The following is a 270,806-nucleotide window of genomic DNA, read 5'->3' as shown; positions in this document are numbered from 1 at the left end:
CAAAAAATCAGCCTTATTGCTAATTCCCTCTGATAGACAAAAGACATCGCTGCGCACGGCATATGCACTGCAACACATCATGGAACAAACAGCTGTAAGAGCAGCTCTTTATCTGACAGATAACACAATCCAGACTCAAAGCAAACAGCAGATAACCAAGCAACCCTCTGTATATTTATCACGCCGCCTAATTGAGCGGCATCTTTTATTTGAGCATGATCTTGCCTCCAAACACAGTACATCTTTGTTGTGCAAGGAAAGATCTATGGCACAGCCCAAGCGCGTGTGGGGCCGGGGCTTCTGACAGCTGAACACGTGTGGGCTGCACTGATGCTAAGCAGATGTGCTGCAGAAGCCCAGCCAGCCCAGTCCCACTGCGCTGAGAGGAAGTCATGCAGGAGGAAATGGACTAATGGGCTTAAATTAAGCTGCACCATTCATCACCCGATAAGGAGCCAGGAGGCAATGGAAATCAAGCTCCCTGCAACACGAGTGTGCTTGCTGCAGGAAAAGCCAAGGGAGGGCAGCTGCAGAACACTGCAGTTGAATGAAGGCAGGAGAAGCTCTCCCTAAAGGAGGATTGTCACACAGCAGTGCTGCTTCCTACTAAGACTGGAGCCCAAATCCTCGTGCAGAGGGCAGCAACATTACCTTCAGTCAAAGGTTCAGAAGAGAATACAGACAAGATGGCAGCAAGATGCTGTAGCCATGGGCAGGCAGAAGCTCATGCAGCAAGAAGGGCGTCTGCTGAGCCCCGATTTGCATGTGGCAGCTCCAGCTCTGGAGCAATGGTCCCACTGAGGGCCATGCCACGCAGACACCCAGCCCTGGGCAGGTGCAGCCCCAACCCTGAGGGGTGAATCCCGTCTGCCCGCAGGCCACAGGGCTCCTTCCTGCCACCTCCTGTGACCTGTGTGGGCTCAGGACTCATTTCCATGCTGGAACAGGGAGCAGCTGCAAGCCTCCCTCAGCACCAAAAGGAAGTCTTAGCGCTGGCAAATTTAATTCAAATCTTAAACCTCTGAATTTGGTTGCTTGCTGCGGCAGGAACCTCCTGTTTGCGCTATGCAAACTGAACACAGCATGGAAGCACCACCAGCCATGGAAGCACCACCAGCCATGGAAGCACCACCAGCCATGGAAGCACCACCAGCCATGGAAGCACCACCAGCCATGGAAGCACCACCAGCCATGGAAGCACCACCAGCCATGGAAGCACCACCAGCCATGGAAGCACCACCAGCCATGGAAGCACCACCAGCCATGGAAGCACCACCAGCCATGGAAGCACCACCAGCCAGCCAACGTCCAGACGCAGAGCTCAACACAGCCCCACAGATGAGCTCTGCCCCCAAGGAGCAGATGTCTTTGCCACAGAGCACATAGGGGCACGCAGGGCTACTTAAGTACCTTGGTGTCAAGAGGAGATTGTTATTATTACTGCTCTCAGCATTGCTGTACCACCCAGCCAGGAGCTACAGACCGCTGCCTCCACACACAGCTCACCAGGAGCCAGCACAAGAGGCTCTGCAGCAGGGAAATGCAGCACAACAGAGCTGGGCCGTGCAGATTCAGCCTGTTTTGATGAGCCAAGGACTTATATATCGACTCTTACTGTGACCTGTTTTGTGCTGACGCCGAAATAACTGCTCAGCATTGTGGCTGTGCTGAGGGACCTTGAAATATATGGGAAAGAAACCAGTTATCTTGATAGTTCTGCCACCGGCTCTCCTTTGAAATCTCTTCTTAGCCTACATCTGCTAAACCTCAGAGGCCCCAGGCTTGAAATCTCGAAGATAATCTCCCCATAGCGATGGCACCAAGGCTCAGGCAGCGCATTGCAGCCACGCCAACACCTTCCTGAGCTCCGTGCTCAGTGAACTACCTTGCTTTGAAGAGACATTTGGTAACGTGCCTTTATCTTTTGTGGGTCAGTGGCAACACAACTCAGTCATCTTTTTGCCCCTTCCCTCCCCACCAATAAATAAATGCCTTCTGTGCTGTTTGGACAAAAAGACACAGCCCCAGAGGAAAGCATTCAAAAGAGTTAACACAAAAGCAGTGATAACAAAGGGAAGACCACTATAGCCTTATGTGAAATCCCAAAGAGGGGGGGGAGAGATAATTAACAGCTCCCACCTGTTTTGATGGAGGTGGCACATGGAAAATCCCTTCTTCCTCTCTGCCTTCCTGTCTTCCCTGGAGCTGTAAAAGCACAAAGCCAGGAGCTGACAGTGCTGTTCCTTGAGGTCCTGGGTCAGGAAAAAGGACAGAGGCAGGAGGCTTTGCTGCCAGGCACAGGCTCACCCCTCTCCCTTCCCCAAGCACATTTGGCTTGTTGCAGGTGGAGATGTGCTGGCTTCAGGTACTGCAAGCTCTGGGCTGACGCTCCTGGTTAAGCCACACTGACTCCTGCCTGGGGAGGGGGCTCTGCTTGGCCCCTGCAGAGGGGCTCTGTGGTTCCCCAGGTGCGATTTTCCCCTCTTCCACCCCTTTCTCCTGCCCACAGCAGGTTTGTTCCTCCCAGCTAGCTACTGCAAGCAGAAACTTTAACAGAATCACAGAATGGCCTGGGTTGCAAAGAACCACAGTGGTCATCCAGTCCCAGCTCCCTGCTCTGTGCAGGGTCACCAACCAGCAGCCCAGGCTGCCCAGAGCCACATCCAGCCTGGCCTTGAATGCCTGTAGGGATGGGGCATCCACAGCCTCTTTGGGCAACCTGTTCCAGTGCATCACCACTTTCTGTTTGTTTCCATCTCATCCTTTTCCTGATCAAGACCTAAACAAATAGCTTTCCCTATCCCCAGACAGCTGCTCCGTTAAGCCTGCTGAAGTCTCTAGAAACATCCTTTGCTGTCTGGGCAGCTCCCCATCCCTGCTGCTCCCTATGGACCAACTCCACTCACCCCACAGCAAACTTTCAGCCCTTCACCACACCTTTGTCTGGGCAAAGGAAGATGGAAGGTCCATCTAGGGCCTCTGAGAGCTGGAGAAGAAGGAAAACACTTCATTACTGAAGCAAATGAGTTACTTGTGTGCTTTTCCCTAGCTGAAGGTAGGGAAGCAGAAGGTGCGAACAGAGGCACTGATACATCACATCTAGCTTATGAAAGCAATTCCCACGGACGCCCCCCCCCACCCCCTTGCTCTCCATTCCACCGGCAGCGCCCGGTACCGGAGCGAACATCGGGCCCGATCCCGGGGCGCAGCGGCGGCCGCTAGAGGTAGCTCTGCTCACACGAACACGCGAGTCCTGCGCTGCCCCTTCCCTCGGGTACCCACGGAACCGGCAGCGAAACCCTTCGGGAGGAATCCCAGCGTCCGCGGGTGCGCAGGGATGCGGCAGGAGATCCTTTATGAGCCACAGCCCGGCGCGCTCCCGCAGCCCACCAAGATTTCTCACGCTCCACGGGCTCCACCCGAGCCCCCGTACCCCACAACGCCCCCAAACCAGAGATCGGGGCGAACTCCACTGCTTTCAGGTGTCCCGGTACCGCCCAGCCCCACAGCCTCACCCCGGTACCCCCCAGCAGAGCCCCGCTGTGCTGCTGCTGCCGGCCGGGAGCGCCCGGCTCCGGTCCTGTCCTGGCTTCCCGCCCCGCTGTCGCTTCCTGATTCCCCAGCCCTGTTCAGACCTGTTGGGAAATGCAAACCCTCGCGGCTCTGCGTGCCCCGAAGCCCTCAGACCGCACCTTTCTGTTTGCCCCGGGGGAGAAACAGACTCGGCCCATGGAGGGTGCCAGCAGCAGAGCTCCAGGAGAGCTCTTTTGGATGTGTTTGACCCGTTCCAGCACTCAGCTCTTCACTGAGGCAGGGCCTCTGGAAACTCTCCTTATCCAAGAATAGGCTCCTCTCTGCATCTCCAGCTCCACAGGCAACCACCACCGTGGCTTCTGGGAAGCATCCCCAGCAATGCAAGGGCATCAGGACACTTAGCATCATCAGGTGCTGCAGGACGTCCCTGTGCCACATCACAGCATGGGGAGAGGGCTCCTCACTGGGGCAGCGTCCCTGAACCCGGCACAAGTGGGGAGCAAAGGAAGGGATCACCACCTTCCCCCTCTTCCCCGAAATTGAGTGCATTTGTTCTACTTCAAGAAAAGATTCAGCTGCAACAACAACCCCAATTGAGCAGCTGGTAGATGATTAACAGCCCGGCCTGCTTTCTGGCATCAGCCAGCTATTGCCGAGGCCCGACACTGCTATGTAAAGATTAAACATGACTTAAAACAAAACCAAAAAACCCCAAATACATTGATATTAAGCAGGAGTTGCCCTAAATCTGCGTCGTCCCTCCAGGCTGCAGCCCCTCTCCTGGCAGCACAGGGGGCAGGCCAGTGCTGCAGCACCTGGGAGAGGGGCTGCCTCGTGCAGGGAGAGCACACAGCCTGCATTTAGGGGAACGTGAATGTAAACTCCAGCACCAGGCCAGCATGTGGGGAGAGAGAAAGGAGTGCTTTGGGAAGAAGCAGGGTCTGGGTGGTTTCCACCAGCATGCCCAGTGTGGCCTTTCTGCTCGGCCACATCCTCCTAGTGCCATTTTGGTCCAAAATCCGGAGTATTTCCCCTTAAAAAGGGACAAATTGTGCAGAAAGCCACTCGGTCCCTTGTGGAGTCCTCTGTGCAGGTAGCACATGAAATATGAGAGGGCTGGAGCCCAGCCTGCACGTCTGAGGGGAAAACGCTGAGCTGGGTTCGAGGCATCTGCTTCGTTTGGGGAAAGATGGAGAAAACCCTGAAAATGTCAGAAAAGCACGGGGTGAGGAGGGCAGCCCCACTGGATCTTATTCCCCCAGACCCTCTGCTAGATGGGGATGTGCTCGGTTTCACAAAAAGATAGCCCATTTTGTGGAGCCTTTGAATATTCAAATTGAAAGTATCGCGCAATCATTGATTGTCAAATCATTGGTTTCTAGAGGTTTTAAATACTTGGCATAAGGGGAGAAAAACTCAAACTTATACCCGTAGGTATAAAACAATAATATTTGAGCGGGCACCACCTGGCATCGCCACCAGGCCGGCGGGTCCCTCGGCCCCCCAATTCCCAGCTCGCCGCTTCCAGCCCCCATCCCCCGCCGCGGGGCCGGGGCCGCCGCCGCTTGCACTGGGGCCGCCGGGCGAGCCGCTGCCGCCGCCGCTCAGGATGTCCGGTAAGCCCCCGGCCCACGGCATCAGCCCGGTTTGGGGCCGTTTCGGAGTTCCGCGGGGTCATTCGGCGTGCGATGAGGCAGCGTCGCCTCCCCGGGCGAGGAGGAAACGGGAGGGCGGGGAGCGGGGAGGAGGCAGCGCGGCTCTCGCCCGACGGGGCCGGGGCGCGACGGAGCGCAGCGGGCAGAGCTGCTCGACGGATCCCCCCCAGCCCCGGCCACGCAGCCGGGACCCTCCGCTCCCCCAGCCGCCGCTCTGCTATCGCTCTGCCCCAGCCTGCCCTCGCTCTGCCCGGCCCCGCATCCCTCGCCCCTTCCGTGCTCAGCCCAGAGGAGCTGGCAGCCTTACCCACCAGTCTGCTCGGGGCGCAGCTTCCCCCCCCCCCAACCAGTCCACAGCTTAGAGATAAGACCGTTCCTCAGCTGGTGTGTTGTCCTGAGAGCACTCGTGGTGCAGCTGGCAGCCCTGCCTGCCTCCCTGTGCAGACGTGCTGCATGCATCCCAAACTTACAGGAGGCTGGGTGCCCTTCCTGACTATAGGGCCTGCTAAAGGGACTTCTTAAATTCAGCTGAGGGTGCAGCTCAGCAAAGTCTCCTGGAAGAAGCCCCAACTGAGCTTGCTGAGTCGCTTCCAGGGGGACCCAGCACCTCTGGCAGCATCCCTTCAACCAGGGGAGGTCAGATGGGATGGAGAGACGCTGCACATCCATCAGCAGCAGGGAGAGGTCACAGCAGGGGGAGCAGAGTGCCTGCAGTGGGGTTTCATCGATGTGTGAGCACAGGCTGCTATGGGACAGGGAGCTTGCAAGCAGCCGTGTGCTGGGACCATGCTGGTGTGCGTAGGATTGGCTGTGGGATGGAAATAACAGCAGAAAGTCAGGACGGAAACTGAACTGCCAGAGGCTTTAAGGATTTCAGCATGAATACAACAGGTGAAAGTGGTTCTGCAGATGAGATAAATTCTTTGCCATTTCCTGTACTAAAAATCCCTGCTCAGGTAGTGACTGATGATTGATGGTTGTTTGGGGCTGGATTAAAGGCATCCTAAAGGTTTGTTTGAAGGCAATGGGAGTTGCACAGAATGAATGGGAGACAATCCAGGCTTTGCAAAAAAAAGAAAAAAGAAGGCATGAAAGCAGGCATTTTATTTGTGTTTTATTTAACCCTCTGAATAACCACCCATGTATTTGTATTCTTTGATTCCTGCCCTTCATCTGTCAGACAAAGCAGTCCCCACTTCTATTTTCAGGTCCTGGGAGCAGCAAACATGAGGGGGTTTAAAGGGATGCAGCAGCAGTACCAGATGGGGCTGGGTGTTAGGACACCTGGAGGGAAAAATAGAAGGAGATACCAAAGAATAAAACCTGCATGATTAATATGTATGATCAACAACTGTTGGTTGTTTTTCCCTCATAAATACCTGCTTGTCACAAGCTTGATTAGCAGGTGTGAAAGAATTGCCACTGCAAGTGGCTTACAGAGAAAGCAACGAACTGTTAGCTGTAAGCAGGGGGTGCCTGGAAACACACCACGTGCTCCCAAAAAGTCTCCCGTCCTGAGGAGAGTTTTTCCATCCTTTCTTTCAGGAAAGCCCAAAGTGTACCAAGGTGTCAGAGTAAAGATCACTGTTAAGGAGTTGCTGCAGCAGAGAAGGGCACGGCAAGCAGCAACCGGCGCGGCGGTGAGTGAAACCACTTGGTGTCTGCTGTGCGCCTTCTCCCTTCATCATTTATGTAATGTTTTTGCCAAGGTTGGAATCTATGTGATGTGGGATTTGAGCACGGCGGGGTGATAGGGAAGAAGGAAACTCAGTCGGGACTGCAGCAGTGGTGCAAAGCGGGGCTGGGCAGAGCCTGGTGCAGGTGGAGGATGTGTCCATGGCAGCCAGGGCAAAGGTGTGCCGTGCTGAAACCACGCAGGGTTTGGGAAAATGGGAATCCGGGTCTCTTGTGTTATCCAGCACAACCTGAGCTCCGTCTCTTCTCAGAGAGGGGAAGGAAGGAGGTGGGTTCACCTGTGTGCAAAGCGCACGCACGCCAACGCTCCCCATCGATGTGAGAGCCCTCCAGCTCCAGCCGTGCTGGGGATTTGCATGAAAAGGTCAATAAATCATTCCTGCTTCCCGGTTCGTGACACCACACCTTGGCATGGCTCTCAGATCTCATCTCCCTGCACCTGATGGCAGCTGATTGCACAAGGCTGGAAGCCAGGTGCAGCCGTCGGGGCCAGCAGAGCATGGAGCTGCTGGGCTTTGGGAACATGGGGGTCTCTGCTCCCATGCAGCCTCAGCGCAGTGTGCAATTGGTTTCCTTCCTTCCTGGAGCCAGCTGGCACCGTGCAGATCTGACCCATAAAGGAAAAAGCCAAATGGAGGCCATAGGGCAGGAGGTTCCCATTGTGGATTCCTGGTTGTCCTAGAGGGATCGGCTGCTGCCTGAGCTGGACCTGAAGTCTTCTGCTGTGGTGCACATCTGCAGCCAAAGCCAGGAGGGGCAGGCCTACCAGCTCCCTGAGCAGCCTCTGTTTAATGATTTAAACACGTGGGGAGAGGAAGCTATTAGCAGGAAAATGAGTTATCAGCATTTTGAATAGAGGAAAAGAAGTGGAAGCCTGTGTAAGTTACAGCTGGGGGGGGGGAGAGGGGAGAGAGGATTTGCATTTGCAGAGTAAAATCCTAGTCCCAGGGCACAAGCATCAATATTCCCATTGCTTTTGGGGCACAGATTTCCCTCCAGTCAAGCTCCTGGAACAAACACAGACCCATCAACTCCAGATTGCAGCATCCTTTGGGAATCCCAGCCCTTCCCATGGGGGCACAGAGCTGTGTTAGGGGGAGATGTGCTGTATCTCAAACAGCTTTGGCATCAGCCCCGGTGATCCAGGGATGCCTGGCCATGGGGACAACTGGAATGCCTTTAGTCACACTTCAAGGCAGTTATTGCTGCACTTATAAATGGCTTGCTCTTATTCATACCCATCCCTATGAATTCCTGGTGATCCACAATGCTGGGAATGAAGAGATGTCCACATGGGGAGGTTTGCAAGGCAGCCCCATCTCTGCTGCAGTGACAGCAGCAAGGCAGCAGGCAGAGCGTGCTGACGATGTTATACTGAAAGCTTTGCACCAGGTGCTGTGCTCCTCCAGCCCCGTTATCTTCACAAGCTCAGGTTGAGAATGTTGCTCTGTCGGTTCCAGAGAAGCTTACAGTGCCTCAGCCCTGAGAGAAATGAGGTTTATGTGAATAGCCTGAAGCAAAATGACTTACCTCAGAGTGCAGAAAAACACTCCTGCATTACAGCACCTCCAGACCCTCCTCTCCCCTTCTCTTTGCCAGGTTTCCTGGGGCAGCAACAGCATCCAGTTTGCAGAGTCCGTGTCTCCTCCTCACCCAGGTTGGTACAAAGCCCACCCGAGCGTTCCTTCCCAACCATTCCCACAGCCCAGCGTCCTTCCAGCCCTTGGTTAAGGCAGAGAGCCAGCAGTGCAGCCAGTCGGCACCTGAATGGAGCCCATGGAATGCAGACGAGGATGCCGAGAGGCCAACGGGGGACATAATCCCCTCTGCAGGAGCACCATCCAACGCTCTGCTTGGGCAGCTTCCCACTGCAGGAAGGCAGAGCCCCTTCCCCAAGGGATGCTCAGCCCCAGAGAGCACCGCTGTCCCTGGGCTGCAGCCCATGGGTTGGGAGCACTGTGCACTGTTGGCTGTTCCTGCTCTGCTGGCAGCCCCTGCAGCAGTGAGAGGAGTGTCAGATTTTCAGTTCCTTCCCCATCTCAGTGGATATCCAAGGAAAGGGGGAAGGGCGTTCGGGGCTTTCAGGTCCTTCGAGCGTTCTGCAGCCAAAGCAAAGAGACCTCAAGGGTTGGGCATGTGTGAATATATATATTCCTTGTGTGGACAAGGAAATGATTAAATCATCAATATTTAGGAATCAATTTGCTTATGTTAATACAGAAACATGAGATGTACTCAAGGTCTTTCAGGGTGGTAAATCTCCATCTGTTAATGTACTGTGGGTACTTCTCACTCCTTCCCCCATCCAGCTACACGCTTCTACTTGCACCTGCACACCTTTGGGAGAACAGATACTGAATAACGCACTGCTTCTTGCTTTACCTTCTCCCCCAGCACCTTTTGATGCAGAACCCATCTCTTCAGCTCCCAACTATTGCCCGTCAAGGCAGTTCTCAAACTGCCTCTCCTGCGAGGAGAGCCCCAGCCACCTGGAGCAGCTGGTGGACTCCTACCTGCAGGCGGAGGCAGCCTTCGAGCCATCCCTGGGCACTCTGCAGACACCATCACATTACATCCCTGATTCCTTCCAGCCAGTCCCTCTTTGCTTCAACCAGGGCTTGGTAAGCACTGTGCGCTCCGAGGGATGCTGGGGATGGGGTCACAGCATGGGGCAAAGCAGCAGCGAGCTGATTTGGGAACGGGGGTGCTTCAGGAGTGCAGACATCACAACGCAGGTGGTGCTCTGCATGGAGATCCCACAGAGCTCAGAGGAGGTCTCTGTCAGTGCTCGTAGAACTGGAACAGGGTTTAGTCTGCTGTTGTGATGATGCCACATGGGATGGAATATCCATATGGCCAGCTTAGGTTGTCTGTCTTGGTTCTGTCCTCTCCCAAATCCTTGTGCCCCTCAGCCCCCTCGCTAGCAGGGCAGCATGAGAAGCTGAAATGCCCTTGGCTCTGTGCATCAGTACTGAGGAGCAGCTAGAAACATTGGTGTGTTATCAGTGTTTTTCTCCTAAAGCCAAAACATAGCATCACACAAGGCAATATGGAGAATATCCCAGCTATCCCAGCTGAAACCAGGCCATCCTCCAAGGGCCAACCCACCTTCTGTGCAGCCAGACCCTCTGAGTGGGCAGCACTGCAGCAATCCCAGCTGTCCTGCTGCATCCCCAAGACGACACTCCAAACCAAAACCCACTTTTCTCATTTCTCTCCCTTGCAGGCTGCAGCATCCCCGAGCCCAGCTGATCTGCCCAACGCGCTGCCCCACGGCTGCCCCGCTCCCCAGCTGCCCCCATTCACCCCCCTGACCCACAGCCCACCTCCTGCCCTGGACCCCATGCCCTACGGCTGCCCAGCAGAGGGCTGGCCCTGCCACCCTCCATCCCCCTACACACCCCTCGCCTGCTGCTGTGCTGCCTGCAGCCCCCCACACACCGACCCCAAGGTCCCACAACGTTTCCCCTGCCCTGGCACGGATTGCTCGGGCTGCCTGCCACCCACTGACGACTTCTTCAGGAGGGACAGGAGCTGGGACATCTGTTACAGCTAATGGGGAGGGGCTGCACGCTGCCTTCACGTTGGCATCGTTGCCTGGGAACTGCATACGGTTGCACTGCCTCCAACTCATCACTACTCGCACATGGTGTTGTCACTACATTCATCCTCCTGTTTTCTGTGGTCGGCGGTAGCTTTTTATTTGGTCTTTATTTTATTCCCTGGTTTTGTTTTTTTTTAAGAACTCCCCCCCAGCTGCCTTACCAAACCCGTGTCACCAACACCAGCTCTTTGTGTCACAAATAAATCATTTCATACTCACAGTGCCCATTGCTTGTGTGCTGAATGCCAGCAACTTTCTCTTTGGCTAATGATGGAGGCTCACAAAAATGAGGAAGAAGTCCTCAACCCCCAGCACACCTCCAGTTCTTCAGCTTCCACAGTAATGTTCTCTGGTGGCTCTTGCAACTGAATACCTTCCCTCTGCCCAGAGCTGGAGGCACTCAAACACGTGTACTGCTGGCAGATAGGGAACTTCCTCCATTCTACCAAAAAAAACAACCAACAAACCCAACCAATATTGCTCCACCTTCATCAAGGTGCAACAACCTTCAGTGATGCTTTCCTCTCTTCCCTGTTTTCACCTGGTCAGAATCATAGAATGGCCTGGGTTGCAAAGGAGCACAATGCTCATCCAGTTCCAACCTCTGCTGTGTGCAGGTCACCAACCAGCAGCCCAGGCTGCCCAGAGCCACATCCAGCCTGGCCTTGAATGCCTGCAGGGATGGGGCATCCACAGCCTCCTTGGGCAGCCTATTCCAGTGCTCAGAGCCAGCCTGAGCACCAAACCTGCTATAAATAGGAGTCAGCAGCTGTGCTGCTGCTGCAGATAAAAGTGCCATCACCTCTGTGATGCTCCAACACTTGTCATTTAATGGTGCTGGAGGTGCTTTGTTCTCTGTGGGGTTATGGTCACCTCCTGCCCCAACGCTGCTGAGCTCCTCGATGCCTCACACTTTGAAGTCCATCCTCACCAACATTAAACAGCCACGGGAGGATGAGGATAAGGCTGAGGCGAGATGTTTGAGGCTGCTGGTGGAAATGGGATGACCACATCCCCCCCGTGGGCTGGCTGCATTAGCAAGAACTGCCAGAGTGTGTTCGTGCACAGCAAAGGAAACAACATGTGCCAATGAGTTGCAAGCATACAAGGAGAGCGCCCACGTTAGCACAGCAGGGCTGGCACTGTCCCCATCTGTTAACTAAGTCACTCTCCATCCCTGGCTGCCATTTCCCATTTCCCTGCTGCACTTCTTTATGCTGTTCTGCAGTTCCCCATAGCAAGGGGGCTGCAGTCACCAATCCCCAGTGCTGTGTCAACTGCTGCACACGTGCAGTGCAAGCCGAAGCTCGCCCCTTGTTGACACAAGGATTCCTGGGCTGATTGTGAACTGGGAGGAAAAAACAACAGAGGGGGAAACCATTCAAAGGCTGACGGTGGATTTTCTGGCCGTGAAGAGCACGTTATTTCCCCGCTTTCCTCCCTTGTAAAAGCTGATTACATGACAGTGGCTCATGCCGTAGCTCTAACAGAACTGGCACAGCGCTACCAAGCGCCGGTCCTTGCCAGGTGGGACAAACACGTGGGCACTCAGAAATGAGGATCTCCCCACTCTGAGCACGAACAGCTCCGGCAGCAGCCTGCAGTTACAGAGAAAATAAAGGGCTCTTATTGTAACCGGTTGCTCAGAGGATCTGATCAAAAAGCTTTCCTTGCCAGCCGCCCAATGGTTTTTCCATGGTGCCACTTGGAAGCGTTTGTTCAGCGTTAATGAGCCTTTGTTCTCTTCTTATCTGAAGCCACGGGTAGGAAGAGATAAAGTGTGCAAACAAGGGGTATTAGCGCTGCCAGCGCTGCTGATGTTATAAAAGGGACATTCCTCCTCAAAACAGCTGCAAGAAGTGGAGATCCTGCGATCAGACCCAAAGGGATGAAATTCATTTTGGCACAGAACGGCGCGGGGATCATTGCTGAGCCGCGGGAGGGATCGTCTCAAGGTCGAGAAAGAGAATTTATTCCCCACTTTTCCTCGTCAATGCAGTTCTCACTCATTTGGGTCTCCTTACAGCATCCCATCAAAGCAAGGAAGCACATGCTTGAGCCGGCCCGTGCCCAGATACATGCAAATTTATGCAAACACATGCAAATAGGCGCCCGCTTTTTTTTTGTCAGAGGGCGCCGGCAGGTTTGTAGGCATGATGTAGTGAGAAGCGGTAGCCAACCAGCAAAGAGGAGGGATGAGGAAGTCAGGAGGTCTCTAATCGGGATTCCTGCATTTCTTAAGAGCTTTTGTTTGGATCTGCAAAACAGTCGTTGAAGGGTTTGCAGGGCTCGCAAGTGCCTAACAAAGCCTTGCTGCATCGAGTTAATGGGCGATGGAGGAAGTCACGGGGGTGATTTAAGAGATTTGCCCTTCAACTTAATCAGCTCAGCCCCAGTGGAAGAAAACAACTCTGCAAGGCTGAGAGAACAGCAACATGCAGAGCGTGCACTGGGGATGAGAACCTCTGTGTTGGCTGTCCCAGCAGAGCTCTCACCCCCTGCAGGCACCTGCCTTCACTCCTCCTGCCCCGCACACCGCCAGCTGATTGCACAGCAATTCACAAATCATTTCACAGAAAGGATAAGAACTTCTTAACGTGGGACGAGGACAGGAGAGAAGCCGCGCCACGCGCTTGCTCTCACAAACATCTGCTCTCCTTTCAAGGGTTGGGGTGAGCGATGGGGCAATGGAGAGCTGATTCAGCTCCCTTCCTCAAAGTGCTAAGAGCAGGGAGAGCAGCAGCTTGCAGGAACAAGCTGCTCCTCCTCCCTTGGAGGTCTTCAGTTCAGCCGTGGCCCTGGAAACTGCAGTCTTGGTGCCGACCTCTTCGGTCCAGTCTTTCTCCCCCTCCCCCCCAGGTTTGTGCATCCCAAGGACAGTCGAGCTCATTGCACATCACAGAGGCTTCAGCGTTTCACCCAGTGCCCCCGCACAGGATGCGAGCAGGGCTTGGAGCAGTATTTCTCAACCATTGCTACCAAGGACCATCTTGTGTCCTGGCTGCCCTTTGCCACCAAATCAAAGCTTGGCTGCATGTTAAATGTTTGCTCGTTTGTGTCACGGGATTATTAGCATTCCCTGTTGACAAAATAAGCTTCTCTGCCATCTCAGAGCTTATCTCTTGATATCTCCCATGCTACTCGTGGTCCAAAGGCCACAGGTTGAGAAACACTGCCATCCCACCCCAGCGTATAGATTCTGGGGGCAGAGACACGCTGGTTAACCATCCTCATGGTTGTTCTATGGGGCTTCATGCCACAGGCTGAAGCTGAAGCCATTCCAACCTAGGATCTGGCATTTCGGCAGCAGGAAATGAATGTTGATGTGACTTTCCCTCTCTTCAGCAAATGCCTGACCTGCCAAAAAAAAAAATATGCAAAGGTATTATTGTATGGTGTATTATATGATATATATATGGTGAATTATAATGCACCATGTGAAGCTGTGGGGAGTGACAGTCACAAGCTGCGTGTGGACACTGAGATGCATACACCCCCCCCCCCCCCATTATATACTCCCAGACTAAATATACATTCTAACTCACTGAGACTAAAATAAGCTCCAGGAGCCCTTTCATACCCATAGACATGAAACCTCATCTTCCCTTGAGTCATGCTGCCATGGGGGAACAGCTGTAGATTGGCATAGCACAGCTGTGGTTCAGTAGGCATGGTGGTGGTGGGCTGATGGTTGGACTTGATGATCTTAGAGGTCTTTTCCAACCTTAACGATCCATTGGTTCTAAAGCCTGCTTTGTGCTCCTTCATTTTGGATTTGCTGAAGTAGGGATCCCCCAGCAAGCTCAGCCCCGTGCCACACAACTTGGCCAGCACTGCTGGCACACAGCGTCCTCACAGAATCACAGAATGGCCAGGGTTGGGATGGACCTCAGAGGATGACGAATCTCCAACCCCCTGCCACATGCAGGGCCTCCAACCTTCACATTTAATACCAGACCAGGCTGCCCAGGCTGTCCTCCCTGTTTCCTCCGTTAAAGGCAGAGGGCACTGGTGCAGCAGGAACCTGGTGCAGCAGGAACACTCACCTGGTCCCCAGCTTTCCCAGAAGGAGCCATGTGGATCGGCTGGTCGTTGTCTAAGTTTCGGATGCTCGGGTCTGCCCCGTGGTCAAGGAGCAATTGAATGATTTCCTTCTGGTTCTTGTCGCCATGCAGCGCAGCTGCCATGTGCAGAGCTGTGTTTCCATGAGCCTAAAAATAAAGAAAAACCCTCTGAAGGGTTGTGCCCCTTTTTTAGAACTGCCCTCGTAATGGACATCAAGAAACCTCACGCCATTTCTCATCCAGAGCCGAGAGAGTATCCCTACCCTTGTTCCCCATACATGGCTTCAGCAGGAGGTGCTCCAGAAGGCACTGCAGAAGTGTGCAGAGAGCCAGAGCTCCAGCAGCTCACATCCCTCCATGCACCACAGGCTGAGCAGGGGAGCTCAGCATGAGGCATGGCACCTGCCCATGCAACCCTAACGCTGCCCACTGGGGTATGACCCGTAACGGTTTGACACGGCGAGCAGCAAGCATGCAGATGCACAAGGAGAGGTATTTTTAGTCGGCACCAAGTCTCGCTGTGGCAGCTGTATCTGTTTGTTCCTCACTGAAACAATCAGACGTTTCTGATGAGTTTGGGAAAGATGGGCACAGATGGCACCAACTGCGAAAAGGGGCGTGTGTGATTTTCACCTCCTTTTTACCAGCCAGACATCAGAGACTTGGAAGCACGAAACAAAACAGCAAATTAGAATGGAAATCTCAATAGCTATTTGCAGGCAAGGCATTTTTACAAGCACCGAACAAGCAGACACTTGTCAATTTTACCATCCCATAAACTCAAGAGAAAGTTTATAAAGTCCTTATACGAATGCTCATTAAAAAGGAAACGTCTGCATTTGTTTGCTGCATCTTGGTGGCAGAGGCACTAGATAGCTTCCAAGCCCAGGCACAAGGCCATGAGGGCCAGGCCAGCTGGCAGGGCTTGATCTTGAAGCCCCTCCACTGATTTTAGTGGGACTTGTGTGAGCCACAGTTTCAGAGCACATCTGGGCTCTCGAAATGGGTGAGATGAAAAATGCCTCAGAACCTTCAATGGTTTTCTCATCGTGAGATCCACAGTCGATTGAATTTGGAATGAGACAACTTGCAGCAAGGAAAGGGTGAGCCAGAAAAGCCGAAACACAAAATCTCCATTTTCTTCTCTTTGTCGTGCTTGGAAGAGGTAGGAAGCCCAGATAGGAGCAGCCAACCCTGCCACTACATTTCTCCCTGTCCCAGGCATCCCACCAACAAAGCTCCAAGCGATCCTATCGCGGTAAGAAGCTCTCCAGCATTGTGATCAAGAGACAACAGCAGACTCCCCTGGACAAGATAGCACGTGCCTGATGGCTCTTAAAAGATACAGAAAGAATGCAGTAAAAGAAAAATGAAAACCCAGTGTAATTGCATACACACTAAACCAAACATGTTTTCCCATCCTCCAGCCCAAAAGGTTGGGTTTTGTGCCCTAGCAAACAGCTCAGCTCTGCAGGAGCACCCAAATCTTTCCCCAGAGCTGCACAGAGGTGGCAGCTGCTGGGCTCTCTGGCTGACAGTGCAGGGCAATTGCTCAGCACACACAGGAATGTCAGGATCTCTGCTCAGGAGGATGGGTGCAACTGATGGAGCTGCAAGATAGTGTCACTGCTTTGTGTCTGCTCAGAGGTGAAGCGTGGGGCAGGCAGGGGGTGGGTGACAGCAGCAGGGCTGGGAAGCTCCCAGCTCATTCAGGATGGCCGTGCCCACAGAAACACCACACTGAGGCAACATCTCAGCTCGGTAAGCAGTGCCTGACTCCATGCATTTAGCACTGGAGCTTTGTCCCTTGCTGTGCAGGGCACTGCCGGGGCAGGTTACCAACACACAGCTGCCCCAAACACTGCCAACAGCAAAGCATCACATCACTGCTGAGCTATTTTCTTAACCTTAACCCTAACGCTAACCTTCAGCCCAGTGTCATAAAGTTCCCATCCCTCCCCAAGAAATCATTTCCCACATCCCTCTCCCCCCCATTATTTGTCTTGCTGCCAGGGCTCAGCCCAAGCCCTGCACTAAGTCCCATGTGAGTGCCTCTTTGCTGCTCGAAAACATGTCTGGGAGGGGAGCCAGTGCTTTCTGCACTGCTTCTGTCTGGGCTCACCTTGCTGTTGATGAAGTCCTTGGATTTGAAAGCATTCAGCTCCAGGAAGTAGCGGAGCAGAGAGACGTTCCCATCCTGGACGGTGTAATGAAGAACTGTCTTGTTGCTTTTCACATCCTATTTCAGTGCAGACAAACACAACCAAATGAGAATCTTTCCGCAGAGCATCTTAAGGCAGAATCCCCGTACCAACAAATGGCAGGGGGACAAACGAGGGATGGGGAGAAGCAGTTCCTACCCGGCTGTAGATGGAAGCTCCCGCCTGCACCAGCTGCTGCACACAGGTCTCCAGCTCCCAGCTCTGGTGCTGCAGCTCTTCACTCTGCTGTTCTGGCAGTGCCAGGCGGCCCCGGTCCCGCAGCAGTGTGTTGTGGGCCAGGACAGCACAGTGCAGAGGGGTATGGCCTGGGGAGGGAGTGACGATGGTCCCCATCAGAGCAGCACCGTAAGGGGAGGATGTGAGCTCTTGATGGAGCTGTGGGTGTCTCTGCTCACTGAGGCGAGTTGGACCAGGTAGCCTTTAAGGGTCCTTTCCACTCCAAAGATACTATGCACATATCTTGGCAAGGGTGTCTTTAAGCCCCGAGACCTTTCTCTAATTCCAAAAGTCCCACTCTGGCTGCACAGACAATTTGGAGGCATTTTGGTGTGTACTCGGCTCCATGTGTGCACTGAGGCACCACTGAGCTCTGTGACATTTGAGCTTCCAGCAGCGATGCCTCTGAGCCCACCACCCCACACATCAGCCGACCCCAATGCACATCAGCATCAGCCACTGACATCAGTGGCATCACTTCTTTCTTTCTTTCTTTTAGGACCACAATAAAATGCTTGTGCATAAGGTCTCACCTTCAAAATCCTTCATTTCTAAATCGAGAGGGAGGCCTTGTGAAAGAATCACCTGGGAGTGACAGAGAATTGGGACAATTTTAGCTCAGCAGAACGTTGTCCGAATCACAACAGTCAGAGCTAACAAAAGATGGGAAAAGACCACCAACCAACCCCCCCAGAAGAGGCAATTAGACAAGAGGTAATTATAATTTAACTGTAGGCTAAGCAGTTTGGCACTAGATTTTGGCACGCTGAGTCCTATTTCCTAGCAGGGATGTCACTCAGGTTCGCACAAGGTGATCACGTTCCCTAAGTCCCCTAAAACGAACCCAAGAATATCCCGTTGGGTTCTACTAGATTCTCAGTTCCTAAAATTGAGCTCAAGGGTGTTAACTTCCTCACACTTCCCCTGCATTGAGCACAGGCATACCTTGATCACACTGCTTCACGTTTGTTCCAAGTTACTCTTAGCAAGGATAAGCATGCAGGAGTGACACAGTGGTCTGCAGGTGAGCATTGCTTGGGTTTAGAAGGGAGCAAAAGAAGTGCCTTAAAGAACAGATCTGATGTGATGCTGCCAAATAGCTCCTTGTCTGAACCACCACAGATTGTGTGTATTTTGCTCTGGACTGAAGGCAGCATGTTGTTCATTACAGCATCTTGCATGGGGATTTGGCTGCGCGGTGACTCATCCCAACCCCGTCGTGATGGACAAGGAGAAGGATTACTCAGAAACGTTAGGGCTTGTGCTCTCTTATCATAACAAGAATAAAATATACCCAAAGCAAACACTGACAAGAGGCTTTGAGCTGATGTGTAGAGATTAGACGTCTCAGGTGTTAAGAAGAAGAACAAAACCAAAAAATGCCGTTGCATGTCATGCCTGTGACCCGGGCGAGGAGCAAACCCACGTGCACTATTCCTTGCTCCCTCTGATTCCTCTTTTAATGTTTAAAAAATAAACACTGAGAAGAATAAAACAGATTCATTTCCACCACTCCAGTTGGCACTGATGGAATTATCTGAATGCACGGTGCTTTAAATGAAACACCTGCTTTCCAAAGAACTGCCCGCGTTATACATTAACCATCGCTGCTGGCCCTCCCAGGACGTGTGCCAAGCAGAACTGATGGCTGCTGGAGCTGTATATCCCATGGCTTTGGGTTTATCCAACACCCTGCAGTCTTGTTCAACCCAAGTGAGCCCACCTCATCCAGCCCTCCATCAGCTCAGCAGGAAGAATTTATTCTCTCCTACAGATAAGCTGGGGAGATTCCTTCTGTGATGGTGTTGGCTGCAAATCCTAAATTAATAAAAAAAAAAACCCTGGGAAGATATTAACATGAATGGAAAAATACACTTTTTTCTCCTCTTAAAATCTTAATTGCTTACAGACATCTTCCCTTCTGAAAGTTCCTTAAAGACGGCGATAATGAGAAGATAACATAGGCTTACATTGCTAGCAATTAAACCATAAAAGCTTTTCCTACCTGGAGAACCTGGGCATACCCATACGTTGCAGCAAGGTGCAGAGCTGACTGCCCTTTGTTGTCTACAGCATTGACATCTGCTCCTGCCTGGATCAAATCGTGGACGATCGCTGGCTGCCGGGCAGTGACGGCCACCAGGAGCGGGGTCTGGAATGGCAGCACAGCAGAGAGCCCTGAGAGTCTGGAAGGAGATGTGATCATAAAAAAAGAAAGGGAGAGGCAGGCTGGGTCGGACGGGATCTAGAAGGCCAAGGGTTGTGGTGCACAAGCCGAGGGGAGCTCACAGGCAGATTTAGAGCCCCGTGGCACCGTAAGTGGGGGCACTTCCAGCTCCTGCTGAGCTCTCCTGCCCTAATTCAGATGGCAAATCAAGTGCAGTGCTTTCAGAGTGCCAGAGCAAGGCATAGCAACTGCTCAGAGCTACTCCTGCAGTAACAGGGAGGCTGAAGGGGATTTTCACAGCATTGGCTGCTCTCAGCCACGCAGCCTGCGCCATCCCAAATGCTGCTGTTTGCAGGAGGTGCTCAGCATTACCTTTCCTCTGTGTTCCTTGACATCGAGTCTCCGCAGCTCCTTCATGCGCTCTGCAGCTGCCAACGTAAACGCCCTCATACCTTTAGCTGCATAAATATGTAGAATTCTAAGACAGTAAATAAAGACATCGATCACTGCTTGGCCATGGATCACCCTGGAAGCAAACAGTTTTACAGGGTAACAGCACTGCTTTGGGGGTTTTATACCCAGAGTTCCCCCAGACTATGCCATAACCCCAAGGGCTTGAGGTTCAGATAACCCCATTTCCAGGAACTGGGTTTCCTACCTCAATATAACTGCTGCTTTCCCAATCCCTCAGCACCCTGGGTTTTGCCCTGCTGGCTCCTTTCCACATCAGCACTTTCCCTTGGGTGAGCTTGACACTTGTGCCACGATGTACCAAAGTCCCCCACAAACTCAGCGTTGGGGCTCCCACTGGTTTGGGGTCACCCATCCCTGCGTGCCATGGTAGCATAAAACCTTGGCACAAGGAACCCTAGCAGCCCAATTTGCTCCTCTCCAGACAGCAACATTCAACACTTCTTAGTCATATAAACCAGTGGGCAGTCGCTTCTTCCCCCAGGTGATTTTGTACCCCAGAGCCACAGCTTGCAATTTTAGGAAGTAGAAATGCAACTTCACGGCTGGTCTGGTTTGCAGTCAAGCTCAGCATGAGCTGTGAGTGCACACCATGCATCCACATGCTTACCAATAGCAGGTAACTGTGATCAAACCAACACCCAAACAGCAGCAGTGCAGTGCAAGCAGTGCTCCCAGCCCACATTTGGACCACAGAGATCCTCTTTAGCCTGCCTCAATGTGCTAAACTAGCAGAAAGCCCAACAGCTCCGTGGGCTCTGGGCTGTACTCATGGGCTGACTGCTAACCCAGCGCTGGGTTATACTTCTGCATAGGAAATAAAACACTCCAGGCGTATGGAAGTTACTGTAGATCTTTATTGGAGAATAATTTGTTTTTTTTTCTAACCAGAACAACCCAGAAAGAAATTCTGAAGTAGTTCATCTTTGGTATCCACACACAGAATTTACATACATTGAAGTGAAAGGAATTAAAATGCAATCTTAGCAACCACAGGTTTGGTTCCCACACCTGTTATCCCAGTTTTACTGAATGATTCTGTACTCATAAAACTGGAGTAAGCAGCGGTGAACCAAACTCCTTCTAATTAATTTCTTTGCTGGGTTTTTCTGCAAATGTAAGCCACTAATTTCGGTGCGCCTGGACTTCTGCTATTTTCAAATGATTTATGATCACTTACATGATCTGTTGCTCGTGTTTCTAGATTTGTGAATATTAAACAATGAAATACGCTTTGAAAGTCCTCAAGACTTTTGCTCTGATCTTGCAAACCTCACTCAGGCATAAAACATTACTTGAAATATTGCCTGGGTGGCAACTGGAGTGCTGGGCACCAGGCAGTCAGCAGTGCAATAAATTACTTTGCATAATCTCACAAGTACTGAATTCAGCTAAGGATCCTGGGCTTCAGAAAGCAGAAAAACCCAGAGAAATTGTGTTCACCAGCCAAGAGCCCCCAGGTTTTTTTAAGGAAACGATAAACAAAAATCAGAAGGGGGTACATCTGCAAGTATGTTTGTGGCATGGCACTCCTGAACATCAACAACAAGATTTACAGCGGCATCAGAGGAAAAGGTAAAGCTACTCGTTGTCTGGGAAAGAAAACCAGAAAGCCATAAGAGAGAATGTGTGCACCTGTGAGCTTGGGAAACTACAACGCAGAGGAACTTTCCATAACAGTAAGGCACAAGAGAGGTCACTAAGGTTCCCTGGCTCAGCACACCAACAACTTTGCGCTCAAATGCTACAGAAGAAATGAAAGTATTGCCAGCTAATAGTAATGTCACAAATTTCTTGTTAGGCTGAAGTCCAGGTTTTGGAAGACCCTGTCTTCTCAATGATTTGCTGATATGGGGCCATGCTGTGCAATCCTGACACAGGCAAAACTCTCGGTGACGTCAGTGGGACCAGGATCTGTCCATTGGTAGAACACGCAGCATTACCAGCCAGCCACAGAACCAGCCCCCCATCTCCGAGATGAAAATTCAGAGTCCAAAAAGCACTCTGTAGATGAAAGATCACGACTGCAAAGCACTGTCCTTCAATGCCTACACATCTGTCTTACAGGGACAGAGAAGGTGAGAGCTTTGAGTTTCACCTTCACGTGAAATCAGAGGTTTCACCCAGGCCACTTTGCATTGCTCTGCGCACAGGGAAACCCTACTGCACTGTCATGTAGTTCAACTGCATTGACTTTTCATCTTTGGACTGATGCACCCATTTGCACCAGTAGAACAAATGGACCTTCTACATTTTCTTGTTTTCCAAAGGGGTGGTTCAGTTTTGAGAAGTACCAATGCAGGCCCCCAAACATTTTCTAGCGGCATAAACAGCTCTACAGACAGAGCAAAGACATACACAAGGCATTAGCTCTAGAAAGCAGTCCTACTGGAAAGGTCTTGCCAACACCTAGAGGCGAGGGCACCCTCACCCAACACTGCAGTTGGCCACGGCTACACTACGATTTGTCCATTTCAGGCTGTGAGATGAAAGTCACCTCGTGCTGAGGCTGTAACAGCACAGACATTGGGTGCTGGGCCCCAGGACAAAGCAAGTTTCACTCAGCACTCAGCCACGGTGTGCCAGAGGCGGACAATAAAACCCCAAGTCAACTCTGGGCCGGGTTTCCTCTGTACTCAGTGCTCGTGGTGGAGCATTGAGTATACGAGGACCGGACCCAAGACGTGCAGCTTAAAGCCCTTCAACAGAGAGAGCGTGGTTTAACACATACGTATCATTGTCTTCATCTTCTAGCAGCAGCTTCTCTAGGGGCAGTGTGCCGATGACCCTGCGGGCGTCCTCCAGCTCCTGCGGGGCCGGCTCAGGGATGGAGATGGGCAGGGGCACAAATTGCGGCGTGGGGAGCGTGGAAGAGGCCGGCTGGTACTGCAGGGTGGGGGCTGGCAGTGCTGAGAGGGGCTGCGCCCACGGGAAGTAGGTGATGGGTGGCTGCTGCTCCGTCACCTCCAGCTGGGGCACCACGGCCGGGGTGCTGCTTCGGGGCTGGTGGGAAGGAGAGACATTGGACAGAATAAAACCATTGGCCATAGGGTGGGGCGCGGGGAGGACGGGAAACGAGGGGAAGGATGCTCAGTCTCACTTTGAACATCCCTTTTCCTGTCTCTCTGGGGAAGCTTTACACCCAAGGTGACAGTTTTCCCACGCTGGCTCCCATGAGAGCAGTGGCTGTGGGTGTCCCAGGTGCTCGCGGGCAGTAGCTTGTGCTCATGACGAGTTCCCTTCAGCTTTCTGTTCCCAGTCCCACCCTCGCCGCAAGGCCACGAGACAGCTTCGCTCTGTGCTGAATGCTGCCTTCTTTGGCAGCATTTTCTTACCAAGCCATTTTCCTGGCATGTCCAGTGGGTGTTTCCCAGAATTCCCTTCACTTCTGTTTTGTTTTGTTTTGTTTTTGTTTTGGTTGTTTTTTTTCCAAATATTTGGAATTAAATAATGAAGAATCCCATGAAGACTGCACAGACCTCTGGAGGGACAGCTTCCTTCCCATCCCTGAAGGCACTCAGGGCCAGGTGGGATGGGGCCCTGGGCAGCCTGAACCAATGGGTGGCAGCCCTGCCTGTGGCAGAGGGTTGGAACTGGGTGATCTTTGAATTCCAACCTGGGCCATTCTATGATTCTAAGTACTTGATTTGACAACAGTGTTTATGGGCCATAGAGTAAATCCACTCAGAACTACAGCTTTCTCAGCTACTGCAAATCCAAGATGAAGAACCCCTACTCCAGCTGGAACCGATGACAACAGTAAGCTGAACACTCCCCATTAACATTCCTGAGCTGCAAACAATACTCCCTGACAATAAATAACGTCCACAGAGCCAAACAAACTCAAGGCAATGGCAGCCCTGTTGCTGACATGGTGGCAGATGACTCATTTCTCAGGACAGCAGCAAGAACAGGCTGTATCAGCAACATGAAAAGTGCTAAAGGAGTGTGGAGAGCTGGAGAAATGGCAGAGGAGTCTCCAATTTCAAAGCAACTTCAAAGCTCTCCAATGCCCAAGAAGGGGCTACACTATGAGAATACATGCAAGAATGAGCTGCACGACAATAATTAAATTATATGAGTTCCATCCTGCACTCCCCATTGACGCTTTTTGGAAGGTGGGGAATTTGCCATCATTTATACTCAGGTGCCTCTGACTTACCGCGAAATTGGTGATCAGTGGCTGAGAAGCATAAGTCAGTACAGACGAAGGCCCAACCAACGTGTAACTGGGACACATAGGCTGGATGTACATGTCTGCAGTGTAAGGACAGCTGGCTGCTTCGTGGGACACGTAGTCGGGGTAAGTGGTCCACTGAGTCAGAGGCTGCAGGGATGAGGGAGAGGGCTGGGAGAGCCAGCTGGAACACAGTGCTCCTTCCTCTGCTCCGGGCAGTGGAGGGGCAGCAGCATCCACATCGATACACGGCTGGCCTGGAAGACAGGAGGGGAGCACAGCTCAGTTCTGTGTGGCTTTCCCTGCAGCGGGGCTGAGAAACAGGTAGAAAATCAAGGAAGTATTACCCATTGGTGTGTAGGAAGGGAGGGGCTGGTGGGGCAAAACGACCTAGAAAAGAGAAGAAAAATATCCAAGGATTAATACCATAAGCAGCTCCCTGTCTCCATTCAGCCAAATCAATGGCGGCTGAAGCTGCCCAGAACTGTAAAGGTGAAAATGTATTTATTCCATAGAAGGCATTGGGTTGGAAGGGACCTTTAAGATCATATACTTCCAACCCAATTGCTATAGGCAGGGACAACTCCCAGGTCGCTCAAAACATGGTCTTCATTTACATCTGACTTATATATTGCATTTAAAACATATTTCATAGTATCTCCAGGTAACGAGAGGTTCCGCTATCTCTGAACACTCTGGTGATACAAAGTTTTCTCTCATTGCACAAAGCGGTGCCAGGGCCTCCCAGCCACCCAACCAAGCTTTGCTCCTGCATTTCTTTCTTCCTCCTACCGTTGTGGCTGCTGCTGCAGTGGCATTATGAACATTTCCCCGTTTCCTTTTCAATAGCTCCTTCACTGGCTCTTTGACGCGGACCCCTTGGTAGGGGCGAGGCTGCGGCTGTTGTTCTGAAGCAGAAGCTGTAAAAAAGAAAAAGAAATAAAGAGACAGGTGGTGTTTATTGTCTTTTCTTGCCCCCGTTTTCCTGCAGAACACTCCTACATGATGCACTTTCCCTTTGGTCTGTCTGCTTCCTGTTGCTCCTGTGCCACAGGTGTGCAGTGCAGTGATTTACAAAACCTGGAGGGCAAACGGGTCCAAGTGAACCTGCAGGCTGGTTCATGAGAGATTCAGGAGAAATATGCTATGGTTTAAACGTGTTATTCAAAAGCAAACAGAACCAAACGTGAAGAGCATCCCCACTTGGACAGCCATTGCAGCCATCTCTCATTGGACACGTGTGCCCCATGGCTTTTGGAAGCAGGCAGGGAGGGCTCAGCAAGGTAAATGATGAGACAACGAGAGCAGAGCAAACACCATTCTTCATCAGCAGATATTATCACCCAACATTACACACAGTGTCTTTGGAGGCAGTTTAGAGCAGAGACCACAGGATAGCAAAGCTCAGGAAGGCCCTGTGTTTTCAGAAGCACTGATAGCAAGACTTGCTGCTGCCCTTCGATCTGTAAGCATGTCAGTTGGTAAGTTTCCATTTCTGAGGACTGCAGTTGGCTTTATGAAGAAGCCCAGCTGGATATCCAGCTCAAATCATCCATGAAAAGCACCATCCCAGTAGGAAGCGTTGATTCGGATTTACGATCTGTGCTTTGCACTGCAGAACAAAATGAAAAACTGAGTCTAAAATTACAGGAGACCCTCAAAAATGTTTGACAGAGTTAACTTTTCTGCTTGGACTCCTTTCAAAAACAAAATCCTTACTTTCCCTCAGCTTTGCAATACCACCAGTTTGTTCTTTCAGCCCCACCACATACCATTTAATCACAAAATCTTCAGAGGCCATTATAAATACTTCTGGCAGCAGATAACACTACAGTTATGCATGGAACTGCTCTCTTTGTTTGTTACCCTTATGCATATAGGGAAAATTCCATGCTTTGGAGCAATAGCTGAAGCAGAGCTGATTTCTCAGCCTTTGCCTAATGTGCACTTGCCCTCTCTGACCATTCCTTGTGGAACTTCAAAGCAGGTTGCCTGCATTCTCGTAACTCCTGTGGCTTTGGAGATGCAGTCAGCACAGGGAATGAAAGTCACTTTGTTTAATACAGCTCTGCTTTTACAATGTTAATTGGCATTAATTTCTCTGAAGGCTAATTAAAGGCAGTGCCACACAGCACTGTGCTGCGGGCTGCACTGATAACTCTGAAAACGAGCTGAATACAGGACAGGTCTGAAATGAAACCCATCCCAAAGGTGCTTCTTGCTCTTGCATGACATTGATTTGGAAGCGACGCATTGCTACCTTACCAAGAATGTCTCACATTTGGGTGTTGCTGCTGTTCATGGCGAGCAAAACCATCGGCTCTGCCAAAGCCAGCATGTTGTAGGGTGCACGAGGGGCAGAACGTCCCCCTGGCAAAGCCCTGTCCACACTGCCCTCACAGCTCCTCCCTGCAGGGCTGGGTGGGGAAGGATGGCGGTTTCTGGCTCCAGGTTTGGGGGATGGGAGAGAAGAAATTTACTGTAAAAGCTGACAAATATACCTATTCACAGTTTCCGGTGTAAGCAGAGTAACCAAAAAAAAAAAAAAAAAAAAAAAAAAGATAAGAAATAAAACCAAAGTCTGCATGACATATTTCGGTTCCCCCCAAGCTGACCTCCAGAAATAAAAATAATGCTAGCACAGCTGCTTTTCCACTGCTCAAGTGTGCACCATGTCTGAGCAGCACAGAAAAAATAGAGCAAGCTGAGCTTGGCCTTCAGTGGCAATTCCTCATAAAGCAAAATAACTTGATCTTCTACAAGTATTTTGGGAAGTGATGACCACTGAGCATCCTTGTGAGAACGCAGCTGGACTGAGTGCTCTCCAGCCTCTTCTATCAGGGTTGCCTTAATGAACCATCAAGCCTACCTTGAACTCGTGCTTAATCAAGACTGTTACACTGAGCTGCAATGCACCAACAAACCCAAAACAAATAAAGAACAGCATCACATGTAGTTTGGTGCTCAAGCGTGCACAGCACAACAGCCATACATCCTCCTTACCAGGCACTAGGTCCAATTTGCAGCTGTTTGCTGAAGCTGGAGCATTGTACAAAGCATTGGAAGCGTAGAGAGAAGAGAGGGAACCCGACCCAGCCAGTAGGATTGGCCATAGTTTCTGTGTGCAAACTTATTTGAGCTCATTGCAACGCTTTGGTCAGGCCGCCTCACAAAACCAAGCTCCTTTCATCAATGTTATCACTCGCTGCATTTGCTGATTGCTGAGAAAAGCCTGGCATGAACCCCAAACCCTTCAGAGCAATCTCTCCAAGTGGATGGAGAGCACCAAACGGTACCAAACACAGCACTCCCTGCAGTGCTATGCATCAGAAACAACAGCAAAAAGCCCATAGAGGTGTTGGGCTGAAAGCTGCTCTGCCATTCAGCTTGTTGAGATTGCAGAGAAGCAAGCAACACGCTTCACAAGGTTCCCTTTCTCTGTGCTCGTGCTCTATGTTTGATAAGCTATCAACCAGTCAGTGCAACCAGAGCAAACATTTTGCTCTTTCCTTCCAATGTAATAAAAGAAAATTGAAAAGAAATACAACAGAAATATTTTTCTTATTTACATTAACACCAAAAAGCAAACGGTTCCTCTTGGATAACAAGAAAAAACTGCATTTTAGTTAACAAACCACTGACATTTGGCCTTCAGTCTTGAAAATTCCATAGAGCAGCTGCTGACACCACTGTGGTGTGCAGTGAACTTTGGTGAATAAAAAGTTCAAAAGAAAGGGGAGAAAAATAAGGTGTAGCTTTGGATACATTGCTTGCATGCTTCGACTCTTAATTCAGATCTTTTTACATTAAAAAACCAATATGTCCACTGAGGAATATTGAAGCAAGAGACCAAACGTTGCATTACGTTTGTCTGCATTTTGTATTCAATTCAGACTCAGCATTCTTCAAAATGCTTTTTAGAAGTATTCAATCTGGTAGCATTGGTTTGCAGCTGTTGCTGCTTGGAAACGAGTCACGATCAAAGCAGACAGACTTATTTCTAGCAAAATTTTAGGGAGTTGTGTTGATAGCAACAGGTTGGGCTGGCTGGAGGGCACTGGGACTCACGACCAACAGACCATTCTTTGGCTGACAAACAGAGCACACAGCATTTTTTGTGTGGATAAACCATGAAGAAACTCCAAATGTAGCATTTCCCCATATTGCCTTTGGTCATTACCAACTTTGTCATCTCATCAGTGGTCTCTCCACTTGAAATGATGACCAGAGGCCATGGTGTTGGCGTGGTGTGTCCATTTGGAGGCCAGAAGTCACTCCGTGCTTCTGACACATCCCAAATCTCCTGTGAGGTGTTGCCATTCTTTTATAAGACAGCTCTGAGTAAGAGAACTGGACCAGAGCAGGTTATTTCCTACACTGCTTGTCACACTGAGGGTGTGTATCTCAATAAGGATTTAGTTAAATGCAAAGTGCTAAGCAAACATCTTGGGCAGAGAATCTGCTGTACAATAAACAGAGAAACTCAGAGCAAGAGCAAAGGAGACAAGCGATGGTTCATTGCTCAGCATAAGGAAATGAACTCGGGAGGCTCCTTAGTGTAATTAAATCAATAGACTAAATATTTCACTTGCTTACCAACAACTCAGTGCGGTGTTTGGTCTCTTTCTGCTCAGTTGCTTAGCGCTACAGCTACCCAACGGAGTGAAACAGATCAGTGCCACAGGACTTTATTGCACAATTATGCCCAGTCCCTTCGTTTTTATCTACAAGTGGAAGATGGCCAAGCACCAAAGCAGCCTTGGGTTCTGGCAGATCCATGTGCCATCATACCCTGCCTGCGTCCTTCCTGCATGCTTCTGCACACCGCCCTTGTAGGAAAGGTCTCCTCCACACCTCCAGGAGATGTAAAGGAGTGGAAGCCATGGGAGCACTGTGCAGAACCTGTGTTCTGCTCCAGCACGAGGAGATGGCTGCATTGGCCATTGGCCATATTGGTGGTGAGGGCTGCCAAAAATGATCTGTTTCAGAATAAGAGAACTCCTGCTACAAAGGGGAAGCTGAGATAGACAGAAAGTGGCTTAACCATAAGTCTCACCCGCATGTCCCAATTCCTCCCAGCCCAGAATACTCTTTCCATTTTAGTAATGCAAGCCTTCCATTTAATTGCCGATGTGGTCATTCATAGAGCCCGACACCTGCTTCGTAAAGCATGGATGGGCTCGACTTTCGTGCTATCCATCTTTCCCAGTGGGGTTTTACCAAAATTAAGACTCACAAGATGCGACATATTGCAGTTTCACCTCTCGGTCTCATTATCTGATACTTTCAGAAAGGCGGTACAGAGCCCACATCTGTTGAGGGCAGAAAAGGCTTCAGGGGCTTAAAAAGCATTTGGGAAGAGGTTTGCAAAGGGGAAGATTCACATCTCTCTGTTGCATGGGAATCCTGCCTTACCTGCACCGGTCCCACAGGACTTGAGTAGGAGTTGTGTCCAAAGCTTTTTGACCTCACCAAAAACACCATGTCAATGTGAAACACTTGCCGAATTGCAACCTGCTCGCATGCCCTCTCATAACAGAAGTAATTTGCATGAGAAATATGCTCATTTTGTCATCAAAATACAACATGGAGTTGCTATCTGCATACAGACACGTAAGAGGGAAGGTGCTGCGCAATAGAAATTTCCCATCCCGCTGAGCGGCCGGCTCCCATCCAGCAGAATCCTGCCAAAAGCTGGGAAGCCCCTACAGTCACTTTGCTCCTGCCGTGGGAGGGGATGCTTTCAGGCTGTGCCTTTTGCTCAGCGGAAGCTCTGGGCCCCATTCCTGCACAGAAGCTCCCGCAGCGTCACGGCACAGTGCGCATCTCCAGCCATGCGAGAATCCCCAGAGGACGAGGGCCTCTGGTCACCGCAGGGCTGAGGGCTGTCCTGGTCCTGTAGGGCTTTCTGCTGAAAGGTCCTCTGCAGAAGCAGGAAACTGCCCTTCAGAAGTGCCCACGAGAAATGCCCTCTGGTGAGGTGACACCTATTCAAATCACCGCGTCTTCGATTTTCAGTTTGTTTGTTTTGATCTTCGCTTGTTTTGGTTTTGTTTATTTCATGGCTAGGGCAGAATATGGGGATGATACCATTCCTTTTGAAACCTCCCATTGTGCTAAAAACCATTCAAATCCATGATGGAGGAGGCTGCCAGGAGTTCTGTGCAGCCTCCTTTCATCCAGGTACGGATGGAGCAAACATTTCTGCCTCTACCTTTGCATTCCAGCTGGCACTGCCCTGAGCTCAATTGCAAACGTAGCTGTGAAAAGCCAATATTAGACTGGATGTAAGGAAGAAGGTTTGGCAGTGAGGGCGGTGAGGCGCTGGCACAGGTTGCCCAGAGAGGCGGTGGTGCCCCGTCCCTGCAGACAGCCAAGGTCAGGCTGGACGGGGCTGTGAGCACTGCTGAGCTGTGGGTGTCCCTGTGTGCTGCAGGGAGCGGCACCAGGCGGCCTTCAGCTCCCTTCCAACCCAAACCATTCTGTTAGTCTAACTCTGAATAGTGCTTGAAGCTGCTTTCTAATTTGAGAACCATCAGGAAAGGGCAACAGGCGGTGAATGGATCCAGGAGTGGGACAGAGCAACAGCCCACAGAAAGCTGCTGTACAGCAGCTTTACAGCACACAGAGCTGGACTTACTAATGGCTTTGTGACTTGCACAAGGACATCCATTTGTGCATCACAGGTGCTTTGAACCAGATGGTGCAGGAAACACGAGCCCACAGCTGGTCACTGTGGCAGAGGACAGTGGGACTAAATGGGGACTCACAGAACTATCACGAAGTCTGACTTCCACTGAAATCATTGAGACCCAACACCACGCTCAGCAATGTGTGGAGAGTCAGCACAGAGAAGGCAAATGCACCCCAGCTGCCATCAGAGCACTGCTCATGGCTACACCTGAAGCCAAAGTGATTCATTGCTGCAGTGCAACAGGAAAGAAGCAGGATAACAGCGTAACATTGAAAAAATGATCCTATATTTAGGTTTAGCAAAAAACCCAAAGGCCTCTGAGACTGAGGAACCCCAACCATGCCATAACACAACCGACACCAACAGCAACCAGGCAGCAACCTGCTCTCAACTCCTTCCATGTCTCAACTAACACAATGCCAGGCTGATCCAGTGACCAGCCCAGGGGCAGAGGGAAGCCTGGCTGCTCCATCTGCAGCAAGAGAAGCCAAATGCAGGCAGTTGCTGTCTTTCAGAACAGCAGGGAGCATTGCCATGCTGGGAGAGTCCAGTCCTTGGGAGCTCAGAGGCAGGGGGGGACACAGGGCTGGGCAGAAATGGTGTTGGCTGGAATCTCCCAGTGGGGAGATGGGTGACTTAGAAACATGTGTTTTGATCTCCTCTGCTGCAGGCTTGCAATTCCTGCTTACCTGTGAAAGCATTGCATGTGTCAAAGAAACAACGTATGGGGAAAACACCTTATCAGTTGCCAGTTTGGTTCTACCTACAACACAGCTTGTTAGTATTGCTTTGTCATTGCAGTAAAAAAAAAAAAAAAGAAGTAATAATAAAAAGAAGATTGATAGGCTTCTCAGATGGAAGATAACATCTGACCCTTGCAGCATGTTTCACATCATATACCTACTGGTTCTGAAAACAGCACGAGATCATCGGAAACAAGGTGTGTTACCATAGAGCTCCCGCTTGCTGCTGACTACTCATCACACAAACTGAAACACCACAATGTAAGCAGCCTGGGCTTCTTACTTCAGGACTTAAAGTTTGCACAATGTAGTTTCACAAATACACATCTGAGCTTCCAAAGTTCCTGACTGAAAAGAGTAACAGAAGCTCTTAGCAGGGAGAAGAGAATTAAATGTTAATAAGTTCAGAAAGACGCGGGCATCGTAAACCCATCTCTGCATAACCTACAGGCTGCAACGTCAGAGAGAATAAGATTGGTCTTAGTCCCATGTCAAGTAAGACATTAAGAAAGAAGCTTCTTCCAGTCAGACACATTATATTATTCCAGGCTAAAGGACAGCATTGTGCAGTGCTAAGGATGGAGAAATGAACACAGTCACAGCATCACAGAACGGCTTACAGGACCTCAAAGCCCACCACGTCCCAGCCCTCTGCCATGGGCCACTAGGTCAGGCTGCCCAGGGCCCCATCCAACCTACAGATCCGCACAGTGAGAATGAAAGAGCTGCAGAAGCAGAGCAAACACCTACCTGCATTGGGATCGGCAAATTATCTGAGCAAAGGTGGGCCAAGAGTAGTGAAATTATCTTGAAAACAAGAAAACTGATTTCCTGTAAACTCATAACCGTATTGCCTTCGCTCCTTATCTTTATTATTAGATGTAGAAAAAAAAAGTACATATCAAAAAAGACACAGAAATAAGCTTTCTCACAGGTTTCACTTTTAAAAAGGAAAATTCTCTGGTATGTAACCACCGCAACCTTTGATATAATACCTGCATCCTGTTATTGTTTTTATGAATCATAGTCTTCCACTTGATTCATAGTGATGAATGCCAACAAAGCAGCAATGCTGTCTTGATATCCCTGCTGGAAAATCAGCATCACGTTCTCATTTGTCTCTCCTGAGCATCTCTCCCATGCTATGCTAACCCTCACTTATCCATCACACCTCTTATATCAGACACGAAAACAAAGGCAACCGGAGCTCACTTACATTTTTGCCAGTGCATGTTGAGTGGTGGGACGGAGCCTTTTGTGTCTTGGCTGAAGACAGTCGGGCTCTTTAAGAGCCAACGTGGGTTTGACTCCCTTTCGGGGGACGCGATCACTGAGTGTCAGGATGTTTCTTTCAGCTTTTTAAAAGCCCCGTGTTCCCGCTGAACTCTGTGATGTCATCACATCCTCCAACCACAACTACTTCTATATTTTCCCTTGCTCTGTGTTGTTCTTCATGATGCTAAAAAGTTCCTCCGAGACCAAATGCGCTCTGGAAGATATTAAGCATCAAGCAGCGCGCGAGATCACCGAGATCCATTTAAACAAACCACCGAGCCTGGAACCTGCCTTCATGGGGCTTTTGACAGAGATTTGCAAAAATGGGGTCACACAGCCCAAAAACAAATGGGCTTTTTAACAAGGCCTTGACCATCTGTGGCACTGTGGATGACCTCAGCTCATGTCCAGTGACCGTCCTGTTGCAATCCTGGGCTCCAGGCGCTCAACCAGACCAAACCAACACACGCTCCGTGTCTGTGGGGCCCTTTAAATGCTCACAGCTTTTAAAACACAAAACTGGAGTGTTCGCCCCTGCCTTATGAGAATCTCAACTCCCTGGGGCCGCTAAATTTGAACTGGTGAGGAAACACCTGTAAACACTTCAAGCCTCATTAAACGAGGACGTCCTTCATTTAAAAAAGAAACCTCTCCTTTTTCTGTTTTGTTTTAATCAAAATACAGCATTTCCTACAAAGGAAGAGCTGGCCCTTCCAAAGAGCCTTGCAGAGAGATGAAGGAAGGCTGACAGACTGCCATAGGAGTTCAGGTACGTTCTGAACATTAATCATAACAACACTGTTGTATCTGACCTATTCACATCACTGCATGAATATGTCCTCTTTAACGACTTGGCATCCCCATTAAAAGAACAAGATGGGATCTGGTCTTTGTTTTTGGCCACGAGTATATCAAAGGGATTTCATCCCTCCCAATATGCCCAATGTGTCTTGGGAGAGGGTTCATACTGCAAACCATTTTGCAGTGTAACATTGGTACGTGTTTCATGAAACAAAACCAACAAGCAAACAGAAAAAAACCCAATGCACTGACAGAACAGAGATCACAGAATCATAGAATCACCAAGCTGGGAAAGACCACCAAGACCAACCAGCCCAACCATCCACCTACCACCAATATGACCCCCCAACCCATGTCTATTAGTGCCACATCTGAATGTTTCTTGAACACAAGAGCTCTGCCCAAGAAACCCCACAAAGAAACAACCTCCAAACCAAGCAATGACACAAAGGAGACCACGCAGCTCCACGCTGCTGCTCTCAGCAATAGGCCCCCACCTCCTCAGCATTGTTCTGCCACGCTTTGCATATCTGCATACATTCTTACTACCAGCTGCACGCTGCCATATCCTCTCTGCTGTCAAAGTGCTTAGTAATAGCAGGCATGCTGTGAGCTAACACCACGCAGACGGACAGGGGAGGGCCCAGCTCACAGCCCTGTGCTGCTGGATGAGCGGAAGGACGACGCTGGAACCTCCTTCAGTGCCATTCCATTTGCATCAGTGCTGGGGGAATACCTGGACTCTGCTATCTCTGGCACAGTAACTATTGGATTTCTCCCCAAAATAATGCAATTACAGGATTTCATTACAAAAACAAAAACAAACCCCTTCAATGTGTAGAATGAAACTGCTATTTTTCTAGCAATGCAAAACCTCTACCTCACAAATGATGGTCTTCAAATATCACTGCTTTGGTCAGGCATTCAGATTTACTTCAAGCTCACGGTGCAGGAAGCAATATCAGGAAGCAATGGTAGAAGCTAAGGGCATTTGGCTTGAGTCAGTGCATGAGAAAACAGCGATCACAATCAGGAGATGGACTCAGCGATCCTCACAGGTCTCTTCCAACATGAGATATTCTGCGACTCCATAACTGTGCTCTGCTGCAGTTTCCTTCTGGAAACATCAGACTTCTGCCAGCACAAAGCTGCTTGGAAGCAGCACGGCCAGTGAAGGCCTCCAGCAGGTCTCTGCCACCAATGGCCCTCTATTTTTAAATGTGAGAACACACCCTGCGTACATCTGCAGAAGCGCTGCCTGAGGCTCGTACACAGCAGGCTGCCAGGGCATGCAGAGGTGGCTCACGGCGTGGTGCTGTGCTGACACCCAGATCCAGCATCTCACATTAAACCACGCCGTAGTTGTTCTTAGGAATGCCGAGGGTGACATGGAATTGCTCAGGATTCAGCTGTTTCTAAGGTCTTTGCATCGGTACTTCACGAACGTGAAACCAGATAAAGTCTGGTGATAAATATCTAAAATGAGGAAGTTGCAAAAAAGGGCACAGATATCCACAGATGAAACAAGTGGCGGTGCTTTGGTGGCTGACAATCGCCCATTTCCATTTATACCCACAGTCAGTAAACTTACGATGTTCGTTTCCACGCCTCCCAGTCCTGCCTTGACCAGTTCACCACCAAAGCAATAAGCTCAATGTCTTGGAGCCAGTGAGACCCCTGCTAGCATGGAGCATCTCTGCCCCAAGTCTGGCTGAGATTTCTCTTCTTCCTGGTGGCTACGCATTGAGTCGTGTCCACAGATCAAAAGGTTCAAAGACAACACAGTTCTGCCACAGTTCTGGGAGTACAAACAAAATAGAATCATAGAATCATCACAGAATGGCTTTGGTTGGAGGAGACTTCCATCTCCCGGCCGTGGGCAGGGCTGCCCCCCCCCCAGCTCAGGCTGCCCAGAGCCCCAACCCACCTGGCCTCGAGTGCCTGCGGGGATGGGGACGTTGCTGGGGATGCCTCCATAAGAGTAAGTTGTGTTTGACAATCTGATCCCGAGCTTTACCTTGCAGGTTATGAATTAGGCACTCCCTCCCCTTATTCCTTATTATTGCCTCACTCCCAGGACAGCAGTTGAGCTCATAAATAATTTTCTTCCAAAAAGAGGATTAATGCTGTCGACGGACACCCTTTTATATATATATATTTTTTAACATGTGTCAATATTAGTGCTTTAATCCTGCCATACAAAGTCAGAAGTATGAATACACAAACAGCAGTCTGGTATTTCAGAAAGCTCTGCGGTCTGCAAGCACAAACATTTGTCTTTGAGGATGCAATAATGAACTTAATAAGAGGATCTCTATCTCATAGCTCTGAATGAGTTTAAAAGACAACCACACTTAAGCCAAGATTCCTTCTGAAATTTCCTCCATCATCCATCAGGAGAGGGAGCAGAGATTGAGAAGCTGAGTCTCATTGGAGGCAATAACGTCTGCTTGAACCAGGGTAGGTATTTCAGACTGCAAATTATCTCGCATCTTTGTTCTATTGCATGACATTGGATGTGAGAATACAGAAAGGCAATCCAGGACAGAAGTGCACGGAGCACGAGGCCAGGATCCATCCCAGTAAACTGATGTAAGTTGTATCACCCAGCCTGGGAGCACCTCTACCTCTGGGAGCTCCTGCAAGGAACGCCTGCAAACCCTCAAAACCCGTGTTTGGAATGCAAAGGGTGACTTCAGTCAGTGAGCCCCCAAAGAAATCAAAAATGAAAAATAAAAGAAAGTTTCCCATTTTCAGCAGAAACTCTGAGGGTTACCAGGACGGCGTGAGTCACAGCAGGAGGGAGATCACAAACAACCCAAGCAGGGCCAGAGAGACCTGGGGTGAATTCTGTGTTAAATCTCATCAAAACTCTCTGGAAAATGCCAGAATTTACTCTATGCCCCACAGTGGGAAGACTTAAAAGAAAAGACGGACATGATTTCTGATGTCCTGATCCCAGTCAGCATCACCAACATTACCAATTACAACAACATTACCAATTACAGCCTGCTCCAACATCTCCGTGTGTCACGGATCCAGAGAAACAAACACAAAGATGCACTTATTTTGCAGAAGCCTGTTGTCAGTACTCATACATTTGGTTGGTTTTCCTTGGGAGTGCTGCACTGCCATACACAATGTCACCCCCCTCTGTAAGTGCATCCTTCCAACAGCCTCTGAGCACCCCATGGAGCTGCTGTGTCTCTGTTCATTGCCAGGGAGTTGGACTAAGTGATATTCGAGGGTCCCTTCCAACTCAAATGATCCTATGAACATCACCCATTTTTTATAGTGCTATAAATAACAGTAAAGCAGCTATAGTACAGTGAGCTCCACTTGAACAAGTTCCGTAATATTTTTATTTATCTACATGAGCCCCACACCTCCCACTTGGCCCTCTGAAACGAGCTCTGATTCATACCTCAGTTTTAATAAGGAACAAATGAGGCATCCTCCATACACAGTTGGCAGCAGCATTAAGCCCTTGGGCAGTGTAAAGCACCGTCACCCTCATGACCTCTCACACAAGCTGAGGATCTGAACCTGGGACATTCCACCTCCACCCCATGGTTGCTGCATGTATTTTTTCACATTCAGAAATCGTAGAATGGTTTGGGTTGGAAGGGAGCCTCAAAGGTGCAGCGCACAGGGACACCCACAGCTCAGCAGTGCTCACAGCCCCGTCCAGCCTGACCTTGGCTGTCTGCAGGGACGGGGCACCACCGCCTCTCTGGGCAACCTGTGCCAGCGCCTCACCGCCCTCACTGCCAAACCTTCTTCCTTACATCCGCTCTAAATCTCCCCTCTTTGAGTCTGAAGTCATTTCTCAGTGGTCCTGCTGAGTGCCCCATACTGCTCACACCCAACATCAGACACAGAGGATGAAAGCCCTCAGAACCTCTGCACGCAGGTGACCCTGTTCCCCAGTGTCCTCAAGAGCATTCTGACTTCAAGGCTACAAATCATATTGAAAATTAATTCAGAAGTCGAGCCAACACAAATTTGCTATCAGACTTCTCCGAGCTTGACTTGTAAGCTGCTTGCAGCAGGCACAGCACTCGCCTGTCCCTGCCTCTCCCTTCCTGCTCCTCACTCACACGTTCAGGTGTTTGTCTGCAGATGAGTTGCAGTCACGTTGAGCTGAAAAGTTTCCGGCGCTGAGTCAGGCAGTGGGAACAGCAGCAGCCAACACTCTGAGCTCGTATGATGCAAGCCAACTGTGGTCAGAGTTTGTCCTCTTGATAGAGGACAAAGAGCAGCAATGGTCCTATGGGCACTGTGCACTGATGCATGTAGAAATGCTCGCTTTGCAGCAAGAAAAGGGAAGGAGCAAGGCGCCTTTTAACTTTCCCACCTACAGTAAGTAGCACCAGCCCTGGGTCTTGATGGCTTTCAGAGTTTGTGCACCAACATGAAGAAAACCACCCGTCCGATCTATCTGCTGAGAAAGTACACACAGATTCACCCCCCAAAATCAACCTGAAAATGGGCAGAAACCTGAAGATCTCAAATGATTCACCAAGGGAAAAGTACAAGCAAGAATATCGTTGCATGTTACTCACATGGGTCGCATGACTGGCTCTGGAAGCTGCAGGGTGAGGCTGCGAGGAAGGACAGGGTTTGTGCAGCTCTGAAGGCAGTGCAGCAGAAGGGCTCATTCCATTGGAGTCCCAGCACAGTGGTCCTGCATAACAGCCAGAAACAGGCTACAGTGAGGGCTTGGGTCCCTTTTCTGAGTATCCTGCAACAGCATTTCTTTACAGGAACATGTAATTAACAGCCTCACTTTCCTCTCACTGAAGCAAAACTGAAGCTCTGCAGATGAACAAGGAAGGCTTTGTGTAATGTGAAAACAGTGATACTTCTTATGACCAATACTCGCCATTTGTAAAGCTGTTCTCAAAATTTGCCTAACTGTCGACACAGATTTCAGATGAAACTCGCTTTCTGAGAGCCTCTCATTTGACTGGATTGCAAATCCTAGAAAGGCATCATGCTTTGGGCTCACACAGTGCAAGAACTCCCAAACACAGCTACCAATGGCTCAAAAAGCTGTATCCAACCAAGGCACGAGCCCAAACTCAGTAGAGCAAACCAGAGGCTTCACCACCTCTTTTGCCATTGAGACGTTGGCCCAGGCTTGCACAGTTGCTGGTGGTAGATATTCTGCCACTGCAGATCAGACCTTGTGCCAGAAACCACACCGTGGGGCTGCCTCTAGCTGGTTCATTCCAAGCCTGAGCCCTGCCCCTGTTACCAAGGCAAAAACTTAAGCCCAAATTGTCACAGGGAAAGTCAAACCACCGGCGTGTGGTCCTGTCTGGAAACCTTCACACTGAGAGCTCTCTGAGAGCACATTTGGCCCTGGAGTTCCATCGAGAAATAGGACTCAGCAGCTCCACAGCATCCTCAGCCCGAAACCTGCAGTGTTCAGCTGCAGAGGAGTGGGCAGAGAGCTGCAGAGAGCAGCGGGATCATGGCAAGATGTGAATCTGCACAGAAGTTCCCACCGCATCATTCAGCGCATGCTATTCTGTGGCCTCCTTGGAACACCTGGGAAAGCCCAGGCAAGGTGCAATCCACCTGCAGATCCCACCCCAGCTGGCCACTAAGGAGATTGAGCCAGCCTGGTTTAGGGGAGCCATTAGGAAGTCTAAGGAAAAATAACTGGAGAAGTTTTCTAGGGGGGGAGGGCGGTTCCTATCCATATCCCCCATAGATTGGCATCTGGCTTAGTTGCATACTGGGCTTTTGAACAGGATTTTTTTCCATCTTATTCAGCCTTTGGCTACGCTGTTTCCCTTGGGAGCTCCCATTAGGGCTTAATTACACCTTTAATAATCGAGTTAATAATTCATTGGCAAAATTTCCCCCTCTTCTTTGATGGCTGCTGGTTTTGTAGAAGGCCTTTCAAGCCTGTCTCCACTTGACTAACTGAAAGCAGCACTTATCAGCCTGTTCTCATCATCAAAGCACAGATGGAGCTGTGTCACCTGCCTCCAGAGACACCGATGGGTGTTGGGATAGAATCACAGAATGGCTCAGGCTGGAAACATTGACCCCACTCTGTGAGCACTGAACCCAGTTTAGACAAGGAGATGGGTTACATCTTCCTTTGGCCCTCGTGCTTAAGAGAGGCTGCAAGCTTTACAAACTGATTTTATATCCACACGAAGGAAAAAAAACCTAAACACGTGCCCAGCTCTGGTTCCTGGTCAGGCCACGCTGGGGTCAGTTTGCAAAGCAGCACTGTGGGGTTCAGAGGGAGAATCTGTGCTGCTTCTGATCAGAAAGAATGGGAAAACCAAAAACAAACTCAAAAAACAAAGATAAACCACCCAACCAAAACAGCACCTGGACTAAAAGGCAGAATTAAAAGCTTGGTAAAATGGAAGCAGCATTGTCTGCCATGAAGACATGCATACTGCTGACAGCTCTGCGCTGGGAGGGAAGGATGAATGCCGACTGTGGTCAGCAGGAACAGAAGAAATGGCACTTTCTGGTTGGAATCAGCCTGTAGCAGGCTGGCACTAGGTGATGTTAAAGGTCCCTTCCAACTCAAACCATCCTGTGATTCTATGATCTGAGTGGCCCCTTCCAACTCAAGCCATTCTATGTCTCTGAGGTGGCTGCCACTGGAGCAACAAGCAGGGTCTGTTCTAAAGCGAAATGGTGCTCTGGGATTGGCAGCTGGAATTCTTCCTGCACCCTGCAGGACCTGTGTTTGGGTGAGAAAGGAGAATCCCACTGCCACAGCCGACGGTGGCACACGCTGTGTCCCCTCTGTCACCCATCCGCTGGGCGAAGCTGCCACCTGCCGGCCCTCACCCACACCCTTCATCCAACCCTCATCAAAATGGACATCTGGAAGCACAGCGACGTCCAAACACATCAGCACGAGCCGTGGGAGCAACACGCCAGCAGCACCCGATGGCAGGTCGAAGGAGAAATGCTCAATCCAGACGTTGCCATGTAAGGCACAGCGCTGACAGCTGTCTAAACATCAGTGCTACGTAATTCTGAGTGCAGAATTATGGGATGCTTCCTTCCATTCCAGATGCACAAAACGTGTTTCATTAGTGCTGTCTGCTCCCTGGAAACGGAGGGACTTTCCTTAGTCCCTCCACCAGCCTTATCTTCCAGTGAGCGAAGTTCTCACTGTGCAATGTTCTACTGCATGAAATGCAGGTGCAGAAACCAGCCCTCACTGTACCCCATGGTTCTCATGAAATACCCACAGCTGCACTTGAGTTTCCAGTTGATCCTCTCCATCATTTCTCATTCTCTTACCAGTCATCGGTTTTGCACTCACTGCTTATGCAGCTTATATCCCACACTATTTCACTTCCATGTGCTCTGAGCCAGGCACAGATCCGTGCTGAACGTTGGCCATGAGAGCAACTCAACCTTCAGGAACCCTCACCCAAAACAGTAGGATTCACACGGAGCAGAGCAGCACCAATTGTGGGATTCTCCCTTCTGTCTCCCTGTGCTCTGCAGTGCATCAGACATCATGGCAAGAACACAAGAAAAGGCAAAACATGCTCTCACAAGTTGGAAATGGCATCTGCATTCACTAAAACTCTTGTTTTTTTCTTCGAAACTCCACGCATTTGGGTCACTGTAGAGTTCCACGTCCCATACAAATACCTGACCTCAACCAGCACGCAGATGCCCTCATTCCTCGTTGGATTATGTCCACTTCTGCACCTAAAACCAAACATTACACACCAAATATGAAGAGTCCGTTGTGGTTTTGTTGCTTTTTTTTTCTTTTTTTTCTCCAGACTAGAGCAGGCCAGGTGATTTCCAAAGAAAGAATTTTAAGTCTCCTTTATGTTTACAGAAGGGTCGAATTTTCATACCGCGCGGGTTGGATTACACATTAAACTGTTATAATCATTTATCCCCTTACAATCGCAGCGCTGAGAGCACACAGCCTGGGTCCCTTGGAGTTTAAGTGCATCGCCCAGCAGCGTGCCAAGCCAGGTGAATAAATTCAGAGCTTTCAGGACAGGGCTGCCAATGGCAGACATGAAGGCTATGGGAAACGCTCAGCCATAGATCACGTTTTCCACGCCTGTCTTCCTCCCCGCTCCTGGCCAAAACCTCGAGCAGCGACAAGAGGTGAAAATTTGGCTCTCCTTCCAACACCCCATTTTCCCATTTATCTCCACCAAAACTCCCGACGAGAAAAAGCACAAAAACTTGCTGGAATCAGACTGAAGTCTGAACTTCCTACACTTGGAATGGAATGAATTTTCTCTGCCTTTTGAAGTCACTGCCTCAGCACAGGGCACGAACCTGCACCGTGCCGGAGGTCCTTAAGGTTCCCCAGTACTTGCCTAATGTTTTCTGTTTTATCTGATAACATCAGAGAAAAATGAAACAAATCGGATCATACTGTTCCAATTATGAGTCGCTACAGTGAGGCAAAGCTGGACTTTCCCAGCTAAACCTCTCAATATTGTGAAAATATTCTGACTCAATTATTCTAATTTGTTCCTTCTAACATCTGAGAGACAACATCTGAAACAAAAGAAGAAACGCTCATAAAATTAACCGAGAGGCTCAATGTTTTTATGAAGGGAAAAGCATTGCTTTCAGTTTCGCTTGCCAGCCGTGTCGACGCTCAGTTAGTCAGAATTCAAGCGTTGTCTGAAGAAATGGGGCATTGCAGCCCAACAAGGGAGGTGCAAAGGCTCAGAGCACAGCACTGAATCCTGTCCTGTCGTTCAGTCACTGGATACTCAGAAACTACACCAACTTTTTGATTGCATATACCATAAAACACCACCACCACCTCACAGCCAACCACAGGTAGGATGCCCAGGGATTGGGACCTTACACCTCCCTGGCTGGGGCAGATGATCTTTTGCACCATTTGTTGCCTCTTCCCTCCAGTGTGAAGCTTCTCTTGGGCATCAGCTGTGAAACGAGTGGAGACTTTCACTGTTTTTGCTGGGGAATAGAGCTCAATCTTCACTAATACCAATGCTGGCCCCAGGGCCACGTGAAATCGTTTATTCTAGAGCTTTTGCTATAGCATGCATCACCTCAGCAGATGAGAACCTCACCGGTTAATTAACGCAAATTAACAAGGTGTACTCGTGCCCCGTGCTTTCCAGGAAATCTGTCCACTGGGAGACTTTTCAGGAATGACCAAAGCACGAATGGCTGCAGCAAAGCATGCAGAGCGCTCTGCGTAATCTGTGGGCACTGAAAGCCAAAACAAACCCAACTGCTGACAACAGAAAATAAGAAGTGGGAAGGAGAGGAGGCCAGGAAGGGCCGAGCTCACAGCAGAGTGCAGCACAGTTCCTCCTTCTCCATCTGGCCATACATGTGGGGAGCAGCTCACCTCCGTCCCCATCCCCGATGTCTTCAAGGCTTGCTGAAGATGGATCCCAATGCCGCTGCCTGATGCTTCTGGGACAACTCCTCTTGCATTCCACCTGGACAGAAGGCAGCTGGGATGGGACTCAGCATGTTTTATGGGGAGCATTGCCTTTTTCTGACCCTGAAATCACAGCTCTCTGTTGTTGACCCGTGCTGAAATGGCCTCTCGTCCAGCAGGAAGAGTAAGGTTGGCAGATTTGCTCCTGAGAGGTTGAGCAACTCGCTGAGAAGTGGGTCAAAGCAGGAGCAAGGGAAAGGCCTCTGGCGGTGCTTCATCACCTGCTCACAGGTATTGAGATTTGTTGTTGTTTTTCCTTCCTGACTCTTCTGGCTTATTTGGAAATTAGTGACGTTTAAAGATCCCACACCTGCAAGCAAGTAGTTGAGCACGTCTTCATTTAATTAAAGAAGGCCAATCCCTGAGACCTCAAGTGTGAAGAACGTGCAAACGTGAGCTGAGCACATTTACGATTCAGAAACAGACTACAAGGGGAATAAAGTTTTCTAAGAGCTTTCAGCAGCACGCAGAACTTCACGTGGCATCATCCCTCCTCTGCTGGGTTCCTCTCAGGACTGAGGTATGAGCTCACCCACTGCCCTGAAGCACAGTGAGGTCCAACCAGCATCCCCAGGAATGCAAAGGTTCAGAGCTCAGAGTGGAGTCTGAAGGTTACAGCCTTGACGTTTGAAGGAGCAGCAGGCTTTGGAATGAAGCAGTTTGATGGTATCGTATATACTTTGTTTTCAGACTTGTAAACTGAGAGCAGAAGTTGTCCTATTGAGCAATACGTACGGAATGGTCCATACTTTTGTTAAGGGCTTCACTCCCTGGGAAGAACAAACACGGCAGCCCATGTGAGTTGCAGCCCTGAGGAATTGTTGCTCCCAGTGCTCCTGATTATATCAGCTGCCATTCAGCTGGCTGTAAAAATACAGTTTGTCCCAGGGGAAAGCAGAACATACAAAAGCTATGGAGTGCAATGGGGTGTCAGATGAAGCCCTCTGTTACTGAGGGTTGTAGTGTCACTCCAGTGCCTCACTGACCCGAACAGCTCAAGTGTTAGCAGAAAAACATCTGCCTTTTGAGGTCTGCATGCCAGCACTCCATTTGCATCCTCAACAGAGAGGGCACGAGCCACACAGGCATCAATTCAAAGTACCTCCAAGCGGTCACTGCCCCTTAGGACCCAGGTTATGCTGCTTTCGAGGGAGAAAGAGTTGTTCTGCCATCAGAACATCAAGGGTCCATCGAAACTGGAGCGTTGTTTCCACGTCACTCTTCAAAACTCAGTCCTGCAGTGAAATGAGACAGTGGTCACTGGCCATACCTTGGGTAGCTCCCATTGCACAGCAGTGTTATCAGGGCTGGGGAAAGCCACTTCTCACTGTGTGTACAGGAGCCAAATCCAAAGCTCGTCTGTCCCTCTCAAACAGTCTCTGCATGCTAACACAAAGGTTTGTTGCTAATAGTTTAGATCTTAATAAGCCCCACGGAGAGCACTAGCCTTGTGTGACTGGGTGCTCTGTGTGCACACCAAGAAAATGGATTTCTGTGCCAAACAATTTACAGCCTAATCCAAGAAATGGGTGACAAAAAGGCACAGCTCTCATCTCCACTTTACAGGCAGGGGGTCAGGGAAATTAAGACACGAACCCACACGGCAGCCTGTAAAAACCATCAAAGGGACCCAGCTGTGACTTGGTGCAAACCATCCCAGCTCTGCACAGAGCTTCTACCTCAACTCGTAGCCCATCACAAGCATGATGCCCTCAGTACATCCAACGGCAGGGAGGAGAAAGGGCACCTGAGCTGGAAAAGGATGTGGAGAATCAATGGCAGCGCTCTCAGGGCTGCTGCCCCCTGCGGAGCTGCAGGCAGCATGCGTCCCCTCCTGCTTTGCACAGCTGTGAGGTTTGCACCATAGCTTCGGTTCCCCATTTGGCTTCTGACTTTTTTGTTCTGGAATTATTGGAATGATAACAAAGGGGCTGCGTATTTAATCTGCCAATTGGCATTTCTTTCACCCGGTAAATATTTAATTCCTTTTTTCTTTCTTTCTTTTTTTTTTTTGTAAGACCGCCTCACTCGAGCTGTGCTTCCATTAACCTCTTGACCCTGGATAAAGAGGCCCAAACTCCAAGCAACACCTGCATTTTTGCATTTCCCCATTTCCCTACACAAACTCACCCCCAGGCAGCTCCATACCCCAAAGAGCTGCACCATCTTCCCCCCTCCCCTGACATCAGGTGCATTTCTGGGCAACGTGAGATGGCTGCACCACAGCAGAGCACTCATAGAATCACAGAACCAAAGAATGGCCTGGGTTGCAAAGAACCACAGTGCTCATCCAGCTCCAACCCCTGCTGTGTGCAGGTCACCAACCAGCAGCCCAGGCTGCCCAGAGCCACATCCAGCCTGGCCTTGAATGCCTGCAGGGATGGGGCATCCACAGCCTCCTTGGGCAACCTGTGCCAGTGCATCACCATCCTCTGAATGAAAAAATTCCTCCTCATATCCAACCTAAACCTCTTTTGTCTCGGTTTAAAACCATTTCCCCCTTGGCCTATCACTATCCATCCTCATAAACAGCCGTTCCCCCTCCTATTTATATGCTCCATTCAAGTATACACAAGGCCATAGCGAGGTCTCCCTGGATCTTCTCTTTTCTTCTCTTTCTCTTTTCTAAGCTAGGTTGGATCCCTCAACCTTTCCTCATAGGAGAGGTGCTCCAGCCCTCCGCTCATCTTCGTGGCCCTCTTCTGGACCATGCTGTGTGTTGGCTCAGTAGCAGACCTTCCCAGCTCAGTGTGGTCTGACGGGAGATGCACAATATATAATGAAAGATTAGCTCAATCAAAGGGAAGACAGCAGTGCTTTCATGGGAACTTACCACCTGGGAACAAAAAATCAACGTGGCAATAAACCAACCCAAACAATTCCTGCGTTAAACTGGTTCGATCTGAGAGTCCCATCCTCTGCAGCAGGCACAACTCTCACATACTGATTCATGACTCAAGAACAAACAGAGCAAGAACAATCCGAAGCAATTATCACCTGCCACTAATGAATATATATCTGTAGATGAGACCTGCACAAGCATAGCACTCTTCCCATTTGCCCTCTTCAACAAACTCTCCCTTATACTTTCCCACTTCTTGTGGTGTTTCTCTTCTACACCCCCATTTCTTGCAGTTCAGTGCCTGAGCTCAAGAGGAAATGAAGGTCTGGTTATCAGAGCTGCTCGCACACCACTTGTCACCTATCCTGCTGCAGTGGAACCGAACGCAGCTGGATGTGTCTCTCAGACCTGTTGGCTCATAAGGTGCACTTCCTTATTTTCAGATAAATACCAGATGTCACAATTATTAAAGCAAAGCCAAGAGTAAATACTACACACAGCCCTGAGCAAATAAAGCAGCGCAATCACCTCCGTGCAGTTTCACAGACCTGTTTTTCAGGGTTCTGCTCTTATTCATTGTGTTGTTGTCCAGAGATTAGCACAGCAGTGTCTGGGTCACATTTCACCACGAGGTTGTTGACTTTGGGCATCCCGAGCTCAGTTCTACAGAACCTTTTCTGCTGCAGCCACGTTGGGGCAGCATTACCTGCCAACAGTGCTGAACAGATTGGGTGAAGCCCATTGGGAACGAAATGTGACCTCTGTGTATGGGAAAGGGACCGGGAAACCTGACCCCAATTTACCACCTATTGTTGTCTACCACTCTCACCAGTTCTGTTCAGAAGGGAAAAATGGACTGCAGGCCTTCATTGGCTTATCTCCACTTGAGGCATTCCTTTTAATGATTAACCTTAAAGAAGTCAATTGTGACGGAGCTAATTTGCAGTTCATAGGAGAGCATTCACTGTTTGGGCCATCTTAGTTCTGGTTTGGTTCAGCTGCTCTACAGCAGAATGACAAATGGGCAAAGCACTATGGAACACAGTTAATGGGGAGTTCTGGGGTGGGTTTGTTCGCCCACACGCCCTGTATTAAATATATATTGATAGGACAAGGGGAAATGGCTTCCAATTAGAACAGGGGGATTTAGAGCAGATGTAAGGAAGAAGGTTTGGCAGTGAGGGCGGTGAGGCGCTGGCACAGGTTGCCCAGAGAGGCGGTGGTGCCCCGTCCCTGCAGACAGCCAAGGTCAGGCTGGACGGGGCTGTGAGCACTGCTGAGCTGTGGGTGTCCCTGTGCGCTGCAGGGAGCAGCAGCATACAGCCCTTGATGCTCCCTTGCAACCCAAACCATTCTATGGTTCTACATGCATGAAAATCCCACAGGTAACAAATATTTCCATTCTAACACTTTCTGGCATCACCAGTGGAGAATCACATCACTGCCTTCGGAACCGGCTCCGTGCATTCAGTCCCCGAGGTTTTGCACATCTCAAAGAGCCAACGCAGAGATGAGATGCTGAGATCATTGAGATGAGTTTGATGTGAAACCGATGCATCGAGGAACTTCATGGAGGAACATTCAATTGCCACAAAGAAAGAAGTGTGAAGGCCCCAATACAAATAGCACTCTGTGCTTCATGTCAAGCTTGCACTTAATTTAAGTGCTTTGCTGAATTCCTGCCAGCAAAGGCAGAGCAGAGATACTACAAGAGAAAACAAGACAAGGAGCAGCCACGTATCCCAGAGTGACATCCTGCTCTGGATCACCAACAAGCCTGACATGGAAAACAAGTCTTAAGCAGAAAGCAACCAACCAACCAGCCTATTATTGAGCATTTTAGAAGCACAGTAGGACAAGAAGAAAGGATTCTCAAACAGAAGGGATGAATGAATGAAAACCATCCGAAAAGCTTGTATGCGGGAGCTCAGTTTCATGTGCGGTAACTCAGCTCTCGACGCACGCAAGAAAGGACTTCAAGGAGCAACGCATGGCTGTGGCTGTCAGGGACAGGGCTGAGACAACAGGAGAGGCAGAGTTATGAAAGAGATGGAGAAACTGAGCCTTGTGCCTGGCTGCCAGCCACGGCGTCGTATTTTAACAGCTAAGCAAGTAAACGATCCTTTGAAAAGAAGGCTGTAAATAGAGAAGGTGGCTCGAGTACCCAGCGTCAAAAAGGTGTGTTTGCAGCTCTGGCTCGTGGACACAGAGTGTTAACCCTGACTGTGCTCCATAAATGCAATGAGTTTAAGCCAAGGGTTCTGCATGGGCCAAGTAAAACAGTGCTCCTCTTGTCACATCCATAGAATCGTAGGATCATCTGAGTTGGAAGGGATCCTTAAAGCTCACCTTAAAGCTCACCTCTTCCAGCTGCCCTGCAACCAACAGGGACATGGCTGAGGCATAGCGTGAAACAAACTGGGGAACACAGGGAAGCCCTCAGACATCCAAACGGTTTCAACAGGAGATCTGGAAACCGTGTTCCAGACACCCCCGTGTGCCTCGAGAGAAACACTGCTGCTCCTCACCCATCTCTTTGCTGTCCGGTTGGTTTTGGGAGCTGACTTATTCTATTCGCCTTTGCTAGGGAGGGTTTCCTTCGGTCTGATTCACAGCACCATCTCGTGGCACGAGTTGGGATGCCACAAACAGGATTTCCTATTTTTGCCCATTATTTTTCCACCATCAGTTGGGTCTGAAGCAAAGAGTGTGCACGTTTCTGGGGGTCTGAGCTGAAGGGGTACACAGTAATGCCAAGAATAAGTGTCTAAGAGCTCAGATCTCCCTAGAGGGGAAAATGGAAGAGTGCTCTGCTCTGACTCCCCACCCCACACCATTCTAAGGTGTAAAAACCACAGTGAATCCGACCAGCGTGTGGGACTCAGAGCTACAAACCTGATCCCCAGATTCCTGGGAAAGAAATGGCTGAACCCACCCTGAGCTGCAGAGTGGCCTGAACAGAACAGAACATGGCAAATACAGATATACGGCCTGTTGGCATCGCTGCCCAACGCACTCATTCGCGCCTGCAAACATGGATCAGTTATGGAGAGCTCCTTATCAGCCCATCACAGCCACCTGTGAGCTGGGACCATTGCTTTCCAGAGCCTGTTTTAATTAGCAGCTACACTTAATGGGCTTCAGAGTGCAGATCCACACCTTGTGGCTCCTGAAATCTTACCTTGGCAAAGAAAGCAGGAAGGAACAAACAGAAGAAAGATCTGTCTCTGCACCCAGCGACACCCACCTGAGAGGCAGAACTGACCCAGAAGATGGAGGCAGGCATGGAGACGTTGGTGGGCATCCAGGTGTAAGAATTTGGAGGTGCTGTGGCTGCTATGTGCTCATCCTGGTCCACACATGTGATGCAGGTGGGCACCAGCACAGAGAGCATCAGGAGGAGCCCAGGGTCACCCACTCCCTGGCAGCAGGCACCTGGCTTACCCGGGTAAAACGGAGGCACAGAGGTGTAATGGAGCACAGGAGCTGCACTCTGGTCCATGCTCTTGTCCTCCTGCAGCATGCACAATGCCCATCAGTGGAAGAGACTGCATCCCCACCATGGTGCATCAGAGCCAGGGGCAGCAGGTGGAGTGGAACATGGGGACATCCCCGATCCAGTCCCTGTCACCCCAGCATGCAGCCAGGCCATACCTTACCTGGAGCATCGCCCCTGTGTCCTACCCGCCCCATGGGGCAGCTGTGCACAGAAACCTGGCCCCAAGCACCCCTTCACCGTGGGTGCTGTCACGGAGCAGGACCTGCCCTCAGAAGCACTTGCAGTCTTGGGGTCGGTCCTGCTGTACCCCGGCTGCAGCACCGCTCCCAGAGCGCTCAGGAAGAGGGCAGGCATCCTCACACCCCCATTTCTCCGCTTCCATACGCAGTGTGTGGCTGGAAGCAACGCTACAACCACCCATAACACCAGGACCAGAGCCCTGCCGGGCCACCAGGGAGGTTTATTTGCCACGGAACAGAGCCACGACAAAGCTGAGGTGCAGGAAGCTTTCCCCGCGGCGGCCCTGGAGCGAGGAGCAGCTGCGTGCTGCCGCCTCCTCTAAACCCTCAGAGTCCTCCAAGCGCAGCTCTGCCCCTGAGCTTCGGTCAGCACGGCGGTCCGGCGGCCTCAGTCACTGCCGACCACGTCGGGGTTGCGCAGCCGCCCCAGCATCTCGCTCAGCATTTGGTTGCACAGGGCCGAGTAGGGGTTGAGCAGCACCAGCTGCTGCCGTGCGAAGGCGCTGCCCAGCCGCGCCGCCTGCTGGAAGTCCCGCCGGGCGTCGTCGTCACGGCCCTGCAGCCGACGGATCAACCCGCGCTGCACCAGGCTTTGGCACGCGGCTCGGCCGCAGCCCCGGCCCAGGCGGACGGCGGCATCCAGGTCCCGCAGAGCGCCTGGACGGGGCGAGAGGCGGCGGGGGAACGTGGGGCGGCCCGGGGCCGTGGCGCTCGGCCGGTGCCGCGGTCCTTACCTGCCACGTCGCCCTTGAGGCGCAGTGCCTGTGCGCGGTTGTTGTAGGCCGAGGCGCGCTGGGGCAGCAGGCGGATGGCCTCGCTGAAGCGCTCCAGGGCCGCGCTCACATCCCCGGATTCGGCAGCAGAAACGCCCTGCAGCTCCAGGTCCCTCACCTGCTCCAGCAGCTCCGGCTCGAAGGCCTCCTCCTCTGTGCGGGGAAGAGACGTCCCTCGTCCCAGCGCGCGGTGACACCGGGGCAGCGGCGGGAGCCCCAGCGCTCAATGCAGGCGGAGCCCCTTCCACCCCCCGTGGGAAGGATCCAGCGGCACTCCGAGCCGCGTCTGCCTCACCTTCGTGCCGAACGTCCTCGTCCTCGTCCAGCCCGGGGATGTCACCAAAGGGAGTGCTGGGGTTGAAGATGGTCTGCAGCACGGCTCTGTCGTTGGCGGTGGCCATGGCGCAGTGAGGGGCAGCGGGGCGCCCGGCCGCCTGTTAACGTTCACCCATCGCCTCCTATCCCAGCCCGGCTGCGGCTCCTCCGCCCACCGACGCGGCCGACTCCCACGTCCCCCCCAGCACGGCGCCGCCGGGCTGCGACAAGGGATCCCCGCCACCATCAGCGCCCCGTGGACGGGGGACGGCAGCCCGGCCTCGGAACAAACGAGCAGCAGCCCTCTGCAGCAATAAACTTGACATGTTTATTAATTAAACTATCACTTAAATAAAAAAAAGTGCATAGAAAATAAACATGTTTAAAAACTCCTTTTTTTTTTTTTGTCGTCGGTTTTTTTTTTTTTCCGTTGTTTTTTTTTCCTTTTTTTTTTTTTTTTTTTTTTTTTACAACTATGTACACTTTTTATTTTTTTATTTTTTATTTTTTTACATTCAGTCTTTTGCAGAGCTTTCAGCAATTTATTATTATTTTTTTTTTAATTAACTATTAAAGTATTTCCTTCTTCCCTGTGCCAGGGAGTTAACACTGATGTACTTTAGACACGTTGGTTTTTTTTTTTTGTTTGTTTTGTTGGTTTTTTTTTAACCAAAAGAAAACCAGAAGCTCGGAAGAACACAAGGAAATAAAATAAAGGTTTGTTATACATGATAAGTTGTCAGGAAATGTAATCCTAGAACATAACTTGGCGGAGTTTTTTTTTTTTCTTTTTTTTTCTTTTTTTCTTTTTTTTCTTTTTCTCTTTAATTGAAACAATTATTCACCTACCTGTATTTACTAAAGAGACCGTTAAGTTCAATAAAAGAAACACCACAAGTATAGATCTCGGTTGATAGACAAAAGCTACTGTACCTTGTTCAAAAGATACCAGGAAAGCACAGAGCACGTTGTTTTTCCCTATATGCAGGTGGTACCCCAACATTCATTACCAAAAGGAAAGGAAAAAAAGGAAGAAACCAAGTTGTACAAGTACTGACTGGTAACAATACAGGGCAGGAAAGCCCCCGGGCCGCCCGTTCCCATCGCCCAGCCCTCATCCAGGCACCACCTGGGAACGCACAGCCCGCGCCGTTCCTGCCCCTGTTAGCAACTGTAACACAATCCTTATCTATAGTGTTAAGAGAATTAAAAGCCATGGACCGATACTGAACTAGGCTTCATTACACGGTGCATTACTATATTAGTTCCTATATATATCGTATTTATAGTTATTAAAAAAAACTTGCAGGTGTTGAGTGTGGACCAGTAGCATGGGTTTGAATGGCATGATTCTGCACAAAGACCATCTCGCTGAAGAACCTGGTATTGCTTGGAAACGAAAGAAGGAACAATTAACAGAAAGATACCCAGCCCTTTGCAATGACCCGCTTTTCCTTTACAAAAACGAAAAGAAAGAAAGAAAGAAAAAGAAGAAAAAACCCAAAAGTCGGTTTGTACAAATAAAAATAAACGCCCTAAGGTTCCATTTTGTAGTATTTTTTCAGATATCATGATCTGTGTCAGTCCTTATAAAATATACATTCATATACTGGGAAGCTGTGCTGCGCTCAGCGGCAGGGCAGGGCGCACGGCGCGGTGCCTGATGGAAAACACACAGCAGCTGCCAAGGCTTCTCCCTGCCTTCCTTCAAGCACCCACGCTGGGCTTTGGGAGCGGGTCGGGGCCCTGCCCAGCAGCACAGCTCACCTTCTCTGGGTACAGACAGTTTCACTGGCCACGGCGGTGCCGCCACGGCGGCCGCCACAGGTATAGCAGCAAAGCGAACAGCGAGCCGGGTCTAAAGGACCCGTTCTGCTCGGCCGGTCCTCACAGGAGGAGATTTCCTGGTGCTCAGCTCCTGGGGGGGTCCCACGGCTCTCCTGCCCACCCCTCTCTTCCAGCATTTCCTATAGGAGCGGTGCTGGGGCTCCCAACTGCACAGCGCGGCCGTGAGGGACCGGGCTGAGCTGTGCAACCTGCGCACCGTTCTTGGCTTTAACCAAGCACTGCTGTCCAAAACAGAACAAGGACAAAGAGCAGCCGTGTCCGTGGAGCGGGGCCGACATTCCCTCCCCCCCCCAGACATGCTGTTTGGCCTTCTCAAGGTTATGTGCGTTCCCAAACTGTCAGTGCATCAAATCATTTCAGTAACAAATGCAGCTTCGATTGGATTCTTCTTTCAACAGTTATTACCAAATAATAATCACACAGTGCAATAAAGAAAGGAAACCAGCAGTTCCTGACCCTGTGAGAGCTGTATTTCATTCCCAGGTCAGAGGAAGAGGTCGTGGGGCCTGAAGAGCACAGATAACGGAGTGTGAGATCACGACCACCGGGGTATCGCTCAGTTCGCTCCATTCCCTACCAGCTGCCGATGCTGTTTCAGAGCAGCCTTTCCATTTGCCAGCTCGCCTACCCACAGGTCCAGCTCAGAAAAGCAAGGGTGCTTCAAGAGTTTACTGCTCCAAGGAAAATCCACTCTGTGTTTGGGTCGGGGATGAGGAGTGCACGGCGGGTGCGAGCCCCGCGCTGCCCCGGCTGGAGCTCTGGGGCCCTACTGCTCCGCTACGTTTCCACAGGACTGCGTTTGTGTGTCTGCAAAGATGTGGGTTCCCCCAGAGCAGAAAAGCGGGGCCTTCCCTTGGGGAAGCCGCTCTGGACAGAAAGGGATGCTGAGACCCCACAGGTGCCACAAGGCTGGGCCAGCAGAGCCCCTCACTGCCCCCAGGGCTGTGACTCCCCACGCTTCAGGGTGAGAAGAGCCACGCTTCCCGCTGAAATGCTCGTTCTGAACACCAGGCAAAAGGGGCGAAGCTATTTACGGTCAGTTCTCTCTTTTTTTCCTTAAATACACACAGGATACTGGTGTGTGGCAAGGCAGAATCATGCCTCCCGCCTGGGGGCACAAGCAGTTGTTCAGAGTTCCCAACAACTCCTCCAAAGCCAGGCAATTCTCCCTCCTGCCCCCATCTTGACAAGAAAATCAAAGTTTAAGGTCCAGCCAAACCTCACAGAAACAGCTACCGAAGTCAAAAAGGCAGAACAAGATTAAAAAATAAAAATAAAGTGTACCCCTCTCTCTGGAGAAAGGCTCAGACTGTGTCCAGCCAGATATTTCCTATAACCGTCCTATGAAAATAAAAAAATTATTAAAAACAGATTCTTTTAAATTAGGATAATACCACTGTTTAAAAAGCCTCGTCATAAGTGCTTTTCCCTATGAAGTGCTTCTCATAGAAAAATATACAAAATATATTTACATTTATAAAACCTTAAATACTAAACTGTAAACAGAACAGAGTAAAATCCAATGTCTCAATTTGTTTAGGCTTGGGGCTTTTTCTTTCGTTCTTTTTTCTGTTTTGTTTTTTTTTTTTCCCTTTTTTCTTTTTTTCTTTTTTTTTTTTTTCTTTTTCTTTTTAATTTTTGGAGGCGTGGAGCAGACCCAAAAGGGAGGAGCATTGACTTGAACCAGGACAATAGTGTCTTTCGATTCACTTTGACTAAGTCTGACTCTTCAGCTACCGTGATTTTCAACCGTGCCAATCGCCCATTTGTTTCCTGTGCATTTTTAAGTGCTGCACGGAGTCCACGAGGCTGGTTAGTGTTTGGCCTTGCATCTTCAGTGAATTTACACTCCATTTTGGTGCCTCTTCCTGTGCCTTTCATGGAAGATTATGGAACGACGTGCTGACTGCAGGTCAGACAGGCACGCGCCTACAGAACCACTTGCTTGTCTCCCTAGGATGCTGTTCAGTGGGGCTGCACACAAACCCCCCCTTCCCAGTTCCTGCTCTGCAGCCAACAGCAGCAGCAGCTCCCACCACTGCTTTCTTCCCTGGGGAGCAGTCCCACGGTGGCAGGGGAGCCCTTCGGTCCCTAGGTCAAAGGAGAAAGGCAGCCTCCAAAGGCAGAAGCATGGGAAAAGACTGCTTCCCTCCTTCATAGCAGGGGGAGGGTGCTGCTGAAAGAAAGCTTTTGCTCACAAAGATTTACAGCTCTGTAACCAGTTGGCACAAGCCCTTTCTCTGCTAAGGAATGCCAGGAATTCCCTTTGCACTCCAGCTGGAATTTCAGAGTGAAACACTATCCAAACCCTTCTCACTTTACTTCTGGCTGCTGTACGACCCTCTCCCCCATTCAGTCTTCCTAGATTAAAGCAGGTAAGCCGGAGCCACACGGCACAGCAGCCACCTACACCACACAGCACACCAACCAACTCACAGATAGTGTTTTGGAGATGGGTAACACAAGGAACCACAGACACTCACAAAGTTCTCAGAGTAGCTGGTCGGTGGCGTACGGTTTCTCTCCCTAGGAGAAAAGCGCAGTCACGTACTGTGCGATGGAAACTTGTGACACAGCAACCGAACGAAAACGTGAGCTCCACATTCACCTCTTTGAGCCAAGAGAGGTCAAAGGGATGGATCTGCCATCAGTCCTCTGTACTCGGGTGCGGGTCTGCCTTCCCTCCCCACTCCCACTCATTAGCCCCGTTCTGAGAAACAAATTCTGGGGGGGGGAGGGTTGGGGTGGAAAGAGAATAGCAAAAACATAATCACACTGAGGATCTTCTCCAGTCGCCCGTGTCTTTCATAAGGGTAAGTGTGCGCATGCAAGACATGAAGATGTGGACTCTGACAGAGAAACACAGCCGCCAGTTGGGTCCCTGAGCCCAGCCGATCTTCATTCCTGCCTCTGTCCTTCCCCCTCCCTGCACGAATGGCAGGGCAGGGGGTCGCTGTTAGCTTTGGTTCGCCCCACGCCCTTCAGGGCTCACTTGCAGCTCGCGGAAGTTCTTAGTTTAAAAACTTCCTGCACTTCTTGGCGCCGCAGTTACAGGGCAGTTTGTTGCTGGCGTCTTCAATGGGGAACTTGTAGTCGTAGGTGAGTTCTTCCCCCCTGTAGATTTTGCGCATGGCGAAGATGACAATGTGCTTCTGGCCATCGATGTTGATGACCCGAGAGTAGCAGTTGGGCTCACAGGAGTGATTGATGAAGCGGGCTGCATTCCCATGCATGGTGGCATCCACCACTTCCGAGTCGTCAATGCGGAACATGTAGCAACCGATCCCCTACACACAGAGAGCAGACAGACAGTTAGGCCAGGGAAGTCAAAAGCTGCTCTAATGGACAGCTGTGCTTAATTACTGCAACGTGCTGAGAGTCAAGTCATTCAGAATATCTGCAACCCTGCGTCAGTTATTTCAACCCTTTGCTCTTTGGAGCTGCAAGGTGAGACCACACTGATACGTTTCCCTGCCCATGGGAGGAAATGAATCCCAAATCCTGATGTTTCAAATGCAGTTTTCACATGCTCTATGCTTGTCCTACCTTCAGGGCCACTTCTTAGTTCTCCCAGGCTCCTCTCCCTACACAGTAACCTCACCAGTCATGTCTCACAGTGATTTATCTCATCCTATATACATCACTACTTTGCACTGAAAACTGCTTTAGGTCACTAATACAAACGCTAAAAGCATTTGAGAACTCTAAATATTCTGTGATTATACTTGGCCTGGCTTCGTTTAGATAAAATGCTTCTCCCAAGCAATGACAAAAGCTTCATGAAACAACTGCAATTTGTAGCAGGGAGGTCACTATGCAACAAAGACGTTTTAATTTGGAGGACTGATCAGTTCTTGATTTTCTTTGAGGGTTCTGGTTTACACACTTCTTTATGCTGTGAAAGCTCAAGCTCTGCTCTCACCTGTGACACCTCCTCTGGCACAGCACAGATCTTTCACTGTTTAAGATTCTCTAACTCACAGCACCATAAAAATCAACTTCACTTTCCCTCCATTCCCTGCCCATGAGAAGCACTACTCTGGCTCTGGAACTCGAAACCTCAGCACACGTTTTTGTTACAAACAACTTGAATCCCAAAGCCTCGTTAGTAACCAAGCTCTCTGTCTGCTCCGTTTCCTTGGATGACTGAATGGGAAAGGGGCTTATAATGCTTTTTAAGAAGTTCTGTGAAAGCCCTTAACTCACCTTACTGTCATAGTACTTCTCTCGTTTGTCAGTGAGGATGGAGCGAATGACATTGCCCGAATATTCAATCACCATCTCACCTGCATCAATGTTCCTTTTGCAGAACAGGCCCCGGCCGTGGATGGGAGACCTAGAAAAGCAACAGGGTGAGAGAGTATTCAAACAGCACAAGTGAAAGTCAAAAATGTTGCACCAGCACTGCAGAAAACAAATTTCATGATAGGGACCACAGTAGTATTGTTACACTTCTACAATGTAATGCCAGTGACAACAACAGTAGGTCTCTCCTGCTGCCTTAGCTGTCAGCAAGGTTTTCAGTTTTTACCTTCCACTGTCCCAGACATCAAGTTTAGATTGTCAGAACAAAACCACACCTGTAGACACCGACTGCCTCCTTGGAAGTCTTCTTCAGGTGTCGGAATCGCATGGGCATTGGCAGGTCCATACTTGTTGCCCTCCTAGAAGACAGAGACACCACTGAGTGATGTGACACCCACGAGAGCCCATGCCATGTATTATCTGGGACAGTTTCCAAGACACAAACATTCAATCACTGTGGCACCGCAGTCCGCTGAGAACACCATCAAAATTCAGTGTAATGTAAATGCACACACACACACACACACACACACACACACACACACACACACAGACTGAATGGAGAGCTGTTCTTAATCCTGTATCTTAATCTTTAAATCCTGTATCCTGATTGCTAACGAGCAATCTTTTCTACAAGTTCAATGCAGATAACTTCTTTCCTCCTCAAGTTATCATCAAAATGTCTCGTGTCAGCAGGAAAAAGAAATGTAGAAAAGACAACTGGTCTGGCTGACCGCCTTCAGCTGGTGTAGGACTGTAGGAACCTCCCTTGTTTTCCTAGGGCTTGGTAGCTTTGAAGTCTTAAGCACTACCTCAAAAAATAACAAGGTGTAACAAAAGCCGATCTCTCAGTTTTAACACCACAGCATTATCTGCCCCCCTTTAAACCTTTAAACCCTACCGCATACCGGGCTGATTTCAGCTGTACTTCCTCCTCTTCCTCATCATTTGGGTTGTATTCTGGTGGCTGTCGGTGTTTAGATGCCAAGAAATTAAACATATCAAATGCAGATTTCCTGTAATTTAACAAAGGAAGTCTGTGTTACTAACTAAAATTAATGCAAACATTTGGTTGGCAGAACAGCTTGGCATGTTTACTGTTTTACACCTTCCCCAGTCTGTCCTCTTTCACAGCTTTTTATGCATCAGGATGACACACAAGAGCTTCTGAGAACTGTGAATAAAGGCACCAGCCAGGAAAGTTTTATTAAACAAAGAAACACAACAAAAGGTGCAGACAAAGAAGATGCAATATAGCTGATTTACTGGAGAAAGTTGCTTACGTTTACTTATAAACTGAGAGCTCTCAGCACTCTCAAGATTTCCTGCTTGTGTCCTTGTTAACCTTAACAAATGCAAAGCTTACACTTGCCTCAGGTGGACTTCAGCCCTAGCAGAGCCATGTGGATTCAGAGGAGGTTCATTGGCCTCCTCTGGTTTATGAAATCTGAACTTGTAGTTGTGGCAGTGCTTTGCTCCATAAAGTTGCTCAATCAGAAACACAACGGTATCGTGGATAATCCCCAGCATCCTCAAACCATTCACACCTGGAACAGGAAACAGAGCACAAGAATGGCAAAAATGACCAAGCATATTGGGAATGGGAGCAGCAGCGCATTAAATAAAACCTGTGCTAGCCTGAAATTTTCCCAGCAGCACTGTGTTAACTAGCTAACACTCCAGGTAAGCAATTTTAATCAATTCATTAGGAGAATTTATTTTCCATTAAAAAAAAACAGCAGCTCAACTGAAATTCTGAAGGCAGTCCTAAGACCTGTTTGTTCTTACACATTCAGAAGCACATTAACCATGGTGGTGGCACTGGTCGTTACCTGCAAATGACAGCTGTTTCAGGCGGGCATTGGAGCGGGCTTCTTGAACTTTGTCGGTCAGTGACTTCCAGGCATCTGCAATTACACAGACAGAGCACAGAACTGTGAAAGAGCATCCAAGCACTGGGCACTGAGGAGCGCTGTAACAACAGCCCTGCTGTCAGTTTTGGCACACTGCATCACATTTCCATCAGCACCATCAGCAGACTTTTATGTACGGGTGCAGTACACTGTTTTCTTATAAAATGTTCATATCTAAATAAAATAAACTGAGAACACGAAGCTTTCATTCCACCTATGGACTATAAATTCTCCAAAATTCACTGTGGAAGAAAGGGAAATGAGTTTCTTCAGTTCTTGTAGGACAAGTCTAGGTGTCGTACTGTCTGAGTTGTGCCATTTCTTTCCAACACATGGTTCAAACCATTGGTCAAGAGATAAAATTGGGATAGTGACATCACATTTTTCAACAGAAACCACGTATTGTTAGGAACGAGGACTGTTCTAGGGCTGTACATTAGGAGAAGTTGTTTCTCAGTTAAAGGTCTGTGAAAATAAATAATGCTCTCAGAAGTCACAATTTTACTTCTGGCAGGGAAAGTCAAAGCCAGCATAACAATAAAAGCACAGTTCTCACCTTCAATGCTTTCTGCACAGATTTGAAAGCCATCATCACTTGAGATCTCAAAAACCAAACCTTTCTTGGGTTTCTTCTCACCAAGACACTCTTTCCTCTTTTGTTCTTGCTGCAGCCAAAACATAAGTGGGGAGCTGAAGGTGCTCTCTTCTTCCTCAATAGCTTTTGAGCCTAGGAAAGACAAAAGCTAGTATGAAGGTGGAAATCAAGCAGAAAGAAGCTTTTTTTCCCACATCTGAATCAATTACTTATATATAGTGGTCAAATGTCAGGTCAGTAATGTGTCTAAGAAGAACCTACAAAACTCAAATTACAACTGCACTCAGGTAAGGACTCATACGAATTTACCAACATCCACATCTCGGTGAAGAAACAAAATCTACCCATTCTGAAGCTGTTTTAACAACAGATGACATTAGTAGCTTCTAAACAGCCATTACAGGAGAACCAGGTTTCCACAGGACATGATTTGCAGTAACGACAAAGAGCAGAAAGACTCTTAATTATTTTATTTGTGAGAACTATTCACGCTACTGCAATTGTATGTAAGTGACACTGGACTGGGAAGATCTGAAAGACAACAGTCTACATTTCCAGATTTACTTTGAAGCACTCAAAAAAGGCCTAGGAGCTCTCATATCTGGCAGTCACACTAAAATATACTTTCTAAGAATTGAGATGTCAAAGAGATTTTACTCAAAGGAAAAAAACTCTAGATAGCACTGCAGTGAGAGTGTAAAACCTCAAGTACTGAAATTCCCACAAGCTAGGAATAGAAACAACTATTGGAGCAGATTTTATTAATAGTGAACAAACCTTTCCTCCCTTCAAGGCATGAATAACAAGACTATTAGCTCTGAGATTTTTTTCTGTGAGAACAAGAGAGACAAATTAGAACAACAAGGTACGAATTTCCCAGTCATGGAGAGTGCCAAGGCCTGGTGCACACGAAGAAGCAACATACCTGCATCTTCTTGCTCACTTGTTGAGGTCTGTGTTGATTGAGATTCTGGGAGAACTGCCGTTTGCCTTCAGAAGGAAGGAAGTGAAAATGAAGAATATTTCATAACCATTTTACTACACCTGAAACCACTGCTAAATGTGTTTTAACGTAAGCTCATCTGGAAATGAACAGCAGGATTCTGTTCAGTAGCATTTATCTTTGTGGTGTCGATCAGTCAGTAGATAGCAGACTAGTTCAACAGAACCTGTCATCTGTTGTTCTCATTAGTCCTACTCTGTAATACAGTGTATGCTAACACACGATCTGCCTAAGAAATGCATTTCCCACAGCTACATCAAAAGAAATAAAAATAAACAAATAAAAAACGTGACTGCGCATTCCAGACTGAAAACTGCCAAGATAAATCTGTTAGCAAAGACCCCTGGCATTCTCCAGACAATTTTTAATTTATTTTGTTAAGATCAGGCCACCAAAACCTGATGCAAAGGTGTGCTTCGTGCTTACCCTGTAGACTGGCCACATTGTGTTTGTGATGGCTGATCTGTGCTTGCTGCATCCTGCACATCTGTCTTCACAGCAGGAGTCCTGGAAGAAACAGAGTTAGGAACATTCAAACTACTTTCCAAATCGTGCATGCTATAAATGAGACTGGAAGGCAGCAATAGATCTACTGGGAGTTCCAACAAGTGATTCAGCAGTTCAGCAAAACTACAGGAGGAGTAACAACAGCTGCTCCTATGACACGAGAAAACAGATCGCATTCCCAGCACTGCGTGAGATTCAAGTCGTGCACTTGAAGAGGAAGGAAAAGCGTAAGTTTGGCTGCAAGAGGAACAATTCTGAGCAATCACAAGCAATAACTCAGGGCTCGAGTGATGAACACTGACACAATCACAGCAATTATTTACAGTCTGAAACAAATTGGCAAGTAATCAACAACACACACGCACAAAAAGCTATGTTAAGAGGTTAAGCTGTCTAAAGAGTTCTGAATCAGCAGTTTAAGAAGCAGACTTATTCACAGAAGTCACGTCCAGTGTTTCTCAGTTACCAAAATGCTGATGTTCTTTAGCACCAGCAATTATTTGGGACCATCTCTAATACAGCCAGAATTGAAAATAAGGGGTGCAGTCCTTAATTTGTCAGAGGTGCCAACAGGGAATAGAAGTCCTCCTAACCTCCTAACCCTAAAAGGCTCAAGTTTCTCAGCCTTCCCTTTCCAGAGAGAACTTCTAAGAACTTCTTTAGAGATCTGCTCTCCAAAGCCAGGTGAGGTTTTACATCAGAAACTATCAATCAAAAGGCAAATCTGCTATAGAAACAGATGCAACATTCTCTCATATTGCTGCAAAATCTCACAGGTGAGCAAAGCAAGCACTTCTCTTACCGTGCAGCTGAGACCTGGGGTGCAGCAGTGGTCCCTCTGTCAGGAACATGTGCTTCAGAGGAACCGGTCCACATGTGAGAAGTTTTGTGCTTCTTTCCATTCCCTTTCTCCAAAGACGGCTGAATGCGTTTGATTTTCGGTTTCATTTTCGATGAGCCAAGCACAGAGCTACTTGCAGACTGCTGACCAGACGACGGGGAGCCTCCAGGAGATGCTGAACTGGCATGCAGCACAGATGAGGAAACCTTGTTTTGTTCCAGTCTGGTACTATTGGGAACATCAACCAGCTGTGGAAAGTTTGACAGCTGAGCTGTGGCTGAAGCTGCACCGAGGTCCAGCTGTGAGGAAGCAATCCCGGTTTTGCTGGCCAAGAGTTGTGTCATATGCTGAAGCTGATAAGAGCCTTCTGGGTCTGCAGATGACTGGGCAACTGTCATGCTCATAGTCTGAGCTGAAGGCAGAACACAGATGCTTGATGCAGCTGTCATTGCTGCTGTAGATGGAGTTTGTGATGTTCCCAGTTGTGAAAACATCCCAGAAGCTGGTGGTAAAGTCATGTGCTGCTCCTGAAGACCAAGGCTTTGCTGACTAGCTTTGATCAAGAGATTGCTTATGGAACCAAGGTCCCCTAATAATCCAGGGCTAGTTAACGTTACTGAGCTTTGTCCCAGAACATGGCTGGGAACTGACCCACCGGTGGTAGGGGCTGCTGTGGCCTGCATGGATACCACGTTCAGTACCGAGGAACTTGATGCTAGCCCTGATACAGGCCCTGTTGGAAGGTGACCAGCATCTGGCCCAATAACACTAGGAGATGTGCCAACTGCACTAGCAGTCCCACTCTGGGGGAGCAAAGAGGTTTGCTCAAAATACATTACTCCAGACTTGGACCTTTTGATAATATTGGGGACGGTTCTGTGGGACGTCGAATTCGCAATGGTTCCCAAATCCAATGGGTGGTTGGAAATCTGGGAAGGAGCAAAATTAATTAAAGTCATGTTTGAGACCATATCAGGAGGAGCTATTGCAGAAGGGGTTCCAGAGGGAGCCAGCTTCTTGTTCTTCCTTGACTGCAGTCGAGATATCGGCCGTTTCTTGCTCAGGGCTGCAGCTGGTGTTGAAGCAGTGGTACCAAGATCAGTCCTCTGATTAGCTTCAGACACTAACAGCTGAGGATCAGGGGGTGGCTGCACACCAATAAGGAGACCTGGCGAAGGACTGCCAATATTTGGTGGGAAGCCAGTCTGAGTGGCTGTGGAGAAGGGATGTATATGCTGGTGATGGGACATGGGCAACAATCCTTTACTAGTGGGAGGATATAAGGACTGAGATGAGGGCAAGCTTGGATTTAATCCTGTGGTCAGTGTGAGCCCACTCCCTACAGGCCCCAGCACTGAGGCATTCGTCTCCATTACGCTCTGTGCTGAACTCACAGAAGGTGTCAACTGTATCTTTTGAGTAACGCCATTGGGAAGTGTTTGGAGGACGTAGAGTGGCTGCATGTTTTGATTGACCACGAGAAGCTTTTCTGCAGCTGGCTTCAGGTGGGGTGGTGTTGTCTGTACTGCAGCATTAGAAATCTGAGAGGCGCCGGGACTATCCGTGGAATTGGGAACGTACTTCTGGTTCTGCAGGGGAACGGTGGGGGACACGGGCACTTGGATACCTGGAGTCCCACTGTTCCTAGTTAAATCCTGGTTGCTGCCATGTCCTTGCTCTACCGGGCCACAGGGTGGGCTGGCTATATGCTCTGCATCGATGTGACCCTGGATGAAGTGGTCAGGAGTCATGTGCCCTTCAGGGCTCGGGTCTACTCCTGGACTCAGAAGAGCTGCATCGCCCTCGCTAGAGGTGGATTTTTCTGTGACTGTAACTCTTTTTTCCCCAGATTCCGTGGAGGGCAAGGCCAGCATTGACCTCTCTCCTGAAGAGGACAGCGAAGACTCTGAAATGACGGCAAGTCTGTTGTGATTTTGACTGGGCACCGTTGGGCTGCGAGTAGTCAGAACAGAGAGATCAGAAGGAAGTTCCAAGGGTAATTCAAATTGCTCCTCTGCTGATATGGATGAAGAAACACTGCTATCCACTGGCTCAGTTGTTGGCAGCTGTTGAGAAAACACTTCAAACAGACCCATGTCTTTGCCCCGGTTGCTATCAAGACCTAAACCTTCTCCAAGTGTGAGAAGCTCAGACGAGGACGACTCTGGACTTTCTCCTAAAGCCTGCATGGATGGCGTGTTCTTCAGCACAAAATCCATGATGTCTGAAGGGAGGATGTTTCCACAATCATCGCTGTTGTTATTGTCAGAGTCAGATTTCAGAAGTTCTGTGTTAAAAGTATCCAGCAAGTTCTTATCAGAAGGTGTGCTTGCATGAGCCCTACGGCCCGTTTCCAAAGAGCTCAGCTGAGCTTCCAGAGAATCCTGACCTTGTGTTTTAACCCTGCTCACGGGATGGCAATTATCCATCTTTGGATCGGTTTTGTGGACAGCAGGGCTTTTTGTGACTTGTACTTTCTCCCCAGTTTCTTCAGTTCTATCCAGCTTTAAGTTTTCCGTTCCATTTTCTTTACCACTCCTTTTAGTTACTTGATTTACTTTCCTAGTTGTGGCTGTGACACTTGTATCGCTTTCAGTCCCATCATCTACACCATCTAGCTGGGAGATTTTTGGAAGATCACACTGCTCTTCCTCCCTGAATAAGTTATGGGATGCAAGCCTCTCCTCAGGGTTAGAGGAAACCACCGTTCTAGTGAAATTATAGTAGTACAAGTCATCCTCATCTGACGTGCTTAAATCATCCGCACCGTCCACTTGTCCTTCTGCAGACCGCTTCCCTCGCTTCTTCCCTGTTGAGTTACTGTAGAATGGAATGTCTTCCTCTCCATAAGACCTCACACCATACAGAGGAGTCAGTCCAAAGAACATATTAGACCTGGCCCGAGCGCTTCTCCGTGGATACCTCCGCTTGTATGAGCCTTCTTCTTGAGCTTTAGTCCCATCCTGAAGCATCAAGCTGTTATCTTGAACAGGCAGGTTTTCATATGCATTATTTTCAGATTCCTGCATCGGTGCTTTATTTGGACTCCCTTGAACTACAGAGTTATCTTCTGGGCTTTCAGAATTGGAGGAGGGCTCTGCTGAAGAGGCAAGCTCTGTCCCTACAGGCTGAGGTTCAGCATCACCTTCCTGCTGTGCAGCTTTAGACTGGCCTTCGCTTTCCATCTTGAGAGGAGTCAGAGTGACTTTGACGGTGCGTTTTCTAGGTGCCTGTGATTCCTTAGGGGCCACTTCAGGCAGCACTACAGAACCTTTAGATGACCCCTGCGAAGGTGGAGACTTCTCAACAGTTTTTTCAGCAGGAATATTATTACACAACCTCTGACTAATTTGTTCGGTCACCAAACCCTGATTACCAAATTCTGACGTCAGATTTCCTTCATCACTGCCTACTGCCTGACTTGAATCTGTGAGAGATTTCAAGGAATGCTTCTCTTTAAAACTCTCTTTTGCTGTCTTTTTCCCCTTCTGACGCCTGTCTCTGGTGGCAGAAACTACCTGCTCGCTTGCTGCAGGAGATCTGCTATTTACTCCTGCAGACTTCAGCATCTTCGCATCTATCTCATCAACTGAAGCAGTTTTTTCTGGCTGTACAGATTCCAAGTGCTGATCTCTGTCTTTCCTTGGGCCTCTCTGATGCAAAGATGGAAAGGATACTGTTTCTTTAGAAGAAAATGATCCTGCAGATTCTTGAAAGGTTCCTATTTTAACATTTATTTCTGTGCCTGATGAACTGTTTGGTTGAGTTGATGCTTTGGAGTTTCCTCCAGAAGAAAAACTATGAGCTGAATAATCTGGGTCCCTTGAGGTCAGCGTTTTCACCTTCTCTCCCTTTGAAGGCGTGCTTTTGGCAACCAAATCCGAACTACCAGGATGTTTTCCTTCTGTAGACTGAGATGCATCCAGCTGATAAGTTTTAGTTCCACTTGCAGCTGCTGTCTTCTGGGAGCCTGAACTTGAGGAGCAGCTTTGAACCGGAGCACTTGTGGTACCTGAATTCACAGACCCCACAAAGTGGTCAGCAGTTTTTGTAGTCTGTTCATGTTCTGAAGAGGACCCTATGCTGGGAACTGAAGACAGACTGTGCCTGGAGTAAGTATTCCCAGCTCGCGTAGGTGAAATCATCCGGAGTTTTGACTGCTGCTGTGACAATGAGGAAGTGCTGTGTCTTCTAGAACCAATGCTTTTAAGTCCAGAGGATAGCAAAGGATCTCCCACTGTAACTATTTCATGGGTCATTGGGGTAGGACTTCCTGAGAAAATAGAACAAGAAGACCGTCAAGAGATAGGAATCCTTCACAATCAATACATACCTAATTGTTTCAATCACACATTTCTTGACAGGTCATCTCCACTACATATATTTCAGAAGGTTCCTTCTCTCAAACCTATTGACATTTTCCACGTTCTTTGGAAAAACAAAAATAAACATCACGTTCTGAATGCAGTCAAAAAAAAGACATCGAACCAACCAACCGACAGCATCTCCAAAGCAAACAAGATCAAAACAACAATCAAACCCAACAATGCTTGAAATACCTGCAGAGGGTAAAGGCCTAGAGCCAGGAGACCTCTGTGCAGATGGATAACTTGGTGTCCTGATCCTAAGACCCTTTGAGACTGCAGGATAATAACAGGAGCTGGAGGTCTGAGAATGCATGGGACGATCTGGAGATGGTGGGTTTACAATTTCAGGTGTGTTTCTGCTGTCTTTGAATAGAGTTTCTGTCATTGCATAAAAGAGAAACAGTGTAAGTCATCACTAAACCCTAAACGCCATGATCTGGTTAAGCATATACTGCCTTCAGGTTTCACATGAGGAATCAGGGCATTTGTTGATACAAAGTCAAACACTACTGCTTCCTTGCCATCTGATCTGGTTTTTTTTTTCCCCCAAGAACATTGTTAAATACCTGTTATCAACATGTTACCTGCTGACCCACAAATTACATGCGAACACTGACACTAGAACTTACATTTGATGTTTCAGACCATTAGAAAAATCTCAGCTCTGTAAACTAGAAAGCATTACTACCATAATCTCTGCTTACCAAGCTGCCAGTGCACTCAACGTTGGAATCACAAACGGGGTTCTGGTCCAAATCAGATTTAAAAGCCAAAGTCCTAATTACTACCTGACTGTCTGCTAAGAAGACACTATAGCAAATACATGTAGAAAATATGTACCTCAAGAAAGTCCTTCAAACATTACCTGTGAGGGGAACTGGGCTATGGGCAATTGTTCTGTTATCATCATGTTCTACAGTGCTATTGATATCAGGTTCTACGACTGGCGGTCGGCATTCCATGATCTTGCAGGTATACACACAGCGCTTCCTGGCATCTGTTGTACTCCAGTACACCCTGGAGCACCTGGCAGATAATTCAGACATACGTAAAATAATTCACTCAACAGTCAAGTAAGCCCTGGTATTATTTCACATATTCATTTTCTTGAAATTACACAGGATGAAGGCTTTCTGGTGTAACATACAGCACAAGTAGCTTAGTCACAAGATTCGTTAACAGTTTATGAAAGCTGCAGTTGATTTCTACCTATGTTACCTCAGTGCTGGTTTGACTTGTGACACAGTAAGAGACACTGTCACGAAACAGCTTATACTCACTGATAGCCAATGGGAAACAACTTATCTTCACAGTCTGAGAGGTCATTCAGAATTCCTAAACAGTCTATCGTCATTGAACCTAAGCAGAGAGAGGAACAGAAAAGTTCCATGAACAAAGCTCCAGCACCAAAGATGAAACAATTGCTCAGGAACTAGACCTTACCAATCATCATGTGGATGTTCTCTGGCTCCAAGCCACTAAGAAATTTTCTTCTCAGACTGATCCCTTCAAAATCCACAAAAACTCTCCTAAGAACTTCAAACCCATTCTCAGGAACCACCTGGAGCAAGAACCCACAAAACATCTCAGTTAGTTTAAAGGAACCACTACAAATATGCTATGCAACCCGTCTTATTATGTCCTCAGTGTGGTCTTCAGTTTGCTACTCGAAGCACACAGTACCTCTTGACAAACTTCCTCATGACAGTGATATCACAAATTTGGATTTAACAGCACTGTGGTCAGGCCCTCCTTCATAAGGAACACGTTCAATGTTAACTCTTAAGAAATGTTTATAGTTACAGGCTGTCCCCACCTCCAGGACAAAGCAAGTGTGAAAGATGACTCTCACCTCTCCTTTGATCAAATCACGGTGCCTCTGGCAGTAAACTTTCTTATCATCCAGAAACACACAGTTCTTGGCTCGTGAGCACATGAAATGATAGTTACTTGTGCAGGAAGTGAGGCAGCAGCCCACTGTGGCACCTGACTTCTGGCAGAACTCGCATCTCTACAAAAGCAAAAACAAAGGCAAACATTTATTTATTCTAAAATCAGGCACCAATAACTGCCAGCTGTTTTCCTCTGCAGTGGTAGGATACATAGACTCACCAGTTGCTTTCCCCTGATCACAGCCATGTGCACATTTTTCAGAGAACCATCATCATCTTCAAATACTTCTGCTGACCACAAAGCACAGTTCACATGTGTCCACTCATTTTGGCCAATATAGAGAAGGCGTCCAGCATCCTAGGGAATGGCAGGAAACCTTTTTTCTTCTTTCCATTTTTGCCCTCCCCCCCAAATGTTCCACAAGACACAGCAATGCACAAAAAGCCTCGTAGGTTTCAACTGCGCTGGATTTAAACTTTCCCCAACGAAAGTTTTACAAGACAGCATTACTTTTAGAGTTTAAAAGATAAACATTAAGTAGGCAGAGAAAACTGCAGCTAAGCACACGTGATATAAAAAGAAACCTTAAGAAGAAAAAAAATTCTATTCTTGAAGAAATGGCAAGAGGCTTCTCTGTAAGAACTGCACACAGTCCACATACTGATGCAAAGTGACATGGTGAATTTCTTCATGACACGTCTAACAAACACCACGCTACTTTCTAGGCAACAGAACAGACAGCTAAAGGTCATTTCATTCCAAAGAAGGCATACCAAGAAAAAAAAACAAACAAAAAACCAACACCCACTGCCTCACCCCTTATCTGGCCTATTCACAGTACTACATCTGTAATACTGCTTCAGTCAGCTACTATCAAAACGGGTGCATGCCAGATACTCACATTAGCACTATCATCACCATATTTCAGGCACAAGGCACACTGCCTGTTGTCTTCTACATCCGGAGGTGGATTAAGCTCAGGACTATCTTCTCTGCTTCTGTCAGAACCTTAGCATTAGAAGAAAGAATGCTTTTCATTCTTGAAGGTCAGGAAGGACAAAATTTATCTGGAAGAACTGTCAGTAAACGAACAGGGCAGAAAAGCCAAACAGCAGCCTAGAGTTTGAATAATCAGCTCGTAAAGCAAGGAAAAGCACACAGCTGCCTCTACACAGCCCTTGTCTGGGGGAAAGAGAAGCAGGTGAAAACATGTTTCTAGGCCAAAGCTCTGTTCAAAAACATATCAATACGTAACAGTCTCTGAATGATTTCAGGTCTCACAATTCCTCAGTCACATGAAGAACCAATACCACCTTCTCTATGACAAGAGGGCTCAAAGCGAAGCACTTTGGGGTTGGCATCTATTTTCTTACCAGAGATAGGTGGTGTAGGAGGATGTAGAGGAGTAGGTGAATCCGGCTCTCCAGGTCCTTTGGGTTTTGGAGCTGGAATGATTTTCTTCATCAGAGGAGGCTGTTCAGTGTGGCTGTTCTCTTCACGCTCCTGCCACTGAGCATAGTTATGGTCAAGCGAAGGAGGGAGCACTGCGTTTGGCAACATACCACTGCTGAAGACACAAGGAGCCAGCTGTTAGACCTGGCTGCACCAGATGAACTCCTGCACTGTATATGAACACTACAGACATGCAACATACTGTAACAACTCATTGAATCACTTTCAGTCTACACCTGCTCTCACAAAGGCTGTGAGCAATCATTTTAAATTTAAAGTCTGTGATGTAGCCGTGTTTCTTTGGAGGGTAACGGATGAAGGGTCAACATGAGATGAAGGAGAGGAGCGATAAGAAAGGAGAGCACTGACCAGCCAACACACAACATACTTATTTCTAAGTAACACTTTCGATTTCTCTGCTTCAGAACAGTGGCGTGTATAGAAAAATGCAATTACTTCTTAAAGCCAGCATCATAATTATCGTAAAAAGCCAACCTCACAAACAGGCTCTCTTAATACTTTTTGCTTGGACAGCTGTCAAAACCACATACAGTGTCACAGTCAGACACAGGACAACTACTTACTTGCTTGTTACTTTATTTGGCTCCCAAAATCTGGACTTCTTTACGCTGAACCATGGAAAAACACGTTCCATTTGCTGAAAGCAAACAACATTCCATTAGAAATGTTATCCAAGGTACCCAGAAACTCGAAGAAATTTAGCCAAGATCTACTATAAATGCACAACCAGTGAGATTTCATTAACATTAACAACTCTGACAAGTTATTATTTTGTTCTTAGAAATGTGCATGATGGACACTTTGGATTCCAACAGCTACAAAGCAGTGTGAAACAAAGGAGATTTCAAAATATCTGTAGTCCCACTCACCCGAATAAAGAAGGACTTGACCATGCTATTGGCTTTTTTAATTTCTGGCTGCCCTCCATCGGAATTAATTGCTGCTTGAATTATCTTCACAATATCATCACTAAAATCCAGCTGCAAGAAAAGCACAACACTGTTTTATTAGCAAGACTGTTTCCTGTACAGCTTCATCATCCATTAGCTTTTAAGGCAACAGGTGAACTTCAGGTGACAAAAGGACTGAACCAGAGCATTGACTCCTGCAAGAATTTGGCTGTAAAGAAGCAAGCAGCTCTGTGCATTTGCAGACTAGCTGGCAGAATGGCTGCACAAACCAACCTGTCATTTTTCCCCTTTTTTCTTTAACCAGGACCTGGCTGCTGACACACTTCACACCTACTACATTAGCTACCTCACAAGCACTTGGCCAAAATCTGGCAACAGCACGTTTGCAGTGGGACTTCCTTACACACATTTCTCCTTAAGATTACAGGCTCTGCAGGAAGGAGAAAGTATTTTCATTTTTTTAAACCGACTTGGTCAACATTTTGAACAACGATCCTTGAAGAGATCACACCTCCAAAACATGAGTTTATTGGCTTCCAGCTGACTACTGTCAGTGCTACTTCGCTGGGCTTTATGTTAGAATCTGCAGATAAAGGATGTCCTATTTGGTTTCCATGACCATAAATAACTAAGAGCAAAAGCAGTTTAACCCAGTATCACTGCTGGTTAAAGAGAGGCACACAACAGTGTAAATTACACGTCTTTGGGCCAACACTAACACGAGTGCCAGACAGAATTATTTTTAGCAGTATATTAGCCTGTTTCCTCGTTCATAAAGAAAAGGCTTAAGCATGCTCAGTTATAAATACCACGGGTCATTAAGCAGTTCATAGAACCTATTATTAGAATGGAGCACTGGAACTCTGACATACCACAGAAATGTAACCTCCTTGATCCATTTTTCTTTTCACTCCTTCCATATCCAGAGGTTGCTGCTCCTCTTGCTTACTGACTTCTGTTAGGACAGGAGGATCAGGGCCTTCTGGAGAGCTTCTCGATGGGATACTCTCCTCTGTCTCAGGATTTAAATCAGGTGGTTTTGCTGCCTGTCAGTATCAAGAAACAGACAGATATTGGCTACTGAAGTGCAGATGCTACCCATGTTGCCCTTGCACATTCACAAGCATAGAGATTCTCGTTAACATGAAAGAGACTCAAGTTTGCAATTCCTGTCCAGAACAGAAGGACAAAAATAACAGCTTTCTGCTGTTGATCTGTAAGGCATACAGCAGGGCAGTGGTCAGCCATAAGGATCAAACTCATTTTTTCAGGAGTCTTATTTCTGATTACATTTCAGGCTTCAGCTTACCTGTCTGTAACGCAGCAAGTGACTGGTGGTTCTAGAATTCAACAGGGCTGTTAAAACCTGTTTTAAAGAAACCTGCAACTCCTTTTCCAGTGCAAGACGCCATTCCGCAGGGTGCTGTTCTGTACAGTTAATGCAGGTGTATGCTACACTCTCAGGCAAGTTAGAGAGTATCTCATACATTTCATCTGGAGACAAAAAAAAGAAAGAACAACCTGAACTAATTTAGTCAAGGACAGATGTGGGGAAAAGCCTTACTCTGTATACAGCACCTACTGTTTACATCAGATGCCCTTCATGTAACTAAAGCATCTTGTGTAACTCATTTGTTTAACTGCATCTGAAGTGAGTCCTAAGCTTTAAGGTTATCACTGATATTAGTTAGGTGTTTTCAAGCAGATCACAAGCAAGAGTGCTAATGCAACACTCGAGGAGAAAGACCAAAGCGATCCCATTTTGGGCTTGTCTGCAGCTGCCTCGTGTTCTTAGGAGCTGAGGAGATAAGAATTTGCCTTACCAGAAAGGTTTTCACATTTGGAGTGTACCCAGCGGTCACATTTCCCACACTGCATCATCTTACTCTCATAGTCATCATCATCGTAGCATTTGTCACAGAGGGGACAAAAATTCCCTGCAAACAAGAAACGAGATACATGCTTTTACTCAGAAGTTCAACAGTCACATGCACCTTAAAGGCTAGATGGTTACTTACTAGTGTGCTAAGAAAGCAGCTCTCTGAAACCTTCCACTGCTAAGCTGCCAATACAATTGCAGCTACTTTTACAACACTGAAGACAATGGCCACAAAAACAACCTGCTTGAAAGACCAGTTGTCCTTTCTTGTGGGCTTGTTGGCTTTTTTTCCAGGGAGGGGAGGCATGTGGGGTAGTGAGACTAACGAGGTACCACTTAGCTTTACAGAGTAGAATGAAAATGACAAGGATGATACAGAGGTGAGAATGTAGAAGGGATACTCAAGATTTCTCCCCGGAGTGATCCCTCCTAGATTCAAAGGCCTCACAACTAACACAAGAACGAACTATTATTTTACAATAGGAAATCTGCTGCTTTTAAGTCAGGAGACCTTTAAAACACCTTTTTCCTCACCAGCTGCTTGAAGCCCTGAACCAGCAGGTCTGTAATAACTGCTTTCTATGGTAAGGCACTTAATTTTTCAAGTCTCAAACTCTCCCAATATTGCAGCAGTGACTTTTGCTATGCACATGAAACCCATGAACAGAGCTTTCAAACTATGCTCTGCTTCTCGGCCCAACACCAGGTTTCACAGGTCTGTACCAGTGACAAGCTCACCACGCCTTCATTTTAACTCATGCTGACACCATTAGAAACAGAGCATCTGAGAAGGTACTCACCATAAACAATTACAACGTTACGTACCTTTAGCAAAGAGTTTGGCACAATCATGACACAGTGAGAAGTCATGAGACCACTGAGCATCCCACCCTTTGCCTGGCGTTGTGGATCCACAGCTCTTGCAGCGAACACATTTGGTACATATCTGGAAGAAGGATGTGTTTGTTATTTGTTTTTATCCAGGGGCTTTCGTTCCTTTGTTCTAATGATAAATGTAATGGTTTTCTTACTAAATGAAAGCTGAAAGCTTACACGACAGAACAACGAGATTCAAATACCAGAACTTCCACTACTAAAAAAAGAGCTCCCTCCCTTTACGGTAAGATGGTGCTGATATGAGAAAAGGAAAAATAAATACAAAACCTTTAAAAAATTGTTTCATATTTGCACTTCAGAAAATATCACCTCTTCCTTCACATAAGAAGGCCTAGTTGTAGCATTTCTTCTGACTTAAAATACAACACTGTATTTTATCAGTTTTCCTACTTTGAATACAATGTAGCAGAGAGCACGTAAAAACAATGAGTACCAAATGCACTTGCAGGCAGAGCTTTAGCACTAAGTCTGTTAATGACATAAGCACTTCCACTCTTTAAAACTTCTTCCACCTTTTGAGGCTACAATCAGAAGAATTATCCCAACTGAGAAAGGTGTAAAAACCTTCCAAATCCTTCTCATACAAGCCCCACCTGCTTTAGCAGCAACACACCTCGGTGAGAAACCTATTCCCAGACGTATCTTCCAATGCAACAGGTGCCCTTCCACAAACTGCTAAGTGAATGCATTGGAACAAAACATCTGCAGCGCTTTGGCCCACAGCGTTACGATCAGTTAACAAGGGAATTACTCAAAAAAGAAATCTGAAAAAACCTCACCCAAACTTTCTTTTTCTTGGTGGGTTTGGTTGGGTAGTTTGGGCCCAGGCACTCAGGGTGATAGCTGTTTCGGCACTTGTTACACTCCAGCAGCTGCTACAAGAATAATGGGAGAAAGTATTGGAAGAAAGACTCTCGAAAGAATGCAAAATCCTGGACATTTGCATTTTACATTTAATCTCCTATTCAGAGCAATAGGAAGAAGCTGCATCTAAGAGACTCGAGCTAAGTCCACAACCGCAGGAGGCAGCGCGCACAGCCTGAGCTCCACCGCCTGCTGTCCCGGTTCCCAGCTGAGGGTTAGAGAGCAGAACTCGAGGAGCAGCACGGGGAAGGCTGGCTGGGTTGCCCGGAGGTCAGGGGTACCTTGGTGGCCTGGTGCTGTCTCCCACACACGTGGCAGAACTTGCAGCGACGGCAGCACCAGTTTTCCAGCTGGTCCTCCAGGGGCCGCTCGCTCTCCTCTAAGCAGAACTTGTGGAAAGGCTCACAACAGACCTGACAATACACAAACTGCAAGGGGGGAGAGGGAGGTTTTAGCAAGTCAAAAGCTTTCCTGAATTCCCGCTCCCGCTCCAAACTACTCTGAATTCTGCTTTACAACTAACAGAACAAGGCCATCTATTGGTATCTCTCACTGGGGAAATGGTGTGTGTACTTCGGAGCACCTAAATATACGCCTACCTAGATTATGCATCTAGCAGCATACAGGAGTCTGATACCTTTTTGTCTACATGTTCTGAGCATTGGTAAAGGCCTATAGGCCTCTTCAGGACTTCCCTCCCTCGCTGCAACACAAGCCAACACAACTGAAGACACATTTAGCAGAGAAGGAAGGGACACACGGAGCAAAGAGACATTCTTCCCTCTGTTTAGCTTAGAGGCTTCATTGGAAAGCTCTAAGTATCCTCTGCAAGGCTGGACATCCTAACAAAGAATAGTCCTTGGGCACAAACACTGCAGGCTCAAATAGGACAGAAGAATGGTTCACCTGAGCAACCTGACAGAGAAGGAGATTGGCTCCACATGCCACTGGACCTCTGTAATCTTCAAATGCACTGATGTTCACTTGCAGAACTGAACCCATTTCCCTCACGTATTCTTTGCTAATCATGCTCGAGCATTTTCCAGAGTGCTAGCATCACCTTCCCAGGATGGCTGAAAACTTTGAGAAGACATCTATCTTTTCCTGGAAATGCATTTACCAGAATTTAAACCTAACTTCAGCTGTTTATGCAGCACCAGAACCTTGCCAGTCACGTTTCAGCAATGATCTGCAACTCTTTGGAGACAGAGGCACACCAGGGAAAATCAACACTGCCTCACACCGCTTCAGAACTACTGAGCAGACGTTTTAATTTCAAGTAAAGAGAAAGCAAACTGCCTGCTTTACCTCAGCTGCGGGATCCCAAATTACATTTTAGAAGAGATGCAGGGGCTCTTGGAAATGTCATTCCTTATGGCTGACAGCGTTCGCGTATAAACTAAGCACCACAGAACTCCTCAAAGACAATTCAAATGCTTTTCACTTCAGTGTTTTAGGACAAAGCTTAGCAAGGACAGATTTAAAGGTATTACTTTAATTTCTTCGGGATTACGGTTGGCATACGTTCTTTTTTTTTCTTTTTGGTAACAATACGGTGCTGTAATTAAGTCATCAACAGCAGAACACAATGCTTTACCTCCACATGTCCACTGCTGGCACAGAGAAAACACACCACCCTGGGAGTAATAGGAACCGAGGTCACGATGCCTAACCCACCCATCTCCCAAACATTCTCCACTTCACAGTCCTCCTGAAAGTACAAAAGGATACATCACCATGCAGAATAAGGCAACACAACATCAGTACAAAGTGCTCACATTGCTGCTTTATGCACTGCGCCTTCAATAAGGCCCTTCTACAACAGACAGCAGTTTTACTTCTACCTCGGTCTACTTTATAGCGTATATTGGAATAATCACAACCCAGCACTCCTCCTGTCAAGAGAGCTCAAGCAAACACTAATCTTCCCTCTCCAGAAAGCAAGCCTAAAAAGCAGGAGAAAGTTTCTTCACAATTGCTTATCACTAAAAACAGAATTTCACAATAGTTGAACTTTATTAAAAATCCACGTTTGTATCAAAACACTGACGAGATCTCACTATAATCTCCATTATTAACACTTATATAAATGACTGAAAAAATATTAGGAAAATATTGATTTTTATTATTTCAACATTGCTGTTCAAAATAGTACATGATTTATCAGTTTGAACCCCCAGATATCCCCAAAATACTGTGAATTACAAATTACTAACATTTTCCCCAAATCTTGTTGACCCAAGGTAAGGTTTTATAGTTCCATCTTAATGGAATCAATCTTCATAAACCTCAAATTCTTGCTCATCCTCACATTGAAAGTTAAGGTTTAAAGCTTTAAGTCTTCATCCAGTACTCTAATTATAAGGAAAAAAAAAAAAAGGCATAACAAACTTCTAAGAATTAACCAAGGCAGGAAGGTTCCTATTTACAGTTCTCTCTGATTAGGACCAGACACACAAACTCAGAAGTCACTGTCAGCATTCTTGAGGGACTCTACTTCCAAGTGTTTAGAGTCAATTAATATTCAAATACTTAAAACATATTGTCCTCTACCTTGAAATCCACTCGGATTCTGTGGACTCCATCTGTAGGTGGCTTTTGCTTGGAACTGCTCCCATTAGTCAAAGTGCTGAGCAAATTCAGCGTGCTGCTTTCTGGCTTGCTTATAGGAGGGGGCTTTTCCTAGTCAAGTAAAGGAGCCTGCATTAATCCCAACCTCAGACATCAAAACTTCAACAGTAATTAAACACTGTACATGATTTATGTACCAGAAAAACAACAACAAAACCCAATTCGTAACATGACAGAATTAACATGTGTATAAAAGTTGCCATAAGGTAACCATTCTGCAATCCATTTTGAAAGCATTCCACAAACAACTGCATTTCTAATTCAATTTGTTGCATCTCCCCCTACCATCAGGTTATTCTCTCTGATTAGTGTCATTTTTTGCTTTGTTCCAGTGGGGCAACTCTTGGGGCAATTACGACCAACACATTTCTCTCTCAGATTTAAGTGTTGCTGTGCTTTGTTCTTCAAATGGACAACCTAACGTTCACCCCACGACACACAAATCTCAGTAAGAATTAACAGCTAAGCTGAAGTATGGGCATACACCAGATAAATTGGCATCCACATACTGGCACGAGGTAAAGCCTAGCGTTTGTACAATTTGCTCAAACTCACAAGAAATGACACGTTTCTCATTGACAAGACTGAAAACTTCCTCCTCAAATCCCACAAAAGATCCTGAGTAGCATCAGGAATCGAGTTAGATCGGTCTGAAATCAGCATTCAAAGGAAAAGGAGCAGGACTGAATTCCTACAGGTATTTCAAGTACACAAAAATGTGCAGAAGGGTTAAATAATACAGTTTTACTTTCTAGACAGACAGAGGGATGCTCTCGAAATGTCTTGACTGTGTACAAAAAACAGTATTCACCTTTTCTTTTGGTTTCTGTTTCACAGGGAAAGTTGGACGGGGAGCAATTTTTTTCTGTTTGTTTTGTTCTGTGCCTAGGAAGGGGGAAAAATTATGAGTATTTCAAGTAACTAACAGGCACCTGCAGAGAAGGGAAAAAAACAACAACCATATAATGAGATGAATTTTAGACCTCCATTTTTCTACCATCTTTGTGACTGTGCATCACCACCTACGACTGGGACAATCTGCAAGGCATGGCCAGTCGAACCTGCTCTGCTAAAACTCTGAGGTGTTCCAGGTGCAAAGCAACAGAAGTCCTGGAGCTGCCTTTTTGGTCACTGTCCACGTGCAACGCTAGGCTATGTTTTGTAGGAAGACATCACACTCCTGTTGTTTCACATTCAGACTGTCAGCAAACTTAACAATATTGAAAACATACTTCAAGACTGTCGAGACTACATGACTAAAAATCACATTAAAGGTCGTCACTTATCTTCCCATCCCAATAAATTATGCAGTTCAATAAAAGGAAGCCAGTTCTAAACAAAATTCCCAAAATAACTTGCTTTAATTTCACCAGATCATAAGGCATTTATCAGTCTTAAAATCCAACAGATTTTAGCAGCATTAATACTGTTACTTAACGGGATTCACGATTCAAACATATTGAAGATAAACAGTCCCATTTACCTATTTCTGGCTGTGGAGGCTGCTTTTTCTTAGGCTCAGAAGCAGTAACTTTTGGTGCTTCCTTTTTCAAAGGTCCTGAGCTTGGTGGCTGAGATGGAGGGAGCTGTACTGGCTGGGCTGTTTGTTTGCCAGTCTTTCTGGCACCAGATGCAGGGGTCTGTTTGGGCTCTGGTGGGGGCACAGAGGAATTCCCATCCTCATGCTTCTCCTCCACAGGCTTTCGAGCAGGTTCGCTGCTCTTCTTTACAGCACTGTCTTCTCTTGGTACAACAGCTGGAGGAGTTGGTTTCTGTCCAGAGTCCAGTTGGTTCTTCCCAGAATGACTTTCTTTCTTTTCATTTGTCTTGGATTTCTTCTCTTTCTTTTTTGCAGCTAGAAAGAAAAAAGCATCAGTGAAGTAACACATATAAAATCATGCAACTTCAGATGACTCGGTGCATTTAAAAAGCTTTATTTTGAGGGAGTTCAGCATCCTGACCACTGTGACAACATGCAAACCTCCAGAGGTCCAGTGCCAAGGACACAGGGATTTAACAAAATACATATGACATACACACAGCTCACTTAAGGCTTCTGTCAGAGATGAGGATGTGCCAATATCAGTCCTCATATCACTTAGGAACAAAGAACCAAACCTCTGAGAACTGGCTGAGCTTAAGTGCTGAGGGAAGGCTCATCAGCTGCCAGCAGCTGTTCCTTACAAAAAGGAGGAGAAACTGCAAGTAGAGCTGAAAAAGATAACTGCTGTCTGTTTACAGTTGCTAGCTGTATTCGCATCTCTCCTACAACTTTTACAGGACCCAACAAAACAGTCAGGCTCCCTGTTAGCGTTTGCTTTCATACTAAACTTCTACAGCTGTGCGCAGTTGCAATGAGAGCAAAGAGCAAAATTGAAGGTATGAAAATTTCTCTTGTCCTGCACTTGAGCCAAACCTCCCAGCCTACCTTTAGCTTGCTTCTGGAGATATGCTTTTGAAGGCATCCACTGTAGATTCTGACACTTTCTCATTCTACAAAGGAAGAAGAAGTCACCCAATCAGAAATCAGAAGAAAAACGCAGGTGTTAGGAAGGCATTCTGTAAACATTCAACATGATGGGAAAAAAAAAACACCAGCAAACAAACCCATTATCCATGCACCCACCAAATTTCTCCAAACTGTTCTCTCCCTCTTCAGAAACATTTAAAAGAATCTAATTTTCCTGTATTTTCTTTTTCCCCCCTACACTTACAACACAATTTTGAAGATAATAAAACTCTGCTTCACTGGTAAATACCCCATCAATTCCATTTCTTAGAAACTGCCATTTGAGTAGCATCAGAATACTTCTAAGAACTCTAAAACATCAAAGACTCACCAGTAGGTTTTATGTAACACAAACAGGCCATTTCAGATAAAAAATATATATATTCTGTTTCCATGAAGTGGGATTGAAGTGTGACGAAATATTTTTTAAGTGCTCAGTTCCTGTTTTCCTCACGTCTAATGCATGTTGTCTTCTAAACACTGAGCAACAGACTGTGTTTCGGCCTTCGTTCTTGTAGTAAAGTCAGTGGTTTTGAAAGCCAGCCCAAGGCCTGAGCAAAGCTGCTAGGAGTTAGACTACTTATGTTCAGAAGTCTGCTGACTGTTTTCACACAGATGAGCACTCCACAGCAATTCTCAGAGCTGCACTTTATAAATAGCTTTTATATGACAACAATCTTTCTGATACCACTTCATTTGCTGCCTTTTCAGACAGATTACCCAGTCTGGAAAAATCAATTTGATAGAGCAATTAAAAAAGCAAAAGGTTCAGACTAAGTGATACGTATAAAACGATGGGAAATCTAAGTAAGGGAGTTATTTCTTAATGATATCCAGAGACATCCTTTTATATGAAGTGTATATTCATGAGATAAACTTCATTTGGAAAAAAAAGGCCCTCCATAAATGCCTTCTGGGAGAACAGGAGGTAAAATATATATGCATACATCACCATTCTTGCAATAATAATCCCTCACTCAGAAGGTGGTGAGGCACTGGCACAGGTTGCCCAAGGAGGCTGTGGATGCCCCATCCCTGCAGGCATTCAAGGCCAGGCTGGATGTGGCTCTGGGCAGCCTGGTCTGGTGGCTGGCGACCCTGCCTGTGGCAGGAGGTTGAATCCAGATTGATCATTGTGGTCCTTTTCAACCCAGGCCACTCTGTGATTCTATCAACGAGCCATTCTGCTGAATGAAAGTCACTGGTCTCATTTCAAATGGCTCTCAGTGCTACTATGACAATTTCTTCAAAGCAGGAAGAATAAATTGGAAGTGAACTTCAGAAAAAGACCTCATGAAAAGCATGCCTTGAATCAGGATCAACACTCCTAAATTAAACTGCGTTTAATTCCCTGTAGTGATCCAGCCTCAGCTCAGGCCAAATTCATCCAAAGCCTACACAACAGGACTAAAAGCCTGCTGTTTCCCATCCCATCGTGTGGGTGTGCTTATCCTGCTCCATACAGAGATTAACCAAGCAGTTTCTCAAACACTCAGACTTACTTGCAGCACTGCTTCTTTATATTCCGCCCACCAAACTTGGGTTTGTCCAGACAGTTAGTGCAGACACCACAATCCTCTGGAACCTGACAGCCTGAGCACTGCCCACAGCGCCTTGAGCGTCGGCCCTTCTTCACTGGAGGTTCCTGCTGTGCCTTGTTTCTCGTTACCGGCTTAATTGGTTTGATAGGTGGAGCAAGAGGTTCAGCCTCTTCGGAGCCAGCTATTGATGATTTGTCTATTAGAAAAAAAGTTTGCTGAATTCACGCAAGTCCAATGATGTTTCAGAAGTATTTAATGAGCTCATGGAGTCTACTGTGTTAAATCTAAGTTCATCCACAGAGCCACATAAGGGGCGTGAGCGACCGTGTCTGTATACATGCACGCATACACACACACTGCTCCCAAGAGATCTCAAGTGCAGCACAGAACAGATTTTTATAAAAATTAACAATGGTTAAAAGGATTAACCTTGTCTCAGTGGCATGTTAACACGGAGCCCAGATCTGCTTAACATACTATCCCTTATTAACTGCTCGAAGATCTCATTCTCATAGGCTCAGACATGGCTGTACTTATTACAGATGTCAAGATGCCATTAACCCAACTAGTCAACGAAAGCAGGCTTTCCATGAATCCACAAGTGAAAACTGGAAGTCTTACCATCATTCCCCATGGAAGACAGAATCTTCTCTCGCTCTTCCCACGGTAAGGCACTCAGAGTGGGCATGTCATCAGGAAACACCGCTCGCTTACGGCCCAGGGCAACAGCTGCTCTCCTGCAAACATGCTTTATTCGTGGTCCTCGGACTGACGTTTCTGATGAATCGCTCTCTTGTCCCTGCATTTCAAGATATGAAAACAGACGGTGTTCCTAAGAAAGGCACAAAAGTGGGGCTGTGACACATGCAATGGAAACTTCTAAATAACCTAAGAAGAATTAAGAAGAATTGAAGTACGCCCTATCTTGCATTTTGTAAGAGCCGAGGTAAAAATAAAGACTCTCAGCCTTCTAAGCCTCAGATATCCACGAGAAGAAAATTCAGAAGAAGTTTTATTCGTTTGGATTTACAAAGTTTCTACCTGCTAGGAGAAAGCTAGTAGAAGTAGAAGTAGAAACTCACTCATGAAGCCTTGTTACCAAAGCAGTGGCATTAAAACCCAGAGTTGACTGGAATCAGGATAAACAGACTAATGTTGGGCACTGACTGATCTGGCAGAAGACAGAAGTCAGTCAAGCTGTTTAAATCAGGCTTTTTCACAGCTTTGTAGCTGCTAGGATGAGGGCACTGTGTTTACTGAGGTGATAAATGCAGCAGCTTAGTCAAATTTTCCCCAAACAATTAATTGCAGGGGTCTGGGTTTCTTAGTATAAACATAAAACATGCATACACATTTTCCTTTCGGGCCAAAAGACAAGCACTAGTAATTTCTAACATGAACATTCTCAGGGAAAGTAACACTTCAAATAAAAAAGGAAATATTCTGTGAAAAGGTATTGCTATCATGTAACACCTACCTTGATAGCTAAATAGATTGCAGGGTGGGTTTGTGGTGGGGCAAATGCAGAGAGGGAAGACAGGAAAGCAGTAGGAATCAGTTTTCCAACCAGATGCAAAATCCCAATGGACTTTGCTTCTGCCCATAAGTAACAGATCAGATCATCATATGAGACAGTAACAGAAGAGAGCTCAAGATTAATTCCATCTTCAGAAAAACGACTGCAGTCTCTTAGAACCCTGCTTTTAAAAATGCACATTACCCTTGATGTTCACTTTGCTTGCATGTGTACAGAGAAACCTAACAACCAGCTTCACTGCAGCGCTCTCCAAAAATGCACCCAGCTCCCCCTGAGCTGAGCACACAGCAGCTTTCTCTCCCCCTCAACTTCTGCCCATGCCTTCTCATTTTTGGATCCCTTACCATCTGTTGCACTAACAGCTTCTTAGCCTGGCATGTTCATTCTTCATGCTCAGGATATGAAAGCTGCTTGTGATCTGCAGTGAAAATGCCAAACAAGATGGACCCCAGCAAAAGAAAAAGAAAATAATAAAAGAATACCTGTGCTTTTGGCTGATCTGCTTGTTTGAGGGACTTGCTCTTCTCGATCTTGTACAGCTGGGCTTTTGCTTTTTTCAGAAGACTGGCTACCCTTTTGTCAGTCATTGGCAGTTTGTCTGCTTGAGCCAACATAGAGCTGATGGAGGAAGCGGAATGTTTAACGGTGCTTGAAGCAGGAGTAGAGAGACGCAGAGCTTTTTCCTTCTCCAAAGCCGGCACAGCAGGGCTGAGGTCCAGATCTGATTTGTCTAACCCCCCTCTACCTTTCTTGGATGTTTTGGTTTTGATGGCTGTTGTATCTACCAGAGCAGCAGTGGAAACATCTGCCACAGGATCTATTGCTGTAGACTTCCTCCGCCCGGCAGTTTTTTTTGCAGAAGATGATGCTGCAACATCTTCACTGACAACTTTTTCTTTGGGCATTTTACCTACAGGAAACAAAGCAGAGCTACTCTGAATTTCTGACCCTTTTCTCCTTTTCTCTTTCCTTGACTCACGCTTGTTCTCCTTCTCTCTCTCTCTGTCTTTCTCTCTGCTCTTGTCCTTCTCCACACTCTTATCAGCGTCTTTATCTTTAGACAGTTCCTCTGTTGCCCTGTCTTTGTTTCTGCCTCTCTCTGTCTGGGGACTTGTTGTGAACCAAGGAAAGAGAGGAGTAGGACTACTAGATGAGAAAGGCTCTGCTGGAGTGCTAGTCTGCTTCCTTTGTCTCTGGCTTCTTTCTGCTGATTCCCCAGACTGTGTTAGGGAATGGGAAGGAAAAGTAAAAGTTGAATTTAAGGCACTAGTGGCAAGAGAACTAACAGAAATGCTAGTTAATGAGGAAGAGACAGAAGACTGTGGGGTGAGAGTTGTCAGGTCAGAGGTACTAAGTCTCCCACTTCTGGTCCTCATGGAGTGCGAAGGAGATCTGGGTTCTGAGCGGATAGGGCTAAACACTTTTCTCTTTCGTTTCCTAGAAGAGACACCTGTTGCAGAAGTTCCCGTAGTGGTTCGACCAACGGATGAGGGCAAAGTTACAGATTCAAAGATTCTGGAGTGGGCCTCGCTTGGAGTGAATCTCGGAGCTCTCAACAGAGGACTTCTCTTGTGCATATCAAATCTTGTTCCAGAATGAAGAGAAAACAGACGTGCTGGAGCCGTGGCACCTGGCGTCGAGAAGCCAGATGCAAAGCCAACGTCCTCCGGTGTCAGCGGTGGGGGTCTAAAGTTATCAAATATTGGCTTGCGAATAAGACCCTCTTTGGCATATTTTGCTGATGAGAAGTACTGTGGTTCTGACCTGGAATGCTTTAGAGAGGTCCACCTAAACGTTGGCTCTCGTAGAATTGATTTACGTTTCTCTTGCATTGGTGCAGCAGAAGCAGGAAGAAAGGGTGAGGCTAAAGGTATGGTAGGAGGCATAAGCCAGGGAGTGTGGTCTGAGATGCCAGAAGCAGGTTGCAGTGGTGGAGGAGGAGTGAGCAGAGGGGGAGGAGGAGAGGAGGAGGACTGCTGCTGTGGCACACTTGGCAAGGCTGACAGCTTTTTAGCAGCCCTCTGGCCAAAACTTCTTTCTGTTATGGAAAACCTTCTGTTTCTCCTGTCGCTGTTATCATTCTCAGGGGACTGAGAAACGGGTAGAGGTGTGTGAACTTCTGGAGTATTACTTCGCTCCTCAGAAAGCGTCTGCATCTCCTCAGAAGCCTGAGAGTCCGTAGACGTGTCGACGCTTGGGCTACTGGACCGGGAGGAGTCTGAAGACATCTGAGATGAATGCTGAGAAGCAGCACTGGATTTTTCACTGGATCCACAAGACGTAGCACTGAACCTGCTGTTTGGCGTGGATTCTAGTCGGGATATTTTAATAGGAGGGTCGTAGTCTTCATCTTCAATGAACCGCTTGGGTGTTTTAATAATCCGTGAAGAGATAGCACTTACAACTGGCATGATGAACTGTCGGATGTTTTTAAGCTGGGTTCTCCCCTTTCTGCCCTGCAATTTGGCTGCTTCTTTCTCAATCTTTTTTTGTGCCCCCTTCTTAGCCCTCTGCAAGAGTTGCTTAGCGATTGTTGCATCTGTCCTTTTTGTGGAGGGTATGATCCTAACAGGCTTAATCCTGCGTGGACTCTGTCTGACAGCAGTCTTCTCTTCCTTCGTAGGAGGCGGCGTGCCATCCTTTTCTTTACGTATCCTTTGGGGTTTCTCCAGCTGTGAATTTATGACCAAGCTCGAGGAAGTCTTTAAACGTTCAGAAGATGGCGGCCTTCCTCTCCTGCGCACAATCTGAACGCTTTTCCTCCCTATTTGAAGTTTTGCCCCAGGCTTAAATTTAGATTTTAGTGGGGAGAGTTTACTAGTTCTTAATTTCTTAATTTTAGTTGCTTGCTGAAATGTAGTGGATGGTGACCTTTTGATTTTTTTCAGACTCTCTTTATCTTCTTTGCTTCCCTTCTGAATATCTGATGCGTCCTTTACTTGCGACAACTTGAACTTTACACTAGTAAGCGTTGGAGGTCTTCCTCGTCTTTTTTCCCCGCTTTTCAGATCCTTCTTCTTTACTTTCTCCATGGACGTGGTTTCAGACTTGCTTGAAGGGGAACACACTGATGAAGAGTCTGACAGTACAGCTGAACTTCGGTCAGAACTGCTCCGGGGCCTCCCACGAGGTTTTCGTGGACTAGATTTAACTGAGAGGGAAGTAGAGAAAGCAGAGTACACATTAAATTTCTCTGAGCGTCAGCTCAGCGTTATCCAGGTCACACAGGTATTTACTCAGTATAAATCACATAACACAGACAAGTTGCTAAAATACCTCGGTTAACAAATAAAAAGAGCATTTTATCAATATAAAGAATTCCATCACAAAGTAAATCTCTTAAAAATCTCTAAGTGAAGTAATACAAAAGAAAACAAAAACCCTGGTTTTAGCTTTGAAATACATTCAGCATTCAAGACTCCAGTTAGAATCATCAAGCAGATGTGCACGACTTGATTACTCACCTCTGCCAGTGCCTCTCAGTTCATACCCAGCTATTCCACTTCTGGGTCTTCACATAGCTCTCACTACATACTTCATTCTTCATGTTAAATGCCCTATTAGCAAGGCTGTCCACAATAAAATTCACTGGCAAGGCCAAATTGAGTAGAGCATTGCGGTGAATGAGCAGAGTACTGTGGTGAGAGCAATTATTGACAAGAACCTAAAATCAAACCCACTCATTTGCTTTCAAACCCATTGTGATTTCATCCTATCTCTTCAACAGACCAAACCTAAAGACACCACAATGACAGACAGCATCCAAAACTAAACCGAATCCAAGGACCATCCAACAGCCTTTGTGGTGGATGAGATTTAAGACAAGAGGCAGGAAAGACAAGAGAAGAGCATCACAAAGGAGCACAGGAAGACAACATCCATTCCTGCGACTTGAACATACCTGTGGGGGACCGGGTGGGACTTTGTACTTTGATTTCTTCATCTGAACCAAAACCTAGGAACTGTTCATCCTGAAACAAAAAAGAGGATTAACATTTGGGAGCTTCAGCAGGGCCTTTACTTCCCTCCAGCCCCCACTCTGAGCAGCTTCTCCCTACTCCCACCAGAGCCACGCTCACAGCCCCTGCAAGGAAAGCACACAGTTTCATGGCTTCCGTCAACCTCGCAGGCCTTCAGATGTAGCCCACCTCAACACCTCCACCACCCAACGGCCTCCAAGCTGAGCAACAGGCTGGAGGTTGCTTGACTCCAGCTGCTGACGTGAAGACGGAGCAATCCTGAAGGCATCGTCTGTAACAGCACTGACACCTGCAACAGCACTGAGCGTATGGAAAACAGCACTAACCACCATGGTTTATTTTTTATCCTGACAATGCAAACAGAAACCAAGAAGAATTGGGAAAAAAAACCAAAACACTACAACAAGTGCTGTAAGACAAGGTGCAGACAACAAACTAAGTAGCACCAACACAAGGCGCATCTCAACTAGCAAAAGAGCTCATGCTACAAAAAGCTGCTGAGTCGTGAAATGGCCATTTTTGATACAGCAAAGCAAATCAATATTCCAATGCAATGTTCCAGGCATTCCGTTCACATGAAGGCAGGTTTCTCATGGAGTATGCAAATGCAAATCCTCGTGATGTGCCACCAATGTTTGTGACTCTATTTTTATGCTGATCTGTGTTTCCTGGTGCAATTTCACCTCGAGCAATTCTGTTTTCCATTCTTCAATTCCCTCTGCACTTACAAACAGGTATGCCATTGCTGCTTGCTTCTTTAATCACCTGTGCACCCTGGCTGCATGCTGGAAAGTAACTTCTTGTTCTACCAGGAAGGTGCCACAGCTCTACTCGCACCCCTTTCTAACAACTCAAGTCTTCTCTGAGCTCTGAGAGAGGAAGTACTTGAAAAATAGTATGCTGAAAGGACAAAGGTGCAGTACTATGGAACAGGAGACCTTCAGCAGTGCCAATCAACAGCAACTGCTTAATTTAGCTCTGGGCTCATTCAAGAGTATGTTGAAACAGTGCTTTTTCCCCATCTTGTGCTTCATATGTTAAATACCTAATTCACTTACACTCAACTGCTGAAACAATAGTTTAGGTTTAAAGAAATTAAACCACTTGCCACTAATCTGTATGACCATCCCCAGGAATTGGAAATTCACTCAGGTATTAGAAAATGCAAACCCAAAATACACCAATTCTACTTGGGTAGCTGAGCTAGCCCAACCCATGGAGGTTTCACACCCCAATAGTTTGCTAGCTGAATGGAACTTGACACATTGAGAAGCCATTCAAGCTTTCAGAAGAGAAAACATTCTAGCACACCTACTGCAATAGAGACAAACAGTGCTACATAAACTCATAACTCAATTAAAAAAAAAAAGTATACCCCAATGGCAAAAAGTGCTGCTTCTACCTGATGTATCTTGCATTGGGCAGAAGAATCCATGACCTTTCCCTGAAAGGTATAAACCACCACTTCCCAACGTTGATTCCACATTAACAGGAAGAGAAGCCAATGCCAAGCTGTGAGCCAGCAGTGCAGAGCAGCACTAAGATCCAGGCGTCAGGACAAGCAGCACGCTGCCAGTCCATGAGGCTCAGCACGAGGCTGCAGGGAGCAGCACCAGAGCAGAGCTGTTCTGAGACCAAACCACAGCCCTCCAAAATATCGATTCCCAATCTCTCCTCTAAACAGTGCCTTCCAAGCTCAGCCACTGGCATTCAGCCCTGAACTTTCACTGGTTTTCAGTTTCCTTCCTTTCTTCCCTTACATCCCCGTTAATGTAGCTGTCACTCCCACTATGATAGCTTCATATTCTCTCTTCCTTGTCCTTCTGTTTTACAAGAGCAGATCACAAAAGCGATGCTCCCACGCTGCTTGCAGTGCTCTCTCCTGACAAGTCCAAGAGTCCAAGCCGCTGTTAGAGCCACACCACCCATCCCCACTCCCAATGCTCCCTGCACATCCACCTGACCTGCTCTGGATTTTTTTGTTTGCGCTCTGCTCACCCAAAATTTCATCTGCCTCTTCAAGCACTAAGAGAGACTATGGATGGAGCTGTGCAGGATGCATGTGAAAAAAGCTGACAGCTACAGGTTTTGGAGCAGAGAATGCTCTTCATAAGGGGGCTGCTGAGCTAAAGTGAGGGAAAAAATAATTAAACTCTTTGCTGAGAAGAAGGCTAACAATAACTATTAATCCTAAAGACCACTTGGTGTAAAAGATAGCAACGATTTCTTTCCATAAAGCAATTCAGTTCCAAGTCTCTCAGCTCCAATTAAACATCCCCTGGTGCTCCATTCATTTGCTGCGCAGAAACAGCGCTGAACGAGGGGAGCTCACAGCTGCAGCTCTGGACCCACAGTGCTGCTGTGCAAAAAGCACCTCTACAGAACAGGCTGCTGAAAGCAGCCCCTTTAAGGCTTTTAATACCAAAAGCAACTGGAAGATTTGGTCGTCAGGTCTCACACAAGCCTGTCCTACGTGGAAGTTCGTAATCCCAGCAGGTACAGTTGTGTAAGTTGGGGTTTCTTCTTCATTTGGGAAAAATCAATAAATGAGACTTGAGGAAAATCATGCCCCACCAAGAAAGGCCGTCACCACCTTACATTATACAAAGCCCTTGGAAACTTGCAATTAAAAATAAGCTTACTTAAAATAACAAAGGGGCAAAGGCGCTGTGTACCAGCAGTTAAAGCCTAGGAAAATAAAACAATTATGTAGTTATTGCCATGAGGTGGCAGTTTGGCATTCAAAGATAAGCGTGGAACAGGCAGAAGCCTCACTCCTAATGGTTCTCCTGCCCAGAACAGAATGCTGGGTTTGAAGAAACCAGAACTCACAGCGCAGCCTGCAGGGGCTCCAAGTAACCCCCTCCACCTTTCCCTGAGCTTAATGAAAAGAAATAAGGACTCGAGCACTACTTTTACTTCCCCTAAGAAGTTTGCTCACATCTGCTTCCCTGCGGTCTGACCCAGGTCAGGGCTTCCTTACAAGCGCACAGGGAGGAAAGCTGGAGAAAATTCAAGGAAACTTGCACGGCTTCTGCAGAAGAATCCCCATTCCTGCCGTTCTGAAAAGCAGCATCCCATAAGATCTCACAAAGCCACCATCCCGCCCCAGCCATCACAACACAACTTGGAGATATACAACCTCTCATCAAACAAACGGAGCCTGGGGCCACGAAGCAAATAGGATAAAACACAACTGTCTAACAGTCCTGATTTGGAGTGCCTCTAAGTTACTGTCACTGATATGAATGCTGTTTTCTGTTGCGTTGTCTTTTTTAATTACATTTTTCACCATCCACACCATAATCCACAAACCAGAACCTGCATCATTTTCACTGACCACTGTTATATTACAAGTCCAGTGGGTTAAATAAACCCTGGCTTCAGCCCAGTACCCTGGGGATGATCGTCCTCTCTTATTCCCTACTAAGCAGTCACAAGAATTGTCTACAGTGAAGAGGCTCTCCAAAAAAATAATTACTTTGGCTCCATTTGCAGAAGTAGCATGACCAATATGCCATTCAAGTTTGTTTGGTGATGTTCACGAGGGTATCGTTGACCTCCAAGTGGTCATTCTCACAAACTAAGAAGGAGGCCATGCAAATTAGCCAAATTAGCAACGATGGAGAAGGCTGCTAAGCACCGGTATGCATCTGCATGGCTGTCATCCATTCAGTCAGTCCTATGGCAAAACTGAATACGGAGACAAATAAAGCAGGGAGCCTCCCTCCCTCCTTTTTTTTCGCAGTTGTTATAAAGCATGACAGATGGAGAGTGATTAAAAACCACGACGGTTTGCACACGACCTCATTTACCTGAGAAAGAATAACGCAACACAAAGGTCAGTCGGGATTATAAGTAATGGGATGAGGACAGGCTCACCTGACGGGCAAGGCTCAAAACAGCTCTGCATGCAGGGGCTGCCCCAGGTGGGCTGCACAGCTTCCCATGCACCTCCCCACCCAACACTCAGCTCACAGCCCAGGTCAGACCTCAAGGCTGTGAGCTGATGAGTGCAGTCGTGCCTTGAAGTAAGCTGGCTCCTGCAAGAACAGGAAAGTCCCAAGCACATCCCCATTTGAACTCAACTTACCACAGCACTCTGGAGCAAAATTACTTTCCAAAGAACTTCTGATTGAAGATCTCAGAGGAAAATCCAGCTACAGACACAAAACTGTCCTGTAGGAACTGGTTTTCTGGTCTCTGAGTAATACTACAACCCAAACCACCACAGACCTGTTGAAGTGCAGAGGTCTCCCATCCATGTTGTCAGAACCACTAAACCCAGTGATGCAGCTGATCCAGCCGGCTCTCACAAAGGTCAGTTAAAAGCAGAGCTATCTGAACCTTGCTTCACTTTTCTTCCTATTCACCGTGCCGGTTTTGGCCCTGGTTACGCAGCACTTCATCTTCTTGGAAAGAGAGGAGCTATTTTGAGCACCTCATGCAGCAGCACGCTTGGTAACTACAGCTCTGTATCCCAGGGACTCCTTCCGAAGGAATGAGCATCCTTAGAGGGCAGCAATGAGCAAACCCTGAGCCCAGCTCTGGGGCACTCAGAGCTTTGTGGGAGGTGGAAACCCCTGGTAATGCTGGGTGATGCTGCCCAGGTGTAACTTAGGGGCAGCCTCGCTAACAAATAGAACTTAGGGGTTTAATGTTATATAGAATCATAGAATGGCCTGGGTTGAAAAGGACTGCAATGATGATCCAGTTTCAACCCCCCTGCTACGCACAAGGTTGCCACCAGGCTGCCCAGAGCCACATCCAGCCCAGATGGCTGAGGGTCCAGCTGCCCTTTTGCTCTAATTCAATATCCAAAAGCTGTTAATGGGAACCATGCAGGAACCCTGCTAGGACCTTGCCTCAAAACAGCCCCAGCATCCTGAAAGCAAAGTAAAACTCTCAACTATTCACCTCCCCATGACAACTCCCAAGACAACAGAAAGACCCGGCCCCGCCACTGTTTGCAGCAGTACTCTCAGCCACTAATTGCAACAACACAGCCCTGGTTAGAGCTCCAGTTTGGGAGTTCCTTGAGTGTGTACAATCACACAGAGCAACCTGCTGCAACAATCTCACAAGGTGCACTGGTCAGCACTGCCAGCTTGCTAAAAGGAAAATATGAACATCCAGTGGTAGGGCGGAACGACACAGCCAGTCTGTCACTATTTGGCCCGAACCTCGAGCAACAGGCTCACTTCTAACAGCCCACTAACAAAACACAAGCAGTTCACATGTGCTGCACAGTTACGATTCCATCAGCCCAGCCTGTCCCCCACAGTCAGCACTCCACATGAAGAATTCTGATTCACAGTAGGAATACTTTTTAAAGCAGCTGAGAAATGCTTGCTTCACTTCCAATGCCACCACCGAGGGTCAGCTGTACTATTGCTTGCACCCAGCGAGAGAAAGGTAACAGCAGAGCCTCAGCCTGCATCTCACAGAGCACTGGCACTCTGTTCTACAATGAGCACTTATGAAGCAGTGCTTCAGCTGAACTTCAACAACTGAGAGATGGAAAGGACTGCAGAGCTGTGGTTAAATAAAAGCAGGCGCAGCTCATCGCGCTGCCCAGACACACCAAAACACGGCCTGAAGTGCTCCTGACACTTCTGCATGCACAGAGTTATGCTCTATAGTTGATGTATCAAAGGATAAGAAAAATTATCTTCAATAGCAATGACTCATCTTTCACTTCTTAAGAAATGCATGCCACCTAACGAAGCATAAAAGTATTACAAAGTATTTCAAAGATGCTTTCTTGCTTCACTCAGTGCAAACAGCACTATCAGATCTTTTGCAGCATCTCCGTAACTTCATGTCCAGGAGCTCTCTTGCTGTCAATGCACAAGGCTGAACTGTGGGCTAAATCCTCAATGCTGACAGTAAAACAACAAGTGAACAATTTGCAAGATGCATTCCTTTCCATCACCATCCTCAGCAGCCACCAATGCTGTAAGGAAAAGCAAGATCAGTGCTGCATGGTGATTCTCTCTACTTTCCCTTTACCAACCAACCTTTGACTGCAAAACCATCAGCTCTAAGTAGATCAGGAGGCTATCAGGGTGCCTTCCAAGACATGCCAAGTATGTTTTACTCAGGTGCTCTAATAGAAGAAGTCAAGAAGAGAGAGTGATCTTCTCCGCTGAAGTGGAAAACCTTCAGTGGTTTCCAACAAAACCCAACCCCTCTGCCTGACCACTCACCCTGAGTGCAAGATAAACACGTTGCAGTTTATTGAAACATAGTACAACTGAAAACAAAACACCTCGCTGCCTCATGGCAGCTCCTTGCCTCACATAAGACCTTTTTTCCATTTCATTCTTGCCGCTTAAAAGCTGATTGAGCTGCAAGCTTTGGTGTCACAGCTGGAAGATCTGCAGCAGGCAGGCACGTTACCTTGCATGTGGGCACAGCAGAAAAGCAACTGCTCGCTCTTGGAAGCCACAAGTGGTCTGCTATGCATTCAACAGGTCAGGAGGATGCTGCTTCAGCTGGGAAGCACCCGAAAGCCAGCTAAAGAGGCTGGGAGATGAACAACTGACTCAGAGTTAGCAAGCCTCCTCTCATTTCCTTCACCCACAGTACAGTAAAAGCTGCAGTTCAGCACTTCTATTACAGTACAACAAAAGGCAGCGAGAGCTACTCCTGCAAACATCTGCCCTCTGACTTTTCCAGCACCAAGAAGCCCCCAGAGCAGTGAGCATCCCTGCTCCTTCCGAGAATGCCCCACCTGCCCATGGCAGGAGTGACACCCCTGCACTGAGAACAGCTTCTCACGGGGAAATCCAAATTCCAGTCCTCCAAAAACCTTCACAGAACCGATACTCTGAGGGTTATGAGTACTTGCTAACGCTGACTGAACTGCGGAAACAGTGTGGTTAAAAACTGTACTCTTATTTTCACACTTCTGACAATGTTTTCCTAACTCTTCAGAAAGGAAAGGAAAGCATGAAGGAGCCCCCCGCTCTCAGGCTGCAATCTGTACCACCTTCATCTCATGCCTTTTGCTTTATGTCAATAACTAGAAACAGCCCTGCCTCAACTCACAATCACTGATAACATCAACTGGAGCAGGCAGAGCTCCACAGCCGTGCTTCCCAGCTCTGCAGTAACAGTTCAACACAAAATAGGAAGGAGAATCCCAAGGCTGCCAGAACTGCCGTGCTCATGGAGGAAAGAAGCTATCACTTCAGCTGGGTGACACAGAAGCCACTCCTCCCCACACATGCTGTGGCACATCTCAAAGCAAGGCAACCATCAGCCAGCATCGCAGGCTCTAACATTCGCTTCATAAAGCATTATGATCCATGTATAATTACAGCAGCACTACTAGAGTCACTATCACTGCTATTATATCCCATTTCCAACCTTGAGTTTCTGCAGCTTAGCTTTAACTTTTCCAACTGATGCAGATTTATGAAGTAAACTGTCAGCACACATCCGACACACTGTCAGCTTTTATGTCCTGAAGCTTCAATTAAGCTGCAGTGATGCTGAGGGAGCTCTCAGTGACACTTCCAAGAGATACTCAACAACCACACACCACCTTCTCTCATACCACGTTTTACAGAACACAGGCAGAAAACACAAACAAATTCCCCTTATTACTTAAGTGTCATTCCCACCACGCAGAAAGGTACGAGAGCCACTGCTGTCAACCAGGGAGGAAAGCTTTGCTATGCAAAAATCCCCTCTGCCAGCTCCTGCTGTGCCAAAATCAAGTATCACAACTCTCTTAAAGCTAAATGGTTTCAATATATCTCAATGAAAAACTGAACTCCAGCAGAAGTACTTACACAGCACCACTGAAGTGTGCCGCGACATTCCAGAACTGTGAGCTTCTGTACGGAAAGGAAGCCCACCTCCTACAAAATAATGGCCCTAAAAACAGAAACATGGCTGCTTCCACATGACTTCGGTCACCTAAACACTAATTACTCATCAAGATTTGACTTCTGATACAGAACGCAACCTCAGCTGAAGACAGCAGCTGATGTGGTGCAGGGAGGACAAAAAGCCCCATGCTGCCAGTGAGTGCATAACGAGCCCAGTGAGTGGGAGCTCATGGAAGCCCCTCTCTAGGAGACAGCTGTGCCCACAGCCAGGTACCATGCAGGCACCACAACCTCACCATTTCAGCACCAACACACAGCCACGCTCTCTTCAAGACACCACAGGCAGCACCCAGACACTCATTGCTGAGATGAATTAGAGCTCTTCTCACATCCTTTGCTCCTTCCACATAGAAACGTGTGCTGTGGGAGAGAAGAGCGTGTCCTAGGCTTCCTGGTGCTGTGCTCTTCACTACGACTGCAACACACAGAGTAAGTCAGTGGTTAAGGATGTCTGAAGCTAAAATACTTGGAGCATCACTGAAGGAAAGGCACCTTCTTACAGGAGCAACAAAGATAACAAACCAACCTTTAAGGCACCCTGAACCGAATGCTCAAGAGCCTATGAACAGGAGGGGAGACAACAGCAGATAACAGAAGGACAAGGGGAAATGGTTTGAAGTTGAGGGAGGGAAGACTGAGGTTGGATGTCAGGTGGAAGTTCTTTCCTATGAGAGCGGTGAGGTGCTGGAACAGCTGCCCAGAGAGGCTGTGATGCCCCGTCCATCCCTGGAGGTGTTCAAGGCCAGGCTGGATGGGGCCCTGGGCAGCCTGGGCTGCTGTGAAATGTGGAGGTTGGTGGCCCTGCGTGTGGTGGGGGGTTGGAGCTTCGTGATCCTTGAGGTCTCTTCCAACCCGAGCCATTCCGTGATCCTGTGATCAGCTCTCCTGGCTGTACACAAGAAAACACTGCAGTGTCAGAGCAAGAAAAAGCATCTTGGGTCTATTCCTTCTCTGCTCATGGATGGACAGACAGACCTCAGCTACAGACACCAAGTCACAAAGCACCTTCATCATTACTTTCCACTGTTACAGAAGTTTTTAGTAGTTAAATAGAAAACAGGTCTAAGAAGAAAAACAGCATCTGGAAATCCAACGGACATTTTCCTCACCAGGTGCTGGTACCAAAAATGTACTGAAGCCATTTTAAAGCAAAGATGCCATAAAAGCCAAAGTGCCAAAGATTTTTCATAGACATCTTTGGCTTTTGAGATGAAAAAGTCTGCTTCAAGAGAAACACAGTGAGACTTAAAGAAGAGAAGAGGAAAATCCAATGCTGTTAAGAAAAAAAGAAATAAAACAAGCTGAAAAGTTTTCACGGAAGATGCAGCAACTTGTTAGCTGTGCCATTAGATCAGATGGTGAGATGGCAGTTGTTTCTGTCCCTGAACCAACACTTATGAGGTAGCAGTTATAATAAATAGTAAATAGAAAATTCTGACCAACCTGGTCTATCGCAAACAGCTGAATTTACCAGTATATCAACCAGCCTCCTTGAGGATTTCGGTACCAACCAAAATGGATGCTAGCAGGCAGCATGCCTTCAGCAGGTGACCATAAGCAGCCAGTTAGGCTGGCAGCACCTCCAGACTGCTTCTGAGTTTGTGACTCTGAGCCCCCACCTGGAGCAGGGAGCTCAGAGCTGCACATGACTTCACCTGCCAGAAAGCCCTGAGAACAAGCCCCAAAGTGGAATGCACCCTCACACGCGTTTTCATCACCTCCGATATTATGATCAATCAGTGATGATAAAGCAAAGTAGCTGTTTTTTAACAGGACAGACTCATGCACACCACAGCTTGCCCTTAGAACCACAGACAGAACACGCCTCTCAAAAAGAAAACAAGCATAAATGCCTTTTACTGTAAAGAAACTGAAGAATTTTCCTGCCAGCCCAAGGACACAGCTAACAAGCGATGCAAAGCAAGCAACACGGAAAAGGAATGCTGCAGCCTGTAGTAAGTAACACATCCCCATCATGTCTTCCCCGCTCTGTCAATAGGTGGGTTGTTGTCAGACTCTTGCTCTGGCTGCATTAGAATGGCTTAAAAAAAATAAAAAAAAAAATAAAAAAATGAAGGCAAAAAGAACAACCGAAAAATACAAACACAGAAGCACGGCTCTTCCTTGCTACCGAGCAGCTCTCCCTGCCAGGCCCTGCTGCCCCGGGGTGCAGCTCAGCAGCCAGGTGCAGCCGGGGGCGGCAGGAGGAGGAGGAGCACCGCAGGACCGGTGCCCGCGGCACCCAGGAGGGGCGGGCGCCGACATCTCCGCTTTCTGCTCCGCTCCGGCGCTCGTCCCCCGGTCCCGACAGCCGCCGCCCGTTCGCGCTCCCCCCTTAATGCCTCCTCCCGGCGATCCCGAGGGACCGGCGACCGGAACACCTCCGAGCATCGCTCCTCCGGGGAGACGCACGGCTGCGGCCGGCGCTCCGTCCCTCCCCTCCTCCCGGTACCGCGGAGCGCGCTCCTCACCCGCCTTCTACCGCCCTTCCCAACGCAGGAGCCGCGGGAGGAGGATAATGGAGGCGGCGGCGGCGGGGAGGACACACCGGCGGCAAGTCGCGTGCGCGGGGAGGGACCGCGCGGCGCGGAGGCGGAGGAGGGGCGGCCGCCACCCGCACCGCTCCCGCGGCGCCCCCCGCCGCCACCCCCGGCGGGCACCCGGCGGCGGGGCGCGCCCTTTGTGCGGAGCGGCGCGGCGCGGTAGGTGTGTCCGGCGGCGCGGGCCGGGGCTGCGCGGGCAGGGGGTGCGCGGGCAGGGGGTGTGCCGGCCGCCGGGGCGGAGCGGGGATGCTGGCGGGCCGGGACCCCGCGCTCCGGGCCGCGCCGCGCCCTCCTCCCTCTCTCCTTCCCTCCCGCCCGCCCGCCCCGCCGCCCCTCCTCACCTCTCCGCTGCCCGCCTCGGCCCCGCAGGCCGCGCGGAACCGCCGCAGGTTGATGCCGATGGCGGCCGAAACCTGGAGAGCCGCGTCGAAGCCCGGTCCCACCCCGGCCGCGGGGCCCCCGGAGCCGCCGGAGCCCGGCGCTGCCCCGCCTCCCCCGCTTCCCGCCGCCCCGCCGCCGGAGCACGGGCCGCCGCGCTCCCCGTCGCCCGCCGCCTCCGGGGCCGCCGGTTCGGCCGCTCGCAGGCTCCGCACGGCCGGCACCCGCAGCCGGGACCCCCCCAGCCCTCGGCGGCCCCATCCGCCGCTGCCGGGCCGGGCAGGGAAGCGCCACCGACCGCTGTGCGCCATCTTTACTGTGAGGCGACGAGCCAGAGAGCGGGGCCGGGCCGCACCCCCGCGCCCTGCATATCTCGTCGTCGGCCCGCAAAGGTCCTGCATAAGAATCTGAGTTATGCAGGTTGCGGGGCTCCGCCATCTCGCCGCCCCGGCACGTGGGTAAGCCGCGCGCGACCGATGCGAGCCCGGCATAACGCTGGGCAATATACAGAGTCCCGGGCAAAGGCTCCAGCGCGCCCCCTCGACCTGAATAGCGCAGTAAGCCGCCGCGGCAGCTCATCATAACCCGGAGCGCTATACAGATGCGGGGCACCGCGCACGCCAGCCCCAGAACCGGGCTGTTTCACAAGACGGCCGTAAGCAACCCACATAACCGTAACGGCAATGCCGAGCGAGAGCGCGAGTCCCGGCTACCCGGGACCGCGCATAAGACATAAGGCGCCCCGCGAACCCCCTGTATAGCGCCGGGCCGTATGCGGGGCGCGGGGCTTCCGCTCAGCGCAGCCCCGGGTCGGGCGCGGGGCGCGAGGCAGGCGGCCTGCAGGCGGGCGACGGCCTCGCGGGGTTCGGCGGGGGGAAAGAGAGGGGGCCGCGACGCGGAGGGCGGCCGCAAAGCCCTCGGGCCGGCCCGGGCTCCAGGCCTGCCGCAGGTAGGTGCCTGAGGCCCCGCCGCTCTCCCCCCGCCCCGCTCCCTGCCTACCTGCCGCTCCCAGGGGTCGCGGGGTCCGTCCCGCTGTCGTCGCCGCTTAGGAGCGGGTTTGGTGCCGGAGAGAGGCCGGAGCCCAGCAGCCCTGATGTCACGGCGAGGCCTCACCTCCGCTCTGCGCCGTGCGGGGAGAACGGGGTTAAATTCCTACAAGTGCCGCTTTGTTCCCTTGGAAAACGGCGCTGCCCAGACACGAGCCGCGGCTGTCAGGGAAAAACGGTGTGTGCAGGATGGAAATACCTGCAAATGGAAACGAACGGGCTGTGCGGGCTGGTTGGGGTGGGGGAGAGGACTTCTCATCGGGACCTCAGTGTCTCTTAAAATAAGGTGGGTTCTGCCGCTCCAGGGAGCGTGAAGAAGACTGGAGCATGGCCAAGCCTTTAGCAGTCAAGTTTAACTTCGTGTTCCCAATGAAGGGAAGCTGTAGCACAGGGCCCAGAGCTGCCTGGTTTGGCTGCAAGCTTTCAGCCTGGCAAAAGCAGAACACACAAGTGGCACTGGGGGTTCTTGCAGACTTGCCCTTCTGCAGAGCTGTCGTGCTTTTAATCACAGCATGGCCATGGGTGGAAGGGACCTCAAGGATCATGAGTCTCTAACCCCCCTGCCACATGCAGGGCCACCAACCTCCACATTTAATACTAATTCCACACTTGACCTCTCTGTCACCCAGTATACGTGCTACAACCCACCTCTATGAGGCTCAACAGGTTCCCCTCGCAGCTGGGTGATGGATTACGGAACTGGAACGCCCAGCAGCAGTTCATAAGGCTGTCATTCAGCAGCAGAAGAAATGAGCCCCTCCACACACATTAATCATGTGCTTACTTGTGTAACAGGCTCCTCCAATACGCTGGACCCACTGTGTACAACCACACTTGGGATTCGCTGCAGTCTCCTGCAACATATCTGACAGCAGTGTGAGAGAAGAGGCAGGAGAGCCCTTCCCAAGCAGCTGGAGACAGCCATGCTTTAGTTAAGTGCCATTCAATTACTTGACACAGAGCAATCAGCCCCAAACACCCAACACACACTAGGATGTGCATAGGTATTGTTGAGCAAGGAAAAAGCACCCTGCATGCACATGCCCTCACTGCTCAGCTGGGGCATCAGGCTTCAGCCCTTTGTTAGAGTCACATCATCAGAGGTTGGTGAAAAATAACAGTGCATATCAGCAAAATGCTGCACCCAACAATTTCCAGGTGTGAAAGGGCTCTTCTAGGCCCACAGTGCTCGGCTGTGCCAGGCACAAACACTGACCTCCTCAGAAGCATTTGGGGAAAAGAGAAAGCAAGGCAGTAGCTCTGGACCACAGGTTGGAAGCCCAACTCCTGATGCACTTACCTGTGAAAGCCCAAAAGTTCTTTCAGCTTTGTTTTCCCCATCTGTCTTGTGCAGATGATTAGCACCTTGGTCACAGGTGTAAGAATTCCAGCAATGAAGTCTCTGGCAAACCTTGCATGGAAAGGGCTGAGAGTGTCTCAGACTCCAAGAAATAACTCCAGTGCTGTCTTGTCACCTTGTAACCTATGCTGTGCAGCTGCTCACCTCAAAGCTAGCTCAATCAATCTCTCTTGTCTATACATCCTATGTTAGCAGTGAGAACTGTGGCCCTGCCACTGGGGAGCTGTGCTCTCTACAGGCCATCCCGTGCTGCCTGGTATCTGGATCAGGAGCCCAGTGGGGAGCTGCAAGAGGTCCTCCTGTGAAGCTGTGCTCCCTTCAAACAGCGGTGGTGCAGTTATCTGTTCCATGGTGAATTCTGAACACCAGGCCATTGGCCTCTGGGATGGGACATGAACAGCACACGCTGATTACAAGAGAAAATAGTGCTGCCCATCAGCATCTTGTGCTCCACTTTCTCAGAAGTGCTCCCACAGCTGCTGGGTCAAGGACCCCTCTGTGCAACAGAAACGCATTGTCTGTTGGGAGCCTGCTGTGATGCCAAGCAGACAGCAGTAGCTGAAGCCCATGGTAGTCAACAGAAATGCAGGCACAGCAGCACTCCAGTTACCAGCTCTGGAAAAATAACCAGAACAATACTTGCACATCTCTAATGTGCTACTTGCTGCCTGTGGCTGCTTCCTGTGCTGCCTATCCAAAGCATCCCAGAGACCACACAAGGCTTCTTCCTGCCATGAACTGCTGGGGGAGTTGAGAATGCTGCAGGCACAAAAGGCAGCTCTGCCACAAGTACCTCCCCAGAGCTGTGAGCGACGTGGGGCAGCCGGGCTGAGGGTCACCAAGGAACTTAACACAAAGCCCTGTGGATCAAAGGACCACCTGAGAACAGTCCCAGGTAATGCAACAACAAAAAACAATATTGACTGGAGACCATTTTCTAAGACAGTAAAGACAATTTTAAAAAAACAACTAGTTAAGCCTCATCCAAACAAGACTGAAACCTTCAAAGACCTCCTTTTAAAATTAGAGAGGAGGGGATGGTGTTGCAATGCAGTTAATCTTACTAAGTTGCTATATAGATATGGCTGTACAGAATTTGTTTAAAAATAAGCAGGGCTGTGAACTTCTAGACAGCTCACACTTTTAGCCATGTGTGACTTAAGATGATGTGTACAGTACCATTCTGCTTACCTTTAAAGTCTTCCAGCACAAGTTTCGCCCAAAACCAAACTGCACAGAATAATGCTGTAAGACCATACAATACACACAATGCCAAGGTATCCTTTGACACCTTAAAATACTGTGAGTTCTTGCACGTTCTCACTGTCTAATGTTAAATACGTTCAGAAACAAGTGAAAGCTTTTATATAGTCAGCTTGAAATTGCTTTACTTTCGCAGCACTGTGCTTGTTGCACAGAAATAACGATCGAGCAGCAGAAATGACCCAAGCCAGCTTTAATGCTGCCTCACGTTTTGAGGGAGAGGCAGAGGAAAGCGAGTCACTTCACCAGCATGTGCTGCTGTGCTAAGGGGACTGCCCTTCAGGCAGCTGTGCCAGAGAAGCCATCGGTGACATTGGTGACATTGCCAGGCTCGCATCCCAACCACCACAAAAAGACCACAACAACTCTACATCAGCTCCTGGCTTTATTTGTGTTACAGGCTCAGGGCCGCAGCAGCAAACGCTGTGTTACTGAGGTCGAGTCTTCAAACATTGTATCCAATCAGGCCTCGTTTGCCTATGATCTCACCAATGTAAAACCACATCAGCACCTCTGTGGCCACCAAACCGTTCCTCAGCGCTTCCTGAAAGAAAAAAAGCCACAGTTTAGAATATTTGCTCCTGCAACAGCTTCCTTTCTTGCTCTTGTGATCAAACACCATGCATGACTAGCAAAGCAGTCATCCGATTGGCAAGACAACAGTTTAAGCCAAAACCAGATGTGCAAAGTTACTGTTTATCACCTTCCTCCACCCCTCAACAGGTCACGCTGGTAAAATGGCTCTGAAACGTTAAATACCACACCAGCTGAGATTTTATTTTAGAAGTCGTCGTCTTACAGGGCTCTAAAACCATACCTGCAGGAAACAAATCTAAGCTCAGGGCAAGGAATGCACCAAACAGATGACACAGCTTTAAGGCTGCTGGGCAAATCCATTCCCTACTCTCTCCACTTGAGCAGGTAATGCCAGGAGCCAAGGGAACATAGCGCAGCTCTGGTACAGTTGTGGAAGAGTTGAAACAATGCTGAAACACTGAAACACTTTCTACTCTTGACCTATAAATGCTCCCAGCTTCAAGCCAGCTGACAGCAGCTCAGGAAAGTATGTCAAGCTAGAATGCTGGTGGTGAAACCGTGCCTTGAAAATACCACTGTGTGCTGACTGCCTGCGGCTCACAGACTGCAACTGTCAGAGCCTGAAGAGCCTGCAGAACTCTTCCATCCCTGAGCTCATCCAGGAAAACACGACAAGCTTTTGTGTGTGTAATTTCTTATAAGCCTGGTAATGAACAGAACACACTGCTGAAATGCCAGCCCTCAGCTCCTGAGTTCAGAACACCTACGTAACACGTATTGGTTCCCATGGGGAATGGTTTCACAAAGAGCTGAACTGGGTTTGCAGAGAACACCACTCTGTGCTCCTTTCTTAACAAACACTGATCTCACTTGCACGACGCACTTCCTCTGCATGCGACAGCCAGCACTGTTCCTTCACAAGCTGTAAATCTTACTCACGCATGTTAAACATTTTTTAATTGCTTTTGTGAGCATTAAAGACAATATGATGCCCTCCACAGGCAAAGCTGAAATCCTCTGTTAGATGAGGTTGCTTAGTGTGCGGAATTAAGCAAAGGCAGCAGCAGGAGGAAGGAAGCTAGTCTGAGCCAGCTTCTCTGCAGGCAGCAGGTAAAAGGCAGCAATAAAGCCTCAAAAACATAAGAGGCAATGGGATGCCTCTTCTGAAGGACTTGAAAGAAACACAGGGAAAGGTCCACGGGTAGATGGTTGAGAAGAAATAATAATTCAAGGGTTGTAGCAAAGGGTCCTTTTAACAGCAAAAAGCAACACTGTGAAAATAAGCTGACTAGCAGAGAATAAAATGGTCACAATGAACAACACGTGCCTTAATGTGCCTCAGTGATTACAAGCATTATCAAAACCTCATCTAAAATGAGGGATTCTCCTGAGTGATGGCAAATTTACCCCAGCTGACTGACTTGTTCCTTATCCAACTGATTAGATTTTCATATTCATTGCAGCTCTGAGTTGGGGAGCGTGTCACCAATAAAGACACAGCCAAACTGCAGTAGTAGATGACCTAACATCAGGCTCCAGGCAGAAAATGCAGCCTCAGCTCCTCACAGACATGCAGGCAATGAGATGGAAGCTCACTGCGCTGGGAGGCAGCACCAGTGCTGCACATCTCTGACTTGCAGCACATGAGGATTAAGCAGCCAAGCAGGACACAGTTTGTCCAGCCTGAGCAGGAAGTCCTCAAGGGCATTACGAGACAAATATGTTAAAGCTCCTATCTCCACAAGTTACTTCAGCTTAAAATACCATCCTTATAAGACACATCCAAAGACAATCATCGTCTTCACCTGTAACTGAGCCTAATCAGAATTATTCTGAACAGATCCTAAGCCTCATGACAACAAAACACCCTGGAGGTTAAACACACTTTAGAATACTTAATAGGTACCAGGAACGAGAAAACAGAAAACAAGCTGAACGCCTGTTTGCTACACAGCTCTATCACACTGCTACTAACAGACACCAAGGTCAGGATCAGAAACGCCCACGGAGGACAGAAGGACTGCAGATGCAAAGCACAAAGCCCAACCCCTGGCTTTGTGAACACTCCTAATGCAAACGCAGCAGGGTAGAAGCACCCAATAACTACAGACGTATGACTGAACAGATACTGAGCCAGTCACTGCTCTGAGGGCAGATTTTAGCTGGTTGTTTTTGGTTTTCTTTGGAAAACAGTCTTCCAAGCACCCTCGTTTAAGCAGGCAACAATTAGCAGAAGCAAAGCTCTGGATGCAATAAGGCAGGCTGCAGTGAGCAGCCCTACCTGGCATCTGTTAACCAGAACAGAAGCACAGCCTCCTATTCACGTCCATCCCCACCTAGCTGTTACCTTCACCGTGAGCTGCGCCAGGCGACCGGACTGAAAGCTCCTGACCAGGGATTTCATGCTGTCGATGGCTTTGGGGATCTCACCGGGAGTCGGAGGCACAAGCTCGACCTTGGCATAGTACCAGAACGTGGCCAGACGAGGCTTGGAGTAGGCTACGGCAGCTAGAAGGGACAAAAGGAGCAGCGCGCAGCTGAGCCCGGTGGTGGGCGGCGGGCTGCGCTCACACGCGTCCCTCCCGGCCCCCGGCCCGGCGCCCTTCCCCGCCGTCGTAGCGCACGGAGAACCGCGGCCGGACCTCCCGCCCCGTCCCACGTCGGCGCAGAGCGGCCGCCCGGCGCTCACCGCTCAGCAGCTGAGGCCCGCGGGTGCTCAGGCGCTGCACCAGCTTCTGCGCGGCCTGCGCCATGCCTCAAAGTCACCCCGCTGCCGCCGCAGGACCCCGCCTGCCCGCGGCGCCTGCTTTTCGTGCTCCCGTCAGGCGTCTGCCGCGGGCAGCCCGCGCGGAACCACAAGGACCCCGACACCACGCGCGCGGGGCGGAGCGCGGCGCCCCGAGGTCCCCGGGTTCGAGACCCGCGCGATGCCGGCCCTCCCCGTGCCCCCAAACGCGGCGATAAACCAGGCGAGGGACGGCGTGAAGGCAAAGAGGATTTATAGCGTTCCTCGGGAGAACGTACACAGCCTTGGGCAGGGAGGCAACGCGGCTCCGGAAGAGCTCTGAAACAACAGGTGTTCTCATTCACCGACCGCTAATTACAAGCTCCTCCAAAAGAACGTGCAGCCTCGTCATTCCTCCTGGCTAAAGCAGAAGCTTTTCTGCAACTAATTTCTCCGCGCAGGAGCTCTATGAGCTGCTAGACCTTCACGACCGACTGTACAAGTATCTAAATATTGCATTTTGTCACCCCTTAGTCCCATATATCATCTGAAAAAGAAACCCCGTCCACGATCAGCACGTACGCAGTTGCAGAACTGTCCCCTTTCAGTCCATGTCCCCCTCTGAACTTCAGAGCTGCTGCAGATGCGAAGGCATCACTTTCACAGTAAACAAGATTATATCATTTTAACAACTTGGAAGTCAACAGCAACAGAACAGAGGCTGGGGTAGCAAAGAACATTTTTGGTGTCACTGGAAAAGTAACATGGCAGTTGTTAGCCAACACAGAGAACAGTTAGTATAGGGACAGGGCAATAGGACAATCAGAAGAGGCTGAAACTTCCCAAGATGCAGAGGTGAGGAAGCTACAGTGCAGTGGAAATTCCTGGTATTAAACAATAATTCTTGAAAGGAAAGACAGAATAAGAGAGAAAAGAAGGTACTAGGAGAGATTCCAGATGTGGTGCAAATACACCGGATGTATTCCTCATTCACATGGCAAGTTTCATGGATGATCTGGAGAAACTGCCACCACCACTGCAAGGCATTTATCTCGCCAATGATTGCATGTCTGGGTATGGAGATCTTTGTTCTCAGTTCAGCGTGTCCTCCAGCTCCTCCTTCTGCTTTTTTCTTTCTGCAAGCCATTGCTGAATCTTTTCTTTAAGCTCCCTGTTTGGTCTAATCTGGTCCATAGTGAGGGGGCTCCGATTAAAAGGATCTGTCTGATCACTGAAAGAGAGCATTGAGGAGATTACCTTGACAGCCCATTTGCTAGGAAAAAAATAAAAAGACTGGTCAGGAAGATTGGTGCAATCTTCCTGCTGTTAAGTGAATTTACTGAGCCAACACTGAGCCCACGTGTCACTGGATATCATTAGATAAGTGAAATATATTACCTGTATACCCCTCCCTATCCCAAGCTTCCAACTTGGAAAAGCACAAGTCCTTGCCCCACGAAAAGCAGTCAGTGAGAAAGGAAGCTTAGCATAACCAAGGATGCACTTAAGCCTACATTTCATACCTCAGCAGGTGCCGGGCTATGGTTGACCGATCCACAGTGACACGGGATGAAGGCAGGATTACTGGGTCAGACATCAGAGTGCTCATGATAGGATCCAGGAACTCATCGCAAGCATCTGCATATGTCTCCTCCTCCTGCTGCTGACGGTCTGCAAGAGACTGGCAGGGAAACACAGCTTTCAAAATCCCAGAGTTCCCAGTGCTGTTCCAATTCCTTCAAAAACAGGGTGGCTTGTAACATCACCGTGACTGAGAAAACACTTCACTGGAACACACAAGTATCAGAGCTGGGCAGGGTGGTGGCTGTTTAACAGAAGCACTGTTAAAACTACAGAAATGTAGAACAGGTTGGGGAGCCTGATTTACACAAACACATTTGCCCCTAGAAGCTGACAAACTTCAATAGCCAAGCCCCACTGTAAGCCACCACACACTTCTTTTCTCACGCTGTGCTCATACATCTGTAGATGCATTCAGGAAATGCTAAAACTTATAGGGGTCTGTGCCACAAAGGAGCTTTCTCAGCTGTCCAAACATACACTTCAGATAAAGCACTGCTCCCCAGAACTGCAGCTTCATGGCAAAGGTGCAGCCATGAACAGATGGAAAAGGATGCCACTTTCCTTTCTTTCTGGCTTTTATCCTACCTACTTCTCACCTTGATCCTCTCAGCCAGGTTACTGAAAGCCACTATCATGTTGCCAGGCTTATTGATTTTCTTCAGAACCCTTACTGTCTGGGCAAAGAGCGTTGGTGAATAGGAACGGCCGTCCTTCGGTACTGTGGCACAGAAGTTTTCTTCATCCCTGGACCACAATTTGAAAGAAAACAAGAGCTTAAGAATTCATATTCCTCTGGCTGCAAAACACAGTGCCCTCAACAGCTGTGTTACCAGAGCAAGGAACTGGAGTTACATGGTAACGAGACAAAAGCTTGACTGTAATCAAATGTTCTTCCTAGGTCCTCTCCACAGACGGGATGAATTTAACTGTGATTACGCTCAACTTCCACTCCTACTAGCTGCACTGCAGCTGTCTGCCCTGTGTAATCCAACAACAGTTAAGGAAAAGCACACCATGCTGCTGGAAGGCCCACTAAAGACTTCTGTTCACACAGCCCCTATGAAAACACTCCCACCCTGTGGCAAAGGAGGTCACAGGGCTCTGCCCTGTGAACCCCAGATGTTCACCTAACTGCAGCTGCAGCTCCCATCCCAGTGCAGGTTTTGCTGTGCACATCACAGCCAGTCCCACTTTAGGCCAAATTAGATTTCCAATTCCTTGCAAACATCATCAGTGTCCAAGAGATGACAAAAACCTGTTTATACTTAAAAGCACCCAAAGGCCTTTCTTCTCCACGAGTGCTTCTGACATCCCACCTCCAGCACTCCCTTGTCACATACCCAAGGTTCAGGTAGATCGTACAGATGTCAGAAACTAGCTGCTGTGGTTTGAAGTCAAACTCGCTGAAATCCTTGACTTTCAAAGCTCCCATTTTAGGGCCAACCAGGTGTTGCAGAAAATAGTTTAGCATGGAGATGATGCGTTCAGCAAGGAAGGGATGCACAAACAGGGACTTGATTTCTGGAACAGAAACCAATAGTTCCCTGAGCTTCACGGTAATCCAGTCCCTTTCTGACAATCCTTAAACCCAATCACACCCGCCCAATCCCCAGGCAATGCAGCTCTGTCTCAGCAGGCAGGATTTGCTCCTCCTACCTGATGTCAGGAAGGCCAGAGTACCGATGGTTTCGTTGGACATGATGTTGTGGAATCGAGCCAGCTGACCAAACATCTGCAGGCTGGACTCCTTCTCCCGACGAGCCTCCTGGGACAGGCTGTCCCACTCACCACGGTCCTTCTCTATCTGCTGAATTTTAATCTTACTCAGGTACTGCAAAAACACAGCAGGGAAACAGATGGGAGCAGCTGTGTGAGTAAAGCAGGCTGAGATGCTTTCCTTTCAGCCAGTCACTTCAGGGCACAGAAGAGGCACACGCGTTTGATAGAGAAGCATGGAACACATCTCCTGCAGCAGCCTCAGGAGAACAGGCAATAAATAGGCAGCAACAGCTAACCCAGAGTGCTCCCTGATCACTGCCTGAGAGCATTAGCAGGGAGATGCTAAAAACCAGAATGCCTGTAATGAATATGGATTACATTAGGATTGCTCCTTGTAGAACCTTTGTTCTGTAACCTTCGTAGGCAGAAAAGAAACCTTAGAGAACTAAGAAAACTGTCAGAGAGATCCAGCACAGCTTTTTTTGAGTGCTTAGCACAGAGAACATCCACGTTCCAAATCATCTCCTCTGGTCAATCAGTACAATGTTACCATCTCTTCCTAAGGCAAATTCCACTTTAACACATCTAGGTAACATTAACTGAAAGCATCAAGCCTCACTGCTCATCTGCCTGATCTTAGGAGGCAGAAAAATCAAAGCATTTTCAAGAGTGGAATGCCATGAGTTAATTTCAGAAGCTGTAACAGGCAAGAAATAAGAGCTCACCTGTGTTACAATGCCTTGGTGTTCTCACCACCCTAGGAAACTTAATGGCAAGACCTCAGATACTATCTGCTCCACTCTGACAGGGGCCAGTTATGGAAGGAAAAGGTAGAGCACTTGAAAGGGCTCATAACTGCATAATTTTAATAAAACATACAACTGCTCGTACTGACAAATTGTATGAAGTCTGCAGATGTTCAAAAGCAAACGAGCAACATCCACGTGACCTGCCTGATCTGCCAGCCTCCCTTCTGCCACGGGTCAAAGCTCCACAAAAGCACTTTCTGGCAGCACCAAGAGGCTCTGGAAGGCACGGTGAGACAATCATCACACATCAGGGACACGAATTCAGCTGAAACTTGCCTTGTAAACCTAATGAAAAATTGCCTAGAGACAAAAGGTCCTTATTAGCCTACACCACCTGAGGGAAGGCCAGGGGGATTTGATAATTAAAAACTGCAGCACTCATTTAAAGCCCGGCTGCATCCAGATTAACAACAGGCAGGTTTCCTTCTGACTCTGCTAGCACTTCATTCTCCATCTGGGAAGAAAAAAAGAAAGATTTCTGTTTCTTTTTGTTCTGATCCATCTCCCAGGATGAAGGGGAATGGAATCATGTGCCCTGTGAGAGCCGTCCCAGACCCCATCATACTTCTGCCTTAATCCCTTCCATGGTGTTTGCTACACCAGACTTGATGCTTGCAAGATCCTGAATCTGGCTCAGCTGAGTTTCCCAGCAAGTGTCTACTGCAAGGATTCACCCAAAGAGCAAAAGTATATTTATACTGGTCTGGAGATAAAAGCTCACTGCTGTAATCAGCCACCTAAAAGGGAGTAAGAACCATTTCTACACCATGCCTGCAGCACACACACAAAACCCTACCTGTATGGCTTCATCCAACAGGAAAATTGCATCGTTCATGAGCAAATTAAGGAAGCGCAGGAAAAGAGGGGGATTCATTGCTTCTAGATTCTCTGAGGCATAATCAGCCAAAGCCTGCAAACAAGACAGCGACTGTCAATGCTCTGACACAGTCCAAACTGCAAGGCACAAATCTGTGAGCTCCACAAAGAGCTAGACACTCACATGCTTGTCTCACCTTTATGCTCTGTTGGTATGAATCCGTGCCCCACATGTATCTCAGGATGGGATACATCGGACGGCGGTAGTTGAACTTCTGCTCAAACTGATGTGGGTCACCTAGACAGAAGTGAGAGCACCACGTTTTGGCTATGGGCACAGGCAGAGATTTTTAGTTCCTTTTCAATGTTTGCTCAGCACCGTGTGGGAGCAGGCTGCGTTTTTTCTTCAGAAAGCTGAATATTGATCACCCAGCTGGGTACTGAATGCAGCAAGCAGTCAAAGCGCAGTTTCACCACCACTTCCTCAACAAAAGGGTCCAGCAGTTCTGTTACCACTGCTGTGAGCAGGCTAAGCTAAGCATCCATAGGGTACAATGAGTCCTATGGAACAAAAGCACGAGTGGCTGCTGGGATCACAGCTACTGCAGATCACCTGGGATACTTTTACAGGAGGAGGGTGCTGCCGATGGACAGTCAGTGTGCCCAACAGCATCCCAAGCAGAAATAGACACAAGCAAGTGAGAAGGGCAGCACTTCCAGCTCTTGAGTAATTCTCCAGTTTCAAAGTGCAGGAAGTGCCAATCGTATGTAGGGCTGCAGGAAACCAGCAGAGTCCAACAGAACCCCCTGGGAAGGAAAATGACCGCCTCAGCTACACATATGCGTTTCCTCTAACAGCATGTGTTTCCTATTGCTCTCAGGGGATTATAAAAAACAGCTCCTGGAGAAGTCAGACCTGTCACTGACTTCCAAGCAACACAACCGATTCCACAGTAGAAGGAAATGGCAAATTACAAGCACTGCTGCACCAACAAACAGCTGCCCTTTGACAGTTATACTTCCTAGCCGTGTGGTTTTGTGCAAGTCAGAACTCTGGAAAGGCAGGTGCTTTGCTGGAATACAATTGAGCAGTTTAACAAAGCACAAAGAGATTCCTTCTTTTACATCAAAGCACTTCAAAACCTGAATAAATTTTAAGGAAGACACCTCTTCACCTTCCATGCTTACCAGTAAACTCAATATCCACAAAGACTTTGATAAGTGCCTCAGCAAGATGGGCAGCATACTGGTAAGAGCAGAACACTCTTTTACGATGAAACACACTGGAGACAAGGGGATTCTGGGCCTGATCTAAATGAGGCATCACAGCTTCCAGCACTTCTGCCAGCTTGGCTCGCAGATGAGGATTTTTCATTCTGTAAGCAAAAAACCAGTAGAATTCAAAGGGATACTTAAAAAAGATCAATTTCAGTATGTTCCTGTAGCAACTAGCAAAGCATCTCTAACACAGCAGCTTCTTATGTCATATAGGAGCATAAAGCAAAGCGACAGACAGATTCTGCTGGGAACAACACCTGATTCTCCCACTCAACTCCCACTCAACATCCTTTCAACACTAGTTTTTGTTAAATACAGCCAGATGACCACAACTAGCATCTAAATTCTACTCAGCACCACACTTGCTCGTTTCTGTGTGTACAGCACCAAGGGAAGCAGCAGAATAAGTAATTAAAGTACATTTTGATTAGGTAGCGATTTCCAGCTGATGGATACTCATAGTGCTCCTGCTGCCATATGCCCTCTGTGTAGATGAGAGTGCCAGCAAGCACAGAAGTAACTTCTTCAGGTAGTAAGAAGTATTGAGAGTGCTGGAAAAACTCTCTCAACAACATCTAGAGACGAGCAGCAGTTACTGTTACAGCAACAGCCAAACCTCCCTTGCTCAGTGTTCACTGGCACCTCGTTTCTGGGTGACTCTGCTCCCACACAGGATGACTAAACAAGTATTTAGGCACTGAATATTCCGTTTGCCTCATGTGAAGCACAAGTTCTTCAGGCAGCTTTTAGTGCCTTCTGTGAGCAGAATGAGTTTTTCAAAGAGATCAAGCAACCTGCAGATGTATGAGCCAAGCCCCAAGGCACCTCTGACAATTCCCACCTTTCTGTTTCTATCCAGGTGCTCTGCAGTAAGCACAAAGGCTTTAGACCTGGTCTGTACGTACCTCTCCACATCACCCATGAAAACAGTAACGAAGTGAAGGATGTGCTCCAGAGAATCAGCAGAAGTCTCCAAGATGTCATCAGCAAAACGCCGCAGGAAAATGAAGAAGTCACCCAAATTATCTGCAAAGAACTCTGTGAGGAGAGATTGCATGTTAGTTCATCAGGCAGCTCACACAGTGGCACTTAGCTTACCTCTCTAATTCCAATTAAGGTTTCAGAACAAAGGGGGAGTTTTATTAGAATATCAAAATCGTGAAGAATACACAGCCTGAAGAAATCTAACACACAGGATTCACATCACTCATCTCAAAAGTCATTCCACAGGGCTCCAGCAGCTCACCACTGCTATCATGCACTGCTACGCAGCAGAAGCTCAAGGGAAGACAGTCTCAACACAACAGAATTTAGTGCACAGGGAGAACAGTAAATCAATGCAGGATTTGGCCAAACTTAGCAACATGGCAATGCACAGGATCTTTAAAGGGTCAGCAGCAATCAAAATCTGAAGTGTTCCCTGAAAGAGCTGCAAATGTTAGGAGAGTTAATAACCCCCTTCAAAGAGAATATTCTGTGCAAAGAAAAATGCTATCAGCAGTAGCACTGCATCCTCTCCCCTGGAAAGCAAAGCACTTCCCTGGACAGAGCTTCCAGTATTCACCTAGGCATCATCAGGACCAGCTTGCTGGATTAACTGAGAGAGCTCTGCCTGTTTTGGATGCTGTGCTCTGGGTGTTGTTACCGTTGAAGTTGCAGCTGACTCACACCACACTCTCTCACATGTTCTATAACTCGCCCTTCACAAAGCTAAAAACTAAGGGGAAACCCTGGTGCTTAAGGGATCATAAAGAATAAGGCCACGTATGCATCAACACTCCGAACAGAGCATTTCTTAAGCTGCTTGAGATTCAGATTCACATGCAGCAGCACAAACCAGCAGGAGAAGTGGCTTCACCTGGTACATAGGCCAACGCACTGTTTTCCACTCCTGGCAACGGAAACGTCAGCTCTACGGGCTCAGTCCCTTGGTTTCCTATAGCCAGCTGCACCAGGAGAACTGCCATGGACACCTGCAGGTTCAGGCAGTTCTGCAGCATCTGCGGCTCCGTCATCGCTGTCTTCGTGGAGAGATAGATGGTCATCAGGCGTTCAAACTGCTCCCTGAGGCTGTCAGCAGCAGGGCTCGAACTCTGCTGAGCTTCTCGCCACGCTACCTGCAGGCGGTGAAGGCTTTGGTTTATCTTTACCATCTGGTCGTGCAACCTGGTCGGGGAAAACAAGGCAAGAGCTCAGACAAGATGCAAGTAAGTTCAGTACAGACTGCCCAAGCAGTACAGAGGTCACCGTGCTTGCTAGCTAGAACTTAGCTTGTTTGTCAGAGACATTCTTGCAGCAGGAAAGCATCTTTTCTGTTTAAGCTATTTCCTTGCAAACAATCAGTTTCAAGGGTCAGCAACAAGAAATGCATAAAGAAAGGCAAGCCAGGGCTTGACAGAACAAGAAATCCTCCTGAAATACCAAAGAGGTCTGCTGAGCAGCCTGGTAAAGCAGCAGCTCCTACGAAGCACTCTGCAGTGGTGCAGACAACAAACCCACGCAGCTGCAAACCTTGTTGGGTTACCAAGGTCAGGCTGTGGGTAAGCCTGGGAAGTGACATTTTCAGTTTCCCAGCAACGAGCCACTTGCATAACTTTTTCATCTATTTCTATATTTAGATAATAAACCAGAAGGGGACCATGCCTGAATCAGTGGTGACCTCACAGTATCCAGGCAACACTTCAGAGAAGAAAGCTATAAAAATAGTGCATTCTGGTGTCCAGAAAACTGTTTCCTGGAAACGGCCAGTTACCTTGCACTGCTGCTTTGGATAAAATCAATTTAGTGCAGCAGTTCAGGCACCTCACACTCTGCCACTGAGATGCTCCCCAGTACATAAACAGAAGGACAGAGGCCTGCTGTCCCAGAGAAGGTGACAGAACTGAGTGAGCCCTGGCAATCCAGCACCTGGCTGTTAAAATACTGTAAGTCACGTGGACTCTGTCAGGCTGTTAGCTCTGCCTGAACACAAGGCAAGCAAAAATTCTTTACCAAATTAGTCAGACACTCAGGTTGTCAGTCAAAATGCATTTGGCAACTCGACTGGTATACCCTGAACTCTGAATATTTACTAAAAATCCGTGTAATCATGTGCAGATGTACAACAGCAATGGGAACAATCTTTTGCCTAAAGCTTGAGCTTTCACATGATTTCTGAATATTAATTATTGAAGCCTAAAGACATAAAACCTCTCTCAAAGTGCCTCAGCAGCACCTCTAGCACCTTCTCAGAGTCCAGCTCCCTAAGAACACACACAGCTCTAGAATTATTACCTGTGAAACCCTAAGTGAAGGGTATACTGTGTCAGAACCAGGTTTTCTGTCACCAGATTGTAGCTGTTGGCAAACTCCGGCTCTTGTTCAGTCACAGCAGGTATCAAACACGTTTCTTTTTCCAAACCTAGAATTAAAAGCATCTTTGCATTAAGCTTTGTTAAAGGGTCAAGAGAGCTCCTCCTGATAATATGAAATGACTGCAAGTGACACTGGACAGTGTTTTGAATTTGAATTTGAATTCATCCCTTCCCTTTTTCCTCTGCAGTCTCTCACTTAACTCAACGTTAACCAACATACAGCAAGAGTGCACAGGAGAGGTTAAGAGCTGAGAAGATCCCTTTTTACTTCACTTGCTCCCACAGTTTTGGATACCTTTCATATGTACATTCTTACTCCTCCGCTCCTCTTCATTCAGCTCCTTCAGGGCACAGTAAGTGGGGTTAAAGGTTAGCAGCCTAGGAGATTTTGGTTTGCAGAAGGGCTGACACAGCTTCAGGAGGGCAGCTCCCAAATTCAGGAAGAAGGCATCTGAGGCATACATCTGGAAGAAGATCTCTGGCATCTGATTAGCCCAAATTTTGGTACGGCCTGAGTTAGCGTGCAGACAGTTTCCGAGCCAGGAAAGAATCCTATGCTTCGTTTCTGGAGACAACTGCAACAGGTTCTTGAGCATCTGGTAGATCTTCTCATGGAACTGGGCCATAAACTGTAACAGGAAACAGAGAATGGTTGAAGGAGTCATGATCTGAAGGCTTCTTTTGACTCCCTCACCAATGCTTCCAGAGCTGCCCCATGTCCAGACCACAGCCCACCCTCAAAAGGAAGGATTTTCAAAGTAAATTATCACTGTGACACCTGTGTTCATCACCACTCAGACACGCATTACCAATAGCTCAGAACCCGAGGCCGGAATAATTAACAACACACTGAAATGCAAGTTGTTTCTGTGGGAAATACAAGCAAAATCCTTCACACATTTTTGGCAGAAACAACAACCCTGAACGAACGCACGGCTGGAAATCTCATTCTTTGTGAAAAACACCTGCACCTGAGTGTGCTTCCCCACTTGTGTCCTACTCTGTGATGCTTCTCTCTTCTGAAACAACCTCAGACCCTACTAGCACTGCTGGTCTCAGGAAGGAGGCTCTTTAATTTCACAGAGGAAAAGTGCTGCTCGTCGTTCTGTCTGCTCGTGAGCCAATGTTTTAGTTGAGGAAAGGTACTGAAAAAACACTGTCACAGTAAATACAGCAAAGGTAGATCATCTCCATACACCATCTTAAGTTATGGTGCCCTACATTTTGGTACATTATGGGACCCTATCATTTTCCCAAAGCTCAGGAAGCGACTGCATAAGCAATGACTTCTCAAGCAGCAGAAACATGAGGTCAGTATGAAGACTTGGGATACGACCTGGCTAAGCAGTGACACCCATCCATGTCCTACAGATGGAGAATCCACAGGCTAAAGTGGTTCTGCAACTTTCTTAGCCACAAGCCAGGCTAAGAGCCAGCAAAAAACACAACCCCACATTCCAGTCTTCTCACTCGAACCCAGAAGCAGAGACCCATAAAACCCACTGGGAAGCAGCATCGTTACAATTCAGTCTCACCTGATGAATGTTGGATTCCTGCACCTTGATCTCTTGTGGACTGGATCGGGATGGATTCAAGAAATACCCATGATTCTCTACCACACCAGGAGTCTTTAGCAAGCAGGAGATATTTAAAATGACACCTAACAAAGTCTTCTGGTACATCTGTCCATTGCTAGGATCCTTGGGCTGAATATACCCTGCAAAAACCTAGGGAAAACAGTTGAACGTTGCAGCAGCCTAACTGAAATGCAGTCACCAAAGCTGCACTGTAAAGATGAATTGCTGTAAATCAGAAGAGCACAAGATGTGTCACAGAAAAAAAAAAAAAAAAAAAAGCATCATTAAAAGAAACAAAAATCAGCCATGAACAGAAAATTACAGGTACACGGGAGGTACCTGCTTCTAGGATCACTGTCTGCTTTTCTGCTGCCATGTGCAACCTCTTTTTCCACTTCTACCTCTTGCCTTTTTGAGTGACACTACAGAAGCATTCACTGAACACCACTGAGATGATACTACTCCAACCAGCTGGGTTTGCCCATAGCAATTAAACAAGCTAACAGTCCTCGATAACTGAAGAGCACGCACCTTTGCTACGTCTTTCTGCTTTGTGAAGTAGAGGATCACGTCCAGGTAAGTGTACAGCAGGATCTGGCAGAGGTCCAAGTCCTTGATCCTGCTCAATAAAATATCAAACACCGGCACCATGACTTCCCCAAACGTCCGCACTTCCTCATCCATCGTTAAGGCTTCAATGACCTCCTCCAGAAACTCAGTCATGTCTTCAAAATCTAGCAAGGGACACAAGGCAATGACTGGCAATGTTCAGTGCAGCCAGATCGTAGAGCATGCACGCACTGCAACCTGAACACAGCCCTCCTCTTCGTCTTCCTTCTCATGACAAAGGGAGTCAAAGGTTTATCTGAGCCACAGTGCTGTTCTTGCTGCTTTTACCAGTGAGATACAAGAATTCAGCGTGCCTTTTAGAGCCACCTCCTCAGTGCAGTCAGGAGATCTCATTGTCATTCTGACTGCAAAATTTAAACTTTCCCAGGGCCGAACACACTTGCAGAGAAACACAGCTCAAACAGAACAGAACAACCACTAACAGTAACCTCACTAAGACATACATTAAGTTCACCCAAACTTACGTGCTCCTCTCAGTGCTTCCAGCATCAGGTCCACCAGCTGCTCATACACATTTTGGTTAACATAAATCTCTGGGGTGAGAAGAACAGTGTGAGCATTTGACACAGTCAGATTTCGGCAGCGCACAGCAAAGGGCAGCAAGTTCTCTGGAACCTTGGTTATCTGCACAGAAAGAATAAAACACATCTGAGGTTGCATATCCACCTCTTGCCATGAAAACATCAGCTTTTAGACATCAGCACTACCTTCTTTCTCAGAAACTCCTACCCACCTCTTCTCTTGCCCTCTGGAAACAGGCATAGAGGTAGCGTAGAATTTGTTTCTCCCCTGCATCTCGATCTGCAGAGAGATTCTGTGTGCCAGCAGAGGTCATGTAAATCAGGTTGTTCCCAGGCTCCTGCAGCAGCAGGCGGGTAAACAGTGCCTAGATACAAGTAAAAACAGCTCGAAAGTGAAACAGCTTCAGAAAGGAGAAAAATTACAAACAAACCAAACAGAAAAATCCATTATCTTTTAAAAACAGGCTAGGCACTTGCAAAGTTCTCCTCATCTGTCACCGTTGCTACAGGACAACCTATCTCAAATAGAAGATACTAAATTCCCCAAGTGAGCTAGGATTTTAAGAGTTTGGCCAGTTACAACCAGCAAATCTCTTGTAGCACTGATGCAGTCTCTATCTGGACAGCCATTGCTCTGCATGAGATATGAGGCATGCAGTTGTTATACCTGTTCGATGTTTTCCATGTCAAGCCAGTCTTGGTCATCCAGATCTGCAGCCATTTCTTCCAAATACACACAACGAGCTGGAATCCCATTTCCACTCTTCATGCTGGGGTCACCTGATGAGAACGTAAATAATCTGCTGTCCTGGTTGATAGAACATAGCTGCAGGAAGTGAAATCTGCAAGCAGGATCCTGCCTGTGGCAAAGGCAGTCGTCTGCTAATGGCTGCTGCAGGGAAGCACTGCCCACCTCCCAGCATCCCTGTTCAATTTCACACAGATCTGACAAGCTCCTGTTTAAAACACATTTCATTAGGGAATCCAGCAAGGCATTTTTCTGCAAGCACAGAACCCACACCATTAGAAGCTGCACTCTCACACTGATATCATTTGTATAAGACGGTTTCGGGGTACTACGTGGTTCCTCACAAGACCCCAAGCTCTCGGGGAGTTTCTCTGTTCACACCCTTGTCCCATGTGGCCCCACTTAGCAGGAGCAGCACGAGCTCCTCAGCACACTGGTGCCAGAGGTGCCACACTGGTGCCAGTTCCGAGACATGCTAAGTGATGCTTCCATTTGCTGCATGCAGAGGACGACACTCAGAGCTGTTAACTCCCAGGATTGTTTTCAATGATACAGGCAGAAACAGTCTTTCACAGCAGTTGCACAACATTGTTTTCTCTAACCCTCACAGGTGAAAAGCAAACACATAAGCTCTGTTCAAGGTTCTGGGAACATCAGATAGGAACCAGCTGCACGCTTTGAGGACACAGACCTTTTTCACCTTGCGTTCCTCCCAGCCTGTTTTACACCAGCATAAGAACCAGAGCAGAGCGTGCCGTCTGAGGAGGGGCCATGCCTCCTACTGTTCACCCAGAGAACACCAGCATCCCACCCCCCTGAGGCCCAAAGCAAGCCTTCACAAAGCAAGCCACATCAACAACTGTGGGACAGCACGAGCACTCACTGTTATCCAGAGTGATGAGAAAAATCCTTTGGATCATGTGATTGATGTTGAGCTGCTCGCACAGCTCCCTCTGGGAGCGGAAGGAGCGGCTGATCTCGGCCACAGAGTAATCACAGTCATCGAGGCTCTCGGACACGCTGTTGTCAGAGTCATCCTGGCTGGCTGAAGTTTCCTCTCCTGCAAAATAAAGCTCCTGAGCTTCTTCCTCCTCTGAGCCGGGGAAAGGCTTCGCAGGAACACACGGCACCAGCCGGCAGCCCCCCGCCCGCTTCCCCGTCTCTGCCCAGCAGCAGACGGCCTCGCCCAGCCCCGCGGTCCGGCCCTGACCTGCCAGCTGCCGCAGCTGCTGCTTCTGACCGGCGGCGAACTGCTTGGCGTCGGCGAGGGAGCTGAAGAGCGCGGCGAAGGGGTTGCCGGAGATGCTGTTGTTGTTCTCCTGATCGGTCATCTCCACTCAGCGCCGCGCCATGCGGGCCGGGCCGGGCCGACCTGCTGTGACGGCGACGAACCGAACGGAACCGCACCGGCCAGGCCCGGGGCCGCCGCGCTCACCTCCTGATCAGCCAGACAGCGGGCGTCACCGCGTCGCACTCTACTGACGTCATCATCGAGAGCCGGAAGTTGGGCGGGAGGGATTAAAGAGTCGCGCGGTGCTTTAGCGCCCCCTGGCGTCTAGGAGGGCTTCGGCATGTAAACAAAAACACGCACCGGTGCAACCCGCATGCATTAATTAGCTAATGAATTAGCTAATGTTGGAATTCGCACATTTATGCACAAGCCGTCAGACCTAGTATTGATTTATGGATGTCTTGCATCGGCGTCACTGTCCCTTGGGATGTTCCAGAATCGTGGGGATGCAGTGCTTGGGGCTGTGGTTTGGTGGCACAGTGGGGGTGGGCTGCGGTTGGACTCGGGGATCTCAGAGACCTTTTACGACCTTTATGATTCTATATGTGTGCATTGCAACTTTCCCCCAGCCCCATCCCGTGAGGCCTCGTCCTGGCGCCATTGTCCCAGTACCATTGTCCCAGTAGCACTGCCTTGGCTGAGGGCTCAGGAAGGGAAGAGCTCTGGGAGCAGCCCTGGGCACAGCCCCATCTGTTCAAGCCACCACCAGACACTGACATCACCATTGTCATGAACAGGTTTTAATGTTCTGCTGAGGGGTTCTTTGCCCCGTGATACAAAACCAAAGCTCTGCGGTCGCACTGAGCCTCGATGTCCGCCCTCTCAGGACCCGCAGGGCTGCGGCAGCAGCTCCCAGCATAGGCTGGGTGTAGAGCGGTCCTGGCGCTCCAGCTCTGCCATCTCCTGCATCTCCCTGGCGCTCACTGCTGGGGTCTGCACCTCGAAGGTCAGCTCGAAGCGGCTGTAGTCCACGCGGAAGGCGCCTTTCTCCAGGGACATGCAGGGTTCGAAGCGGTACCCCCACAGGATCTCGTCCTCGGTGTAGGAGGTGCGGGCCTGGCACGTCATCCCTGCGGCGGGGACATGGCGAGAGGCGGTGGTGGGCTTTGCACCATGCTAACACAGGTGGCCACCCGCAGACCCCGCTCCCTGTCCCCTCGCGCCCGGCTCTGCCTGACCCCTGCCCACAGCATGGCTTCAGCAGCACCGGGCCTGGCCCCCCACAGGGCTGCGACGGAGCCGCCCTGACCCCTCCTCACTCACCCGTAGCTTCCACAATGCCCTCGAGGATGATGATGATCTCAAACTGCTCCCTCTTCAGTGACTCTGCCGACAGGTCCCAGAAGGGGCTGTGCTGGTTGATGACGTGGCAGATGATCTGGGGCTCCACCAGGAACAACCTGTCCTCCCCTGTATCGTAGCCTAAGTTCAGCTCCGACTGCTCCAAGGGGATGAACTCCCCTTCTTTGGTCTGTCGGGATTTGATCAGCTTGGCTCTTATTTTTGCATCCACCATGTGGCTCTCCCGGAGGTCCCCGATGCGGAACATCAGACAGAGCTTCTCGTCCCTGTGGGAGATGACACAATTTTTGCTGAAGATTAAGGTCTGGGCACGCTTCTTGGGCCTGGAGATCTTGACAAACATGCACCCCACCATAAGGGCATCAATCATGGACCCGATGATGGACTGCGCCATCAGCAGGATGACGCCCTCAGCGCAGTTGGCTGTCACGATCCTGGAGCCGTAGCCAATGGTCCTCTGACTTTCCACAGAGAAGAGTAAGGCAGATATGAAATTGTCCACGTTCTCGATGCACGCCTTCCACTCTGGATCCCCGATGTGGTTGACGTCATCCCTTATCCACGCATCAAAGAAATAGATGGTGCCGAAGACAAGCCAGGTGACGATATAGCACATCATGAAAACAAAGAGAAACCAGCGATACTTGAGGTCCACAATAGTGGTGAAAATGTCCGAGAGAAACCTCTTCTTCTCCTGGATGTTGCCCAGGTTCACTTGGCACTTGCCCACTTTGGTGACGTAGCGCTGGCGCCGCTGCTTGCCGGTCAGACCCAGCGGCCGCTCGTCCTCTATCAGCTTGCAACGCCGGCTCTGCAGCCTCTCAGAGGCAGGGATGGAGACGATGCTGCGGTTGGGCGTCCTGCTCTGTGTGGGGCTGAGGATGCTGGGCACGCTGCGGTTGTGCCGCGGGTACCATCGAGAGGCGCCGTCACGCAGCACGGGCGAGTGGTCTTGGCGTGAGGCTCGGCGGTGCTTGGGCACGTCGCTGGTGGTGATGGAGACACTGGGCCAGCGCCTGGTGGATCCCATGGCTTCCGAGTCTACACAGCTCTGCGTGGGAGCTGGGTCACTAGGAACATCGGTGCCACAAGGTGAAAAGAGGTCGCTTGGAACCAGGGCACTTCTCTCAGCAGCAGCATCTGCGAGAAGCACGGGGGCAGCTGGGACTTCGGGCTGTAAAGGGAAAGGCTCCAGTCAGCATTAAACCACCCTCCTCGTGCTCCACACCGTCACGCAGCACGGCGAGGCCGTGTGGCCCTACCTTCTGGGGGAAGGTGCCATAGCGGCTGGTGTCGGTGGGTGGCCGTGGCAGGTAGGCCAGCATGTGCCTGGCGGTGGGCGCCTGCGCAGGTGGGATGGAGTTCCTGCGGCCCCAGGGCTCCTCGCGTGGAAGCCAGGTGCTGCCCACGCTGTTGTGGGTGCAGAGGCTGTGCTGCGGCTCCGTGCTGCTGCCGGCTGGAAGCACCGCGGCCATAGCGCAGGGTGCTGTGGGAACAGAGCGGGGTTGTCAGGTGGAGCTGTGGGGTGTGTGGGCAGTGCAGGGTTGGGATGCTGGGGGGGGTATTGCCTGGTCCTGCTCACAGCTCCTTGGGGCTGTGGCAGGTGAAGGATGTTCGTGTGAGGGAAAGGTTGGGCACCCGCAGTGTCGTGGGGCTGTGAGCAAGCACGGAGGGAAGCAGTGCTCCCCACTGGGGTGCCTCAGCCCTGCTTGCTCCGTGCCCCTTCCCTGCACTGGGATGCGGTCACAGTGAAAGCACTGCGAAAATCCCACAGCCCTGGGACTCCTCAGGATGACACAAAACCGTCACTAACAGAAGCCCCGTTTGAGTGCTTTGGAAAGTATTCCGTGGGTGAGAAACGGACCCAAAGCCTTCATCTGTGCTGCTGATGTCAAGACAGCCCCAGCACATTGTCTGGCCATCATCTCCCACGCACTTGAAGAGTCGGTGTTTATTTTAATACAGGTTTTCATTGAAAGGGAAGTTGAATGTGACCCAAAGAGCTACTTCAAAATGCAAACAGCAGCCCTGAGCAGAGCCAGAGACAGGCCGGAGCCCATCCCAGCTGCAACCCTCACATGGTGCACCTGCACTGGGGTGTCATGGCCTGGGGAGCATCTCTGCAGCCCTCAGTGCAGCTGCAGCTGCTGCTAGGAGTGTAGCACAGTGCCACCCCCATGCATGCACTGGGACAGGATGTGCTGAGTTCAGGAGCACTGCAAGGAGAGGCAACATGCAGCAGGCAGACCTGGGGGAGAATCCCAACTGCGAGGGCTCTGGGGATCTCTTGGAGGAAGTGGGTTGTTAATCTGAGTCCCACCTAAATCATAATCCCGTTACTTGCATTTCTGCACTGTGGGCATGGGGCTGTGACACAGAGCAGGGGGAATGCTGACCCTGCAGCCATCCCAGGGCCGGCAGCATGGCCCCTCCCACTGTGCATCCATTGCAGCTGGTACCCAAAGCACCCAAACTCTCTGGGGCGGGTGCTGAGGGCCACCCTCTCCTGCCGTATCTCAGTCAGGTGATGGAGCTGAGCTGGGCAGGAAGCACCAGATGGCTAAGCCAATTACTTGCCCTAATTGCATTGCACCACCTGGGGATGGCTTCCTCCCTTTCAGCCCACTTGCGCAGCCCTCAAACTGCGTGAAGCAGGCACAGCCTCCAACGGTCACTACCTGCAGCTTGTTCCCTGGAAAACAGCTTTAACACCACCCAGAAACATAACTCGGAATGGGGAAGCCCTGCCAGGCACGGGATCCAGCCCCGTGGGGCACACAGTGTGGGGGTACCTGGCTGGCCGAGCCCCCTCCCCGTCAGCGGGCTGCAGCCTCACAGCAGGACCGGCCCCAGCACGGCTCCAGGCGCTGGTCCCCCCAGGGACAAGGCGAGGGGCCCCGCTGCCTCATCCAGCATCCTCTGCCCCGGCTGCTCGGTCCTGGCGCGGGCGCTCCGTCCGTCTGTCGAGCAGCGCTGGGGCCCCCAGGCTCGGCTCTTGGGGCAGCTGGATAGAGAAGTTACAAACAGACAAATTCTGCCACGGAGCGACCCTGCTGCAGGGGAGCACGCACGCTCCGGGCAGCCCCAAGCCTCTGCATGGGAGCATCCTGCAAAAAAAACCCACACAAACAACCCATCCCAGCTGCAACCTGCAGCAAAAATGAATAAAGGAGAGGGAAGGTGGAAAGCAATCACTGCTCAGCACAGCGCTGAGCACTGTGCTGTGTCTGCACTGCCTGGGCCAGGCTGTGAGGATTGGGCTAATGAGCCCTGGGGGAAGAGTGTTATCTCAGAAATAATTATCTGCTGTAATTATTCCTTTCCTCTGGCAGCACAGAGCCGACATCTGTACACCCCGGGTGCGGGGCTGGGGAAGCAGCAGCAAGTGCAAGAGCTGCGGGAGAGCGCACAGGTTTGGAGAACTCAGCTCCTGTAGGCAGAGCAGCAGCAGATCAGTGGTGAGACTCTTTGTAAAGCCAGGAAGTTCTGAAAATTCTGAATCCCTGAATTTTAAGATAATTTGGAGTTAGACTAGAAAGTGTTTTGAGGTTCCTTCCAGCTTAAACGATCCCATGATTTCCCTTGATATGCTACAGCAACAGCTCCTGCCAATTGCTTATATTTAGAGTTTTCCCAAACTGTGTGTAATTCCTGTAACACTGTGTGAGACTCATGGGTGTGAATTCTGGATGCCTGCACCCAGTGTCCAGTGTCCTACAAACACTGCACTAGTAGAGATGCCCGTGCATGGAGCTCTCACCTTCAGAATGAGGATGAGAGCAGTACTGCAGCACCGCTCTGTCTGTCACTGAGCCCCCCCGCCTTGCACTGCTGCTGTCCTGCTCCTGCAGGGATGTGCCTCATGGTCCCATGGCTGCTGCCCCATCCCACAGCGCGGCTCCCAAACACTTGGTGATGCCCAGCAGCCAGCACAGAGCAGTTGGCCTCACGGATGCCCCCAGCACTGTGCCCCTGCCCCATCCCTGCCCATCTTCCCCTGGCCATGAGCCCCCCCGCTCGCAGTACCTACCGCATCTCCAGACACAGCCCCTCGGCCTCTGCCTGCCCCTACAGCTGCTCCTGGCCACCGACCTGTCTGCCCCTGGGCATCTTCCCATCAGTTCTGGGGGGGAAATCCCTTCCTGGCTGTGCCGCAGAGCTTAGGAGAAGGAAGGCGAGCTTGGCACGTCCTCCAATCCTGCTCCAGGAGAAGAAGGTCACTCGCTAATCCCCCTCAATGACGGGCAGCATTACCTCAAGATGATTTAATTGGAAGGGCTGGGGGCAGACGCGCTGCGGAGGCTTGGCGAGGGCATTCCCTGCTGGAGGATCCCAGCCCTCACCCACGCCATTCCCCCTAGGTTTGGGGATGGGGTCATCAGCAAAGGCTTCAGGCCATTCTCTACATCTGTGTGGTTTCCTCCATGTGTGTGAGCCATTAACTCAGTGCCCAGTGCACCTTGTCCTGCAGAACCCAGTCAGCACATCTCAGGGCCACGCTCTGTGCTATATTTAAAGCAGGATCCCTACAGCACGAGGGTTAAAGATAGCAAAGGTAGCACCAAGATTATAAATAGTGCTCAGGTCCAGCCTGACGTGGAGTGACCAACACGGCACGACGCAACTCCACCAGCCGCACTTGTGACTGCAGCGCTAGGCTCAACCCGCTCCTCTTGCAGGTGACACAGCTGTCCCCAGCAGGACTGCAGCAGTGCAAACAGCGGCCACAGACAGTGCCTGGGGGCAGCCTGGAACCGGTGGGACCACGGGACCGTGCTCAGGGCAGGCAGTTCCCAGACATCCGAGTTTCCCACAAAGGGCAGAAAGCGGCGACTGTGCTCAGCTGTAGGGCTCTGATGGGAGGATGCAGCAGAGCAGCCCTCAGCCGGCGCTGAGAGATGGCAGCAGGATGTGTACCCAAGGGATCAGGCTCCCCATCCCTAGAGCAAATAGGTGCTGCTGTCCTCACACCTTTTTTAAAGGCCTCCAATCATTGCGTGCCAGGAAAGCGGCAATGAAGCGGTGCTGGGGACACGGAGGTCCTCCTTGTGACCACCACTGTGCTAAGGAAGCAGCAGCAATTTCCCAGCCTTGCCCCCTCATATCCTTCTTGGTAACAAAGCAAGCAGATGAGCGAGAGATTAGTTGCTAATCCCCCCATGAAGATGAATCTAAAAAGCTGGACCTGGGGTTCATGCATGTGGCTGGGCAGGAACAGATGGGAAGCGAGTGTTATCAGAAGGTTACAGCTTTGCTCCTCTCCTTTTTCCTCTATCTTTTTTACAGCAGCATATTTTCTTGCAGCACTGCTGTTCCCCAAGTGACATCCCAGCTCTGCCTCCATCCCATCTCCCCTGGATAACCCCTGGGAGCGGCTGCTCCAAGCGCAAATGTTTGCAAAGCACTTTTGAGGATGAGGAGGAGGGTATAAAGTCCAGCCCCATTGCAACACGGAAACTTTCCAGGATCTCTGCCTCCTGGAGCAGGGACCCAGCACACAGAGCAGTCTCTGGGCCGCTGCTCCTCCATGGAAGCCTCAGGGACAGCTGGCAGCACCTCTCACGGTGTTTATTTAAGGGCTGAAAGAGGGTTGGGGCCTTAAATCCCCCTGGGAAGAACCCAGGCACCACATGCTCTGCCCACAGCCCCTCTCCCCTGCCAAACCTGCAGCTGTTCTTGCCAACTCTCTCCTCAGGGTTCCTGGGGCTCAGGGGATTTGCGTGCTTCTTGCTTAACCCTCCTGTGTACAGCACGGAGAGGCAGCACCCGCTGCAGCCCGTGAGATGCGTTTGCCTTGAAGCAATGCTGCCCGCACACGGGGACAAACCCTTTGTTTCATGGACACGTCCTCTCCCAGGAGCCAGCCCAGAGCATCCCCCAGTTTGCAGGGATGGGGTGGTTGGTGACACACACGGAGCAGGGCCGTGCTAAAGCGCTGCACTCAATGGAGAAGTGGGGGAGAAGGAGCAGAGCGCGAGGCCGACGATGGCTTTCAGAGCAGCCTTGCTCTCCACTGCACCCAGTTTTTCCTGCCTAGCCAGCGGTGCCTTCTTCTATCGCTGCAAAACCAACAGGACATGAAAATGATCGAGGCCACACCCAGGAATTAGAGGTATAAGCCTGACTTTCCCCACACACAACTCCTCTGAACAAACAGCAGCGCTCTGACCGTGACCGCCAACTGAAACGGTGCGTTCATGGAAATCCACACCACAAATACGCAGCTCCAGAAGTGTTAATGCCAAAAGCCTTCTGCTCACCTCAGCTTATCTCAGCCCCAGCAGCGGAGCCGGCACACAGCTCGCAGGAGCCGTGTGAGCATGGCGTGGAGCTGCAACGCAAGGGTCCAGGTGGGCGCGATGCTGCTGGCGCTTTTCGGGTGGGTCTCGTCCTGCGTCACCACCTTCGTGCCCCTCTGGAAGAACCTCAACCTGGATTTGAATGAACTGGAGATCTGGACCATGGGGCTGTGGCAGGTGTGCATCATGCAGGAGGAGGGGGCCACGGAGTGCAAAGCCCACGACTCCTTCCTCGCCTTGCCGCTGGAGCTGCGCGTGTCCCGCATCCTGATGTGCCTCTCCAACGGGCTGGGGCTCCTGGCTCTCCTCTTTGCCAGCGTGGGCTTGGACTGCTGGAAGACGTGTGAAGGAAAACCCAATGCCAAGAAACAGCTGCTGCTCGCTGGAGGAGCAGCGTTCGAAGCGGCGGGGATCACCACTCTCGTGCCCATCTCCTGGGTCGCCTACACCACAGTCCTGGAGTTCTGGGACGAAGCCGTTCCTGACATCGTCCCGCGGTGGGAGTTTGGCGAGGCCATGTTCCTGGGGTGGTTCGCCGGGTCCTTCCTCGCAGCAGGTGGGCTGATTCTTATCTACAGCACCTGCCTGAGCCGGACTGGGACGCCCGCTGCACCTCCAGCCACCCGCCCGCTGCGGCCAGCGACACACAGCCCAGCCACGATGTCACCGTGGAGCCACCACTCACACCCCAAAAACGCCGACCTGGTAATCTGAGACTGCAGATTTTGGCTGTCTGGATTTCAGAGACGGTTCTCACCCGTTAAGGGATGATTTGCTGATTCCTAAGACTGTTCGTTGCAGCTTGGTTTTCTTCCATCTGTGTCTATCTGCTTCACTTTTTGTGGGTTTGTTTTTTCTTTCCCCCCTTTTTCCAAGCAACACTTGCAAACCGAGCCCAGTGCTGTAAGCCAAGAAGGCAAACACAGGGCAGTAAAGAGCACTTTGTATTTCTGGCTACATTTGCAGTATACTCACTGATTACACTGTGTTGGCATTCCCTGGGAATCCCCAGTGGCCGGGAATGTAATCGCTGTAAGACTTCTGTCTGTGCTGAAAAGCTCATCCTTGAATGTCCATTTCACTTTGATGTATTCTAAATAAATTATTACAGCTATTAGCAGTACGTTTCTGTGCTCTGAGAGCAGAACATCCTACGTGGGATGAGCGTTTGATGATGAAAGCACGGGAAGAGCGGGGATGAAGGGTGTGGGTTCTAGGGAACAAAATCACTGCTTGGGTGGCTGTTCATTGAGCAAAGCTTAGGGAGAAAGAGAAGGATGAAGGAGAGAGGTGGGGAGGCAGAAACATGAGCTGATGGCCATCCGCAGAGTTGATCAAGTCACAAAAGTAGCAGCAACCTTCATTTAGAAGGTTCTACAGTGGAACTCTTTACCTGGGCATCAAAGGCAAAGATCAGAGAAACCACAGAAAGATGCTATTTTGTGGGTGCCTGTGAGGATCTCCCCTATTTCCTTGATTCCGCTCAAAAAAAAAGAAATTAAGCCTGCTTTTACATTTGCTCTCTGCTCCTAACGCTACGCCAGGCTGAGCTAACAGACTGCAGCAAACCCACTGCCACGGTGCTATTCCACAAGGGAGCTCACTGCTGCTTTAACCTGGCAGCGCCAAGAGCCACAGCAGCACGGCCGAAAGAAAGGAAACCTCTGCCCAACAGCAGCGCTCCTTGGGGAACCAAAGTTCACTGCTCTTCAAAAGCCCCGTTTTGAAATCCGCACTTTGGTCCAGCGAAGAGTCAAAAATAGAAGTGGGGAGAGAGAGAGAGAGAGAGAGAAAGGAGACCATTCCCAAACATTTGTCACCCTGAGGAGGGATTGCTGGGGGCACAGCTCAGCTCAGAGGGACCAGCAGTGCCATAGCAATGGAGCGTGCACCACGGAGGGGCCAGAAGGGCAGCATTCTTGCCTGATGAATGCACTTCTCAGACACAAACGTGTTTTTTTTTTCCTCAGAGTTACACAAACCCACAAAGCAGAGACTCTATTTTGACTTGAACTCATCACCCGCGCCCTGAAGACACAGCAGGGGGAGGGAGAATGATGGCAAGAGGCTGAGCAAAGGTTTCTTCTCAGTGCCAGTAGCTCCTTCTTCCACACCTGATCCCAACTCTCATGGCTTCATAGGCACTCACGAGAAGCCCTTGCTCTTTTTTTTGGCATATTTGTTCGGATATTTTATTTTTGGCAGCAACAGAACAGGACCAACCTTGTGAGCTGTCTCCCCAGCCAACATCCTGGTCACCTGGAACTCAGAATGTCTTGGAATGACACAATATTGCAAAACTTATCTTGAAATTGTGGCCATTTCCTTGCCATGAGCAAATGATGGAGAACGTGGCACCAAAAACGTTGCATTCAAACCCTGGAGCCCTAAGGAATAAAGCAGAGCTCCCATCATTTCAGGGTTCCCTCCATCACAGCAGCATGGAGCGAGGTAGCAAGGCTGAAAAAGCAGCAGCTCTTGCTCTGTGACAGCCATCAGTTGCAACAGGCTTGGCTCACTTTTTACACACACATAGCTTGGGTTTCTACAGATAATTGTTCCAGCCTTAAGGAGAACTCAAGATAAACCAACTCCCATAGGGGTTAGTTATTCCTCTGTAGGAACTGATGGAGCAGTGGGACCCAGTTGACAATTTCATTCAAACCACAGATCTGCTCATTACAACCAGCGCTGCACCAAGAAGTCCCACGAACACCTGCCTTCAATTTGTCCAAAAACACCCACATGTATTTCTCTCCTTTCCTCCTCAGCTGCTGAAAAGAATCTGCATTTTCTCAGCACAATGACAGAAGGTAAAGGCTCCATTATAATGTAGGACCACGTTAGCAGCTCAATATGCAATTAAATGTTTCATTTCCCCAATTAACAGGGAAAATACTCAGAGATTTTGGCTGCTGAAAACATGGATTTTTTCCTCCTCTTTACTAACTCAACGTGAATGCACTATTTCCTACTGCTTGCTTTGGAAATCAGATCCCCTCCCTCAAAAACAACACCAGCTAACAGAGGGCGACTTGCAACACGACTGAAAAAGGAGACTTTAGGAGAAACCAGCAAGCACTGATAACCAGCAGAGGCATTTTCTCAGCACCATGTGCAAGAATATAGGACAAAGGAGGGGAAGCAGAGCTCCCTGCAGCTCCAGGGGAAGCACAGCCCTCCCCAGCACCAGCCAGCACGCCGTTATCTGCAGACACAGCAGGGCTGGGCTGGTGGCCTTCAGTTACAGCAGCACTGAACGTGAACCCTTGGTCACACTGCTCAATCTGAATAGCAGAAACAGAGAACGGTGAGATAGAAAACCAGACAGAACTGTAACCCAGAGTGCAGCTCAGTGTCCCAGCTGTAGTTAGTTGAAGAGCCCTTCAGAACGGCACCAGCACAGAGGAGGCTCAGTCAGATGCATCACAACCTGTGCTCCCACTGTGGCATGCGTTGGCTAATGGAAGCATCAGCCACAGACCAGACGAGCTGCAGTGCACACATGAGCCATATTTCACCCCAGGGCACAGCATGACCTGGCTGCTCTGGGTGTCACAACGACGTTAAGGCACTGCTGTACATTTCATTGGAATTCCTGCCTTCTCAGGGCTGAGCTGAAGCTGTCAGGTCTGAAGAGCAAACGAAACTCTGTGGTCACAATCACTGCACTCAACTCTTCCTCTGTCAAAGCATACAGAAGTCCCCCATGCTGTCCCAACAGCAGCAGGAGAGAACTTTGAGCTCCCAAGCACTTCACTGCCATTGCAGACGCCCAGAGGAGCTGTCAACCACAGCACTGCAGAGCTACCAATGCTCACACCTGGAGCTGCATTCAAGGACAGACATTCCTGCATTGCTTTGCCAATGGATTTCTTTTCCTCTGCTTCCGCTTCTTTCTGCTGAAGCCAAGAGGAACCCTGAAGGTGTAACAACAGAGGGGAAAAAAAAAACAAATAACACAAAAACGCACAGAGGGAACTTTTTCATTCTAACATAGAACAAATGCTTTTATTGCACTTTTAGAAAAACTGCATAGTCCTAACAGGCTTCCTCTTCCACCTACTCAGAATGTTTGGTTTAAACAACTGTCAGAGTTCAAACACAATCATAGGCTGCCCGCAAACGGAACTCCAAATGAGGCATAATTTATTTCTTACAGGAAGTTAATTAAAAAGAAAAAGGGGCTGATTCTAGGCCTTGCAGTTACCATCACTTATCTAGCACTGAATATCCACCACAGATGCGATGGAAGTTCACTTTCCAACCCAGGAGGGTAACACACTCTGGGGTTATGCCCTGAACCAGCCAGCTAACACCACAGCACCCATAAAGCCTCCAGCTCTGTCCTGTCTCCTGTCACTGCCACTATTTGATTTTGCCTTTCTCAGAGGAAGAATCCTGCTTTTCTTTTGTCAGTTAGAACACAAAAGGGAAACGCTTGTTTAACTTAAGTTGCACGCGTGACTGCACGCAACACACAGAGTGAGCGCTGCTGTTCCTCTCAGACAGAAGTTTGGCAAGATCTGAATATATAATGCAGCTAATAATTTAGGAAGATGTAAACGTGTCTGATGGATCAACGACAGCCAATAGTGCTCACCAGACATACCAAACTGTTCCTCTGTTGATGTCATTGCCAGGGATGTGTGCGTGCTGGGCAGCGTACAAAGTTGCCACAATAGAAAAAGTGTCCTGGCCTGGTCCTAGGAAAACAAGCCAGGTGGAACTGCCAGGTACCTACTGTGCCATATTAGTACAGTGGTTCATGTCCTTTGCATTCTCACTTAACATCTTATCTCAAAAGTGCAATATTGCTTTTCATTCGCTCCTATTTACAAAGCACACAGGTCTCAACACGAAATCACTTCTTCCCTCTCTGAACTCCTCCTGGCGGGAGGACGCTGCGCACGGATGCTTCACAGTGTGCCACTCCGAGGTGCCAGCTCTGCCATCTACTTCACAGTCACAGTCGAGGCGTCATGGATGGACTCCATCACCGCTGCAAAGCGGCTGCAGAGGTCGTATGGGGAGTTGGGACGGATCTTTGGGGGCTCCTTCAGCACCACCACCTCCGTGGAGCCGTCGAGCAGGCGGGGGAGCAGCTCGCCCAGCCTGATCTGCAGGCTCGCTGCAGGAGGAGGAGGATGATATAATCAGTGGGACTGGAACTGAAATATGTGCCGAAAAATGTGCTACAATACTGATTTCAAGATCTTAAGAAGGTGTTTTAAGCAGTCCCTTCGTTCCTTTCTAGTTAAGACCTAGACACAGCCCTCAGAGCACACCAACAGCATGCATAAGGTAATGCAGGTGGCCATTCCCATTCCCTACCGTCCATGTCTTCTCGTCCCAGATAGGAGCACCAGCGGTTTCTCATGACCTCGATGGCATCCATGTCTTCTCTGGAGATGTCAAAGTTGTTAATGAGGTGCATACAAGGGATGATCAGCTCATTCAGGATGCTAATGCCCTCTGCCACATGAGCTTCCTCACAGCTTACAAATAGAGCCGATGCCACCTCATTCAGCTTCTAGGAGAGGAGAGAGAATCTGAGAAAGACCTTTAGGAAGCAACCACGGTCTTCTGAGAATCAGCATGCTGTCAGAAAAGGCACAGAGCTCAGTTCCTTTCCATGGACAGCTGTGCAGCACAAAGTCAAACAGAACCAGGTGCTGGGCTCTGCTAGGTTCTGGAGAAGCAACTACTGTTAGCCAAAGCAATCATACTTCAGAAAACAAACTGATAAGTACGTACATATTTATGTACATATTAACAAATTGTTATATAAATATACAGCACATACATAGCTTACTCATAATTCTGGTTCTCGTATCTGCTTTACCAAATCTCCTCGAGAGCCACAAACATTTTTTCACTGTATTATTCTACATCTCCGTGATGATCCCCAGGCTGCTCTCACCCCTCCACAACCCCCCCAAATGGCTCGAGAGCTCCTCCTTTACACACCAAGAGACACTTTTTTCTATACAAGGTGATCAGTGATTCATTCACTCCTCTGTTGGCTCCCTTCTTCAGCAGGGCGGTGTTGCTTTGGTAGGCATAGATCAGGTAGGTCAGGGACTCCTTGTACCTACAAGAAGAGAGCCAGCTGTCGAGCCTGCAAGCTCTGGGTCTCCAAAAAGTGCTTAAACCCACTACAGTGCCTAATTCAAGACAGTTTAGTTTTAGTATAGCAGTTCACAGGGCCAGAAAGTGATGGCAATTGTACAGCTTCACTGGGAGAAGGACGAGGGGATGCTAAGGACAGACACCTAGCTGGTGTACTCAGCATAACCAGGGTTGGCTCTGCATTCAAGGAAGGGCAACCAGCGAGTCAGGAATAAACTACATTGGCCTCTATCACAAGGCTGAAAGAAGGTCTGAAAGAAGTAATTCTTCCAAAAGAGCCTCTACTTCTAGGCTGTAGCTTATCTTGAATAAAGTCACCATTAAAATATACTTACTTTCTATTCTGGTACAGCTCCAACCCTGTAAGCAGGTAAACAGACACCTTCCGAAAAAGACTGTAGTCTTCGTGCCATTTCTGTTGAGGAAGAAAACAGTGTCAGTTTCACCTCCAACACTTTTCACACTCCTTCACAACTCGCAAGTCTATTTGATTTGACCCCTTTGAGAGTTTAAAATTCTCTCAGAAGCCACAAATTGACTCAGTCAACTGCACTCTATCCCCTGAAGTCCAGCTAATTCCCTTCTGCTTTCTGTGCTGGCACTGCTCTGAACCACATTCCCAGTTTCCCACACATTGCTTTGGAAAGCATGAGCTCTGACTGCAAGAAGGCCAAAGGTGGCACTTACCTTGTACTCCTCCATATTGACCTCATCAGGACCGATCTCTTTCAGTTTATCTCGTGCTACCTTCATAATGCTAATTGACCTGCCCCGCATAAGAAGAGATGAGAAAATGAGAAGGACGGCCTCAGCTGCTTCCAGATGAGAAAAACTTCATCTTGGAGCCCACAGCACAAACCTTTCATCATAGCTGAGGTTTTTGTCTGCAAACTGCTCGAGGAGGGTCCGTTCCACAATCTGCTGGGGAGCATCGTTTTGAAGGAAGTAAACGAGCACGTGCTGCAACCGGGCATCGTTCTGAGGGGTTGGGGTCTCTTTGGAAAGGAGATAAAGTCTGGAGTACTCCTCGTGGAATGCCTGGCAAGAAAGCACACACACTGAGGCGTCCACCCTTTCACCAGTCTGAATTCTGCAGCGGCTGATGCAGTGCTTAGAACTGCCCCAAAATGATGGGGAGCCCACAGGAGAGCTAAGCTCTGCTGCTCAGCTGTGCTCTGCTGGTGAATAGCAGCCCATGAGCATCAGGAACGATGCATTCCAAGGCAGAAGCACATGCATCAAACATGCGGTTTTCTGAAGCATCCAGGTATCTGAATGGCTTCCTGAGAGAGTGGGATATATAAAACAGGTTTGGTAATCCTCTTGCAAACGAAAGAGTTGTAAAAATCAACTGCAATCATCTTATATCTGTGAGCATATTGTCCTTTATATTCCTGTAGATAGAGAACACAGGGGGTTTCGCCCCGTGCTGTATTTTTAATTAAATCTACCTGCTGGTAAAACCTAACACCAGAGCCAACACTGGGCAGCTTGTGTTGCTGCAGATTCCCCTATTCCATGCATTCTTTTCATGAAGACACCTTTTACAAGAGAAGATATCATGAGCATGCACATTCCAGAGCACAACAAATTTCACGAGCGCTCGTATCCTGACCACAGCACCAAGGACGTGCAACAGATGCTGAAAGACAAAGAGAACCTCATTTTTAAACCCAGACCAAGAGAATTACCAACACTGAAAGAAAAAGGAGTACAAACAGCAAATAGCCTTCTGAGAGAAGGCAGTTCTTACAAGCTCCAAGACTTGCTTGGGATGCGAGGACATGGCGTTATGCAAGCACACACACTACTGCAGGACAGAAAAGCCATTATCTAGAAAAACAACTGCATGGACCTTTCCTTTCACTTGCTTGTATGTCTTTATACATAGCACAGATCCTTCATTCTGTGAACACAGATTTCCATGCTTGTGGAAATGAAGCAAAGGAGCAGGATACCTTAACGAGCCCCGCTTCAGACCCATCGCGATCAAAGGTCTGGCGGGCTTTTGCAATAGCCAGGATGACACCTTGCATGGCTGGACTCAGCATCACCTACCATGGAAAGCAGGAAAAGAAACACAAACAAGAACGAGGAAAACAGTAACAGACAGGAAAAGAAGAGAAAACATGGTGAAGAGAGGAAAGAACTTTGAATTTTGAACATGAAAAACACTAGCCATATCCCCTCTGCATCCCATTCAGTTTTCCCAAGCAACACAAGAGAGCAGTGCATGTGGCAGAGGAATTAATTGTGCTGAGTTCATACAGGCATGCATTAAACATACTCAAGCAGTACCTATCTCTATATTCCTATAAGTGAACTCTACTTCTAGAATGCTGCTGGGTGTGTGTGAAGTTAACCAGGTTGGACAAACCAGGAGCTGGGATACTGTGAGTTACACTGCGAGTGCTCCATCCCTTTGACATATATGGGACAAAGCTCTGAAGGCAGTAAGGAGGTTTGTAAATACATCCAGGACCAATTCTGATACAGAAAGAAGACCTGCAGGAACACTGAGCAGATCTAATGACTGAATGCTTCTACAGAGCTGCTCCTCTGATGGCATTTAGGAAAGAAGCTGCTAAACAAATTGGCCTGACCACTTCCACAGGGGGAAAAATTTACTTTGAAAACAGCACTTTTCCCATGACAGACAAGTGAGGAACGCTTGCAATCAACCACTACAAAGTTAGAGGTTAGTGATGGACAGCAATTAGTGCCTGCGCTGGGAGCTGTACCTCCTCATTATATCCATCTGCATCAGATCTAACAGGAACCTTCCCCACACTGGGGATTTCCACTTCCGAGATCTGTGAGCTACTTTGGGCAGCAGGCTCTGTTTCTTTAGCATCCTGAGGCTGTTCTGCCTGAGCTGTAAAGGCTGTTTCTCCCAGTTGGGACTTCATTGGATCTACCTCCTCTGTCTGTGGCCGAGAAGAAAAAACAAAAACAAAAGCAAAACAGAGGAAAGCAGAAGGGGGCTGAGATAAACGTGGTACAGCTACAGAACCACAAAGAAATGAAAAAAGCCAGGGTTGCTTTGAGAAGAATAACACACAGACAGCAGCTGGCTGCTCCCTGGCTGTTCCTCACCTCGCAGAGCGCTGCCTCCACGCCGTTCTTTTCGTAGACATGGGCTGCATTGGCAATAGCTTTGGCAGTCTGCTCCTTTGCAATCATGGCGTGCTCTGAGGACAGAGAGCGCAGGCTCTGCTCGTGGGCTGCAGATGGATCTGTCAGGGCAGAGACAAGGTGTGAGCCAGCAGAACTGCAGGGCTTGGTCCAAACGCACAGAGGGCAAAAGGTGAATAGAAGTGCATGAGGGCGAAGCAGCTCTCCCGCACCTCCTAAGCACACACAGCAACTTCTTCATCTGTCAACAGCACTCCACAATCACTCCCATTAGAAATTATCACCCACCTTGTTATAAACCTGCTTATGCGGCCCTTAATGAGATGGAGCCATCCACCAGAAGTGCACATTCTTAGGAATTATGGCTCAAGATAAGGTAATGGCTTCATTAACATCTTAAACTGCTGCACCACCAGACGACGTGATACAAGATGCTAATTTAACACTACGTCTGAGTCTGGAGTGAGCTTGCTGCTCAGTTCCATCAAAACACAGGGTCATAATGAGCATTTGCTCTCCATTACGTCTTCTTTCCCCATCTTGTTCTAAAATGCTTTGGAGCACTTCTGTGCATGGCTGAACAGCTGCTACATCCATCCCACACGAACCTGTTCCATCACAAAACCTTTTCAGAGGCTGTGGCACACGCCGGATTGCTAAATGATGCTTTCCCACTCGAGAGAGCAGCATTTAAACATTCTCCACTCTATATTTCTATTAATAAAAAATGCCTGGAAGCAAAATGAGTTTAGCTCACTGCCACGAAATGAATGGAAAAGAGTGTTTCTGTCGACAAGCCTGGAAACACAAACGTGCAAAAACAGGAGAACAGCCTTTCGTATTGGCAGGACGCAGCCCCCACCAGCACCTCTGCTACTTCAACAGCCCCTTGGATACCCAAAAATTAAACAAGGCTCCAGTGCAGCAGTTTTTCTGACCATTAATTTCAGCACAGCTTGCAAAATCAGACGCGGCATCACCTAGCCCCGACTCAGGAGAGAGCTCTTGAGATTCAGAAGCAGTTGAAGGAATCTTGCAAGACTGCTCTTCCTCCCACTCCTCTGCCTCCTGCTCCAGCCGCCAGTTGTCCTCCTGGATGTAACGCCTCAGCTCTGGGGGCAAAGCCTCCACTTCCTTCTGGAACTGCCCGACCTCTGCGCCGTCACCTTCACCTGGAAGAAGGTCAGAAACGTGGCTGTACTCCAAGGCTGTCTGTGCAGAGTGCAGCACTCAAGCTGCCTGCAGCCCCAATGGCCACAGAATGGCTTGAGACATCCTATCTACAGCATCACGTAAAAGCAGGGAGCCATGTAGGCTCCCAAGCATGAATTCCATGCTGGCTTCTACTTCTAGATCTGAAATAACACAAAACCCACCACAAGTCTTACAATCATGCAAAGCAAATGACAATTCCCTCCACCAGAGCCATCTTTCCTTGTGCACCCATTGTAAAAGAAAGCATTTTTTTAAAGCAACAGAAATTGTATTAAATAGAAGAAAAAATAATCTGTGGGTTCACTCCAGAAACAGACCTATCACAAAGAACAGCTCCCAAATTCTCATCAGCAATGTTTAGCAATGAACAAAACAACAGTCCCCTATTGTTTGCTGCTATTGATTACATCAAAATGAACCACGCATGAAATTATTAGGTTCTTCTACAGCTGCTGGCCATGTATAGTGCCACGTGCACAATAATTCATCCACGTAACTATTTATACGCTGGCAGTGCAAACAGGCTTGCAAGGCTAAGCCACCATCACCAATAATTCATCTCATATAACAGAGAATGTAACCAAAGACCCATGTGGGTTCAGTGTGATGATATCACTAAGGATTAAGTCAGATAGGAGGCAAAAAGAGAGCCTGAATACACAGCGTTGTATTAGTACACTTCTCTCTTCAGTTTTCCCCTTTTTCTCTATTAGAGACTCAGAAAAGAACAAACTACTTCATGGACATATTGGGTGAACTGCCTTCTAAGCATCTGCTCGCTGCCTGGCCAGCTCCTACAACAAGAGGGCTGAATATGTGGCAGCAAATCCAGAGATTACACTGAGCTATCTGTCCAAAACACTGCAGCCTGATGTGACCAGGACAAGCTGGCTGTGTTCCAGAGATGGTCCTTTCTCCTGTCAGCACCCAAGCTGCAGTCCTCCTCCTGCTGCTCTATTTCTGCATCTGCAGACAGGGGTAATGCTATACCACACAGACACTGAGTGACTCGGTAATGATGCACGTTAGGGAGAACATAATGCACCAGTCAAAACAGCTTTAGTTCCCCTACCTGCAGCAACGTGGGATGCCTTATCACTTATGTACATCAGGCAGTAAGCACTGGCATTCCTCAGGCCACCAAATGAATCTCTCTCCAGCTCTTCCCACGATGATTCTGTCACTGAGATGTCATTGTATTTCAGCCAGCTTTTCCGAGGCTGGTCGTAGATGAAGGCCCAGTAGTGACCAGCATTTGCTTGCCCTTCATGCACCAAGACAGCGTGCAAGTGATAGGGAACCTGCAAGTTCACATGGACAGAGCTGTCAGACTCACTTTCAGTAAAGGAAGTTGTCTGATCTTCATGAAGAAGTTGTAAAATACATTCGCAGCCATTGCTTTGGTGCTAGAACTGATTCATACATTCCATTTACTGATGAGTAAGAGCTGGCTTTTAAGTGAAACAGCAACATTAGGATTTGCTTTTAAAAAAATGTGATTCACTGTAACACTGGGATCTTTTCAAAATACAGCAAAGTGGGTAACTTGAACTGACAGCTAACAAGACCCAGTATCGGCATCATCTGTCCAATACTGACTGCATGAAGTGGCATCTCCTACCTGCTGGAGGTGAGGGTCACTGTACATTTCATCAATGGACAGGCTGACTCTGGCAATGGACTCCTTCAGATCTGCCAAGGACACCATGAATTAAAAAACATACCTAGAAATGCCAAGAAAGCTTGAAGCCAGACAGTAACAACTGAATGCACTGAACAGCAGGGCTGAAAGCAATACATGAGTATTTGATGGTAGATCTAAGCCCGGTGGATTTACCATCTACCTCAAAACATACAAAAGAGTCATTTTCAGATGAGCAGAAAGACCTGAGGGCACAGCTCAGGATGCATTCAGCCAAAGCAACAGAGGGGGATTCGGGCTGGCAATAAACACAAAAATCACAACCAACATTTAGGGCCGACCTCGCACATCTTGCTCAATCTCATTCCTCCATCGCTGCAAACATGCTGTAACCAGGTTCATCTCTTCCTCAGAAACCATGTGAGGAGCAGGGCAGTCCAACATCTCTGCTGGTGGAGCAGAAGGCTGCAGAGGTGTGTTCAGTTGTTGCTGTGCTGAAGAATTTGCCAATAGGACAGCTTCATCTTCAGGCTTACCATCCTTTCCATCTAGCATGCTGCAAAGCAAAAGCCAAGTGTAAGCCAAGTATGCTGAGCAGGCTCGTGATCATCCAATACTGAAGGAATGTGACAGTTAATGAAAGAGAAAAAATAGGAAAAGGTACATAATTCAACTCAGGATCATTGCTCATCCATAGGAATATGGCAACACTACTGGAAAAGGAAAAATAAAACGAAGCAACCAGAAAAACCAGCAGACTACTTGCAGTGATAGACCAAACTAAATGAAAAGTAGCCACTAACTGCTCATATATCACAACTACCCACATCAGTAATTGACTTTCAGAACTCAAACCAGTAGCACTTAGATGAAAGTTAACATATTCTCCAACAAATGGCTTTTATTTCCATTTACCAACCTGTCAGGCTGTGAAGGTGTGCCCAGAATGAGCGACTCGCCCTGGGACTGCCTGTCCACCACCTGAGAGTCCTCAGTAGAAGATATACATGCAGAGGACACAGCACCAGCAGGCTTTGTAGTGATGAACTCCAGAACATATTGCAGCATGTCAGGCAGTGGGAAGCGTGCTGGGCCAGAGCCGTACTTCATGTACCTGCAATGCCAGAGCAAAACATTCCATTCATGAAGGAACAGAGCTGTTTGGTTCAACCTGAGACAAACAACAAACAGGCAACTACGTATCTGGTTCTGACACTCCTTATTTACGCCTGTTTGGGAAATAAATATGGTATCAGATAACCCCAGGACACATTTCCTCACGGAACATTCCTAAAGCTGTCATTCTGGGATCCCACCATGCACTACTGACATATTTCTCAACCATTTCTATTCATATAATAAAAGCCAGTGCTGCTTCTTTTTTGACAGATAGCCTTAGTACCAAAATATTCCTTCACTTTGTGTGAAGGTGGAATAACTCATCACTTACCTAAGGCAAGTTAATCCTTGCACATACCATTTCCTACGTGTACAAACAAAAAATGAATGAAAATGAAACCCGAATAACACAGCTCCACTATAACAACATATCCAGACTTGGTTCAAAACACAAAAACTTGGACCTTGCAACCACGTGGTGCCCATGCACACACACTCGTGTCCCAAAGGCAGGCAGCTCTTCTGCTGTTCTGAAGGCTTTGCAGCGACAAGAGGAGCCTCGTGCTGCAAAAACCTCTCTCCAAGCCTCACGTTTCCTCCAAGGAGAAGCACGCCTTGCACACCCACAGCTTGCACACCCTCATGAGCAAAGGGAAAGAGAGGAAGCCTTGGTGCCCTGCAGTGGCCAAAACATTGGCATGCCATCAGCTGCTCTTTGGTCAGAGACCCAAAACACAGCACAGCCAGTTGCTAGGAAGGACACAAGCTCCATCCCAGCACAATGCCACGCAGGGACCCAACACTCCACCTTCCTTACAGGTTGCCCAAGGAGGCTGTGGATGCCCCATCCCTAGAGGCATTCAAGGCCAGGCTGGATGTGGCTCTGGGCAGCCTGGTCTGGTGGCTGGTGACCCTGCACACAGCAGGGGTTGGAACCAGATGATCATTGAGGTCCTCTTCAACCCAGGGCATTCTGTGATTCTAGGGTTCCAGTGCTCACTTCTGTCTTGCTGTTTAAGAGAAACCATTTCAAACTCCCACATAAGAGTAAAGCTGTAGCTGACTGCTCACCTTTCCAGTTTCTGTTGCAGAATCAGCATTTTCTCCTTCAATTTCTTCATTTCTTCTCTCTTAGTCTGAATGAGCTCTTTGCTGCAGTAGAGGTACCTAAACAGACAACGCAGAGCCTCACTGTGGGGAATCTATTTACTTCTCAGATCCGTGGTCTTCCATAAGCACTTCAGAATCCATCCTTGCTCACCAGCTTTCAACATGCTGTACAAGAGAGTAACTCACCTGTCCATATAAATGGTCTGAGGGAATTCCAGCTTGGTGTGGATTTTCTCTGGCTGTCCCAGGGATTGGTTGAACTCAAATCGGGAGAGTTCAAAGGTCAGCACTGGAGGGAGTTTGGTGAACCAGCGCTGCAACAGAAGCAGAAACGCCCCCGAGGGGACCTGTTTTAAGATGACTGCTCAGCATCACATCTCAGACCCATCCTAAACATCTGTCTTTCAATACTGGATGTATGTTGTGTGCATGGAGTGACTAGGCAGAAAACTGCACTACATGAGATTAGGTTTTCTGCTTCCATCTTACGTTTCTACCACTAAGCAGCCTCCAAACTGCTTTCAGAAAGTTCATTTTCATTGCCTGACACATCCAAATCCACAGCTTGCTAACTGAGGTTTACAAAACTTACAGACACTGCATCAATTCTGCATGTCAGAGCCTCCAACAGATAGCCATTCTCCAACATACATCACATGCAATGATGAGTAACAAGACAGGAGTCCTCAAGCAGCGCCTTATTCCTTATCCTCTCTGCTTATGAGCCATTCAAATGAGGAGATTCAGACAAGAAATCCACTTCCCATACATTTAATAGACTGTTGCAAAGAGCCACACAGAAAGAAAGATTCGTGGTTGAATTTCTCCTTCCTCTGCCTTTCTGGGCTCACAGCATTTCAAGCATCCCCAGGTGCATCCACCTACCTGACACAGCACTGTGCACACCATTCCCTGCCAGATTCCTTGTGAACACACTCAGGGCATTTTCCTTTGCATGATTCATGTCTCATGTCCTGCCATAGCGAATCTGCCCCACACCCAAGTGCCACAGCATATTTTAGATCTAAGATATTTACAGTGGAGGTGAACTGGGTTTTTTGAAACGCTTTTTAAAGCGGCTAGCAGAGGGGAAGCCTCACCTTCAGAACAAGGCAACATAAAAACAGAGAAGGGAAGATTTTACACCTATTACCTAGGGAAAAGTAAGTTCTAGTTAACCCCACTGACGCTTTGATGCACTCAGTCATACAACAAAATGCACCATCTCCTCTATGCCCCCTATCATGCAGCCTTCCTAGGAAGTAACAGCACATTTTCCACATGTTTCCACAGAATAAAAATACTTTTCTCAGTCCCTTCTAAGTCAGACACCTCTGTGCTTTTCTCAAAACAACCTTCAGCTGCTCTTAATACACACAGGATGCTGAATGCAATGACACAGCTTTCTACTTTGTTGCATTTACAAGTAGTTTATGACTGATTTGTGATTTGTGGGTTTAAAGAAGAAAAAAAACAAAGAAAAGGTAAATTAAATAAATCAGCACAGTCAGAAGATAAGAGTGAAAATGAGAAGAAGAACACACACTGTAATAGGGAGAAAGATACAAATTCCAAATGGCATACCATAGAGATAAGCACTGTACTTTTACCCTCCGAAAATAAGGAGGCAGTGGTTCTCCCCCTACTCAGGTACAGGTAGGCTTCAACAGAAAGAGAGAGACTTTATCACACTTGCATCAGAAGCATACGTTTACCTTTTTATTTTAACACAAACCCCTTGAATTGGTTATACAGGACAACACACCTTTACACACAAGCAGACTCAGCATCTCACCGCTGCCGTGCAGCGACGTGAGACCCCAGGCAGCCAGAAAACGTCGTCGTATTCAATGAGAGACTGGTTGTAATTGCCATGTACAGTCAGCACACTACACTGAGACACACCTGTGCTACACAGTGAGTTGTTCTTTAGAAAGCAACCGAAAGCTCAACAACAAAACTTCCAACTAACCTCCTGTACATATTTCACTGACTGAGTTGCTGTCTCCTCATCCATCTCTCCCTCCACCATGGCTCCTTCCAAGCACTCATTCAAGTTTCGATAACCATTTACCTGAAGGGGATACTGACCAAAGGTTTCGATCTTGGAAAAAGTATTGCCTGAATGATGAAAACGATACAAAACCCATGAACTAACTTCAGTGAGCAAAAAAACTCCGATTAACACAAGAGCTTGTTGCAAACACCGGGTTAGATGCACGACATGAAGTGCTCATAGCTCTCTATGCACGTCTCTCAGGGCAAGCTTCCTCCCAAACGAGTGCTTTCAAATACATGAGCACTTATGAGAATTAAAGGTTTTCAGAAGTCACGTTATATAAATGTTAAAGACAATTCTACAAGGAAAGAAGACTATTGGCAGGTTTACTGTAAAACACTGAAAATCCAGGCAATTCCAACAAAAGTGTGCAACAAAACCATGCATCAGGACTGATGTGCCGTACATCAAAGCACCCAAAGGACTTAAAAAGTGGGTCTACCAAAACCTTCACTCACCCTCGTGGACACCCTCAGTCAAGAAAGTCCCATAGAAAAGTTGGACCATTGGATTTTCAGATTTGTCCCCAGGGCTTCTGTTTCAGAAAGAAAAAGCACAGAATTCATCTGCAGGTCACAAAAAAAAAGGCCCAAATTCATCATCCAACCCTCAGCTTGGAAATCATTCTATGATCAAAAGCAGCATTTTTATCACAACACAGAACACAGGAGAAGCTTGTCATCTGTTCTCATACTCAAAAGCACACTATAATTCTTACATTGGCGAGAAAGAAAATGACATGCAGGCATTGTCCCATGGAAACACGGCTCCATAAGGACACCTCCATTTGTTTACACCAGTCTGTAGAGCTCCCCCAGAGCTGATGTGCTCTGCAGGCCATACTGGCCATGAATACAGTCCTACACTTAGGCAAGAAACGTAGATCCAACACTTTATAAGCACACTTCAGGCTGAAGGGGATTGCCATCAGCCAGCAAGCAAGTTTTTCTCACACATGGACAATGTTTCCTCAAAGCCTTCTCCTATGCTAAGCAGTCACATCTAAAATCTGTTTCTCCTCAGTGACAGGTCAAAGTCCTGGTATCTTAAAAAACTCACTTGACATTCACAGTGAGCTGGAATGCATCTTCCAGCCAATCCAGCAGTTTGTGTGTAAACTCGCTCACATCTTGCTGCAAGAGAGACAGAAGTCGAGGGTCAAACACACAGAGCAGAAAGTGGTTTCACACTGCTGGTCTCACAAACCAGCTCTAATAAAATCCAGTTGGTACCATCCACCTGAAAGAAGGGCAAAACCCCAGTTTCACCAGCAATGAACATCCTGTTCATGTGCAGATAAGAGGAAATGAACTGCCCAGCTGGCATGGGGCACAGCAGCATTGCGTTGGCTGCTCACTGACCAAGCTTGTACCCACACAACCCAGAGCCAGCTGTCTGCCTGCTGCCAAACACATCAAGAGACCTCTGGAAACAAGAGGATGAAACCACGCAGGATTTCTCTGTTATCAAGTGCTGGTTTGAGGAAAGGCCCTCTAACTTGGTTTTACCTGCTGTTCCTCGGTTGATTTAAAAGCATCCCTTAAAAGTTCCAGTGCTGCAGAAGGGTCCACAAACTTCCGACGTGTTCCCAGCATTAAAGCAAACAGACATTGGAGTTCTTGCATGAATGCAATATTTCTTTTTCCCTGCAACACAAAAAGAAGACAAACCCTCCCTGCACTGTAAACCAGGAGCTGCAGAACACCAGGTGCACATACCTTAACAGCCAAGCTAACAACCATGGGAAGAGCTGACATGAAAAAGGATAAAAGCAGAAGGACATGTGGTGCTGCTGAGAAGCAATGTGATCTTCCAAGGGATGCACGGGAGGAAAAAAATAACTTTGAGGTGCCCAAAGGGCTAAAAGCAAAAACCCAGTGAGCTTATCAGCTTATTCTGTCTGTGCATTGGGCTGTTTTTACTAAGAGCACACACAAAAGCAAGTACACCAAAGTCTCCTAAACGGGAGAACAGAACAGCATAACAAGCAGAAGACAATTCTATGTATCACATTTCTTTTGTAGGCACCTTCTGCTGACCTTTCTCAGAAGGCACTGCGGTTGGATGCACCCTGACACTGACTCATAGAATCACAGAATGCCCTGGGTTGAAGAGGACCTCAATGATCATCCAGTTCCAACCCCTGCTGTGTGCAGGTCACCAACCAGCAGCCCAGGCTGCCCAGAGCCACATCCAGCCTGGCCTTGAATGCCTGCAGGGATGGGGCATCCACAGCCTCCTTGGGCAACCTGTTCCAGTGCATCACCACCCTCTGTGTGAAAACACTACACTCAATTGCTGACTCAAACACCAGTTCTTCTATGGGAATACAAACAAAATAACAACCTGCAGCTGCCAAATAAGCTTTATGTGGCAGGTTTCTCCTGCCCCTCGCTCAGAGGAAAGCTTTATGAGAATCACTCTGTTTGTTCTTCTTTCTAGTGATTCTCTCTTTAAAAAAAGTGCTTCCCAAACCTAAAGCAGCTAGATGGCTTAGAAGTCATTAACATCTGGATAGAGGTGTGGGATAGCCTGTTCCCAATGTAATCTGCTCAAAGAAATAGCAAAGCAGGACAGCACAGGAGGGAAACCATAACTTTATGTGATGAAAACTCACAGTGCGCGTCCGACAGCTCTCAAGGACACTTGGTGGGAAGGAGTAGCTGAGCACCAACCTCCGGAACTGCGGCAGCTGGAAAAGAGACTGAAAGAAATGGAGAGAGAAATACTGATCAACACCTCCACGTTGCTGACTCGTTTCAGCCTGATGCACTCCACAGCCTTTTCTGTTCACTCCTCATTCTCCCTTGGCTTCAGGTCACTCAGACAGCACTTACGGAGTGAGCAGCCTGAGTGGCAGAGCAGCACAGCCCTACAGATGCCTCACAAAGATCTCAACCTCCCATCCTTGGGCTATAAAACTGGCTTAGAAAAAAGCATTAGGAAGAGCACACAGGAGCAAGTGACACAGAGAAAGGAGCCCAACTGCAGCTACTTTACCTCCTCTCAAGAATGGGGAGCCAATGGATCAGCATTTATCTGCTGATGTAAAATGGTTACAAGAAGCAAACGTGCTCAGTTCCATTTACTGTTGTCTCTTCTCGTTTAGGTTATCACTGATAATACACACCACCGAGCTCTTATTAGTTCCAATGTCTGTGCCACTGTATCCCATTAAGCAGAACCTGATACCCCATGTATTATGGAGCTAACAATAACACCAGTATAATTACATCATCAGTTCCAATCAAGTTTCTGTCATTCAGTAAGCACTTGTACATCAATGCACCAAAAAAAACCAACTGCATACATGCACACAGACTGCATGCATCCGTATCTTGTGATGCAAAGTCTCCACTTAAATGCTCTTTTGGCACACGCTCAGAGGAAATCTTAATTATGTTAAATAAAAAAGAGATCTTTTTTTTATCTCTGAGGACAGAGATATCTACCTTTCTATCTGAGGATAGGCACATCCACTCACTTACATGTCAGCACTCCCTCTTAAATGTTAAATTCTAACTGACATTTTGTCTCCATGACTGCAGCAGTGACAGAAGAACCTCACCACCACGTTACCTGTATGACAGCACTAAACCAGCACGTGTTGCCAATGTTCTTCATCCCAACAGGCCAATCTCCCACTCTTTTCCAGTCGCTCTGTTTGGAATTCTCTCCCCAGACTTCACAGCGTTTCCTTTTGGAGCGATTTTTGTTCTCAGGAGAATGGACCTCCTGCGGTCTGTCACAAGACAGGAAGGACAGTGAGAAATCCCACCTCACAAAGATTCCCTTGGCAATGCAGCCCAGCCACGGGGAGGATGCCAGCACAGAGCTGTCAGGCAGTACCTGGCACTACAGACAACATAAATCCCATCCAATTCCTAAAATGTTTCAGCTCTGAACCCACAGCTCCACCAACCTCTCAGCAGCATGAGCTTTTGGTGATTCCAGCTGTCTGTAGGCAACAGCTGAGTGGATGTCTCCTTTCTTTTCTGGGTCAAATGCAGCACCACCTGGAGGCAGGACAGCATTCTGATCAGTCTTCCATCACGAGTAGGGAAACGCTTTCTCTAAAAAGAACTTCTACAAAACATTGCACTTCGCCAGTGTGATTTTTTTGACATGATAAAAGAAAGATTTTCTAGCCAAAAGAAAAAAAAAAAAATTAAATACAAATTCTGTTAGCTTGGATCACACTGTAAAATCAAAGCTCCCATTAAGTGCACTTGATTAGGATCATGCAGCCACGTAAAGGCCAGATTTCCTTACACCCCAATTCAGAGCTCATGGGAACGCTCCAAACCTGTTGAAATAATGAATCAGGAACACCAGCTGCTGCTTGTATTTGCTATGCCTTGACACCAGTGGTGATAACTGACACTGTTTTAAGAAATAAAGGGTTTTCATTTAATACAATCTGCACATTTATATACAGTCAGCTTCCTTCAGTTGTTTCAGGATGCTCAGCTAACTGAGCCACTTCATTTACTGGCTACAGAGGAGAGGGGAAAGGAAAATAAGCAGTTCTGGAACAGACAGAAGCCTTAGACAGTAGAACAAAGTGCAGCTGCACTGCTCTAGGTGTTACTTCTAAGCTCCCAGCACAGATCTTTGGCATCAGCAATGTGTCCAGAGGCAAATTTGCTTGGGGAAGTTTCAGTTAATAGAAATGTACCAAACTGCCAGCCTAGTTTCGCCAATAACTGTAATAATTACAGAAACAATTTTTTGCATAATCTAACCACCAGTTCAAATAGCATTTCCTTCTACATTTTCATGAAAATACTTCAAAGGAAACTCAATCCACCTGCTCTGCCAGCATAGAAAGAAAAGTAAGCCTTGATGGAAATTTGGCTCTCTATCCGCTCTCTCTGCTTTAGGAGTCTTCTGGGCTTTCTGTGCTAGCCAACTGGTTGTTTAGAACAAATACAGCTCAGCAGCACGACCTGCTACTGACAAACAGGACTACAACACTACTAAGTCACTTCTTTTCTGATTCAGCTCTCCTTCATCAAGAAATACTAAACACAGTCAGAATAAACCCTTCAGCCATACAGAAGCATGAAAGCTGCTTGAAGAGGGGCTCCACCCAATACGTCTATTTGACACAGGCTACTGATGTGCATTCTTGCTCCCCTTCCTTAAACTGGCACTTGGCTGACCCAAAGGTGAGCAGGTTCTGGGAAAGCCTTACCAACACCAAAGTGCTTTCTGCTAGTTTAGATCCCCATACTAACAAAATCAGTGCCAGGACAGGAACAGGAGGGATTCCCAGCAGAAGGAACAACATGGCTCTTTTCAGCTCGGGTGACACAACGAGCCTTCAGGAGACCCAGTGTGAGCAGAGATGGGCCCCTTACCTTGAGGGGGCTCTTTGCCCACTGCACTGCCTTCCCAAGAGGATGGCTCTGCAGCAGCTGTGTTCTGAACAGGCTCCTGATCACGCTCCTCTGTGAGGACGATGAGTGCCTCCATCAGGTTTCCCTTAGCAGCCTAGCAGAAAGACAAGGAAAAAATCCATAGTTCCAGGGTTAATTTACCTGCATTTGTATGAAATTTAATGCATCCATGGCAAAGATGGGCACACTGGCTCCAACTTGGCTTCCTCTGGCCATCGGAGAAAGCTATCTATCTATTGGTGACAAATAGCATTAAAAACAAAAAACAATAAAGGCTAAAATTTATCTGATGGAAAGCACTTTGCCTTCATCACTAGGACAATATGGACTCCATTATCTAATTTCTTTTCCCTCGCTAGAGATTCAAGTAGCTGTTGCTCTGCAGTGCATTAAAGTGCAACAGGGAAACTCCCAGGAACCAAACCCTACATGGATGGTGTGTGGGCATGGTGACACGACACAGCACAGGCTGTCTGAAGGACAGCAGAGTGCTAAGCATGGCTCTTCTTCAAAAGAAGAGCTCAAAAATGTCCGTTTTCTATCTCATTTTATACCACAAAGTTAAGTGTTAAACTCCTTTCAGTCCATGTTTGTTAACATTTTGTGGGCATTACTTCCCAACGGAATACTGGAGAGTTTTCATAAGCAACACTCTGTGTATACAAACAACGCAACTCAGCTCTTGCCCATACATCTCAGGGCAATGGTGAGTGATGATTCTGCACTGATGTCATTGCAACCCATTTAACATTACAATTTCCAATATCAGAACACGCTGCATCGCCATCACAGGCCACACAGTGCCTTTCCTACCTTCTTATCAGCCCATAAAAACACCAGCACACACCAACCCTGAGTTATGCTTTGGGAGAACCTGAACTTGCTTGATTTTGGGGACATCAGCAGCCTTCTTTCCAAAGGGCAGTGACAGCACATACAAACCTTGAGAGCAGCGTGAAGGAAATCCGCATCCTGAATTCCTGTTATCTCTTTCATCTTGTTTAAAACCTGGTAATCCTGCAGTCAAGAAACAAAGAAAGGCTCCCGTTAAAAGGTGACCAAGACGACATCAACCCATCCCTGAAACATCTGCCAACCTCTCAACGGAGCATTTGTTCTTTCTTTCCTTTCCACTGACAGGTGGACATGAAAACTCACTCACACGTGCCAGACAGTACTGCCAACGTCAGTCTGAACACCACTCTTAGTTTCTGCTATTTCCAGGCTAGCTTTCAACCTGTTGCATGCTCAGGAGCATGCTGGCAGGCCCTGGCAGCCCTCTCCCCAAGCCCAGCATGTGCAGCAGGACATATAAGGCTCCCCGTGGGCTGCTGGGGGCTATTTTAAGCCTGGCTGCACATGCCACTTGTGCACGTCACCTCTCACTCACAATGAGGTGACAGAAGAAGGGCCCAAGAGGTTTCCACTGCTTTTCTTCCCCACCCCATGGAGCTCCAGGCTTGGGCAGGTCCTTGCACAGCCAGCAATGCGTTCTTACCTGAGAAAATGTCTCTAATCGTTTTCTTAACAGATTTCTCTAAGCTTTTATAGGTTTTAGGAGGTGGTCAAGTAAAAAGCAGCCTTGGTTTGGCCACACAAAGTGCCCAGGGAGGGACACGAAGAAGCACTGGCCTCAGCTACAGAGCAGTGAAAGATATCATTGCCCAGAAGGTAACAAAGCTGAGGAACGCACTCAAGGTCATTAGAACCAGATCAGTGTCCAGTGCTACAGAAGTCAATTTCCCCAAAGCTCTGCACTTTTTAAGGGCCCCCTGTGTCTGCATGCACACCCCCACCCTGGGGTGCTCCAGCTCAGCACCATGAGAACTGCACAACAGCCTCAGGACAGGAATTCTCACAGCACACCAATTACACCCTGCTGTTAATTTCCCACCTCCACGCTGTATTCTGGTTGCCTAACACCACCTAATGCTGCAGGGCACATCTTTCCATTGGAGAAGAAACCACATTGCAAAACCACATCACAACAGTGCAATCCAGAGGAAGACAGGGCGTGATTTTTTCGGGGCCTTTCCTTCTTCACCAAAAGAAGAACTCACAGAGGCAGCAGGAAACAGAAGAACTAATTACCAGCCCACAGCTCCACATCACAACCTAATAAATGATATGCAGGCCAGTTTCATTCATAAGAAACACGTGTATCAACAGCAGAAGGCTGAACTGTGCAGCACACTGAGGCTGGGAATCACACTCTGCACCTCTAATTTGTGAAGTCTGGAGGGGAACAGTTTTGGTTTTGGTCTGTCTGGTTGCTTTTTGGGGTTATGCTCTGTTGTCCTTTAAGACAAACCGGCCATTAGGGCTCAGAACAGCAGCAGTAGCTTAATGCCAGCTGCAATTCCAAGAGCAAAAGAGAAGCAAAGAAACAGCAGTCACAACAGCAGTGCTATTGATGTTAGAGTCTGGAAACTACAGACAAACCTGAAAAGTGGCTGGGAAGTAGGGAGGGAATGGAGATAATAATTAGAAGGCCAGCTAACGAGCGATAACAGCAGCAGCTCTGCTGTTTTCTTTCATACCCTACGAATCACAGCACACAGCAGTGGTTGGTTTGGAGGAGAAACTCAGAGCAGGGACAGATGCAAACGTGGAGCATGAGTTCAAGAGGAACCAGGAGCAGCAGTGGGCAGGGCAGATGGGAGCCCATGACCTTCAGCCACAGCAGCTCAGCCATGCTTTATATCCAAGTGGGAAAACGGATGTGAAGAGGCCTCCAACCCTGCAGCAACAGCAGCACCTGCACTGCTGAAATAGAACCTTTTACAGACCCACAGCTTCCCACTGCCACACCAACACCTGTGCAAAACACACAATGATCCATGCCTCCTGCTGCACCTGAGAAAAGCTCCTGAAGGGCTCAAATGTGCCCAAAGAATGAGCCCACCTCCCTGTGCACACCGCAAACCTTTGCATGCTGCAGCCCTGTGCACGCTGTGCCCTTGCTGTGTCCCTCTGCCTCCTGTATCCCCGTGCATTCTCTATCCCTGCACACGCTGCATGCGTGCTGTGCCCCTGTGCACACTTTGCCCCTGTGCACAGTGCATCCCAGTGCAAGCTGTGTATGAGCTGCTTCCCTGTGCATGCTGTATCCCTGTGCATACTACATGTGTTGTGTCCCTGTGCACGCTGCCTGTGTGCTGCGTCTGTGTGCACTGTGTGAGCCTATGCATGCTGTGTGTGTGCTGTGTCCCTGTGCACGCTGCATGTTTGCTATATCCCTGTGCATGCTGTGTACTCTGCATGTATGTTGCCTGTGTGCTGTGTCCCTGTGCACTGTGTGTGCGTTGTGTCCCTATGCATGTTGTGTCCCTGCTGAATCCTTATGCACGCTGCGTGCCTGTGCATGCTGTGTGTGCTGTGTCCCCATGCAAGCTGCACGTTTGCTGTGTCCCTGTGTATGCTGTGTCTGTGTGTACTGTGTCCCTATGCATGTTGCACCCCTACACATGCTGTGTGTGCTGTGTCCCTGTGCATGCTGAACCCTTATGCATGCTGTGCCCCTGTGCATGCTGCATGTTTTCTGTTTCTCTATACATGCTGGGTGTGCTGTGTCCCTGTGCATGCTGTATCTCTATGCATGCTGTGTCTCTGTGCACACTGTGTGTACTGTATCCCCCCCATGCACGCTGCCTGTGTGCTGTGTCCCTGGGCATGCTGTATCCCACAGCATACACGGGGATGCAGCGTGCATAGAGACACACACCACACACAGCACGCACAGGGATACAGCACAGAGACACAGCACACGGGCAACTGCGTGCTGTGTCCCTATGCGTGCTGTGTGTGCCGTGTCCCCGTGCATGTCGTACCCCCTACGCGTGCTGTGCTCCCGTGCACGCTGCATGTCTGCTGTCCCTGTGCACGCTGTGTCCCTGTGCACGCTGTATCCCCGCTCACGGCCCCGCACACCGCCGCGCTCACGCCGCAGCTCATCCCGCAGCCCCCCCCGCACCCATCCGCCCGGCCTCGGGCCGCTCCTCCCGCCCCACTCCGACACCCCTGTGGGCCGCCTCGCCTCGCCTCGCCCCGCCTCCCCCCTCCGCCGCCCGCTCACCGCCTCGAGGCCGCCGCTCGCGGCCTGCAGCTCGGCCGTCATCCCTCCGGGCCGGACCCCCCCCAACCCCCCTCGCCGCGGGGCCGCGCCGCCCGCCCGCCTCACCGCCTCCCTGCCGCCCTGCTGCGCATGCGCCGTCCCGCGGCGGGGAGGGGCGGGGGGCGCGGCTGCTCCGTGCGCGCGGCGACCCCGGCGGTGATCCGGGAGCGAAGCGGTGCGCGGTTTCACGTGGAGGCATGGTGCGGGCTGTGCTTTCGTGGGTTTCATTCAAAGTTTCTTTCTGCTTGCTGTCTCGTGGCTTCCTGGAAACCCCTTTTGCAAATGCAGCTGAGATCCCTTCGTTGCTTTAATAAAAATAGATGTCCTAGTGCAAGGTGTGTGCAGGGACGCGCTCACCGCTGTGGAGCAAAGTGCATGCAGTGCGCATCATGTGAGGACGGCCGGTGCAAGGAGCATGCAGTGCACATCACGTGAGACTTCCAGAGCAAGGTGCATGCAATGCACACTACATGAGCCCTGCAGAGTCAGCTGCATGCATTGCACATCACACAGGCTCTCTGCTGCACGGTGCATGCAATGCACATCACACAGAACCTCTGCTGCAAGGTGCATGCACTTCACACCACACAGGCCCTCTGTTGCAAGGCGCATGCAGCAATGCACATCACATGAGTAAGGGTGAATGCACGCCCTTGGGAACACAGGGACAGAGCTGCAGTGCTGGAGCCCTCTGCAGGGAGTCCCTGGTGTGAAGGTCCCAGTGAACACCAAAGCACCAAGTGCAGGGCAGGGAGCAGCATGGGAAGCAGGCTCAGAAATCCTCTGTTCTCACATAGAATAACACAGAACTGTTCTGTTTGCAGAAGCAGCAGCATCTGCAAATCACTCGCACGGAACTGCTGCAATCCCATGCACAGCACTGCATCCCTTTGCTCAGCATGGAGCCCAAGCACTCTCAGTTTGCAGCATGGGGGTTCTCCCCTCAAAGATGTGGGAAGGATGAGGATCTGCAAGGCACGGTGACTCTGTGAGTCTGTTTTGAGGAGGAAGTGCTTCTCCTCCCCGGTCACCACCATCCAAAGCAGTGACACCAGGAGGCTCAGCAAGGAGGCAGAAGGCACCACATCGGGGCAGGGTTGCTCAGTGCAGATGAGAAGCACACAGGCCATCACGCAGGGCTCAGAGCGCTCTGATAAATCCTCATTTGTATGACTTCTGCTTGGGACGAGGCTGTGCCGCGGATGCCGATGCGAGATGAGATCTCATTTACAGCTTCCTGCTGGATTTCAGATGTGGAGCAGCTCATCACGAAGGCTGTCAGCAGCCCCGGCCCCGGCTGCACACGTAGGACATCACAGATGAGATTTCAGCGCCGCACATTGGCAATTTGATTCGGCCCAATGACCTGGCTGGGCTCAGCTCCCCCGGGGCTGAAGCAAAATTCCTTTTTTGCATCTGTGGAGGAACACTCAGGAACATGTCACATGCAATTGCAGCTCCTCATTTCTCCGGCTGCCTCGCAGTGCGGGTGCTTGGAACATCAACACAGGTGTGGGAGCATCAGCATGGCCTCTTAAGGGTCATCTTGGCTCCAAGCATAAAAGAAAAAGCATTCAAGATGTATCTGGAGGGATGTTTTCAAAGGGAGAGGTAAAAACCTGTCAATTTCACATGTCTGCAGGGCTATTCATAGCAATAGAGCTGATATTATTGAGTTTGGAGTTTGCTGCATCCCCTTCAGCCCAGCAGCAGATCTGTGATGTTCCAACCTACTCCGATATCCCACAAAAGCTGCTAAAATACGTCTCAGGTGCTGGCAAGTGTGATAAAACAGGGCTGTGTGGGCATGGTATTAATTACAGGAAATATGCTACATGAATTTAATGAATAACTGCAAGCACTGTAATTAGCTCTAATATTGCAGAAACGGAGTTCCTTCTCCCTGCTGAACTGAAATTGCATTCGGAGCAGCTGGAAACACAAAGTTTAGGGTAGAAAAAGTGTGTCCCATGGGTACCTGCTCAGCACCCCCCTACCCATCCTTAGCAGGAGAAGCAGAGAACAGGTCTGGGAGATGGACCAGATGACCTCTGAGCCCCCCTTCCAGCCCAAACGATTCCATGAGACGCCCTTTTCCTGCCCCTAAAGGGAAGTTTCAGAAGGAGATGAGCAAAGATGCTGAGATTTTGGCACCTGAACCAATGCCATCCCAAAGGCAGGGACTGTTATCGTGGCTCCGGTTGGTGCCCACGCCGAGCGATGAGCCGTGCAGCTCGCGGCCCGTCTCCGACTTCTGTTGTGATCTTTTTGCCTCCTGTTTCCCGCACATAAAAGACTAGTCTTGCCTGAGAATATCAAGTTATTGCTAGGGCCTTGGGGAAATCTGATCGGGGAGATAATCGAGTCGGAGTTCCAATTTGCTTATATTGAGTTTCGCCAACTGCGGAAGGCAGATACCTTTGTATTCCCCTCTGCTGGCTGGAGCCTCCCCGACAGACGCCGAGGCAGCTGTCTCGACACGCTGCCGAACTGGGAAGATAAATACAAACGCATGGGAATTATCTCTGCGTTTGCTAACCACCAATTTAGGTCTAAGTAGGCTCCCTCTGTTAGGAAGACTAATGAATTCCAATTGTACGAAATATCCTTTGCTTTTAACAAGCAAGATGGAAGGTAGCTGGGAAAGAAAGAGGGAAGAGCTGTGAATAACGCCACGAGAGAGCCAATTACAGCAGCCAGCTGGCACTGCAAAACTTGGTGCTTAACTTGGTAAGGAGGAGCCAGATTGTGCGGTCCATGTAAGGATGCTCTGGGCCAGCCCCAAGGAGGCCAGAAGGGAGCTGCTCCTCCTCCATGGCTTCCTGCAGAAGAATCATAGAGTCAGAGGGTCAGTCAGTTTGGAAAAGACCTCTGAGATCCCCAAGTCCAACCCAACCCATCCCACCGTGCCCACGTCCCTCAGTGCCACATCTCTGCAGTTCTGGAACACCTCCAGGGACGGTGACCCCACCACCTCCCTGGGCAGCTGTGCCAATGTAGCACCACTCTTTCTGAAGAGAAATCTTTCCCAATATCTGACCATCTTACTAGGAGAGACGTGACGTGGCTGTGCCATCGTGCCATGGAACTGAGCTGAGCTGCAGCCCAGCACATCCGTAAAGCAAAGCCAGGGCTGCAGCCACTGGGAGAAGCCAGGGCTTGAACAGGAAGGAGACTTGCGTGCATCATTTCATACAAAATACACTTACCTTGAGGTCACTCTTATCAGTTCTATGAGCAGGAAAATCTATAGGCATGGAGAATGAACACAAATCCCTGCTGAAAGTGGCTGAGACAACTCCTTCCAAAAAATTATTAATGTCCTGATTGCCAATAGAAACTCAGCCTCGTATTTTTAGCTCTGGGTTTGCTGTGGGTATGTGTTATGCTGAGCAGCCTGATTAATGTCACAGTAACTAATTAGGGTGCAAGACAGACACTGGTGATTCTCTTGCAGTGTCAAGCACAGTACAAGTGCCGTTACATCAAAGATAATTTACTGTGGTGAGGGGTATATGCTCTTGGATGGAGAACAAGTGGGAGCTGATGGTGTGCCCCCATCCCTCTCCTCCCATACCTTCAGATCTTTCCATCCAGCCTGATTTTATCAAAAGGAAGCAATCAATCTGCACTTCTAGATGAAAAAAAGAACGAAAAAGCGTTCCAGAAATGTTTACCAGCACTCAGGGAGCATAAGTATGGGGGGGATTTCAATGGACACCAAACACTTGCTCTTATGAGACAGCAAATAACCCTCACCTGCTCTCCCAGAAACACCACAGGGTCATGTTTAAAAGCAGCAGGCACTGATGAGAAATTCCATTTTGAAATGCTTGTGCCTCAAAGTGCTTGGCATGTGCACAGCTCCTGGTGCACATCTACTGCTGGGGATGCACCAAGCCTCCCCTAAAAAGCAAGGATAGGAAGAAATGCCCCTGAACTGGGGGCGTGTTCCCACCTAACCAGGTCAGGAAGGTGCAGCAGCAAAATAAAAGGGGGAGAAAAGCAGCAAATCGGGCACCCAGGCTCACACTGTGCCATAAAGACAGCCATGCAAGATTAAATACTGTTGGGTTTGCTCTCAGCAAGGCAATTCCTGCCTAACCTTGGGTAATATCGCATCTCTGACGCGCGGCGCTGTACCTGCTCGGAATGAGATGGATCTCCTCCATTAACGCCAATGGGCTCCAAATACCTTGGTGTACTTATTATTACCTGGCTTTAATGGATAATGAAATTGTGGCATAATATTGCTAACACTTGAAGGGTGTCTAATGGTGAACGGAACTGAAGGGAAAGTGCTTTGATGGGGGATTTAAAGGCATCAAGCTTCTTTGCCGGGTTTGCATTCCCAGCCCTGGGAGCGCAGGGATCCCAGCATCCTCCCTAGGACTGTGGGTTTGGCAGCTCCAAGGTCACCACCATGCCCAGCATGCTGCTGGCCACGTCCCCAAGGGCAGCACAACAGAGGGACTGTGTCAGGGCATTGGTCCACCGCAAAGAAGGGCATGGCTCACACTTTGTCACAGCCCAAAGAAGAAAAAGGGGCTCACAGCCATACAGCAAGCATTGCTCTGAGAATGAGATCCCAAACTGCACGGCTACTCCCTGCCCCCTGGCCTGAGCTGCACCTGATGCCAGCACAGCACTGTCACCACTTGCTGCCTTGAAATACAGCGTGACTCATCCCTGCAGCTGCTCCAAGTGGAGTTCATTAAGCAGATGAGTAAATACGAGCAGCTTGCAGAGGGAGAACCTTCCTTAGCTGAGCTCTCTGAGACCGGGCTACAGCTGTGCCCATTTGGCTGCTGTGCTCCAAATTGTCACCCCCCACTCCTGTCTCCATCCTCCTGTTTGCCCCAGGGATGCTCAGCACCCTCTGCGTGGTGACCACCCCGCCTGCCTGTCTGTCCTGTGGGCAGCCCTGTGACAAGGGGTGATCCCCAGCCCTGTGAGCAGTAGGAGTGTGGCTGGGCCCCTCCTGCTCTGCACAGCCACTGCCCCAGCCCCTACCTGCAGCTGCCTCTCGCTGCTCATTGCACGGCGCTGGTATTTATCTCCAATTGCCCGTGAAATGCTTCTGCTGCTGTTAATGAAATGAGAGCAACATCAGCTGCATCCTGACACCCTTCCATCCCCCAAAACCACCCTGCAGCCAGCTGGATTTGGGCTCAGGTCCCTCCGCTGTGCCCTGCAGCGCTGCACATCCCAGCATTGCTGCAGCTCTGTAAGTTTGCACTAAGGCCTTTTTACACTCTGTGCAGGTGCCAGCTGCCCCCCTTGCCCAGGGCTGCACCCCACACCCAGGGCTGCTCCCTCATTGCACTGATGCTCCAACCTCTGCCCCTCCCTGCAGCACCCACCTCTGCTCAGAGCTGGAGGGCTTTGAAAGCCAACAGATGACTTTGCAAAAAAGTGATCCCCTTCCAGTGACACCTGGTGCCATGCAGCCTGGCCCATTTGTCACAAAGCATTCAAAGGAGATTAAAACCAAGTCGTTTCGGAGGAGATACTCTCTTACACCGTGAGACAGCCTCACGTTCATTACAGAGCGTCACTTTAGAGCACTTTCTGCAGAGACATTTTAACTGTCCCCTCCAGGCCCACAGAACTTTGTGCTGCTGATAATTAAACCATGAAATACAGTGGGGCTGTGGAAGCGCTCCCCTTCCCGGCCACTGCAGCGCTGCTTATTTATGACCCCTGTGCATTTTTATTGGTGAGGATGGGGACAGGAGGTGGGGAAGCTTTCCTATCGCTCTAATAAAATCTTATTTCCAAAGCACTGCTGAGATAAATTTAAACTCATTACAGCAGTTGCATAATCACACTCCCTCATAAAGACGAACAAAGTAAACAAGAATTGCAGATGGAGGAGACCAAGCGGGTCACCTCCTCATCCCCCAGTCGTGTGTGATTATCCCCAGAAGGATACTCCACCAACACTTTGTCTTCATTGCTGCTGTCGTGCACTTGCACTGCCATGGCAGGAACCACTTACCTGCGATGCATACCCACGAGGGGAAAAAATAATTGTTTTAACCGGTGCATCTGTGAGATCCTTGGAAATGTTTGTAGCTGTTCTTCTGTTATGATCTCAGGGTTACCTGCTTAATGCAGACTTGGAGGTTGGCTCTGGGGGGCTGTGGGACGGCAGCATTGCCGATGCTGAATGCTGCCCTATCTGCATGTTACTCCAGCACTTACCTCTATTTACCTGAGAGACATTTATGGGCTCACAATGAGGCAGCCAGCATGGCAGTGAGGTGTTTGTCAGCCCAGTTCCCTGTGCAGAGCAAAGCTATCAAGATCTGCAGTGACCCATGGTGGTGATTAAATTAGCAAAGTGCCTAATGGAGCTCCTGCCTCCAGCCTGGCTCCCAAAACTGCCCTCCAGCTGCATCCTGGATGTACTTTACAAAGGGTTCTTTACAGGGGTTCTGGAGTTCTGGGTTCTGGAGGATGGACCCCTTCACTGGGCACCCAGCTTGCTCCCTGCACTAAAAGAACGGCCTCGTGGAGCCAACAGATCTGTCCATGCTCTATATCCTTCAAAAACCTATTAGCCTTTATGGGGAGCTGTCTCCATAGAAGCAAGGAATGGCCCTTCGCTCTGCAATCCACAAAGCATCGTTCTGCCATCATCCCATTTGTAACCTCCCTTCCTGCTCCTCTGCGTCCATCAGCGAGTGCCCAACCCCATGCAGCAGCCCAGGGCTGAGCCCACAGCTGCAGCAGGTGGCTCTGATTGCATTCCTGGTTGGCACAGATTGGTGTGAGGGGAGGGATGCAGAGCACTGTGAGCATCACCAGGACATCGTGCACAGCCCCTACCTTCCAGTGTCCCCCACCCTGAGGTCACCACTCTGAGAAGCATCCAGCACTGAGGAAAACATCCTTTCCCACAACTGGTGCCTCCTGAAAGACAGCCAGAGCTGAAGCATGCTTAAAACCAGGGGACAGCGTGGCACAGCATCACCAACCTGCAGGGCAACCAGGGCAACCTGCAGGCAGGACCCACAGAGAGACTTCGCAACGTAGCTGACATATTCAGCTCTGCATGGAAAAATGAAGGATTGAGCACCATCCTTAGCCCTTAAGGAGGGAAGACTCACCAGGTTTTGGTGCACAGAGCGGTGCCGGAGCCGTGGCCGTGCTGCAGGCGCAGGGAGCCGGGCTGAGCTCAGGGAAACTCGAGATGCCGAGAGCTTCGATTCTCAGAAAAGCAATTACTGTGCAGCAGATTACAGAGCTAATAAAATCCCATTATACCATTTCAGAAAGTAAATCTGATCTGGATACTGCCAATTTATATCAGACATCCCACAAAAAGTCCCGTAAGAGCCCCCGACGTACAGACTGTGTGTGCACGCACGTAATACAAGGCTATAATAGATCACACTAATTAGATATCCGATAACAGGAGGCCTGATAGGAACTACATTAAAATCTCTTTAAGATGAAGACATAAAACCCAAGGGAGAGGATACAGAGTTAATGATGCTGCCACTGAGGCTGCGGTTCATTGCTCCTCACTGTCCTGTTCCACCCCGGACCCTACTCTGATGCTGGGACCCTCGGTTGGACCCCGTGCAATGCATCGTGTCCCATTCCCTGCAGGTGCCAGGAGGACAGGGTGGTGGCAGGGGGTTCTGCATGCTCCCCAGCACTGCAGCCCAGGGCACGATCCCCAGCCCCGCTGCAGCGCTGCCCGTGATTTTTATTATCCAGATTCAATAACAGCAAACAGCTCCGAGCTGTCTGCGCTCCCCGGGAGGTGACTTACCATCCTCTAACAGAGCTGAGAAATCAAATTAGCCCCAGCTTTACACTCTCTCTTTCTCTGACACCGCTATTGGCAGCCGAGGGGGAGTTCATCAGGGCCGTGCACTAATTCTTATCTCGTTTAAGTGACTCCACGCTGCCATCTGATGCAATTTGCTCCTTGCCGCAGCCGAGGGCTCCGATCCTGCCTGGCTGCCTCACCAGCCCTCCCAGTATGAGGGAGCTTCTGGAGAAGCTGGGAGCACGGTGAGGTTTTGGGGAAAGTCCTTCTCCAGCCTGCCCTGCTCATCCCTGCCACTGAGCAGTTATTTCTTCTTCCCCTATAGCAACTCCAATTCCAGCACTGCTCAGTGCAGCTCCAGAGCTCTCTGCCTGGCTGCTGGAAGCCCACCCTGCCCCGCAGCAGCTCTGGCTGTACCCACACCAAGCACCCCACTCCTGAAGGTACTTAAGACCAGGTTGCATGGGCCCTGGGCAGCCTGGTTTGGTTGTTGGCAACTTACACATGGCAGGGGCTTGGAGTGCAGTGATCTTAAAGATCCCCTCCAAGCTAAGCCATTCTACAGCTCTATTCTTTGTACGTCCCTGGCACAGATCTCACCTCTCTCATTTGCAGGCCATGAAAGGGCTCCTGGCACAGCCTTGTGGCTCTCTCCATCACCAGAACTGCTCCCCACACACCTCCTGCAGCCCCTGCTCTCCTCCACGGCTCGTAGTCCCCCAGAGCGAACCTGCACAGCCACACGGCGAGCACCTGGCACAGGTTTCATCCTTCACCTGCACAGTATCCACAGTAGCACAGCTCTGATGGGGAAATCTCACACTGCTGCCACCCGCAGATGATGCAGCCAGCTCCCAGTCCTCCCAGAAACAGGAGCTTCCCCCCAGCACTCTGCATGGCCAGGGGGCTCAGACACTCAGCATTCGCAGCATGCCAGCCGTGGGGCGGGCGGCCTCCTCCTTCCTCCCTCCCCTCCTGAAACTCGATGCAGCAGAGGAGGCTGATTGCAAGATTAATTACGCATTTTCCCAAACCTGACGGCTGGGGGACAGCGAGCAAAAAGTGCTGCCTGCTTCCCTGATTGGGTTCACTTAGAGGAGAGCGCAGACTGCGGACGGAGCCGGGGACGTGGGGCACCATGGTGCTGGCGGTGGCTGTCATGTTGCTGCTCCTGGCAGTGCTGCCACCGGTGTCGATGCTGCAGGATGCAGGTAAGGACACGATGGGGAAACCTTCAGGGGTGGGAGAAGGAGCTGGTTTCTTGCAGCTGGAGGCACGTTGGAGCACCTTCATGTAAGCAGTGGCTCTATAGAGCATGCAAACTTTAGGGTTGTTTTGATGTTTGCTTGTTTGTTTGTTTTAAAGTATTTTTTAAGATTAAAATTATTCCAAATCTGCATCCATGGGTAAATCCAACCAAGGGTAACCTCTTGGAAAGAGCTTGGAAAGAGCTCCAAGGCACTGTGCGCTTGACTGAGTGTGGTTGCAAAGAGAGGGAGGTAATGGCTTACCTGAACCCAGCGCAGAGTTTTGGGCACATCAGGGGTTTCGGAGCACTTGGATCCCAAGGAAGGATCCCCAGACATGGTGCTGTGACCCCGCTTCAGTGGCTGCATGCCACGGCCCAACTGCTGGGTTGAGCAGGGGAAGCAGCTTTGGCCAATGTTATGTTGAATAGTCAAAGGCAACCAGTACAGGGCCATGCAAGTGGTTTCAGGAGTGCATGTTGTTTTTGTCTTCTTTATGAAAGGGATAAAGGTGGGGGGGGAAGGGGGAGAACAGATATTTTGTCCTGGATTTAAAAAAAGTCTTACCATTGGGCATTTTTTGGAATAAGTTCACTCCGTGGTTGATGCTGATTGCATCACAAAGTTTGATACTTGGTTACAGGGTGCTGCCAGCCAACAGATAGCAACTGGGGGCTTTCTACCCTTTTAAAGTCAGTCAGTTTCCTAGTTATTTAATTTCATAGACAAGATTTCCCTTTAGCTCAGATGGAAAACAGTGAGCAAACAGCACTTACCTGCAGTGTGGCAGATGGTGTGAGCCAGCCAAGCCCTGGGACCAGCACTGGGACTCTGCAGTGAGCCCAGCCCCATCCAATGTGGCTTTTTCCATGCACTGGGAACAGGTGCCCTAAGCCAGCTGTGAGCAGCTGCAGCTTGGCCAGAGCCACTGCTGCAGTGGCAGCAGTGCCTGAGTTCCTTCCATTCCTCCCATCCCTCTGATTGCTGCTTCTCACCCCTGTTGCCTCCAACTGCTAACGTGTGTCTAGATGAGGGTCATGAGCATGGCCAGCTCTGGGGCATTATGGGTTGCACATAAAGTTGGAGGGGCTGGGGCTGCTTTTTCTTAGCTCAAAAAAAAAAAGATGAATATTTCCTCCCAGGCAGTTTTTTCCCAAGTTCCTGCAGATCTACTCAATGAGTGCCCCTGTTTACATACAGAGCGGGCTCTGTTGGTTGAGATACCAACACCAACATTGCTCCTGCACAACAAAGTGATGTCACTCATAGCTAAAGATGCCAGGTTGGCAACATGGAGCTGCAGATGCAATGCCCACAGCCTGGCAGAGCAGCACAGGGCCAACGCTGCGTGCACACATGCATACACCAACTCTATGGGTCCTTCTTCAGCTTCAGCCCATACACCTTACACATATAGGGCAGGAGGAGTGCCTGGAGTAGGGATGTGGGAGCCCCAGCACCCAGCCAGCATGGCACAGAGCACTTCTATCCCAGCTCTAATCACACAGCCCTGTGCTGCACCTCCTCCTTTTGTGGGCTCAGAGCATCCAACTCTCACGTGTGCCACAAAGAGATGAGATCTGAATGTGCAGAAGATGTGGTGTCCAATACTTGGGCTCCTCAGCCTTGATGCAGTGCCATTCAGAGCCACAAATGATGGAGGAGTGGCACAGAAGCTTCCCAGCATTGCATGAACGCGCCGGGGCAGCAAAGATGAGCTAAGGAACAGATATTTGACCAATAGCCAAAAAACCCAGCTGGCATGCAGTTGCTTTCCAAGAGACTGAGTGGCCAGCAGCGTTTGCAGGCATTTGTGCCATAGAAAGCACTGGGGAACTGGATGCAAAGCCTGGTGACACACGTGGTGCAGCCCCCCAGGATTAGAACAGGTACCCTTTTTTATCTGGTATAGACAGATTTTAGTCTTCTTTGTTACCTTGCATAAATTTAGCATCTTAGCTCATCTTTAACCTTAGCCTTCACCTTCATAGTAAAGAAGTAATGTCTCTCCAATAAGGGTTAGAAAGCTTATCTTGGGGCAGTGATTCCCTCTCAGTTTCCCACTGCCCTGACATCACTCCTGCAGAAGAGGCAGGCAGCAGCTTCAGGTGGGACACAGCCATCTGAGACCCAAGAAGAGCCGAAGGAAGGTCAGGGTGATTCAGGGAACCAGGGGGGGCAAACAACAAATATGAGCTGCCTCTCCCCATCCCAGCAGGAGCCCTGCAGGGGAGCCCAGAGCCAGATCCCTCCACTCCAGCCCTGCTCCGTCTGTCCGACACGCTGCTGGCTCACTACAGGAGGGGAGTCCGACCCGTGCGGGACTGGCGCACCACCACCACCGTGGCCATCGATGTCATGGTGTATGCCATCCTCAGCGTGGTGAGTTTGCTGTCCTCCCATCCCAGCTCTGATGGGGAACCAAGGGGTTCCCAACAAACCTCTCCCCTTCCACCCCACGGCATTTTGCTGCTGCTCATTCCTCTGTAAAAGGAATGATGCTTGCTGCACGAATTCCCCCTGGCTACTTCCACCCACCTACACCAGTAACGTTTTGTTGTCACCCTGCCGCAATCACTCCTCCTCTTGTTCCCACAGGACGAGAAAAACCAGGTGCTGACCACCTACATCTGGTACAGACAGGTGAGCCCATGGATCTTTCCAGCCCCATCTTCCCTTCAGCCCCATCTGCCAGCACCGAGGCTCTGCCCCACAGTGTGCAGGGATGTGCCAGTCCCAGAAGGGATGAATGGGGGAAGGCAGGCGGCTCTCAGCCAGCCCTGATATTTGCCTACCTCATCATCCCAGCTCTCAGCCCTGCAGACAGGTCCTGGCGCAGTGGCTCCTTTCAAAACCAGGGCCATCTCCCTTGGATGCAGGAATGCAGGAAGGCTGTGGAGCACTAAATTCAACAGAAAGGAAAATCTCCTTTGAGTTCATTTGTAAGCCTCTTCCCCAAAGACAGCTTCCTTGTCTGCTCAGCTACTCGCTCACCTCTGGTTTTTGTTCCCTGCAACTGCACAGGTATCAGTCAATGAATTCACCCTCAAACAAGGCCCACGAGACACAAAGCACCTGGATGAGTGCAGAAGGAAGCAATTCCAGTAAGAGACAGGACAGGCATTTGTGTTTTCATGGGAGACACTGATGGAGATGGGGTAGTATCCCTGTGAGAGCACCCCTGGGAGGCAAACGTGTCTCCATGAGCACATGCCTTTCCAGCTAACACCTCGGGGCTATCCCCCATTATTGCAGGACATAACAAGACCTCTGCAGGGCATGAGTCAAGACTCTGAAGACACAGCTTGCACACTGCCTGCTTCTCACTGTTGTGTAGCTGGAGAAACGGGCTTTCCTTTCTCTCAGACATTTAGACATTTAGGGTTTCTTTCTGTAACAGACTGCTGGCATTGGGTTTGAATCTTGGCAGGGCCAGTGTTACCTTCCAGATCCCCTTTTGCTTTGCCCCCACAGCACTGGACAGATGAGTTCCTCCAGTGGGATCCAGCACATTTTGACAACATCACGCAGATTTCCCTCCCTGCAGAGAGCATCTGGGTGCCCGACATCCTCATCAACGAGTTGTAAGTACAGCACAGCCCCAACCCAAACCCCAAAAGAGAGCTCGGGGCTTTAACCTCCCTCTCCCATCACTGTGCCTTGCTCTGTATTCCTGGCACAGAACTGGCATTGCCCCCGTGTGCAGTGGGCTGCAGATGGGGAACGGCTTGGCACTTGGGACATTTCCAATGCTGGCTAACTGCACACATTTGTAATTACCCACGCTGTGCTGGGGGTGGGATCCAGATATTTGGGGAAAGGCTTTGTTAAGGAAGCACAATGCGAGGGCAGCTGCAGAGCTGCCAGCCCTCCCTGCAAAGCCAGCCATTGTCCTTCCCCACCCCCACTTCTGCTGTGATTTAAGGTGTTCCCACCATCTCATGCTGCAGAGACCCCTGTGAGGCAGAGCCACATATGGCCTTGGGCTGCTCTGGGAGAGCACGGGGAGCACGGTAATGACATGGGGCAGCTGTGCCCACGCAGGGCAGTGTGCTGCTGCTTTGGCCCTTTCCCCTGACCTCCACTTGTTTCCAAAAGAACCCGTTGGCAGAACAGCAAGGAAAGGTCCCAGTGCTGGGCAGTCCCCATCCCAAGCGCAGCTTGCCAGGAGGAGCCCAGCTGTTCGCAGCCCTCCCCAAAGCACTCCCTACCCTTATGTTCTCTGTCCCTGTGCCCTCCAGCGTGGACGTCGGGAAGTCCCCTGACGTCCCCTACGTCTACATTCGCCACCACGGAGAGGTCCAGAACCTCAAGCCCATCCAGGTGGTGACAGCCTGCAGCTTGGACATCTACAATTTCCCCTTCGACATCCAGAACTGCTCTCTTACCTTCACCAGCTGGCTGCACAACAGTGAGCGCTGGGGGCTCGGGGACGGGACCGGGGCGGGCGGCTCCGTGCAGGGGACGCGTCCCCCTCTAGGTGGCCCCAGCGGCTCGGGAATGCCGTGCCCGGCAGCCTGCAGCTCCGTCCCCACCTCCCTTGCAGTCCGCGACATCAACCTCTCGTTGTGGCGGCAGCCGGAGCTGGTGAAATTCGACAGGAGCGTCTTCATGAACCAGGGCGAGTGGGAGCTGCTCTACGTGCTCAGCCACTTCCAGGAGTTCAGCGTCAAAAGCAGCGACAGCTACGCCGAGATGAAGTTCTACGTAAGGGCTCTTGCCTTCTTGGGGCAACGCTGTGCCCTGCTTTGAGCGCTGCTGTTCTCAGAGATGAGGCACCGTGGCATAGTTTTGCCCTTGGTCCCATTACTTCAAGCTGCTCCCCAGCCCCGTGCTGAGGTGCATCCCTCCACCATTCCAAGGGTCTGGGCAGTGCAGCCCACCACTCTCACCTGCCTTAGTAGAGACCCAGATCAGCCCAAGCCCACCTTTCAAGCAGGGCTCTGCCTTCACTAAACCTTTCCTGTCTCTCCCTGTGTCCCAATAGGTGGTCATCCGGAGGCGTCCTCTCTTCTATACTATCAACCTGCTGCTTCCTAGCATCTTCCTGATGGTGATGGACATTGTAGGCTTCTACCTGCCTCCCAACAGTGGTGAGAGGGTGTCTTTCAAGATCACTCTCCTCCTGGGCTACTCAGTTTTCCTCATCATCGTATCTGACACGCTTCCAGCTACTGCTGTTGGCACCCCACTGATAGGTGAGGCAGCACCACTGGTGCTGGGGCAAGAGCTCTTCACACAAGAGCAAGAAATGGGAGATGTGGGTCGGTACAGAAATGGGAGCTGTAAAATAGCTCAGGATTTGGAGGTATCAAGGCTACTCCACGTATCTGACAGAGCTGTACTGGAGCTCCGATGTTGGAGCAGATGCATGGCTGCGCAGGCAATGCCACAGCAGCCCAGAGAACAGAATGACATCCTGCCAACAGGATGGGGTGGGCTACAAAGCAGTTGTAGGCCTGGAGTTCCAGGAGCTGCAGCTTCTATGCTGTGACTAGAGATCTGCTGCAGGGCTTGGCAGGAAGAATTCACTCAAGACCTGCCTGCACTGTGCATCGATCTAAAGACTGAGCTGGCCAATGCAGGCCACTCACCTTGTTGGCATCTCCACAGGCATCTATTTTGTGGTGTGCATGGCGTTGCTCGTCATCAGCCTCACAGAGACCATCTTCATTGTGCGCTTGGTACACAAGCAAGACCTGCAGCCTCACGTTCCCAGCTGGGTGAAGCACTTACTGCTGGAGCGTGCCACTGCACTGCTCTGCATCTGGGACAGGAAGAAATTCAGCCAAAGCAGAACACAGAGCTCAGACATCTCTAGGCACGTGGAGAACAATGACAGCACAGGTAAGGACTGGGGAGAGTGGTCCTGCAGAAACAGAAGGGAAATGAATCCTACTCAGAACTAAGCCCAAAGCTCTTCTAGTGGTGTATTATCAGAACTAGCATTTGTTATTTCAATTAGCTCTCACCATCATCTCTCTTGGAGCACTGTGGCACATGCACAGCAATCCAGATGTCCAGATCACATGCATAAGTCTCAGCTCTGCATTTAAAAAGATTTTTCTCACTTCTCTCTCTTGATCCTGCAGCCAAGCTGAACCACTATGGTTCTGAAGACCCTCGGGAGCGAGAGGTGGCAGGAGGCACAAGGCCCACCCCTGCCTTTGCCACTCCAGCAGAGGGCTCTCTGCTCATTCACAGCATCCTGCACGAGATCACCACCATCCGCCAGTTCCTGGAGAAGCGTGATGAATTCCGTGATGTCGCCCGTGAGTGGCTGCAAGTGGGCTACGTGTTGGACGTCCTGCTCTTCCGAGCATACCTGGTGGCTGTCCTGGCCTACACTGTCACACTGGGCACCCTCTGGTCGGTGTGGCAGTATGCCTGAGCTGCATTTTGGGGCAGGCAATGTGGGGACCTCAGATGCTGCTGTGCTCCAGAGGCTATTTCCTGATTCGTGCACTCAGACCCGTCTGTGTTTTCTGACTACAGAGATCCAGACTGGTGCAATTGCCCCACTTCCAGTAGCTCTAGAACAGCAGCATCTGAGCGCTAAGATAAGGGCTGAGGAAAAGCGAGCAAACACCGAGCACGCCTACCCCAACCGAAGCGCTGTCAGCTCCAACCGAGCTCCTTTCCCTTTCCCCTCACAAGGGCTTCCCGGCTGGCTGCAGCCTCTTCACCCATCCCTCTTCATCCTCCTCCCAGCCGGGTTAAGGCCACGAGCACAGCGCGGCCCCGCTCCCTCCCGCCGCTTCAGCACCACGGACAGCGGCAGCGGCGCAGTCCGGCGGCGCCGCTCCCTCCAGGGCTCCCCGGTCCCAGCCAAAATCCCGCGCTTCTGGACTCGTGGGGCTCAGCCCTCACCTTGCCCAGCGGAGGCTCATCTGGAGCCCAGGTCATCAGGATGCCCACCCCTCTCTCCACCCCTCCCCAGGGTGTTTTCCTGCTGTCTCCTCCATCCCGGGGCCACCCAACTCCTTCCCGGTCACACCTCCATCCTCATCACGCAACCTGCTGTGGCAGAGGGACATGGATCTGCCCTCCACGCAGGGCTGTGCTCACCAGCTCCACTCACCTTGCACGAAACACTGGAAGCTGCGCATCTGTTTCTTGTTCTTTGTTAATGCTTCAACGAGAGCCTCAGATCCTGCATGTCAATGTCTTCTCTTCTCCTGAGTGTTTTTTGCATGCTTGACCAGCAGATCCCCTCCACATTCCTACCCATCAGTACAGTAACTGGGAGAGAACTAGTGGGGTGGGGGGAGAGGAACAAAAAAACCACAACAAAAATACACAGTGCAAATGGGTCTGTCTCCATAGGAATGCAATGCTGGAAGAGACAGAGTTACCTGTCTTGGTCCTCCACTACTGCAGGCTTCCAAAGCTGCCGTATATAAGCATGCTCCCTCTACATACCTCTGCCAGGGTAGTGGCACGAAGCTGCTGTCTAACAGGAGAGAAAAGGAGCTCCTGCATCTCAGAACAGCAGGACTGGGATTTGAGCCAAAAATTGTAAAGAGCTGCTCTGCCCAGTGCAATACCTGCACAGCGTGTTTGCAAACTAGGGGTAGTGTGTCAGGCAGCTGTGATGTCTGCCAAGAGAAAAAGCCAAACTGATAGCATTTTCAGGGTGGTTCCTGAAACCCTGTGCAGGTACAGACATGTGCTTCACACTTGTTCCCTACCTGAGCATCCAGCGCAGGCACCGTCCTCTGAAGTACTAGAGATGAAGAGAGGCCTTATCCTGTTTGCTCTGGTAGCTCCTTGGCAGGAACACAGATATCACAGTTTCTGGCACCTCTGTGTCCACTTCCGAGCCCACCAACCCCAATCCATAGGCCAGACACCCTCCCAGGCCTTCACATGCAGGAAAACTCCCTGCTAAGTGACAGGAGGGCTGCTGGCTGGGTGGCGTGGGCTCCTGGCAGCCCCAACCAGCGCTAATGCGCTGATGGTCTGTAAGTGGCTGGCTATTGATGAGGTGTCCAGTTAAAGAGTTTGTGAGACACTAAATCAGCCCATTGATCCTACCGAGATCGATGGCGCTACAGACCTGATCACTGCAGCGGGCAATTAACACCCTCTGGAATGAGCTGCCTTCATGTAACATCAAACGCTCCAACAGACAAATCCAATGGGCCCATTGAACCGGGCGTGCGACGCCTCCCACCCGCACGAGACCTGGGCTGGGGTCAGTGGGACCACAGCATCTCCTTCCTCAGCCATGCCCCACGAAAGCCCTCTGCCCCACGGCTCACCTTGCCACCACAGATCCCACAGACAACACTTCTCTGGCCATCCCGGTCCCGATGTGACTCGATCCCAGTGCAGAGCTGCTAACCCTCACCCACTCCATAGATTGCTGTGGGAAATGAGTTAAGGCAGAGCAGGAGGCAGCACCCAGGCTTTCTCCCTTTCAGATTAGTGCTTTCCCCTCGCACGGCTTTGGGAAGTGCTGCATGCAGGAAAAGTTACAGGCATCTCTACGAGATGAGCCTGGATTTTCCTCTAAACAACAACAAAAAAATCAATAAATCTGAATCTAATCTACTAATAAAGGTTTAATGAGGACATAATGTTGATGGAACAGAACATTGTTGCAGCATAATCACTCCCAGCTGCTGTGTGAATGTACAGACAAAGGCCCAGTCCTATGACAATTTCCCTGTTATAATAACTCCTTTGTATGAGGCCAAACGCTGCAGTGGGATCTTATCCCTTCCTCCATGAGGGATGGTGCAGACAGCAGGTTGCTGCAAGCAGGACCCCTCAACCAGGGGTGCCCAACACATCCCTAGGAGGGGCTGTGCCAAGAGGCAGCACCTAGAGGCAGTTGCCACTTGGAGGCTCATGCGTTGCCACCAGCACTTCAGGAGCCATTGATGCTGGCTGTGCCCTGCAGCAGGACCCACAGAGCAGAGGATGGGGCACAGCTGCCCCGGGGGAGCCTTGGGTGGGCACACAGCTCACTGTGGGCATAGGAAGAGCCCACGCTCACACCACAGTGCACTGCATCCATCACCTGAAAAATAAATAACGTGTTACACTGAGGGACTGCACTGGGACTGCTACAGGATGGGCATGTAACTGCACCCTGGCCCCCCTGGGGGGCACCAAGGGTGGGAGGGAGCAGCTCGCAGCGCACCGGGCCGAGTGCCGCATGCCATACAGCGACATAAAAGGAGTGCAGACTTTGCTGTTAATGTAGTCAGTAAATAAATAAAGGAGGGCTTAAGCTTAGTGTACAGCAATCAGTTTAGAACTACAGGATAATTAACACAGCGGGGGACCAGACTACTCTGCAGTCAGGTTTAAATGAACGAGTTCACTTTCATTGAGGCAAACCCGCTCTGCTCCCCAGCGAGCTGTGCATGCAGCAGCAGTGCCTGCACTGGCAGCAGCAAGCAGGGCCAAGGGTTGCACCCCCTGCGCCCCACAGCAGCAGGGAGCTCCTGTGTGGGCTTCCTGCTGTGAATCCTCCTCTTGCTGTTTGCTCCTACATCACCCACGCAGCCTGCAACCAGCCCTGCTCCCTTCCCAAACAACACAAATGCACCTGTGCATGCACCATCCCAGCAAGGAAGAGCCAACCTTGGGTGGGAATGGCACCCACACAGGGTGGGAATGGCCCTTTTGGCTTCAGAACCCAAATGGCAGAGCTGGCCGTGCTGCTGCTTCTCTCCTCAAACAGGAAAAATAAAGGACAGCAGCAAATCACCCTGTCGAGCATCATGCGGCGCACGATGAAATGGTCTCCAGGGATGCCAAGGGACTTTAAAACAGGAGGCACGTTTCATTTTCTGCCCATGTAAGGGCCCCTCTCCTATGCCAAAGCACGGAGGGAGCCCTGCATAAATAAGAAGGAAGCTTTTTAGGAGCTCGTGGCTCTTAATGAAAAAGAAATTCTTGAGAGCTGCGATCACATACCTCCATTTTCCACGGAAAAGCATCTTCCAGGCTGCACACCCTTAGAAAAACAGCAGCTCCTGTTTGCCGTGCAGGACTCCCATCTCTCCAGGATCACAGAGGTGGGATTTGCTCCCTGCACCGCCCATCCCTGGGACAGAGCACAGGTCAGGGGGTGCACAGGGATGGATCCCCCCATCCGCCCAGCCCTCCTCACCCACGCCCTCCAGCAATGCTCAGGATGCTTGACCTGCACCATAGGAACACCCAGTGCCAACAGTGCAGCACTGCAGGGCTCTGCTGCCACCACATCCTCCTCTTCCTCCTCCCAGGGCCGGCATCCGAGCACAGAACAGCGACAGGAGACGGCAGGCTGAGACAACTGAATTAACTTTATTGTTTCTTCTAACTGCAGATTCAAGGTATACAACTGAACATTGCTATTTTCCTTATGAGACTTATAAATAAAAATACAAAAAATGTCCACTACAAAAAAATCTACTGTTAGTAGGATGTAAAAAATATTCTCTTTGCTATAGAAGGCACGAACTTCACTTAGTGACACATGGAGAGAAAAAAACCTGCAGCAGTATATTCTTTTTTTTTTTTTTTTCTTTTTTTTTTTTTTTCCTTTTTTTTTCCTGTCAGAAACACTGAAGTTTTACAAAGAAATGCATCTGAATCTACACAGAATGAAGGCAGATGCGGAGAGCTGCAACTAGGAGACACCACAACTCGGGACTTATTTTTTTTTTTTATTTTATTCATTTTTCAGGAAATTTTAGCTAACTGCATCTGTGGCTAAAGAACAGATAGGACTCGCAAGCAGTACTGCAAAGGAACAAACAGCGAGGAAACAGAATTGTACAAAAAAAAAAAAAAAAAAATAGTAACCCATACTCTGAAGAAACAGAAACAAAAAATTGGGCACCTTCTAAAATGAGGCTACCAGGAGGTGCTGAGGTAGACGGAACTATAACATCAATTAATTCCAAACACTAGTTTTAATACAGAGCAATCAGACTGGCACTTGGGCTGTCACGACATAAAAGACAAGCGATGAAAGAAAGCCTTAGTTTGCTTGGTCCAGCAGGGCAGTTGGTCCTCAGTGCTATAATATACATATATATACTTATATATATATGGATAGGTGTCATGGAGCTTTACCATGGCTTCGCAGCCTCAGAAGTTCATGCATACGTCACACTACGTGAAACAAATACTAGGATGTGCACTCAAACACTGGGACTGGGTGTGGGGGAGGCGCAGTGCTGTGCTGCACTGCCCGACGTGGGGCACACGGACACGGCACCGCACTGCGCGTGGCTCAGCACGGCTCAGCCCACGAGCACTGCACAGGGAAGCTGGCCGCCACGTCACCCTCCAGCTGGGCAACCCATCGTCAGACACAGCCTTGCAGTGACTCTGCTCGTGCTGTTTGGGAGCCAATGGGAATCCCGATTCCCATTCTGCACCGTGCTGAGCTCTGAAGCCAAACGATGCCAGCGTCTGCGTTAGGGGAGGAAAGGGACAGTGAGAGGGAAGGGAACGTTAAAGCAACAAAAGCCACGTGAGCTCAGCTGAGCGCTCAGCAGTACCATGACACCCACGACCAGCAGTACCAATTCACTGCAAAAAGGTACCATATACTTGTGAGAAATTGCAGCAACCGTTTATACGAAAGAACTGGTGTGTTGTTTTGTTGGTGGTGGTTGTGTGTATGTGTGTGTTTCTCTTTAGGCACAAAGATTAAACAAGCCATTCTCCAAAGTTACATCCTGGATTGTACTACATCAGCATCTGCCCCGCTTCACCTCCTCGGTGCGGAGCAGCCAAAGTGCCGCTGCTCGCAGGTGCACACGGGGCATTGCTCTGCATGGACAGACCCCCCCAGCAGCACCACCACGGCTCAGGGTCCCCATCGCAGCCCTCTGCCCCCATGAGCACCCCCCCAGCAAGCCCTGTGCGTGGCCAAAGGGCGATGCTCTGCAGATGAACAATCGCAAACCCGCCCCGCTCGGTGCTCAGACGGAGCTGCACAGAGCCCCAAAGCTCGCGGCATCGATGCCAGCCCTGCACCCTGGGCTTTCACATCACAGATGGCGCTCAACTGCTCCGCTCTCCTATTCAAGTTTCACACTCCCCTCCCTGCAGCACCGACAGTCGCCGGGCTGCGCCCTGCCCCACCACGCTGTCACACGGCAGCGAATTCCCCAGATTAAGGCCTTCACGTTTCCGACAGTGAGGGAGCAAGGGGACAGGGGACAGCAGTACAGACACCCTGCTCTCTTCCCTTTACTCCCATCTACAAAACCTCTCCCTAACTCTTCCCGCCCTCCCCCTCCCCCTCCCCAATTTAATACAAACGCAGCTAAATTACAAAATAATACACCATTGCAAGTAAAGCATGAGATGAAAACCCAAATGGCATCACAAAGCAAACACAAATATTGCAAACTGTGCTTCTGTCACTGCAAAAAAAAAAAAAATTAAAAAAAAAAAAAATCAGAACACAACAAAAACAAACACAAGAGGTAGCTTTCCGAACCAGCGAGCCAGGCTCCGTCAGGCCGCTCCAAAAAATACCATTTTGGTAAAGGATAATGCACGAGAGGTGGCCAATGGGGCCCAGCACGCGATCCCCCTCCCTGGCATCTCTGCGTCACCTGCCCCAGCGCGGCCCTCACCCGGCCCCATCACTTCAACACCCCCCTCCCCAACCCCCCCCTCCCCCAAATCAATAAAAGCTCATGAGGTCACAAAAAAACGAGGTAATTTCAAGTAAAATGTGCTAAACACAGAAAGAGTCAAAAACTTTTAAAAACAAACCGAAAGCAAACAAACAAACAAACAAACAAACAAAAAACCAAAAATACAACACCCAAACCAAAACAGAGCAAAGCCATTTGTTACCGTCTGCTCCACCGCAGACTTTGGGAGTTGAGGGCTGGGCAAAAAAAAAAAAAAGAAAAAGCATTGGCACGTTCCAAGCACCCGAAAACACAAAGAAAAGAGAGAATCTCCTGGCCCAGCATCGCCACAGCTCACCCAGGGCACTGTGGGACAGGAGCTGCAGCTCCTATGGGGACAGGGAGCAGCACGCAGCCCCCAGCTCCATCCTCCCGCTGAAGGCTTTGTCTTCACCTCCCGAATTAGAAGAAAAGGAAAAAGAAATGCATAGAAAGGTCTTTGGTCAGGAGGAGGATTGCGGCCTCACGCAGCCCCTGCAAACCAGAGGTTTTTGCTCCAGATTTTTGCCAAAGCTGTGGGAGCACCAGCAGCACCCCGCTGCACCCCACCGCAGCCCCGGGGGGGCTGGACGGGTGAGCGCAGCCCCGGGCGCTGTCCCACCTGCGGGGTGCTGAACTCCCGCTGAACGTGGGGCCGGGCCCAAGGGTAACTGCCTCGCCCAGAGGGGTCTGCGACAGCTCCTCCAAAGGGGTCATCGATGGGGATAGAGGGAGAAAATGAAATTAAAGCATTCCCAAATCGCTGCTCACGATGTCGGGGTGAGGCACGAACTATGCTGTTCGTACGCAATCGATCCGGTGCCACCTGTGCGGGGTGGGATGGCTGCTGGTTGGCGGTGGCAAAGGGAGTGGGGTAAGTGGACACATACCCCATAGAATGCCAAGGGGCTGGGGAGGGGAAGGGGCCGTGGGTGGGAAGGGCAGCCCCCCAGTGTTCCCAGCATGGGACCCCATGCTGCAAGCACAGTGAGCACCACATGCCTGCACCTCCCCATCCTCAACCCCAGTGAGGGATCCTTCCAGCAACAAACAAAAAATGGAAACAAAAGGCCATGGACGATGCATTTTTTTTTTTTTTTTTTTTTTTGCCCAGTCCTCCATGACTCAGCCCCGCGTCCCCTCCATGTCCCTCAGACGTAGCAGAGGTAGAGATAGGTCTTCTCTATCCTCCAGTCGGTGGGGATCTCCTCCGGCTTGTGGCCCTTCATGTGCTTCTGCATGGTGGAGAGGCTGGGGCAGTACTCCAGGCAGATGGTGCACTGGTATGGGGAAGCACCGTTGTGGGTCCGAAGGTGTTTGATCATGGCCGAATAATCCCGGGAGCGCTGGTGGCACAGCTTGCACTCAAAGGGCTTCTCACCTGCGGGAAGCAGGGCAGTGGGATGGGGTCAGTGGGACAGGGTCAGCATGGCACGGGTTTCCAGCACTACACGAGGTTGCGGGGCCTCGCTCGAGCACAGTAATTAACTGCCCAGCGCGCCCAATATCGATACTCGCTCTGTGCACAGACACAGCGAATAATGAAGTAATGAACAGCAAAAGTGATCTAACTATTGATCCGCTATTTACAATAGCTCCATGCTGATGCATTCAATGATTCCTTCTCCCCAGCAGCCAGCCCTGGCGCTGCGGCCGCCTCGCTGCCCGGCACCTACCTGTGTGCACGCGGTAGTGGGTCTCCAGCTGGTGCTTCAGGCTGAACTTCTTGCCACAGCCGTTGCACTCGTAGGGTTTCTCCCCAGTGTGGATGCGCTTGTGGCCCTTCAGCGTGCTCTCGTCCCGGAAGCAGCTGCCGCAGAACTCGCATTCGTAGGGGTGGTCACCTGCAAGCACGTGTGGGTCAGCCCCATGGTGGGCACGTGGGGAGCGGCATGGGGGCACAGCTCAGGGCTGCGCACTCAGAGCCCTCTGCCTGCATCGGTCCCGCACCGCAGCGCTGCTCAGCACCCTGATAAATGAACTTGGGCTCAGCATCAAACTCAGAATTATTTGAATGAAAGGTGAGGGCTCCAGCTACTTATTTATTACAGCAGTGAAGGCAAGGACAATAAAGATAGATTGATCGTCCAAGACTTTGTTCATGAATATTTAAATATTACTGATTTGTCTTGTCACTGTAATTACAATTTCTCTGTGCTGCATATCCTACAACCACAGTTTATGGTAAAGAATGGCCAACTGTATTTCACTTGTCCTACTGCAGATGTGCAGAGCTGCCAAGCGTGTAATGTTCCTCGCATTTCATACATTTTCTTCAGCTGTGAAGGCTTAAGTCATCCACAATGACCTACGTTTTTTCATTATCCCCATGTCAAACTGCACTCGTGCCTGGGCATAAATTGTCCTTCTAGTTATATACTCACATGCCTGTGCTTTCACTTCCTCTTTGCAATGATATTTTACTCTCTGCCTGCTCTCTCCCCAGCCCTGCAGAGAGGTCTGCTGCTCTGTGCACGGCATTGTTTCCCAACGGCTGCAAACCAGCAACGATCCCACAGGGTGCAAACACCTCCCATTACACAGCCCCCAAACCAACACATCTTTAACCACGTTGCACTGTGCAGGCTGCAGCTTTGTCTCTATTTTCCATTGAACTCCTCGTACCTAAAACCAAACGGACCCATGGAACTGGATGATCCCCTCCAACCCAAACCACTCTATCACGTGACGGCCAGCTGCCCATTTTCAGCACTCCCATTTGCTCAATAGTTAAGAGAACACCTGCAGATGGGAACCAGGTGAAGGATTTTCTTGTTCAGCCTCAGCCACCCATGAGAATAGTGATTTTTTTCCTCCTGCTGCTTCTTTATAGCACCCTGGTACTTTAAGTGAAGTGTTAAACTCAGGAGCTGGTTTGACAGGATCCGCACGAATTTAATTATCAACCTGATCATGTGGTAAATGAGTTTAAATATGGCATCTCAAGGGCCAGACCCACACCCTCCTTACACACACACAGTGCTGATGCAGGGACACTAATGGGACCCATGTCCCCACAGCAACACTGCTCTGATTGCAGAACCGGGGGGAAAAAAATTAAAATCCAATTTGTGGCATGCTGATTAACTTTGCAGAACCTTTAATGAGCCTAACATTAAATTCAGGACAAAGGGGACTAATTAGATCCCCTCCAGCACCTGTGACCCGTTTCTGCACTGCTACCTGGTGCTCTGTGCCATGGAGGCAGAGCAGTGGATCCATTGGCACTGAGGATATCAGTGCAAGGGTTTGGATTACAAATAACCAGCAGAGAAGCCCCAATGTAACTCACTCTCCAATACAACACCAACATCCCCTCCTTTCTACTACCCCGACCTGCTCAGCAGAAAGGGGGGCTGAAAAAACTGGGATACGTTCAAGGGCTGCAGCCTTTGTGCTCTCCACAGTGATAAAAGACCCTGCAATTCCTGCTGTGCTCTCCCAGCTCTGGGATGCTGCCAGGCAGAGCTGGGCACCACATCACGAGCTCTCTGCGGACTCAGCACTGCGCTCCCACTCCGAGAATAACCACGAAGCACAACTAACTACTCACAAGGCTCCGAGGATCCCGGTTTATTTTTAAAGCCAAGAGCTAATAAACCATCAGGGGCTGGGGGCAGAACCCACGCAGAGTGACCCACAGCCCAGGTCACTGGATTACTTGCTATGAATAGCTGCTCCACTCAGCATTAATGGGATCATAAGCGCTGTGCGATTCTGGGTTTCCTGGTTGGGAGCATGGATGCAGGACAAACAGGCACTGGTGATGCAGACCTTCTCATGACGCTGCCCCAGCCCCCAAGCACCCAGCACATGTGTATGCAGGAAGCTGGTTAAAAAGAGGAAGGAAAAGAGATGCAAACAATCTGCATCTGCCTCCCCCCAGCAATCACACTGCTGCTGGAGCGCCAGCCCCACGACTGGTGTGGGAAAAGATGGGAGAGGAGCATTCCCTCCACCCACCTGCAAACCATCCCCGCCTCCCCACTGCTGCAAAAAGCAATTTCAGTTGCTCTGATTCATAGCTGGGCTGCAAATTACAGGCCAGCTCTCCGCTGCGTGGAGCGGCACAATCCTGCTAATCACTGAGCTGGGTGAGGGTCAGCTCCCCAGCCTTGCCACACTGCTGCACGTGTTGGGTGCTGCAAGGCTCTGAATCCAAACTCATTGCCACGAGCGAGGGGAGAAGCAGCTCCTTCCTGGGGACAGAGGCACATGGGGACCATGGGAGGTCACCCCTCACCAGGAGCTTGAAAGGCCATTTCTCCATAGCAAAAAAAAAATGCAGGTGGAAAGTCCAACAGTGTTGCTTGGTTTTCCCCAAATGCACCAGTCTCAGGTACTAAACCTGCTAGGGAACTTTAACTTTCTGCTTTGGAAGGGATGCACTCACACCTCTTTCCTACATATGATCAACCAGAGAGTCATTAAGGTCGGATCCCCAACCCCATCCCACCATGTTCCTCAGTGCTACATCTCCATGTTTCTTGCACACCTGCAGGGATTGTGAGCCCACCACCTCAACAGGCATCTGTGCCCAAGCACTCTATGGGAGAAGAAATTTTTCCTAACATCCAACCTGAACCACCCCTGGCACAATACGAGGTAGTCTTATGTTCTAAGAGCTGCTGTTCCCTACACTGCAGTCCCACAGCCACAATCACATAACGGAGACTCGCAGCAGGAGCAAAGCACAGGAGGACAGGGCCAACATCAGGCAGGTGGTTTGAGGACACCGAGTAACACGGACAAATCCGTGGTTTCATACCCCAGCTCTCCTCTAACCCAAAAGCACCTCGGTGGGTGTGCAATGTAAATACCATATACACGTAGCCCAGGTCACTGTAATCCCATTAGAGCCGAGCACCAGCTGATTATGTGCATCTACTGCATTTAAGCCGATGAAGTGGGGTAAGATCGCACATCCCCTAAGAAGGTCACATGTCACATTATACCGGATCAACTTATTACACACAGCACTTCTCCCCACCCCCCTCGTTTTCTTGTTCTTCTTTTTAAACTCAAGCAACCTCGGTTATGGATAACAGTTGCCTCCACATTTTTAAGATTAAAAAGATGATAAAGCGCCTTTTAGCAAGGAACATCTTTGTCCCAGCCCTCCTTGCAGCTGGAGCTCCAGCAAAGAACGCTCCTCCAGCTCCACCCATGGCTCAGCATCAGCTGGTGACTGCCACCAAGCTGCCAGTCCCAAGCTCTCCTGCACAGAGCTCAGAACCCAGATGAGGGCTCCACGGGCAGCACCAGGACCTCCCACCCCACGGCACAGGACTGCTCTCAGTGGCCTTGGCTGTACCTGTGTGGGAACGCAGGTGCCTCTTGAGGGCAGTGTGGCTGGGGAAGGTGCGGTTGCACTCGCTGCAGATGTAGCTGCGCACCCCGGCGTGCACCTCCATGTGCTGCTGCAGGGCAGTCTGCGTCTGGAAGCGCTTGCCGCAGAGCAGGCAGAAGACAGCCATGTCTGTACCTGCAGGAAAGGAGACAGAAAAGTGAGGCAGTGTCTGGGGGTCTCCCAGGGGTGGTTGTGAGGAAGGGGACTGCGAGCCCCAGTGACCGCTCACAGCCTCCAGCTCTCTTGTTACAGACAGCAGCCCGCTTTCCGCACCTGCCCCGTTTGCCTGGTGTGCTCAGCTGCACACATAACATCCCTGGACGGGAAGATCTCCTGAACAGGGCACAGACCCACAGCCCTCACTCCTAGGGGGCAGCAGCAGGGCTGGCACTGGGACCGCAGCAATTCCAACCCTTCAGCATAGAAAAGGAGCGCAAGAAAAGAGCAGAGGGATTTTACTGCCTTGGGTGCAGCTGGAAATCCCTTGTAGGCTTGCATCTCCACGCCCCCAACCCAAATGCGAAGCACCTGCTTGGATAATTCCCCATGTTGGGATGGGCTGCATGCACCTGTGTGAGACACAGCCCCTGATGCCAGGTGGAAACAGGACCCAAAGAAATGACAGTTGGATGCCTGAGCACCATGCAAAGCTGCTCTGGGCAGCAGTGGGCTGAACACAGGAGGACCACGTGCATACCCTCAGCACTGCTTGTGACCCTCAGTGGTAATACCACCAGAAGCTTAATCCTATGAGCCACGTGCACAATTATAAAATTGGCTGCATCAACAGAAGAGTACATAAAAAAGAAACACCAGCACAAAAATAGAGATACTTACACACAGTCAATAAAAATATAAGACCTTTGTATTATTAAACAGTTTGTTTTAGTTTATGCATAGCTGATTGTTCAGAACCTATGAGTCAGTGCAAATTGTATTACGCTGGGAGATTAAGCAAATAAATGCTAGCTTTTTTTGGAGACATTAAAATGTGAGGACTATGGAAATAAAATTATCTAGAAAATTGTATTAGCAATTCATTAGCGGCAGCAAGATGTTCAAGGTAACCAACAAACACCTTTAAGAAACAGTAGGGAAAGGGAGGGCTGCTCTTTGCAGTGCCAAAATTAACCTGAGGGGTGGTGAGCACCAAAGCCACTGCACACAGGGGTGATGGAGAAGCTCTGGGCACTGTGTGCCACTGGCACCCGCAGTGCTGTGGATGGATCCCTGGCTGCAGCATCACCCCGCTGAGCACAGGGGATGGGTCCAGGCTCCGTGCTGGTGGCAAAATGCACCAAAAGTAGTGCAGAGATCCTGCACAGCCCAAGGAGCAGTACTGCATGTGCACCGGCCGTGCTCCTCCGTGGGCAGGTTCCGCACGCCCTTGTGTGCAGCGAGTTGGCTCGGTGCCGGCCATCCCCTTGGTGAGCTGTGCACCATGCGAGCAAGCGAGGCTGAGAATATGAAAATAAATGAGCAAAATAGAAATAAAACCACACAGCAGCGAGGTGGCCCTGGTGGCGATGCTGCTGCCTCCCTCCCCGTGGATTTATCCGGGGGACGCGCGCTTGCTCGCAGCTGCAGACAAAACTCTCCCAAGAGCCCTGGAGACACAAAGCCCATCCGAGCGGGTGGTGCGGAGCAAATCCTGCACGGTATGCAGCCCGGCCGCGCTCTCACGGTGACAGCAGGACGGGTCAGAGGTCGGCGGGGCCGAGCCCCTGTGCCGCAGCCAGCTGTGCCGCGGGGGCCCCGGCCGGCGGGACGCCAGCCCCCATCAATCCGCCGGGAGCAGCCCTGCTGGGGCCGGGGACAATGGGCTCCTGCGGGGGTGGGGGCAGGACAATGCGGCCGGGCCAGTGCGCAGGCCCGGAACAAATCCTCCCTGGCACCATAGGGCCCTCATTTGTGAAACTAATTGGCCCCCGCTTGAAAAATTGGGCTATGTTGGGCCGCCGTGCTGGAGAGGAGCTGCCTTGTGTGGGGAGCCCCGCTGTCCAGTGGGATGTGGCTGCAGGGCTGGGGACGGTTGGATGGGGATGGGTGGCCAAAGATAAGGTGACACGGATGAGGATGGGTGGCCAAGGACAAGGTGACAGGGACGGGGATGAGTGGCAGGGGACAAGCTGCAGCCCGCATCCCATTGCGTGCCCAACTGTGCTGGGATGGGGAGACGTGGGGTTTGCAGCCTGGTGATACAGCAGTGCAGCTCCGCAGCCACCACGCGCTGCACCATCACACAGCACGTGGGCACCGTCCCACTGCTCCAGGCACCTCCAAGTGGGATGCGCAAGCGGAGCCCACCACTCAACCATACCCACCTCCAAAAGCACAGCTGGCAAGGCAGGACCTGCTGGCAGGAGAAAAAGGGGTGATGCTGGAAAAGCCCCACCTCCCCGCGGCGGCACCCCGTTGGCTTTGGAGCCATGGGGACGTTTCAATGCGTGGCCATTGAAAGAAAAATCACCCCGGATAAATAAACACCGCCGCCGCCGCCACGTAGGCACAAAAAGAGGAAGACGGATTTATTCATTTCGCTGACGTTTTAATGGTTTCTCTCCTTTTTTTCGGGAAGATGATTACAAATTAAGCAGCATTTAAACGCTTTTTACTGTCAACAATTAAAAGGGGCGAATATGGAACAGAAAGTGCGGTGACCATTCATTTCCAGGGAAACGCGGCTATCAGCGAACACCACGGGGCCTTCCCTGTACTGTACACTGCACAATGGCAAAAAGTATACCATTAATTTTGTAGGACATTCAAAAGCAAATTAAAATATAAAAAGCTCTAGGCACAAAGATAGATACCAAGAGAGAGGGCAGAATAGGTCAAGCTTGTGGAATTAAAGTCTTAGCAACAGTGGAGGTTTAAGCACAGCCCTATTACGCCGCATTCAATAGCCACCTTCTCCCATCTTCTCTTTTTTCTCCTCTCAGAGCCGATGTGCTGTTTGCCTCCAGCCTGCAGCAGTAAACAATTAATACCGCGTGTAGCAGTGCTGCGGGTTTCCAAGGCAGGAGCGACAGGCTGCCATGTAGATGAGATCCTGGATGCAGCATTAACTATTTGGAAGAGAGCGCCGCCCGCTCTGTGCGAGGCAGGTTTAAATAACAGGTGATGGGAGATGTGATTTTTGCAGGATTGATGCTTGCTTAAGGGAGGAAAAGCCCTGAGAGCGCAGCTGTGCGTGTGGATCTCTACGCTTTGCTTTCCAGGCTCCCCAAAAAAGTGCTTTTCCCCGTGTCTTTAAAGGCAAGGGAGATGCATTTCCCATCACTCAGGGACTCCCCTTTTCAAACTTCAGGTGAGGAATGCTAAAATCACCACAGCACTGAACACAACACTTCTTCCATGCTCTGACTCCACACTAGAAGGAATTAAAATGAAATTCGCTCCGAGACACGTAGGCATATGGCAGGGAACACAGGTTTGCTTTTCCTCTTATTTTTAAAAGGCGCCCGGTGCATTTCCGTACCACAAAGTTTAACATGCAGGAGGTTCACCGAAGAAATAAAAGAGACACGTCCCCTTTAAAAGGAAATATAATTTACAGTGTGCAGCCAGGCGGTCCATAGTTTCAATCTCGTTTACTATAGAGAAAACTCTGCTAGCTGTTCTCTATCCCACAAATCCGATTTAATCAGACAAGCCAGCCAGCGTGGCTTGAAGTAAAAACGGATAATTAGTAAACAGAGAGCTACTTCAGTGCTTCATTGGCATTCGAGCCGGGCTAGTGTGTCGCATTTAAAATGCAGTCTGATGAAGTTTACAAAATCAAACCATTTGTTACTCCTATTGAAGAGGCTTCAGGCCACTTGCAATTAAATTGGAATTAGTGCTCAGAATGAGATACAGCAAATTCATACTAAAAAGGGATCTGACTTTGAGACGTTTGACTTCAAGTTTTCCCCTCTGCGTGTGTGTGCGTGTGCAAGAGATGTGGCTGCTCCGTCCTGGCCCTCGCCTCCAGCTCTTGCAGCCCCAGCACTGGGACCCGGGTGCAGGAAGATGCCCCAGGGCGTTGGTGCCAATGAAACTTGGGCACTTATGAGCACCTGAAGAAGGCACCAGGACTGCAGAATATTCCTGCTACGCCCTATGAAACACCCATTGCGTTTTTGTTGCTTCTGGTGGTTGGCTGTTCTGCCTGTCCATCACCATAATAATTAATATCATTACAAATCTTTTATCAAAGGCTCTGGCACAACAGTGGGTGCAAATGTACAGTGTAGGCTAGCAGCAGGGCAAGGCGTTGCCTGCTGCCTTCATGGTAACACCTCCAGCATTCCCACGATTGCAGAGCATCCCCATAGCCAGCCCCAAAACATCCCACATTGAACAACATCAGCACAATGACATCAGCATTAGCTGTGAGCTATGCAACTAAAAGATGCATTTATATACGTCCACATGCACACACACACACCGCATGCACACAAATCCCAGCTGATCAGTGCCTCCAACAAAACAGTCTTCACTTACTCTTCATATTGAATGTCTTAAACTATGTGCATGCAATAGAGGCATGCAACAAAATTGTTGTTGCAATCGCTAAGAGTGAAGTGGAAGGCTCCAAAAATTCTTGGTACGCCAAACAAGAGTCCAGGGATTGTTGGCTCTTGCTAGATTAGATTTCAGAGATGTTTGGAATTTTTTTGTCACTGTGTCAATGGCTCCTTCACAGCCACCGGCTGCTGGACAATGCAGAGAACGCTGGAGTTTGACTGCATGGAAGCAGGGCTAGGGGGAGTTTTATCAGCCTTGGTATCAGGGTGCCATGGGTAACATTCATCCCCAATGGGCTTTGACTCATGTTGGCCAAGAGCAGATGTCCTAGCAGAAGTGAGGTGGACAAGTGATCATAAAACCATAGAGGTTTGGAAAACAATAAGGTTGGAAAAGATCTCCCAGATCACCAAGTCCAACCCCAACCCATCCCCACCATGCACACATGTCCCCACGTGCCACATCTCCACATTTCCTGAACACCTCCAGCACGGTGACTCCCCCACTTCCCTGGGCAGCTATTTTCTGAGAAGAAATTTTTTCTAACATTCAATGATATTCCCTGATGATCAACCACTGCTCAGAACAGCATCAAGGGACAGGACTGAAAGCTATCAGAGCAGAGGGACTTGGGCACATACTTTAGACCTCTTAGGCAGTGGGATCTCCAGGGATGTGCTGGAGGAGGGGACACTGCAGTGCACATCCTGTTGGGATGAGGAAGAGGAGGAGGAGAAGGGGGGAAGGTGAGGCAGACATTGCTGGCCAAGGCAGCGGCGTGCTGCGATTGTGCTTTGCCCCACCAGTGTCAGACATGAGCTTCTGGCGTAAGGAGATTAACCTAGTTTTGGTAACCCTTTTCCTGATTATGAAAGGAAAAACGGCATTAGTAGTTGGCAGCACCAAAGAAAGCTCATACAGAAAAGCCCCACGATGACAGCTCTGTCCTGGAAACCACTTCCTACATACAGAATGCACTGCACACACAGATACATGCACTGTGTACGATGCTGCACCAGCCCTTGGCAAACCCATCATGCCTTCCTCACAGCCCTTCTGCAGGAAACAAAGGCATTACCATCCAGGAAATGGAAACCAGAGATGTCCACCTGGCTGCCCCACAGACAGAGAGGGGAAAACCCATGCAGAAAAAGAAATGAGACACTCATTTTGTGCTGGAATCACCAAATCATCCCAGTTTCAACTGCTGCCTCTGGACTCCACAACTGAGCTTTCATGCTAATTAACATCTTTATGGAAGGCAAACTCTCTCAAGGGGGTATTTGTTTGATTATTATTATTTACTCAGAGATACTACAGCTTTCTTCCCATGTTTAACTGACTGCAAAAATTCATTCTTACAAAGCAGCACAGGCAGCTGCCTCCTGTGCCGCCCGCTTCCCCTGCAGCTTGGGTGGCAGAGAGGGATGCCCTGGCATGGAGGATGGGGATGCTGCTTTACAAGAGCACGTGCACACATCCTCTCTTCTTTTAACCAGCACTGGTTTATCAGACCTGGAGAAACTCAGATATTTAAGAGCACGTGCATACGAAAGGATACTGTAAACAGAAAGGTGAAGCACCAGCGTGAATTTCATGGCACCACAGAACATCCCTGAGTCAGAAGGGAGCCACGGGGATTGGGCAAAATGGGCACCGCAGGCTGAGCCTGAAACCCGGGAGGGAGACAGTGCCCAAAGAGGAGGAAGAAGATGATTCCCCAAAAGCAGAGGGGCGGCACAAAAAGCAAAGCGGGCAGCGGCCGCGCGCTGACGTCTTTGTCGGTGCCGCTCTCGCAGCCGGTGAGCGCCGAACAAACGCTGCTGCCCGGGAAGCTCGCGCCCGCCGGAGGTGATTTATTCCGAGGGCCATCTGGACAGGGGAACAATGTGGTCCCATATCTGAATGACCCGGCGCATTAGTCACACCCTCCTCGCTCGACCTCTCCGTCCCTAATCTTCACACTTGCTCTCATTCTCCTTTAGTGAGGCAAAATGACCGGATCCGCTTCTCACCTCTCTTTTGGCTGGCGAAGTTCACAGGGCTGGGGGAGACAAAAGGCCCCGCGCCTCGCTGCGTGCCAGGGCTCCCACCCCATGTCCATGGGGTCCAGCATCACCCCGTGTCTGTGCTGAGCACCGGGGCACCTTGGGACCGCACAATCCCCACTTCTCAGCCCTTCGTTCCCCATCAGGAAGGCCTACACCAGCCCCTCTCTCTCCCCTGCCAGCCTTCATCCTCCTCCTCAGTTTACCTCTTTATTATACTTTTCTGCCATCGCTCTACCAAGAATTATTACATGGGAGGAAAAAAAAAAGCCAAGCAAACATCAAGTGACTATTAGCGGTGGTAGCTTTATTGCAACAGGCGCAGAACTCATTCGTTTCATGTTTTGCGGAATATAAAAGCACTGAAACATTTTAATTTTAAATTCTTATCATTGAATTTACTGCTTTTCTCTCGCAATGATTTGTGTTGCTTTTTAATTTTTACAGTCTCTACAGAAGCCAGATGCTACCGCCTAGGGCCAAAATAATAAAAACCTACTGCAGTCATGAGTTACAGAACAAAAAAGAAACACACAGTTGACAGAAGTTAATATCTCAATTTAACAGTGCTGCTTTGCTAATGATCCTTTGATATGTGTTTATTTAGAAAGGTCTGATCTTGACCTTGAAAGCAAACTAAACCACAAAGTCTTTATGAGACGAGAGAAAGACTTTATTTATAGAATGGCTTTATGTCAATCAGGGCGGCAGCTGGACTCGAGGTGAAAAATTGCTCAGAAGTGAGCGGGTTCGTACCCAAAGCGTTGGTTGCAGTGCGTGTATCTGGGAGGGGGCACTCATTCCAGATGAGGACTATGGCACAATGCACTCCCCAAGTCAAGACACAAAGCCCACAGAGTGGTGCAGCCTGCCGACCGCGCACCGCATCCACCAGGAGCGCCGGCACCGCCGGGACAGGTTTTCCTCCCCAGGAAATCCAGGATTGCACAAAGCTGGTGTTTTGAAATGAAAATAAGAATGGCTTCTTTACGGGACAATTACATTTTACTGCGATTCTATGCTGAGATTTCCCAGCTCCTATTGCTGCGCGAGGCTGGGAGCGCACTGGGGAGATCAGCAGCGCTCTGTGTGTTCAATTCTAATTCTATGTCTGAGGTCAAGCAGTGATTTGAAGACATTTACCAACGCTGAGCCTTCAGCACTGCCTCCTTGTCCTCGCAAAGCCTTGGTGCCAAGGCCCTTCTTATCAAGTCTGTATCTGTGCCATTCAGGTGGCCAAAAACTGAGCGCATCAAAGGAGCCAACCTCCACTTTTCAGCACTGAATGCACTCATTAGGCACTGTGGTACCAGTTAGCTTACAGTCACCAAAGGAACTGTGATAAGAGGAATATAAGCTGCTCCACAGAGACCGGATGGAAGGGCACGAGATGGTGATGTTTCCGTCCTTCTGCTGCTAAACAATGCAAATTCGGGACTGAGGCAGTTACAAAAGACCTCTTTGCATGTTGACTAGAGAAATAAATGCTGCTGTAGAGTCCCATCTGGCCCAGCAGCTGAATGGGGAAAGCTCAGTGAGACAAACGGGTCTGAATTTAGACACAGGCAAGAGACAGCAAAGATATTTCAGCCTTAAACCAGGTACGAAAGATGGCAAGCACAGCTGTAGGCAAAGCCTAGGGAAACTCTGCCCTGGCACACGCTTGGGCTGCCCAATTCCTGGCCCATATTTCCCAGGGAAAGAAGTTTCACTTGATGGAGGCACACCCACCTGTGCTCAGCATCACCCTTGGAGCAGGCATTTCCCCACTGAAGGAGCACTGTCGTGGTATTTTCTGCCACCACATCGCTGGGGAAGCTGTCATCTCACTGCTTACTCATCGCCACCACTAAGGCTGCCTGCATTTCTCTTTCCCAAAAGGAATTTCAAATGGAACCAGCTGAAAAAATAACTTGATTCGCCGCCGAAAACACATTTTTCCCATTGCTTGCTGAATGATGGTCCAATTAATTTGTTCAAAACCACTCAGAGGTCTCCATCCTTACACAAAGAGCCTCAAGGAGGAGACGAAATCCTCACCAGTTAAATGCTGGCCCCTGGTGTCTTTCTGGCTGGAGAATCTCCACGTCAAGCATTTTGCAGCTGGAAGCTGTATTTCCACAATTTTCACTCTTTTTCCTCTCATTCCTGCTGGAAATGTGTCTTAACTCAGTGACAGTGCTCCCATCCCACCCAGTGGCACAGAGCATCCCCCATACATTTCCATGGTACAAGTTGCATTTGTCTGGGTTGTCACTGAGGGGCAGCGAGGAAACACGGGGCAGCCCTGGTTGCCAAACCAACAAGTAAAATTGTCCTTAGGATGCTGTACAGAGGGCTGCTGAGAGACACAAAGCAACATTTCCTAACATCCGCTTTTTATTCCAGAAGCTCCATTATTTAAAATAAAAAAAAAAAAGAAAAGAGATGAAAAAGATCTCGCAGCCAACTCATGAAGATGTGAAAGTATAACAGAGAGAAACATCTCCACTTTCTTCATATGTTTTTATATTTTTTTAAGTGGGGAGGACAAGGATCCCAGGACACAAAAGTAACTGGTAAGGTAAGTTAAACCTTGTCAAGATGAACTTTCCTGCTACTTTTAATTAAAAGTTCTTTAGAATTAAAAAGGACACTATTCAGAAAAGACTGAAAAAAAAAATTCATTGACACCAGCCCGCCCCCCTCCCCTTTTTCCCAAGGAAAAGAAAAAGCTGTTTTTGTGTGTCTGCTCACCCAGCCCTCACTGTACAAAAGGAAGCGGATTTGCAGCAAGACACATGAGATGACCCTTTGACCCTAAACTGCTGAAAAGTCCTCAATGGCATAAATACCAGATAATCAATCACATACCAGGAGGGCTGGTCCCCCTGCCCTTACCCCAGTGGCCGAGTTTATGAGAGATGCACTGTAAATGGACACCAGCTTTTTAAGGGAGGCCCCTCTCTGCATTCCTCCACGGAGCCGGAATATTTTCCTCAGGCCGGGAGACCCTGGCCACCTAGTTTTACACATTTCATCACTATCTGATGCAGCCCCACAGTGCTCCTCGCCGGCACATCCGGCAGCACCAGCACTGCGGCCTCTCCCTGTATGGAGGGGATGAAAAATGTTCATCCCAAATGGATGGGATGCACAGTGCTCATCCTGTATGGAGGTGCTACAAAATGTTCATCCCACAGGGAGGCAATGCAAAATGCTCACTCCAAAAGGAGAGGATGCAAAATGCTCACCTCGTATGGAACTGAAGCAAAATGCTCACTGCAAATGGAGAGGACAGAAAATGCTCATGCCAAATGGAGGCAAGGCAAAATACTCACCCCACATGAAGGTGATGCAGAATGCTCACTCTAAATGGAGAGGACACAAAATGGTCAACCAATATGGAGGCAATGCAAAATGCTCAACCAATGGGGGACGCAAAATGGTCACCTTGTATGGAACTGATGCAAAATGCTCACTCCAAAGGGAGGCAATGTAAAATGCTCAGCTAAGATGGAGGTGATGCAAAATGCTCATTCCAAATGGAAGGGATGCAAAACGCTCACCAGGTACGAAGGTGAAGCGAAATGCTCACTCCAAATGGAGAGGATGCAAAATGCTCAACCAATATGGAGGCGATGCAAAATGCTCAACCAATATGGAGGCAACACAAAATGCTCGTGCCATCTGGAGATGCAAAATGCCCACCCTAACTGGAGGAGACACAAAATGCTCATTCACCCCATATGGAGGCGACGCAAAATGATCAACCACGCGTGGATTGGAGGTGGTGCAAAATGTTCACCCCAAAAGGAGGTGATGCACAACGCACCTCGAGGCGCACAGCGGCACACTGCAGGCTGTGGGTGCCCCAGCTGCACGCAGGGGGAAACTGAGATTAAGTGAGCAGAGAGTGCTCTTTTGTTTCCTGCTCTGGGGGAGTGCAGCACAGGCACCGGCGCTGCGGCGAGCAAACCTTAGCCCAGGACTGGGGCATCGCCAGCAGCAGGGCGGGTGCAGGAAAACGAAGGTGCAAACGGCCTCACCTAGAGAGGCCACCGCAAGTGCTGTTTGTTTGGGGCGGTTTCGTTTGCGTTTTTTGTTTTTGAACCTTTCGTGAGTTTGACACCAACTGCACAGAGTTGGTTTTCCTTATCGGAGCTCTGACAACCATCTCCAGCCTGAACAGAGCAGTGCGAACTCTCTGAATGTTCCGAGGGCAACAATAGATTTTAAAGCTTTAAAGGAAAAGAGGAAAAAAAAAATTGCTGAGATACTGAACTGGTTCAGTTAAATGGGGAACCACTTGGCAACTAAATTTGATAATGCTTTTGTTTGAGGGTCAGAGGTTAAATATGTTCACACTAATCCCCTTCATCTAGAATTAAAGGACAAGAAAGATTTTTCTGTAGCTTAGCAAGAGGGCTTTTCTCATTGCAGTTTAAACAGTATTTGCACAGGAAAATTAAACGTAGACCATTGGGCGCTCATTTTAAACGTGAGCACATGGGTCTGCTACCTTTCTATTTGTTGATTTTAGGCAAATGTGTCTGATCACAGCAACACCAATCTCGTCGCACTTCCTGTCCGATCCGATCTCCCGACTATAAATTCTCTCGGAAGGGCAGGGAATTTTTGTTTTCCTTTAATTTAAAGGTTAAGAAAAGAAGCGGGTTTGAAAGGCAGCGCGATTCCCGGTTTCAGGAATGTGTGCTCAGACTCAGATTTCAAGCACTGTCACAGAACATTACTGTCAGACAAAGAGGCTCTGTGCTGCGGATCCGAGCGGCTCCGCGGGTTCGGGCTGGGAGCTGAGGATGGGTTCCCAACACACGGTGCAAACCTGCAGTACCCAGAGATGCTGCAGGAGCTCGGGGTAATGCATCACCCCTACATCACCCCTCCAGTGAGAGCTCCCAGCACCCACAGCTCGCAACTAGGGAATTCTGGTGTTCTGAATGCAAAATGTTGAAGCACGGGACAAATGCTCGGCCCAAAATGGGGCTGGATGTATCCAGCACCACAAGACTCCAGGTGAGATGGGGATGGCGAAGCACGACAAGGACAGGCTGTGTGTGCTGCACAGAGATGGAGCAGCACAGGGATCCCAAGTTCAAGTCAGGTAACAGCAGCCTGGCACTGTCACGTGGTGCTGCTGAGATATATTTGGATTAGAGGAGCTGCATCCCAAACCAACCACTACTTTTTTCCAAATGCCTTTTGATGTCCTTTCCAAAGCTAAAAACGCACAACGCGGCTTTCAGGGCGCGTGTGGTGCTCAGCACAAAGGCCTCTTTCCTTTAACCCTCCATTGGCAGAGCCTCTTGCAGGGTGTGAGGATGGACTACAATGCATGCCAATGTCTGCCCCCAGTTTCATTTAGCTCCTGTTATACACATCGGTGCGTGGCACCAATTAAAACCTAACAGAGCTTTTGGAGAGATCAGGGTGTTATAATTTCTCTGTCTCCTCAAAACGGCCCATCCAGCTGAAAATTCTCTATATTGAGCCATGGAAATGGGTCTTTATGAGCACTGTCAGAGGGCTACACTGCACCTCACCAGCTCTACACACTGACATACTCAGCTAACACAAGATACTACAACTCCAAAGCAAGCTCCTATCAACATCCAGCGGGGAAAGTCCCTTCCAAACTGCAGCATCTGACCCACTGCTGCTGCTGAGCATTGCCCCAAGGCAACAGCAAGAAACAAACTTCTCTGTTTCTGTGTGTGCTTACAAACATCAGCTCTGGAGCTCTGCAAAGAAGCAGGGGCAGAGGCAGCCTCCAGCACACGGAGAACTTTTGGCTTTGCTGCATTCAACACAGTGCACATCTCCAGCTTTTATCAAATGCTATGCTGGCTGGGTCAGCTCTGAGAGACGTGGGACTTGTTTGCATGGCAGGAATGCTGGGCATGGCATTGCTAGGAGGGAGCCAAGACACACAGCAAAGTGTTTGGGCTGCAAACCCTGTGGGTCGGGTTGCAGCAGGATCTTGGGGAGGTAAGTTGGGGACACGTTGTTCTCCAGCACCTCTGCCAGGCTGTGGGGATGGGGACACTCCTTGGCACCTCAGTGGCAGCTCTGTGCTCATGGCCATGGGCTTCTGGGGCTGTGCTGCTGCCTCTGGACTCCATGGAAAGAGTGAATGCTCCGTGCTCGTTTTTATCTGCAAGAGCTGCCCATTTGTTAAACTGTCATCGTGAATTATGCTCCTAAATTAAGATGGGAAGTTTCACTGTCACAGTCATTGTTTTTGTAGAAATAAATGTTAGCAAAGAAACCCCGTTCCTTGGAAGATGTCAGCTTCCACATACAGAGCTCCTGGGCCAGGAGCAGGGAAGCACAGGAGAGGCAAAAGCTTTCAGCTGAATGCTGGTGCTCACCTTTCCCTCTGTTTGCAGTTTTCAGTCCCTTTTACAAACAAACTTGGGAAGGGCCGTCGCAGCCCCGCACTGCTCAGCAGAAAGCAAAAAGGGGACAATGCACAGCTCATCCCCACACAAGGGGAAGGTGCAGAAAGGTAAAGGGGGGACCCTTTGAAAAGGGACACAACTTTGAAATGCTATATCTGCACCAAGAGGAGCTCCAGCTGCTGGCAGCTCCCAGCCCCAGGGCAGCGCCTCTGCTCTGTGGACATGGTTGCTTGCCAAAAGCAGCTCGGGGTTAATGAGATATCAGCCCATCGTGATCTGATTAAGACAGATGCTTTGCCTCTTTATGCTCTCGCAACTGCCATTTTTAGTTTGGAAACCGTTTGGAAACAAAACTGATCTTTTTTATTTACAAAACTCAGGAGTTCGTGTTTTGAGTGTTTTTTGATCATCCGATTTCAAATCGTCTTTTTGTCCTTTCTTGGGTCGTCTTCTCCATCCCATTTTGCTGCACCCAAACATTTGAGCTAACACATCCCTCCCCTCAAGGAACACTCAGGATTGAGCATGGTTGGGATCTCCAACCAGCACTGAAGTGCTGCAGAACTTCCCTTTTGTTAGGCCACCTAAAAGCTGTCCAAACACGCAGCCCAAAACTCAGCTTTCAGTTCCATAACAAACATTTCAGAGGTTGGATGTCCACCTGATCCAAAGCTCATCAGAAAATGTTACTGTGAGTTTTTGATGCAGATTTTGAAGGAACAGTGGAAACTGATACCAATAGGAAAAAACAGTGGCATGGGGGGCAAAACCATCCACCCAGACACAGCTATGCATTTATCTTCCCCTCCTCCTCCAGCCATACAATCGCGGAATCATCAAGGTTGGAAAAGACCACTAAGATCACCAAGTCCAACTGTCAACCCAGCCCCCCCATGCCCACCAGATCACATCCCTCAGTGCCACATCTGCACGTTCCCTGAAAACCTTCATAAAAGCACCTTCAGGATTGCCACTGCACTTCCATAGGTGCCCGCGCTATTGAAGCAGCAAACCTCGTGTCAGAAGATCGTTTCTCTGCCTGCAATCACTTCCATTTCATCTCCTGGGCACATCAGATGCCAATAGCATCTTCACACCCTCCACACGTGGCAGCTAAAACCTCGGCAAGGAAAGCAGCTTTTTGAGGGAAACCAGATTTATTTGGCATGCTCAGGGTTTGCAGTTCACCTCCAGAACCAAGCACCCACATCTCTGCTCCCATCTGTTCCTCAGGTGGGGTCGTGTGATGCTCACACCTGGACCAAAGCCTGCACCAGTAGCCCAGCCCCATGCATGAAGTCTCCTCAGCACTGCCATCCCCAAGCGCTCCAACCTCCAACAGAAAAATCACAGCCGTGTAATAAAACAACAGCTTTGGAGCCGATGTTTTCTTGCGTATTTACAGTTTTTCTCTCTGCGATCCTTTCAGATGTGTTCATAGGACTCCAGGTCCGTGAAGCACTCCAAGAGCTGCCAAAATATCGCAAGACTTGGCAGCGACGCCTGAAACATTCTTTGCTGGCACATGAGGAGCAAAACTTTGTTACACTGTGGAAAAATCCACAATTTGTGCACTCTCCAACTTCGCGGCTCGGCCTCTCCTCCACCCTCTCTTGTCTCACTCGTTACTGGGATCGCAGCTGGGGTGCAGGGAGGCAATGCTCAGCCTCTAGCAGCAGGCTGGGGGATATCACCTCCTGGGCAGTGGGGATGGTTTTCCACCTGTAAAGACCTACGTGTGGTCAGAGAGCTCAATTATGACAAATGGTAACGCCTTCCCTCTCCTCTCCCTAACAGCCTGGCTCTCATGCAGGCTCCCATCCATGCTCCCAAAGGCTCCCAAAGTCCATGTTCTCAAAGGCCCCTATCTACATTCCCAAAGGCTCCTGTCCCTGTTCCCAAAAGCTCCTGTCCCTGTTCCCAATGGCTCCTAACCATGCTCCCAATGGCTCCTGTCCCTATTCCCAAAGACTCCTATCCCTATTCCCAAAAGCTCCTACGCACATTCCCAAAGGTTCCTGTCCCTGTTCCCAAAAGCTCCTAACCACGTTCCCAAAGGTTCCTGTCCCTGTTCTCAATGGCTCCTGCCCACGTCCCCTTTGCTTGCAGCTCACTCGCCCCACAGCCCCATCGCAGCACCGTGTCCCATCCCCAGCACCCCATGCTGAAGGAAGGAAGCAGCCCAGTGCTCTGCAGACTCCAGCATGCAGGAACGTTTTCACTTCCTAATGAAAAACCAAAATGCTGATTGTTCCCTTGCCTGTACTTGCATCTGAAATTGGAGCTATTACAGGGTAGATGTGTCAAAGCTTCGCTCAGCCAAGCATCATCCACCAAAGCCTGCAGCATGATTTTAAGTGTAACTGTTTTGTTTGTTTGCTAGTAGCCAATGCAACACCAGTAATGAAACAAAGAAATGGGACAGCCCCAATCTGAACAGGTCTGGCTGGGAACAGATGACATGGGGCAGGGGTAATGCAGCCCTCCTCCTGCACCGACCCTGCATGGTCCAACAGGAGCTCCCCAATGCACTCCTACTGATCTCTATGGTGCTGCAGAATGCCCAGAGCACGGAGCTCACTGGGGTCACTCACCCACCTGCACCCACATCCACGCCTCCTGCGTCCTCTATTCTTCCACTTGGGTTCACACAACCGAGTACAGGAGGGATAATCACACGTAAACATACTTAATACTACCGTACGTTATCTCTATCTATGGAGAAAAATGCTATCTGATGGTATTTTCCCCATAAGCCCAATCAAGCAGCTCTGTTAAAACCCTCCAGAGTACTGTGAAACAGTAATAGAAAGTCGCAAGCGCGCCGGGAGATGCTGCACACGTTGGGTTGGGGAGAGGAGTGGAGCTGCTGGTGGGTCTGGGGGCTGAACTCCCCATTTCTGCCTCCTCCCAGTTCCCTGGGACAGGAGCATCCCTCTGGTGGGAGCATCCCAGGGCAGTGCTGTCCCCTCCCAGCTCCTCTTCACCCCATACTCTGCTCTTGCATGCTGGATTTTTTTCCCTTTGTACCTCTGCTTACCACGTTACTGTTTTGAATCTCTAAAATAATGTGACAAGTTAATGATGGCACAATTATCTAAATGTTTAACAGACATGTTATCTAAGTGAATCGGATTGAGATTCCATCCCGCTGACAATAAACATCAATGGGAGAGCAGAAAGTGATAGGCAAATTATCGCAAACCCTGCAATTTCAATGCTATTAAATTTGGAGGAATAACAGCCCTGAGGCCTGTAAACTCTGAATAAAATAGACCCTTGTGTTTGTCCAACTATTAAATCAAAATGCTACCAACATCCCAGGAAAAGAAAAAAAATAAAGGGAGATTTATAGCTTTTCAATTTTCAGTTACACATTGGTTTTATTAACTCGTTTCTGCTGTTTGTACCCCAGTCATCGCCGCGGAAATGTCTGCTGTGGGTGGGAGAAGGGAGTGATGGTAGAGAGGAGGAGGAGAGATGGGATGAAGCCTCTTGCTTTTAGGAAATACTAGACAAATCACCTCTGATACCTTCTAAGAGTGTGTGGCACACCAGCCAACCCCAACCCCATTACCGCCAACGCCAGCAATGAGCTACCGGAGCCCCATTTGTGGATGCACTGCTTGGTGGTGATTGGTTTTCTCCTGATACATTTGGTTTTTCCTCTACATTAGAAGAGCACAGTAAGTAATTTTCCACACTCTCCCTCCGGCATGGCGCTGGGCTTACGCTGCTATGAAGATGAGCCAGAACAGTTGCTGCTTTTCCTATTGCTGTAGGATGGAGGCCAAGGAAAGTGAACACCCAGAAAGAACCTCTCAGCCCAGAGCCGGCCATCCCTGTGTTTACAAGCAGGAGTGACTTTGTCTTTTAATACCTTTTACATTGCAGCTGAAAGAAGGGCTTAATTTTTCCATCATAAGAGATGGAGACTGTTTTACAGCAGTAACCGGGCAGAAAATTTACATCAAATTGGAATCATAGAGTATCCCAAGTTGGAAGGGTTGCATAAGGATTGCCAAGTCCAGCTCCTCCTAGTGCACTGTCTTTTGGAAGGGGCAGTGAGAACAACGGCAAAATGGGAGAAAAATGGGGTTCCACATCCAAGCTGATCACCTGAGAAACATCTCCCCACGTGGAAAAAAAAAACAAGAGTCCTTACTCATCCATTTCAGAAAACTTCCCAAGCTTTGGATGATCCACAAAACCAACAACCGTCAGTTGGCTGTTTGCAAACTGGAGCTGCACCCTGCAATAAGAGCTGCATCTCTGAACAAAACAGGTCTGTTTGGTACGTCTGTGCCAAAGGAGTCCTTATTTATTCAGCCTCTCCCTGAGAAACATCTGAACCACCCCTGAAGCCATCCACCCCAACGTCTACCAAAAAAGGGCATTTTTTTTTTTTCTTTTGGCAAAGTCTGAAGGTCTTCCACCGAGTTGGCCAAACAACCTGCTGCTAAGGACGAGAGGATGGCGCTCCAAAACCTTTTCTGGGAGATGTCATTATTTAGAAAGAGAGCTAATTATAGCAACTGTATTGGAGGAATGTTTCTTCTGCCACAGGCAGCGCTATTTGAGTGCTGCCCAACAACAGGAAGCTATTAATTTCAGTGAGTGTGGGCTCCTCTGACCATAGAGCCCATTTCTGATGTGTAACTGAGACGTGTGTGTTTACAGCTCACAGAGGTGATGATAAACCTGTTTAACCTGGGTCATCGTGTTCTGCTGGGCTAAGTTTTCATGTCACCCTTTGAGCCTTGGCACACACACAGGCTGCCATGGTCCAGCCCCAAGGTTTCCCATCAGGCCAACACTGACTCATGCAGAATTGTCAAGGTCACCAGCGACAGCCCATCTCCACACTGCTCTGCGTGGTTTTCAGGATGGCTTTAGACCAAGCCATTGCCTGCAGGGGTTGCAGAGCCCTGGGAATGTGATGTTTGGTGGTGCCATGTGACACCGTACATAGGCACTACCAAACCCATGCTACAGAGCCTGCTTCACCAGCCCCACATGGGGCATGCACCAAAACCAACCCCTCGATGTGCTGGCTGGCTCCTGTAAGCTTTTCTGCCCTCCCTAACCTACAGCGTATACAGTTGCTAAAAAGATTATGGTCTGTAAAGTTCAGCCTCAAGTAGCATGACTTTGAATACAGAGGGCAATCACTTTAAAATTTATTACCTGCTGCTTGGCAAGCAAAGTTTCCAGATCAAATGACGTGCTGAGCCTATTCCTGCTCAGTGACGCAGCAATTTATATTACTGATCGGTCATTAAAACCTCTGGCATATAACCGGTCATGTTCTGCATGCCAACATAGCGTCCACACATCGAATTTCAACCTTTGAGTATAAATGCAGCCATTAATGGCATCTATCAGTTTTTTCAGCATTGAAAGACTAGCTTGCTCTAATTTAAACTGCCCTTAGTATAGCACAGAGAGGAGTGGGCTCTTCTCTGCAATTTTGATTTCAGGAGTTGCTCAAAGACCCCGCTTCGGACTGCCTGATGTGAACTCCTCCGTGCCCCTTAACAAACCCACTGTGGGTTGGAAGGGCAGTGTTCACAGTGTGCATCTGTCACCCTGTATGGGGCAGAAGGAGCTCCTCATGCTTATCCCCAGCCAGCCGTATCCAACCCGAAGAGCTGGAAAGCACAATAACAGAAACGTGGCAAAAGCCAACTGTTGATAGCTCTTTGGAAAGGAGCAACGTTTTCCTCACAGAGGGAGCAGTCATATTACGCTGTATTTGCTGCACAATGGTTTCCTACATGCATACTTTAGAGCTAAGCTATAAAAGCAACAGCGCTTCAGTGAATCACTGCCTCGTGTCTACGCTGCACTGGAAGAAGAGCTCAGGCTATCTCACCCTTACAAAGCATGGAAGCTAAAACAATGCTGCAACTCAAGTTGCCTTCTTTATCAGCCTGCCGTATCACGCAGTGGTTTGCAGGAGGGACTCACGGCGCACTGATGGCTCTTTATTTGCCTGAACACTGTGTGATGTTGGGATAACAGATGGGGTTCTGCTCTTGTGCCAAGAAAGGAACCCCAAGGCCCCCCAGGGCCGCATTCCTGCTCTCATCCCACTCAGCATCTTAGCATCCCGTTAGAAGCGACACACAGACCTCATGGCTGCAAGGCGAAACCCACAGAGAGCCCCAGTGCAGTGCAATTATTTGTAGAGATGCTTGAAAGCAGGAAGAGAATGATCGGTGTAGGCTGAGATTCTCAAATGATTTATGATGCATCACTCTTAGGCTCCCGATCATCAGAACAGTCTTGACAATGTTATTTATCTCTTGGAAAGCTTCTCTTAAAATCTGAAATGGTGGCCAAGTGCCATCGCACCAGTCACATTCAGTAAAAGTTTGATGAGAGTTACACCTGAATTTTAGAGCCATGTTTACAACATCAAGGGAGCAACAAACCAATTATCTGGAAGGAAATTGCAACTCCTTTAGCAACTCCTGCCAACAGCAACACTTCCATACTTCCAAACCTCTGCTCCTGGGTATGGGGCAAGGGCAGGGCTGGTTCCATGTTCCCAGCACCTCTCCCACTTTTCTTAAAGCCAATATCCTATGGATACTGGTCAGTTTGCATCATGGCCAGTGCTTGGTGCACAGAGCAAGGGTGCCCATCCAGCAGCACAACGACACTCTGAGCTGAACCACAGACAGCTGTGCTGCTCCTTCCACCAGTATCTCCCAGGAACCCACCTGGGGATGTTTCCCTTTTGAGAGTCACAAACAGTAACACAAATACAAAAATATTTCCAAGAGGTCAACAAAATGCAGGCTGATTTACCTTAATGGAACTAATTTCACGACTGAAATGGACTTGGGCAGGTCAGAAGCCAGGATTCGCAAAGGGTGAATCTTGTGGTTTGCCAAAACTTCTAAAGGAAGCTTAAATATCTAACTTAGGTCTAAATGGTGTTTGATAAACAGGCACTTAGAATCATATCAATCACAGAACCAAAGAATGGTCTGGGTTGAAAAGGAGCACAACGCTCATCCAGTTCCAACCCCCTGCTGTGTGCAAGGTTGCCAACCAGCAGACCAGGCTGCCCAGAGCCACATCCAGCCTGGCCTTGAATGCCTCCAAGGATGGGGCATCCACAACCTGCTTGGGCAACCTGTTCCAGTGCATCACCACCCCCTGAGTGAAAAACTTCCTCCTAATATCCAACCTAAACCTCTTTTGCCTCAGCTTAAAACCATCCCCCCTCCCCTCCCCCCCCCCCCCCCCCCCCCCATCCCGCTAGCAAAAGTTTAAACCATTTTAAAACCATCTTAAAACCATTCCCCCCAGCAAAAGTTTTGTTCCCCAAGAAACAAACAAACCCCACTGGGGTGAAATCAGCACCACAACCACACCGAGAGCAAAGCACTGCACTCCCCAGCAACTGCATCACTGCACGACTGCAGAAAGTCAGCCTAACTCTGAGCATCCCTGAAGGGAATGGCAGCAAGGGTCACTGCTTAGCTTGGACAAGATCAAGCAGGGTGGAGGGACACAGGATCCCTTCATTGGACATAAGGGCTCATTGGGGGAGAAGTAACAGAGCTGGGAGAGGGATCTCCTAGAAAGTGCGGCTACTCGGGGCAGAGGCAGCAGGCACAACGCTTCCTTCTGTGCTGTTTGTTTGGAGGAGTTGGGCAAAAAAAAAAAGGAAAAGTCAACATACCAGTGTGTGTCTGCCTGTGTGTCTCCAGGGCATCTTCTTTTGAGAATTGCGCACCGCACTGATCACAGACAAATGCTTTGGCACCCGCTGGAAAGACAAAGGGGAAAAGGAGCATTATTCAGAGAGCACAGCGGAGAGCTACAGCACACAGCAAGGTGGGAAATCACAGTGGCAAAGAGCACTGCAGAAGGGATGGGGTGGGCACAGACAGGCATCCCCGGCACTGAAGCCATGTATGGGGACAGGGCTTGGATGGAGCAACTCAACAGCAAGCGTCCAAAATCAAAGCTCCTACCCAGGATCTGACAGGAGAATGTATCCATTCCTGGAGAGAAAGGTTCTCATGGAACCAACGCAAGCAAACAACATGAAAGCGATATGAAGAGGACTCCTCTAGGAATGCATGCATTTTTAAAGCCATTCACTTCATAAAAGCAGAATTTATTGGATAGAGGGATGTGTATTTTATAGTCCACAAACAGCAGCAAGAAGCAGCCGCCTTCCTCCGTCCCATTGCTCCGTGAGTTCCACATCACAGCACAGTGCACAGATGTACCATTGACGTTGCACAGTTCTTTCACTGCGAGGTGTTGCTTGCCAAGAAGAAATTAAATATTTGTTTTCAAAAAATCATTAAACATCAATGAGTTTCATTAGAGTGGCAACTGATCTAACTTTAATTGGTTTCCTGCCCCTTCCTATTGTAGCGTCGTCACCAGTATCAGAGGATGGGAGGAAAGCGAAGGCAGAACCATCTGATAAGCAACGTGGCAGAAACAACACCATTCAGTGAGAAGCACAGATACTCCTTTGCCTGTGAGAGAGATGTGGTGTTTGGGGGAATTCTTAGAAAATCACTATCAACATGTGCCGCGTGCGGCGGGTCAGAGGTGCCGGTGAGAACAAGGAAAAAAAACAGGATGTCTAACAGCAGATAAGTCACTTCCAGATAAAACCAGATTAACAATGCACACTATCTCCAGTGCATACGCTGCCAGGACAAAGCTGTGAACGAGGCTGTGAGATCGTGAAGCTCGATTCTGCTGCTGTAGGGACCCATCCGTGGAGCAGAGCGCGGAGGGGCAGCTCAGAGGACAGGGGCACACAGAGCTGCTCCCCACATCCCGCTCGCATCCACGCTCAGGAACCAACCCCGGGATGCACAGTGCAACGGAACAAAAGGAGAGACGGAGGTACCACCAAATCCATTACCACAAGAATTCCTTTGCCTTTAAATTGTCTTAGTAACGGCTGGCTCACAGGCAGAAATATTTGGCAGCAGCGAAATTAAAAGTGATAAATTTTCTCGCCAAGCTTTGATCGATAATAGAGGTCTCATCTGTTAATCAATAAGACAGTCTGCCTGTTTACTGTGCATATGTTGTTCTCTGCTGCCTTCCCTATGATGTCAAGTTTGCATTCAAAACAACTCAAGTGTGCATAAACCACATGGCTGCTTGCAAAAAAATAAATAGGAAAGTGCATTTTGGTGACATCACGGCGCGGCTGCAGCCCTGCTCCCATGTGCTGGGGGACACAGGGATGTGGGGACACAGCCCCATGCCAGCTGCCCCCTCCCTTTGCCCAAGGACGGCTTTAATAACGAGCTGGGCTCTATTACCGGCATAATTAGAGAGGTCACTGCTGTTCAGGAGCTTGCTCGGGATGTTTTGTTCCTGGAGCAGTGACCCAAAAGGCCAGCAGGGCCATGCCATGGTTTCTGTGTTGGGTTGGGTGGTTGTTTTTTTTTTCTTCGTAATTTCATTTCTCCCCAGAAGCACACACTGCATGCCATACCCAGGGCTGAACAGGGGGCATGGGGCATTGTCCACGTGGGGACAACAAAACCTCATCCAGCGAATGGTAAATGATGGGCACTCAGCACCCAAACCATCCTGCTGAGCCAAAGCAGGCACAGAGCATGGCGAGCGTCTCGATAAAGTGCAGAGGGGCAGCTCCCAGACCATCTGCGGGGACAGGCACTGGGAGTACAGGACTGGGGCAGCCTTCCTGGGCACCCATGGGACCCTGATCAATAGGGCAGCGCCGCCCTCCCCTCCCCATCAGCCTCCAGCACGGCTGATGTACAGCAGGCAGTTGCCAAGGCGATGCCTCTCCATCTCCACTTTGAGCTCTCCGAGACCCACTGCTGCGAAGCGCAATCCACGAGGTTACATCAACCTGATGGAGCAACAAGTTGGCCCCGTGTCAAGCAGATGAACCATGCGGGGCCAGGACCCCGTGAGCATCACCGCCACCGCAGCAGGGCCACGGTGGGGACAGCACGGAGCTGCAGCCCCCAGCATCGACGCAGTCCTCAGCTCCAACACGGCCCCCAGCTTCAACACAGTGCCATCCTATGCAGAGGGGAAGGTGGGCACGAGTGCAGGGTGCAGGAGGGGGGATGTGGGAAGGCACAGGGACTGCTAAACAGCTCAGAGAAAAGCAAAGCACGAGGCGCCCGCCAGCAGCTGACCGGGGGGTGGGGAGGGCAGGGGGACAGCAAAATTCCTTGAGATTTTAAAATAAACAGGGTGAATGTTCTGATGAGATATGCACGCTGGGTTACATAAGGAAGTACAGAGTGTACCAAAACAGCATACCCAAAAAAAGCATAAGCTGTCAGAACAATGAGTACAGACACGGGGCATTTTACAACAGGCTATGCTGTACAGTTTTATTTACAGTACCTCTTATCAGTCAGGGAACAGCACGCTGCCTGCCAATTTCCAAAGGCCAGGACTGTGTGTTCTTTCACTCAAGTAGATGTGTACTCCAGGCAGGGAATTTTTTTTTAATCAACAAAACAAAAACTGATCTGGAGCCAGAATTCCTGTAATGTACACACACTCGGAGGAGAGGGGGGAGGAGAGAGTACGGCGATTGAATATGTAAATAGTTCAAGGTTAATTTTACTATGTGAGTCACCAGGAAAAATGTCATCCAACATCTGAGCTTATTATAACAGGGCTTAGAAAAAAACAGTTAGATGTTTATTAGAGGGAGCATGACATATTTGAAAGCAGTAAAGCAGTACATCAAGAGGCTGTGTCAGGGCTTTTTTTTTTTTTCTCCCCTCTTTTTTTTCTTTACTCTTTTCTTCTTTTAAATAACACCCGTAAAAACTATTAGCCCAGTAAAATGTAAACAGAAGTTTTGGGAGGGTATTTTTAGCGAGCAGCTTCTATTGCCTACAGTACATAGATATCTTCAGATGATCTTCCCGAGGGGATGGGACTTAACGTGCTGCCAAGTATCAGCTGTGTTTTGGAGCATGCCTTGTAATTGGCACACAAGCCTCCACCGAACATTTATATCTGTACGAGCAAATTTATAGCTCCTGCCTAATAAAGGTCCTCGCGGCAGCAGGCTGGCAAAAACACGCCGAGAAGCGGCTCGCTCAGCGCCCGGCACGCAGCGGGATGGGGTCAGCACGTGCTTTTTGTGCTTTTTGGCCCTTTTCTTCCTCGCTGGACAGGTTTTTCCTCCCTGCGGGGCTAAGGCTGCTCGTGCCGTGACATGGGGATGAATGATGCTTGTTTTAATGACACGGCGTGAGCGATGCGCTCGGCTTCTCGGAAATTAGATCCCAGAAATGGCCAGCTTGAACATCGCCCCCGAGCGGGATGGATGCGGTGCCTGGGGCTCCCAGCTCAGAGTTTTGCCCCCAGTTACTACTTACTGGGCAGCCACAGATGCAGCGCTGCCATTCGATCCCTTTTCCACATCTTTTTCCCCCAAAAGTCCCAGGCTGCACAGCTGCTCCAGCACTAGGATCAAGCGGCATCCTTTGGCCATGCCGAGCCCACTGGCACCCAACCCACTGTGCCCAAGATGCACCCAGTCACTGCACACCTGGACCCACAGACACCATCCCACTATTTTAACCCACCTAAAAGAAACAGCAGCTTCTTTCAGACTCCCCCAGGCATCTACTCTGTGAAACATGGAAACAATTGATCAACTTTTCCCATGGAATACAGCAACCTACAAGCTTTAATGCCAGACCGCACCTCCTGCAAAGCATCCTGCATCTCAACAGCTCATCCTGGCATGGGGGTACCCTGAAATGGCTCCAACCTGTAAGGAAAAGGCTCTGTGGATCTGAAAACAGAGCTTTCCTATTTTTAGTCCCTATCGGCCTTAATAATACTTCCCAACGCCCATTCAGCTTAATTACTTTATTGAGGACAAGGAGTAGGCTCTCTAGGTTTAATGCTTGTGATGTTAGGAAGTAGTAAAATGTTCTAACTGGTTAAAAATGACACTCGTCCGCTTGCCTTTGGTGTTCCCAAGACCGTAATTGCAGCACAGGCAGCAGGTCTGAAGCTGCTGGGCTGCTCCAAAGCTTTGATTTTCACCTCCTGCACCTCCTGTAATTGAGGTGTTGCGTTACAACAAGTGCAGTGGTGGTCTTTCCAGAGTTAGGATAAAAATGAATAGATGGGGACAGACAGATCCTGTGAGGGTCACAGAGGTGGCAGTGGGGACACCTTTGCAAGGTGCTTTGCTACCTCCACAAACCTGCAAACCTGCTCTCCTCCGACAGCAGATGAGCCATGCCTCATTAACCTTCCCAACTAATTTTACAATTTACTAAACCACTGTTTTCCCGCGCCCATTTAACCATCCCTGACTGTGATAAACTTTTATGGGGCTGGTGGCCAGGAGAAAGCTGAAAGGAGGCTGAGGCAATAAGGAGGAGAGGTACTTAAAAATATCAATGGTAACTCATGTGCCTCGAAAAAACAGAAGGAAAAAGAATCATAGAATCGTAAGATGGGTTAGAAGGGATTTTAAAGACCATGGAACCATAGAATTTAGAATGGGTTGGGTTGGAAGGGACCTTAAAGATCATGGAACCATAGAATTTAGAAAGGGTTGGGTTGGAAGTGACCTTAAAGACCATGGAACCATAGAATTTAGAATGGGTTGGGTTGGAAGGGACCTTAAAGATCATGGAAACGTAGAATTTAGAATGGATTGGAAGGAACCTTAAAGAGCACAGAACCATAGAACTTAGAACAGGTTGGATTGGAAGGGCCCTTAAAGACCATAGAGCCATAGAATTTAGAATGAGTTGGGTTGGAAGGGACCTTAAGGAGCACAGAACCACAGATGGTTGGAAGGGACTTCAAAGACCATGCAGCTCCAACCTCTGACATTGCCTGGTTGCCACCCAGGGCCCCAGCCATGGCAAAGAGAAGCCAGCAGGACCAGGGCCATCACGGGATGTCTGCTTATAGCCCCATGCTCTGCCCAGCCTTCCAACAGCCTCACTCAAAAAGCACAACGCAGCCAAAGGATGGGCACAAAAGGCTCAACCCACACAAACGTATCGCTGCTATTTTGAGGCAGAAAACAGGAAAAGCAGTATTTGCCCGTGCTGCATCTCAAGGAGGGTCCTGAGGCAGGGCTCCATGCCAGCAGAACACCCAGACCCTGCATAACTGCAACGCCAAAGCGACAGCCCTGTGATACAGCACTGACTCCAGTCCCCGCCCTCAAGCACAAGGGATTAATAAAAATTTGGGATTATATATTATTAAAACGCTGTAATCGGCAAGAAGGTGGAGAGAGGGAAAAATATGGATTAAAAAAAGTGCCAAGTAAATTTATGCACTGTCGTCGCTTTACTACCCTAATTAATTCAGTAATTTCAAAAACAATTTTATTTATGTTCCATTTACCACATCAAAAGTGCAAAGGAAAAAAAAAAAAAAACAACCCACAGTGATGCTAAAATAATACCTCAAGGCATCTATTTTTAATCAGTAAAAAAAAAAAAATAAAGAAAGAAAGAAAAAAATCCGAGCCCTGGTTTCTATACAATCTCTCTTGGGCAGACCACCAACTCTAAGAGAGAGAAAACAGCCGAGCCCTCTGTGAGTGCCTTCCTGGCTGCCGAAAACAGAGCTTGTCAAAAAAAAACAAATCCATAATGGCCTGAGGCTCCTCTCCAATCTATTTTCTGCTCAGCTGGTTTTAAATGAAGTTATTATGAGTCATTAAAACACCCGCAAGCCTGTGGAAGTCAGCCAATTACAATTTTAAATTTAGCCTGTTCTCTACCCCATTCTCTTGTTTTCTTCTTTTGCTCACATAAAGATGCTTTTTATTATTATTATTATTGTTATTATTATTATTATTATTATTATTTCCCTTTCCCCTATTTCACCCAAGTGGAATAGACAGCAAAATCTCCAGTACTTTCCACTAAAAGTATAAAAGAAATCTAAGAAGGGCCGAAAATATCAAGCTGCAAACCAGGTTTGGATTTAGAGAGACGTGAAAGGGTTTTCTTTTCATCCTTTTCTCTAAACTGCCATAAAAATGCGATAATTGAATATAAAAATAATATTAAAAAATGGAAGATGTGGGTTTTATAGAAGGTAAAGGCTTCTGAACCGAGCGTGAACCTCAGCCCCAAAGGATGAGCTCATCCTCAGTGCTATCAGGGCATTCTACACTGGCAGCTTCATGGGGAAATGGCAGACAGCAGCGCCAGGTAGCAGAGGAGGAAGGTGTAAACCCAAGCATTTCTCACGTGTTCCTTCCAGCTTGTCAGCAAAGAGCAACCAAAGGCACCCAAGTGGTGCCCTAACGGGATGCTCAGTGCAACCCTTCCTCTGCAGCTGCCTTCAAGCTGCAGGGCAGTGGGTCTGCATCCCAAAGAGCAGGGCAGGAATGATGCTCAAGGGGAAGCCTGCCAGCAGGGGATGAACCGGGGCTGGGCTCTGGGGTTTGGGCTCATTTTGGCACCCATGCTGTTGGCTTGGCTGGGTGGCAGTGGTTGCACCACGCCGGGCAGGGGGACGGGGTGAAGGCTGTCCCTTGCTAGGGACTTTGCCCACTGCTGTGCCACATCACCTGACATGGGAAGACACCCGGCAGCACCTCCCTCACACACCACCCAAAAATAAGGGGATGGGGTGGATGCACCAAAGGTGGGGAGAGCATCCACCAGCATCACCATGCCAATTTCATCTGCTGATTGGAGCGCTGCTCAGGGACACAGGGAGAATTAATGGGGAGAAGGGGATATTTTCAGGTTAAAAAAAAAAATAACAATAATTTCAGCTTAGCAACAATAAAAAAGGTTATTACATAATTTCCACTTTTCCTCCACCCTTAAAGTAATGTTCTATCTGACAGCCTCCTCTCAGAGGGGAAAAAATGACAAATCCAATCCAAAATTCAACAGCCTGTGTTCTGTTCAGAAAGCACACAGTGTACTATACAGCCCATAAAACTCCAAACAGCCTCCAGACACTTCTGCAATCGTCCTCCATCAAAACACTTTGTCTTGCATACAAAAATAAGATACAGTGCTGAACGGAATACGAAATCAGCCCATTACAGTACAGGGAGGCTGCTACTTAGCAACAAGGGGGCTTTAAAGCCGCGATGCTCTACAGGAAACAAAATCTGTCAAGCCTGTTGGGCAAATGATAAACATTAGCAGTATTAAAAAACACAAAAGCCATGTAAAATGGATTGCGAGCGACGCGGGGAGGGCCGGGCGCCGCGGCGATGGGGCAGGGGATGGCTCCCAGCCATGGGGAGAGGTCTCAGCCCGACCCCCCCGGGGGCTCCAGCACGGTGCCCTGCATTGAACTTCCATAACTTTCCCATCTAGCATGCACAACGAGGAACCTGGAAGGCGACGGGCTGCGCCGCGATGATCACATATATTTAGAGGTATTAATGTAGACAGATGTGCGTAAGATTTATTTGCTACAGAGAGCACTATGCTGTAATGGGTCCTGGCATCGCGCTCCGCATAATGCGGCGCAGAACACCTTAAATAACAAAGAGCAGCCAAAAAGCGGGGAGAGAGGAGAAGCGGTGACGGGTGAAAAATAAATATATTTCATCAGGTAAGGGGGGAAAAAATAAGCTGGCTCTGAATCAGCAGCCGGGTCTAGGAACGGAGCCAAAACAGGAGCTAAAAAGCAAACCATATTCTTCTGGTCTCAGCTCAGGCTCCTGAGGCAGAAAGGATTGGGGGGTTGGGAAGGGGAGGGGGGAGAAATGTATTTTTCATCAGCCAGTGTATAATTTATAAACAGCATTAAACAGTTTTTGTTTTCTTTCTTCCTCTCTCCTGTGTGTGCGGGTTGGCCGGCAGTCAAGCCTGCATTAATTTCTGCTGTGGGTACAGTGTGTTCTTGGATGCACATCTGCGGATGATCATAAACGCAGGAATGCTGGCAGAACATCCAGACCTGCCGGCAGGCCGCTGACATCACTCGGGGACCGAACGTGGGACGGCGGCCAGGCGGGGGGGGGGGGGGGGCCGGGAAAAATCCCCGCTGAGCCTCCAGCGCTTCCCTTCCTGCTCCCTTCCACCGAACAATGCTGGGCACGGAGGGAGGAGCGCGGCGAGGGGCTATCGCCTCCATCTCTGATCAAACATCTTCAGCGGGAGATAACCAGCGAGGAAGGAAAGTTGATGTTCATCACAGACGTGCAGCGGGCAATGAGGCTGCAGTGCCAGAGCTTGGCAGGACCAGCACCCTCAGGTGTCCCCCGTGGGACCCATGGGATCGCAGCAGGGTCGGGGCCGCATCCTGCTCCCAGCACCACGCAGCTCCCGGCGCTGCTCCTCCATCCCCCCGCAGCCCCCGGGCAGTGCAGGTGCTGCAGGAGGGCACAGCACTGCTCGTGAGTTGCAGTAGCCTCACACATGGCCTTGCCCACATTTGTCCCCATTTGCAGTCTGGGTAGTTACAGCATCCATCTCCATCACAGCAGAGATTTCAGACCAGAAGCAAAGGCAAAGCAAGCAGCAGGGAAGGAGTAAATCCCCAAATCCCCCCACCTCTCCCTGGCAATTAGTTTTTTTCTGTCCTCCTCTTAATGCAATCTTTAAAGTTTTTGCAAACACATCCCAGTTAGGAGCAGGCAGTGATAATGCAGCCACGCCACGCATGCACCAACACTTTGCACTTCATTAAGAGTAAGCCTATATTGAAATGTAAACATTTGGCAGAGTATTTATCATGCACCTGAAAGCTGCTGAGATAAGAGTGCCAAATAATCCCCGCGTCACAGCGCGCACCACAAAACCCCCATAGGGCTGGCTTGGACATTTATAAAGATGAGAATTATTACATTTACTCATGTTGGATTCACTTATCCATCCTCACCAGAAACCAAATGGATTTCCATGAGACATACAGCCCCACAAGCTCAGAGCACAAGGACAACACAGATGTAAGGATGGCACTGACCCCTTCCCACCCCCTCTCCCTGCAGGACCACCCTGCTCCCCTCTCCTTTACCCTGGGGCACAGGGTAAGGCATGGGCTTAAGTAGGAGAGTGCTCAAGAGCCATGAGAATAAAACATGCAACAGTCCATTTGGGCTCCTGCAGTTTCCTGCCTTTCTGTGCTGGAGCATTTCAGCTCGAGAAGAAGGCCATTGCTTCTTCAGACCCACTATGGGAAGAGTTTGGTCAAAAAGACAAAATAGGATCACTGAGATGACTGAGGACGTATGCAGCTCTTTAGAACCAAAGCTCTGTGGCACCTGTGATGCCCACGACCCCATGCCTGGGGATGAGGTCTGTCTGCAGCGCAGGGGCAATGGGGACGTGCTCCCTAATCTGCCCATTAGCTGCAGAGCACCTTTATCATCAAGTTTCTCCCCCAAACGCTTGCTTAGGTAAGTTTGAAATGCAAACTGCAATTAAAAATAATATTCACTGCCTTCGATCTTTAGAGGGGGGCACCAGTGCTGGGGGGGGGGGGGAAGGGGGGACACCCATCTCCTTTGGGGCATGCTCCCAATTCAATCATCGGCTTGTGTATAAGGCAAAGCTGACCGGGAAAACAAGCCGACCCCTCAGAGCCGAGCTCCATCCCGGCCGGGGGGAGGCGAGGGGAGAGGTGCAAAGGTCTCCTGCTTTAATAAATAACAGCGCTGGAATCCGCCGCGGCTGTTTTCGAGCGCTGGGAGAGCTCGCCCTGCCCGCTGCCCCCACCCCTCCCTAACCCTTGCCAGATTAGAGAAAAAATTAATCCTGTGCGATGACAAACTTGGCTCGGCGCGCACTGTACATACTGTACCCACACGGCTGGCAGCCGGCCAGGGACGGGACGAGAGCCAAAGCGGCGCTAACAAACACGAGCCGCGCACGCCAGCGCTGCGGGAGGGGGGGACGTCCGTGCCCTGCAGCCCCGGGGCGACGCTGCCGGCCCTGAGCCCCCCCCCCCCTCCGGCTCCTGTGCCCCATGCAGAATGGGATTTTGCTTTGTAAAGCGACCGAGCTCAGGATCTCTGCCACCAACTTGAAGCACGCTCCCCAGCATCATCCCTCTGGGAGACCCCAGTGCGCGGCGCTGCTCCCCTTGGAGCATCCCACCACATCTCTGCTAACGAACCCAGTGGCCACCTGCATTTTTTTTTTTAGTTTTAATTAAATAAAACCCTTAGCCGTACATGGGGCTGCATGCCCAACAGGAACATCAGGCTAAATTGACTTGCAGAAGCCTCCTCACCAGCGCAGCGCTCCAGCCTTCCTATATCTATTTAATTAAAGGGCCTGCATAATTTGAACCGATAGTTAGATTCATTAGACAGAGAATACCTAATTCTGCAACAGTTTTGCTAATGAAGCCACGCCGGGTATCTGTACGTGAGGATCAGCGTGCACTGCCCAGCACACGGGAGCAAAGACGCTGCCTGAGCCCTCTGGCAGCAGCACAGAGCACTGAGCACTGCACGGAGTTTGTTATTGCAGGCTGCTCAGCATGGAAAATATTTCCCAAATTACAGAATTGAAAACGAACTTTAAAAACAAGGTGAAAAGAAAAAACCAAAAAACAAAACAAACCCAAAACAAAACACCAAAAAGTCCCATCTCAAGGGATGGGTGCTGGACAAGACGTTTGCCATTTTTGCTGCTGCAGAGGGGACGAGGCCACCTTTGGGTGCAATGCATGCATCAGGAACTCGCAGTAAATGGACACTGAGCACATCCCTACCAGCACCCCAAACCCGACCCACCTGAGTGTGCCAGTAAGTGCATTCGCAGCCGCAAGCTGTCCAGAAACCGCTTCCCACACAACTCGCATCCGTACGTCTTCATACCGCTGTGCAGCTTCCTAGGGGAAAACACAGACAGGTCAGTGCTGCTGGGAGCCTGGGGAGAGGGCAGGGTGCAAGGGGAGACGGTGTTCCAAATGTGAACCTGGAGAACTTCCAAAATATTTAATGAAATCTACACATTTTATGCAGGCGTGCAGCCAGGAGCCAGCAGAAATGGGTTCAAGTTTTGAAAAGGTCCTGATGGGAGCTTCCACATCAGCTGTTGTCCAGAGAAACTGTGGGCACTCCGTCCCTGCAACTGCTCAAGGCCAGGCTACCTGAAGGGATTGCACCCAGCCCATGGCACAGGTTGGGGCTGGGGGAGCTGTAAGGTCCCTTCCAACCCAACCATTCTACGATTATATGATCTTCAAGGACCTTCCCAAGTCAACTATTCTATGGTTCTATCCCCTTTAAGGACCTTCCCACCCCACAATTCTATGGTTATATGCTCTTTAAGGACCTTCCCAACCCAGCCCATTCTACTATTCTATGGTCCTATGACCTTCAAGGCCCCTTCCAATCCAAACCATTCTACAATTCCATAGTTCCATGATCTTTAAGGGCCTTTCCAACCCAAGCCATGCTGTGTAAGATCCTATGTTTCTCAGCACTGAATGTGGGATATGAGTTCGTATCCACCACCCATTCCTGATGTCTACATACAGTATCTTCTGGTAAACTCCCTCCTATGTGTTGTGCCCTTTAAGACAAAGCAGTGTAACTCTAAGAGGTTGCCTGGACACATCTGTTATCAAATCTCAATTCCTACCCAGATGCAGCCTGTTACAATCACAACACAAAAAATTAACCATCAGCCAGCCAATGGGAAATGTGCCCCTCACCATGTCTTGGTGTATAAAACAACACCTGCCTCTGCCAAATTGCACAACCAGAACTGCAACCCACAAGACCTTGTGCCCCACATTGCAAGGAGGTGCACACCATTGATAAGCTCAGGCTTTTGCAAACAAGTGCAGCTTTGCAACTGACAGAAGCATTAAAAAATACCATCCCCAAGTAACGAATGCTTCAAGCCAAGTTTGTTGGCTTTTGCCTAAGGGACACACCTCATCTAACACAAACTTTTCATACTGGTGGCAGGGAAGAGTTCGTGAGAGCAGCAGCACATGCAACATTTCAAAATCAGATTCCATAAACAGAGAAGCATTTGTGTGCGTTGGAGAAGTACCACACCAAACAGCTACACGCCAACCTCTGATCGAATCCACCATTTATCACTGCTTTGCAACAAGACAAGTATATTTTTATTGTGCTGTTGCCAACCACGAAACAGAAATGGTCTTGTATGGGTCTGGATGGTGAATATTGGACGCAGCCCAGCTCCGAGCAGTGTCCGTTGTGCACAGCTTTGTCCTCACCTCTGTGCCCAATGGTCTGGGTGTCAGGATAGCACCCACGGTCAAAGGCATTGATGAAAGAATTGGTGTGGAGTTTCTCCCCCCCTCCTCGTTTTTCGCCTGCTCAAAGAACTCAATCACTGCATTTGCACGCGGAATGAAACTCCTTTGCATTTCTCAATGCAAAATGATTGCGTCTAAATATTTGTCAACATTACAGATGCTTAATGCTTAATCTGTTAAGAAGACCAAAAGAAATTAAATATCTTAAAGCGCCACTCTTAGAGAGAGGTTTGGTTTTTTTTTTCAGTACCTAATCAGCACAATGGCATTAATTCATCTTAGAAATTAAAGAAAACCGTGTCACTAAAGAGCCCCGAGATGTGCTTCCCAAGCTTGCACCAGGAAGGAAAGCCCACGACTTGCTTCGAGACAACACAGCAGTGCAGGGCACTCTGCAAGAAAGTCACCTCCCATCGTGGCTGTCACAGATGGCTCCTTCAGGTTGCATGCAAGGCAGCCAGCCCCACAACTGGCCAGTAATGAGGAGACCCAAGGATGCTGAACTGCAGCATTGGGAATGCTGGGCTACAGAGAGACACTGAGCAGAAACTCCCAAAGAAAGAGAAGGCAGTGAAAAGCTGTAGAGCAAGTTTGTTTCAACCCTCAACTTTTCTGCAGAATATAATTATTAATCAAGCTTGTCCTGAATTCACTGTGTCATAGCAAAGGATTAAGAGTCATGCACGAATTCAGGCCAAGGCAGTTTAGAATCCAAAGGATTTATCTGCCTTGCAAAAATAAATAAAACACAAGCCTCCCGACAGACTTCTACTGCCAAGAAGTCAGCTAAATAAGTGACAATCTTCTAATTTTGCATTTTTAATTATGGACATGCCTGTCACACTTCTGCGGTTCAGGCTGAGCTGAGTTCTGCACCTATAGGTTCAAACCCTTTTGCTGGGGAGAGCACAGCCAAAGTTGCAGCTCTCACCTCTCTGGGGCTAGAAAGCGTTCTCAGTGAATTAAAATAGAGTTGGTTAATTAGCTCAAGTAAAACTTTGGTGGTTTTTAAGGGAGCCTTAAGAAACGCATAGCTCTGGTTTGGATTTTTTTTAAATTCTTTTCAAGCTATCTTGAGAACAACAAACACTTAGCTTTGAGAAATAAAGTATTATATCTAACAAGACTGACTGCATCCAAGCAAGTCTTTTTCATTGAGGGCGGTGAGGCGCTGGCACAGGTTGCCCAGAGAGGCGGTGGTGCCCCGTCCCTGCAGACAGCCAAGGTCAGGCTGGACGGGGCTGTGAGCACTGCTGAGCTGTGGGTGTCCCTGTGCGCTGCAGGGAGCGGCACCAGGCGGCTCCTGAAGGTCCCCTCCAAATCAAACCACTCTCCGATTCTGTTTCAAGGATACAACGGCCATTTTCTACTGTTGCTTTTCTATGGGTGTCACTCTGTAAGTGAAGACAAACTCTTGCCAGACCTCAGTGACCACATCTCCCCCAGCCCTGCGCTGTCCCCTCAACCCCCCACCACAGTCTCTGCTCGTCCTTAAGGGCCAATGCCAGCATGGAGACACAGGCAATGTTTTCTGCTGAGCACTGCCAGAGAGCTCCTTATCTTCAATGCACACAAAAGCAAAAACAAAACGGAAAAACAACCCAACAAATCACAAACCAACAAGAAGAGCCATCAAACTTCCTAGTTTTTAGCCAACAGAAATATTATCTTCTTGTTTTCTGGAACAAAATGTCGAGATGGGAAGAGCTGAACGTGCGCTGTGCCAAAATGCAGTGGGACCCACTTTGGAGGCGGCCATGCTCAGAGCAGGTCTGGAGGTGAGGGGGTATGGGATGAGCAGGGTGGGACAGCAGGGATGCTCACGGGACAGGAGTGATGCTCAGAGACCCCCACAGCGTTGCTCCTCCTGCATGAAGGCACCAATGGGCACCGCATGGATCCCTACTGCGCTCTGCGCCCATCCTCACCCATCTCACCATAACACAGACAACAATGCCCAGTGCAAAACTCGACAAGCACTCATAAATTTATAAGACTTCCTTCCCACCTCTTCCAGCAAAAGCAGCAAAACAGAGAAAAACAGCGGGGCTGGGTGCCACGGCCAACAAAAGAGCCCATTAATCTCACGGGTGCCGCAGCTCCTGGAAATCTGCATCTGCCATCAAACTTGGGCGCTGATTTTTCCAGTCGTTACATAACCTGCTTATTGTTTTAAAGCGCTCAAGTTCTCGCCGAGTAATTTATTTTCAATATCTTTATCAACAAATTTCAGTGGGAACAAAAGTTTTTCATTTGGCGGCTGCTTATAGGACGATCTTATCGCTCGCAATCTTATACAGGCTCTTTCAACAAGGTCTTAAAGCGCTTTATCTGCCGGGTTCCTGGTAGCAAAATATGATTGAAATGTTCTATTTATGCTCACTGGATTAAGGAGATGTTGCAAAACTGCACAAAAAAAAAACCTGGCAGATGTAAGCAAGGTATTACAGCTGCTCAGGCTGTTAAGATCTGAGGGGAAAGATCAATATGTGTTTGTGCCGTTTTACTGAAGTTGTGCCTTAAAAAAAGGGGGGGGGAAGTATATTGAAGTACACCACTGAGAAGCGATGCCCAAACTTAAGTACAAAAAGATAAACTCCACTTTATTATTGATGCTGAAATTTTATTCCGTGCGCTCCCAAGCATATTAACCAGGAGGATGCTCACGGGAACGAGAGCGATGACAATTGGGAAAAGCTCCTTTTCTTTTTTTTTCCCTTTAATAGAAAAGCAGCCCAGCACCTCCGGAACACCTGCCCTCACCGGGTGATATTTCAAAGCTATTTTTCTAAGATAGTTTTCTCTTTAATTACTGTTAGGATAAATAGCGGAAGCTGCGGTTTCCAGGTGAGGAGGTGACACTGGATGATGCAGGGGATGGATGGCAGGAGGCTGTGGGGCTGCCCCACGTGCAGCCGCGTGCCAAGGGGCAGCGGGACCCCCCCTGGGGGAGCGCAGCCGGACAAAAGCTGGGATGCAGGCAGGCCCCTCACAAGCTGCAGGCAATTAAAAAGGCCCGTAAATGCCCCGCAAAAAGCACTTCAAAGGGACAGTAATTCCAGGCTCGGCCAGTCGAGACCGCGCGGTGTAAAAATTATGAGGTTTCCCCACGGGGTGCTTTGTGTGAAAAGGATGGGGCTGGTGGCAAAGGGGACGTGGGGCAGCCTGCATCCCCACCCCACCATGGCATCGCTACACAAAACCCATCCCCTTCCATTTCACTTTGATACGCTTCCCTTCCCCAGCAGCCCCCCTCCGCCTCCCCAAAACACGGCCCCCCCTCCCCACAGAACCCAATGCAGGGAAAGCTCTCCCCTCACCCTGCAGCCCCTTCCTCTCAGAGTGACATGCATGAATTTGGGACATTTGATTACTTTTAAGTATATATTTTTTCCCTCAAATAGACTGAATACAATGGTTAGGAAATTTGACAGAAAACTATTCTGAGCCATTTATTGCCTTAATACGCACCTTTGTCCAACAGGCAGTTTTGACAAGAGCGATAAATTCCAAATTTATGTCAACAGAGCATATGTTGAACACCTCATTTCTGAGCTAAAGCGGCATGCTGCCCCATAAATCACAGTTCTGTTTGAAATGAAAGTAGATTACAGGCCTGTGTTATTGAGCAGTTAGAGCTATAGTCATATAAATCAGAACTTTTAACTCTAGGCGATCCGTTGTGCAATTAACTAAAGGGTACTTTGTCATTTCAAGGCTTGTGCACAGACTTGGCAGGACGCACGGCTACCGGGGAAAGGCAGGGAAGAAGGGGAAAAAAAAAAAGCCTCACTGGCAAGGAAAGGCTGCAGCAGCATGGAGTTTTGCTAAATACCTGTTGAATGGAGAGCAAAGCTCCAGCCCCAGCCCCATGCGCTCGCTGACATGCAGCCAGGGCTCCCAGGGTCACCTCCAGGATGGAAATAGACACACACATCCATCGGCACAAACAGCCCCGGCGCGGGGCTCTGCGGAGCGCCAGGAAACGCTGCTGGAGCCCGGCTAATAAATAAAGGCGAGGTGACACACACAGCAAGGTTAAGCGCTTGCTTCCCACTCTGCAGGGCGCACAGCCTTGCCCCGACCCGCTGTCAGCAGAGCAGCCCCAGCAGCTGCTTGTCCCCTCTGATATTTGTGCTCAGAGCTTTCCGTCACACCTGACTCTCCGTGGGGAAAAACAGCGTGGCACGGGGGCAAAGCCCTTCGCTTTGGGTCTCCTCGATTCTAGGGCTGCGCCCAGAGACTTCCCCAGTAAAACCCCTGGCCCAGGATTGATTGCTCCAGCAACCTTGCCAGCGTCCCTCTGCAATGAAAAGCTGCATCAGTTTCCTCCATCTCGGCCGCTGCAGAGGTCAGCTGGCAACAATAACTTCTCAGCAATAAACACTGCGCCAGGCGCACGCGCTCTGGAGGAGCAGGTTGGCTGTTGTGCCTTATGCTGGGCAGAGAAAGTAGAAAATGGGAAAAAAACCAAGGAGATGGCAGCATGCGGTAGCTTCTCCCCATAGATGTCCCAGGGCTGAGCAAAACAGATGTGATGCTATGCATAAAGACACTGATGGGGCAGCCAGCTCACTGAAAATCACATGGACTCTACGAAATCATGGAATCACAAAGGTTGGAAAAGACCTCTAAGATCACCCAGTCCAACCATCCACCAATAACATCACTAAACCATGTCCCTCAGGGCCACATCTCCATGGCTCCTGAGCACCTCCGGGGATGGTGACCCCACCATCTCCTTGGGCAGCCTGTGCCAACGTTCGCTCTTTCAGAGAAGAAGTTTTCCCTAATATCCCACCTGAGCCTCCCATGGTACAACTCGGTGCTGTTCCCTCTCATCTTACTGCTGCAAACACAACGGAGAGATCAGGATGCATCAGTGACATCTCAGAGACCTACTGCATTAAAAGCAAAGTAAAAATACACATTAACACAACGTTAAGAGTCTTGCACTGACTTGAAAGAGAAAAAGCACAGAAAGAAATCCACCCTTCTGCATTTCACAGATGCTCCTTATGCTTCGTCTATGCAACAGTCAGAAATCCCAGTGCCGTGCCCAAAGCACTGAACCTCAGCACCTCATGCATTTCCCTGGTGCTCAGTGCACGTGTCCAGACTGGAGCACAGCAGCAGCATCTCACAGCCCTGTGCACGGCGCTGTGAGAGGCGGAGGAGCTGCTGCAATTGCGCGTGAGAGCTGGAAGGTTACCACCCCTGTAAGTAGCAGCACTATAAAAAGATTCAGACACTAAGTATTTCCTTTCCTATAAAATATTCATTGCCGTATGTGAGAGCCAAGCAGCAGAAACCTCAAGCATTTCTAACTTTGTACTGCAGTAATAACAGAGTTTTATAGGAACCTTCTGATTTTATTTATATCAGGCTATAAATACGTTGTTCCATCAGATGCGGAACCGTCGGCTGCTGTGTTCCCTTCCTGCTGCAAACAACGCACATAAAGCGCAAGGTGGACGGCACAGGACCGGCATGGCTCAGCATCCCAAATGAAATCAGGTTAAATAACTCGGAAGAAAAAAAACAAACCAGCAATTCCATAACAGGTTCACTCACATTCCTTCGTGCTCCTCGCCGAGAGCACCAGCAATATCTCTGTGGGGTGAGCTCACTTATCCTAATAACACCAATCACCTGTCAGTGCGCACGCAGCCGAGCTCACAGCGTGCCAGATGTGCCTCCTGGCCCCAAATTCCCCCTTTGCTTCTCAGCACCAATCCTGCCCCACCAGCACTGTGCCCACCCCACGGCTCCATTGCATCCCTGAGAGCACTGGGCGATGGCTTTGGTGCAGGAGACCATCAGGGGACGCTCGTTTTTTTCACCTGCACCCCTCTCGCCCCAGCAAATCAATATGAAAATCAATTAATCTGCTGATATATTTTATCAGGATCCACGCGGCGATGCCACATCTCATTTACAGCAGGGACCTCGTGGAGAACCAAGGTCACCAGGTGGATCGCAGGCAACAAAACCCACATTCTATATTGGCTGCAAATAGAAAAGGGAATGAAATTGGAAGCAGAGATAAGGAAGGAGCCCAGGGATGCAACGATAACCGCACGGGGAGAGCGTGGTGCCAGCTTGGCTCACCAAGCTTGCCTAAATAGAAAGCAATCTGGGAGGGATGGGGGCATGCACCCATGGGCAGCAGTGATGCAGAAGTGGAGGCAGCAGCCAATGGCTGCTTACAGCTGATGATAAGGAGAAAGCAAGTGCATGCACCTCAGATCAGAGTGTTACATCTGCAGCTCAGCTCAATGACATCCAACCGCGTGCCGGCTGGAGCCGATGGCACCGCTGCAGCGCTGCCAGGGCCCTCATCTCCAAACACAGCAGATTAGAATAGCAGAAAGAGCTATTAAGGGCGTAAGGAAAGGGGGGAAGGGAGCAGAGTCCTTCCTCTTGGTTTAACAGATTTAAAAAGCAGAAAAAAAAAAAAGTTGCCCTCAAACCGCCATTGCACTTCTAAAAACCTCATGGGAGCGGGAAATGAAGATTTTACTATTTCTAAATTAATAAAGAAGGAAATAAGGGGGGGGCAGAGGAGAGAGCTATCAATACAGGGCACTAAAACCCAGTGCCCGTGTGATATTTGTGATGAAGAAACTCATCATTGCAGCTTCAAGAGGACGCTGACCTCATCACACCAACACGCCGACACTTCCTCTTGTGTCTAAAGAAGTTGAGAAACGGATCCCTCCTGCTTTGCCTCATCTTACATGAAAAAAAACAACACAACCCAACAAACCAAAAGATGCTCAAAGCGTGCTGCCTGCCTTTCTTTTTTTAAATCCCACATGTGCTAAAGTGCTGTGGAAGGGAAGGGATCGTCCCAGCACGCTGTGCGCCCAAGACAGCACACGCAGCAGCACCTTTATCCACCCTGCTGCCTCCTGGGGACTTCCAGTCCCATGAACCCACACCGGAGGACAAAGGAAAACAGGCAACAGAGCAGAGGGCTGAAGAGATTTCATTTATCTTCTTGTGTGTTCTGGAATGATGCTTTGGATGTGACTCCTGCATGTCACCAAGGGCACGAAAGTTACAAGTGGTTGAAGCAGCCCTACTGCTTAACAGGGCAATGCCACCAGCAGGGACGCAGTTAGTGGGCATGGTGGGGCTGGAAGAGGTGTTTTCCAACCTCAGTGATTGTATGATCTCCATTGTACCACTCTGACAGCACCTCAGAGCAACGCCAAAACATTAGAAAAGGCGCCCAAGTCTCCATCCAACTGCTAAAGGATTTTGAAATTGGAGATCAACCCCATTTTGAGCTCTCAGTACTTTTCCATGCTCGCGTTAGCTGCACTTGGCGATATTCACCTTGAAAATCCAATACCTCCCTTCCTGCTCTTGGGTTTTACAAACTGATGGAATAACACCAACCCCTGCGCCAAGCACTGCCACGGGGATCCATCCCCAGCCCAATCACTGCCCACGGCTGTTGCAGCAAAGCCCTGGACTGTGGGCATAAAGCAATTCCTGGACACCAGCAGGCTGAGCGTGCGAGCACCGATGGGTTAATGCGTCCTGATTCACAGAGCCCTGCTTAGAATAGCCAACGCTAATTTGGCAGTCCAAAACCATCGTCCATATTCTTCGGGCATCCAGTGACACTGATGTATTGAAAAATAAAAGAATAGTGTTTGCTTGCATGGGTTACACTGACCCTGCAGCGCTGCGCTTGGCATAACACTTGTTTTGACTTGTAAGTTGAGCAAACATGACATGGATGTCAGAGATGTCAAAGAGAGAACCAGAGGAACTTATTTTTAAAAATACAGAATTTCAACAACAACAGAAAAGCAAAGTGACCTTAAAGCCGAATACATCTGCTGCAGCAACGGAGTGATTATTCACATGTTTTGATTCCTAATTCAGAAATAATAAGTGGTTCATGGATTCCAAGTTTAAAAATATATTCATCATCTGGTCTCCCTAGCAGCATGGATCCCATTGGAGCAGCCTGCAAGTTGTGAAGTGCTAGGTTTGTCCTTCCACTGCTTTCAACCAGGAGTGCTGGAACATGGGGACACGCTAAGCAAGGCTGTTCCAAGCAGTGCTGTGCCTTGGGACCAGGCTGCTGGGGAAGCTCTGGACTTCTGGAGACAGAGGCTGGAAGCCCAGCTTGTACGTGAAGCCTGCAAGTACTTCAGGTTTTGGCAAAGCAGCCAGGAGAGCGCAGGGCTCCTTAAATAAGAGCCCCGCAGCTCCTAATTGCCCAGATGTCCCACTTCAGAGGCAGAAGGTAATGGTTCTGGCATGACTTCAGATGCTTAGTGCCATTAATTATACACAAGAGCTTGTCCTGCTTGTGTGATGCACACAGACTGGTCCCGGGCTGCCCACAGGCACAACGCTGACACCCCCCATCTGATGCTGAAGGGACCCTGTGGGATCCATCCAGCCATGGCAGCACCATCCCAGTGCCTGGGGGTGAGATGGCCCAACTCCACAGCGAGCCAGAAACAGGACGGAAAGAGAGAGTGAAGAAAACAAGAGGATGCTGAGCATGGCTGAAACAAAGGGGAGACTTCACCAAGAATGGAATGTGAGGGGCGGGGGGTGTTTTTTATAGTTCCATTCCCCATGCAGATGGTGCAGCCACCAGACCCAACCCATGGGGACACGGCTGGCAGTGTGTCAGCACCAGGGGTACCCCACTTCTCACCCCATCAGCTCACAGCAGCGCTCGTGCCCCCCTCCCCACTGCCAGCTCCTCTGGGGTCAGTCGTGCTGGATGAAATAAATCCATCACAAGCTCAGCTGCTCCGGCACGACAGGGAAACGTGTGTTTCCCAGCAGCTCGCCTCATTGCAAAGATGCTGATGTCCTCCCACCCCAAGCCACCATCCATCCCCAATGCATCCCATGTCATTGTTTTCTGCCCCCTGCTCCCCTCCCTTGGCAGCAGCCAGGCTGCTACCTTCACACATTCACTACAGACACACAGAAATTACAGGGAAGCGCGTTCTTTCAAACGCATGGCCCAGATCCTGGGGATTTTTATAAGGTAATCAAATATGCAATAGATTCAACAAACTAATTTCAAGAACACACCTGGGGTCCTCTGATAATGTCAGTTGTGTCTATACAGCGCAAGGATTAAAATTTCATAGAGTCATGATTTCATCAGTCACTAAACTACAAAGGATTAATTAACAGCAAGGGAAGAGCTCACGGGTTGAAAATACAGTCTTAAGGAAAATATCTATCTCTGCTCTCCAGATGTCAGCACATATATGAAGAAAGCACTTTGATGAAAACACTTTGTTATTATTAGGGACTCCAAAACATTTTTTTTTTTTTTTTTTTGCAGCTAGAAGGAAAGATGCCGAAATTTCATTCCTTCAGAACACTCTTCAACCACCCCCCCCACCTCTCACCCAAGCACTCGTGGGTGCACGTCCAGCCTCACCCCCATAGGGTCTTCTGGCAAAAATGTCTTCTGCAAAAAAGCAGACCTCTCCATTTATACACAGGGGTGCTTCACAGGTGCAGGGGCCAATGCGTAACACTCAAGTCCATGGAAAACCACCCGAAGCACAGAGGCTAAACTTCTAAAACAAACACATCCACTCAGCCTCTCAGCACCCAGCACAGCAATTGCTGAAGTTTTTGCAGCAATAGATAGCAGCAGGTTCCCTCCCTCCCCCCTTCCCTAGGAAGATGAATTAGCAAGCTGTCAGCAAAGGACAGCCAAAGCAGTTGTGTTTCTGTAAAGGGGCAGTGGAAGTGTCTTTGATTAATGAAACCTTAATACTTGGCTGTTACACAGCCTTTCTTCAGACAGTCCTGAAGAGATAGATACCTTCAGACAGACTTAAAACACAGAGACCTGCAAGGCTTCCCCAGAAAGGCTCCTCTCAGCCGCAGTTCGGTTTTGCTGGGGAATGAATTAATTTTTTCTTCCCTATCCTTTTGTGGCGTGCCTTCAAACAAGAGGAGGGAGGTGAAACCACAATTCCTGCCAGAAGGAGGGCTGGCAGCATCCCTCTGCAGAGCCCTCACTGGCCCCAGCGCTGGGCATGGGGGAGGAAACCCAAAGCTTTCAGAGCTCTTGCTTGTGTTCCTCTTGCCCCACTGAGACCCCTATTTTCCAGCAGATCAGTGATGCAGAAGTTGAAGTGGGGAACGCTGCCCTTTGTACCCATGCAAGAAAGCCCCACAGCCCAACCACAACGCACTGAACTTAGTTTCCACATCTGCTTAAGGAATCTGGGCTGGAAATACTCTGTCCGCACAGACCAACAGAAGCAGGATCGCAAATTGTTCCAAAATGCCACAAAACCAGAACCACAATTCCCAGTCGTTCCTTAAATAATCAGGGCAAAGCTGATCCATGATGCAACCAGAGTTACTCCCTTCCAAAAAAGAGCCAGAGCTCACACTTCAGTGAGAAATAAGTAGACAAGGAGAGGGTCTGCTGACCCTGCCTGATAGGTCTGGAGAAGCCCCGTGCTGGAGCAGGAAGACAAAAAGCAACAGAGGGTACACTGGGGTACAGGCAGCCCCATGGGGCAGCACAGCCCCCTGCTGCCCTACCCACCGCTGCCTTCACCTGACTCCCTTTCATCACCTCACAAGTTCGAAAGGCTGACAAAGAACTAATTACGTCCAATTAGAAGCCAGGCGATGAGCTAGTAAATTAATGCTCCTGAACCGTGCTCAGCTGGCAAGAACCTGAACTGCCTGGAGAGAGGGAGGTGGCAGCAGGAGGGATCAGTGCACACTACGGGGCACCATCCTGGCTGGCATGGTGCACTGGGAGCCCACCTATGGCCAAGCACATCAACACCCAACATCACCCCCAGTCACCCAACCCAAATCCCAGTGACGCAGCCCTAACTTCAGGCCACTCAACCCAGCTCCCAGCCACAACTGGGAGAAGCCAAAGCCCCACATGCAGCTTGCAGCCAGCTTTGTAACCTTAATCCTTCTGGTTTTTTTTAAGGAGATATCAGCTGTTCCCCCTGTGTGAAAGCAGAAGCTAGAAACATATTCCAACATTTTCAGGACCAGATGCCTGGAACAGAAGTGTTGTGCAGAAATCAGCGCTTCGCCCCATCCTTCCTCTCCTCTTTAAAATGCTGAGGGTCCCCCTGGTAGCAGCCGATGAATGCTCCAAGATGGCAAAAAGGAAGATGGCCAGGAGCGCCAGGTTGGAGAGAAAACTGAGAACAACGAGCACTTTTATCAGGGCTATTTGGGCAAGATCTGCAGCCACAAACCTCACGTTTCTCCAAACAAGTTCCCGAGGTGGAGAGAAACAAAATGCTTATTATCAGCGTTTCATAAGCGTGATTTCTGAAAATATTTTTCCTACAGCCAAAAAAAAAAAAAAAAAAGAGAAAAAAAAAGAGGCGCGTGCAGCACGGGAGAGAAAGGCACATTGTTGGTGCAGGGCAGCGGCCGTGACTGACAGCAGGAATGAATGGGAAGGCGAATGCTTGGAACGAGTCCATCAGAAAGTCCATCTGATAGCGAAACTCTCCTAAGTAAAACACACTTTTTGGGTAATGCTATCGAATCCGGAGGTGTCAGAATAGCTCGTAGAAACCAACTCCCGGAGGAGCTGTCAATATCCCGTGGCACACGGTGGTCTCTGTATCTCATTCATAATGTTTGATTTGGCCCCGGTTCCAAAACCACAAAAACATCTGTACAGAAGGAAGCGAGCGACGCAGTGAAATCATGCTGGAAACTTTTAGCATATTTCGAGTAATCTCATGGAGGAACAATGCGGGCAGATGTCACTCACTGGAAGAACACCGAGGTCGGCGGCTCGCGCCAGGGCTGTGCAGATGGGGATGGGGACAGCAAAGAGGGGGACAAGAACAAGTCGGCGCTTCTTCCTTTTATCCCCACTTTTTTGGTGAACCTGGAGGAACCTCCTCGGCGCATCCTGGCATCAGTTCTACCCCTGCTACGCCAACACCCACAGGATCGCCTTCGGCTCGGCGTAATGAGTTTTACTTAGCTGAAAAGATGTTCCGCTTAAAAATAAACAGATATCTTCCACATTCGCCAAGAGATGACACAGCTCTCTGCAGCCAAGAGCACACGGTGTGCTCTGCCGGGACGGCACCGCTGCCCTTGTGCTCTGTGACCTCTCGGAAGAGGCTTTCTCACCATTAATTAATTTATGAACGGTTTCACCCCCCTCCCCAACATGCACAACAGGTTCCATGCAAATTCTGGAGCTTTTAAATTATACTGTTAATGAAAGCAAATAAAGGCAGTTAAAAGGCAATTTGCTCAATTGGTGTTAATATTTAAGCACAGCATGTGTAAAAACAAGACGGCAGAATTCGGTTTTTCCTGCAGAAAACTTTTTAGTCCCAGTTTTCCTTCAGGAAGGATGAAATGCACCCGGGGCGCTCCGTACGCCGCTCGCTTTTGCTTTCGCAGCCCCTCAGCATCAGGTAATGAGGCTTTTTATTAAGTAGATTTTTCACATTAGGCTCATCCGTTCCTATCACGGTGAAATTCCAATCTATAAAACGAAATCAGCTCAATCACGGCGAGATTAGAACCTACGTCCTGGGGGCAGAGGGAACAGCACGCTGCCTCCCCCCACACCCAGCCCCAGCACTGGGATTGGGGTTATTAAAAGCTTCCCTGTCACCACCTGGCACGCTCGGTCCAGGTTTGGCAAGGACGCCTCCAAGCCAGATAGAATTTCCCCAAGCTCTCTATGTCTGATAGCAGTCCCCAGTCCCACCGCTCTGCCTTTTCTGTGATGGGGTTTTGGGGTGCCCTCACGTCGTGCTTTGCTCCCCATGCAGCACACATCCCACTGCACGGAGGGTAAACTCCAATCCTGTCTCTACAAAGGAAACCAGACAGTGCCGATGCTTGCCCCTGCCACGCAGTTGCTGTGAAACACACAAGGCAGAGTGCAATACGTTTTGCTCTTAACCATGATTAAAACATCGGCACGAAGCCCTGAGCTCTGCCATTTTTACACCTTTATCTCCTCTTTGCTCCCCAAAAGGTGCACCAATGGACAGCATCCAACCGTGCACTGCCCCAAGGGCACAGAAGGGATGGGCCATCATCCTGCCCACAAGCAGCTCTACAGGTAACCAATAGGCCCAATGCCTGCTCTGTGCAGGGCAGACGGATGCCAAAACCACGGCATTGCCCCGAGCTGGGAAACGAGAAAACACTGCCAGAGGGCTTAAGAGGAACCACAGGGTGATCCAGCACGAAAACAAGGCACAAAACCCACAGTCCTTCTTATTTCCCTTTGTAAAACACAGGGAAAGCAGAGGGGTTTGTGTTGTACAACACAAAGGCAGGCAGCTAACAAAAATGCTCACGTTTCTGGAGCGCAGCAATAAACAACAAAGTGCGGCGAGCATTTGCCTATTAATTAAGCCCGACTCCTGGAAACACCCCGCTCTCGAGTTATGACGCTTTTGCATAAATTCACTTTCAAAACAGGCGCTGCCAGTGAATAAGAACTTGATTTCTAATGGTTGGAAATATTTTGTACACTCTGCTGCTCCCTCTGTACCCCTTTGTCGGGGCCAAGGTCTCCGAGCTAAAGCGTGTACCAAAAGACCATCTGTAGCTACCGTCTTTACAGAGAAGTTTAAATAGAAGGATGAATGAACACAGGAATTAATGAATGATAAAGCCGTATGGTCTCAGTCAGCCTCCTACGCTTGTATGTGGTATTCAAACCCTCCCAGCCTTCTGCCACAAAGAGAGGTTTCTAAGCTACAAAAAAAAGAGAGGGAAGGAAAAAAAAAAAAAAAAAAAGGGGGTATGTGTGCGTGCAGATTTTTAAAAACAAACCCAGCAACTTGCTCCAAAGTTCCCACAAGGTTTTCTTGCCTGGATTCGTGGAAAAAAAAATAAAAAAGCACATGTTGATCCAAAGGGGAGAAAAAAAGAGGGTGTTGCAAAAGAAAAAAGAAAGCACCAAAAAACAAACACCCTTTGGTATCAAAAGGAGCCCAAAACATGGGGTTTGTCGGTGCCCCTGCATGCTGTGGATGTAGCAGCCCTGGGGGAGGCTGGGCAAGCTGCACTTTGGGCAGATTTCCCTTCATGTAAGGAAACCAGGTGTACAGAAGAGAAATCAGAATCATTCAGGAAGCAAAAACTGTCAAGCACGTCTCCTTGAAGAAGTCTCCCCATGAAGCCTCTGTGCTAAAGAAGATCCTTTCGGGTAAAGAGGTCTTCAGGCTACAGTGCTAATTCATGGACTCAAGGCCCCATTTTAATCATCTCAGAAGGCCAATGTGGAACTCATTAAGCAGCTGACCCGGCTCCTCGGAGCACAAGATGTTGCCAAGTGTCAGCTGCAAGAGGGGAACCACCATCAGGTCCAGCTCCGGGTGACCCAGGGCTGTCCATAAAGCAGAATTCATGGACGTGCTGCTTCAATCCAGGCTTTGCCTGGACGCGTATCCACACGACAGCAGGAACAGCACCCAAGGAAGCAGCGCAACGGCGGAAAGGTTCTGCAGCAGTTTCAGTTCAGCAGGATGAGTCGCCTTCCCCATCGCCTGCCCTCTTGCTCCCCCTCTCCCCCCTGCCCCCAGCCCATTTGGTACACATTAAACATGTCCATTAAAAGCTAACAAACCTTAAAAGGCCCTAATGGGTATTTTAAGCGAGGGGTCGTGGCAAGGGTGTGCTCGGGAGCGCATCCATTATAAAGCAGCTCCATAAAAAAAATGTATAATAATAAAAGATACACTGCGAGCTTGGAGCAGAGGGATGCAGGCTGAGATTTCCTCCAGGAGCTCTGTGGTGGTTGGTGACTCACTGCTGGAGGTTGCATTTGCTCTGCTCTATGAATGTTAACGACATGGGGCCGACGGTTCCCTTCCTGACCACAGGAGCTTGGAAGGACGCTCCCAAATCAAGAGCTGCTCCCCTGGGGGACACCGATGGACTGCAACCCATGCATTTGTCCTCCTGCATGCCCAGCACAGGGCAAAGCAGTATCAGCATCGTGAAAACCAGTGCTGAGGTGCAAGGACTGCAATAGGGTTTCTCATCTTGCTTTCCTACCCCTCTTCCCCTCTACCCCGAGATCTTTTGTAAGCGATGCAAAAGCACTTGCTCCAGCGCTCGGGCTGCAGAAGAAAAGATGATATGGCTCATTATGCTGTTTGCGGGAGATTAAAAGGTGACATTCAGGGAAAGACAAAGAACCAGATGGAATCACCTACTGTTTGCTAAAGGGGAGCTCCTGCCAGTCCAGAAATATTAACAAGGTAAACTGAGGATCAAAAGCTCACCATCTCTCTGGTTCCTATTCAGGATCCCCTTTTGTTCCAGGGGCTGTTGGGGGGATCGCTCTTCTCTCAAATAATCTGCAGCCGCAAAGGTTAACGCGCCCACGTAAAAAGCCCGGCGCAATATTAGAATGCTACTTTTATTTTAAAAGCCATCATGTGTAAAGCATTAGCGTTTTGGAAATTGCATTCTTGAGTTAATTAAATGGACAATCTTTTATACATAAAAAGTGAAAGAAAGCAATTAAAAGCTAAACGAAGAGAAACTGCCTTTTCATAGCCGCGCCAGCGCTACCCCGCTCCCTTTGTATTAACTTCTCCCGAGCGCGCGTCTCAATGGTGCCACTGTCCAAACGCGCTGTTTATAGCACCCTTGGCGACAGTTTGAACGGTGTTTGTCTTCCTTCTAAGTTTACCTACGAGATTTAACATAACAAAAACCCTCGCTTGGGCAGCGTTTTGCAAACAAACAAGGAAGGCACGGAGCTCTGCAGCAACTCCGGGTTGTTACTGCAGACACTGAGCCCTGCCAGTCCCGGTGCTGCGTGTCTCCATGGGGTTGGGGCTGTCCCATGGGTGCCCAACGGTGCTCACATGCAGCACTGCCCTGCTCGGTATGACACAGCACATGTAAACTGTTCTATATGTATCCTATCACCACCCGCAATAACGAGCTAGATTCACTGTGCCTGTATTTACGGCTATCTAGAAGCAAATCTGTGGTTTCTTTCCTAGGGGGATAGAGATGGATAAAGTGTAACTTCCCCATAACAAATGACAGGCAACAAATTTCCATACGCTGCCTCTGTTTGCCAATATTTAAGTCTGACAGTATACCCGACTGCTTTTAACTTCATAAACACTGGCTGTGCTCCAGCTTGCCAAGGGGAAGGCGGTGGAGGAGCACAGGGCGCTGGCTGAGCATCACACAGCACAGCTCCAGAGCCGACCTTCTTCCGACCAGTGCTGGGAAGCGAGCAGGGAGGGAAAAGAGCCATGCTTCCAGCTTCCCTTCTGCCAAGTGCTGTATCCGAAATGGAGCACAGTAAGGAATGGCCAGCAGCCAGGAGCTCTGCTTTTCAGGATTTTTTGATCGCTCTTACAGTGACGGGTTTGCTAAGGAATCTAACTGCATACAGAGGATAATTGCTAGCGCTGTAAAATAGCGAGAGGGCAACAATATTTAGAGAAGGATGAGGCAGAAACCTTCCCTTCTGCAATCTCCCTAATTGCTCACAGCGATGCTAACCAAAGACCTCATTTTCTCCCTTGCAAGAAGAGCCAGAAGTCAACTTCCAGGAGCATGCAGCTTCATTCCCCCTCCTCATACCCAGGCACCCACGGGAATCATACACGCTCATTTCATAGATTTCCTACAAAGAGAGACATTTACTGCTAGCGATGGTGGGAAAACCAGCAGTCACTATCTTTACTGCAGTAAAAACCTGACCTTCAGTTTTAGGAAGGAGGTAAAGTTCACTATTGATTAGACCCACCGTAAGCTGTTTATAATTACTATTATCTCTGACTTAATCTTGTAAGAGGTCAACAGTTTTACAAAAATCTTGCAAGTCGTGCCTTTTACCTCCCAACTTCATATCTGGGTCAAAAGGTCAATTACTTCAGCTTGCTAACTTTAGATTTAAAAAAAAAAAGAAGTGAGTCATGCAGACAGATTTCCCCTTTAATTCCTGTATTGTTCTTTCTCTCTCTGCACTTCTAGCTTTTCAAGTGAATGCACCAATAAGAGCAGGGGCTCTGATTTCGTTCCACCACTGCTGCAATGGGTAATCATGGCTATTCCTTGTGGAGATGGCCATGTTGGACATTCCTCTCCCCCCAGAGGTGATTTCTCACCTGGAAGGAGCCTTGTAAGAAGCATCTGGTGATGTACAGCATCCCTCCTCAAGGTTACAGCCAATCTCACATGCTGGCTCCCATCACAGAATCACAGAATCACAGAATCACAGAATCACAGAATCACAGAATCACAGAATCACAGAATCACAGAATTGTAGGGGTTGGAAGGGACCTCCAGAGATCATCGAGTCCAACCCCCCTGCCAAAGCAGGTTCCCTACACCAGGTCAGTCATGCATAGCTGGACCTCTGAAGTCAACAGAAGGAATTTCCTGCACTTCCACAGTGCTGATCCCAGCCCAGAAATGTGATAGAGGCTGAGCCTCAGCTGGATGGAAGGTGCTCATGGCACAAGGCTGTCCTGCATCAGAATCCAGGGACAGATCCTCTGTGCTGCTCCCCTGCATCACTAAATATCAGCATCTCCCACAGAGCCACCTCCCTTCCCAGACGCATTATGGGAGCACTTAAAACCAAGGGAAGGGGCCAAGGAGAAGCCCTGGAGACAGCAGAGGCCGCATCCCAACCCCTCATCCCACACAGTCCAACAGCATCACTCACATTATTTTACCACTCGCCTCTCCCCCGCGACGGGAGGCAGCAGGCGGCTGTCAGACAGCCCTGTTCTGCACGTGTAACACCGCACGGAGGGAGCAAAAATCAATATCTGCTGTTGCACCTTCTCCTGTAAGATCATGACTCTGTTTCAGGAGGATACGAGCCTCCGAAGCGCAGCCTTGGCAAACAGAACATTGCTCAACTGTTCTGCAGGCAGGTGTCATAAACAAGCAGGCACATGGCAAACATATTGATTTCCCGGACCTTATCGCGCAGCAACCAGTGCTCAGTTACCAGGCTACTTTAATATGTAATTTACTGCGAGAAGGGAGAGCGAGACTGAGGGTGTCTGAAATATTTACTGTAGAATCGACGGGAAGGTTGAATGCGTGCGGGCTGCAGGCAAACGGAGGCGAGGGGCGCATCGCAGCCATCAGTATTTCCCAACTATCCAAAAAGCCCCTCTCCACCACGGCAAACTGTTTACACAGATGCTATTAATCTTCTTCTGCAACTGTTTACGCTATGAAAATATAGTAGTCTCAGCTGCCCGGGCTCTCCATCACCTTCATTTAAATTCAGATGCTTAATTTCTGTCAAAACAGAACCCACCGAAATTACTGCCATCCATTTCTCGCGCTCGGTTTGCCTTGTGATCCCACTGCCCACCCCACAAAGCAGGAGGAAACTGTGAGAAGGTATTGGAATTTGGATGCTGTTTCTGATCTATTCCAGCCTACCTGGGAACAGCCATGAGAGCAAAGAATGAAAGCACCCTTTTACAGATGCTGCAGTGCTCAGCTCTATCTCCACCTTCTCGCATTTCTCCACCAGACTGGCACTAAACTTCACCACTGCACCCTGACCTGGAGGAGCTGCTCTGCTGTGGTGTCACAGCCATCACTACCTGCACTGTATTAACCCAGATTGAAAAAACACCATCACCCATCGGGTCATGAAAGTACAGCTCTTCAGTGCTGCTGAGCAAACAGCTGAAGATAACGTAACGTGTAATGCACCAAATGCAACCCTTGCTTTCAGAGTAGTTCATGAATCCAGCATCAGGCACAAGAGATCATGTAACAAGCCTGTTATAAACCTCAGCTATACCTGGCATGCATTATTACACATAGATAGGCAGATAAACGTGGGACAGCCCCCACGACGTGCACCCAAAAGCACCGACTGGTCTACCAGTGTAGGGACAGAGTCAGCGCCTACAACAGGACAGCATTACTGCAAGAACGGGCTGCTGGAGGATCACACCTGCAGACAGCGACTTCCAATTCAATAAAAACACAACCGCCTACGAATAGTTGGGTATGAAAGCCAGCAGGGCTGCCTCACAGCTGCAGAGGTACAGCAGGAGGAGGAATGCTTTCCTCCATGCAACAACACTTGGGCAATCTCGCATTTAAGAGCTATTTGCAAACCCAGCGCTGGCGGATGCTTTGGTTGCACCTATTAGAGTTTGCACTTTCATAGCACAAACTTTTTAAAAATCCCTTTTATACAGTGTCTTTAAGTAGATCTTTTGGAATTTACAAGATAAATACTGGTAATTTGATTCTTATCTTCTTCAAATCCAATTCTAAGCCAATTCTGTGTAAAGGACACTAATTATAGCCTGCAGGGAAAGAAAAGGTAACCTATCAGTGAGAATACACTTGAAACATTTAAAAGGGTAAGGGACATTGAAAAGTTAAATAGATTTCAAAGCTGCTCTTGCAGGAACAATAATTTGTTATGTGAGAATTCTCCTCCGCATGATTTCTCTCCCTCGTATGGGATTTTTTTGTGATCATCTCAGCGCTGCACTGAAAACAACCGCAGTCGGTTTTGCATCTAGTTTGGGAGCACTTTGTTTGCAGATCTTAAGACAGTCCCATCTCTCTGAGAGCAAAGCTAAGTACGGATAACAATAAGAACAATCAAATCTTTATGCAAAGACAGACGCATTAATTTTTCACCCCTCTTGGCACTCTTCAGAAGCATAGTCTCAAATGAGGGACTATTTTGCTTTAAAGAAAAATATGTTTCAGAGCTTCTGCTCCAGCAATACATGCAACGTTTCAGACGCACATTTACAGCACGCTAGTTAGAAATCTGCTACCATGCAATTGCAAGGTAATGTTTTACCCTGGTTGCTCTGCAGTGAATGGCCCGCTACAGTGCAAACAGACATCTTCAACCAGCCCAAGGAGGAATGCTTCGTGGTTACAACTCCATGCTCCTCTGCAGGCCTTTTTTTCCTGATGGCATTATGATAGTGAAACATTTTTGAAAGCAGAGGGCACCCCCAGGAAGAGCATTCCAAGTGCTGGGCCGAACGTAAGAGGCGTTCAGGAAACATGGAGATGTGGCACACGCCGTTAGCAGATGTGGTGGTGATGGGTTGGTGGTTGGACTTGATGATCTTAGAGGTCTGTTCCAACCTTAATGATTCTGTGATGGAAAGGTCTGAGCTGATGCAGACAATAGGGCTGTACTCTGGGAGCTGAGCAGCTCTGTTGCTCCCGGTGCTGCCAGAGAGCACCCAGCCGTGGAGCACAGTGGCAGAGCTCATCAGCAACCCCTGCACAATGTTATTTGACTGTTACAGCACCTATAAAATAATAAAACCCTACTCCACAGCGCAGGTTCAGGATGTGGAATATGCTGCAGGAGGAAATAAAGGGAATGGGCCATCCAAGCAGCACAGTGCTGGGCAGGGCCGTGGCCCTAACAACAGCCCCACAGTGAATGCACCCAGAGGTGGCAGCTCTGAGTAGCTGCCAGTGCACAAGGTCCTGTCCTGAGCCTCACAGAATCATTAGGGCTGGAAAAGGCCTCTAAGGTCATCAAGTCCAACTCCAACCCACCCCACTGTGCTCACTGTGTCCCTCAGTGCCACATCTCCATGGGCTTCTTGAACACCTCCAAGGATGGTGACTCCTCCTCCCCCCCATGCATCCCTAGGCAGCCTGCTCCAGTGCCCAGCCACTCTTTGGAGAAGAAACTGTTCCTGACATCCAGCCTGAACCTCCCCCGATGCAATGTGAGGCCATCACCTCCCATCCTATCATTAAATGCCCAAATGCTCATTATCCAATCCCTCCTTTGTTCACAACTTCAGAAGGTTGCAGGTAGGGATGTTCTCAGTCTGACATTACAGCATTTTCAGTGAGCTGTGCCCAGTGCGTGGCCGACCCCAATGCAACCCTGCAGCTGCTCCTGCAGCTCACAAAGCAGGCTTTTCTTTTCTCTTCCCCCCCCCCCCCCCCAAATCATGTATGCAAACATTTCCTATTTCTCTGCTTCCATGATTCAGTAATTCAAGCTTAAGCAATAAGAAGTGCAGTAATCCACATATTTGTGTGAAATAATAGTAAATTCATGCCTTCAATGGCTTTGGAGTGCTATGCTATTAAGACATTTTCCTTTTCTCACATTGAAGGCAAAATACAGTTATTTCAAAATGGTGAAAGAATCAGCTCATTAGTTAATAACGAGGAAAATAAATCCTACCAAGGGAGAGTGCAGTGGATGGAGAATAACACAGGAACTGAGTCGACATGCAGAAAGAAGAGAAAAACCAACCCATGCACAACACGTTGCTGCTTTCTGCCTGTAAAATATCTGAATCCAACAGGAGGGTGGGGGGGGGGGGAGGGTGGAAACGGGCACAGTTCAGCCTTTGGTTTGGTCCTTTTCAATACAGCTCCATCACAGCAGAACAGGCGCCTTGCAAAGGCAAATTTATTTAGATGGTGAGGAGATGCCAGCGCAGCCTGGGTTTATCGCAGAGCTAATGGATGGAAAAGCAGCCAAAAAAGACAACACCGTGCCAATGGCTCATCAAGAAGAGAACCCAAACCCCCTGGCACTGAACATCGGTCCTTGTCTGCTCACTCCTGGTTTCATGCAGGGGATTGAGCACCGAAGATGCAAAAAAAAAAACCCCAAACCTCAACATTCACAGCCTGAACATTCGAGAAATTTCAGCAAACCAGACCAAAAAGCACAACACAATGACCTGTGAGACCTGTGCTACACACAGAGCTGTGTGGGGCTTTTTTTGTTGTTTTCTTGCGTTGTAATTCTGGCAGGAAGAAAGTCTCCATTACTCGCTTTAGGTCAGTGATTCTTATCAGTCCCCACCAACTGCATTTGTGGGCAGCACCGAACATCCAAGCAAACGAAAGGGGGTGGGAGGGAGGAGAGAAAAACAAACTGCGTTCGCCTCTTGTCCTTGGCCTGCACTACCTGACCACTGTCACGAGGCGAGCAGACGGGCTGCGGTGCATTCATACCTGTGGCCACACAATGAGGCACTGTGTGTGCTTTTGATGACCCCCTCCCCGACACACGTATCACTATCAGGAAGCCGGCCATGGCTTCTGTTCACTTAGCAACAAAGGGTGCTAATTAGGGAGCTGCTTTCCACCTCCAGCGGGTGGAGGATGCTGCCTGTGGTGGGGCTGCATGGGGACACTGGTGCTGGGATGGAGATGTTGGTACCATGATGCCGATAGCCCTACCCTGACCATGCACTGAACCCAGTGCTCTGAGCTGCCCAGCTCTGCTCTTTTGCTGTCTTCTCCTGTTTTTGTTGGATGAATCCCTTCTGGAATCATGAGGTTGGGCTTCATCCTGTGCAAAGCAGTGGCAGCGCAGCCCCCTCCCCATGCACATCCCAGCACCTGCTCTGGGGCAGCCCATCTCAGCTCCCACCCCAATAAATAATGCATCGGCCAGCCCTAATTAACACAAGGGAAGGATGATATACATTTCTTCGTTGCTTTAAGTTACATTTGGTTAGACACTGAGGGAAGAGCTGCCTCTAGCTAAAGGGTCAGATAAGCCAGAAATCAATACCAGCGACTGCCTCTGCATCCTTAAATCTCACACCCCATGCTGCCAGCACAGTGCTGGGGAGCTGAGGGTGCCCCACTTCCCACAGGGCCCTCCACCCCCAAAATGCAAAAAAAACCCCTTAAAACTACTGAAAACCTGCCTGTCACCCAAGTTCAAATGAACCAAAATGCCTGAGGACAGCAAGATGAAATAAGAGAATGCCCTCCAACTTTGCCCTACAAGAAGAGACAAAGCCCCCCAAATAGGCTCCTGCTTAAAAATAACAGCGAGTTATCACTTTTTTCTCCCAGTGAGAAAGTCCTGGGATTAAATTTTTCCCTTTAAAGATCACTCTGGAGGGAATCAGGGCTCCTGCCGACTGACCCGCAGCCAAGAGATGGCCACAGGTGGATGTGCCCAAAGATGCTCTGCATGCCAAAAGCCCCCCAGCAGCCACACGGCCCCTCTCCTTCGCAGAAGCGCTGTCACCACTTTGGATATTTTCTAAGAAAAAGGAGGAAGGAAGAAAGAAAAGAGGAAGTCACTCTGTTACTGGTAAAAAAATACATATATATTAAAAACAAAACAAAACCAAAAAAAAAAAAAAGAAAGCCGAATAAGAAAGTACAGAAAGATTTGGTTCTGAGCCCTTCATCTTTTCACAGAAAGAGGCCCCATGGTCGGAGGACGTGCTCTGTGCCCACTGCCCACAGCCCAGAGCACAGCCCAGCCCCAGCGCTGCGCCGCTGCATGGCTCTCCCACGCACAGCCCCGCTGCTGCACGGCACTCAGCGACCGCAGCCCGTGCCCAGCCTGAGATAAAGCACCCGGCCCCACTGCCAGCTGCAGCTTAGCCCCACGGAGCGATCCCAGAGATGGGGGTTTGTGGCACGGCTTTGCTTCAAGGCGCAGCTTGATTTGAGTGTCACCTTCTGATGCTGACAGCGGATACTGAAAGCGGGGTGACAGTGAAAGCGTGAGGTTTGCAGAGCGAGATCTGCTGCCAGAGATCACAGAATCGTTCAGGTGGGAGAAGACCTCTCAGATCCTCCAAGCCCATCCCACCGTGCCCACTGACCACATCTCTCAGTGCCACATCCCCACGGTTCTGCAACACCTCCAAGGACAGACCTCTCCAGCTTCCTGGGCAGCTGTGCCAACGGTTGCTCTTTTGGAGAAGAAACGTTTCCTAACATCCAACCTGAACCTCCTGTGGCACAGCTTAAGGCCATCACCTCCCAGCGCTGTATTCCCATTAAGACAGCAGGGCTCACATTCACCCCAGACTAGAGCAGCCATGAAGAGCAAGGCAAGGCTCCCAACACCACCTTCCACACCACTCAAAGCCCCAGCAAACCCATGGGAACCTCAGACCTGCTAACCGAAAAACCAACAGGATGGAGTGAAATCTGGAAATGCCTTAGCTGTTCCGAAAGCCTTTTGCTCTCGTGTGTGTGCACTTCCAAGAAGCCCAGGTGGGTTTTGTTGCATCTGTTTTAACATGTATTACGTGCTGTGGTTAAATCTAATTTCTTAGATTCACAGTATTCGTGGGTTTACCCTGAACACTCCAAAATTAGTACAGCCTGCCTTTAAATACCATAATAAAAAGCACATAGTAAGCACTTAGCCTTTATTTATGTCATCAATGGTTTCAAGGAGGATGAATCACACTTCCTCCTTAACACTCCTTTCTAATATCATTTACTATAAATAATGCACAGAGAAAAGAACGAGGGATGGTGACAGAGGGCAAAGTGCACTGAGCTCACTGCCAGCACGCTGTCCCCAAACTTGGTGGCACAAAATCACTTTGGACCTGCAAGGAGAGTGCGTCTGCTGTACAGCACATCAACAGAAACCTTAAAACAAGATCAAATGCCAAGCAATGGTTCTGTAGTTTTGCACATGTGTGCATAAATACACATACATGTGTGTATATATATATATACACATAGATGGGTGTATAGAAATATACACATACATATAGAGATATGCTTACACAGATACACATGCAAGCAAAAGCTGAATTACATCACATGTCTAAAAATGACCAGAGAAATGACTTTAGAAGCAAACACTGGCTCCAGCTTATTTCTTCTCTTTCCGTCCTTCTTGGTAAGCAGGTAATGGAAATGCTCTGGTGTTTGGGGTTTCGGACTTTTTTAGTTTCTTTTCGTGTTTTTTGGTTTTTTTTTTTTTTCCACTTGTTCCATTTCTGACTGCTTTATAGGTCACCCAGAGGTTCCTACCACGGCACAGCACCACGTCCCCTCTGTGTGCTGCTGGATGTGCACCCTGAGCCCCCCCCCAGCCCTGGGCACCATGTGGGCACCCCACACCGACCCCTATGAGCAGAGCACGGGGTTATCAGCTCACTAATGCACCCAGATAACCACCACCCTTGTGCTGACACAGGTAACACAGCCCTGCGTTCAACAGGAATTTACCACAAGCAGCTCAAGTTGCAACTGAATTATGCCCCTCTTGCTTAAATAGGGAAATATTTCCTAAATTACATATTGCCAGCTTGTTTATTAAACAACATGCCAACAAAAACAGCGACAAGATTACGAAAGTCAATGGAAAACTCAACTAGCACAGTGGGGCACGCATCCAGCCGTAATCTACTTAAAATCAGTTAAGAACACTACAGTGAAAATGATGGAGGCTGCGCTGGCTGCCATCCAGAGCACGAACACCATCGGTCCTACCACCCCAAATAGGGTTGGGTGCTGAGCAAAGTGCCCCAGCACTTCCCTCCGGTTGGAAAACGGATGGAAAGAAGGAAAAAAAAAAAACCACCTTTATCCGTGAACAACCGGTGGTCAAGCAGCAGCTGTTATCCCTGTAAAGGTATCTCTGCACACGAGCTGCGGAAGTGATCCGAAACGCTGCCAGTGCAAACTGGTGCTCCAAAATGATAACGGCTGTTTCAGAATCACTGCGGTGCAGATAAAGAATTATCTGGAGCCAATAACCAGGCGGCACTTCTGCGTGCCCCCCAGCAGTGCTTTACGATCAGGCTGAGGGCTTAGAACAGAAATCGGTGTCACAAAGGGATGGAAAGTCCTCGAGCTCACGAGCCCAAATTCGTGGTCCCCAACCTTCCCCACTGCCTTATTTGCATTGACTCATCGCAACGATGCAGAAAGCTCTCTCTGTTCCTCGGATGACACAAATCTCTTCTGTCTTAATTTCTGCTACATGCCACGCTCTGGGCGCCCATTGCACGGACGTTTCTCAATTCCTAATCTTCACCGTAGCCAGAGAGGAAGCAAATCTCTGGGCAGACAGCACAACCGGCCACGTGTGTCCTTCAAACAAACAGTAGAGCTGTGCAAAATGGAGCCATCCCACGGAGTGCAAACTCTCTTGGGCCATGCAACCCCAAAATACAACAGCTGCCCAAAGCCACGCAGGGCAGCGGGACGGCGGTGGGCTTTGTTGCAAAGGAAAGGGTTGGAGGAGAGGGGACAGACCCCATCCTGAGCATCTGGACACCGCCTTGCTGCTAAGGTGATGCCAAATGAAGAATTAAACCCACTATAAAGCACTTAGCTGCCTAACACAGGCCGGAGAGGGGAAAAAAAATTGCAAGAAGAATGACACAATCCAGGGCTGCCCAGAAAGAAAGAATGAATGGAATAGGCTAATTTACACAGGAAGTGAGCACTTACCAGACCCTTCATCCTAACACACAAAACCCTCTGCCATATCTGGAAGCAATTACACCCAGTTAACATGATCTGCCTGCCACTAAAATTAACTGCAAACAGAAATATTTTTCACTTTTGCAACAGGAGATGCCATGGCCCCGTGTTTGGCTGCCGGGAAATATTTAGTAATTACTCATTTAAAGTCTCTCTTGAAGCTGTCAAGGGGAGAGGGGGGGAAAAGTAAAAAGAAAATTCATGCTAATTATGAGCAAAAAAGAAAACAGATCTTCTTACCATGCAGATATGGGCAGCAGTGTTAGGGAACGGGCAGCATCGCGGCACGGCACAGAAGGCTGCACAGAGAGCCTGCTGCAAACCTGTGCTTCTCGCAGCACTTCCATACATTGAGGGGAAAAAAAACAACCCAACAACAAAAAAGATTTGCCGGTGTCACCCTGAAACAGTGCATTCCCTGCGAGAGGGATCCTGCATGCAGCCAATAAATGCCATTTTAACAAACTGCACTTTGCGAATGATAACAAGAAGTGAAAGCTCTGCAACGCTTGCATGCCGCCGCGTGCTACCCCACGCAGGTGCTGCCACACCAGCCAGCCAGGAGAGCTGCTGCCCGTTGCTGGGCAAGGGGAAAAAAAACATCGTGGTGTTTTCTGAGGGCAGCTGCAGAGCTCTGCTTGCAGAGGCGCCGCAATCCACCACCAAGATGCGCGATAATCGACCGCCCAGCGCCGAAGCCAAAGCGAGCCGCTCCCCCTCCGCGCTCCAAGCACTGCATGGAAATGGTTAAGTCCCCCACCGAATAAATCAAAAGTTCAAGGCTGCAACATACCACAACGTATTCCCTCTCTCCTTATGACAAGAACCAGAGAAAGCCCGAAATCCCAAGCATCCTGCGCGGGGTCTCGGCTGGCACTCACAGGTTACACGCTCGGGGTCAGCGCCGCGGACCTCGGCTGCAACATTCATTTCCTGAGCAGGGCAGGTCCCCCTGCCCATAAAGCTAATAAGAGCTTCCTCGCATGGCAGCCCTGCACTGACAGAGCTACTTGTCAGCGGCCACGCAGTGGGGGAACGCTGGTTTCCATTAGGCGGTTATGATGCCAGGTGCCACTAATAAGGCCCATCAGCGAGAAACAAGAGCTGCCAAGTTGTCTTCGAACTCTGGAAATAATCACGGGCAGAGTTTGGGGGCTGCCTTTTTGTTATTTATTCTTTTTCTTCCCCCCCCCCCCCCCTCTTTTTTTTTTTTTTTAAAGTTTCGATTGCAGCCGACTTCAGCGGAACATAAATCACCGAATGCTTAAAATGAAATAAAAAACAACTACTGTACCCGGCTACCAAAATTAACACTAATAACATCTCACAAAGCACTTGGGATCTGATTTATCACGTTTATTGCTTTAATGGTATACTGCATCTGTTTCTCACTGTGACATGTTGAGCGGTGCCAACGTGCCTAATGGCATTAGTATTACAATGCTCAGCTAATCCACTCGAAGACAAATGGAGGTGAGGTTGGCAAGCAAAGAGCCAAAAGCAGCAATATTTCCCTACGCAGCCACTTAAGATTTGCTTCGGCACTGCTGCAGACAGAGCTGCTGGAGGTGTCCGAGTGCACGCAGTGACAAGCAGCAGCCAATGGGTCCATTCAAACCCAGGGCTTTGTTAGGGACCCGCGGTTTGTTCCACTTGGCTGCACCGCATCAAGGAGCGCAGGGATCGCATGGAGAGGCTCGTGTGTTCTGGGGAGCCAGCGGAGCCCAATTGGCAAGGCAGTGGGCAAGCAGATCTGCTGCTCCTCTGTGCTGCACAAGCATGAAATAGAGCAAAGGTTCGGGGTTCCAGGTGACAGGGCAAACCCAACCTTAAAATCATCCACCAGAGCACGCTCAATCGTGGCACCTTCCAACCCGTGCAAAAATCAGATGTGGGAATTTGAAGAGAGGTTTCCCAAGGTATGCACTGACATGGATTTAGGGGCAGAGGAGCAGGCAAAACAGCCAAAACAGCACCAATGGGAATCGTGGTGCCGGTTATGATTTGCCTTAGACAACACTGGCACAAAGAACTTTCATTTTCCAGCTGGGCATCTCCATGTCACAGAGGGACATGTGGACAACACTGCCAGCACACAGCTCTGCTCGGGGTCGCCCCGAAGGACCACACTGTGGGTTTGGATGCTCTGCCCTTCAAACCCTTTCCCTGCAGAATGGAAGGATGATGCACCGAAGGAAAAAGGGAGAACTGTGCCACTCACAGACACCACTGAATCACATCTCCCTGACAGCTTTCTCTGCTGCTTTCGATGTGAATATATATATATATATGAAACATTCATTTTATAAAGTCTGAACACATTTAACCTCACGATGACAAACTGCTCTGGATTCAGGCAGCTGCTCAGCACAGCCCTGCAGAAGCGGAGATTTTTCTTCATACAAACAAACCGGAAAAGGGCCACTGAACTACAGCTTTTTGGTCTGCAATTAGAAGCAGCAATCAATACTAACATTAGATTAAGTTTGAACTTTGTTGATCCTAGAAGGAAATCTTTTATAAAAAAAAAAAAAAAAAAAAAAAAAAGGAAAGAAAAGAAAAAAAAAATTCAAGAGTCACCAACTCAATACGCACTCAATTAGTCAAAATCATAAGCTTGGTCAACAGGGAAAACGGATCGCAAAGCGGCCGACAGCCATCCAAAAGGCACAGGGTGGCTGTGAGGCTGCTCCTAGGGTTTGGGGACCCTATGGGGACCTGCACCCCTGGGTGTTCTCTGAGCAGAACACCCAAACCAGGGCCTGGGGGAAGCACCATGGTCTTTTTTTCCCCCCACGTGCACGTATTTCCCATAGGAGGCAGGGGCAGCGCTCAGAAGGTTCTCAGACTCTAAACATATATATTTATACGCATCTAGGCATGTGTGCGTGTAAACAAACATACACACCATATGCAGTCACTCACGTAACATAAACAGACACCGTACATGTTGGGATGCTCTTGGCTCATTAAGTGCTCTCCGTGCAGAGCACTTTGGTCTCTCCTCTCCCTGCCGGGACTCCAGCACACAAAAGCCACCGAACCAAGAGCTCAGGCAGCGCCAACAGTGCTGGAAGTGCTGCATCTGCCCATCAATCCAACACCTTGAAAGCACAGGACTGGAACAAATGGATGGGCAGACCGGCACTCATCCAGCAGGAGACAGAGCAGCGGGCATCCAACTGCAGCCAGCAACACAGCTGGGGACAGGGCTGCTTCTGTGTGCCCAGGGCAGGATTAAAAGCAAAACCACACCAACAGGCGCCCAGCAGAAAGAGGTCACCTAAAGCAGCGGCTCCGTGGTGACACCGCTGTCACTCGGCACACCCTGGGAGCAAAGCAGCAGCACGGTGCAGCTGCCACCACCTGCACAACTGCTCCAGCAGAGAGTTATAGATCCCAGCGTAGCGTGGATGCTGTTTAACAGCTCCATAAATACAATGGGATCCCACAAATCCTCTCGAAATGGTAATTTTCACCACGTATCAGAAAGCAAACACTATAAAAAAGCCACATGAAACCTTGTCTATGCACAAACTGCCTTGGATTTCGTTTTTTTTTTTTTCCCCTCCTCTTTTAAAGTTCATTTGACTGTTGCCCAACACCTTTCAACACAGACCATCTTACAAATCAGTTTAAAAACGGCTCAAAGGATTTGGCTAACTCTGAAAAGTTTACCAGCACGCAGTGACTGCACACAGCCATGGCCTCAAAGTAGGAGCGCACCAAGTTCGGCACTGCCTCAAAACATCCTTCTGGGGCCATGCTTTTAGCGAACGCTGCTCTGCTGTGCGATCAGCCCCAAACCTCAGCAGAACACAAGGTACAGCGCGGAGCAGCAGCAGCAGCCCTGGCACAAGATCAGGATTATGAACCGGTTCCAGCATCGGTCACTGCTCTGCGCTCAGGGAGAAGGGAAGGTGCTGGTGAGCGTGGCAGAAGCCACGTTAAAATTCTCACTGAGCATTCACTGCAGCTCTCCCTTGGTGACGTTCAGCCTGCATCACCCTACGGCAAGCACGGCTGGATCCTCGTCCGAGCGAAAAGCTTTGGGCAGGCATCATCTGCCCCTCGCACGCACGCACACAGACCCCAGCTCTCCCACTTACAATGCAGGGGAACAAAGCAGAACCCTGCTGCACGAGTGCACAAAGCAGGAGGGACCCTCCGGGGCAGGGGGATGGCTGTCAGCACGGCACGGCGAGCCACGAAGCACCACCAGCTCACGGAGCTCCGCAGGGCTGAACGCTGCAGCACCAGAGATGCAGCTGCTGCTGCTCACACGGGGGTCACCTGCACGGCCACGACCACACGGGCTGGAGCAGCCCCTGCTAGCAGCACCCTCACCGTCCCTGCGTGTGCACGACGTTGTGAGCATCGGGACTAATTAACTTGTTGATTCATTAATATTTGGAGATGATGCTCAGTTCGGGCACTTTGGGGACGCTGCGAGGAACTCTGGCAGTGTGTATCTGATAGCAGCATGCATCTGATAGCAGCACGCACCGGGAGCAGCCAGCACACAGTCCCACAGGCACCGAGCACCACGGTATCCCCCGGAGCACACCCACCCCCAGCCGCCCCCTCCAGAGGATAAAAGCTGGACCTGGTGATAAAGCAATCCCAGCCTGACCTGCATGTTACTTTGGGCAAAGTGCAAATATTTCCTAAACCGTGCGACTGAGCAATACCACCAAGCTGGTGTTAAACTACAGGAGCGGCGAGCCGTGCAACGCAGCAATCCCAAACGTCATCCGGGCAGTAGGATAAGAGCACGCAGCAGGTCTCTATCTCCCCTGCAGAAACAAACCCTGCAGAGCATTGGGCACTCACACCGGGGTCAGGGGCTCAGCACAGGGTGGGAGGATCTGCAGAGCACGGAATCTGCGGCACAGATCCCTAAACTCAAATGGCAGCGACCGTATGGGGCTCTGCAGACAGCAGCCAGGGAAACCAGCGGGGTTTGTGCTAGCAAGAAACCCCTACAACATCTCGAGCCTCCTCTGAGCTATGCACCCCACCCAACACTCGCTGAAAGGAAGCTTCTGGCACAGCTGCCAGCCTTGAGAAAGTTAAGGTAGTTCTCCCTCCGTGTGAGGCTGGCAGAGCGCACGCTGCTCCACATCCCAATTTTGGGCTCGCAGCATGGATTTGATGCTAAGCTGTTAGCACACCCAGTCAGAAATCAAAACCCACTACCAAGATCACGCCCAAGCGTCACATTCGCTTTGAGAGCAAAATACAACAACAAACAGAGGAAAAGACCTCGGCAACAGCAAAACAAGCAACCGAAGGCGCGCGTGGAGCCGGACGCAGCGAGGACTCACCGGTGCTGTTCGACGGTCTCGTTGTCCGGGAGCTCTGCCCCACACACGCTGCACTGCTCGCCCACGGCTCTGCTCTCCGTTTTCATGCCGGCTGCCAACTCCCCGAGCTTACTGAACAGCTCCCTCTGAATAAAGCCCTGGGGCAGGAGCCCTCCGTAAGCGCTGAAGTCCATGGACACGGCCAGGGCTGGCTGCATGTGAAGAGTGGATGTCATGGAGGGCGGCATGCTGAGCACAGAGTCACTTTTGTGGTTAGGGAGCACGGAGTAGACACCCAAAGGCTTCTCGCTCGCAGCCGCGGACTGCTCCGGCCCCACCAGCATCCCCTGGGCGGCCTCGGGAGGCTGCTCTGCGCTCTCATCGCGGACGTAGTGCAGTTCGCGGGCACTTGTGATAACACTGCTGCGGGTCGGGGTGCCGGGGTCTTCCTTGCTCTTGTCATCAGATTTCTCCCCACTGGAAGCACCCGACTCCACCGGCCGTGGGCTCTCGTGGCTGGAGGCATCTTCCACCTGCATCACTTCGGTTTTGACTTCGCTGGGGCCGGGGTGGCGGCCGGCAGCGTGTGGCTCCTCGGGGACGTTGTGCTGCAGGGCACCCTGCAGCAGTGACTGCCCGATGCTCATCAGGCTGTCCACCGCTGCCTTGGTGGGGCTCATGGCGGAGAGGCCAAAGGATGTGGAGACTGAGGGGCTCTGCTCCACCATAGTGCCTGGTCCGCTCTGCCCAGCCGTGCTGGCGTAGCCGCTCTCCTCGCTGGAATGCTTGGAGATGAAAAGCCCCTTGATGTACCTCGATTTCCTGTCCTCCTCTTCATCGGCACCTCCATCCGTCATGGTGACTTCGGCATCGTTGTCATCGGATGCCTGGATGGTCTCCAAGATCTTCAGGCACTGCTCTTCTAGATACTCTATTTCTAGGATCTCAGCTGCGTAGAGCAGGTCATCCAAGTCTTCAACCTTTGCCTGGAGGGTGGCCGTGTAAGCATACTCCAGAATCTGCTGGAAAGTCTTTGGTGAAAGGAAGTCCAGGGTGTAATGCTGACTGTTGCGGTGGAAGAGGATCTCAAACATTTTACTAGTGCAAGCTAACACTGTCCTGTGAGCGTGGAACTCCTGGCTGTCCACCATGATGACCACGTCGCACAGCGTCCCCGCCAGGCGCATCTGGTTGGCTTTGTGCAGCAGCCCCGTGGGGTGGCAGGGGTTCTGGAGCTGTATCATGCCCATCTTAGTCAAATCCATAGCGCTCCCGAGGTTCACTCATTAGGGTGCCTTACCGTCGCTCAAATCTGGGACTAGCTTTGTGTGCCGACTATCTGCGAAAACAAAAGACAGAGGGGGGGAAGAGGAGAAAAAAAAAAAAAAAAAAAAAAAGAGGAGGGACGGGGGAGGAGAGAAGGAGAGGGTGGTTAGCCGGAGCTCGGCGGCGGCGAGTCACGATGCTCTGAAAAGTTTGTGCGCTCGGCTCGGGGCCGGCATCCGCAGCGCTCCGGCGCGCTGAGAACCGCGGTCCCGCCGGCTGCTGCTCGGGAAGGAGAGCGGCAGCCGTAGGAGCGCATCGCCGCGCATCGCCCGGTGCGCGGAGCCTGCGAGCACGCCCAGCTGGGCACGGCACGGCAGCGGCAGGCAGCGGCGGCCGCCCCGTCCCGCCCGCAGGGCTCGGACCCGGCGCGGCGCTCATCAGGTGCAGATCGAGAGCCGCCGCGCCCGGCGCAGCTCCGCGCCCAGAGGCAGCGGAGAGCCGCCAGAGCCGCAACCGCGCATCGCTGCGGGGCGAGGAGGGGGGAAAGGAGGAGGAGAAGGACGAGAAGGAAGAAGAAGAGGACGGCAGCCCCGCGCCCGCCCGCCCGCTGCCCGCACTCACGGCGGCCGGCGGCTGCTCCGGCAGTTCGCACTGCCCGCTCTCATCGCCGCCGCCGCCGCTCGCCGCGCCGCGCAGCAAATCACCGCGGCGCCGGCCCACGGGCCGCCCCGCGCCCACGTCAGGCCGCCCCCACCCCCGACGCCGCCGCCCGCACCATCTTGACTGCTGGCGCCGCCGCCCCCCCGGCCCCGCCCCGGCCCGCCCCGACGGGGGCCCCGCGCATCCTGCGCGGCCCCGCGTGCGCCGCTCCGCGGGCAGCGCCGCCGCCTGCACTCTGCCTGCACTCCGCCCGCTCCCTCGGGGCCGCGTTCCCCGCTTCCTCCCGGCCCCGCGGGGGCACCTTGCGACGCGACTCGGGCCCGCCCCAGCGCCGGCCCGGGGCTCGAGAGCGGGGCCGGGGCGGGCGAGCGTCGGCTGCTGGACAGCGCTTGGCTCCGCCGGCCGCTGCCAACAACAAACATGGAGGAGCCGGCGGCCGCGAGGAGCCAATGAACCGGAGCCGGCGGTGGCGAGCGGCGCCCGACCGCGGGGGCTGCCCCGTACCGCTGCCCCCCGCCCGCCCCGCCGAGCCGCCGCGCTCCCGGCGCCGCGATACGGGCGGAGGCTGCCCGCCCCCCGACGGCCCCGCGGGCGGGCACGCACCCACTCACCCGCCGGGACCCCCCTCAGCTCGGAACAAAAGCGCTCCCGGGGAACCGAGCCCGCGGCCCGGCTCTAAGAGCCCGCGGCGATCGAATGGAAGCGGTAGGGACGGTCACCAAAATCCAAGTTAGGGGCCCGACGCCAGCTTTCGGCTGGAAAGCTGAACGTCACGCTACACGCACGTCGCTTTGGTAAAGCTGCAATTGTCCGAACCCCTTCCCCGAGCGGCACCGAGTTCCGATAGGAAGCGCGAAAAGCCAACGAGCCCGCGCCGAGCACAGAAATAGGGACCCGCAGCGCTGGGTGTGTTGGCACAGCACACACCGGCAATGCCCACATCGGGGACCTGCAGGGACAGGGGAGCACAGATCGCTGCTGCCAGCACTGCCTGCAGCCCGGCCCTGTCAGCTAAAATAACAAATAAGGACGGCATTAGTACAAAAATCCCCTTGGGGTAAAGCAGTGCAAATGTAATCTAAGGAGAACGTTATAGGGAAGTGTGTTCATAATTATAATGGGATTTAATGTACTTTGGGACCAGATGATAGCAGTCATTTAACAAGAACGGCCTAATAACCGAGGACCCACGATGGAGGCAGTGGTGCTGCGATGCAGCATTCGCAGAGCAATGCTTCAGGATAAGGATAAGGCATCAGCCACCCCAATTTTTCAGGGGTTGCCACTCTGCCCTTTCAATTGGCAGAAAGCTGAAGTTCAGAACGCAGGCAGCCAGGATGAGAGCAATATGTTTTTTCTTTCCTAATTGCCTACGACTGCCTGCCTTCCCTCCCCCTCCACTGGAACCGACTGAAAGGGGGAAAATAGCAAAGATGGTGTGGTTTCAGGTGTTTGTTTACCCTCCTCTAACTTTTAAAAGGCTCGATTTCAGGGCTGAAATTTTAAAGACAGTTAGGGGTATGTTTTTAGTGTAGCTCACATGAAATTAAGCTGCATGAGTCCCATTAGCTATAATGGAAATCCCACGGCTAAATTCCCATGCAGCATCCTGAAAATTAACCCCCCAGTCCTTCCAGTGAACTGAAGCATTGCACTTTTTGATGCTTTTTTTTTTTTTTAATACACATAGTAAAAGCTATTGGGTTGTTTAAGAGACTTGCTTCCTACAGCTCTTGTTTTCTCCCAAAAAGGCACTGGACTGTCAGTCCTAGGAGCAGAAATCCCACACTTCTCCAGGCTGCAGGTGCACTGTAAGTACTGGTATGCCTCATACTGTGCTGCAGTGGTTCCCAGGCTGGAGGGAGAACCAAAGCCCTTCTGGACCATGGGCTGAAGTAGCAGGAAGGCAGATGCACTCCCAGCAGCTGGGCTTGTGCTTTGATTTTGCCACCTGCATTGCAATAGCACGCCTGGAGGCTCTGCACAACCACCCCAAAAGTGAGGAGCCTCTCTCCAAAATGCTGATATTTGCTGAACTGGGGTTAAAACCAAGAGTGGAGCAGCAGTTGGGCCCCGTGGGGATTGAGCTCATCTGCCCCTTGCAGCTTCGTGCCCCATGCCTGGGAAAAGCTCTCTCAAAATGCAGCGCCCTGGTGCTTTAGAGACCTCCATAGACAGCTCAGGTTTTGAATTTGGAGTCTGTCTTGGAGCTGAAAGATGAAGCAGCACACGAGAGCTGCTCGGACAGCTCATCAGAACATCTTTCCCCAGTTTGCGTTTGTCAACCAAAACCCAAAAGCAACCTCCTTCTCTTGGGGATTTCTGCTTCGCAGTGCCCTGAACAAAAGCAAATGCTGAAAACCCCTCGTCCTCCCCAAACCACAGCACAGGGCTCTCCCCCCACCCCGTTGCTCTGTCAGCACACCCGGTGCTGCTGACTCGCCCTGCTCACCAGCCCTGTTTCAGGGACAGGATGAGTCAGGCAGCACCACTCATCCTTTTTTGTACAGAGCATCCAGTGACAGCTGCAGCCCATTTGCCACATGGCCAAGGCAGACTCGTGCCTTGCTGCTCCATCACCTCCTCACACGCTGCCCGGATGCTCTGCGATGCTTTCCACCACCCTTCTGCCCACACCTGTATGCACACACACACAGCAATGGCTAGCAAAACCATGCAAGCAAATTACAAGTTTTTAGGGGGATTTATGCTGCTTTCTTCCCCACTCTGACTGCTCCGCTCACCTGAATGTACAGAGCAGGGAGAGTCCTTGCTAGCAAGGAAGTGGGCTGATCATAAAACGCATAAAGCAGGGAAAAAAGCCAAAATCTCTCACCCGTGACCTTAAGCAACACCTCGTTCTCTCCAACTGATGGCCTCCACATGCTACACAGAGGAAATACTAGGTAAAAACCCACACCTGCATCCCCCTCCCACCCCCAAAACACCAAACCCCAACACAGAAAGCTCCAGTGTTGGCCTGCAGGGCTGTTCCCTGCACCCCAGCATGAGAGTTAATCGGCCATCACACCCCCCCAGGATGTTCCATTTCGCTCCCATCTCTCCCCATCAGTTTCCAATTTATTTACTTTTCTCAACTTAATCCCCACCTTGTAGTGTAACATGTTTATTAGAAAGGAACCAGCACGCTAAATGAAGCCAAGCTGGGTTCTTGTGTTAAATAGCAGTCACGCCCAAGTGGCTCTCCATGTGCCATTACTCCAAGTGATTGAGGCAATTTCTTCCTCTGCCACGAGTTTAAGTTGTAAATCTCTCAACCAGATACAGAGGCAATGATGTGCTGCCTATTGCGGTTATTATTAACCTCTGGCATTAAACTCGTGAGACTTCCATGATTTCTCTGGAAGGTCTTCACACGAATGGACCATGCAGAGTACTGCTATCCTCCCAAGGAGCTGCACCAGAACAACCCAGAGTCTCCAACCACCTCCTGTTAGAAGGCTCCAAAATGCCAATAAAAAGGGGAAAAGCATCCTTGTTTGGGATGTTCAGAAAAGCAGAGGCTGCAGGGCTGCCCTCCAGCTGGCTCCACTCTGTCACCTCAAACCCTCACTCACACAGCTGCTCTGTCTCCTCCAGCACTGGGGAGGTGCCCTTTGCAGCACAGACTCCTTATCTCCAACTTCACATCCCAGAGACAGATACAGTGCAACATCTACTTCTCCTACCCACCAGGCACTAAAAGCCATAGAAGCAACACAAGCCATGCCTCTACAGCTCTGCTCACCTTGGCATCCCCCTGCCTTACTTCTTTCTCCCATTACACACGGAGGGTGGTGAGGCACTGGCACAGGTTGCCCAAGGAGGCTGTGGATGCCCCATCCCTGCAGGCATTCAAGGCCAGGCTAGATGTGGCTCTGGGCAGCCTGGGCTGCTGGTTGGTGACCCTGCACACAGCAGGGGGTTGGAGCTGGATGAGCATTGTGGTCCTTTTCAACCCAGGCCATTCTATGATTCTATGATTACTTGGAGCACGGCTGCTGCCCACCTGAGTTGCACACAGGGTGAGGACGTGCTGACTTGACGTGCTGACTTTGCTCACCCAGAACCTGTTGGCTTTTCTATGACTGGTTTTGCTTCCTTGGCTTTTGGAGGGTTTCCCCATCTCACTAAGCTATGAAACAGTGGGACAAAGATTCCAAGTGTTGCTCAGCATTTAGGTGGGAAGGGATGAACTGCAAACTGAGATGTTTGAACTTCAATTAAAAATGCACGACTTTCCTTTAAGTTGAAAACTGGTTTTGGGTATTCCTCCATACTTTGAGGGACTTGCAGCATCCACACTCCTGTGCACACACGAGAGCAGTGCATGCAGGAGCACTGCAGCACGCTGTCAGGCATGTTAGCACTGCTCTGAGATAGGGTACAGCTCTGCTTCCACATGCGAGACGAGCTGACAGCTCATGAAGAGCTGATTAAATGTGTTAGACTTTAAGAAAAATACATAGACAAAGCTGTTTATGAGGAGGAGGGAAGCAAACTGCCGTGGGCCCCTGGAAGGCTGCTCAGCATGCAGCCACGGCACGTTAAGCTTCCTGTGAAACCATTGATTAGCACAAGGATCCATCTGAGCCGTTCAGATATCGGACCCGGGCGCATTGTGGCTGCACTGGGGAGCAGTGAACAGTCCTTTTATTGTGCTGCAAGTGGTGGCACAAAGGGAACCTGAGAGTCACTGAGAGGATGCAGCTGGTTTGGGGGCTCTGGCATGAGGCAGGGGATGCAGCCCTGCGTGCTGCTGCTGCACAGGGGATGCTTCTGCACTTTGCTGAAAGTTATCTGTCTTACAGTCTATGTCAGAGCAGTGCAACAACCCAGCACCACTGGCAGATTTGCTCCAGTTAATGGGAAGATAAAGTCTGACCACCATCCCTTCCCTTTGCTTCTCCTTACACTTGCTGGCCCTGAGCTCTGATAGCATCATGCAAACAGGTCAGCATATGCAGAAGGCATGGCAACAAGTACAGATAACTGCATCACCCACCTGACCACCACAGCAGCGCTGTGCAGCTCCACACACCTGAGTGGGGCTGTTGCCCACACACACAGTGGTACAAATCAGCAGTCAGGCTGACCAAATCCCCATTCCTTCTTTCTAAAAGGGCTGCTTTAAGGAGCACTGCAGCCCAATAACAAACACGGCACAGTAAAACTCACATTTCTGCCCAACGTTGCTGCTCTAAGCACCTCTCCGAGTCAGTGACGTCACTCAGTGCCAGGCTCTTGTTGCTGCCATTGGGCCCCAATGGCCACACTGGGAGCAAGGTGATGCCATCGCAGCACAAGGATGGGTTCTCCTCTTGAACTGTGCATGATGGGCTTTAAGATCCAAAAGCCCAATGGAAGAAGAGAAACTGCCATTTGCCCCTTTTCCATGTGCACAATCGTTTCCTCGGCTTGCACATTTCCATTCCCGAGTCCCCCCCACCCCACTTTGTCCAGGTTATTTATACTGTGAAGCCCTGTAAGACAATAGGGCTAATTAGTGGCTTATGGCCCTAAGCCTGCAAATACTGCGGGGATCATTGTGAGCTGTGACTCAGGACGGTGGCAGTCCAGCCCAGCCTTCCCGCATTCCTCCTCTAAATCCCCCGACACAAAAGGGAATTTATCCACAGTGACTCAGCGAAGGAGCACCAACTTTACAGCGCTGCAAAGCAAGCAGCCGGCCGGGCTTTGAACTGGTGTGTTTATGTACTCTCCTCCCCCCCCCATCAACGCGTAGCCTAGTTAGTAATTAAATAAAATGTCTCCCTCTAGCAGGCTATGACCTAATCATTTGTACAGTACCTATTTTTAGCCTTACCCTTTGTGTGGATTCGAGATCGTTCGGTCCACAAGCAGCAACTTTTTGAAGTCTTAATAAGCAAGGGGGGAGGCTGGCTTTGTTCAATGCACTGCGTAATTGTTTTCCCTCTTTTCTCCTTCTCTTAACCTAAGATGTTTGACATCCTGCATGGGACCAGGAGGAAGATGTGCCAGGGCTTTAAATGTCAGCCCCAACTGCATGCTGCTGAGGAGGCTGCACGCCTGCTTGGTAAAGTTCACCCTGGAAAAAAAAACACTTAAAATACAGCAGAATCGACATTGGAGCCTCACCACAGCACTGCTGGGTTGGCTCATTCCGGCCCTGGAAATATTTGATGGTCTAATAAGGTTTGTTCCACACCTTCCATCCTGCTTCTCCTCTATCTCCCTAACCTCAGCGTTGACTTTCGGTTCTCCTTAGAATTAATTCAAGCCAGGTATCATCTGCACTGCTTTGTGTGCCCCCAGGAACACAGGACAGGATCCTGCCTTGGGACAGCAACCTAAGGGGATGTTTGTTCTGTAAGGATCATGGCCAGGCTCAGGTTGGTTAGGGATCTATCACACGCTGTTCTGAGCACAAGATTAACATACCATTAAAATGACTTAGAGCCTTCACTGCCTTTAAATAGTACAATTTTCAAGAGCCTCTGACTTGGGAGGTTAGATCTCACTTTTGGAACTGGCTCAGGAATGCCAACAGCATTTGGCCATCCTATGGAAAGCAGCGAGCAGGGCTGAGGTACTGAGGTGATTTGTTCAGTTTCATGCTATGCGAGCAAGCCAAATATTGGATCCTGCTCACCAAGTGGACACCTTTACCCCAAATTTCATCTTTCCTCTATCAAGGGCAAAGCTCCATATCCCATTTCCAGCTGCATGACTCATCTGTTCCCCTTTCCAAAGCCATATCTGCCTGTGTGTGCATGCCAGCATGCGTGCAGGGCGCACTGCCATTTCTGACAGTGCAAACAAAAGCCCACGCTTATGGAAGCCTTTTTCACCCCTTTTCTTAACATATCCGAATGCTGAAGATTCTCATTCAATGCCTACACAGCTGGGGAAACTTGTCAGAAGGGCTCCTCCTTGTTTTCTTCCTTTCATCAGGAGTGGTTGAATCACACAGAAGCATTTCAGAAATCTAAGATGTTCTGCGTAACCCCGCCTCCAACAAGATTCCTGTTCATCACTTTAATCATTCCTAAGACCACTCTAAAATTTATACAACTCCAGGTCTTACAAATGGGGCAGGGCAAAGCCTGAAGCCAAATGTTACAGTCTTCTGTTCAAGGTTAGATATTAACTGATTTTATTTCCTTAATAATTGCCAGGAGACGCAATAAACCCTCAGTATCTTATCTACCCCAAAATTCCTAAGTGACCAAAGCCTCAGATAACGTTTGTGCATCAACACAGTTTGCAAACGACCCTTTTTGAGAGATATTTATGAACCCCTTGTGAAGGTTGGGAGATGCATTCCCCATCACTCTCTGCAGCACTTGTGTCGGAGGTGCTGCAGCGCCCTCAGCCATCATGGTATGCATGCAGGAGGAAGGTTGGCTGTGCTCTCCCAAAACACCTTCCCTGCTGGGAGGGCCCCCTCAGCCTCTGAAGAATGGAAGCAAACAGTGTTGCAAAGCTGTTCCTGGATAAGAGCAATCTGCTGGGGGCCAGAGGTTCCAAAGTATTGCTGCAAGCAGCTAAGGATGTGGATGGGTTGGGATAACAAGGCAGCCCAGGGCCATCACAGGGGCTCCAAGCACCCCAGATTCCTCTAAAGCAACTTCTCATTCCCAGCTTGCTGTTCTTCACTAATGAGCTTTTCCACCTCCATTCCTTGTGCATCAGATGTTTCGTTCACAATACAGAAAATCCCAACTCCACCACAGAGGGATCAGAATTTCATTCCTATTGCATCTTACATAAGTCCCAGTAAGAAGTTCCAGTTGCACCCAGTGCCAGCTGGAAAACGGGCCCTGGCTGGGGCTCCAACCCAGAGACCCTTAATGGGACACATTGCCAAAGCACCCCCCTCAGGATAATCAGAGGGGGGAAAAAAAATTAATCACAGCTCTCACAAAAAAAAAAAAAAAAGAAAAAAAAGTAATTACCTCTAAGAAATGTGAAACGGAATAAAGAAAAATTTGAAAAGCCAGAAAGCGAATAGTTTGGCATGAATAATGCGGAACACTAACATCTCATTTTATAGCTGTTCCAGAAGGCATCATCACCACCTCCCTAACCCTCCACCAGGGCTGCAGGATTGCCTCCTTTGCAGGTTGGCCAAGCATGGTTAACCTTTGCCAATGCAACAGGGGTTGGCCAGAGCCCAGCCAGTGGGGACAGCATGTGCTCAATGATTGTGGGATTTGCTGCCTCTAAAAGGGGCACCGAGGTTGGCAGAAAGGCAATTTTAAAATGACCATTTGGGGGAAAGACTCTGAGCGTGCAGAGAGCTTAACCCTGGTTGTGGATCGGATGTCAAGGGCAAAGGAATGGCTCAAAGTTTTGGAAACAGGATACAGAAAAGCAATTCTTCCCACCATCAGTGAATACTGCAGAGCAGAGTTCTGACCCTCCACCGTGTGTCAGAGACAGGTACTGCTCCAGCCCAGCACCTGGAAGGGATGGCTCTGCCAAATCCCACAGTGCCTTGTGCAGATGGAGGGAAGGCCAAGGTTGGTACACGTGGCTCTACTGCATAGCACAGGCTGCAATAAAGGACATAAAACTGATGGGCACCCTAAAAAACTTGGCTTTCTTTCAGACATGAAGAGGTGCTATATTGGCCAGAAGGTCAGCTCCTCCACCAGCACTGCTCAAGAGATCAGAGGTGACCACAACTGCCTCTGTCCACAGGATGGCATCAGGTGGGTTACAGAGGCTCACAGGGATCGTAGTGGAACCAAAAAGTCTGATTTCATCTGTGTTGTCATCATCACACTTCTTTAATTTGCATTTCATCATAATCATCTGTTATATGTTCTTGCCTACTTGTTTGCCCCACAGTATCCAAGGTGAGCCAACTCAAGGCTGTCAGCTTCATTGCCATCCCCACCTCCTAATACTGCTGGAAACAGGACCCAAGTGGGGCTGTATGCTGCATAACACCCATCTTGTTCTTCTCCCAAACCCACTGAACAACTCCAAGACTGAGTTTGTACTCTTCCTAGAGTCAGAACACCCCACTTCACATCCCACTATTGATTGTTCTTTCCATTGGCATAACTTCACCCCTCGCAGTGTAAAAATCCACGTTGCGTAAATGTGCCAGCATCCAAAGAGCTTTGATGCAGCGCCCTGAACTGCTTTCACAAGGATGAAGCTCGGATTGTAACAAAGGACAAATCCCAACCATCAACTGCAACCTCCAAGAGCTGAAGACACCGCCTGAAGAGTGGTGCAAACAACAATATGTAAGATTGGACCTCAAGCTGCAGTAACTCTGTTCTTCTGGCAGGTGCTTGGCCATGGATAAGCCAAGAGATCACCCACATACCTAATCCCCAGGATTCTGAAATATGATGAGGAAGGGGTGAACAACAAGGGAACAGAAGATAGACCGCAAAAATCAAATGCTTCCAAGACAGCCTTCTGCTTTTGCCAGAACTGACAATTTACTCTTTTTCCCCATCAAAATGAGGCAAAGCTGCCACGGTTCTCCAGGAGGAGAAACAGAAGGCTGAGGCAGACCTTTGCCAAGAAGCACTGAACTCCTGGATGCATCCAAGCAGCACCCAGCCTGCACCAGGGACTGTATGGGTCCTCCTCCATCGTTCCTCCCAAAGCTGTTGGTGCTCAGAGGGAAGAGAAAAGTGGGGAAAGGAAAAGGAATGAGTGAGAGCGCTGCCTACTGCAAATATTGACAGAACCATTATGGGCATGTATAAAACTCCCATTTGCGTTATGTGAGCATTATATTCTTTGAATACTTCTGTCTTGAGGAATTCTTTATTTTGCTATAGAAGAAAAATGTTTTCATATTCTCTCCTGCCGTTCAGACCTGCAACCCAGTGAGCCCTTTTGCCCTTGAGAGCCATAACATTATTTGTTAACATTTTTATGATGCCAAATGGTCTGTGCTAGAATGGGTGCCATTCTTTAGCTGGGAAACCATATGGCATGCCGAGTAATAAATAAGGTATTGTGATAGTTAATGAACCTAATTGCTAGCAAAGGCTTTAATACAGAAAATGTGCTGCTGAGAATTTAGCACCACATTAGAGATGCAGCAGAGCTCCTCTGACTTCTGAGGCTTAATTTAAGTTCTATATTGCAAACTCCAGAAAATAATTCCAAACCCTCCTGCTGGAAAAGCAACCTGCTGGTAGACTGTGATTATACTGAATTACTAAAATCGCAATCAATTTTATACACTCAGTTAACCCTTGCTGGGAAACTCTCCTCTCGATTTGATAGGAAGCCACTTCAAGATGTACTGGACACAAATGACTGTAAGCATTATGGTCATCATCAGGACAGTTTCTCTCCCTGCATCTCCCTCTTCTGGGAAGGAGCCTTTTAAAGCCTCTCCGTGCACCAGTCAAGCTGACTGCCAGCAAAGCAGGGAGTCAAAGCCACGATTATGGACAGTCACTGCTACTTTACGCTGCCACCAACTTATTAACTGCTGCCATCAAATCACAGCAGCCAGAAGTGGCACAAAGCACAGGTGCTGCATCTGCTGGGGAGCTCCTCTGTGAAGCACTTGCAAGAGGAGCACAAGGAAACTTGCAAGTGGAATTTTGCTTTATTTTCGGCTTCTTCAGCCCTGGAGAATGGAGGAACTCTGAGCAACAGAATCTTAGAACCACAAAATGCTTGGAGTTGGAAGGGAGCTCAGAAATCATTCAGTTCCAACCCCCGTGCTGAGGGCAGGGCTGCCAACTGCTCAATTAAGCACTAGATCAGGTTGCCCGGAGCCACATAGAGCCTGGCCTTGAACACCTCCCTGGGGTTGCATGGGATCACATTTTAATGCGAAATCTCTCCACTCAGAAAACCTTTAGATGGGCGCCATGCCCACAGAGGAGGACTGGCAATTGCCAAAATGCTGGCCATGCACGCCCTATTGCACAGTCACTGTCCCCGCCACCTTGTGCAAGGGCTTTGTAAAGAAGCCAACTGAAGTCCAGAACACCAAATATTCTGTTCAGATTGACACAAAGTACATGAAAGCCCACATGAAGATACAGAGGGTTATGGAATGCTCATTCAGGAGGGCTGCAGTCCTCCAGGCAAGACCTGCTCTGTGCTGAATGGATGCCACAAAGCCAGCTCCCCTCCTGCTTCAGCATTGCCAAGCCCTGGCAGAAAACAAGCAGAGCAGGTACACTGGTCCTGTGCTGATCCCAGCAATTGAATAGTGCTTGTGCTTGCTCCCACTAAACAGCAGTGGGAATAGCAGCTTTCCCCTTGGGCTCCAGGCAATGCCAACACCTTGCACGAGCTCAGAGCTCCCAGCAGCTCCACCGAGAAATGCAAAGCCCTCTCTGCATTTGTGCTGCGGGCTTTGGGCAAGCAATGCAGATTGAGCATGCTGCTGCTGGAGGAAGGCATTGCTGCAGAGGCAAAAGGTGGCTGGGGCCAGCGCCCGACTGTAGCATCCAATGAGGAGAGCGCCAAGATAAAGAGTCGCAGAGTGTGGATTTAATACTGTACATAAATACACTTTACAATCTCAGGAAGGCTCTGTGCTAAGAGGAAACCATTGGAATATTTTATAGTGATGCAGATCGAGTGAAAAGACTGTGAATAAATAAAAGGGAAGATAATTATTTGATGGAGTTCTCTTAGGATATGCCACAGCGGGGAATACTTACGGAGAATACATATTACTAGAGAGACACAGCTATTCAAGCATCAAACTAACCTATAAATTGTCACAGGAGAAAATTGGAGGAGAGGAATGGATGGGGTTTTGGGCACCGCTCTCATTATTAACGTCGGGTTTCTCTTTCTACCTTTCTCATCACAATTCCCTGTGCCCAAGGAGTCACAGTCTCTGGAAGAGGGAAGGCTGCGTCCAATAAATGTCTGTTAGGAATTACAGCCAAGCTACTACAGTAACGAGATGGTGTCATTTATGTCCCTGCCATCTGTGCCCGTTCCCTGCACGCTGCACACACGGGCACGCATCCCATGCCCACCCAACACTGGTGCTGCAATACAAGGACTGCAGAAAGATGTGTGCCCAACCATCCCCTTCCTACCCAAGCCCAAAGCAATGATGGGTTCCTGGTTGCTGCCCAGCCGGGTGTCCCCCAGAGTGTGCAGGTCTCTCTAAGCACTGCATTTCCCTTCTCCTAGCTGGTAACCAGCTACAAGAAAAACATCACAGCCTCTGCTGTGCCATGGCACCTTTTGGCGTGCAGCTTTCCCCGCTGCCAGCCTTCCCAGCCGAGGGTGCACCACGTGCACTTGGCAGCATCACTCAGAGTCCTGCTCTGTCCCACCGTGGGTTTGCCTGGAGCCAGACTGCTTCCTACAGGCAGCACTGCAAAGAACCCGCAGTCCCTGCATGCAGCGGCACGCGCCGCCGGGCTCCCCGCAGCCCCATTTATAGGCTCAGATCTCCGAGTTAATAATTAATGTAATCACCCAAGTGACTTTACTCACCGATATCCTTAATGGCCACTTGCAGCTTTAAATAAGCCGCAAAAACCTGGATTGTAAAATGAAAAAAAAAAAAATTACAAGCCGTTGCAATGCGTATCATACATTCACCTACCAGTTACTGAGCATTGATCCAGAGGGGCTCCAGAACCACACTGGGGACACAGCACTGCCTTGTTATGGAGCCGGCCAGCCCCACCATAAATACGGCCGCGATAATCACAGGCAGGCTGGTAATTAATAAAACAGCCACTCTCCTTTTCACACGCTGAATTGGAGCCTTGTTGCAGCATGCGGACCCCAAACTTTGCTCATATACGTGCATTTATTTTCCTCAGGAGCAAAAAGATTTAAAGCCCCTGTTCTTGTAGGGGGGGAGACCTGACATTGCCTGGAGTACAAATGTGGCAGTGGAATTTCTAAGCGAGTTTAATGAATGTAACAGTAACACAGCAGGTGTTCATTAACCTTTCCCCTCCCAGACGAGTCACAAACTGAAAATATAATCCCTGTAGCATTGCTACTATGGGAAAATCCTAACTGGATGTCCAAAATACGATATTACTTCTCCAAAGGCTAACTGAGGAATCCTATAAAAATGGCACACACAAAATGGAAACCATGCAGATAGATCACCATAGGTAACAACAGCTTGATTTCACACCTTATTAGCTGCACATCGTTGCTCTGTTTTCCCTTTTTTGAAGCATTTTGGTGCTTCACCTTTCCATCCATCCCTTCTTATGTCTGTGGTCCTCTTTCCTGGGTGGAACAAACCCACTCATGAGGTTGTTCCAGGCGTGCTTGTGACAAATCCTGAACACTCCCAGGCTTCACAGGACTTGGAGAAACCTTTGGAACTCCTATGGGAGAGGTGTGCTCGTACCACACACAGGCAGCCCAGTGCAATTAACAGAGAGCCTCATTATTTTAAGACAAGATTTGCCACTGATTCCAAAACCCCAAGCAAGAGCAAAGTCAATGCAGAGCGCAGGATATCTTTAAGGCTAGTTCAGACCATGAAATAAATGCAGTCTGATCATGACAGGTCTCCCTCTCCTCTGCCAGAAGGGAATTGCTCCATCACCTGCACCCAGAATAGCACTTGGTATCCACTGCCATCATTAATTTATTCCCCGTGAATCCCTGCAAATTAGTGAGACCCCAGAGATGCACACAGCCCACCTGTTCTCATTGTCTGCATCCCCGCTCCTGGCTTTGACATTTGGAGGCTTGGTAGCAGATCTCAACACTGGCAAATGGGGCCATAAACCATCTGATAATGTGATACCTGCCAGCCCCAGCCCTCCCGCGTGGGGAAGCAGGGCTCAGGCAGCCAGCAGGCAGGGAGAACCGAGTCCAGGAGAGCTGCTTTTAGCAATGCTGCTCGGGGGAGGGGCTCAGAGGAATGGGTTACTTTGAGGTGGTTGCCTATGGGACAGCAGGAATTTCAAGCATAGCAAATCCCCGGAATTTTCACAGAAATAAGAAGTGTCTGAAGAGGGGCTGTAAGAAAGGACAGATATTTTAGCAGGGTCTGTTGTGATAGGACAAGGGAAAGCTGTTTCAAACTAAAATGGGAGATCTAGAATGGAGCTGAGGAAGAAGGTTTGGCAGTGAGGGCGGTGAGGCGCTGGCACAGGTTGCCCAGAGAGGCGGTGGTGCCCCGTCCCTGCAGACAGCCAAGGTCAGGCTGGACGGGGCTGTGAGCACTGCTGAGCTGTGGGTGTCCCTGTGCGCTGCAGGGAGCGGCACCAGGCGGCCTTCAGCTCCCTTCCACCCAAACCACTCCATGATTCTATAGTAGAAACCTCCTTTTACTGCTCCTTCTACATCCTACAGCAAGTCCACGCCTTCAGTCCGTAGGAAACTCAAACTCATTACTTGTACCCCTTCACTTGACCCTCACACACATCTGGGGAGCTGGCAATGGTCAGATTCATTCCTAATCAAGCCAGAATTAAGAGCTTTTAAAAATAAATATCAACACTACAGAGAACCTTCCAGCTAAGGGAATCTTAGAGCAGTTTACACTTAACTCCACCAACTGCAGCTGCTGTTGCCCTGTTGACTCCAGCACCAATTTGCACCCACCAGGGATTGGACTCTAAGAATATGCATTTTAACAAATGGATCTGCAAGCATCAGCCTCCACACAGCACGCTTTGCTCCCACTCACCCCCCCTGCTATCCAGTCAGGGGTAAACTGCCACTGTAACGAGCATCGCTTTGCTCTGCTGCCAGCAAGGAGGTAGCAAGATGTGAATTTGCTCCCAAGCCCTTCCCAGCTTGTGTTCCTGACTGCCATGTCAAACCCAGCAGCTTTGTCTGCTGACTTATTGTGTCGGGAGGGAGGCAGGGGTGAATCCTGACAAACAAAGTGAAAGGACATGCCAAAACTTCCTGGAGAGGCTGTGCTGTGGAGCAGCACACCCAAGTGTGGTTATGCCACTGATTCCAGCTCATTGAGGAGTTGGATAAATATTTTCACAGAGCTCAGTGTGCTTGGGCTGAGTGAACAATGCTGAGGCTCAAGCTGATGCTGTGACATGGGGTTGGCCATGCAGCCCCATTTCGTGAGCCATGCCTGTGGGACAGTGCTTGCTTTCCCTTGGCAGTTGTGAAGAATGACATCTTTGGAGCTCAGTTATGCCTTATTTCCTGCTTTCTGCTGCACGAGGTGCTGAGCAAGTTGTGCTTACACCACCCACTGCTAAGGGAGAAGCCATGAAGCTAGGGCTTCCCCAACCCAGAAACAAGCACTGATCCGTATCTGCTGTGCCACACTGCAGCCAAGGAGAGAGCAGGACTGCAGCAACCACACAGCAGGCTCACGTGGCTCAGCCTCCATGCCCAAATCCAGGCAGCCCAAAGCAACCCCAACACTAAAATCCAATGCTGCAGCCATCCACCAAGCCCAAGTCCCAACAGCCTCCCAAACACCAGCTGCATTTGGGGCATTAATAAACCCAGCCAAGCAACCTACAGCTGCCCAGCTCTCTGAGTTCTGCACTGCTGGGCCAAGCAAAGGCTGAGGTGTGATATGAATCACGCCGGGATTCCTCAGCAAAGCCCCATTAATGAAACTGCTCAGATCCATTACAGTTCTTAGCAAGCACTGTAGAGATGAAAGCCTTATTTATGAGTAAGATATATCTGCAGAGGGAGCAATAAACCGCAAAGCAAAGTATGAAGGTTTGCAGCAAATGTAGTAAAGTTTTATACTCCTGGAAACTAGGAATAAAAGAATGAACCATTTAAAACAAAGTGGATGGAAAGGGTTTCCACAGGACTGTAAAACACTCCTACAGTAGTTAATTGCAGCACAGAAACCTCAACCAGAAAGAGAGCTGCTTAAATCTGTCAATGAGTAAAAGAGGAAACAAGGGTGAGAGGTAACAAGCGCACAGGGCAGGGTGAGTCTTGGGGTTGAGACCACACAAGGGGTGAGACCCAAACCTGCTGCCAATAGAACCACCAGCTTTTGTGTCTGCAACTCCAGTGATGCTTATGGGAGAAAGCTACAGAACTGCAGTAGCCCCTGTGTGCGTGAAAGCAGTATGGCAGGTGCTGTTTGGAAGCTTACATCTCAGAAAACAAATACATTTTGCCTTTTAAGAATACAGTTGTCTCCTTTCTCACTTTCCATATCATTCAAATAACTCATTTTCAACAAATACTTGTTCCCCTTCTCTAAAATTATCTGAAACTGAAAACATTTATTTCTGCAGCACTCGCCTTATGCATTTTCCTGCAAACATAACAGAAGAGGACATCTAATTTCATTGCACTTAAGAATTATGTAAAAAAGAGAGAAGAGTGCTTCTACTTTAAGGCTCCCAGAACAAGCAGCATCCATGTAATCATCCAGATACCAGCCCACGCTGAGGTGGGCATCCACTATTGCCATGCCCAGCAGGGATCCCTCTCTCTGACCCCCACTCAGGAACACTCTGATGGCAGCACAGGGAACACAACTCCATAAAGATGCCATTCACACTGAGAAGCAGCTCTGTGCCACACAACACTGCACCTACCTGCTTCCCGAGGGCGAGGATCCACCTGCACTTCATGTGAGGGGGCATCACAGGTGTGCTGCAGCAGGTTTGGCGTTGCAGGGTCTGGATCACCCCCAGGAGCTGCTGAAGCTCAAAGGCAATCCTTAGCTATAGCCTGGGTCTGATCCTGCACTCTGCAGGTGTAACACGAGCTAGCTCAGTTCCAAGTTGGCTCTGACATCACAGCAGCAAGATCCAGATGGAACCGAAACCACAAAAACCCAGAGATGCTGCAGCACCCTGCTTCCCTAACATCCTTTATCACCTCCACAGTGCTGCAGGTGCTCCTTATGGTGCTGATGAACCCAGGATGAAGCACAGCCCTGTCCTATCAGCCTTCTGTTCTTCCCCTCCCTACGCCATTTCTGCAGGAACTTTTTTTTTTTTTTCTTTCCTTCTCAATTTTTCCTCCCTTTAGTGGCAGATATTGTGCGTTATCCAGTAAAGTAACCAGAGAAACACATTCCACTCACCACAGCATAAATATCGAAATGCTGTTTATATCAATCAGAGAAGCACTTAGGTAGAGATGACAATGGAGCCCACAGAGCCCTAATCACATACTTTGATTGAACTAAAAGTACCAGGGAAAATGGAAATCAGATGTCTAGCAATGAGATTTCAATAGAGATGGAAAGCAGGGAGGCAGGAACGCACAGGGAGGCTGCAGACAGTTGCACAGGAGCTGTGCTGGTGAAGAGCTCCAGGAATGAGCCAAAGGAGCAGGAACCTGCCTCTGCCAATCGCAATCTGGTCTTACAGATCTCAGCCCAATATCTTGAAAGGTAATAAATCTAAACTCTGGGCAAGTTCACAAGCACATAGACCTGGCTTTGTTCTCTGTGACCCGCAGCAAGCCTGGGGCTGAGAGGGCAACATCAGTGCACATCTACATCCTCAGTGCTTTCCTTAGGGGCGCAGGCTGCAGCACCACTGGATTTTCATTTTCAGCATTAGATTTACTGCTGGCATCTTCCCTTTGGTGAGAGTGTTCCCCTTGCAGCTGGCACACATACCTGGGGGGATGAGGCAGGGCAGCTGCGTGTTGGCATAGCATGCAGCACTTTCAGTCTTTCCTTGAGCACCCAGAACTGAACAGGAGGCAGAACTCCTCCTCCTTTGGGAACCATTCCTGAGCCCAGGGCCAGGCAGGGGCTGGCTCTGCCCTGCAGCAGCTCAGCTTGAACCCAGACCCCAGGACAGCTGCTCTGGCACAGAAATGCCCTGAGCAGCCCCAGAGCAGCTTGGCAGACCTTAGCTCACAGTGAGGACAGGTACATGTGAGTACCAAGCTAAGGTCTGTGTGCTATAAAAACATGCATCTCTGTTCCCATTTCAGATGGCAGGGAAACAACCTTGGTGTCACCACCACTTATTCTAGTGCACCACAAGCTGTGTATGATGGCAAGGGGGGAACACTTACAGTGTGCAGCATGGGGACATCCCAGTGCAAAGAAGCTCCAAGGGCCAGGAGGAGCACTTGAGAGACCTTTCAGCCCCGGGCTCCACGGAGACACGATGACGGAGCAGCCCATTTAGCGCACTCCTCATCCGAGCTGGCATGATTTTAACACTCATACCTTTGGCAGTTGGTTTCGCATCAGCAGCTCCGGCCACGCACCCGGTTGTGAGAAGCAGGGTTTATGGGGCGAAGTCACCTCGGGATCCTTCGGCCTGAGGGTTCCCAGGTACGTCTGCGTTGCAAAGCCGAACGCCGGCGCGGGTTCCGATGGATGCGGCGCGGGGCGATGCTGACACCGCGCGGCCGCAACAGCGAACGGCGAGGAGCGCGGAGATGTGCGGCACCGGGTGCGGGAGGTGACGGCCCCGCGTAGCTCCACGGGAGGGTGGGGTTGGGTGTCTGGACCGATTTGTTCTCTGAAAGAGCTGTCGGGCCTTGAAACAGGCTGCCCAGGGAGGCGGTGGGGTCACCGTTCCTGGATGTGTTCAGGAAATGTGGGGAGGATGTGCCACTCGAGGCTGAGGTCAGTGAGCACGGTGGGGGTGGGTTTGGGGATCTGAGAGGTGTTTCCCAACTTCATAGATTGATTCTGTGAAGTGATTCCTCATCCTTCCTACAGCTGAGAATACAGCAACCCTCTGCCAGGGCTTTGAATGGCCTCAAAACTTCCTTATTGCAGAATCACAGAATCACAACCTTTCTGGGCAGCAGTTCCAGCACCTCAGCACTCTCATAGTTAAGAACTTCCCCGACATCCAACCTAAATCTTCCCTCCCTCAACATTTCCCCTTGTCCTGCTGTTATCTACCCCTCCAGAGAGTTGATTCCCCTCCTATTTGTAGGCTTCCTTTAGGTACTGAAAGGCTGCAATGAAGTCATCCTGCAGCCTTCTTTTCTCCATGCTTATCATCTCATGACTTGGTTCTGCTATTAAGGTATATTCGGATGCTCTGACGCTGTTTACAAAGCTGTAGGAGTCAGCTGTGCTGATTCACACTGTAATGCTTTATTGCTGTCAATTACTGTAAAGCCATGGACATGCAACTTGCTCCCAGGGATTGTCATTAATTGGAGTCATTTGTAAAGGGGACTGTGTGGCTCAGGGGCTGCTGATGGAATTGCAATAGGAAGTGTTATGGAAGAAGTAAAACAGTGGGGGAAAAGAAAAAAATGGAGAGAGCAACAGAAAACACACAGAATCGTGGAATGGCCTGGGTTGGAAAGGACTACAATGATCATCTGGTTTCAACCCCCTGCTATGTGCACCAACCACCAGTCTAGGCTGCCCAGAGCCACATCCAGCCTGGCCTTGAATGCCTTCACACGTAGGGATATTGGTCATGGGGTTATACTGGTCGTGAATGAGAGTGAAATGCAGCAAGTTTATTTCTTAGGGGGGAAAATTGGGTTGTAAAAGAAAAGCTGTGAAAGCGATGCAGATTTTGAGAATGCTCTCACTGGATCTCTACAAAAAGAGGCCCTTTGCAAATCTATTTCTGCCAGAACAATCCGGCATCAAATAAGAGCGATAGCACATGAAGATGCTGAAAGGCTGAAATGAGTCAAAGATTGCAAGTATCATAAAGGCTTCATGTGACACAACAAGATAAGGGAGGAAATAGAGGGTTTTGTCCACCTCCGCTGGGTTTCCTCTCATTTTCTTGGTAAGAACTTCATAAAAAGCCCCAGAGGAGCTCCTAAGGGCTGTGCTGTAATGTTTGCACCAGTGCAGGCTTTGCGCTGCGCTGGAGAGCTCAGAACCTCTCTGACACTCAGTACTTAATGCTGAGCATGACATAATTGTTTCTATAAAGACCTTTGTGGCTGTCACAGAGGCGCAGTAAATGCAGGGATCCAGCAGCAGCTGACATGTTCTCTGCAAATAACATGGCCAGGTCTTGTAGCGCGGGTGCCTTTAATCGCTGTTTAACTGTTTGAACATCAGCATCGCTGGAGATTTTTATGGTCTGTTTAAAAAGCACAATGATTCCCTTCATGGGGAAGTTTGTAGCTACAATTACCCTTCTGTTGCAACCTGTCAGGAGTAATTGAAAGTCTTTCCCAGCCAGCAAGCTGGGGCATCCTGCTTGCCTTTTGCTCTCTCTGGCAAAAAGCACAGCACCAGCAGCTGGAGCATCCCTGGCAGGTGCTGGTGGAAGCAGTGCAGGTGGAAGCAGTGCAGGCAGTTTCAGGTTGAACATAGCACTGCCAGTGTAAAAGGGTGAGAAAGGATGCTGAAAGAGGTGGCAGCCCGGCTACAGCTCAGTTTATTCAGCTTGTAGCTGCTATTCTTTCTGCTTCTCGCCCTCTCTTTGTACATGTGTCAGTCACAGGTGTTCAATGGCCCTAATGAAAACTGCATGTAGGGATAAGGTGTGCTGTTATTGTATTAGCTGGTGTGACCCATTCTTTTAGGCTCTCCAGTGAAAGAATTGTCATCTGCGATGGCTTTGTCTGACTGATCTCTCTATCATTTGGTGTAATTACAGGCACCCGCTTTCTAGCAGGATAGCAGGGCGTGGAGAATTTTCAAGCATCTACTTTCAATTGAGCAGCCCCATTACCACGGCAGTGAAAAAAGATTGTCATCTGCACGGAGAAGTCATCGAGGCAGCTGAATAACCCAGAAACGTGTGCAATCAGGCGAGAGGGAAGGCTCTGCCAACATGCAATCAGCTCTGAGGCTGCACTGCAGACATAGGACACAGACCATGGGTTCATGAACTGCCTGACATTGCTGGAGCCCCGTGCCTCGCTGGAAGGGAAGCTCAGGGATCTGTAGCCAAAAACAACAACCTGTAAGTGAGGCCAGTAAGCAGCCATGCTTCTTTTTCAGCCTGTGAGCTGGGAAGAGGAAATGACATCACCCAGGAGAAAAAGCAGCAATTTGAGAACTGCTTGCTCTTCTTGTGATGCATTGAAATGGTTTGCCCAAGGAGGTTTTGGATGCCCCATCCCTGGAAGCTTTCAGGGATGCTGGATGTGGCTCTGGGCAGCCTGGGCTGGTGGTTGGTGACCCTGCACGTAGCAGGGGGTTGGAATGAGATGATTATTGTGGTCCTTTTCAACCCAGGCCATTGTATGATTCTTAAGTGTCAGGCAGTGGAAGGCAAGGTTACAAACAGCACTAGGAAAAACGTGCAAAATTTGAAACAGTTTCTCTCGTAGGGCATTTTTTCAAGTAGAGGCCATGCAAGACTGCCACAAGCAAGCAGGTGTCCTTCACCACATCCCACAGCTCTCAACTTGGTTGAGCACAGCAGCAAGTGCAGAACAGCAGCACCCATTTGGAGATGCCCAACCCATGTGTAGAAAGCTAATGATGGTAAAGCTGTCAAACAATTCCAGCCAAACCCAAGGGGACCCAGTAAGGAAAAAAAACACAGAAGAAAGTAAATGAGGCTCCAGGGAAATTAAGCCAAAGTGGAAGTCCTGGCAGAGTAGGGTAATAATTTCCTTTCTGAATGAGTAACTGTTTAGAATTTAACCAGGCGAACACGATTAAACCAAATGAATATAAATTCTAGGTGCGGTAGTAAGTAATGAACTGAAGAAAATGAACAGGGTCCAATTAACAAGAAAATAGGATATGCCATAATGCATTGAAATCTAATGAAAAATGAATGCAGAACTTCCCCTTTCGGCATTTTTTTCCCAGATGGAAAATATCCTTGTTTTACATCCAGCATATTCTAAAATATTCAAGGGATTACAGTTGCTGAGAACTGTACTTACCATACAATCAGGCAACATGGGAAAACACTGGAGAAGTACATTATTTGAAAGATAACTGTCCACAACTCTGCTCAAACATAAAACCAGAAGTTTCATCTTCACATTAAAGTGTAATGCAGCTGCTTAAAGAAGGAATACAAAGCAGCCTGCCTGGGTTAGTGTCATTACAAGAGGCAGTACTTGGGATGGTAGAGGCTATCAGACAGAGTATTGCAGCAATAAAACAGAATGAAGAAATGAAGTGCTCAGTTCTCCAATCAACGCTGTGAGGTTTTTCTCCTTTTATTATTATTAAAGAGAAGAAAACAAAAACAACTATCCTCCATCCTGGAGGCCTGGCTTCACAACAGCTATTTGTAGTCACACTGAAAAGTTTTAAGAAGTTCATCCTACTGCTTGCAGGTGAGCTCTCAAAGTAGCAACCTGTAAAAAGAAAAGGCTGAGAACACAAGGACAAGACACACAAAGCTTCCCATCACAGTTTCTCAACCCTCCAGGAATCAAGACTCATTCCAAGCTTTCCTGCACCTGTATGCCACCCATTTGGTTTATCTTAAAAATCTCTATCCCAGTTTTTAAACTGGGATGTTTGATCAGAACCATCTGATAATTATTTGAAGGCCCCTTATATTAGCATGGAAATGACCTGCCACAGTTGGCTCCAGTGTGCTCAAGCCACCAGCTGGCAGCTGCTGTCATCACTGAGGGCTCCAGGAGCCTCCCCTACTGCACTGAGCAGCTTCACTGAGTGCACTGCCTGCTCCTGAAGCTGCAGCAGCAACTTGCTCGTGCAGCTAAGCAACCACCACTCATAGAACATGGGCAAGGTCATAGAAGGGCTCAAGACCCCTTCATCCCCACCTCCTGCTATGGGCTCATTATCCCCCACCAGCTCAGGCAGCCCAGGGCCCCATCCCACCTAACACTGAGTGCCTGCAGGGATGGGGCACGCACAGTTCTCTGGGCCGCAGTGCCAGCGCCTCGCTGCCCTGTGAAGAAAAAATCCTCTCCTTACATCTAACCCAAACTTCCCCTCTTTTAGTTGAAAGCCATTCCCTCCTGTCCCAGCACTATCTGCCTATGTAAAAACCTCACTCTCCTCCTGCTTAGCAGCTACCTTTAGGCACCAGTAGGCCACGACGAGGCCTCTCCACAGCCTTCCCTTCTCCAAGCTAAATAACTACAGCTCCCTCAGCCTTTCTTCATGAAAAGCGCTTCAGCCCACACACCACCAGGCCACAGCTACCCGGCCCTCAGCGAGACTGCGAGCTCACAGCGCGCTGCGCTGCTGCTTCCTGAGAAACAACCCACCTCACACCACACTGCCACAGCCACCCCCACCCCGCCCGCTACTTCCGCCCGGGCCGCCAGAAGTAGGCGGTGCGCGCACGCGTTCACCACGTGACCTCGCTTCCTTCGGCGCCTGCGCAGGAGCAAACGGCGGCCCCGTTGAGCGCGGGCGGCTCGGCCGCGGAATGGGGGGAACGGCCGCCGAGGCGGATCGGACGCTGTTCGTAGGGAACCTGGACCCCAAGGTCACCGAGGAGCTGATCTTCGAGCTGTTCCATCAGGTAGGGCATGCCGCCCGCTGCGCTTTATACTCAGGCGGGCGGGGCGGGGCCGGGCGGCCGGCCTCCCGGCGCCATAGCGGGGCGGGCCCTGGCTGTGTACGGTGGCTGCGGACGGACAAATTTCTGCCGAGTACGGAGCAGCGCCCCCGCGTGGGCTCCGCATCTCATGTGCGGCCACACACGTCACCTGGGCGGTCCAAAACAAACAGTGGGATCGAGTGCACCCTCAGCAGTTTGCTGGTGACACCGAGCTGAGTGGTGCCAGTGATACGATGCAAGGAAGGGATGTCATCCAGAGGAATACGAGAACAGGGTGGTGAGGCGCTGGCACTGCTGCCCAGAGAGCTGTGGGTGCCCCATCCCTGCAGGCACTCAGGGCCAGGTGGGATGGGACCCTGGGCTGCCTGAGCTGGTGGGGGGCAGCCCTGTCCACGGCCGGGGGTTGGGACCAGATGATCTCCAAGCTGAGCTATTCTGTGAGTCAGATATCACCTGGTGCATTGGTGGGATCTCTCCTGCTGCTCCATTACACGCCGCTTGGTTTAGGTTTTCCTTGTTGGGAAGCTGCTTGATTTGTCCTTTAACATTGCTTTGCTTTATAATTCACAGGCAGGCCCGGTAATTAAAGTTAAGATCCCTAAAGATAAAGATGGTAAACAAAAGCAATTCGCATTTGTGAGTTTCAAGCATGAAGAATCTGTCCCGTATGGAATGAATCTCCTTAATGGGATCAAGCTCTATGGACGGCCCATCAACATCCAGTTCCGCTCAGGTATGCAGAAGCATTCAGTAGCCCTGTTGCTAGATGGAAAGAAAACTGCCACCTCCTTCCTTCCTCCTGATCTGGCAGAGTTACAGTTATTGGCTTATAGCAGCTGTTGCTTGTGCTTCTGTCGCAGTGTTGCTCACCTGCTCCCTGGTGATGCTGCAGAGCAGTGCTGTCCCATAGGGTTGTGCTTTTATCCTCGTGCTTTAGCGGGGGATCTGTCTGCCAGTTTTGGGCATGGGCAGTGCCCAAGCTGAGGCTTTTCTTTGATTTCGTTTGGTTATTTTCTGTACCCTTGAAGGCCCTTCTGAATTATCCTGCTAGTGCTAAACTCTGCATCTGACTCAGGTAAAGAGAGGCATGTTGACCAGAACTGCACAGCCTGATTGCAGCTTCCCCAGCTGGGCATTAAGGCAGTTTACGGTATCTTGTTTTGGAAGCTGGGTTATGTACTTTTGCAGATTGCTGATGATACTTAAGAGCTAATTAATCCCGTGGAAATCTTACAAGTTGGTTTCCTATCCAATTTGCTCCAACCTGTGTTTGCGGATCTCACGTTTCTTCTCAGGGAGCAGCCACGCATCTCAGGACAGTAATTCGTCATGTTTACCACACGGAGCAGCCAGCCTGGGCCCTTCTGGCACACCACATCCAGCCAGCAGGTATGAGGCTGCACCAGTAGTACACTTGCATTGTTGAAGCTGGAAAACGTATTCACACATTTAGCTTTCCTGATTCTCATTCCAAGCACAATTCAGCCTTTCTTCCCTGTAGATTAAGTACTTGCATTATTGTTACCCTCAGCACCCTACATTATTGGTACCTAAAAACCCAATGCAAAAAAGAACAGCATCATCTTGAAAGTGTTTTTTTCAGAAGATCTGTTTCACCAGTGCTTCTGGCCCAAGTGACATTTCTTATTAAAAGGTGTTTTCATACAAGCATAGAAAAGATCTGGTGATGTGAAGCGAGTGCTGCCTCATACCCTGTGCAAGCCTGTCTGCACTTTCTCACAACAGTAGTTAAGGGTAAAGCTTATCTATTTTTCTTTTTCCTAATGGTAGCAACGCGACTACACTGCTAATGCCCCTTAGACTGGCCATAGTCTCGTGTTAGAAACATTTAAGACTAACTTTCCTTATCTTTTTTTCTGCAGACATGACAGGAATACTGATGGTATGGTAGCAGCAGGGTTCTCATCTATGCAGAGGTCTTTGCCACCTCATGACAACCTTCAGAGACAAGCAGGGGTAAGCTGTGCTCTTCTGTTCATGGTGTCTAACCCTGCAGTCACTCACAGCTGATGGATGATGACATGCAGAGGAGTTGTTGCCAATTTTCAGTACTCAGATGTTTCCTGTAATTATTATATTAAATCGCAGGAACATATTTTTGGAGTGTTCAACTGACAGTTGCAGAAGATAGACGGTTCCTTCTGCTGAGCTGTTTAACACTGGGGCAGTCTTTGGGCTTTACAAGTTGAGCTGCAGATAAAGCAGTCAGTAGGAGCCAGTCTGTGTTCAGTCTCCTTTTGTTGGTAC

General features: G+C 49.5%; 11 protein-coding genes and 1 pseudogene across 13 annotated transcripts in view; 3 read left to right on the top strand and 9 right to left on the bottom strand.

Moving 5' to 3' along the window:
- Window positions 1-13,773: 13,773 nt before the first annotated feature.
- NFKBID (NFKB inhibitor delta) lies at window positions 13,774-19,996 on the bottom strand (the record flags this gene model as incomplete). Its single annotated transcript, XM_079545865.1, has 8 exons — window positions 13,774-13,845; window positions 14,535-14,699; window positions 16,675-16,791; window positions 16,913-17,079; window positions 17,524-17,575; window positions 18,996-19,142; window positions 19,530-19,683; window positions 19,980-19,996. The coding sequence occupies 8 exons, from the start codon at window positions 19,994-19,996 to the stop codon at window positions 13,774-13,776; spliced, it is 891 nt and encodes a 296-aa protein (XP_079401991.1).
- Window positions 19,997-22,319: 2,323 nt separating this feature from the next.
- Window positions 22,320-32,474, bottom strand: POU2AF1 (POU class 2 homeobox associating factor 1; the record flags this gene model as incomplete). The annotated part of the gene is made up of 5 exons (XM_079545773.1): window positions 22,320-22,631; window positions 23,791-24,062; window positions 24,153-24,195; window positions 24,598-24,725; window positions 32,459-32,474. The coding sequence occupies 5 exons, from the start codon at window positions 32,472-32,474 to the stop codon at window positions 22,320-22,322; spliced, it is 771 nt and encodes a 256-aa protein (XP_079401899.1).
- Window positions 32,475-49,746: 17,272 nt separating this feature from the next.
- TTC36 (tetratricopeptide repeat domain 36) lies at window positions 49,747-50,532 on the bottom strand (the record flags this gene model as incomplete). The annotated part of the gene is made up of 3 exons (XM_079545737.1): window positions 49,747-50,015; window positions 50,093-50,284; window positions 50,427-50,532. The coding sequence occupies 3 exons, from the start codon at window positions 50,530-50,532 to the stop codon at window positions 49,747-49,749; spliced, it is 567 nt and encodes a 188-aa protein (XP_079401863.1).
- Window positions 50,533-55,146: 4,614 nt separating this feature from the next.
- KMT2A (lysine methyltransferase 2A) lies at window positions 55,147-97,088 on the bottom strand. Its single transcript, XM_079545913.1, has 36 exons — window positions 96,726-97,088; window positions 85,862-85,931; window positions 82,443-85,111; window positions 81,045-81,222; window positions 80,385-80,619; window positions 78,802-78,866; window positions 77,857-78,228; window positions 77,185-77,258; window positions 76,296-76,424; window positions 75,340-75,453; window positions 74,024-74,170; window positions 73,658-73,753; window positions 72,807-72,927; window positions 71,926-72,039; window positions 71,412-71,596; window positions 70,975-71,148; window positions 70,061-70,171; window positions 69,755-69,828; window positions 69,092-69,285; window positions 68,620-68,726; window positions 67,938-68,075; window positions 67,678-67,836; window positions 67,269-67,386; window positions 67,106-67,184; window positions 66,691-66,851; window positions 66,018-66,203; window positions 61,420-65,731; window positions 60,537-60,617; window positions 60,033-60,097; window positions 59,069-59,239; window positions 58,432-58,506; window positions 57,966-58,146; window positions 57,508-57,615; window positions 56,875-56,958; window positions 56,501-56,630; window positions 55,147-55,581 (listed from the first exon to the last, which is right to left on the bottom strand). The coding sequence occupies exons 1-36, from the start codon at window positions 97,071-97,073 to the stop codon at window positions 55,306-55,308; spliced, it is 11,901 nt and encodes a 3,966-aa protein (XP_079402039.1). The 5' UTR covers window positions 97,074-97,088; the 3' UTR covers window positions 55,147-55,305.
- Window positions 97,089-100,799: 3,711 nt separating this feature from the next.
- ATP5MG (ATP synthase membrane subunit g) lies at window positions 100,800-103,766 on the bottom strand. The gene is made up of 3 exons (XM_079545882.1): window positions 103,658-103,766; window positions 103,316-103,476; window positions 100,800-100,975 (listed from the first exon to the last, which is right to left on the bottom strand). The coding sequence occupies exons 1-3, from the start codon at window positions 103,719-103,721 to the stop codon at window positions 100,877-100,879; spliced, it is 324 nt and encodes a 107-aa protein (XP_079402008.1). The 5' UTR covers window positions 103,722-103,766; the 3' UTR covers window positions 100,800-100,876.
- Window positions 103,767-104,785: 1,019 nt separating this feature from the next.
- On the bottom strand, window positions 104,786-118,059 carry UBE4A (ubiquitination factor E4A; the record flags this gene model as incomplete). Its single annotated transcript, XM_079545777.1, has 19 exons — window positions 104,786-104,924; window positions 105,217-105,374; window positions 105,874-106,021; window positions 106,618-106,798; window positions 106,934-107,108; window positions 108,602-108,715; window positions 108,819-108,919; window positions 109,810-109,997; window positions 110,805-110,937; window positions 111,758-112,065; window positions 113,173-113,299; window positions 113,548-113,881; window positions 114,788-114,979; window positions 115,361-115,563; window positions 115,924-116,083; window positions 116,193-116,345; window positions 116,648-116,760; window positions 117,612-117,788; window positions 117,939-118,059. The coding sequence occupies 19 exons, from the start codon at window positions 118,057-118,059 to the stop codon at window positions 104,786-104,788; spliced, it is 3,225 nt and encodes a 1,074-aa protein (XP_079401903.1).
- A 782-nt stretch (window positions 118,060-118,841) lies between these two features.
- Window positions 118,842-120,796, bottom strand: LOC306954704 (G protein-activated inward rectifier potassium channel 4 pseudogene; annotated as a pseudogene). The gene is made up of 3 exons: window positions 120,584-120,796; window positions 119,283-120,495; window positions 118,842-119,089 (listed from the first exon to the last, which is right to left on the bottom strand). The product of its transcript is annotated as a G protein-activated inward rectifier potassium channel 4 pseudogene (transcript).
- A 4,845-nt stretch (window positions 120,797-125,641) lies between these two features.
- Window positions 125,642-126,334, top strand: CLDN25 (claudin 25; the record flags this gene model as incomplete). The annotated part of the gene is made up of 1 exon (XM_079545904.1): window positions 125,642-126,334. One exon carries the CDS (start codon window positions 125,642-125,644, stop codon window positions 126,332-126,334), a length of 693 nt encoding a protein of 230 aa, XP_079402030.1.
- A 4,241-nt stretch (window positions 126,335-130,575) lies between these two features.
- Window positions 130,576-151,551, bottom strand: USP28 (ubiquitin specific peptidase 28; the record flags this gene model as incomplete). The annotated part of the gene is made up of 24 exons (XM_079545704.1): window positions 130,576-130,751; window positions 130,955-131,153; window positions 131,591-131,714; window positions 132,088-132,167; window positions 132,440-132,509; window positions 132,603-132,790; window positions 134,849-134,988; window positions 135,868-136,059; window positions 137,175-137,403; window positions 137,724-137,794; window positions 138,086-138,300; window positions 138,664-138,858; window positions 139,935-140,030; window positions 140,160-140,287; window positions 141,946-142,094; window positions 142,491-142,567; window positions 143,092-143,165; window positions 143,541-143,678; window positions 144,650-144,736; window positions 145,612-145,774; window positions 145,955-146,048; window positions 147,396-147,528; window positions 148,377-148,451; window positions 151,510-151,551. The coding sequence occupies 24 exons, from the start codon at window positions 151,549-151,551 to the stop codon at window positions 130,576-130,578; spliced, it is 3,135 nt and encodes a 1,044-aa protein (XP_079401830.1).
- An 8,921-nt stretch (window positions 151,552-160,472) lies between these two features.
- LOC306954592 (5-hydroxytryptamine receptor 3A-like) lies at window positions 160,473-166,972 on the top strand (the record flags this gene model as incomplete). The annotated part of the gene is made up of 9 exons (XM_079545721.1): window positions 160,473-160,545; window positions 162,800-162,963; window positions 163,180-163,224; window positions 164,056-164,165; window positions 164,823-164,992; window positions 165,128-165,288; window positions 165,569-165,779; window positions 166,195-166,428; window positions 166,674-166,972. 9 exons carry the CDS (start codon window positions 160,473-160,475, stop codon window positions 166,970-166,972), a joined length of 1,467 nt encoding a protein of 488 aa, XP_079401847.1.
- A 7,106-nt stretch (window positions 166,973-174,078) lies between these two features.
- ZBTB16 (zinc finger and BTB domain containing 16) lies at window positions 174,079-244,571 on the bottom strand (the record flags this gene model as incomplete). Of its 2 annotated transcripts, XM_079545902.1 has the most annotated exons (6): window positions 174,079-174,603; window positions 174,899-175,066; window positions 178,537-178,707; window positions 199,233-199,319; window positions 210,246-210,343; window positions 243,325-244,571. In XM_079545902.1, the coding sequence occupies 6 exons, from the start codon at window positions 244,566-244,568 to the stop codon at window positions 174,374-174,376; spliced, it is 1,998 nt and encodes a 665-aa protein (XP_079402028.1). In that variant the 3' UTR covers window positions 174,079-174,373. The 2 variants fall into 2 exon arrangements, with proteins under 2 accessions (XP_079402028.1, XP_079402027.1); XM_079545901.1 differs by lacking the exon at window positions 199,233-199,319 and having other exon boundaries at window positions 243,325-244,568.
- Window positions 244,572-268,403: 23,832 nt separating this feature from the next.
- The window catches only part of RBM7 (RNA binding motif protein 7), a gene marked incomplete at both ends in the record, with an annotated part of 2,935 nt that continues 532 nt past the window's right edge, over window positions 268,404-270,806 (top strand). The window contains 4 exons of the mRNA XM_079545701.1: window positions 268,404-268,499; window positions 269,109-269,271; window positions 269,834-269,927; window positions 270,422-270,515. Of these exons, the coding sequence (XP_079401827.1) occupies window positions 268,404-268,499; window positions 269,109-269,271; window positions 269,834-269,927; window positions 270,422-270,515 (447 nt within the window). The remainder of the gene's footprint in view (window positions 268,500-269,108; window positions 269,272-269,833; window positions 269,928-270,421; window positions 270,516-270,806) is intronic.

Source organism: Tetrao urogallus (assembly GCF_951394365.1).
Source record: "Tetrao urogallus genome assembly, chromosome: 22".
NCBI classification, from domain to species: domain Eukaryota; kingdom Metazoa; phylum Chordata; class Aves; order Galliformes; family Phasianidae; genus Tetrao; species Tetrao urogallus.
The sequence above is the reverse complement of the archived record's forward strand: the minus strand, read 5'-3'. Positions and strand labels throughout refer to the sequence as shown.

Coding starts and splice junctions, on each gene's coding strand:
- ATP5MG (XM_079545882.1), bottom strand. CDS start 103,721: ATGGCGCAGGCCGCGCAGAAGCTGGTGCAGCGCCTGAGCACCCGCGGG. Junction 103,477..103,657: donor CGGGCCTCAGCTGCTGAGCG/GTGAGCGCCGGG, acceptor TGTCCCTTCTAG/CTGCCGTAGCCTACTCCAAG. Junction 100,976..103,315: donor TGGCGCAGCTCACGGTGAAG/GTAACAGCTAGG, acceptor TTTTTCTTTCAG/GAAGCGCTGAGGAACGGTTT.
- KMT2A (XM_079545913.1), bottom strand. CDS start 97,073: ATGGCGCACAGCGGTCGGTGGCGCTTCCCTGCCCGGCCCGGCAGCGGC. Junction 67,837..67,937: donor TGATCAGGGGAAAGCAACTG/GTGAGTCTATGT, acceptor TTGCTTTTGTAG/AGATGCGAGTTCTGCCAGAA. Junction 59,240..60,032: donor AAGTGAGCAAGAAGATGCAG/GTATGTTGCTTC, acceptor TGTCTTTCCTAG/GCTCAAAAGCTATTGAGGAA.